This window comes from Mesocricetus auratus, unplaced genomic scaffold (assembly GCF_017639785.1).
Source record: "Mesocricetus auratus isolate SY011 unplaced genomic scaffold, BCM_Maur_2.0 Super-Scaffold_100009, whole genome shotgun sequence".
Taxonomy (NCBI): Eukaryota; Metazoa; Chordata; class Mammalia; order Rodentia; family Cricetidae; genus Mesocricetus; species Mesocricetus auratus.
The window spans coordinates 71902834-72162955 of record NW_024429193.1 but is presented as its reverse complement, the minus strand read 5'-3'; the positions used below and the strand labels follow the sequence as shown (position 1 = coordinate 72162955).

The 260122-nt window shown below is 42.2% G+C and overlaps 1 protein-coding gene across 1 annotated transcript; it reads left to right on the top strand.

Annotated features, from left to right (window-relative positions):
• Positions 1-31434: 31434 nt before the first annotated feature.
• Positions 31435-255102, top strand: Dchs2 (dachsous cadherin-related 2). The gene is made up of 20 exons (XM_040752593.1): positions 31435-33575; positions 135748-135939; positions 148490-148721; positions 167081-167317; positions 168911-169921; positions 172367-172554; positions 173807-173906; positions 179120-179274; positions 180397-181240; positions 183970-184209; positions 192407-192541; positions 192984-193193; positions 197397-198254; positions 226668-226781; positions 234329-234540; positions 236547-236698; positions 244606-244736; positions 246443-246729; positions 248464-248596; positions 250608-255102. Exons 1-20 carry the CDS (start codon positions 31587-31589, stop codon positions 253217-253219), a joined length of 10032 nt encoding a protein of 3343 aa, XP_040608527.1. The 5' UTR covers positions 31435-31586; the 3' UTR covers positions 253220-255102.
• Positions 255103-260122: the final 5020 nt, after the last annotated feature.

Below are 260122 nucleotides of genomic sequence, written 5' to 3'. Positions count from 1 at the left end.
ACACTGGGGAATCTGGGGTCAGCCTGATTACTGCTTAATCCACCTGTCTTTAATCTTCCTTTATGCAGAATAAAATAAAAAAAACAAACAACCCTCCTGGAAGATTGAATTCCCTTCTGTAAACATTTACTATCCCAGGGAATTGAGATTTTAGCTTTAGGCTGCTCTTTCCATGGTTGCAGAAGATATGTAATGGGAGAAAGGTCAGCAGTAGTGAGGATTGGGCAGAGTTCCCCCTAACCTATCTCCCTGGGCAGGATCGGCAGAGGAGAGCAGTGGCTGAGATGAGCAGAAACATCCTCTGGGTGAGGTCAGACAGGTAAGCGGAGACCAATGCCTGTCAGAATGCAATTTCTCTTCAACAAAGCGTGAGCATTCACTACTGGAAACGGGACTTCCTTAAGAGATTGTGGAGGGGCTGGAGGGATGGCTCAGTAATGAAGAGTACCTGCTGCTCTTGGAGAGGACCGACTTCTGTTCCAGGCATCCAAGCCAGGCATCTCACAGCTGCCTCTGACTCTAGCTCCGGGAGAAATCTGGGGCCTCTGGGCTCCTGCATGCACACATTATTTTTAAAAGAGCTATTGCGAAGAGCAAGCAATATAATATGGACCCTAAGACTACTGATTACTCCAATGTACTCTCCATCTCGATCTCAAAATAATTTTCCCTTCAGCTTTCTAGTTCTTGGTCTGCAGCTACGGCTTCCAGGATCACAGGCACCCTGCCGCTGAGCTGGAGAATTGAATTCTTACCGTTAATTAAGAGAGAAGAGCAGTAAACTACACCAGAAACGAAACAGTGTGCTCTTTTGAATGCTGCAGCTTAAGGAACAGCAAGTCTAGTTAGAGGAGGATGAGATTCTAAATGGGACTTGTGGCCACTGTCAAGCTGAAAGCTGGTGGCAAGGATGCCTTTGAACCTTTCCCTTTCATTGTTTCCATGCAAGCCTGAACCAGGGCCCCTTCTCTGCACCGCACCCCCCAAGCATTTAGCTTAGTTCACAGACGAAACAAAGATGTTATAAGAAATGGGACAGAAAGGAGACAGATTTCTCAGATAGTGGGGAAGTGGAAGAGGAGGAAATGTCCCCTTCCTCTTTTGGAAACTCTCCTACTGCTGAAATGTTCAAAGAAAGTTAAGTCCTTGAGCTTCAGACTGTCAACATTGTCAGCCTTCAAAAACAATATGACGTTCTAGAAATTAAACAAAAGAGTGCAACTTGATTTTAAAGCAAAAGTTATGAGACTTGGAAGAAAAGAACCTCATTGGCAAAGCTACTGTTACGGTCATTACTAATATTTGCTTTCAATGAACATTTGCTACATCCGAGACATGGCATTTAATGACCATAAGGGCGCTCTCATTTTGACACAGCTTCCTGTTCGGCATTTGTACTTGACATCCCCACTTTTCCTTGGGGGAGACTGCTCAGACATTTAAAGGGGTCCTGCTTATGCTGCCTGCTCTCCTACGGTGAGCCAGAAGCTGTGTTTGGAAGTCAGCAACTTATTCATTGTCTAAGTTGTGGCTTCTTCACTCGTTAAATGACCTGTTCAGACGGCATGGCTTTAGAAATTTGAGAAAATCGCTGTGAGAAACAGTTGTGTGAAACAACAAGCCACTGCATGCAAAACTAGTATCTTTTAATGGGTGTCACTTTGTGATTCTCAATTCCATTGAAATGTTATTTTTGCTTCTCATTCTCAGCTCCCTTGGGAGTGAAGCAGGCAAAATATCACCTCGCCATGCCTGGGAACAAGCCTGGGGATGTTTTTCTTTCTTAGAGACAACTGAAAGGGCAGTCAGTTTTTGTTGCCTTTCTTGCAGCGTGAAGCAGTGGGAAATGAAAGGATCTATGATTGCGGAAACAAATACACAGGGACGTACAAAAGCGTGACACACAGAATAGTGCACTGCAAATGCTTCCCCGATTTTCCCTTTACCAAGGAAGAAAATCACAGGAATTGTTTCTGTCTAAAGTACTCGACTTGAAAAGGCAATTCAGTCTCCTAGCAACCGACACTTCTCCGGATCAGAAAGCTGGTTGGAGGGAGGGAGAAACTCCAGTTGCACAAAGGCTGGAGTAGAATTCTCCAGGGCCTGGAAGGGAGGGAGAAGAGGTGTCCCAGTCCAGTTCGGTTCTCCCAGTGCTGCCTGGCCTCTGGGACCCCAGGGTGGGGTGCGGGGGATGGGGGGGATGGAGGAGGGGGGAAGGGAGTTCCGAACAGGGTCAGCAGCCAGGTCAAATGAGGGGACTCCCTGTGCCTTTGCCGGTGCCTGGCACCTCTTTTCTGGTCCCCTTTCTAAAACCCCAGCACTAACATAAGCAAAGCTTGGAACTCCTCTGGACCCAGGCAGCCTTAAATAGTTTTCAGGGAAAACAAAAACAACAACAAAATCTTGCAACGTTCTGATGTCACCAAAAAGTGTGGACCCCCTCCCCCACAAGCAGACTTGTGCAGACACTGGCAGAGGGGGGGTGACAACTCAACTCAACCCTGCCATTATTTGCCTGGGAACAGCCTCCAGTCTCACTGGTTATGTGTCTGAGTCCCTCAGATCACCTCCTGCTTCTGACACTAATTGAGAGTACAAGGTCCCAGGTTAGCCAGAGTTTCTGTTTGACATGGCTGCACGGGGGATGGGGGCGGGTGGTGGGTAATGGGACTCTTCCTGTCTGTTTCTTTACCAGAGAGCATCAAGCAGAACTCTGGGAAACTGGTGCACTGACTACATTGTTGTTCTATTACAAAGGGGACAAATCCTGGTAGTCACGTATGGGAAAGGATTGAAAGGTGGGAAGCTTCCGGGACCTCACTAGGCTCCTCCCGGGTCCCCTGAATCCTCACACCTCGTCAGCCTGGAAGCTTCTGAAAGGTGGCCTTTTGGGTTTGTATGGAGGCTTCATGATAGTTGGTTGCATCGCAGCCAGCTTCAGGTACCTCTTTGCTCCCCGAGGTAGGGCAACATGAGGAGTTGGAAATGTCAATCCTCAAATCCTGTGATTGGTTTCCCTGGTAACAAGCTTCCATCTTTAGGCTGTCCAGGAACCACCAGTGGAATCAACTCATTAACACACAATTTGCTTCATCCTCCCAAGTCCCAAGGGTTTTAGGAGTTGTATGTCTGGAAAGCAGAAGAACGCTATTGCACATAAACAAGAAATATGTCATACTGCTGTTATGATCTGCCGCGCTAGGGGGGACCCTTGCTGGGTCCCATGGTGGTGAGAGACAGAAAGAGACCTGAAGACAAAACTTATGTGGAAAGTTTACTGGTGGAATCGAGGAGAGGGGGTGTGTGAGGGAGGGAGAAGGACAGAGAGGAGGAGAGAGACACACACAGAGACAGACAGAGAGACAGAGACAGAGAGAAACACAGAGAGACAGAGAGAGAGACAGAGACAGAGAGAGACAGAGACAGAGACAGAGAGACAGAGAGAGACAGAGACAGAGAGACAGAGACAGAGAGAGAGACAGACAGAGAGACAGAGAGAGACAGAGACAGAGAGAGACAGAGAGAGAGAGACAGAGACAGAGACAGACAGAGACAGACAGAGACAGAGACAGACAGAGAGAGACAGAGAGACAGAGAGAGACAGAGAGACAGAGACAGAGACAGAGAGACAGAGACAGAGAGAGAGACAGAGACACACACACACACAGAGAGAGAGAGAGAGAGACAGACAGACAGACAGACAGACAGACAGAGACAGAAATGAAGAGACAGTAACCTGCCTCCTCAGAGAAAGGAAGAAAGCGGAAGTAGCCAGAGTTTGCCTCTTAAAGGGACCTTTGCACCTGTGTACAGAGCCGGGTTCTGCCTGCTGTGCACAGAGCCACATTCTGCACCAGGTCCCCAAGGGGAGGGGAAGGGTTGTTTGGATTGTAACCACTGCCGCATAAGACTAAAATAAATTTAAATTAAAAATCAGTTCCTGGTCCCACATGCCACCTTCTGAGTGTCCCCTCCGCTTCATCTTCCCCGTCCGGGTCTGCTCTGCGGCCATCTCCAGAGCAGTGCAGAGGAGTGCTGAGCTTTCCACCATTGCGATGGCAACTCTTGGCTGTCAACATCTGGAGTGCGCTACAATCTGGGTGTGGCGGGCACACTTGTGATCCAGATCTTGAAACTGGAAGACACATGCCTTTAGTTCAGATCTTGAGGCGGGAAGGTGCGCCTTTAATCTGGGTCACACCTTCTGCTGGGCGCCTGTATAATAGGAACAATGGAAGAAGGACGGCTTCCTTGTTCTTTGCCTGCATGCTCACACCTTGTCAGCACGCCCATCCCTCACTGGCGTTGGAGTCTGCTTCTTCCGTATTCCAGCATATGCAAAGGCTCAGCTGAGACACCCGGCCTTGTGGGACTGAGCAGCTACTAGATTCTGTACGTTCTGTGACTCCACAGAACCCTGACTAACACAACCATGAAGGGGAGTTCCTAAATCAGATTTTTCCCCTGCTGCCTCCTTCCTGTCTGGAGTGAGGGATGTTTGTCCACATCTGTCTAGTACAAGTGTCACACACACCAACTGCCATTCTGAGAGCTCCAGGATTTTGAACACAGGGTCATCAACCTGCGGAAGGTTTGGGTGTACTGGGGCACTCAGAGGTCACAGCATGGAAAGACACCCTATGCCATCATGGGGATTAGAGAAGGGGAAAGAGAGGGAGGTCTCCTGCTCAACCCTTCTGGGGTTGCCTGAGACTAGACTACAGGCTGTGTGTGTGTGTACATACATGTTTCATGTGTCTGTGAGTGTTGCTGGGGATAGGACCAAGGACCCCACACATATTTGGCAAGCCTTCTATGGCTGAACTTTATATACAAGGGTTCCCGGTGTCTTCAGAAACCCAGGAGAACCAATGTGTTCCTATCCAATATGGACACTCAGTATTTTTAATAGTGCTTTTTCATTATACAAACAAGGGGTTTCATTATGACGCGCTCATACATTAATATATTATACTCTGAGCATGTTCCCTCCATAAACTACTCTTTTTTAAAACTCTTCTTCTCATATCCCTAATAGCATTCCTTTTGCACTCACTTTACAATTGCTCTTTCTCCTTACCACTTAGATTCCAAATATTAGAGACAGCATACCATACCTATGTTTCTAAATCTGATTTATTTTATTTTACACAATGTCTTCTAGTTCCATCCATTTCCTGCAAAAGACATAATCTTACTATTCTTCACAGCTAATACTCTATAATGGTTACATGTATTATATTTTCTTCATTCATCTGTTGGTAGGCACCTCTACTGGTTCCTTAACTTCCCTATTATGGATCCTCATTCTTGGTAGCATTGATCATTTGACCATGGATGCTTTAATGGTAAATTAGTTGATTCTATTATAGATCACCAATCAGAGAAACTTCTCAGGCTTCAGTTTTTCATTTTGATTCCAGGACTTTCATAATCATGCCCACAATTAAAGAAAATTTATCCTAAGTCATTGAAAATGAGTTCTAGAACTGACAAGATGGTAAGCGTGCTTGCTGCCAAGACTGACAACCTGAATTTGATCACAGGAACTCACATGGTGAAAGGGAAGAACCAACTCCTGCGAGTTGTCCTCTGACCTTCCTATACACTGTGGGATGCCATCCCCCAAATAACTAAACAGGTATAGAAGAAGGAGGAGGAAACCAGTTCTAAATTGATAATTCCTCTTAATGCAAATGAAATATTTTCTTCATAAAATGTTTTCACATATAACCCCCAGAGGTTTTTTAGTTTGAGAAAGTAGATGCTATCTTGAACAGTGTTGATCATGGAGGCAGAACCAAGAACTTCCATAAACTTTGACACAATATGCAAACAAGAAATAGCTAAGAGAAAGGGCTCTGAGAATCTCATGGGCTGGTATGATGCTGCCCCATTGATAGTCCACAGTGCCTGATGCCCCCTTGATAGTCCACAGTGCCTGCAGGGAGGATGCACACTGAGGGGCTCAGGAGATGAGACCCGGCAGTTCTGCTCAAGGGAAACATTTGACACTAGGATCAAGCTTGAATTTCCCCGTAGTCTCAGTGGAGATTTTAGACAGCTTCCTTCCACAACATACAAGCTGTGGTCCCTGACAGAGCAAAACCAGGTGCCCAGAGCTAGCAGAGAGACCCAAAGATGCAGGTGTGGGATGGTGCCTCTATAATTTAATCTGAAACTCAGTAATCTAGAGCGGAGAGAGGAAGGCAGAGACAACTTTCCTGGAATCAGTAAGTAATGTCAACATTCACAAGACTAAGGCAGCAACTTCTTTTACACAAATCAGCTTAGTTCTCAAGCCCTGTTTCAGCTCACCAAAAATATAAACAACAATTAATATAAAAGCCCTTTGCTAGTCAACAAAGCTCAGTCATTGTGCAGTCAGACCAGGATTTAAACTGGTGGGGGGGCAGCTTCACTTTCACACAAACTTAGATGCTCTCATGTGCTCTGTGGGAGCGTAGAGTGTAGCCTTCCCTGCCATCTGCCTGGGCCCTGCCACAGTTGCAGTCCCCAAATAACACACAGGACACTATACTAACTATGAAGCTGTTGGCCGTTTGCTCTGTTTCTTACTGGCTAGCTCTGACTTAAATATTTAACCCATAATTATAGAGAAAAGGGTCCTGACCTCTTACTCCTCTGGCGGGCTACATTGTGTCTGTTTCTGCCTCTTTCCCAGAATCCTCCTTGACTCCTAGTCCCACCTATCTTGCTTCCCTATTGGCCAAAAGTGCTTTATTCAACAACCAATAAGAGACAGATTTACAGAATGACATCTCCCATCATCTCCTCTTTTCGGTCTAAATAAAAAGAAAAGTTTTTAACTTCAACATAGTCAAATTATATATAACAGAACAGTTATCAAGCAAGAACTATAGTTACAATATTTAGCCCATTAACATTTAGTAAGATTTAAAGAAAGTATTTTATTATCTATCCTATCTGTGTGAGTCTAAAGTCTTATATGTAGCTTCTCTTTTATCATAACTAAGGAAAACTATGATTATAACTATCTGCCTTCAACTCCATCAAAGACCACAGAAGGATAATATATAAATACTAGGACTGACAGAGACATCTCGCTACGTGGACAGTCACCCGAAGTTCTGCTGTAACGTTGGGGCATCCATCTTCAGCCCATAGGCCACAGTGTGTCTGGAAGACTTCAGCAAAGCAGGAAACTTCAAACTGTCCCTCTGCATTGGCAGTCTGTCAGTCATTTTTCTGTGTCCTGCAGAATGTCTGGCAGACTCTTCCCTGAAGTAGGAATCCTTTAAGATGGTCCAAATTCAGTAGTGACTTTTCTGTGGGTCCTGCAAGTCCAGATTATACAGCAAGAGCCAAACAGTCTAGGCAAGAGCATTTCTTGCCCAAATGGCTAATCTTGCCATATTGAAAGCAAACTCCATCGCGAGTTTCTTTAATGCCCATCTTCCTTTCAGACATAATTGGTGCTGCCAGGAGCAGACATTTTTCATTGTCAAGTAAAAACCCTAAACCATTTTAAATTCCATTTTCTGAAGGTCTTTGAAAGGTTTGAAGAGTATCTATCTATCTCAAATATAGTTCTGTATATCTAGAAAACCTAACTTACATAACTATAAATTCTGACTATTATAAGTAACTATCTATAGTCTGTATTTAATTATGCATTATGTTTTAAAAGATCAGTATAAGCACAATACTTAATCAAGAGGATAAATATACACATCATAAAATTGACCTTGAATTCGTATCAATAAATGAAAAACCATACCAATACAAAGTATTCATTTCCATACCATATTCCCATTTTACCTTTAAAAAGAGATTGGTTGTGATCATTAACCAATTATAAGCAACCCCAATCAAATGGAAACAAAGACTTATAAACAATATGGGAATTTGGACGTTGCTCATTCCAAACTGCTTCCTGCTGATAGGGGGTGCTGTCCATACCATGGGGATCATGACAAAACTCAGAAACCTGCCTAAGTCATTGTTTTTGTAAGGTTGCATCATCTTAGCTGTTTTAGATGTTGAATCTCTTGGGCCACTGCTTCTGGGGGTCTTGGTTCATCAAACCACAGAAGCCTGGAAGGAATCCATAGCTTTCCATTTTCTGTGGGAATAGAAATAAACTATCTTTTCCAAAGTAACATATCCTTATACTTAAATTTTGAAGTCAAGGCATTTTAAAAAGATATATAAGTTGAATTAATTCAGCAGCATTTATAATCAAATGTACTTTAGCAGTTGTTCCTTCTTTAGCAATCGAAAAACTGAAAAACACAATAGCATACAGTATCCAGATCCTGTGTATTTTCCAACTTTACGTGGCTTATATTACTCTAATTTACTTTTATTTGTTTTTCCTCTGAGACAGGGTATCACTTTGGAAATCTCCCTGCCTCTGCCTCTGGAGTGCTGGGATTAAAGGTGTGTGCCACTACACCCAGCTACTCTCTTTGTTTGTGTTTTCCTTCCCAGTGCTGAGATTGAAGGCATGTGCCACCACACCCAGCTACTTTATTTTTATTTTTCCAATATATTGTTTCTTTTACTCTCCTAAGTCTACCTATATTTTTCTTCATCTGAATCTGACTTTACTGTAAATCTTTGTTTTTCTGGCTACATGTCTTAAATAGGCTAAAGAATATTGCTAAAATTAAAGTGTAAACAGCCGCTGGCTTTCCAACATGGTGGGTGTAAGCTTGACTCCAGCTCACCACCTCAGTGTATGCTGACATCCAGCAGCATGGTGCCAGTATTCATCCGGGTTCCCCTGACAGAGGGCCCCATAGACTGCTCATAGGGATCCATCCGGGTTCCCCTGACAGAGGCCCCATGCTTATAAATGTGGCCACTGCCACTGCCAAAAGCTCATGAACACCATTCAGTTGTTAGCAGAGCCTCTTAAAAGAACCTTGCTCTTTTTTTCTTTTTTTGCTTATGCTGAGTCAGGAAGACTCCCTTCAGTGAGCCACGTGAGTCTCTGCTTGTCGCTAGCAAAACAGAGCACACCTGAAAAAAATGCTGCTACTAGGAAGCCGTGCTTCTCTCCATTCTTTTGTTTCTAAAATTCCTTTTAAGCTCTTGTCATTCTACATGGAAATTCAATGCCACTCTTGACAACCATATGTAGCTGTAACGATAAAGGGCATAGGTAATTGTTTATTGTAGAAATTACTTACAAGAGAAAATGGGCAACTCAGATGAGTCAAGTAGCTTTCCTCCACCGAACCGGAAGCCAAAAAGAGAGAGTGGAGCTCTCTTGTATGGTCTTTTATTCCCACCTCCATACATGCCTCTAGCCACGCCCCAAAGTTCACCACCCTTTCATTACCATATCCGTATGTGCCTCCAGCACGCCGCATGTCTAGGGGCGAAGTCCTAAAGTCTCCTCCTACATGGGAGCACCAAGAAGTCTCTGTTCTCCCATTATGGCTGATGTTATAATCAGGCATGCTATAAGGTGCACTATGGGGCTGCCTCTACTGGTTTTTCCTGCAGACCTTCTGTGCTTCTGGGTATGCAAATATTTGGGAGTGGTGGTTTTAATAAAAATGCCCCCCTCATAGTCTTCAGCATTTGAACACTTGGACCCCAGTGGGTGGCACTGTTTGGGGAGGTCTAGGTGTATACTCCAGCTGGAGGAAGTGTGTCACTAGGGGCAGGCTTCGCCATTAAAATCCTCACACTGTTTCCAGGTCTCCGACTCTGCTTTGTGCCTTGCGGTTCACGATGTAGCCCTTGGCTTCCTGTTCTTGCCTCCAAGCTTACCTGCAGCTGTGCCTCCCCATCATGGCAGATGCTTAACCCTCTGCTGTGTAAACCAAAATAAAACCTTCCTGCAGGAGTGTTTTGGTCACTGCGTCTTATCACAGCAACAGAAAAGTGACAGCGCAGGGTTCAGCACTGCTTGTTGCTGCAACTAGAGTGGGACAAGATGTGCCTATGACATGTGGTGCTCTCCCACCTTCCTTCTGTAGCCGTCTCTCTCCTGTGTGTTCATAGAAACTGTATTTTCACTCCTGACCAATCTCCTTTCCATGGTGATCTGTCCAATGAACCCATCGTCTATAATTGAATGTCGCATATGTATGATCTTCCCCCAAGATTCAGTGCCTGAACTGCATTCACTGGTCCTCTGGAAACACAACTCTTTGTCTACTTTAACAAAGCTAGACTCCTGAAAATAAATACTGCTTAGTTTATGTCTGTCACAGATTTATGGAAAATCAATTCATCACTTTGGTAGTCTTTGTTCTTCTCCATTGACTTGTTGGGTGGAGAGACCAGAAACAGCTTAAACTACCCTCATCATCGGGAATAAGAGAAATACATCTAGTTTCAGGTAGAAATAGATGATGACAACAATGGCTGTCAGGCACTGAGTTGTAGCATTTACCTGGCCCAGTCCTAAGACTTCTCTTGTTTCTCACAAATTCAGAGGCCGTTGGAGGAGTAGCCGTTTTCCTCTTTGGCTGATGAGAAGGTGAATATCAGGGGAGATGTGACTAGGATTGTTCAGCTGGGAACTTGAGGAAATGGGATGTGTCTTCCATGATCTTGATTCTATCCACACACTCCTTACTAATCTACAGAAAAACAGACAAACAAGATCATCAAAGTATTTTCACCATATGGTGTTCACTACAAACTCTTTCACACTTTCAAAGAAAGATAACATCTGCTGCAAAACTGTACTGGAACATCCAAAAGGAAACTCAGCAGCAGCTTACATTCAAAAGTTACATTCACAGTAGGGTATGGGAGCAAAGCTTTGTCACAGCCCCAATGAAGCCATGATGGCCAAGAGGCCATATTGGGTTTTGTACAGCTTTATCTGAACCAAGATATTTCTCAGGCTAGGGTATAAGTTAATATTCTCATTGCTAACAAATTCCTGGCAAAGCAGCCTAAGGACGGGAAGGTTTGCTTTGGCTCATAGTTTAAGGGGACAGTTTTCATGGCAGAGAAGGCATATGGGAAAGCCTGAGGCAGCTCTCTGTACTCAGGAAGCAGAGAGCAAGATGGACACTGGCGTTTCACTTGCTTCCTCCCTTCTACTCAGCCTGGGGCCCCAGCACTGGGATGGTCTGCCCGCATTCAGGGTGGGACTTCTCTAAGGTAAACCTTTCTGGAAACTTCTACATAAACACAGCTTCAGGTGTGTTTCAATGGTGAGTTTAAAGCCAGCCAAGCCGGCAATGAAGAATAACCATTGCAGATGTCAATTTTATGAGAAGGGGCATAGACTCCCAGTTGCTTTGATTCCTACTATCTCATGCTCGTTCACTCACTCACTCCTCACTCACTCACTCACTCACTCACTCACTCACTCACTCATTCATTCATTCACTCACTCACTCATTCATTCACTCACTCACTCACTCACTCACGTGCTCACTCACTCACTCATTCACTCACTCTCTCACTCACTCACTCATCACTCACTCACTCCTCACTCACTCCTCACTCACTCACTCACTCATTCATTCATTCATTCATTCACTCACTCACATGCTCACTCACTCATTCACTCACTCTCTCACTCGCTCGCTCACTCACTCACTCATTCACTCACTCACTCACTCACTCATTCACTCACTCACTCACTCGCTCATTCACTCACTCACTCACTCATTCATTCACTCACACACTCACTTGCTCTCTCACTCGCTCACTATCTATTTTCAGGAACTTGCTGGCTCCTGAAGTGCAGCCAATCTCCCCGCTTGCAGTCCCAGATGCAGAATTATAAATAAGACGTGTTATATCCTTATCATTTACTCATAAAACTTGTTGAAATGTGAGCCATGCAGCTCTTCACGGTTTTCTTGAGGATAGTGCAGGAATGAATTAATCGTCAGTACCTCCTAGCCCATGGAAAAACGTGGGCACCCTGCTAAGGTGGTGCCTGCCTCTGGGTATGCGCATGCTGAGGGGAAGGACAGCAGCCCTACCCAGTGTTGTTACCACTGTGAAGAACAGACTGTTACAGTCGTCAAGTCCGTTCTACAGACCAGCTGACACAGCCACACAGAGACCCTTCCAGGGCATTGCTTCCCCATCTGTACACAGGAAATGAACCGTCCGCGGCCTGAATGATGTTAATTAGCTGCTGACAGTGTATCTGGGGACGGAAAAGTCTGCCTCGTCTGCTTTGCTGTTTGTCTGGGATGGAGATGAGAGGTGACTGATTGTCAGTACAGATGAGAAGCATGGCAGTTAGGGAAAGATGGAGAACAGAGGGTGACTCTCTGAATCGTGGCAGCCTCCAGTCCTATCTAAACTTGAAGGCCGCTGAGAAGATTAAAGAGAGTCTCAATATTCATGTTGAGGTTACTATTAAAAAGACAGCCTTGTATATATTTTTAAGTGCCTTGTTACTTCAAGTTACTTTGTGAGTCTTCTGCCAAGGGGGCCAAAGGGATTGTCATTTTATCTTGGAGTTGTGCTGGCATTTTCTTCAGGATGGCCGTTGGTCAAATGCGCAACACCAGCATTTCCAAAGAGCATCCTCAGATTCCAGTTGAAGACACATCATGGCACTCAGGATTCAAGAGGTGTCTCTGGGAAGTGGTCTTGGTCCTCAGAGCTGTCATCTGCACAGATCATCTGTCCCTGGCTCTGGGAGTAAAGTCACATCTTTATTCCCTTGTCTTTACACTCACCTGCTGGCTTGGCCTTAACCTCTAGCAGGCAAGACAAATGTGCATTTTGCATAGTACAATTCGCGAGAATCCCAGGCTTTGACTGCATCCCTATCGGGTGCCAATTAAGGACAGACAGTCCTCAGCCTCCTTGGCCCACCAAGGATGCACTAATGTACAGACAGGTGGAAGAGAGCTCGGGGAGCCCAGTCAAGTGGGACAGTTATGGGCAGGACTTGAGGGAGGAAAAGAAAAAGAAGGACTTAGTTTTCTTCCCGCATTTTCCAGTCATTTTGGCCATAGTTGCCACTGCAGCCAAAGCAGCTTCTCTTGTCCTGAGATGGAAAGAAAAACCAAGAGGCTTACTAGACCCAAGGCTAATCTCAAACTTTGCTGTCAACTAATCGTTTGCATGACGAATCCACTTACATTTATTTTCCCATATTGATCTATTTATGAAGCATGAGCTCATAATTAGTTATCGACTTTATGAAAAAAATATTTATAAAGCATATATTCTATGCTATCACATGGCTCACAGGAGCTGCAGAATGACTGGTGACTGGTGAATTTCCAAAGCAGTAGTCCCTAGCTGTTTGTAAACATCTGGGGTGGTTGCGAGTGTTACTTAGAAATAGCCAGTTCTCCATCATGGGGAAACAATGTTTAGAACAAACTTGCTTTTAAATAGGCTTGTACACAGGGTGAAATAATAGCTAAGGTGCAGAGTCAAAGAAAAGCCAGAAGACAAGGTTGCTTTTCATTTCCAAGGTAGCTCTAAAAGAGAGAATTTACGAGTTTGCCATTTGCTTTTTTTCAATTCTCTTTGCGGATGGGCCCCATTCTATTGTTGGTCATGTCACCTCTCTGAACTTACCTGTTTCTTTCCAAACCTACCTAAAAATAGTTAGGCACCTCACTGCAGGGCTTTGGAAAAGATGGACTGCGTGCACACCAGCATGCCATGGATCACATCCCTAGCAACACTGGGAGCCAACTCAGCTCCTGTGATTACATTCTGCGACATCTTTACAATGACAAAGTTGCCTTCTGAATTCTCTCAGCATGTCTCTGCTGACACCAAACACTCTTGAGGAGGAGACAGAAATATTTGAGTTCAAGGCCAGCCTCTCTCCCAATGCTGGGCAATGGCAGTGAGCTGCTGTCCTCAGTCACAGACATGACCATAAGGAGAAAGTACCAAGCCCTGTGGTGTGTTGTCTCATCCGCCATTTTGGATATAAGTGTTCAATAAATCTTATGAGATACTACATACTTTATTTCAGAATGGACATTTAGTTCAGTGACTTTACTCAACTGTGTATATGTAATACAACACTCCCATCCTGTTTATGGAAGTTTAGCCTAAGCTGTGTTCAATAAGTATTAATGCAACTTTGATTTATTATATTTCTCATGTTTCTATAAATTTGCTTCATTTTGTGTGAGCAAAAATCTTTATGCTGTCAGACAAAAATCATTTCTACATTAGAATTGTTCTATAAGCTGATATTTGCAAAAAAATCATTATCCTTGAAGGCATGCAAAGAAAATGAATGCAGGGATTATGGTCAGATGCATCTCTTCAAACTTAGTAGTGGAACAGGGCTGATCCCATAATATTCCTTCCATCCCCGGGCTGTTTCCCCTTCTTAGCTATTTAGACATGGTGTCCATTGCACCCTTGTGCCTAGTTGAAGAGAATGCTCCTTATTCCATTCTGTATACAGACTGTCCAAAGATGGTGATTTAAGCTGTCTCCAGAGTTCACTGAGTCCACCCCAGAAAAGCCTGGATCATCTGCTCCATCCCTGAGAATGTGGATAAATATGTCCACAAGCTTACCCTCCACATAGAACTTTAGAGGTTCACTCGGCTCCTGAGAGAGGAAGCCATCACATGGGTGATGGAGGCAGTGTGCTAAGCAGTCAGTCCTGGGAACATCCCACCGCTGTTTGTCCTGCTTTTCATGAGCTCTAAGAAAGACCCTGGAAGACCATGTTAGAGTAGGCAAGTCAAGGGGCTGGCTCCCAAGTCTCCTTGGACTCTTCCTCATCTACTGTATTTCCATCTTGGTGATGTTGATGGCACTGATCCTATTGTGAGTTGAGGAGCAAGAAATTTCAAGATGCATTTGACATCTCACGGTTCAATGACTTCTTTCAGAAATGCTGTATCTTCCTCCAGCTTTAAACTTGTCACCATGCCTACAGTCCAAGGATTCATCATTTTTCTAGTAATTAGTGCAGAGGACCTCTGTGGGCCATGTCGAGGTCAATGGCAGTACCTGTTACTTCTCTCTTAGGACTGACAGCACACAGCCCTCTTTAAAACATGAGATCAAAAGACTTCTCTGGACCACCGAGAGCTTGGTGCAGGAAGGTCAATAGATCTCTGCAATAGCGAGAACTAAAAAGTAAGTTCCATAACTTCTTACAGTTAAGACCCAGGCAAAGGGAATCAACAGTGAGGAACTTGAGTTTTCAGTGTCTTTAAATGGAACAATGGAGAGGGCGCTTGTGAGTCACTTTCTCTTATGGCCACAAGATGTCAGTGTTCCAAGTATCGCTGCTTAGTGACTCAAAAGGAATGGGATTCAGTTTCTGCAGGGCAGCCATAGTGTGTGCTGAACAGGAGCCCCAAGTGTGTGCAGCACAGGAACCCCAAGTGTGTGCTGAACAGGAGCCCCACGTGTGTGCAGCACAGGAACCCCAAGTGTGTGCTGAACAGGAGCCCCACGTGTGTGCAGCACAGGAACCCCAAGTGTGTGCTGAACAGGAGCCCCAAGTGTGTGCAGCACAGGAACCCCAAGTGTGTGCTGAACAGGAGCCCCAAGTGTGCAAGGGAGAGCCAAGAAGCAAGCATGGGTCAACTAGCTGTTTCCTTTTTTTTCAGCACATCTGGAGGTGGAACCTGTACCGGGGTCTAGGATATATTTAAGTAGGTTATAGTTCAGTGACCTTTCCTCGAACTCTAAGGATGAAGCTGTTGAAAGTCTTGAGAGGAAATAAGGGAGATGGGAGGAGGCTGGGAAGCGAGCAGGGGTTATGTAGTGAAGAGACTGCACACGGCACTAGACTTGATTTCGACTCTCGGTGGGCCTTTTGCTTGGGGATGCAGTGGTGATGAGGATAATTAACTGTACTTAGGAAGGACGGCTGTCATAGACTCTTATAGGTTGACACTGTGGGGAAGGGCACATTCAGCTCTGAGAGGCAGGCCGGCTTAGATCTCAAGACGTGTTTCCAATGGCTTTAACATCTTTAACACAAGATTAAAGAGGGATGGAGAAGAGACTTGTATTTAAAAGTAGTCAATATAGAGCTCACTGGTTACTCTGAGTTTAGAAAGAGAGAGAGAGAGAGGAGGAGGAGGAGGAGAAAGTCGACTAAATGAATGGTTATATTATTCTAACTCCGTGAATTAGGTCAGATAAAGAACTTATGTTCCAGGGAGAAAGTGATTTTGGAGCCTGGGGTGTGATACCTGTTAGATTCAATTCCATTACCATTCGGAGAGGCCTGGCCATCAGGTAAGAATGACTTAGCATTTGGAGGAGAAAGTGAGCATATGACCTAAAATCAGATTTGGTTATTAGAATAGTCTAGATTGAAAACCAAAGCTGTAAACGGGCAAGTGCAGAGAGGGTGTCAATAGTGGGGACAATTTCTTTCCTCAAATAATCGTGTCAGAGAAACATTTAGATGAGGGACAGGAGCAGCCAGATACAATGTAGACTAGCCTATGCCCAAGACCCTACATATTCTGGGAACTCAGTGAAGCCCTTATAGGAAAAATCCAATGGGAGAGGCAGAGTTCTTGCTGCAGGGAATGGTGTTCTGGTGAGTAGGCACTTACAACCCCAGGAAAGGGGCTGGACAGTGGTGGCACACGCCTTTGGGCTTTGATCCCACAAGTTGGGAGACAGAAGCAGGCAGATCTCCAAGTCTGAGGCCAGCATGGTCCACAAAATGAGTTCCAGGACAGCCCGGGCCACTCAGAGAAACCCTGTCTCAGAAAAGCAAAACAAACAAACCACCACCAACAAAACAACTCAAAGAAAGGGGGTTGTTGACTAGAGAACATAGTCAGTATTGGTTCCAACCAGGTTCAGAGGTTGTATTAATTTATATTAGTCCATAAATTTGTCAACATTGCTGGGGGCACTAGGCAAGAAGAAGTGAATAATTAACCGGGACATGAAATGGGGGCGGGGGATGGTGGTGTGTAGGAAGCACCAGGAAGCAAGGATGTGAAGATCGGTTGCTTAGAGATGGGTAAAGCAGGAGTTGCCTTGGTGAGATGGGGTCTGAATAAAAATGAAGCATCCCCTGAGCTCCAGGAGCCTTCCCCCACACCTTATTATTCCGTCATTTATCTCACCATGCATTCATTGTTTAGTCATCCACCTCCTGACTAGACTGTGACTCTGGGGAGAGGACCCTTTCTTACCATTTTCTTCTATGGATTCCCAGCAAATCTAGTTAAAGGAGCTGTGGTGTCGTCCCCCCACTCTGAAATCTCAAATGAAAGACAAAAAGTGTTTACACTCCAGGGGGAAGCCCATGGTCTTCCTGTGGGGGATGGGGACTTGGATCCCCACATACCAGACAACTTGTCTATCTGTACAAAAGAAGAGGGACATTGTTTGTCTTTAACTATTATATCTCTCTGTCAATTTTATGGTCCAAGGCCAAATATAAACCTTTCTAAGACAACTAGAGTGTGGTCTCTAGGACCTCGTGAGTCGAAAACTAAGGCTCTGGAATGTTCCAGAGCCACAGTCTAAATTAACAGCCAAAGCTCGCTTCTGACAACATATTCTTAATGCTCCTTCTGATCATAATTTTTCCCAGCTTCATAAATCAATGTCCCATTTCCCTCCAGGGCTACTGACTAAACCCGAATACTAATTTTCCCCTTAGAACATATTTGGAATTCTGGGTATGTTTCATTTACGAAGAATATCTGATTGAACCAGCCCTGCTCTGGTTCTTGGAGAAGGTCGGCAGGTAGGTTTTGCCTGGCCTCAAAACTGGCACTGTGTTCTGGTTTTTGCTTCACACAAACATGCGCCGCAGGGAAAGAGTTCCCTAGTGTCCCCCATGCCACACCATTGTTTTCCAACACGCTTCATTTGGGACGCAGAACATAGTCCCTTCATATGAAACGGAATTTTTGACAAAATCAGATGGGTTTAGAAACAAAGTCACAAAGACAGTTTGGTATTAATCAAGGGGCTTCCAGAACAGTGTGGCGTCTATAACCCTTCTTCATACCATGAAGCCTTGATCTTTGCTATCATTTCAATTCCAACTGAAGACGGTTGTGCTCTGTTTCTCTCATACAATTTCTTTTCTTTTTTAATCAAAATGTCAGGAGATATTCATTTATATAATAGTTTATAGACTAGTTATATTTTAGTGGCAAGAGCAGCGTCATTTCGATTTATGGCAGTTTAAAATAATTGCTCTTTTCAAAATGGAGGGGAAATTAGCCAGCCGGGTGGATCAGTATGCTTGGCAATACGTCTCCATATGTCAGCTCGCTGCTCTCTGCACCACCTGCTTGAGTCCTCATCGGGGACACAGAGCGATGAGATCACTGCAGCAAGCTATAGATCTTGGCTGAGTTAACTGGTCTGCTTTCTCTTGGTAATGAGGAGAGTGTCTCTGGAAAATGGGCAATTGGAAACTGTCACCTCTCAGGGTCTGATGAGTGATTGCTATTGTTTTGCATCTCTGTGGGGTTAGCGCCATTTATTAGTGACTCCTCAGCCCCGAGAGAGTTAACTGTCCATTCTGTTTTATAGGCAGGACTCGGAGAAATGTGTAGTGCCGCAAAATGGTTGAAAGGAAAGCCATAGAAGTTTACCCACCATTCTTAGCACAGTGACTTTACATGCCTTGAGCACACTTAGCAATGGTACGCAAGGGGCTTGTCAAGGAGGCTCTGACTGGGGAACATAAAACACTTTCTGAAATTGACTCAGAATGCTTTACCCTCTGAGAATATTTGGCATTCCCAGGTTCTGAATGTGAAAATCCACAGACATCAATCCCAAGATTATGGCAACACTTGGAGTCATTGCCGATTTTGCTGAGAAAAATGTTTGGAGTTTAGAACTAATAACTGAGGGGCAAGAAAAAAATCAGGATGCTCTTAGGAGAACCGTTTATATTAAACAAACTTTTCAGGGGAAGGCTCCAAATTGTAAATCATTGCGCATTCTACAGAAAAGAGGAAGAAGAAGAAGAAGAAGAAGAAGAAGAAGAAGAAGAAGAAGAAGAAGAAGAAGAAGAAGAAGAAGAAGGAAAGAAGGAGAGAGAAAGAGAGAGAGACAGAGAGAGAGAGAGAGCGAGAGAGAGAGAGAGAGGGAAAGAGGGAGGGAGGAAAAAAGAAACTTAGAGAAAATAATATTCCTTCTGAGGAAAAATTATAAAATCACAGAGTTGGAAAAGATTTTAAAGATATTCAGCTCCAAACTATCATTTCATTTGTAGTTACAAGGCAGTAATGAATATACCGACTCTAGAATGAAGTAGCACAAGGAACATTTAAGTTCCATGTTTAAATGCTTGTAGGGTTGGTAAGCATTTTAAAAAGTTGGAGTTGGAGCCCAGCAATTGAATGCTTGCCTAGCATGTAAAGTCATCAGTGCTAATCCCAGCAACACACAACACAATCTGATGAAGAATAAAAATAAAAGTAAGGAAATTTCAGAATTACATAGTGGTGTATGTGTGTGTGTGTGTGATATGTCTGAGTGATGTGTGTGTGTGGTGTGTGTGTGGTGTGTATATGATGTGTGTAAGGTGTGTATGTGTATGTGGTGTGTATGTGTATATGGTATGTGTCTGGTGTGTATGTGTATATGTGTGTGGTGTGTGTGTGGTGTGTATATGATGTGTGTAAGGTGTGTATGTGTATGTGGTGTGTATGTGTATATGGTATGTGTCTGGTGTGTATGTGTATATGTGTGTGGTGTGTGTGTGGTGTGTATATGATGTGTGTAAGGTGTGTATGTGTATGTGGTGTGTATGTGTATATGGTATGTGTATGTGGTGTGTATGATGTGCCTATGGTGTATGTGGCATGTGTTGTGTGTGTATGTGCATATGCACAGTGAATGTGTGTTTATGGTGTATATGTGTCTTACAATATGTATCTTCCGGTGCCTCAAAACTTAGAAACCAGTGATGTATTTCCATTTGAGTGCAGGAAGTGAAAGAACGGATTCTGTGCATTAGCAAATTCCTCACCTCTTGGGCCAGTGACCTCCACTGAGGAGATTTCATGGCCCATTATGTAACACTTACATTTGTTTCCACAGTCGGGATTTATTTCTCTCCACAATATATCCAGAACCCCATTTTCCAGCTGTTGGGCCAAATACTTTGCTTTAAAAGTCATCTTTGTTTTTTACTGTTTACTTTTTTCTCTCCCACAGGTCAGTGGCGACCAACTCTCCATTGTACCCAAACTCACATCTACAGTTTAGTAATTGTGATTCTGTTTTATTTGCACAGAATTTCTTTTGCTCTTTAAACGGAGTGCTATTTTGTGCTGATATTTTTTTCTAGTAACACTTTTACAAATACAAAATTGGGGATAATGCTTTGAAATCAAATAACTTCATCTTGATATTGTAAGAAACACATTCTCTGAAATGAATCTGCCCAAATTTCCATCTGGAATGGATCCCTTGGGAAACTGTTGGCTGGATGCAAAGCCAGGGCTGGGGTAAATTCCACCCCCCTACCATGAAAACACACAGGTCTGTGAGGGAACAGGGCACTGCGGGACAACAGCACAGTCCACACTCGCTGGGAGGGGACTAGCGGCTGACTGCTGCATTTATGTCCTATGGCTGTTGTATCAAATTGTCGCACATTTAGTGCCTTCAAGGAGTACAACTTAACTGCTCTGTAGGTGTGTCCAATAAAAGCCTGAGGCTGCATTCTTTGGGAAGCTCTGTGGGAAGTTCTAGTTCCTCATTTTGCGGCTGGATCCCTGAGCTCGCGGCCCCTCCTCCCAGCTCCTATTTTTCTTGTCCCGTCTCCTCAGGCTTTGATTCACCCACTTGTAAGAATTTGGGCGACTATACCGGGCCCAGCCCATGTCCCTGTGTCATTTCTCTAACTTAGTCACGTCTAAATCTTCCCCTTTGCGTAAGGAAATGAATTCATCCACACATTTCAGGGAGTAGGGTGGATGTCTTAGTTTCTTCCTACCACGCGCGTGGGGGTGGGGGGTCATGAGGATGCACTACAAGTTAGGGAAAGTGAGGCAAGGGTAGCCCTCCCTTTCCCTTGCCTTGACACGGGCTTTGCTACTGGTGACACTCCTGCAGAAGGGCTGGGTAACTGGAGTCTTTCACTCAGGGTACCTGCTCAAGGGAAGGGGTGGCAGCTGTGGTCACTCTCGGAAGCCACGTTTGTCTCTGCCCCCTGGCCCCGCCCCTCTCCCCTTGGGCTGCTCAACACACTTGCTCAGAAATGCACAACATACGTGCTCTGCAATGGCTCCTCTCCAGAATTTGTCATTCATCTGTGTCCTGGAAGGTCTTCTGAATTTGAGTCTTTAGAGAATTTCTTCTACCATATAGTTTCATAGTCGTTATTTTTAAGTGTCTCTGGTATACCAGAATTAGAGACACTGGCTTAAAAAATAGTGTATTGAAATCACAGGTGAGGCAGAGCAAGCAGGCATGAGAATGCACCAGAAAAGACACCTTAGAAAAGATTATGAAGATAAATCCCACGGCAAAAACATGGGAGTTGCATTTACAAGGAAAGTAATTACGATGAAAGAGGGGAAACTGGCTGGTACCTTTGCAGACACAGGAAGCTGCATCTCATATGCCTGCCAATGCTGTCTCGTTAGCTGGCCATCCTCTGGAGCTCAGCCTGATGTCTAAAACACTCCAGTCCAGGTGGCCAGCGTGGCTCCCACTGACTGTGGGACCTGGCCTTGTTTCCGGGAAGACTGCGGTATTCGTTGAGTGTGTCTTGCCAAAAGCCTCTGCTATTCCACTCTTCTGCCCCGTTTTCTTGCACTGGGGTATGAGCAGTTATGATGAATAAAGAGTTAGTCGGCAATATAGGAGAGATAAGGAACACTGCATCTGTGGAATTTCAGACATCATCTCTCCAGGGATTTTTTTAAATCTATCGTGGGAATCTTTGGGTAGAACCCTTAGGGTTCCAGAACACTATGACTTGAAGTTTGTAGCTTCTCGAAACATGGGCTCTTTCCTCAAAATTATCTTGACTGCCATATGAAACCATCCTTTCTCTTTTTAGACAGGAATTCCTGTAGCCCAGGCTGGCCTCAGGCTCATTACCTAACTGAGGATAGCCTCGAACCCCTTATCCTGCAGGTCTATTTCCCAATACTGAGATTGCAAGCATGTCTATCACTTTCTTCTTAAATGCATCTTTTAAGGATTAAGCATGGATGCACGCTTTATTCCAGCAGTTCTCAACCTGTGGGGCACAACCCCTCTGGGGTCAAATAACCCTTTCATGGTTGGGATGGGTAGAGTGGGGACATCTAAGACAATTTACATATCAGACATTTACATTACAGCTCACAACAGTAGCAAAATTAAGGTTTGAAGTAGCAATGAAAATAATTTTATGTTTGGGAGTCACCACATCATGAGGAACTGTACTAAAGGATCACAGCATTAGGAAGGTTGAGAACCACTGCTTTATCCATTAAGACAGGAAAATCTTCAACTCAATGACTATTTAATTCATTTAACTCATGTGTACTTTTCAGATTAGTCTCAGGACCAAGAGCGCTATTTTTAAATCATGAACCACTAAAACATATTTGGAAAACAGAGTGAAAATGTCCAATCTGACTAATAAAAGTTTATGTGAAAAACAAACAAACAAACAAACATAAGTAAAAAGAGGGGGCTGAAGTGTTAATTGTGATGGTCCAGCTCACTGTGTGTGTTCAGAAAGGCTTGCAGCATCCTACTGGGTAAGGACTACACTGTTGTCCTTACTGAAGGAAAACAAAACTGACCCACTCAGCGTTACCTCCCTCTCCACAATGGACCTAAAAAATCAGGGTGGAAACATGCAGATCTGTGTGTCCTGGACAAGCAGAATCAAGGAGCCCTTCTGCCTGATCCACATGAGGAAAACAAAAACCAAAAACGGTGCTACTGACATAACCATAGACCCCCGACAGCCGTCTCCCTTCCCAATGTCTGTATGGAAGCGTTTCTTCTAGATAGAATCGGTGCCCAGTACATCCCCATCTGTGTTTGTTAATCAAAAACTGTGCTTGAACTCAGCAGGATTTATTTATTTCAGAAAGAACTGTGCCTTGTGCCTTGATCAAATAGGAGTCATGTGTGCGTGTCGTTCTGAGCAGACACTGGGCAGGATGTGGCTCCTTCCCCTTAACTGCTTTGATTCAATGGGATCCAGGCATTTTCCAACTGAACAGCTGTGGCTTGGGAAGAATCCAGGTGTTTTTCGCACTGAATACTTGTGGGATTGGCAGGTTTGGGGTATTTCCTTTGCTTTCTTTTGCCTGGAATCATTATAATGTACTATCTACATCGGTATCTAGTGTATCTGTCTATCTATATGTGTGTGTGTGTTTGTGTGTGTGTGTGTTCGTATTTAAATGAACCTTGCTTGATCTTAAGAAATGAAACAACTACTATAACTTTATGCAATCAATATATAGAAAAAATTACATATTTAACTTTTTCATTTGTTAGGGGTGCCTTTTGGTTTGTTTTACAGAAAGGCACAAGTATTCTAAAATCCCTTTGTGTAAAAACAATTGCATTATCTTTCTACATGGAGTAACTACCTGTTCAGAAGGTGTGAGTTTATTGGAACAGAGGGCAAGGTGCCATGCCTGTTCTGACATCCACTTGTGAAGAACCTGTTCAAGTTGGCTTTGATCTCTCCTTGAAGAAGGAAGTTAGCTTTGTGAGCTTTGGCAATGTGTAGACCCTGTTTGAAAATGGTGTGTGGTTTTGGTTTTCACATCTTACCCGACATATAGGAAAATTGGAGTGAGTTCAGAGAACCGAAACAGAATGATGAAAGGGTTCTGGAAGTAGGGAGGTGGAGTATCACATCTAAGGAACTGCTGTGGGGAAAGAAAGACAAGGAGTGTGCCAACAAAGGAGCCGGGGACGCCAACCCTTGGTTTCTACGTGGTTGAGTACAGATTTGATTGCTTTGGTGGAAGGAATAAGGAGAAGGTAGCCAGTCTGACCAGTTATGGGGGAGGAGGAGAAAAATGTTGTAAGTGGGGAGGGTGTCAGGAAAAGAATAGGTAGCCATTTCTTTAGCTAGGGATTCTTTCTCACCCACTTATAATCCAGTCCCCCAGAGCAGGGATAACTTCCGTCTAGATGCTACTTACTTATGATGGGATTACATCCTGAAAAGGCTATAAAAATGAAGAGCTATAAAAATGAAAATTCCTCTCAGCTAACCCTGTACACCTTAAATGTGTTCATAACACCTAGGCTATAGTTGGATAAAATTGTTGATCACAAAATCTATTTCATAATAAAGGCTTCGTTGATTGCTAATACTTATTTAATCAGTGGAAGTATCTAAGTTTCAAATCAGTAAAACAGTCTGAAAGGTTGACTGCATCACTTAATTTATCAAATATATGTAGTCCCAAAAATATGACAATGAAGTCCATCATAGAGTAGAAGTTGTTTCTCTTTATGTTCATATGGTTGACTGTATATCACCAGCCCAGGAAAAACAAAATTCCAAATTGGAAATACAGTATCACTTTTGTGCTGTAATAAAGAAATTACAAGCCAAAGCATCACTTGCTGGGGGTCAGGTCTCAATGAAACTTACACTGTAACTTCCACTGGATTTGAAAACATGAGTCGATATAGTATATGCTTAATAAGATGTCAGAGTTCTACCCAACAGTATAATGAAATGTTATAAATTTCTTGATGTGTTTTTTTTCTATACCCCCCAAAATAGGAGGAAAAAACCCCCACATGCTAATACCTTAAATACTCATGCTATGCAGACCTTATCATATTCTGTTGGGTTTTAAATTAGAATAAATAAATATGTATAGAATCAAAAGAAAAGAAAAGTTATCATTTTTTGATGCCTTGGGATGTAAGTATGGAGGCAAACTTGATTTCCTACAAAGTTTCTGTTGCATCTGATATGACTCTAATTTCACATGTATCTTTAAAATTATGTGTGTATGTATTCATGTGTGTTCACACATGTGCATGTAGAGATGTGTGTGTACATGTGCCAAGGTGGAAGCCAGAAGTCAGCATCTAGTGTCTTCCTCAATCATTACCATCTTATTTTTTTCTCTTTGTAGAAAGTTTTTTTTTAATTACAATCAATTTTCAAAAAAACATAATATTTATTCTTCAGTAATTCCATATATGTCCTCAGTGTGTTTTGATCAAATCAATCCCCCAGTTCCCTTCCTTCAACTTCCTCCAGCACCTTCTTTTATGTTTCTCTTCCAAACTTCACATACTCTTTCCTTTTTAACCACTGAGGGCTTTAACCACTTGTGCTGCAGGGTATGCCTGGATGTAGGGCCACCCCCTGGAGCATTGACAACTTCCCTAAGGACCACACCCCTAAAGAGAATGAATGGGTTCTTCCTCCCCAGTAGCTGTCAGCTGCCAATGGGTCATCGGCTGGGGGCAGAGCTTTGCGAGTCTGTCTTCCATCATTTCTGAATTTTAACTGGCTTGATCTTATACAAGTCTGGTGCATGCCGTAGCCACAGGTGCTGAGAATTCATGTGCAACAGACCTGACATGTTGGAAAAGACTGCTTTGCAGCAATATTCTGAAACCTTTGGCTCGTTAATCCTTGTGCCTTCTCTTCCACAATGATCCCTGAGTCTTGTGGCAGGGCAGGGGGAGTGTGTCTGTCTTGTTTTGTGATGCAGGGTGTCTCATTGAATCTGGCACACAAAGCTTGACTTGAGTGACAGGCCAGCAAGCCCCAGAGAGCCTCCATTACTGCCTCACAGCATCACAGGGCCAGCTGTTTACAGGGTGAGATTTGAACTCAGTTCCTTATGTTTCCGTGGGAAGCATTTTGTAACCTGAGCCATCACCCAGCCATAGGATTCTGGTTTTAAGAATATAAGAACACGCCGGGCGGTGGTGGCGCACGCCTTTAATCCCAGCACTCGGGAGGCAGAGGCAGGCGGATCTTTGTGCGTTCGAGGCCAGGCTGGACCGATAGCCTCCGAAACAATACAGAGAAACCCTGTCTCGTTAAAAAAAAAAAAAGAATATAAGAACATAACATTTATGTATATTAAATGCAAGATATAATATTAACTACGAAGTAATTTCTGCATCTTAAAAAACTCTGTATTAGTCAGGATTATCCAGAATTTATTTCATCTACCTAAATATCTCTTACTTCATTTATCTAAATATCTCTATACATCCACATCTGCCTATCTACCACCTACTTAATTTCCATTATCTACCTGCTAAGTATCTATTATCTATCTATCTACCTATATATCAATCATTGAACTATCAATTTTCCATATATCTGCCAATCACTTAGCTATCACATATCTATCTTAAATACTACTTGTTTATTTTAACTAGTTGTCTTGGCTATTTAGCTTGACAAGTCTGACATCTGTATGCAAACACTGTAGTTTTGATGTGGAATATTTCCCAGAAGTTCTTGGGGGATGACTCTTCCCCCAGGTGGTTGACTTGGAGGTGGTAGAGCTTCTAGCAAGTAGGACTTACTGGTGAGGACCCTTCGCCTCATTGATGGGGTGGTCTTGAAGGAGACTCTTGTACTCCAGACACTTCTTCCTTCGGTTCTCTTCTTGGCCATGTGTTGGGAAATCTCTCTCTGCCACATTCTCACTGCCACATGGAGTACTATCTCACCCAGAGTTGTGGGGACACCAGACCTTGAGCAGAAACCCACTTCCCCTTAGGCCTGGGAGCAGGCAGCTGTGAGATAATGTTTACTGAAAACAATTCAGTACTATAAAGCTCTTGATAGGGCTCAGATAAGGGCTTGCTCACTGAAACACCATGACTTTGACACCCCCTATGGCTAGATGCCTCTTCCTGCTCCCTGCTGTTTCTCCCTGATTCTGGAGCGGAGATTAAACCACCAGCCAGGAGGGTGAGAAGTCTGGGAGAGCTGTTGGAGAATTGTATGTAGATGGATGGCAGAAGTCCTTAAAAAGGGAAGCGTTTTTTCTTGGGGAGTTGCTCTCCTAAGCGGACTTGGGGGCTCCTCCTAAGCTGACTGGGGAAGCATAAAGTTTTCTTAAAGCAACCGACTCTCTGTGTCATCTATCCCGACCACCTCGCTACATTCTCGGATACAGGCTGCACAGCAGGTGCGACACAGAGTAATAGGACTAGCTGAAGATGGACTGAAACACCAGAGTATGAACTGAAATAAGTTTCTTTAGATAAGTTCATATGCCAGGCATTTTATTATAGTGAAGGAGAGTTGATCAAGATAGCATGCTGGAAACTCAATCTGGATTCCTGTCCTACAGTCCTGAGGCAGAATACTCTTTAACCCTCTGCTTGAAAGTTCTTCAGTGATTGCATGATGCTCTCCAACCACCCCATTAAGGATGGTAGGCTCCATGAGTCGATTATAAATGTTGATGACATACCAAATAACTTCACAGCAATTGCCAGACTGGTATATGACTGAATGACAAGGCATCACAGCCTAGTCAACCTGACCTGTAGAATGGAGCCATCTCAAACTCCAAATAGTCTTTGGCTCACATTTTTTTCCAGAAAGAGTTGGCTGATGTCTATGGTAGCTTCAATGCTAGTGGGCTTCCCGTCACCGTGATCCTCAGAGGGTCTACCCATGGGCAGAATGCTAGAAAGCCTGCACTTCCCTCAAGCTCCCTTTCCAATACCCGATGCCCTTTGCTTTCACTCCCAAGCAGTCACTTCCTGTGACCACTCTGTGTCCCCTTCACATCCACAAACATGCTGTCTATCCCAGTAACTCTTTTTGCACTTTGCCCAACTTGTTCTCACATTTTATCACTGTGCTGCTCTCCTTGAGAAACCAGAAGACGGTGCGTTTAAAGGAAACTGCAGAGATAAACAACCAGCAGAGGGCTCAGTAAGTGACCATGAATCCCAGACAGAGCTGTCCTCGAGGATCACGGGACTTAGGGACCATTGTGCTACCCACCCCCTATGTGACTTTGGTCACATCACCGGCAGAGTCCCTGGACATCAATTTCCACACCTGCAAGACAGGGCTAACCATTTTAATTCTTGTCTTAAAGGGTTGGCATGAGATGCTATGAGTTTTGCTTTGAGCACTTTATAACTGTTTGTTCTATTTAAGCATTACAATGCAAAGAACTGTCTACAGTCAAGGAGGAAGTGGTCTCCAAGGTGGCCATCCCGATCTACTGAGACCACATAGCGCCTGGTGAGGATATGCCCCCGGCCTCTCTAGCTTGATAGTTTCCGCTCATGATTGTGGTAACTGTATGTCCTCTTCCTTTAGAAAATCTGGAGGCTGAGAGGTGAGAGCTGAGATGAAAACCTACCCCTAGAATATTTCCCCATGAAAACAAGACTGTAAGGCAGCATAAGGGGATGCTTCCTGTTTGTAATCTACTCGATGTCTCTTTTAAAGGCCCTAACATCTTTGTATTGCTCCCCTGTAAGAAAAGGGAGCAGAAGCTTAGCAAAACTCCATAACCTGTAGATCAGAGTGAGGGTAACTAGTTTCAAAGGCAAAGGGGCTTGCCAGCCACACCCTGATTCTTCCCTCAAAAACTCTGATGTAGGCTAGTCTCTTGCAGGACTTAAAGAAGACCACATTCTCCCCTCTCTCTCTCTCTCTCTCTCTCTCTCTCTCTCTCTCTCTCTCTCTCTCTCTCTCTCTCTCTCTCTCTCAGTTTTTTGAGACAGGGTTTCTCTGTGTTGCTTTTGGAGGCTGTCCTGGAACTCGCTTTGTAGACCAGGTTGGCCTCGAACTCCTGCCTCTTCTTCCTGAGTGCTGGGACTAAAGGCTTCACCACTGATGCCCAGTTTGAAACCACAGTCTCAAAGGTTGTTTTCACGTGTTTCAGAATTTCTCTTACTTTAGAAAACTGGACTTGTAGTCTAGAAATCTGCTCAAAACTACCAGGGAAGGGAACTGAGACACGGTCTGGAAACCTGGTATTGCATGTGTGTGTTTGAATTATAAAACCTGGAATTGCATGTGTGTGTTTGAATTATAAAACCAAGGACCAACCAACAGGAAAGTGGATGTCCCAAGACCCAACTCTCCATTTGTTTCTAAAATAAACCTCTGCTAATGCAACACATGTCAGTGCCATGTGCAGAAAAAGATTGCTTTTTCTTTGAGTGGCAAGTAAATACAATTTACAGGTGAGATGAAAATGTTCAAAGTAGTAGGCTCAGGGAGCTTGGCAGGATGAATAAAACCAAGGCAACACAGGGATTCTCCACAGTGAGGGATCTCAGGGCCAATTAGTTGTGGTTTCAAAGCGCTGATCAAAAACTTATTCTTCTGTCTATCAGTCATCCCAGCCACTGGACATGTTTAGGCAAGAGCGACCTACTATGCACTAGACACCCCCAGACCAGGTGGCGGTTAAGGCAGTGCTTCCAGTCTGAGAAGAGGGTTAGGTAGGAGTAATAGGACACACAGATGACCCACGCAAGCTGCTCTCAGGCACTCAAAGGTGCTCAGAATGAGATACAATGTGTGGGGCTTGGTTTCCCGGAGGGGCCTCTAGAGGAAGGGCGCTGGGGGGAGGTCCCCTCCCCTCAGTTAGCATCTGAGACCTGAATGAGAAAGAGCCTGCTCTGCAGGCCAGGAAGAGATCTCCAGGCAAGCTGCAACCACTCAAAGGTTCTAAGATCCAGGAGAGGAGAGGAAGGCAGGCAATTTAGGAGGAGCCGGAAACAGCCTGAGTGGACTGAAGAAGATATCCCGCAGGTTCTGAACAGGGCTTACAATGACGTGGGTTGGCTTTAGAAACTCATCTGAATGCTTGGTGGAGAGCTGCTTATGCAGGGACTACCAGGAGGTAGGATGCCTGCTGCCTTGGGAAAGAGGACTCCAAAGCCTCAAGCCAGATCTCCCAACGATTCAGGCACTGCGTTGATAAAGAGGAGGCTGACTTTATTTTAACAATATCTCCATTTACATACATGCACATCTTCGTACTAGGAAAATGGTTTTATTATTATTTTGTCAGAGGTACAAGGTGGTGTGGCTGCCCATTAGCAAAGATATGCATAGGCCACTGAATATAACAAGGTGATTCACTGGGGTTACCCGGAACCAGTATGCTGGGCTTTTGGATCTCCCTCTAGCACAGAACAGTATCTAGGAGATTAATTCTTCCTTCTGGTCGAAATGCAAAATTGCAGAAACCGTTCGCTACATATGTCCGGCCATTCTCAAGAGGGCAGACTCCTTCGTTGGAGCATATTTTATTAGAGGCCATGCATCAGTTTCTACCGATAATTATGGATAACTGGAAGGAAACGGAGGCTATGCAGGCTGAATGGGATTGCCTTTGGGTTCAGCCTACGTTGGAAGCTGCCTGAGCAGCAGATGCTCGCACCCTTCCTTTAGGGGTGGAGGCAGGGCTTAGGTGCTGGTGCTTACGTCATGTAGTCCATTTGCCCATAAATCACCATCATAAAATATGCTGGGAGGTATGATGGCGCTGGATGCCTAAAAAGGTTGGCAAGCCCCATTCACTGTCGTCACCGCCAGTGGCAGAGGGGAGTGACAAGATACCCGCACGTCGCTGAATAGTAGCGCGGCATAATAAAACGTGCTTTGCACCATGTGTGTCACAGATTTTTTGGGTTTTCTGGAAGGGTTTTAAATTTTTCCCCCTTTCTTTCCAAGTTCCGCCTTCTTTGCAGTCAGACCGGCCCCAGCTGCTCATCGGCCGGCCTTCGACTCCATCTGTCCTTCCGCTGGGGATGAGGTTCTCTCGCCAAATAGAGAGCACAAGTTTGGCTCCCCAAAGTGACCATAGTAACCTCTACCTTCTTAGCTCGACCCCAGCCAAGGGCAGGCCCACAGGAGGACTGTCGGGAGGGTGGAGAGGGAGCGTGCCGGTAGGCTGCTGGCCCGGTACACTCTGCACACGAAGCCTGGCCAGACAACCGGTCTGCGCCTCCTCCATCAGCACCAGAGTCGTGGGCTGCGCGTCCATCCCGCCGGCTCCCTTTCAGTCCTGCTACGGAACCGAGACTCGCAGGTTGGAATTCGCCCTGAAGCCAGCCGCATCAAACACAGGAAGGGGACGGAAGAGTAGGACACCGGGTCGGAGGGGGCGCTGCGCAGTCCCCAGCGCCTGGAGACGCCGGGATCGGGGGGGCGGGGGAGCGGGAGGCAAAGGATGCCTTAGCAGCCTGATGTGGGAGCCGCGCTGCCTCCCACCGTTCCTCCCGCCCCGCGCCCTCTCTCGGCTTCCCCGCCCTTACTCCACCCCCTTCCCGGCCGGATCCCCTTCCTCCCTGTGTGCGCGCTTTAAACAATTTCCTCCTTTTTGGCAAAAGAAATAATGCACCTGACTTTACCAGGGGGAAACAGTCAGCCGAGCAGAACAAGGAACAGATGTAGAAAGAATAGACGAAGAGAGAAAAAGCTTTGGGACTGGCTTAAAAACATCCAGGGGCTGCAGAGGTGGCCCTGGCGGCAGAGACGGCTAGAGCAGCCACCGCCTGCGTGAGCTGCGGGCAGAGGACGTCTGCACCGGTTGCAGATGTCACCCTGGGAACTCCTGGGTCTCTTGGTTTGTTTGCCAAACAAAGTCTTTTCTTCTCTGGCTCAGATACTGAAGAAGCTCCTGGATTGTTCTGCGATCCCGCCACAAGCTGGCAGTTATCCGGAGCCTTCCTAAAGAGCTGGGGAAGAGATGAACCCTGCTGGGCGGAGGATGGGAGAAGGGCGTCAGCCAGCGGGGTCACCCCGGGGGCGGCCCTGCGGCTCCGGGACGCCGCGCTCCCTGCTCTGGTTCTTCGTGCACTCCTGGCTGTGGGCTGCCTCGGGCTTGTCTGCCCAGGTGTTCAATCTCAGCCTCTCTGTGGACGAGGGGCTGCCCCCCGACACACTGGTTGGTGACATTCGCGCGGGGTTGCCAGTCGCTCAGCAGTTGGAAGGGAACGGCTTCTTTCTGTCAGAGGACTCCGATGACTCCCCGCTGCTGGATGACTTCCACGTGCACCCGGACACCGGCATCATTCGCACCGCACGGCGTCTGGACCGCGAGCGGCGTGACCACTACAGCTTCGTGGCGGCCACGCTGTTGGGCGAGGTGGTGCAGGTGGAGATCCACGTCAACGACGTGAACGATCACTCTCCCCACTTTCCCCGCGACTCCCTGCAGTTGGACGTCTCGGAACTCAGCCCCCCAGGCACTGCTTTCCGCCTGCCGGGAGCCCAGGACCCGGACGCGGGGCTGTTCAGCATCCAGGGTTACACCTTGCTGCAAGCATCCGACCTGCTCCAGGGCCCCGCAGGACCTTTCTTCCAATTGCGCTATGGGTCGCTGGGGCCACCTGTGTCGCCGCCTCAGTCGGTGTCCTCAACACCCCTGGAGCCCCTAGACTTGGTGCTGTTGAGGCGTTTGGACCGAGAGGAGGTGGCAGAGTACGAGTTGCAGATTGAAGCCTGGGACGGTGGCAGTCCTAGGCGCACCGGCCGCCTGCGCGTACAGCTGCGTGTGCTGGATGAGAACGACAACCCGCCAGTTTTCGAGCAGGGCGAGTACCGCGCCTCAGTACGTGAGGACGCCCAGCCGGGCACCGAGGTGTGTCGCGTGCTTGCCACTGATCGCGACTTGGGGCCCAATGGCTTGGTGCGCTACAGCATCCGGGAGCGACAAGTGTCCTTGATGGGCGCAGCTGGCGGGCCACCTGGCGATCCGGGCTATTTCTCGGTGGAGGAGCTGAGCGGCATAGTGCGGGTGCAGAGACCTTTAGATCGCGAGGCGCAGGCCTGGCACCAACTGGTGGTCCAGGCCCGCGACGGGGGCGCAGAGCCAGAGGTAGCCACCGTGCGCGTGTCCATTGACGTGCTGGACGTGAATGACAACCCGCCCGCCATCCACCTGCTCTTTCTTACCGAGGGAGGCACAGCCCGCGTCTCCGAGGGCGCTCGGCTAGGAGACTATGTGGCTCGAGTCTCGGTGTCCGACGCAGATGGTGACCCAGAGAAAGAAGAGGCTACTGGGGTGCTTGGTGCGAGCCTTGGGACAGGCAGCATCAAGCTGTCCTTGGAGGGTGGGAACGGAGCCTTCGCGCTGCGGCCAGGAGGCCCTCCCGGAGTATTTTTCCTCTGCATCGAGGGCCTCTTGGACAGGGAAAGCCGCGATCTATATGAGTTAAGACTAATAGCCACCGATGAAGGGTCACCGCCATTGAGTACAGAGGAGTCGCTGCTGCTCTGGGTCTCGGACCTCAATGACCAGCCACCTGTCTTCAGCCAGGAGCATTACTGGGCCTCAGTGTCCGAGGCCGCAGTTCCAGGAACCTCGGTGGTTTGGGTCAGTGCTTTGGATGCGGACCAGGCTGGCACGGATCATGCCAGGGTTCGATATGCGCTACTGCAACTCTCGGATCCCTGCGACTCTGAGGCTCTGTCACTCAAGGCAGAGTGTGTCCCACCCTTCAGCATCAACCCTGACAATGGTTTGATCAGCACTCTCCGATCTCTAGACCGAGAGGCCCAGGAGGCAGTGGAGCTGAGGGTGGTAGCCCAGGACCTGGGAGAGCCACCACTTTCTGCCACCTGCCTGGTGAGCATTATTGTGGACGACGTGAATGACAATGAGCCCGTTTTCCCGTGGCAGGTGTATAATGTCACCCTTGCTGAGCACACCCCAGTTGGACACTGCTTTCTTCAGGTGAGTGTATCGAGTCTCTGGGCCCAGCTCACAGCCTCGGATGAATGGTGAGGATGTAAGTCTGTCTGGGAAAATGTGACCTAGGTGGCTGCATCCTGGTTCGAGAAGCAAGATCACTGGCTGTAGACCCTCTAGTGAGAGGCTAGTACATTACTTGATCTCCAGACCTTTGTGTCAGGTCTTGACTCTGATCTCTAAGGTCCTTTCTCCATCACAGGAGACTTGGATCTTTCTTCTGGAAGCCCACTTTCCTTCACTAACTGTGAGGGACCACCCATTGTCTCCAAGCGGGTATCCGACCATAGTCAATGGCACACATTTTTGAGACCTTTGTATAGCATCTCAGGACTCAGGGTAGCTTTCGTGTTTTCAAACATTGAATGCCTTTTGAGCGAGCACCTCCAAAGACCCCCTAAAAGTGTTTGGCCTTTTTAAGGAATCATTGTAGCCACCATGTTTGTGGGCTGAGATCCTTTAGAAGCCTTCGCCACTGGGATGCTGAGAGTCACCACGACCAGGGTTACCCCAGGCCCTATCCTGAGCTGTGCTGTTTGACTTTGGTGTGTTTTCTAAAGTTCTTGAATCTTCTCTCCTGCATGGCCAGAGTGCTGTGCTCTGTCCCTTCAGGCTGTGCCTCCTTATCACTTCTAGTCCTATTCTTACCTGGTGTGAGATATGCAAACTCCAAGGACTTATTTCCTCCAGGATGACCTGAGGGGATAAAGTGACTGCTGGATTAGGCTTCGATTAGCCAGCTGCCTAGTAGATTTCAGACCTCTGCACTGTACTGCTTTTCAGCTAGGAGGCCCAGGCTTTAGCTTTTATAAAGTACGGCCCTGATATCCTTTAGATAAGTGAGGTGCTTTATACAGTGAAGATGGGTTTCGTGGTGGCTTATATCTTCTTAGCTTTGTGGTTAACAGTAATCTTCATCCCTTCACTAACTCCCAGCTTCTGGAAATATGGGTCTTGACCATATGGGGTCCTAAGGCAGATCAGGGGAGCTGTAAAAAGTGTGACAACATGTAAGGGTTTCTAAACTCCCCAAGACCAAACATTGATTCAAATTAAACTCAAACTAAGTTAGAGGTGTTCCTGTGTTGTGTCATGTGACATCACTACAGTCTTGCCTCTGAACACACAGCATGCGCACTTGGCATTGCATACGTCTGCGGTTCACATAGCACTGGCAAACATTTCCAGAAATACCCATGCTCAGTCTGGGAATCTCGATTGAACTTCAATGTTGTGTTTATTTTTAATTTTTATTGTTATTTTACTATATAGCAATATAAATTTATGTATACATCATACATGTATATAATTACATATGTGTGCATAATATATACTTCTATATAATATATAATTTCTGCTTAAGAAGGATTAGAATCTGTTGTAGCCATAGTTAGCTCTTGAACTTACTATATAAGCTTGTATTATCTGTATTCTTTGGTCTTATAAACATAATAGTTTATAGAAAATGATTACTTTTAACATCTACCAGCTGTTATTCCTCAATATATAGACAAAATTAGTATTTTATTGGATTGTTTTGTGTTAGAATATTTGTTTTTAAAACTACTGTCTGAGTTGTGACTTGTCTTAAAACTATTCAATGAATTTTGACTTAGATTATAGGGTATTTTCAATAATTTCTGACATGGTCCTAAACATACACCTACAATTTTGTTCTGAATATTTATGTAAAGCCATAATATCTCAATATTAGTGATTACAAAATCAAAATATGGATTAGTTCTGAAAAACACTGAAGATATTCTACATCATGCAGTATCAAGCATTCAGTCAAGAGCTGTGAAAAATTACACAAAACACCTATTGTATTAGTTCACAAATCTGGTTTTGGTCTTTAATAAATGATAAAATTATCTGTATATCAAACAATTACCTTAAAATAAATTTATTTGTGATTTATCATCAATAGATGCTTAATTTACATGCCTAATTTATAATTGTAGAGGCCCAGGGTAAGTGTCTACACTCTAGTTGATCAGCAATTCTGAGTTATTCAAAGGTATCTTGAAAAGCAGTTACTACTCCCTGCTGAAACGGACAAGTCCACAAGTATCAGAAACTAACACCACCAAGGTGTTTCATTTCTTAACTAGAGTCTGATGTCAGATGGGCTAGAGGCCATTGTCTGCTTGAAATGGAGAAAGCCTTGAGAGGGGTATGTATTAGTTCCACCATTATCCAGAGATCATCCATGTAGTCTTAGGAACACTGAAGAAGAGGTTGAGACATGGAGGAGCCCAGTGCCCAAAGACATGGCCATTGTTTAACAATGAAGTCATGACAAGGAAAGGTTGGGCAGGGTGATTTCCAGTACTTCTTCTGCCTGGGAGGCAGAATAAAATATAGCTTTGTTTGAAGGAGGCAAGATGGGTTCATTGTGGCTCTTTTGATCCAAACACATCTATAGAGTTGCTTCTATAATTGTGAAATGATTCTGCCACCAAGGATGAAGCTATCCCCTCAGGTCCCCATGTGTGCTGAACCCATTATGATGGCTCATCTGGGCTCAAGCTGCCTCTCTGAGTAATTCAGCTTCCCAGCTTCCCAGTGCTGCTGGAGACAGTATGAAATTGTGCTGATCAGAATTTCTGGAGACTCCAGGTATCTGTCTACTTGCTTGACTTTGGTGGCTTCCTTTCAGTGACTGCATGAACTTTTCTAGTCCTGAGGAAATATTTTCCCTGAATTCAAAGGTGTTTTCTCTTCTCTTCTCTTCTCTTCTCTTCTCTTCTCTTCTCTTCTCTTCTCTTCTCTTCTCTTCCCTCCCCCCTCTCTCTGTGTAGCAGGGTTGAAATAAGGTTTCTCTGTGGCTTTGGAGCCTGTCCTAGAACTCACTCTGTAGACCAGGCTGACCTTGAAATCACAGAGATCTGCTTTCCTCTGCCTCCCCAGTTCTCGGATTAAAGGACTGCACCACCACCCCCTGAGTCTTTCTGTGTTCTTATTTCCCCCTTCTTTGTTGCCCTCTCTCTTTATCTCACCCACTCCCTTTCCATTGTTCCTTTCTAGTTTTTAAACATAGAGTCTTATTACATAGTCCAGGACTCACTTCTGCTTCGGGCTTTCACATAGCGAGATTAAAGCTGAGCCAAAGTAACCCCTTCTCTCTGTAAGTTGACTATCTCGAGTATTTTGTTACAGGAAAGAAAGCTGAGTGTGTTAGCTCTGTGAGCACTTGTCTCAATGTCTTCATTCCTTTCTCCCTACCTACTCCTTATGGAGTACCCCCTTTTTTAGCAGAGCTCCTTTACCCAGAGTCCCTTCAGTCTCTTGGTCTACACTAGGGCTTTTCAAACTTTCCACTGATCTCTCCTTTGTTCTGATATATCCCTGGCATATAGGTATATAACATAAGTATACAAATTAAACATCTACTGATAATAAATCATAAAATAATTGACATATATACATATATATACATTTTCCATGTATTAAAGAAAAAGGGAATTTGCATAATAAGGAGATGTGCTTGTTCAATTTTACATAAAGAATTAACTCTTGGTTGTACACTTAATATTGCAGTATGCAGAATATCTTCAGTATTTTTCAGAATTGATCTACAGTTTGGTTTTATAATCATTACTACTAAGAATGCTGCATAGCATAAACAATGTAGTCCAAGATGGCAGAAGTATGTTTGGGGCTAGTTAGGAAATTCTTGGAAATTCTGTCTTAATCTCAAGCCAAAATCCATTGAATGATTTTTTTTAAATGAAAGTCAAGTCAGCAACTCAGACTGCAGTTTTTCAAATCAAACATTCTAACTCAAAACAATGCAATTTGTTCATGCAAAGGAATGATGGGAGGAACACATTAAAAGTCTTTGTTTTCTGTAATTAAAACCTTATGCTTCTGGAAGAGTAGACAAGCTTTGTGTGAAGAGTCAAAGTCCTGCAGACACACATAGTTTGGCATCTGAGCTGCAGTGATTCAGGCAGGGTCTGTGGGTGTTGCCTGGTGTCTTGGCAGGTGTGGTGCGAAGTGCATGTAGCAGGTGTTTAGGACCAAGGCTGCAGCAGACTTGCTTGCACTCTGCAACATGGGCGATTGCTGCCACAAACTCCCTGTATTTATTACATGTCGGATTTTCACTTAACTTTGGTTGTTGTTTATTTAGAAAACTTTTACTTTTGCCAAATATTTTGTAACCCCCCCCCACACTGAATTACATGACTGCATGGGATTATGATCCACAATTTAAAAAGCTGTGGTTCTGTGATGGAGAGGGATTAACTCCCAGTCATCCAGATAGTGTCTGAATCCAGTTCAGGTATCTAACCTGAGAGCCTTTTTTCTCAGATTACTGCCCCCAAAGCTAACTTCAGCCTTCAAAAGAGGCTCCCCTCACTGTGATGTGAGCTGTGCTCACAGCCTCTACTTACAACCAGATTTTTTTCTTTAAATTTTTATTTTTACAGCTATTCTTGTTTTACATGTTAATCCCAGTTCTCGCTCCCTCCCATCCTTCCCTGCCCCCTACCAACTCCCTATCCCATCCCCTGTCTGCTCCCCAGGGAGGGTGAGGCCTTCCATGGGGGAACTTCAAAGTCTGTCATATCATTTGAAGCAGGGCCTAGGCCCTCCCCCATGTGTCTAGGCTGGGAGGGTATCCCTCAATGTGGAATGGGTTCCCAAAGTCCATTCATGTACTAGGGATAAATACTGATCCACTGCTAGAGGCCCCATAAACTGCCCCTGCCTCCCAACTGACACCCATTATCATGGGGTTGGGTCAGTTCTATGTTGGTTTCCCAACAACCAGATTTTAAAACAGTGTTAACTACGGCTCTCATGCTTGCATAATTTGAATATGGGATAAGACTATTCCTTCATAGCCCCTCAAGAGCCCGGAGAATTCATCCACTAACTCATTTGTTTAATCAAACAGCCACATCCATTGATTAAAGGACACCAGGTGAACAGCTATTTACTGAGTACCTACTATATAGTGGAAAAAAGTTTTTGGTGCTGGGAATATAGCAGTGTGTGCGTGTGCGTGTGCATGTGTGTGTGCGTGTGCATGTGTGTGTGTGTGTGTGTGTGTGTGTGTTACAGTTGTTCCCTGAATAGGTAAAAGCAACGGATCCTGTGTACCTTGACGGGATCGAGTTTACTGGTGTTTGAGTCGTCTGCACTTTCTAGTGTTCTTTATCTCACGAGCTAGAGAAGTGTGCTGAAGCCAGACAGCACACAAGGAGCTGCAGACAGGGTGGTGGTTAGTCTGGCGCCTCCCTCCTTTGCGTCTGTGTTTCATTGGCCATGTATCAGATTTACTGTAAAGTTTATTCCACCACTAAGCTGCCGTTGGCTCTTTGGGATTCATGGTCTGCTTTGCACTGCCTGTCTTGTGCCTTTTGCCTCCCTTGATGCTGACACACCCTCATTGTTGAGCACACACACTTATTTGCTTTGTGTACACCACCTTTGATGGTTATATTTCTACTACCTGCATAGGTCTGTGTTATTTTAGACAAAGTGAACCCAGTCTACCTGCTCACATGTCCAGGAATCAGATGTTTCCATGACAACCATTTTCACTTATGTTCAAAATATGTCCAAGTCACCTACTGACTATCATCTTCTCTGGTTATCTGGCCTACACAGCTTAGTATCTTAGTTACTGGTGTGTGTGGTAAGGCTCTGAATGAGCTTAATGGCTTCCTTCTTCCCTCTCCCACCCATCTTCTTACTGCCTCTGACTCTTCTCGATTGTGGAATGTGATCACATACACTTGAGTATGCACTAAAAGGAGAAGTGTAACAGGGAATCTCTGGGCTGTGTCTCTAGCTACATGGCTTTGTAGGCTATGCTCTGGGATTAAAGGTGAGCGACGGTGCATGACAATGTTTATAACTTTGAATATGGTGATAAAATACGGACCTTGGGACCAAGGTACCTGGGTCTGAATATGGTATACCTCCTCACAGTCATGTAGTTTTGGGGAGTGGGCCATCACTTCTTTATCTACAAAACATAGATAGCAGCAGCATTAATTTGCTTGTTTTGTGAATGGTGAACCAATACATACATGTTTAGAGCAATTCTTGACTCAAAAGAAGTGTGATATACATAGGTATGGTGTGTGTGTGTGTGTGTGTGTGTGTGTGTGTGTGTAAAAATGGCACATTCCTAGAGACAGCCATCTCCATAGAGCACTCAGGAAGACTTTGGGAAATTATGATCAGTAAGACTGCCTTCCTTGGAAAATTGAAATCTGACAATAAATTAACTTCATTAACAACCAAACACCAGACTTCTAATGGGGCAGTAGTCTCACAAATTAAAAATGAGAAATGGTGGAAGTAATTTATGTTTTCATAGCAGGTTGGGGAATTAGGTAGATCATATATATAAATACATAAACATATGCATGCAGTTTTTCAAATGTGAGCTTATTTGAATCTTAGTGAGTTGAAACCTTGATGTAAAATGAGTGTGCTTTTGAAACAAGATCAGGTGGGCTTCTTCACAAACATGAGAATATCTAGTCAGTGCCTAGGATTCTACAGTTGGGAAGGAGCCAGGACCTTCCAGGGAAGCCATGGGAAGTAGTCTTTTTAAGGAAATTGATGATTTTTAGTTAGCCTACCTAAAATGAGTTTCATTATGGCATTTTCATATTTATGTACATAATTGAATTTTGCCTATATTTGGCCTTCATTATCCTCCTGTCTTGTTGTCTTCACACTACAGTTCTAAATGTATGTGTATGTATTTGATAGATTTCACATATGTGAAAAATATGGCATTTGATATTTTGCCTCACCCCCTTGAGGTTCCTTCCCCAAGAGGTGCCATATATAGTTCTTTTTATTTAACTCTAGAGTTCACAAATGAGAGAATTTGTATTTGTTTCCTCAATCTGGCTTATTTCACTTAACATGATAATCTTTACTTCTGTCTGCTTTCCTGCCATGATATGATTGCACCTTTTTTTATGGCTGAATAAAACTCTGTTGCGTGTATGTTCACTACATCATCTGCTGGCTTGTTTCATGTCTTCGCTATTGTGAATAGATGGGAAATTAACATGAGTGTGTAAATATCTTTGTGGCATGCTAGCTTGGATTCCTTCCGGTATAGACCCAGGGAGGGGATATCTAGCTTATATGGCAGTTATAGTTTTCGATTCTTGCAGAATTGTTACAGGAATCTATAGTGCTACACCAGTTGACATTTCGACCAGCAGTAGATGAAGGTTCCTCTTTTGCCACATCCTTGCCAGCATTTGTTTCCATGGTGACATCCATTCTGAATGGGAAGCTCAAAGACGTTTTCTCATTTCCCTGTGTCTAGGGATATTGATCATTTCCTCAAATATTTATTAACCATTTGCATTTCCTTTAAAAACAGTCTGTCCAATTAAATTTAGTATGTGGGTTTATTCTTGTCAAATAGTCTGATCTTGCGCTAGAACCATGATGACTTTGTCACTATTGCTCTGCAGTATATTTTGGGCTGAGGTACTGTGATATGTCTAGCCTGGTTCTTCCTGTTACATTGATTTGTCTCTTCATGATCTTCTCAGAGTCTTTGTGTAGTGTTTGATTTTTTTTCAAGCTCTCTGAAGAATGTTAGGATTTTCATGGTGATTTTGTTGAATGGGTAGGTCGCATTATTGCCCTCAGCATTTTAAAGTTTTCACCATAGAGGTGTTTTACTATGAATAGGATTTTTTTCTTGATTTCCTACTTGGTAAGATTGTAATTGACATATAGAAAAGCTATTGAGTTTTTATGTTGATTTTGAATCCTGCTATTTTATTCAATGTTTATCATATTTTAGAGGAAAAATGAGAAACAAAATAATGGGAAATATATATAAGCAAAATTAAATAGCAGCAGGGAGGGAAACAAATAAGTAAAACATAAAAATGTCCTTTCCAAAGAAAAAGTTGGGGTTGGGGGATGTCTCTTAAGTACTGTTTGGACTCAGGAAGGCAAGACCAGCTCCATATCTGTACAGGTGGAGGACCTGTTGCCTTACTTTCAAATCCACATAGGAATCGAACTTCCTCCTGGAGGGCTGTGGCTTCGAGTTCTGAGGCTCTGCAGCAGTGGACCACGGGGATCCAGAGGTTGATCTCCTGGCTAATTTCAAGCTCAGTGCTGTCAGACTCCAAGGTTAGTCTTAAACGAAGAGGTCAGCTCCTGGCCACAGAGCATGGGTTAGCTTACCCTATGCACACAGCCTGGGCTGAGCAATCTGCCATCTGCACGCTTTAGCTTGCCAGTACCCTCTTCCTATGATTGCTGGCATAGCTGTTCCTGTCCCTCAGGCTTTGGCACAGTGACTTCAAACTTCCTAACTTGTGTTTTTCCCCTGTTCTTAGACTCCAAAGACAGCTCAGTTTTAAACAACAGGCTGCCACCAAAGATGACTTCCAGCCACAACTCTTGGGTTATATAGACTGGCTAAATGGAATTCCTTTCACCTCTGACTCGTTCCATCAGAGGAGTCACACTAACATGGCAGCTGCTCTGGAGTAGGTAGGTGTCTCTCACAGGTGACCCGCCCTACCTTTCAGATAAGCTTCTCTTTCTCTTTGCCCACCAAGGGTCTATGCAGCTGGCATTGCGGTGGCTGTGCAGTGAGTCATCTGTCTTCCTCTCTCAACGCCCTTCCTCTTTGTGATGACTTGAATGAGAATGGCCCCCATAGACTTCCTTGGCCCTCAGCTCCTGGAACTGTTTGGGAAGGTTTAGGAGGTGTGGCCTTGTTGGAGGAGATGAGTCACTGAGGTTTCAAAAGCCCAAGCCATCTCTGCCACCTACTTTTAGATAAGATGTAGTCTCTCAGATACTTGTCCATCACCATGCCTGCTTGCCTGCTGCCAGTCTTCTCGCCATGATGGTCATGGAGTCATCTCTGAAACTATAAGCTCCCAATAAACCCTTTCTTCTGCAAGTTGTCTTGGTAACAGTAACGTATCACAGCAAGCTAAAAGTAACTAAGACACTCGCTTTCTTTTTACTGAACGGCCTAGTCTGTCTTATTCCTCCTGAGCCTCACCATCTTTCTGGGGCGGCAGCATCTACAGCACCATCTTACCTGGAAGTCTGTATTCTGGAAGTGACTTGGAAGAAAACAAGAGGACACCACCCGGGAAGAGGTGCTGCATTTGCCTTCAGCTCATCTTGTATTCTGATGAAAGCCAAGGCAGATTTCTGAGTTCATACTGAAATTCATAAAGTGAGGTTTGGGAAAGGTTTTTTTGTTGAAGAGTTAAAAAGGAAGCCATCAGGCAAGCTGAGTAAGAAATCCCTGAATGAGGGGATGTGAGTGGGGTAACTCAGAGGATGTCGTGAGAGGTATTCTGCTTGGAGAACTGGGAAAATGAGAGAGAGGGAATAGTGGAAAGAGTAAAAGAGAGTAGACACTTCACTCCCAGCGAGCATGGTGGGAGGGATGATGAGCAAGCAGCATTCTGAAAGATGACCTCTCAGTTTCCTGCATGCTGTCCTCGGCCAGCAGTTGCGGAAAACATACCTTGAAGACTGTTTAGAGATTCAGGCTACAACACAACAGCAAGAACAAGGCTAGGATACACACCTGTGAAGTTGAAGCTGTGAACAAGAATGTGAAGGCGATGAGAGAAGAGATGGGGCCAAGGATGAGGGCTGGGGAAGAATTCTGTCTACTCCTAATGTTTGAAGGCAGGGCCCCCCAGTGCTTAGGTGATTTGCTTGTTCTCCTAAGTTCCATGGCCCATGGCCTAGATATTTGACAAGCTCTTCCACCTTCTTGAGCACATAGAAACACATTATCTGACTCTGCTAGTTCCCTCCCTCCCTTCCTCCTTCCCTCCCTCCCTCCTTCCCTCCTTTCCTTTATTCCTTCCTTCATTTCTTCTTTCATTCCTTCTTCCCTCATATTCATCCTTCTTTGGATTTTTTAAGACAGAGTTTCTCCGTGTAGCTGGCTGTCCTGGAACTCACTCTGTAGACCAGGCTATCCTCGAACCCACAGAGATCGGCCTGCCTCTGTCTTCTGAGCTCTGGGATTAAAGGCCTATGTCAGCACTGTCAAGCTCTGCTAGTTTCTTTCTTTCATCTTCTCTGTTTGCTGTAGGCCTTGCCAGTGCCCCTTTGTACTGAAGAAATACAAAGCAGTCTTTAGCAATCTTTTGTCTCTGTGATAACTCTTGTGATGCAGGTATGTTGCTGTCCCATTCTTTCAATGGGTCCAGTTTTGTTTTATTTTTAGCCTTGCTTCTACTCTAAGAATTGCATTCCCCAAGATTGTGGGTTCTAGCTTAATCTGGAGTCAGCTAGAACTTCTATACCATTTAAATTTCAGTTCATCCCAGAACCTGGTCACAGCCGAAACTTCTCTTAGTCTTTGATTGAGTTAGTCTTTTTTTTTTTTTTTTACAAAGTAGGGTCTTACTATGTAGCCTTGGGGTCCTGGAATGTAATAAGTAGACCAGACTGGCTTCCACCTTGCCATTGTCTTTTCTCAGTGTCCCAAGTGTGTGCCGCTAGACCCATTAAATTTTGTTCTATTTTAAAACAAGTATTTATTACCATGTATGTGTGTGATGTGGTATGTGACTTCAGGTCATATTTGGGGGTCAGAGGACAACTTTGCAGAGTTGGTTCTTTCTTTCTGCTGTGGGTGTCAAACACAAGGCCTTCAGTCTTGTGTGGCCAGTGCTGTCACCTGCTGAGCTATCTCACTGGCCCCGCGTTTGCATTTTGAATCTAGGATTCTTTCCTAGGATACTTATTCTTTTCTTGCATATAATTCTCTAACTGAGATTCCTCAGCTCACCAAATTAACTCTTGCTGTATGTATGTATGTATGACATACATATCTGTATGTATGTCACCAATACTGGATCAGTCTAGGTATGTATTAGATATGTTATGATTCTGGGTAAACTTCCTTCTAGCACATTGGTGCTGTGGAGGACTGTTTGAGTAATTCCAAGAGACCTGTTGACCTTACTGTAACTATGTGTTATCATGTGGGGTCTCAACTCTGCTGGGTAAGTCTCTTGCATTTACTGTAGCATCTCTCCTAATGTCTTTCTCTTTCAGCACACCATCTTGCTCTTTGTAGAGCTAATCACAGCTCCTATTCAGGTGAACCCTGCAGATGGAAACTTCCTGGTGTTGATCTCCATATTATCTGATCTCTGGGGACTATGGGATTTTCTTCCACCAATGAAGCAAATACAAATTCAGACTCCATATCTTATCTCTGTTTACTTGACATGAGTTCTTCATTACATTTTCTTTTCTGCCTTTGACCCTCCACCTCAATTCATGTTTCTTCTCGTTAGAGAAGATTTGAAAGTATTTATGGATTAAGCCTGTGAATATCTTGTGCCTGTTAATTGTAAGGGCTAAGAGAGCAGCTCCAGCCCCTCCCCAGTGTCCCAAAGGTGAAAAGGAAGGGGCGAACTTAGTAACTTCACACACAATCTGAGGGTAATCCTCTTTATTTCACATGTGCTTTATCATTCTGTTTCTAATCTAATAATCCTGTCCTACTTCTAACTTCTCCATATTTCTTCGATTATTAAAAACTCTTCTCCTTCAGGAGTCTTGAAGTGATAAAGAAATTTCTCTCATTGGTCAAAAGCACATTCCTAGGGCAAGAGATAAGGAGCTAAGCCATTTACCTTAGTAACACCAGGGTTCAAGGCCATAGGAGTAAAACCATGACCAGACAGGGAGGGCACAGTGCCCAGTGACAACTTTAAGACATGGATCTATTGTTTGTAGACTAGTAAGTGACGAACTGGCCTGCTTTTCCTAGTAACTTTGGTTTGACATCTGACCTTGTACATACTTGTAAGGTTTCAAACTCATGATCTATTTACAAAAAGCCTTTAGTCTAGTTTGAACTTGCTGTGAGGTAAAAGTGAGCTAATTGTGTGTGGTTAGTCTGAGCAAGAGAACAAGGCAGGGTGGTAAGAAGAGTCCAGTGTCCTCGTAGGACAAATAGATCCTGTTATGAGGCATGTCTCAGTACAGATTCTATATATCAAAATGATACAACTAAACAAAAAGTCATCTTCTAGACCATCCACCAATATATGTGTCCAGCAGATGGAATATTTTCATGAGATAAACACACAAGCAGGTGAAACACCCAAAGCTATTCTTAGGAAAGACAAGATCATCGGGAAGAGTGACATGACTCAGGAGAGCAACTGGTTCCCACATCCAGTGCCTCATGGCCTTGCCAAGTGGGGCTACTCCATCAGGAATCACGCTCCTAGTGGGTCAACCTTTTAAACACTAGTTAATGCCTGCTGTGTCTCTCATGGCCCCTGAGGGTTAACTCAGCGGCTTTCCCCAGTGCCTTGTCATGACAGGTGTCTGCTTCTTGTTGGCCTTTTTCTTCACTTAGCTCTAGTCATATGTTAAGACTCCTTCTCATTGATAGAAGATTTCTGGAAAGCTGTCTTCTGTCTATTCAATGTCTAGCATCTGCTGAAGTAGACCTAGAGCCCTGGTTTAGTCCATGAGCAGGTATGTCTTCATTCACATCTGCTGGCGTCAAGAAACTGAGAAGGAAATGTAGTGTAAGAAATGGTATACAGAGTCATGGAAGGACATGGCCCAAATCCCAGCACTTTGAAGACGGAGGCAAGAGCATCAGCAGTGTAAGGACAGCCTGAGCTACATGAGAGCCTGTTTAAAAAACAAAAGCAAACAGACTAAAATAAGAGATGTAGGAGTTACCATTGCTCATTTTAAAATGTTGCATCTCATCATTGATAGATGCCCTTCAATTTATTAATTTGTATGATAAAGTTTGAACCCATTGAAATAGGATGTTTTATGAACCAGACGAAGAACATGTCTTGATTATTATTCGAATAACCTTGCTACTTTTAAAATTCTGTCCGGCCGTTAAGCCTACAACACTGTCCTGCCTTGCAACAGGACATTGCATCATGCTTAGTAATTCTTTTTCTAATTTCTTTCTTAAAAGACCAGGTTGTTAAGGTCATTGTAGGATTTACCGTTTTCCTGTCAACATGCGTATCTCAGTCAGCTTACTGATGAAGTGTGCGAACGCTTTTAGGTGGAGGCAGAAGATTCTTGCAGGTCCTTATTAGTTCCATGGGTCCTTGGTTTGAGCGGAAGGAGAGAAGTCTAGTGAGCAGAGGCTTGTGCTGTGGAGTTAGACAGATGTGCACTTAAATCTCAGTTCTTCCCACTTAGTAGCCTTCTTTGGAGCAAGTTCCTAAGCTTTGGGAACCTCAGTTTTTTTTTCACTCTTAAACAGGGACAATACTAGGATCTACCTTGTAGGATTAGTGTGTGACTAAATTTGACAATGGGTAGGCAGTTCTTGAAGCAGTTCCTGACCATGGAGAGCCCCAGGAAGGAGGTTCAACTTGTCAATCATGAACTTTAGGTACATAAAGGTACAAAGAGGGAGTAGAAGGAAGACAGCTAACCCTTTAAAAAGGCCTCCTTGGCTGGTTATGTAAAAAGGTTACTGACACAATCTTGCCACTCACTTGACATTGTATTTGAGAATACAGTCCCAAATATAGTTAGGAGTTGTGGAATATCAGTTTAAGATGTGTTGCCTTTTTTTATGCTGTGGAATATTTATTTAATGATGCAAAGATGTGTTGCATTCTTTTATGTTGTATTTGTTTAACCCTGTGAAGCTATGTCACTTTGCCTGTCTAAAACACGTGATTTGTCTAATAAAGAGCTGAACAGCCAGTAGCTAGGCAGAAGAAAGAATAGGCGGGGCTGGCAGACAGAGAGGTAAATAGGAAAATAAATCTAAGTTTGAGAGAAGAAGTAAAGAAGGAGAAATGAGAAAAGGAGAAGGAGAGGAGGACACCAGAGGTCAGTCACCCATGGAATAAGAAGGAGAAGAAAGAATATAGAATAAAGAAAGGTAGAGAGCCTAGAGACAAAAGATACATGGTATAATTGAAGTTAAGAAAAACTGGCTAGAAAGAAACCAAGCTAAGGCCAAGCATTCCTAAGTAAGAATAAGTCTCTGTGTATTTCTTTGGGAGCCGAGTGGCAGGCCCCCAAAGAGTAACCCCCCCAAAAAACAGCAACACTTAGGTTCTTTCCTTAAGCAGCTAGACAGAACCTTATGAGCTTCAGGGCTATCTTGACTCTCTTGGCTTCCAGCAGAGCCCCGTGGCTTGGATCCCTGCTGCCTCTCTGGGTCATACTTGAGTGTTACAGGGCATCTGTTACCTGGATATTCCTTTGATTTTCCAAAGTCAAGAAATTTCCCAAGAAAAAGGGACCACAGGCTTGATCTCACAGTTCTTTTTCTGCCAAGATGAAGTTCACCTAGGGAGGATGAAAACCTTTGGTATCTTAGGATTGTGGTCAACTTGTGTCATCATCTTTTTATTGATTATGCTGAGAGTTGTTTCCTCCCCAAGAAAGGGTCAAAATGGGATGAAGAGAAGAAGTGCTCTGGGTTTCCCTTTAATGAAAGATGACATCATTAATATTATCAGTCATATGTTCTATCAGCAAACATTTACTGATACTATTTGAAGCATGAAGTTGAAGTCATGAAAAACAATGACATATACTGTAGGGAATTGACTACATGAACAAAAGACATGGATTAAAACTCATTCCAGCTGCTCTGGGCCTGAAGATCAGGCCTTTCTCTGAAGTTTCTTCTGGGCTGGGATTCAGGTCTCTCACTGACACTGTTCAGCCTAGACACAGGGGTGTGGGGTTAGAGATGTGCCTTGGTACTGCCTCAAATAGATGATGGGACAGACTTAGTAGACTTACCCTCTCCGTGGAGCAGATGGGCAGAGTGAGAGGAGAGGAGGGATTGGGATGTAAAAATAGACTGATAAAATAAAAAGACTCAAAAAGCTCATTCCAATTCCTTCTTACAGTAAGTATAACAACACATTATTCCTAACCAATAATTTCATACCTTTAGGTATAAATTTTAGGAATATTATCATGATTAAACATTAATACAACATTTCAGTAGTGTTTTTGTGTGTTGTGTATTATGCTTGATATTCGACCTCTACAAAGAGTGCTGCTATCTTTGTAAATTAAAACTTGTACTTCCTACCTTTGAATGATTTGAATACTTTTTAGTTGTGTAGTGGCTTTTGTCGTCAGACATCAGACACAATCTTTGAATGAGAGAGGACCAGCTGTGTGATGCTTTGAGGACATGTGTGTGACAAAAGCAAGAAAGACCGATAGTGCGGCTTTGTCCTCATGAGAACAGCAAAGAGGGACGGTCAGCGTGCACTCTAGATCACTTGGGCTTTTGATGATGGCTAACTAAAACTTCTGTTCCTCCACCTTTGAACGATTTTGTTTTCTTGTTCAGAATATTCTGCAATTGTTTTTGTGCTCCATTTTAAGGAACTTTTCAGAATTAGGCATTGTTGTGCATGTGATTTGAAGAGGTTAAACATTATTTGTTGCCTTGCTGTAAGCTGGATTTAGATGGAGTTTAACTTTTAAGTTGTTTCCTTGGAAACATTTCACGCAGTATGTACCTCCAATTTCTGTGTCTGGAAACCTAGAGGAAGTTAGTGTTTATACTCAGATTGGCTTCTCTGACCCCCAAGAGTGAGCTTTCTGAGCATATGCACTGTTTACTCTCTTTTGAAGTACAGATTATTTTAAGTATGAATTAAAAATAATACAAAAGACAGCTCTGTTACATGAGGCATAAACAATAGTGCAATATTTCAACTCTGGCAGACCTATTTCCTGAACTCAGCTTATAAGAAGTTTCTTTTTTTTTATGGCACCTTTCTTGTGCAGGATTCCGTTTTCATGGTTGTGTCCGTCCAACTTCCATGGCCACTGCTAGTGTCCAGCATAAAGGAGAGAGGTGACAGGAAGGGCAGTTTGTCAGTTAACGTTTGTCTGTATCCAAGGAGACATGCTCTCTTGGCCAGTTTAAACATTTCCATTTGGTGCCTATTTCAGAAGTCTCCTAAAGCCACAAATGAATTCAGTATGCTTTCAGTATGCTTTGCACTAGAAAATACACACACCACACACACACACACACACACACACGCACACGGAAGCAAAAGCTTACTGGTTCAGGGTGTTTAATAGGGGTGAGTGTTGAAGAGTTGAAACCAGAAGTCTATTTCAGTTTGGCCCAAGAATAACAGACAATTCTGTGTATTTATAATTCCAGGAATTTGGTTGGAGAATTGATAATCCTTTGGGAAAATGCAGGCAGAGAAGCAAGTTCCATGGTGTAGCTGATAGTGATTTCCCCACCGCATCCACATTTAGTGGAGTCACGTAGTAGACCTTCTCATTGTGCTCACTTGAGGCTTAAGTGTAAAGAACCTCTTAAAATTATTGAGAACAATGAAGACTGAGTTCTAACACACCAAGGAGCGCTTATCTAAGGAGCAAGTCAAGCTGAGTGTGTTAGCACATGCTTCTAATCTTAGAATTTAGGAGGCTGAGACAGGGGATCATGCATTTGAAGCTAGTCTGGGCTATGTAACAAGACCTTGTCTAAAAGAAATTTGTTTTTCCCTTTGCTCTGTCTCCTTTTAAAAATTTGCATGGCTTTGCATTGCTTGTAAAATGAATTTCAAAATCATTCCCCAAACTCACCTTACATTCTGTATTCTTATTTCAAGACACTCTTCCCCATCCTTTCCTATGTTACAAAATCATCATGTGCTTTCTTTCCATAGGATTTGCTCTACTTTATTCACTCACAAAATTCATGCATGTTAAGGCACTTTACACCAACTTGATGGTATTTTGACACAGGGCTTTGGAAGAAAGTAGGGTTAGATGAGGTCATTAGTATGGGGCCTCATAATAGAGTTAGCATTCTTATGTGTAAGCAGAGGAAAAGGGCAGAGTGTGCATAGCTACAGCAAGGAGATAGGTAGGTGTTCACAAACCTGGAAATAGCCCTCACCAGAACCACATCATGTTGGCACTTTGAGCTTGGCCTTCCAGCCTCCTGAACTATTGCTTAAGCCACCTGGGCTGTGGGACTTTGTGATGGTAGCCTGACTAAGCTAACTAAGGTACTCTGGTCCATACCTTGTGAACGTGCTGTGTTATCTATCCTTTGCCACAGATAGCTCTCGCCCGTCTAACCTTATTTATTTACAACCACTGCTTCAGTAGAGGTTTAGAAAGCTTGTATACCTCACTCAGGATGGTTTCTTCTAGTTCTATCCATTTTCCTGCAAATTCCAAGATTTCATTGTTTTTTTTTTCCTCTGAGTAGTACTCCATTGTGTAAAAGTATCACATTTTCTTTATCCATTCTTCAGTTGAGGGGCATCTAGGTTGCTTCCAGGTTCTGACAATTACAAATAATGCTGCTATGAACATAGTTGAACAGACATCCTTGTTGTATGAATGTGCATCCCTTGGGTATATTCCTAAGAGTGGAGCTGCTAGATATCGAGGTAGACTGACTCTCACTTTCCTGAGAAGCTGCCATACTGATTTCCAAAGTGGCTGCACAAATCTGCATTCCCACCAGCAATAGAGGGGTGTTCTCCTTTCTCTGTATCTTCTCCAGCATAAGCTGTCATTGGTCTTTTTGATTTTAGTCATTCTGGCCGGTGTAAGATGGCATCTCAGAGTTGTTTTGATTTGCATTTCCCTGATGGCTAAGGATGTTGAGCACTTTCTTAAGTGTCTCTCAGCCATTTTAGATTCTTCAATTGAGAATTATCTAGTTCTGTACCCCACTTTTTAATTGGATTATTTCGTGTTTTGGCGGAGGTTGGAGAAAGAGGAGGAGAGAAGAGGAAGGGGGAGGAGAACATGAGGGATCAGGAAGATTGAGTCAGGTGATGAATAGAGGAGAGCAAAAAAAGAGATACCTTAATATAGGGAGCCATTATAGCTTTAAAGAGAAATCTGGCACTAGGGAAATGTCCAGAGATCCACAAGGATGACCCCAACTAAGAATCTAAGCAATAGTGGAAAGGCTACATTTAATACCCTTCACCTATGATGAGATTGATGACTACCTTATATGCCATCCTAGAGCCTTCATCCAGTAGCTGATGGAAGCAGAAGCAGAGATCCACAGTTAAGCACTGAGCTAACTTCTGGAATCCAGTTGTAGAGAGGGAGGATTGATGAGCAAAGGGGTCAAGACCATGCTGTGGAAACCCACAGAAACAGCTGACCTAAACAAGTGGGAGCTCATGGACCCCATGCTGATAGCTGGGGAACCAGCATAGGACTAAACCAGGCCCCCTGAATGTGGGTGTTAGTTAGGAGGGCTGGACAGTCTATAGGGCCTCTGGCAGTGGAACCAGTATTTATCCCTAGTGCAGGAACTGACTTTGGGAGCACAGTCCCCATGGAGGGATACTCTCTTAGCCTAGATAAACAGGGGAGGGCCTAGGCCCTGCCCCAAAGAACTTGACAAATTTTGGTCATCTCTCATGGAAGGCTTCATCCTTCCTGGGGAGTGGATGGAGGGTGGGATGGGGGCATCAGTGGGGGGCATGGGAGGGTGGGAGGGAGAGAGAACTGGGATTGGTATGCAAAATAAGATTGATTCTAATTAGGTAAAATTTACATAAAAAGAGAAAGCTTGTATAACATGCTCAAGTACCTCAGTTCTAGCCAAGCAACACACACACACACACACACACACACACACACACACACACCCTAGAAAGGTTTCCTTGGCTGTGTAGTGCTTCCCCGCCCCAGCTGCTAGCTCACTTTCCCTCCTCTAAACACCTGCACATGACATTATATACATTTTGCAGGAACTCTCTTTGGCAGTGCTGGCCTCAGTAATGTCTCAGCATCTGCTTCCTTGCCTCTGATTAGCTTTCTGGGATGCTGGCAGAGGCATCTATCCTGCTCACTGGTAAGTGCTTCCTAAAATGCCTCGCACACAGTAATCAGAAAATGTGTTCAGTGATCAGACGAGATGACCCGCTGTGGGGTGTCCGCCTAATGAGTGTTGGTGGCTTCTGGAACTGGGCAGGTCTCGCGTGGTGACAGTAAAGTCTGTGTGAACTCCTGTGTGCTCTTGTGTCTTTCTGACAGGCAGGCACGGCCATTGTAAAGGCTGCCATCAGGTTTTGAGGCAGGAGGATAAATATCTTTTTTGGGGGGGAGTGTAATTGCAATTTATTTCCAGACAGACCTTTTCTTTTCATGCAAAAAAAACCATGGTATTTGTCAGGGCCTCTTTGCTGTTGTCAAGAGTATGAAGCCACAAAGGTTGCCTATTAGCAAAACTGTCACCGGCATGTTCTTTAAAATGCCTCAAGTTTAACAATGTGCTGTTCGGTCCCTTATCCTTCGTTGTTACAAACAATGTTGGCTGGGTGCTTCCAGAGACAGTGATATTTTAGCTTTCAAGCTGATTCTGTCTATTCTCGAACTTGGAAAGCAAACCAATTCAAAACTTTGAAAACAAAGGAATAATCATAGGAGATGTAGTTCAGCTTGGTTCTGGAGGAATGCCAGTATCATGAAGCCCTTTCCCCAAACCTTTTAAGCTGAATATGAATTGACTTATTAATAGTTATGTGCTCAGTGGGAGACAGCGAGTGGAGAGAGTGCAGCTACACTGAAGTCTGACTTGCTCTGATTTTTTTAAACATTTAAATTATATGTGATTTTTGATGGATGCATAAGAAGTAAAAAAAGTTCGATTAGTGTCGCAGTGTGTGATGTTTCAGCAAATTTTTACATAGTGTAATATTCAAATAAATCAGGTGGAACATATGTGTTTCTTCAAATACCATTTCTTTATGGTGAATACATTTAACATCCCCTTCTCCACTGAAAGGTGCAGTTTATTATTATTTATTGTCTCTGTGATGTACGCTCGCACATCCAAACTCATGACCGCTGTGTAAGTTTTACTTAGTACCATTGACAAGGTCTCCCTCTCTCTCTTCAGCCCTCATCTTTCCTTGCCTCTGGTAACTACCATTCTCTCGGCTTCAAGTTGACTCTCTATATGTCTGTCTGTCTGTCTATCTGTCTGACTATCTACCTATCTATCATCTCTATCACATTTTAGAGTATTTCCTCAGTTGATGGCACTCAGATTGTTTTATTTCATGGCCACTGTGAGAAGTGCTGCAATAAAATGTAAGTTCAGCTATTTCTTTGGCATACAAAGGCAAATATATACACATATGTATATACATGTGTATGTCCAGTAGTGATATCACAAGATCATATTATAGTACTCTTCCTATTTTTTGGAGGGATCTCTATATCTCCATAATGTCAATATTAATTTCCATTTCCATCAACACAGTGCAAGAACTTCCCTTTTCTACAAGCTGTCCAGAACTTGAGGAATTTGCTATTTTTTATGACAGCCATTCTTACTAGCGTGAGGCAATAATTCATGCTGGTTTAATTCACATTTTCCTGTTGGTTAGCATTTTGATATGCAATGTGAATGTATTGTGTATTATGTATGCAATGAAGATCATTCATCTGGTGAATGGGATAATACTGGAGATGTTGAAGGGTAATTGGGGGGGGTAAAATATAGTATTAAAAATACTGTATTACTCTAAAAATGGGTTATTAAAAAGTTGTAGCTATTTCAGCCGGGCGGTGGTGGCACACACCTTTAATCCCAGCACTCGGGAGGCAGAGGCAGGCAGATCTCTGTGAGTTCGAGGCCAGGCTGGACCGACAATACAGAGAAACCTTGTCTTGTAAAACCAAAAAAAAAAAAAAAAAAAAAAGGTTGTAGCTATTTCTTAGAGATACCTGGGAACTCCAGCAGATAGTGTTGTCAGTTTGGTTTTTTACTAAGTTGAAGACATGTACTAAATAAAAGTCTCCATATGCTGGGTTACTTTTCTTTATTTGCACTGATGCAGTACTCTTCCTGTCCTAACAAACGACGGGGTTGGGTTTGGTCATAACTGATACATACCAATCCTGAGGAAAACCAATTTAAGATATGGCTGCATTAAATCCAAAACGTGAGGCTAATTTATTCCTTTAAGATTTCATCACATTAAGCTTATCAGCTAAATGAATCTACTCTTTATATTGCTCTCCAAGGATTAATTTATAGCCTTGCTAAGAAAAACTCAGTTCTTTTAATACTTTAGTGAGGTATTAAGACCCTTTAAGATACTCGGCTATTCTGAAATGCCACACCTTCTGTGTAAGTGACATTTTTTTCTACTTTCTTATTTAGAGGGATTTGGGGTGTTAAGTTTAGAAAATACGTATGTATGTATTGAAGTAGTTAGATACACTCATTTGTTGGAAATTTAAAGATTTATTCTTATTATTTTAGCTATATATAAGTACATATATGCAAGTGAATATGTGCTTATGTGCACAGGTTTCCACGGAGGCCGGAGGCTTCCCACGCCCCGGAGCTGGAGCTAAGATGGCTGTGATCCACCTGACATGGGGCTGAAAACCACCAGAAGAGCAGCAAACGCTCTTAACCACTTAGCTTCTTCTCCAGCCCCTTCTCTGATATTTATAAGCAATACAGAAGCTATTTATTTCACTTCCTTGCTAAAAAAAATAGCGAATTTGGCAATTATGCTAAGGTGGTGGTAGCTTTAAAACGTAGTAATATATTAATTTTATTATAATTGGAATGTCAGAATAATATAAATGGTAAGAAAATACAAGCTATTGTCCTGTTGATTTATAACTTAAAAAAGGCTGAGAATGCAATATTAATATAAAATTCATTTTGTGATGTGTATTTTTCCTACAGAAGAAAACATGCTCACAATAGTAGTGTGGAGTGGTCTTGATAAATGCTTATATGTCACGTGTTACTCTGTGGCATCCAGAGTTACCTTTTCACAGCACTCTGCGGAAAGTGTTTCTGTTATCCCATGAGGAGAAGAATTCAGAACAGAGCTGGTAAGCGGCTGTCTAGGGTTCCCCAGCTGGCAAGTGGACGAGCAGGGAGTCTGGGGGCTCACGGTCAAGTTCCCTGGAAACACACTGAAATGAAGATGTGAGGGGAGGCAGTGTGTTGTGGGTGCTCTTGGGAACAGCATCTGGAAGGCAGTGTTGATCAGGGTTAGGCAGAGGATGGTGGAACACCATACAGGCTATAGACAGCGGTGATCTTGGCTTCTTCTTTAGAGAATCCTCTGGTTGGAGAGAGGCTTCACAGCTGACCTCAGCTGACTGAGGGGACTTCCCTTTAGGAAGGGTCACAGCATTGCTCTTGGATAAGGGCAATATCCAGGTAGATTTCAGCATCCACCTGGAGGATCTGGTGTCTGGTGCTCTGCATGGGACTCTGGAGTGCACCTACCATGTCCAGCATCCCCACCCCTTATTAGGGAGCAGAGGCTTTGCAGAAGTGGGTTAAGGTTCTGGACATGAGATTACACTGGCTTTGGGGTAATTCCACTGACTGGTATTATGGAACACAGGAAAGGGGAGCTTGAGACAGAGGAAGGCCAGGGGAAGATGGAGGAAGGTAATCTGTGTTGACACCAGCCAAGAAGTGTGAATAGATTGTTCCCCAAAGCCTCTAGAGAAGTGGCCCTCAACCTTCTAATGCTATAACCCGATATAGCTCCTCATGTTGTGGTGACCCCAGCCATCAAATAATTTTTGTTGCTACTTCATAACTGTAATTTTGCTGCTGCTATGAATCATGATGCAAATACCTGTGTTTTCCGATGGTCTTAGGTGATCTCTGTGAAAGGGTTATTCTGCCTCCAAGGGGTCGAGACCCAGACACTGAGAAAAGAGGGTGCTTATCCCTGCTGGTGTTTTATTCCAGATCTGTGGCATAAAGAACTGAGTGAGGAGGCTGGGCAGACAGCACAGCAGACAAGAGCACTTGGCAGAAGGAGGAGGACCTGAATTCAAATCCGAAACACAGGTCAAAAGCCCGATGTGGCCTCCCCAGGCCAAGATTAAAAGCCTTGTGTGGTTTCAAGCATGTCTATAATTCCAGTGCTGTGGCTGGCAGAGATGCGAGAGTCATCGGGGTTTTCTGGCTGCCAGCCTGCTCCCAGGCTTGGCTTTAACCCAGTCTCACGTGATTAGGTGGAGCATGGTAGAGCTGACACTTGGCATCGTCTTCTGGTTCCTGAACTTGCACAAGCTCCTGCACACATGTGAGCATACACCCGCCCCATCCCCCTTCCTGTCTCCCTCTCTCACACACAGACTGGTGGAATAAGTTTATGTTGTCTCAGACTCATTAATTTTGGCCGCTTTACTGTGGCCACCCAAGGAAACTAATCCTACAGGCCTTGTGCTCCTTGGGCTGTTCCCTTCCATAAATTTTATCCTGTCTAGGAACTGCTCCCCAAGGACTGTGATGGCTGTTTTGTCCCGTGCTCCCTATCTTCAACGCGCTCTGGAGTCTCTTTTCGGCGGTGATGCCTTGGGCAAAGCGATGTGACCAGGAGTTCTTCTTTCCTAAAAACCCTGGATCCCTATTCACCCTAACATTATCATTGTATCTGTCTTATTGCCATCAGTTAGCAAGGTGTCCCCATAAAACGTGCCAGCATATCTCCTGGGTGTCTGTCCTCGGTCTGCACTGGATGCTGTCAATGTTTTCTGTTGATCATACTCCTAACGGTGTGGACCTTCTTTCCTTGCTGCTGGCGACAGCAGCCTCAGATCAATCTAATGTGTCCCACAGAGAAATGCTCCGTGCTCTGGGATGCAGGAAGCAGAGGGTGTGGTCCGTGTTTGGTACTGAAGCTGGTGTGCATCACCAGCTTCACTGAAAGGCTGTCCTGCAGTCCTTGGGGACTTGGGATTTCTGGAGCAGTGGCTGAGCTGCTGAGAGGCTAACATGGGCTGGGCTGCTGGCTTTCCAGATCACACATGTAGGCAGCATTGAGTTGGAACCAAACATTCCTTCCTGTTAGTGTTCCTTGACTCACATGAACTCACTTAATTGTGAAAATGAGTTAGCTGGAGTTTTAAAAACCGTCATATTTTTTGAATGATTTTAAAATTTCAGTTCTACTAAAATTCTATCATAATAATGAAGCAAACTCATGGATGATTTTATTCTGTATGTATAAGCATGCACGTGTGTGTGTGTGTGTGTGTGCATGAGCGCATATGCACGTATGCTCACTGTATAGTTGGATCATCTCTAAACATCTCTAAATACTGTGCAACAATTCAGTCAGAGACAGGCCACACTGACAATGTGTCCCTTAAAATTACAATGGAGCTAAAAAAAGTTCCTGTGGCTGGTGACACGGCCTTTGTAACACCATAGTGTATCATGTTCCTCACCGTGGTGGTGATGGGCTGCCCACCAACCTACTCTACCATCATGTGAACTACAGCACACATAACTGTGTTACTCCATACTTGTTTTACCACCTACGGCCATAGTACAAACTCACATTTCAGGCAGAGACCATAAAAAAAGGTACACTGATCAAAATTCAGAGAATAACTAATTGTGAAGTTCCCACGCCCAGTTCATACATCTGTATCACAACCCCAAGGCATATGGAATGTGGTAGGGGTAGGAGCAGGAAGGTCATGAGAGCCTGAGAACCAGGAAGTCAGCTTCAAGACCGTGTCTGCTAGACATGACAGGGATGCTAGACCCATGATGCCTCAACAGTATGGCTGCCTTAATAAGACCTAAGCAACGAGAACACCAACGCACGTGCTGATGTGAAAGCAGCAGTCTCATGGGGCCCCGCCCCTGGGCAAAAAAACTACAGGCAACTAATGACTGCTGAGGGATGAGCCCCCTAGTCAATTATCCAATACCAAGTGGTCAGCCCTGAAAACACGTAAGTACAAGTAATACTTTGTAGGAACGAAAAGGTCCTATTTGTGTGTGTGTGTGTGTGTGTGTGCGTGCACGCACGTGTGCATGTGTGGGTGTGCGTGCACGCATGTGTGCATGTGTGGGTGTGTAATTAAGAAAAAGAGGACACGAATTTGAGAGGTACTGAGGGGAATACACTAGAGGAGTGGATGGGAAAATGAGAGGAGGAAATGTTGTGATTACATTTCAGTTAAAAATACAAAAAAGAAAAAGAAAAGAAAACCCCCAAGGGGGGACCCAAATCTATAAACAAAACCTCTCTGCTTCAGTCAACGCTAGATACTCACTAGAATAAATATTGTGATATGGATTTAATTTTCAGTCTTTTAGTGAGAGAGTAAAAGCCTTTCTCTTGTAGTAAATCTTAACAAAATATTTCCTGTCGGTGCTAAAGCTTAAGGGAAAAAACCGGGAAGCTTCTAGCCCATTGCCAAAAAAGAATATTAAAAAACCCCAAGTATTACAAATATATCTTCAGCATCAGATATGGGCGGATGTTTGGGGGCCGCAGCACTTTAAGACTGGCTAAGGTTAAGGGCAAGAAGGCAAGTTGACAGTGGTGTCCCTGTCATTAGGAATATGACGTGGTCCGTCTCTAGGCTGCTTTTCACTGTAGTGAGATGTGGGAAAGGCAGTTGGGAAGAAGATTGCTTTCAGACTGTCCACTAATCACCAATGTAGGGTTTGGAAGAGACCTCAGAACAGGGAGTTGTGATCATTGTCAAGGGGATGAAGTCTAGAAGAGCAGAAAGCCTTTTAAAACCCGGGATTGTTTACATATGTGTGACTGCTGACAGCTGGCCAAAGAGCTTCTCGGCTTTGCTGTCCTGCTAATTAAAAACTCCCTGCAACGCAAACTACCTTCTTGCCCAAAGCTGTGCTCGAAACAGCAGGTTGTTTTAGTGGAGACTCACAGGACACAGGCATGTCATGTCTGTGGTAGACTCCTTCATGGTACTGCTGTTAAAACAGGATTGCATTACATTTTCAGTCTACAAGTGCATGAAGCATTCAATCCATTGCCTTTCTGTGTGTGTGTATGTGTGTGTGTTTGTGCCTGCCCACATGGGTTTGTGTGTGTGCACGTGGGTTTGTGTATGAGAGAGTATGCATGCCTGTGTGAGTGTGCATGTGCGTGCGTGTGTATGTATGTGCAAGTGTGTCCTGGGCGGTTCCCTCTGCCAGCATTTTTTCCCTACTCTACCATTTGTGTGGATTTGGCACAGATTTTCATCAGCAAAAATGACTCTTCCAGGGAAAAGTTCATTTTCAGCCTTGAAGCATTTTCTAAAGTTTAGGGAATGGAAAAGATTGATCAGATGTTCACATGACTACGATGCAACTTCAGTTGGCGGTTGGGGGAAGCAGAGGGTTTGTTCCCCGGGAGGGTTGTCTCAGGAGGGCCAGTGGATATAATGTTTGACCTGGATTTATTAACTGAGAAGTAGAAATTATCTGTGACCAAGAACAGCCAATAAGAAACGAAGACAAACCATTTCTAACTCAATTAGAAACATAACTCTCTTCACAGCTGACCTTGAAGTAAAGGGAAGCCCAATGTGCTGGATAGAGGGATGACTTCCACACTAGTTACCCTGAAGAGGACATTATCAAAGACTGTTTCTTTAAAATTGCATGATTCATTTCAGATGTGTGCTGGAATAAGCAGCACCAAGGAGCCCCAGCAGATGTAAATAATAGGGAATAATCTCTGTCAGAGCAATTGTATTGATTGTGGAGTCATTCAGATACACAAAGGAGCTGTCGCAGACTGTGAACTTGAAACGGCTCTACTGGGTGATTTTTAAGCAACCCAGGGTTTTCTAAGCCACATGGCAATGGTTATGAGATCAAGTCTGCATACAAATAAATAAATAAATAAATAAATAAATAAATAGATACATAATGTTAAATTCTGGGCCAAAAAAAAAAAAAAAGCAGTTGCAGTCTTCTCTTATACCTCTGTGAAGCGGCTGAGGGAGCATAATTTTGGAGAGAGGTTGGTGGTAGAATTTGAACCTAGAATTTCATGGATGCTAAGCATATGCTTTACCTGCCAGGCTTGCCCTGCTGCCAAATGCAGCGCTCCAGTAAAGCCTTGTCCAGGTCTCTTTTCTCCACTTCCAATGTGGTTGTTCACATCCACAGTCTGCTAGAGTGGCTTGCAGACTTTATTAGAATGGAGGGTGCGGTACTGAGGTCTTCAGGATTCTCAACTCCTGCTGTATTACGTTTTGGGATGGTGGCAGAGATGCTCTGAGAACTTCAGTTTCGGATGAATCTGCCCCTTATACAGGCAATAGTGAAACTTTTAGGACCCCTGCAAAAAGGGATGCTCTGGAGAGATGCATACGTACAAAGACTGTTTACGCAGTAGTGTTGGAACTGCTATCAGCAAACACAGAAAAGTATGTATGAACCACCAGTGCCCGAAAGCACTGTGTGGCGTGAGAATGAATTAGAAGCAGCTGACATTTTCTTTTAAAATGTTTATTATTTTTAGTGTGTGTGTACTTGCACACGTGTGCACGTATGTATGTGTGCATGTGAGTGGAGGTGTCCTTGGAAGTCAGAGATGTCAGATGCCTTGGACCTGCAGTTACAGGCAGCTTTTAGAAACTGAACCTGTGTCCTCTGAAAGAGCAGCATGTGCTCCTAACCGGACCATCCCTGCAGCCTCCATATCTTCCTTAGCATTAGCCAAAGTAGTTTGCCCATAGCAGAATAGTAAAGGATGCCTTTATTCCTTTCTTCTCCTTCCCGTCTTCCTTCTTTCAGTCTCTCTCCCACTCATTCCTTCCTTGGTCCGTCCGTTTGTTCTTCTACTCATTCAGCTATGACAGGATGAGCTCTGTGTCCTTAGCCTTGCAGAGATATTCATCATACAAGATGTGGGAGTGAACAATCTTCCGGAGTGCTTTTCTTGAGAGAGAAGTAAAACAGGAAAGAAACAACGATGACGACATAAAGAAAAAGAAGCTAGCAGACTGCAATAGCTGCTACCAAGACGACACGTTGGTGGCGCGCGAGGCCTAAGTGCAGTGTGAAGGCTTATCCAGGACGGAAATACTACAGTGACAAGTCAATCGGGTGAGATGACCCTGCTGAGGCTGCTGGCATTGGGGGTGGGGCGCGGTGGGAATGACGTCGAAAGCATTAGACAACAAAGCGTATCAGGGCACTAACACGGGTCACGTCGAGGGGTAAGGAAAGGCCAGTGTTGTTTAAGGGGGAAGAATGTGAAGAAAGAGGCAAATGTGCCATGCAATGTCAAAGACCATAGTCAGAGGTTAGAATTTACGTTGGTCAAACTAGAGGGTGTGGAAAAACTGCCAGCAGCTGAACCGCTCAAAGAGCCAGGAGATCCTTGCTCACTGCACCACAGACCATCAGTTAATGAAGACAAGCGGAGGAGACTCCCTAACTAGGGAAAAGTTTGAAATGTTTAAAAATTGCATCTCTGAATCTTACAGTAACAACACGCTACTCTATATGATGCAGCATCCAGCAAGCCAGGAGCTGATTGCTACTGCTTATAGTTGTGCGACGCTGTTGAATGGCACCGCATTGCATGCATGTTTATTTGTAAGGTTTTATTGAAGTGGGCAGTACATATCGCTTTGTCTGTGGAGGTGGCTCAGCAGTCAAGTCCTTGCCACACAGCATGAGGATCTAAGCTGACCTCTGGCACTCACGTAGAAAGGCTGCATATAGTTACCGGTGTGTGTGTGTGTGTCTTAATTCTTTCACCAGGTAAGCAGACATAGGCTCACTGGCCACCCAGCCTAGCCTAATGGCTAGTACCAGGCCAAGTGAGAGACTGTGTCTCTGACACAATGTGGTTGACACTCGAGGAACGTTCTGCGTTCTGAGGTTGGCCTCTAGTATTCTTGTGCACCATAGTCTCATACACTACCCACACATGCATGGACATGCGTCCTCACCCACAGGAACACATGCACATAGACATGCAAGCAAAGACAGTAATTAACCGCTGGATTTGTTTTCACACCCGTCTTTACTGGCTTATGTAGCTTCCTTCAGAAAACCTTTTATAACAATTATATACATCTCTCTGTGTGTATATATATGTGCTGTGCTGTGTGTATGTGTGTGTGTGCGTGTGTGTGTGTAGTGCTTTAGTTCAAGATAAGTATGACAGGCTCATCTTTTTTATGCAGTACAAGCATCTCTATCTATCTATCTATCTATCTATCTATCTATCTATCTATCTTACCTGAGTTTTCACTAAGTACAGTTGGCAAGTTAAAATTTTACATATTTAAGACATACAGCTTTATATTTTAGTGTGTGCATCTGTTGTGAAATGTTTGTAATGAAACTAATTCATATATCTGTTTCCTCCTTCCCTTTTTTCTCTCCCTTCCTTTCTTCCCAACATCCCCAATTCAATGGGCTGAAAGAATACTGTAACAGTGTCTATACTTTTCCCAAATCTAGAGATTTCGTTGAAATTATTATCAACAGTTAATGGTATTTTTATAAATAGAAATAGAAGAACAACAAAATCTTGAAGTCCATTTAGTTCTGTGGAGGACTCTAAATAGTCAAAGATAGTTTTAAGTACCAAGTACAAAGATGTGGGTCACATTTCAAAACATATCACACATCTGAAAATATACAGACAAGTCTACAAAAACACACATGGAACAGAGTATAGTCAAGAAATAAAATATTGCATGTATGATCAAGGGTGCAGAGTATACAATTGTCTCTTCCTGTTGGCAAAGTCGGATTGAGTATACATTGCTACTGTCCTTTCCTTCTCCTTCACAAAGGGATTTCCTTCACCCACTCCCTCTCCATCTCTGGTGCTTGTCCTCCTTCTCTTAACAGCCCCACCCCACATGTACCTCCCTTTTCTAGAGTGGAACCCTAGGATTTCCAGTGCCATTTACAGAGTATTCCCCACTGTTCTATGTCAGCAGGTTTCCACTGAGTAGAATAAACTACTTAACCAGACTTCTTTCTTACCTTCTGCTCTCAGGAAGTGTGCGCAGTAATAGTTTTATTCACATCACATTTTATTCATGAGATATAACTAAGACAAAATTTCAGGATCCTGACTGCTAGGTCAAAGTGTGCTTTTCATAATGCATGCTTTGGAAATGTGTGCACTTCGCTAGATGTTACCAAATTTTCTGTGCAGAACTTGTGCCATTTTGCATCTCCAACAGCAGTGTGTGTGTGTGTGTGTGTGCGCGCACATGAATGTGTGTGTAATTCTGTGACTTTTGTTTGTTTTACTGGGTATTTATATTTGAAACTGTGATTTTTCCCAATCCTGGATCCTTAATTTATTAACTTCTATACTTTTATATTGTGTGCATTTATAAGACACAGAAAAGCCACTTCATTCTTTGGTGGAGGAGGAATTCAAATAAGTAGATAAATTCTGCATACTTAAATTATTACACTTATTAGCTTGTGTTATGATTATTCTTTTATATTTCCTCTCTTCCATTAGACTGTGAGTCACTTCAGAATAGCATGTTTTAGTTTATAGCTTAGAGTAGTGGTATTTCTAAACCTAGTAGAGATGAGTCCTAGATGAATTCATGAGTAAAAGTAGATTTGGTGAGTAAATGCAATGAATGACTTAGTGAATATGGGATTTTCTTTTAAGAGAAATCTTGTGTTAGTAGCAATAAAACTTACCATTATGGGGTGGACTCACCATGTCTTGTTTGACTGGATGTTATTATAACATACGTTAAAACGATATCCCATCAGTGCATGATTTGTGAGCAAATTAAACTCTGTACTGCATGGCAGATGAGAAATATAATGGAAACATTTATAAGAAAAAGTGTCCCATGAATACATTTCAAGGTTAATGTCAACAATTGGCCAGCCAAAAGGATAATTTTGCAGGAGAAATTCTGCATTAGGGGCCTCTGTGCAACACAGGCACTCTGAGAGAACCCTGTAACGGCTTTAAACTCAAATGATTAAAATTTCCTCCATGTAACAACTATATCTCAGGCATACACAGCTACACAGCTGACTCTTGATTGTTTTATGAGTTGTGCCTAGAGAAGCTGTGAGAGTATTCCAAAGCATTGAAAATGTAATGTTAATGTTTGCAAAACATGTATGTAAAAAAAATAATAAAAAAATCTCTAGTCACTGTGTAAGAATGTGCAGCTGGAGGAGGACTGCCTACATCGAGCAATTCTTCTCATGTGAGACAATTAATGAGAGAACGCACGGCCACCAAGAGGGGTAGCAGGCAGACGAGGCTTCACTTCTAGGCTAGCGGTGGCTACACATCCCAGTGAGCTACCTAGTCAGACTAATTCAAATGTGCACCTGCCGGGCAATGCGCGCGACAGGCGACTAAACGAAAATGTGCCTTCAATGTTTTTTTTCCTGCTATTCCATACCTTTGGCACGAACACGGGACGGAATGATGTCATCAGGTGGCAGGGAGTGGGATACTGAATACCAGCATCAGTGTGAATATCTGCAAATGCTTATGAGGCAGCTACATGTGCAACTGATCTTAAACAATTTTGATTCACAAGCCAGTTCTTTTTAATGAGAGACGGAAAAGGAATGGATGCAGAGGGGAAAGGAGGTGGGGAGGAACTGGGAGGAGTAGATGGAGGGAGGAACTATAATCAGGATATATTGTATGAGAAAATCTAGTTTCAATAAAAGAACAAAAAGAAAAATGTATAATAAGACACGCTTTTTACAGAAAGGTTGCTTTTCTTATAAATTGTATTTTAAGATTTTCTTTAAGTATTCTCACCATGTATGTGCTGTAATTTGATCTACATGTATCTATTTCCATCCAGTTTTCCTAGGAACATATAAATACATGAATTATTCTGCTTGGAAATATATTTACTTCATCCTTTGTGGTAAAATTACTAATATTGATTAAAGTTGCTATTTCCATCAAGTCTTAGCAAAAATTGGCTAATATTTTCTTCTATAGCTTCATTATTTTGTCAGTGTTTGAAAGGAAAGCTTCTATGTTTTAAATCACTGTCCTGGCTAAATGCCTAGTCCAGGTTTAGGAAAGAAAAAAAATGCAATATATCATATTTTGTTAATAAGGAATATGATATAGTATCATTCTAGTCTTGGAAATTTTATTTATTTATCCAAGTTGAATGTGTAACATTATAGAATGAGCACCACTGACAGCATCGAACGACTCAGCTGCCATGTGTGTGTTAAGCTTACAAATAAGTTCTTAGTCTATACATTAGCACATAAATGGCTTTTAGGTTCTTGCACACATTTCAAGATTTTTCTCTTTGTAAAAGTCATTCCAGATTAGAAAGACTGGTCTGTGTGTAACTGGGATAGTCTCTGTGTGTAACTGGAACTGTCTGTGTGTAACTAGAATGGCTTCTTGCATATTTTCTCATTTTTTAAAAATCAGCAGTCCTAAGTTTTTAGAATTTATATTTCTGGTTATTTTATGTTGTGTGCATGTATGTGCGTTTATGTGCATGTATGTGCCCTGACACATGTGGAGGCCAGAGGACAGCTTGCACAGAGCTTGTTTTCTCCTTCCACTGTGAGCATTTCTCGGGACTGAACTCAGGCCAGCAGACTTGTTGGCAAGTGCCTTTACCTATGAGACATCTTGCTGACTCTAAGCCAGCAACCTTATACAACCTTAATAAACATGGCGATAAACTTGAAACATTTTTTGGTTAGACACTGACACAGTGGATAACATCTAACACCTGTGGATACAGGAAAGGGACATCTAAGCTCTTTGGGATTTTTTTTCCGGTGAAGTATTGCATAAATGACAAGGAAGGGGTACTGCTATAAAAAGGAATTATAGTAAATTCTGTTTAAATCTTAAATTTCCTTTTGAACAAGAAGTGGGACATACCCCATCTATTTTCTTAAAAATGGCTTGGATCTGTGACATGAACCCTATCTCCAACATAAATTATCTTATGTTGATTGATAAACACTTTTAGTATTAACTGCAGTTTTTAATTTGGCAAGGAATAATTCAGGTTTCAAAGCTGTCATTCTGGTCTCATTACCATGATTTACTTAGATAAAATGTGCCTAGTATTTAACTAGGTCAGTTTCTCATGAATCTTACTGGATATGCCAAGAATGTGAGGTTCTGACCGTTCTACCTGGATTATTTATTAGTGTTGCACTCACTTCCAGCAAGCAACCTTGAGGAATAAAGTCAGATCTCTATTCACAAGAGTGTGCAACCTTGCTTACTCCTTACTACAATGCTGGGTTCTCAAATTCATTGCTTATGTCCAACATCATCTGACCCTCCACTGCATACTTTATGGGCTGGGCTTGGGGGAGGCACATGGGTATGCTGCCCATGATTTCTGCATTTCCTGTGAGCTATGGATGTTTCAACTCAGCTGTGGGATCCTGTGGCTTGGGTACTTTGAAGGTGACCAGATCAGGGATGTTTCCTTCCTCTTCTCAGCTATTCTGAATTCTTGAGTTCCTATGATTTGTCTGGTTTTCTAGTATTTATAACAAAATGGGAAGCTCAGGTCCAAGTGCACCACTGTGCCCGGAAGTACCAATATGAAGCTCTATTAAAGTAAATTAACTATGCTTCTCTGTTTTTTGAGTTATCTATTCAGCTTTCTACCTTTTCGTTGTTTGTTTTCAGTGGGTAGATAAAAAAATACACAGTTTCTAAAGCCTGGGTTTCAAAGTCAGTTCCAGTTTTCAGAGCTTTCTGGGTCTGTTGTTTCTTTTTCTCCCTTCGTGTCTTTAACATTTGTCTTCTTGGCAATCTTTGGTTATATGTGTGCATGTATCTTATAATTAAATGACTTGAGATGGAAGATGATGAGGTCTAAGACTCACTCCACAGGCCCCATCTCTTTATTGAGTGTGTGGAGTTGGCTTTATAACTTGCTTTCATCAGTTAATGACGAAAGGAATTGCCTGTCATTTCTAAGATGACATTTGAAGGGCAGTGGCAGAAACGCCCTGTGAGCACTCCTGTGGAGAGGCCTCTGTGGCTGTGGGTTACAAGCTCCCACTAGTCAAATATGTCAGATTCTGTATGAGTTACGCTTAGGATGACACACCAAGGAAGGAGATAGGATATGATTTTGCTTTACATCTTTAAATCTTTTTTTTGTTTTTTTGTTTTTACGAGACAGGGTTTCTCTGTATTGTTTTGGAGGCTGTTGGTCCAGCCTGGCCTCGAACTCACAGAGATCTGCCTGTCTCTGCCTCCCGAGTGCTGGGATTAAAGGCGTGCGCCACCACCGCCCGGCTTCATCTTTAAATCTTTTTGTCATTTCCTGTGCCATTCTCCCAGTTAGGGACATAGATATTGAGCAGCTTGCACATTTTGCAATCTTATGTTAACTGTAAAGAATAACATAAAAATATTTGGAGAGAGGATGGAGCCACAGTTAAGATCTTATTTCACTCTTGCATAGGACCGATATTTAGTTCCCAGTACCTACACTGGGATTAGAACTACCTGCAACTCAAGTTTCAGGGAATCTCTGATGCTCTCTTGTGGTCTCCAAGGCTACCAACACTCACATGTGCATATACCCAATCACACACTTAAAAATAAAATAGGTCTTTAGTAAGCTTTAAAACTGTGTTTCAGAACACTCCTTTCTTGTGGTCTTTATAGGATATCAGTTTTGTATACTTATTTCTCTTTAATTATGCATAGTAAATATATTACACTTCTTAGCTTCCTTTTTTCCTCTCCATCTTAATACTTATATTAAAATCTAGAAGGAATTTAAATTCTACCACTTAATCATTATAAGATCTTATACAAAGTATTAAACCAGTAGTTTCACACCCATGTCTCTCTGTCTCTCTTCATCTGCGTAGATTCAACAATAGCCATTCCCTAACATCGAGTTTTCAGTCCCAGAAATGAATAATGGCATCATTTTCTCACTTACTTTATGGGATGGTGATGAGGAGAAAAAAACATTCATGCAAACTTTGGTGTTCTATGAGGCAATAATAACTGAAGGGAGATGTCCACTTCCCCATAATTGGAAGCATGGAAGGGTTAATGCTGAAGGAGTCAGGTAATAATTATGGAGCCAAAACTATGAGGACAAAAATTACATGTATTATTTGTAACTCGAGAAGAAAGATAAATAACAAAAGATAAGAGTGAAACATCTCTAGATAATAAAATATGGTGGTGTTTTTGTCTAGGGATCCAGGGTCGCTGTCCCTGCCAGGTGGCTGCGATCCCTTTCCTGCCTCTGAATTTAGAAAGCATGACCTACTGCTTATGCTTTTGATTAGTTTAACATCAAGTATGGGAGTATGGGGCATTGACTATCATGTTTGACTTCAGGGAAAACTTCCTGGGAAGCTATAGAAAGCAATTAAGGATGGGAAAATGCTTCCTTGGATAAATTCCCATACTTCACTCAGCGGACAATTCACTAAAGTGTGCACACTGATGTTTTTCTCTAAATAGAAAATCCAGTTACTTCAAGGCAGACCTGATACAACCAGAAGGTGACAGTATTAAAAGCACATGGGAAAAACTGTATCTGTTTTAAACGCCTTGGGCAGGTTGACACTGGATGTGTAACCGGCTCTGAAGGAGACAAGAATGTGGTGTTTCACAGAAACAAAACACAATGGGAAAAACAGCGAAAAGCCCAAGCTATTAGACCATGAGCCTAAAGCCTGTTTGACCTTCACTGGGCTGGGGCGGGAGGGCTCCTGTGTGGCCTCTCTGTGGCCGTCAGTGAGGCTGTGGGAGAAGCTCTCAGAGGCTTGATATGCGCTGTGACCCATAGCACTGATGCAGATTTCTCTGCTCATCAAGCTACTTCTCCTTTCCCTGTATTAACTAATTTTGTTGGTCTTGGTCTGGAGTCCACTGAAGTAACATGGACAATTCATTTACACACATTTAGCTCAAAGCTGAGGCTGGGAGTAGGTTTGTACACATGCTGTGGGCATTCCATGTTCACGGCTTATTTCCCTTGTTACTGTGACTTTAGTCAAATGCGTATAGATCTGCAGCTTTTCTCATGGCTGGCGATCCTCTCCCGTTACTGGGGTGCTGCAACCAACCTTAAGTCCCTGATGAGTTAACAAGGTTCATTTAGAGCCTTTATGACTGGACTGAGTTTTGTAAGTTTGAAAAGATGTGGACAGGGTGTGGTTAAGACCATAGCAGGGAATGCAGCCATGACTGGAGATTCTATTGCAGGATGAGGGAAGGCTGGAACTCCTTGGGGAGCTATGACAAGAAGCCCTTAGTAAGGGTTCCAGAGAAAGGTGGCCTGAAGGTCATCCTTGCACACACAGGGAGAGCAGGCCAGAGGGAGCAAGACATGGGGAACTGGCTCAGTGTCCATGGGGACAGTAACAGACCTCTTGGTTCTGTTCTTTGTAAGAGAAAAGAGGCAAATAGCTTCTTGTGAGAGTGACTTCTCCCCCTTTTTTATTTAAATTAGAAACAAACTTGCTTCACATGTCAGTCCCAGCTCCCTCTCCTTCCCCTCCTCCCCCACCTCCTCAGTCCTCCCAGCCCCCCACCCCATCATCCCTCTGCATGCCAGGGAGGGTGAGGCCTTCCATGGGGAATCTTCAAAGCCTGTCATATCACCTGAGGCAGGGCCTAGGCCCTCCTCCATGTGTCTAGGCTGAAAGAGCATCTCTCCATGTGGAATGGGCTCCCAAAGTCCATTCGTACACCAGGGATAAATACTCATCTACTATCCAAGGTCCCACAGATTGCTGAGGCCTCCTCACTGAGACCCACGTTCAGGGGGTCTGGATCAGTCCCATACTGGCCTCTCAGTCACAAGTCTGGAGTCCATGAGAGTTACTTTTTATGCTTCTATAAGTGACCATCTGTGTTCTCTTTTATAGAACAAAGTTGGTAAAGTTAGAAGACTTTTGAAGGCAGTGTTTTTGTCACCTGGACATCTGTTCCTCTTCAGAGATTTAGACAAGGCTCCACCTGCAGGGGAGGAGGCAGCGACAGCTACTTTTCTAAGCGGTCACGTAACTCGTTTCTTCATATTAGGAAAAGTAAATTGCTTCAGAGGAGGAGCAATCCCGACAAATCAGAATTAGCTTTTGTTCTTTTCTGTGGTTTTCCTTGTGAGTAGAATCAAAACATTGTATGTAAACTATGTAAAATCCTGGAAGTTCAAATATTTAATGTTCTGTGGTCAAGCCACTGAACTGTGACATTTTCTCATTGATGGGAGCAGCAGGATCCTCATCTGGCCTCTTCCCCCTGCATCCTGCATCTCAGGAGCGTTCCTGCAATGCAAGCCAGTGGCACTTTGGAAAGTCATCACTAACTGGAGTGTTTCCTATAGTTGAATCCCTGTTTGACTTCTTGGGGGAAACGATTCATTAACCAATGAACAATGTAATGGTGTGTATATTGTTTCGTAGGGCTTGGTTCCACTTTGAGCATCTATGGGATGCTCGTATTCACACCTGAGAGGCTTCAGCCTTAGAGGACAGGATTTGAACGGATAGCATAAGCATTCTAGTAAACTTTGGAATTAGTGAGCATTGTGCCAATTCCTGAAAACAGAAAATAGTCTTTCCTGTTAATTTTTGATAGTTCGTGCATGTTTATATTTATACCATTTAGCCCAGCCTTTGTCACCTCCAACTCTTCCCATGTTCCCTCCCATTCCCTCTCACATTATTGACCTCTTCTATAATGATTAGCCACCTGATACACACACACACACACACACACACACACACACACACACACACACACACACACACGGACGCATGGATACACACACAGAGACACAGATGAACACATCCACATATCTCCTTTTGAGTCTATTTAGTGTTGCTAAAAATGTACATGTGTTTAGGGTTAACCACTTGGGATTGGATAATCTATCAGGTGGTTCCTCCTTGGTGGAAACTAATTCTCCCTCTCTCAGGAGCCACTGATGACAGGTAGCTCTTCTTCTAGGGGTGGGGCTTTGTGAAATTTCTCCCTTCCACATTGGCATGTCCACTGATGTGGTCCTTATAAAGGTCTTGTTTCAGTGAGTTATTGATAGAGATGAGATTTTGTGGGTGCAGCTTCCCTGCTTGTCTAGAAGACACTATCTCATAGCAGGTGTCCTGGTCCTCTTACAGTTTTTTTCTGGTCCTCTTTGTGTGATGTTCTCCGACTCTTATGTGTAGAGGTTGGGTTGTGGATGTAACAGTAGGGACTACTACCCAATGGTCAATTACTCTCTACATTTTGACTAGTCATGGGTTTCCATAGTAGCTTCTGCTTCTGTACAAAGACAATTCCTTAATGAGGGATGAGATACCTGCCTGGGCTGGTGAGAAGACTGTGATCTTATGATTTTAAAATAACATGTATTAAACTTTATTTTCACCAAGATGATTTAAAATGTTTAAAATTTTTTTCTTTTCTGTTTTTTTTTTTTGAGACAGGGTTTCTCTGTTTAGTTCTGGCTCTCCAGGCACTTGCTCTGTAGACCAGGCTGGCCTTGAACTTAGAGATCTGTCTGCTGCTGCCTCCAGAGTCCTGGGATTAAAGGCATGTGCCACCACTTCCCAGTGAAGTGTTTTTTCATACACTATATTTTGGTTATAGTTCCCATCCTCTAACTCCTCCTAGATCTACCTACCTTCTTCCTTATCCATATCCACACCCTTTCTGTTGCTCCTTAGAAAACAAACAGGCATCTAAGGAAAGATAAAACAAAATTAAACAAAGCAAAAACAGACCAACCAGAATAGGACAAAACAAAGAAACAGAAGAAAAAGAGTCAAAGAAAAAACACAAGAAACCCATATAAACTAAAGAGATGAATATCTGTATACACAGGAATCCCTTAAACATATAAAACCAAGGCCATAGCACCTGACATAACATTATGAGACAAAGAACCTCCAGAAATTCCATCAAGTGTTGAGTTTGCTTTATGTTGGTCATCCACAGTTGGGCATGGGGGATGACTTTAAGAGTAGTTTGTATCCCCAGTAAAACCCCCTTGGAAAAAACCAAATTTTCAAATGATTTTTTTAAAACTCCTCAGTATATACATGTAGAACATGTAGATATTTTCATTGTAATGGGAGATCATTTGACAATTACTTAAATGCACATTTCCAGGTTTAATACAATTTGGGCAAAACATGCCACTTATATCAAAACTGAGTGGATAGAACCCTGACCAGATCCACTGGGCATCATGTTTTGAGTTTCAAAGAAACAAGGCTAAGTTTATAATGGTGGGAGCTGTGGAGCACCTACAGCATCTTTGGGATTGAGGTTTGGAGGGCTCACACCATGACAGCTGTTTTCCAGTTTGTCCTTTGGAAGCATGAGGCTTCTGCATAGGGAGTTTATGAACCAAGTAACTTGATTCCATAATGAAAATTCCATTTCTAAGGAAAATTGGGGCTGATTCTTTTTCTTTAAGCAGGAAGTTTTACTTAGAGTTTAGCAGATTACCATTTGTTTCTCTTTAGACAAGAAAACATATCCTAATTGGAAATATTTAACTTTGAAGTAGTGTTTTTCTAATCTGTACCATTGCCTATACTTTTGTGTTGTGTAGTTTTCTTTTTCTTTATACTAGTTTCAGTAAGAGGATGAATCAATGTTTTTGTTTGTTTGATTTTTGTCTTTTTGAGATATGGTTTCTCTTGTAGTCCTGGATGTCCTGGAATTCACTCTGTAGACCAGACAGGCCTCGAACCCAGAGATCTGCCTGCCTCTACTTCCAAAGTGCTGGGATTAAAGGTGTGTGCCACCACCACCCGTCAATCTGTGGTTTTCATAACTTATCTCTTTGAACATTTTATTTGTAGAGGAAAAAGTACCCCTCAAAAGTAAAATGTGAAGGCATAAAGCATGTGGATTCAATTATATTAATAGAATTATGTTAGTGCTATTATAATTTTGTTTCCAGTTTCAATGAAATGATTTTCCGGGTCAGCATTCCTCAGCGTGTGGTCCCTACTCCAGTAGTATCCCAGTTACCTAAGAACTTGCTAGAATGAAGCTTCTTGGCATTGCCAGGTCTACAGATGCAAAAGCTTCCACGAGGAACAAAATAAGGCAGTCTGCTTCAACTTGACCTCTTGGTGATTCTGAATGCCTTGAGTAATCCCTGTGACTTGGTATTACTTGCCAATTCAGCTAGCTTTCTCAGAAGCCAGCTATGATCAATTGCACAGCTATTCTAAAACAAACAAACAAACAAACGAAAATCATTGGAGCTGGTAGCTAAGTGTGGTGGATCACTTTCCTACACACACACACACACACACACACACACACACACACACACACACACACACACAAGGCCCTGGATTTGATTCTCCTCACCATAGAAAGACATAAAGCAATATTCACTGTTGCTGCTTTCCTTCGTGAGTGGAAGTCTTCTGGTAGGGAACTGTTGGCACAGTTGTGGAGATGAGGCCAGCAGAGGCTCTGAAGGCAGATTCCAGCTCTCTCCTGTGACGAGTGCCATGGAATTTGCTTGTGTCTGTGCTGACGTTCTCTGTCAACCTTGGAATTCAAGACTGAATGCCAGGAGTGCAGGTTTATCAGTGTGCAACGCGTGTTGATGATGCAGAAACGGCTCAAGAAACGTTTGCTTAAGAGTGAGCTTAAGGGCAGAGGTTGCAGTTCAGGCGGTGGAGGGCTTGTCCAGTTTGCACAAAGCCCCGCGTTCGGTCTGCAGTAATGCATAAACTGGGTGAGGTGGTAGACATTTGTAATCAACACTGGAGAGGTGGAGACATGAGGGTCAGAAGTTCAAGACCACCCTAAGCTACATGCTGTTAGAGGCTGACCTGGTATACATGAGAATGTCTCAAAAGAGAGAGAGAGAGAGAGAGAGAGAGAGAGAGAGAGAGAGAGAGAGAACAAAGAAGAAACAGGTTCAGTGACTTGTAATCTCAGTTACACTGGAGGCTGAGGCAGGAGGATTACAATTTGAGGGCTTCTCTGTACTACAGAATATGTTGAAGGACAGAATGGGTAACTTAGACCCTGCATCAAACTAAAGGACTGGGAATGTGGCTCAGTGAAAATATGCTTGCACAGCATGCATGAGACCTGGGGCTCAATTCTCAGTACCACCAAGAGGAAAGATAATTTAATATGCTATTCATATACAATGTGGTTAACAATCCCATAACATTTGAAACACATTAGGGGAGATCGTTGAGCCTGGATGCAATGGTATGTCCCTGCAGTCCAGCTATGCTGGCAAGGCAAGGCAGGGGACCACTGGCACCAAGGCTCTATGAGGCCAGTCAAAAAAAAAAGTGCAGAGTTTGCTTGTGGAAACGCACTGGCAAAGAACAGATGCTTTTTGTCTGCCTTAGTGGGCTTGTTTTTTGTTTTTTCTTTTTTCTGTCAGTTAAACAGTTAAAAGCAGACATATCTCAGATGCAGCAGCCAGTGACGGAAGGCTTTTATTAAGGTGAGGGAACACACACTCTGTGAGACACGCAAACAGTAGAGGCAAACCCCATCCTCTGCTCCAGAACTGGGGGCTTTCAGGGTTCTCAGGGGATCTTCTTTCCCTAATATAGGGCTGGTCAGTTTGAACACAGACAGGGAGGTTGGTGGGCCTATAACCTTTGGTCCAAATATCCTGAATGCAGCTTTGACCACGTGGCTGGTGAGGAGGTCTCATTGGTTCTGAAAAAGCGTGCCAGGCCTTTGTCTCAGATCAGGAGGGTAAAGAGGCCACGTGTCTGCTGTCTTCATTGTTTAGCTGTGGCCCCAGTTTCTGTCTGCCCATTGGGGTTATCAGCTCCTAGTCCCTCCCTCGCCAATGTGAGGTTTCAGGTTCATAAAATTTACCGTTTTTCCTCATCATTGATATTAGTTTTTACCTTGTAGAGGCTATAATGGGGAATTTTTTTGTGAGTAAGAAACACTCGAGCAGCCACTAATACCTCTTTGGAATATTGTGTTAATTGAAAAAAGATGGTGCATGACATACTGAAAAAAATGTTGTGTAGTAGAGTTATTATTTGGGGTCTCTGGGCTGCTACTTGGTAAATCTCATTAAGTCTCTCACAAATTAAACCAATATCACATCCTATCCCCCAAAATGGAGTTCAGCTTATCATGGGATTATTTTGATAATGAAATGTCACAGAGTGAATGAAAAGAACTTAGTGAATAAAGATGATTCTAGAAGTAGTGGGAACTTCCATGGCAAAATGTATGCTCAAGGACGGGAGCCAAGCAGTTGCTGAGATCCTCTCTATGCTTCCCATCCACATCCTTCCTTCCTAGACAGCTCCCCTGACAATAGGTGAAACCAGATGAGTCTTTGTTTATATAAATGGCCCAGGTCCAGTTGCTCTCATGAGCTGCCCTGGATATTTCTCAAGTAGTTTGTACAGAGCTTAAAGGTTTGGTAAATTAATTAGAGATTCTAGGCCAGAAACTAGATGCCAAGAAATGTACCCCAACAACAGACCTGGGCCTAGTGAGCTCAACAGTGGCTGAGGTTTTTAATGTGTTTGGAGATAGCTTATTATCCTGGGCTTCTAACATGTTTCCAGACAAACTGAGTATTTGCATGTTGCTGTTATTTAGAATTTTTACCATCAGATTCCTGAACAGCTGTGTCACATTTGCATCTCTGAAAAACAAAGCCTGCAGTGTCATACACATTGACAGGGCATAGTTAAAAAGCTGCAATTTAGCATAAAACTGAGTCAGCTATATCTCCGTTATAAAATCAATGAGGACCTTAACCTTGGCAGACTAGGTCAGACCACAGGGTTAGCTGGGCAGGCAAATGTTGACTGCAACCATGTCATCAGCCCATAGCATTCCTCAGCATTATTTTAATTCAAAAAAAAAGAAGAATTTTATGCGTGAGCATTGTATTTACCTCACTTCCAACCTTACTCTTCCCCTCCAACTCCTCTTGTGCCTCTCAACTCCTTTCCAATTCATGACCTTTTCTCCTTTAATCATTATTGTTACATCTAGGCATGGATACATACAACCTGCTGGGCCCATTTAGTGTTGCTTGTACATGCATGCATTTAGGCTGACCTACCACTTGGGATTGGATAACCTATCAAAGAGCTTGTCCCTGGAGAAGGTTCATCTTCCACTCTCAGCAGCCATTAATTGCATAGATCTCTTTATCTGGAGGTGGGACCTTATGGAATTCCCATCATCCACACTGGCTTGTCAAATGATATGGGTGTTGTGTAGCTCTTGTTGAAGTAGCCTCATTGATTGAGATGAGATTTAGTTGTGTACCATCCCTGACATATGTAGAAGACACTATCTCACGGCAGACATCCTGGTCCTCTGGCTCCTACAATCTTTCAGAATCCCTTATTTAATATTCCCTAGGACTTAAGTGTATGGGTTGTGTTGTAGATGCATCAATTGAAGTTGGGCACACCATGGTAAGTTCTCTGTACTGTGATCCACTGTGGATTTCTTTAGCAGTCTTCATCTGCTGCCAAAAGACACTTCTTTGATAAGAAGTGGTGACCATAGTTCTCTGTGGATGCAAGGATAGGTCTTTTGAATTCAGTTAGCGACTATACTGTTTAGAAAAGAGACAGTAGTAGGTTTTCCTCTACAGTCCATGACCTCTTTAGCCTTGGATAGTTGGCCAATTTTACAGTACTAGGCATGAATTCCCTCCTATTCAGTGGGCCTAACGTCCAATTAGCTGGTTGTTGACTATGCCCAAGATTTAGTGTCACTATTGCACCTTTTAGAACACTTTGTACAGCTCTTACGCATCTAATCACTGCTGATGAGAGTTCAAAAATGCAGTGTCCATGTCCTTCCTGGAAGACAGAGTTCCATCGCACTCTACCCATTCATCCTCCCTTTGCATTTCTTTCACTCCTCTTCCATGATGCTCCATGGGCTTTCCAGGGTGAGAAGCAGATATCCTACTTAAGGCTGAGCATTCAAAGCCATTTATTCTCAGTACTTTGGCCAGTTGTTTCTCCAGAAATAGCCACACACTGGAAAAAGAAGTTTCCATAAGCCACACAGAGAACAGCATTGAACTATGGACACAAGAATAAATATTTAGAAGGCAATTTGACAGATCCATCGTGTTCATTTGGCAAAACAACAGCAGTAGCTTCCCCACTGGGATTTATAACCTCCCAAAACATGGACTTTTGGCCAGTGTTATGGTAACAGACATGGATTTCCTTCTGTGAGGCAGGGTCCCAAATTCAGTTGGAAACCAGCTAGATATCCTGATAGGCTGCCCCAGAGGGTAGATTTTACTTAACCCCTCAAATGTACTTTGGAAGTGTTTTGATTTATGACTTCCTTTGTTCCACTACTATAAAAACTGCATGAAACTGTTGTCACGTTTGGACATGGTATTTGAGGTAACCTGGACTTGTGTTGAGGGGTTGCATTCAGTCATATTTATCTATGGAATAAATGGTCTCTTACTGTCTTTGAAGTAAGGACTGTGTTTGTCCCTCAACAGTTTCTAGTTAATCTTTCATTTACCTCAATTGTCTATGTTAAATAGCTTGGTAGTTTTTGTCTTTGAAAGCTAAGAGCTGAATTAATATTTGTCACAAGAATGGTTTTAAAAATCAGTAAGTGCGTAGTATTTGTGAAATTTAATGTTAGTTATCAATAGAAGTATGCTTCCTTTCTTACAAAACAGCGTGGAAACCAGTCGTATTTGTGTCTTTGGCTGTTTTGCCAGTTCATGTGTTCTGAAGAGCAGGTTCCTCCCTGGAATTTGATGTGTAGATCGGTTGGGAGACGAGCCGTGAAGGACTACGATTGGTAGGCATCAGGAGGTAGAAAGGTCTGAGAACATCACTCAGACCTGACTTCGGAAGGGAAAGAGGGACCGATGGGTGTGCAGATGTGAAGAATATGTGGTTTTGATAGAGTCTTGACTGGACCAAGGGGGCGGGGGGGGTCCCAGTACAAGGACTGCCAAGTTGATGAGTAGAACATTGGGTAGGAATTGCCCAGTTTTTGCAGCTGCCAGGCTGTCATTGACTGGGAGCAGCTTGTGTGTGTGTGTGTGTGTGTGTGTGTGTGCGTGTGCATGTGTGTGCGTGTGCGTGTGTGCGTGTGCGTGTGCCCCACAGTTAGAGACTGTCAACATGTCCCCTCAGCAGCAGGCTCTCTCCTTCAGGGAGAGCCAAGTAGCTCACACTCCTGATTTAGAGCCATGTTATCAATAGTGTGTGTTGTGAGTGTGTGTGTGTATGTGTATGTATGTGAGAGAGAGAGATACAGGAAAAGGAATATATGTAATTAATGAATACAATAAGCAATTTTTCATTTTGCCCATTTTCGATGAAAATTACATTGAATGTTTTTCTCAAATAATTTAGTTTTCCTTAGAAACACAACTTTCCTGTGGGCATGAGTATTTCATCATATATATGTGAAGCCCTGTGCTTGACTCTTTCATTTATGCATTCTTAGGTTTTATTTTCTGGTTGCAAGATGTGATAAACATATTCATACTTAGGTCACTTATTATACTTTAAATGACTTTTAGATATAAATCCCAACCCTGATATGGCTGGGTGGAAGGATGTTTTCCTTTAAAGACTTTGATACCTTGGAAATTCCAGGGAGTTTACTCTCCTCTGACTTCTGGAATCTTCTCTGATACAGAATGCTCTTGAAAAAGAAAAACATTTCCCATTCCCATGTAAAAAATTAGATCATTTAAAACTAGTTTGCTGGGGAAAGTAAACATTTTCCCTTGTCTCTCTATGCAGTTTTGTTGGAGCTTCTGTTTTAGTCATTTGTCCATCTCTCTCTGTATTGTTGTTCATATTGATTAGAAAGGAAGGTTCTTTTAATATCACAGGCATCAACCTTTCGTATTTATTCTCCTTGCTTTTTCAGATTTTCCCTTGCTCTTAAAGTCCATTTATAATTGTTTTCAATGTATGGAAGTCTCAGACTTTTATCAGACAGATTTGTCTCTTGTTTCCTTTTGTCACTTTAAAACCCTCCATCACTGGATAAAAAAAAGATCAGTTAAGTACTTGGAATAAAGTATAGTTGGAATCTCAAATTAAACCATGTGCCAAAATCAATTCCAGCTGGAACAAGGAGCTGTAAAAATTCTGTTTGCTATAAACAGGGATTTGTTGGTCCCCCTCACTGTCTGGCTTGGTGCTGGTAGAGTAATTTGTGTTGATGACAGTGGAGGATGGTTTTACACATACAGGTCCTTCTTGGAGCCTGGTTCTTCACCTTGTAGACATCTGTCCTGGCTTCAGGGACTGGTGTGGTACTTCAAGGAAGGGTTTTTGGATACCTTGAATCAGCCTGTAATCCTTGTGTTGGTAGAAATGGTGAGAAATCCCTACAATTTCCTAAGTTTAATCCTCATGAGATCTATCTGTACTTTACCTGTTCCCCTGGCTCCTAAGCCTTCCCATTTCTGTACTCAGAAATGTCACATTGTCACATAGTAGCCCCCTTTCCTGGGTCCAAGGCAGAGAGAGTTCTTTGAGGAATTAGTATTTGACTTCTCAGATTTGGTTTCCCACCTTTGTACATCTACAGCAGACTCAAAGTGTGGTCATGTCCAAGAGACCATCTCTTGAAGATGGAGGTTTCTGTCCTACCTGATTCTGGGGCTGAATCACCCAAATAGACTTGCGGATGTTATATTAATTATAAAACTGTTGGCTGATGGATAGGGCTTCTTTCTCGCTAGCTCTCTCTTAATTATTAACCCATTTCTATTAATCTGTGTATTGCCCCTGTGAAACTCCTTCAGCAATATGGCATCCCTTTGTGGCTTCTCTACCACTCGGTATTCTCCTAGTCTCCTAGCCCCACCCATCATCCCGCCCCACTGTCCAATCAGTGTTTTATTCATTAACCAATAAGAGAAACATACATACGGAAGAACATCTCCCATCAATCTCCTGCTCCCAGTGCCCTTTGTGCCCCAAGACTGGACTTCAGCCATGACTGATGGTGAGTTGAGCTGGGCGAGGTGCGGTTGTACCCAACCCAGTCTATGTTTGAACAATGGGGAGTTGTAGAATATTTTCTCTCCTCTTTTTCTTGAAGTGGAGCAGTTTGTCCACATCCTTTCAGACACGTGTGCAGCTATTATTCTAAGAAAGGATGCTTTTGTGATTAGTAAATAAAAGGACCCATAGCTCTCAGGAGCTGCCACACTCATATTTGTCATAAGGAACAAATACAGCTTCATTTTCTCCTACCAGTTTTGCTAGGACATTTAGGTAGCTCCTGCAGGTGGATTTAGACTTTTTACTTTTAAGATGTGTGAAATGAGACTCAACTTCCAATGTCTCAGGCTTCTTTAGCAACAAGTTCATGACAATTTGTTAGAGGCTTAGTCTCGCCCCCTCTTACAGGTGCACAGCTGTGGCTGCGTAGGAGTTATTCTGAGCTGGGTACTAAGTGGCATGATAAGTTACATGCCCTTAAATGAGCACTTGGCCTGATGGCTTTGTGTTTGTTCTGTAGTCTGCTATGAGTGCTGTGTGACTGTCTGTTACTTTTCTATTGCTGTGATAAAACACCATGGCCAAGGCAACTTAGAAAAGAAAGCATTGAATTTTGTTGCTTTTGTTAATTTAATTTAGCAGCAGGCCGGCATGGGATTGGAACAGTAGCTGAGAGCTTACATCTGGTGCTCAAGCAGGAGGCAGAGCGAGCTCACTGGGAATGTCATGGGCTTTTGAAACCTCAAAGCTGGCTCCCAGTGACACACCTCTTCTAACGAAGCCACACCTTTTAATCCTTTCCCTAGACAGTTCCACCAACTAAGGACCAAACATTCAACTACATGGAACTATGGGGCGTATTGTCATTCAGACCACCACAATGGTCTTATAAATCTGTCTCTGGATAATGATGGGAATGTCTGGGGAAGGAGCAAGCTGGAATCCACTAAACAGGTCATCCTGTCCTTTTGATTTTAACCTTATCTTGTGCTGAGATCTTATGTTGGTGGTTACTCAAATGGACATAAATATTTTCAAATATTTTCCCTCAATTTGTAGAAATCTGTCCACATTTTATTTCCTCTTTCACCATTTCTCTGATCATGGTCCTTGTGACTTCCTCTTCTCTGACCTGTTAATGGGTCACATCCCATGAAACACTTTAGACTTGGGCCTTTGCCTACTTCTCTCCAAGAAGAATGGATATCCAGATGTGCTGTTTGATGTCCTTCCACTGGGAGAATTTCCCTTCACTACTTTCCTTCATAGAACAGCAGAAGTGAACTTCAAGCTGTGGTAGTCCATGTTCAGCTGGTGTTTGCCCCTTGTATAGAAACAGCTATAAACTAGGTCAATTCACTTCATGGGGTCACAGATGATAGGGGGGATATAATAGTGGGAACTAGTGCCATGGGCCTATGGTTCACTTCTTCGTGTGAGTTGTTTAGCCTTAAAGGATGTTTTGAGCCTATGTAAACATGCCCATCTCATAGAGGAGTTGTGATATTCATGCCCAACATTATGGTTTTTCAGGTGTGTTAGTTAGGGCTCCCTACAGTAACGGAAGTTATAGAATCTCTCTCTCTCTCTCTCTCTCTCTCTCTCTCTCTCTCTCTCTCTCTCTCTCTCTGTGTGTGTGTATATGTGTGTGTGTGTGTGTGTCTGTCTGTCTGTCTTATTAGAATGGCTTATAGGCTGTGGTCTGCCTAATCCAACAATGAATTGGCTGCCTGTGAATGGAAGGTTCAAGACTCCAGTAGTTGCTCAGTGCAGCGAGCTGGATGTCTGGGCTGGTTTTCGGCGTGCACTGGAATGCCAAAGGAGCAGGCTGAGATGCCCGTGAAGGAATGGACTGGCCAGTGAGAGTGGGAACAAGTGTTCAAGGAACAAAAGCTCCCTTCTCTCATCCCCTTGAATAGACTTCTCGCAGAAAGCATGGCCCAGATTGCATCTGCATTAAAGCTGCGTCTTTCTGCCTCAAAGATCCAGACTAGAAGTAGATCTTCCCACTTCAGATTAAGCAGAATTCCCTCACATGCGTGCCTTCTTTTTGGTTTTAGTTAATTCCAGGTGCAGTAGTGAAGTTAACAACCCAAAACAGCCACACATCTGGTCAGCTCACGTTCATTTCATCACAGGCATGGTAAACTGGTGGCCTGTGATGAACTATCTCTAGTCCCTGCCACTTTGAGGTTGAGGAAGGAAGATCTCTGTGAGTTTGAGTCTAGCCTCGGCTATGTAATGAGACCCTGTCCTAAAAATAGAAATGGCAAAAGAAAACAAAAATAAAAATGGAGGGATATTATTTGTGAAGGACAGCAAGACACTTTCCTTCCAGTCTGAAGGCTCTGACTTAAGTTCTGTGACTCACCTGGTGGGTTTTGGAGGCTTCCCTGGATGCCTTATTTACATTATCCCCGGACTTTAGTATGGCACGAGCCACTGAGCAGAGTGTTCCACACAGAAACTGCACCCATTTTTTTTTAGGATTTTTCTTTCATACAGACGCCCCCCCCCACCCTGGTGATGCTAAGTGTCCTAGAGCTGCTGCTTGAGAAAGATCACAGTGCTCAGATGCTGGGATCTGTCCACTACTGGGGATGGCTCCTGGCACCCCATCCCCCCACAAAGATGCTTTAACCAGTTATTTAATCAGGACCGTTCTCTGGAGGATATAGAGTAGTTAGCATATTAATTATAGAATAGGTGTTACTATTTCTGAGGTTGGTGGAGAAAGTCTGTTGGGAGCACATCTCCCTTGGAGATAAGTAGTCCAAATGGGAAGGCCAATCTCCCTGAAACAATCCAGTGTCAAAGTCCAACACAGTTCTCATTGGATTCCTTAGTTCTTTCTCTCCAGCTGTCTCCAGCGTCCTGCTTTTGCTGCTTCAGTCAAGAGGAATAGTTCTTGGTTGGCTTTGCTCTTAAAGACATATCCACCTAGGGTTCCTGCTGTCTGTACTTACCCAAGGGATAGGACAATACTAAGTCTAATGATCCCTTTTGTGGGGAGAAGAAGGCAGAACAAAAAAAGGCTGTGGTGCTCACATGTTAATGATTTTGTGTAGTGTAAAGCCTGTGATGATACCAGCTGGGGACATTGGGGATCAGAAAGGCAAAAACTTGATGTCACGAGGGAAACTTCAGCCTTTGCCTTGTTTGTTAAGTTAACATCTGAACGTCTCATTAGTTATAATGTTAGAATATACAAAAGTCTCCTCCTTATTTTCTTTCACCCTTTTCTGTGGACAAAGGACTTAGGTGGATATGAAGATTAGTATAAAGCAATTTTAATTGTGCTTTTCTTTTCTTTTTTATGACTTAAGAAAAATCCATGATTAAAAAAAAAGAAAGATATGATCAAAGAAAAAATGAACAGTGAATTTAAATAACAGATATAACCACGGCAGTTCTTTCTTTGGGGGATGTGTAAATGATTGACACAGACATGGTTCTCCCCTGGTAGGGTTTAAAGTCCAGTGAGGAGGTACATAATAGCAAGCAGCAAGCTATGCAGTTGCAGGTCAAATAAAGATTTAATGGCCAGAATGACATGGTAATATGTGAGTTTACACTGATGGACAGACAGTCCAGGCCAGTTTTGTCTGAAGATGTGTTTATAGAGTTGACATCCTAAGGCTGAGTATAAATCTTGTAAGCTAAAGGATTGGAGAAGTGAGCTCAGCCTGAGAGGACAAGATGGATTCTATGAAAGCTGAAGAAGAACTCAAGCGTGGCTTGGGTAGAGAGAATAGGGGCCATGTTAAAGACTTTTTCTTTGTCCTTAAAAAGCTACTGAGGAACTTTTGGTTGTGAGCCTAGCCTTTAATGACTGAACTATCCCTCCAGCCCGCCACTGAAGAATGTTAAAGCAAGTGGGCCATGAGATCCTCACTGCGCATTTTGTGGCAAGAGTGGAGTGGAGATGTGTGTGCTGGCTCTTGCACTGATGGAGGTGGTAAGGAATGGCAGCTGGGCTGTGACTGGTATCAGGGCCCATGGGTAGGAGGACCCAGGTTTGAGCGATCATTAGAAGAAGGGATTGATGCTGGTGATGTTATGAACTTGAGGGATCACAACCTGTCTCCCCAGTCAAGCCTGGTTACCCATCCTTAATAAGCCAATGAAGAAAACCAGATTAAAAGTGAAAAAAAGAGAGGCGATTCATTCATTGTGGACACATTGGGAAGAGGCACAAAGTGATCCGGTGACTCCCCAAGTCTTTCTCTGGGTCCTGAAGTGAGAGGACCATGAATGTGCACATCCGTGCAGCCAGGACCGTGGCGTGGTACCCAACATTGAGCCATCATTGTTCGGGCTTCGGTCTCATTCTGTAAGGTGGAACCCTGTGAAATCTCTTTCTGGGAGACAAGTTCTCCCTCTACCTGGTGCTTTTTTATCCCAGGGAAATTCCATTTCTTTGGAGTCCTCTGTATCAATAGTCTGATGTTTAGATTGAAAGGCACAAGAGATTCTTTAGAGTATCTTCATCTTCCAGACCTGTCCCAGTGAGAGACTGGATGAGGGGTGTGACTTAGGATTCTTGGGTTACTAGCCTGGGTAAGTGGAATAAGTTAGTAAATTTGTATTTCATATTGAGGATTTCGAGAGGCATCTGTGGCATTTTGTAAGCCCTGTGGATTAGAGTTCTGGACTCGATATGCAAAGCAGTGGGAAAGGAATGAGTTTCTGGATATAAAGTGAAGTTGTAGGCTTGAATCACTCTGATCTGGGGAGAAGAGTCCTAGTAATGGATGCCTGGAAATGGCAGGAGGAGTTTGCAACAGAAGTGGGAAGGGGCTTCTATGAGCAGGGAGCTAGAAGAACTGAGGAGGATAGAGAGACAGGAAGTGAGCACAGACACCATGGGGGAGGCTGAGGATGAGGCACAATGATGTGAGTAGTTGAACTGAGTGTGGTGGTGTAGTTGAACTTTATGATATGGTCCCGGAGGCTTTTGACAGCATGCAGAGAGTACAAGGAGTAAGTGGGTGGGAGGGAATGAAGTCATTAAGTGTGGACAGGTTTCTGGAGAACTTTGCCTCCTGGACAAAAGACAGATGGAACAAATGTGAATTAATGGAGTTCCTTTGGTTTAAGGATATGTTTTATGATCACATGACGTCAGCTACGCATAGATTGGCTCTTAAGGAAGTCCCCCTCCTTGTTTGTAATTGCTTATGCATCTATCTCATTCATGTGAGTGCTATGTCAGAAGGCCATGGCCCTTCCACTCACTGACCATCAATGGTAGTGTGAAACTTTTGGTGGAAGCTGTTCTACATCAGAACCGTAGGTAAACACTGTGATTAACACTCTTGAGATCACTTCGTGGTATGAAGACTCCAGATGATTTCCCTTCAAAACCCATCTGGTTAAGAGCAAGAACAAAAAAGGTTAAAATTCACTGTAGAATATTCAAATCTGTTTGAAAATGGCTGTTAGAATAGGAAAGCTCTTAAAGAGAAGTACTTTCAAATATTTATAATTTTAATTTTTATTGAGGTAGCCATGGAGTTGTAGATGAGCACATAATTGGGAGAATTAACATGGAGAGATCCCATGTACCATTTGGCCAGTTTCTCCCAGTGAGAATATCGTAACTCTTCATAAAGTAAGTTTTGGCACTGGTATAAATTATTTAATTTTCTCAAGTTTTATTTTTACTGTGTTGGGAAGCAGTGGGAGGGGTGTATGCTCATAGGCTTGCTTGTGTTTTAGTTAGTATTAATGTTTTCATTTCACCCAAAAGGTAGGTTCACCTATATGTAACCTCAACACAGTGAAATTTCTTGGATGAAAAAGTGCTAACCTTGTAATCTGGAATAGTTGACAGTCCATTATGTGCATGTGAAGAGGTAAATGAGAAAAATAAGCAATTTGTTTGCTTCCTTTTCACTGGGAAGTATGCTTCTTTTCTTTTGAGAAAAATTGATCATTTCAACATGCCTTTGGGAGGGAGCACTAGGGGACCCATCTGTACCTGAGGCACAGCAGGACACAGGCATGGCCTGAGGCAATGGACCATCTGGCCAGTGGTCCAGCTCTGACTTTTACTCTGTGGTGGTCTTAGGCACATCACTTAACCTCTTTCTGGCTCAGTTCCCAATTGCACTGTGGAGATGACAGTGCTCATCTTTCCAAGCTGTTCTCAATGGAAGTGCCCTCATTGCAAATTCAGAGCTTTTCCTTAAAACCCGTAGTTCGAGTGTAAACTTCAGACACAAAGTTTGTGCCTTGTTCTTGTGTCCTTCTCATGGCAGTAGGTTTGTGGTAGGTTGGTGTGTTTTTAGCCTTTGGTATGAATCTATATCTGCTATAGTCTGTTTGACTCTCAGGAACGTGATGTATGGACAATAATAAAAATTTAAATTTCAGGACCATGATAAAAGCTTCAGTTATAACCTCTTTACCCTTCCAATATTTAATGTGTGCTCTTATGGATTGGACTTTCAAATCTATTTCCTGGGAAATCTCATTGATTTATTTAGAGCTGACAGCAGATGTCTAGCACAGGGGTCATACTCATCATTGGGATAGAAGGTGAAGTGTCCTGACAGGAAAACAGAGGTGAGATTAGAAAAAGCCCTCCAAGGTGTTCTTTCATCTTTGAAAATTCAGTATTGGAACTTTTCCTTCATTATAACCTGGAGAGATTTTGGAGTCATTTTTTCAGGGACTAATACACGGTAGGATTTTATAATCATATTTTCTTCTACTCAAGGGTGTGTACAGACTCAGGCAGAGGCTGGCAGCCCTGCATTTTCATTGTAGGACTTAGGGCACCAACCACCCGACACCGTCCTCCATGTGGAGAGCTGAGGGGTGTGTGAATGAGCTTCGCTAATAACACAAACATTTTCTTGAGCTGACAGAGATGTTTCAGCAACTAAGAGCACTTGCTTCGTTCTCTACCACAGTTTTGCTTGGGTTCACTCTACACCCTGCCTCAGAGACACTTGCTCTTGATGCCTGCCTTTCTAAGTTCTTTGTATATTCTAGATACTGGCCCTCTGTCTACTATGTGGTTGGCAAAGATTTCCCCCTAAAATGGGATTTTTTAGTGATAGAAAAATAGCCTCAGAGCTATAAAGAGGATCTCCACTCCACCCCTGGACCAATGACACCAGGAAAGTGAAGTCAAAATAAGTACCACTGCCCGTGGGAATAGAGATCAATTGCGTCCTGTTGTGCACAACTTTCCAGTACCACCTTGTTTTCAGTTACTGCCTAGAAGATGAAGGGAATGATTCACAGAAGGGAGAGGTTTCCAGTACACAGAGGAATTATTTGGAGTAATCAATAAGGATGGGTTTGGGTAAGTTAGGGTTTGGATCTATAGCTCAGGGCTTTGCCTTCCTATGTGGACCTTTGCTTGCAAGATTGAAGAATGATGATGCTGACTGTTCTAAAGGTTACCAAGCAGAGACATCCTCAGATAATTATAGCCTCCTTGGGACTAGTCATTTAGATGGTGCTGACTAGAAGCAAATGGAGCTCTATGTGCTTGGTGTCTAAATTTTGTCACCAGTGATAAATCTAGGAAGTCACCCAGATGACCTGGATGGCATTTGAAATAGGGAATGATATGGTATACTTCGTATAAATGATATTTTGCTTGACATGCCAGCAAATATGTTTATCTATGTCCCCAGTGGTCACAGATTGCCGGATGTGGAAGACACTGTACCATGCAGAGCTTGCTCATGCCTTCTCGGTTGCCCCTCTCACCGCAATGTGGTCAAACACAATCCGCTGTGGCTAGGACATCTATCCCCCTCTCTCCAGGCCCTATAGCCACAATCTTTTGTAACCATATTTTACTTGTTTATGGACAAAATTTTAAAAGAAAACAAAGTGCTTCATAAGTAAACATTGAGATGTTCAAACAGACAGCTCTAGTAGACAGTCTAGTAGAAGATTACATAGCATGTTCACAGTACACATTAAAAGTTTAAACAGAGACCGGCTGACTGGTGTTACAGTGTCTCCTATTTTGAAGGGAGGATCATTTGGTTCATCCGCAGCCTTAAAGTAAACACAGGAGGGATGCGTTTTCAAAAATCTCACTTATGCTTTGCAATTTGGTAATAATTATCATAGTAACAGATTTACCATTCTAGTTTACTTTCCCCCACATATTACACCATTTTAAAAATGGACTTTCCATGTGTTTAGCCTAGTGGGTGAGAGGAAAACTAGAAAATTGTTTACTGTATGTTACTCATGAACTACAACACCCTTCCTTCCAAACTTTTCTTCAGTGACCTTATTTCTGGGTCCTTGGAGACTTAACAGGCTACTCCAGTTGATGTAGAAGCCTTTTAAAAAAATTATTTAGTTTTATTTGTGTGTGCGTTGGTGTTTTTCCTGCATTTATGTCTGTGTGAGAGTGTCAGATCTTGGAGTTACGGACAGTTGTTAGCTGCCATGTGGGTGCTGGGAACTGAACCCGGGTTCTCTGGAAGAGTAGTCAGTGCTCATAATCGCTGAGCCATCTCTTCAGCTCTTCAGCCCCAGATGTAGAAATCTTTTGAACATCCCACACCATTACACTGAACAAATTTTGGATTAATATGATCAAGCCAATTTTCCTGTGGATTTTAGTCAATGAGGCTTTGTATCCTATGACTACAGCAAAGACTCAGCCTCATTTCATTAAAGCACCCGGGTATCAAAGAGCTGTCTATTTCTGCCCATGCCAGAGAAAGTCTGATTCATTGTATAACATGCTGGCAAAGTTCAAAGAGCCTGCATAGTGACTTTTTACTTGCTGGTGAAATGAGTGTGTGTGTGTGTGTGTGTGTGTGTGTGTTACGTTTATAGCTCAAGTCATTCCAGAGTCTTCCAACAGCATATGTAGAGAGTATCAAACCTGTAAACAACATTATTTAGTGAAACCCAGAAAGTCCAAACTGTGTGGCAAGAATGGGATTCATGTGTGATTTTTTAAAATTCATCTTTTTATACCTTCTTTTAAAAAATAAATTAACTTATTTTTATTTTATGTGATTGTTCTTTGCCTGTGGAGGCCTGAAGATGGCATCAGATATCCTGGAACTGGAGTGAACCACTATGTGAATTCTGGGAATTGAACCCAGTTCTTCCAAAAGAGCAGCTACTTAACCACTAAGCCATTTCTCCAGTCCCTATTTATTCTTTGGTCTCAGACCTCTCAGCCTCTATGGACAACAAGTTGCTTTTGTATAACTAAAAGAATGTCTTGCAGTTTCTGTCTCATTAAAGTAAGAAATGCAGGTTTGCTCAGTCATAGAGCTTCATTTAGATGGTGAAGTTTTTTTTTTGTGTGTGTTTCACTGTATCTTTTAAAAAGTTAATTTAGGGACAGTAAAATAAAAATGTGTGAGAAAGTGTTTTGATCTTTTTCAAAGGGTCCTGGTATACAAACAGGCATATTCATATTTGTGGTATTAACATTTTATTAGAGGTGATAGAATCCTAAGAACAACATAAGAATTTTTATTTAAAATGTTTTCTGTACAATATATTTCGATCATATTCTTTTCCAATTCCTCCCAGACCCTCCCCACCACTCCACGTCATTCTCTCTGTCTCTCTGTCTCTGTCTCTGTCTCTGTCTCTCTGTCTCTGTCTCTGTCTCTGTCTCTGTCTCTGTCTCTGTCTCTGTCTCTCTCTCTCTCTCTCTCTCTCTCTCTCTCTCTCTCTCTCTCTCCAGAAACAAATAAAATTACAACAGAAAATCCAAGCAAAGGAGAAAAACTGAGAAACACTGGTACCCGGTTTCAAGACGCAAACCCAGCCTCACAGCACCCTGGGAGCCTCTAGCTCAAGAAGAGGACAGACATATTTTGAAATGAAATTCTAGGTGCATGCTTACTGTGGTTCAGATATGTAGCCAGCAAAGGTCCGCGGGTAGAATGCTTCTCTGAACCCGTGGTAGTACTGAGAACTGACGGGACTCTTAAGAGTTTGGGCTTGATGGGAGAGAACGGATTATTGGGAGTTTGGGAACCCGATTCTTTCCCTTCATCTCTGAAGCCCATCCTCCCTTAGGGGGGCATCTTTCTCCACAAAGCGCAGCTTCTGTGAGATGGCGCCTCCCCACGTGGAGAAAAGTAAGGGGATCTGTTCATGGACCAAAACAATCCCTTATAGTGGATCGTCTCTGGTACTTTGTTGCAGTAGCATAAAGGTGACTACCACGTTATTCTGCAGGTGTTAGTTTAGCGGTTCGCTAACTATCAAGCTAAGTTTTGTGCATATCAGCCTTGAGCACCAACTCCTAAGGCAGGGCCTTGGCTTATTTCTCCTTACTTCACTCTGTCTTTCCCCCCAAGAGCTGTCTCTGTCTTGTGGAAGGATGAGAGATAAAGAATGTAAAACACTTGGCCTAGAGTACTCCGTCAATACAAGTGCAGACAGCTACGGGACCCCAAAGGAAGAATGACTAACTTAGCGGAAAAGTGATAAGACACAGATTCAACGGAGTGAGGACTTCAAAAAAGTGTACAAGCTTAGATGGGAAAACAGTTTCACCTTTGTTCCTCAAGTAGTTCCAGCTGAAGCTTCTTTAAGTTGCTGCATGGCAAACCTTGGAGTGCTTTCAGATCTTGGAATTTGGTACAGAATGAAATCACGTATTTTTCCATAGCACAGTGCAGTTTCACACTTATTGTGGAATGTTACTTGTGGCTATAATTACTTTGGAATTATTGGTCCTTGCCTAGATCTTATCACTTAGTCTGTTAACAAAGCATATACTTTATATCAGACTTGCAAACTCAAAATTTTGAGTTGATAAGCACTATCATAAAAATCAAAGAAAAATGACACCATGGAATGCGTATATGACAGACAAGAGATCCAATATTCACAGAGAGAATGGAGTGTATCCCTGGGTTATCAAAGAGGGCCTAAGGAAATATTTAGTAGAAGACAGTAAAATGGTCAAGGCAGATACAAACATCAGATGTTAATATAGCCAACAAATATTAACTTAAAAGTGATTGAATAAAGTTTTGGCAAATTGTCATAAATTTAGAATCAAAATGAAACATATAAAGTGAAATGGCTTTTCTATTATGTTGGCAAGAGTTGGTAAATTATTTTGTAGAGAAATTTAGTAATAACTTTCAATTTTCATTGTAGGCAAATCTCATATGTATCAAAGGCTTGCCTTAAACTTGTGGTCCTCCTGCTTACAGCTGCCAATTGCATGGAGTACAGATGCACACTAGCATGCCAAACTTCAGTCTTTAGTAAACTACTAACAGTTGACACTGAGACCCAACCCTTATAAATTTTTTAAAGTGCCAGTGGTTTTGCACAGAGATTTTACATAGAAGTAGCATTTTCATTGTGAAGAACTTAATGGGAGTTCTGCATCCATGTGTGGGGAAACATTAATACATCCACAGTCACACTTTAAGCATTTGCTTTATTTTTCAGGTATGTGTGTGTGCCTGGTATATGTCTATGCACCAAACGAATGTAGGAGACCTCAGAAGTCAGAAGAGACTGTGGGTCTTCTTGGAGTCAGAGATAGTTGTGAGCCACCATATGGCCGCTGGGGACTGAACTCAGGTCCTCTTCAGGGGCAGTGAATTCTATGAACAATGGGGTCATCTTTCCATCCCCCATGGTCATATTTTTATAGCATCATAATGACAGTTCCAGACAAACCCGTTTCATCTGGTGACATGGAAACTCTTGTTGGATAACACCACCATATGAGAAGTCATGGGGAAAATATGTAGTATAGTTCTATTGATGGCAGATAAAGTCCTCCCTACCCCAAATTCAAAGAACAGGAAAATGTGTTGATGGCTGTGGGCCCAGCTCTCATAGGTTTCCATTTGGTGGGAGGAGAGGGTTAGAAGCGACAGAGGGTTCATTTTAGCCATCTGTAATGTTTTGTGTGAAGTTTTATTTATGCATAACTACATAATTAAGTAAAAGGAAATGTAGAAATGATTACTTTTACATTATTAGAAAACCCAAAATTTCAGAATACTTTGTAATAAATATAACAGAAAATATACATGAATTTTGGAAAGTGAAGTATTACATTTCAAATTTAATATTACATATTAGAAAGAAACCTGATTAGGTGGGAAGATATACCATATTTTTATGGCTAAATATAAGTTTATAGAGGTTGGTCCAATGCTAGTCAATAACCCATTAGAAATTAAACTTAACAAAGTGATACAACAATTCCTTTACAAGAAGAGCAAAAGCCCAAGTGAGAATCCCTAAGATATTCTTGAGGAGAGCATGCGCGTGTGCGCGTGTGTGTGTGTGTGTGTGTGTGTGTGTGTGTATGCATGTAGGTGTGCATGTGCTTGCATGCGTGTATGTGTGCATGTTTGTATGTGTATGCGTGTGTGTGTATGCAAGTGAGCATGCATGTGCTTGCATGTGTGTATGTGTGTACATGTTTGTATGTGCATGCATGTGCGCGTGTGTGTATGTGTGTGTGTGTGTGTTGGACTCATATTTGACCTTCTTACTTCTTCATTAGGCAGTCAGAGAGGACCGTGCTCAACTCCTTATTCTACATATTCAGAACACTTAGATCCCTGTGTATTTTTGGCATTAGTTAGCCTCAGCGAGGAGCTGATGACCACTTGGCTGGGTTTACCTGGTAAGGTGTTTTGAGGATAAACGACTTACTATTCTAGTCTATAGTTCAGTCTCTTCCAAGAGGAGCCTGCTGTAGAGAAGCATAGATAGGAGTGGAATAGGGCTCCTTTTACATAAAGCTCTATAAACTATAACCTATAAAACCTCTCGGATATGGATAATTTCCATAATCCATGTAAGTGTCAACCAATATAGCTTATGTAACCTGTGTAGCCTGAATAACTGACATTAACTATACAGCCTCTGAAGCCCATACAGCCTCCATAACTGATATTAACTATACAACTTGAATAACCTTTCCAGCCTGCCTAAGTAATGTAACCTGTACAGCCTGAATGACTGACATAACCTCTACACGTTCTATAACCTCTATATCCTGCATGACCTCCATAGCATGCATAACTGTCAACCTCTACAACCTGCATGACCTCCATAGCATGCATAACCTCTATGTCCTCCATAAACTCTATAGCATGAATAACTGACGCAACCTGTATATCTTTCACAGCCTCTATAACATGCGTAACTGATATAAACTCTACACCCTACATAACTGATATAACTGCTACACTCTGCATGGCTTTTGTATCATGTGTAGCTGATAAAACCAGCACAGCAGACATTGCCTACACAGCCTACACAACTTCTAAAACCTGCATAACAGCTATGACCTCTGCAACCTGCATAATTTCTACAGCCTGCATAACTGACTTTATCCATGCAGCCTGCATAATACCTACAGCCTGCAGAGTTGACCTTACCTATACAGTTTGCATAATTGATACAAGCCACATAAGTGACACGGCCTCTGTGGCCTTCGGTAGTCTGGAGAGAACTTCATGCAACGTATATTTGATCATATCCTACCCTCTGCTCTCCTATCCTGCCTCCCATTCATTGCAGCTCTGCTAGTCTGGTAAAAAAAAAAGGGGCTTCAGGATGTGCTCTGCATAGCGTTAGGCATAAAGGGCACAGAACTTGGTGGAGAAAGGTAGGCCCTGGATCTGTGGCCCAGCTGCTGGGTGTGTTTAGGATGCTTTTCTCATTCCATTGCTCCTGGTTTTAGTATGAAATTTTTACTCTGGCTCCTATTGTTTGTCATCCCTCTGCCCGTTTTAAGAGAATATTTAGCCTGAAATACTTAATTTTAATATTTAATATTTGAATATTTAAGTTGAAAGCAAGTTAGCACTTGAAGCATCCTCCCAAATAACGTCAGACCATCATTGGTCCCTTCATCCTGTTAGACTTATTTGAAACAATTGTGTTGTGACAGAAAAGAATGGTGTTCTTGAAGCCTTATGGCTTGCACACTAAGAGTCCCATAAAGTAACTTACTTTTTGTATTAAAAGTTGACAAATTACAGTTGCATATAAATTATCTATCAATGTTTTATGTTAAAGACAGACTTTACCTTCTTATCATTGTGAGATAATTAGCACTTTGTTTAAGTCTATACATTCTTTTTTTTTTTTTTTGAATTATGAAGCTGTTGGCCTTGCTTGTTTCTTACTGGCTAGCTCTGACTTAAGTAATTACCCCATAATTGTTAATCTAAGTATGTCTATTACCGGAGAATAGTTCCGGGATCCTACCCCATGGCGTTACATCTCGAACTCAAGTCTATACATTCTTACTCAGTTAATTGGATCCCAAATTCCCTGTAGTAATACAAACTCAGGGTTTGGTTTGGTGCTATCTGTCCACTGGCACCAGGTGAAATCTGCACACTGATGTTTTTCTGTTTTGTAAGGATGTCAGTGATACTCTGTGCTGTCCCGTGGATTCAGTGCAATTCCATTAAATGTTTCAGATGTTTGTGTATGTGTGTGTGTGTGTGTGTGTGTGTGTGTGTGTGTGTGTGTGCGTGTGTGTGTGATTTAACAAGAAGATTGAAAATAACTGTAAACACATACTGAGAATCTTCAAGGCAGTTGGGAGAAGACAAGTTCTGGGAACCGGCATTGTTGCCTTAGGCTGATAGTGAAGGCATAGGAATAAAGATAGTTCATTGCTAGCTAGCATAAAAAGAGATAGATCAATGAATGGAGCAGGAGAGTGACCTGAAACAAGTGCACATATATCCTCTTGATTTATTTCCAAAGTAGACTTACAGAGCCACAGGGCAAGATGGTCCTTTTCAATACGCAGTGCTGGGGTAATCAGGAATTTAGAGGAAAAAATTGCTATCGAATACTCCAAATACTAGAAGATCCCAAAACTAAGTTCCCAGTAATTAGATGATGCAGGGGACAGATACATCTTGAAGAATAGTCATGAAGACTACAACTGATGTGGGGAGTACTTCTGTGTATATGTCAATAAAGCACTGTTGGCCAATAGGAAAGCAAGATAGGTGGGACTAGGAGTCTAGGAGGATTCTGGGAAATGTAGTGAAGAAAATCGTTGCCATGTGATCTCCTGGGAGGAATGGACATGGCAGGAGTATGTCCTCATAAAGATAAGTCCTTATAAAATACATAATAATAATCAAGTCAGGGCTAGCCGATAAGAAACCAAGCAAATGGCCAACAGTTTCATAATTAATATAGTGTCTTATGTGTTATTTGAGGGCTGAAAGCAGCAACAGGAACCAGGTGGTGGGCAGGAAAACTAAATGTTACATACAACAACACACAGCTCATATTTAGATTTAAACATATTCATATTCCTGATTTTTTTCTGGGAGAGCAGATCCAAGAATATTATAGCAAGATCTGTGGCACAGAGATTTTCATGTGGACCATATCTACCTCCTCATCCTGAGGGTCTCTCCACATTCCCTGAAGGAGGGCCCTTCCTTTATTTTTCTTGAGATCTTCCTGCATCTAATTACAACCACCTGAAACAGACGTGGGGAGAACTTTTGTCTTCTTGACACTCTCAAGGCTTACCACCAAGTTCCTTGCTACTGTTTCTTTCTTAACTGTCCATAAGTTCTTTCAGGTGAACCCTGAAACCTTTCTCCAGGCCTAGAGAATTTTCCTGATACTTCTGTGGCATCAAGACAGCTGGTTTATAAAAAATATTTTTTTGTAAACCAGCATAAATGCTTTTGTGTTATATTCTTCTGTACTGGTTCATTCTTTTCAGTTATGAACTATTTAGTATGCATGCCCATTGTACTAAAGGACAGAAATCATGGCTAATTCAAAGGACACTTACACTACTGTCATCCGCTGTGTTATTACAGTCACCTCTGACTCAATCTGTATTTATGTGTCAAGTCCATAATAAATGCCTTATATCATCTAATTCATTTCCACAACTCACCATGACATAGGTCACGGTTAAGACCCCTGTTTTGCAGATGTAGAAATTGAAGCAGCCAAGATGAATGGCTTCCTCAAGATAACACAGTCAGGAAGGATCAGGGCCAGAAGTACAAACCCAAGAGAGTCCTGTGCTAGAATCACTCACTTACTCTGCTTCTTATTATATTCAGAAGGAATCAATTACAACAGAGACATTTTGAAGTTCTATGGCAATGGAATCCAATCTTGGTTAGCTTAAGTAGGAAAACAACTCTTGGGCGGATATTAGGTAACTTTAAACATTGCCCCCAATCCTTGGAAACTAGAGTTAAGAGGCAGGAAGCAGAACACCAGGTCATGCTGCGGAAGTCTGCTGCTGCTTACACGGGTTCTAAGCTACTCCCTGTCTTTGCTTCAGGGCTTCAAAAATGTTATCTGTTAGAAACGTCTGTTTGGCCCACCTGAGGACACCTGCCCATGTTCCATCTGCCAAGAGTGAGGAGAGGGAATGACTGGCCTCCTCTGGTTCTTGTGAGAAATTAAACTTGGCTGACTGTCAAAACCCACACTGAAGACTTCCTCGCAGAAAGAAGGGGAGAGGCTTAGTAGCCAGGAAATGATGGGGTGCTCCCAGCACTCCTGTTTGATGTTGTACCTGTCTCCAGCCCACAGCTCTGACGCTGTTCACATGGGTGGAGAAGGCAGGTACTATTACTATGCTAGCAATCACGGTTGCTTCCTGAACAAATCAGACCAACCCCTACTAACTCCTTTTGTTATTACATAGGAGATAAAAGACTGAGTTCAAATACCATTGCTGGACTGTTCTCTAAGTTTTAAAGATTCCCCATTGTGACTAGGGCAGCAATAATGTGTCCTACTGGAGCCTAGAATTCAATCACATTCATATTTTTCTTCCTATCTTCCCCTTCTGTTGTGTTCTCTAAGTCTAACTAAAGCCTTTTAACTTTTCTATTTTATGTTAATACCTATTTACTGGTTATCAGCAGTTTGTGTTGTGTACTTTCTCAAGTCTAAAATTGTCCCTGTCTTTATTTTTGCACATGTTTTCAGCATGAATTCCTTTGTACTCGACTGGACTTTGTATCTCTGGTCATTCCCTCTTCCAAAATGTCTTTCCTGTTGCCGCCACGTTAACCTAAAACTCAGTTCAGGCTGTCCCGCTTCTTGGCCCATGTGATTCATTGGGTGCGGCTTCTTGAGTTTGAGTCAGAAGGGCAGTACAACAAGGCCCCAGAGTAAATTTCTAGCTTGATTTCTCACTCACCAGTTTGATATGCACCCACAGATCTGTAGCTAAAAGGTTTGTTTATCTGGCACTTTGACTGCCTTGCAGTGTTTGTCTCCTGGGTGTTATCACAGACTTCTAGGTGGAAAGGTTTTGTCCTTTCTGTTTCACAGATGAGGACAGAGATCCACTCTCGTCCGTTCCCTGATAGTACATGACAGGGCTGGGCTGCAAGCCCTGCTTTGACGTTCCTTTCCAGGGCGCCAGATCTCCTCCTTGCATTGGCTACCTTAGTTATCTCTGTCTGGGATGCCTTTGCCCCTCCCTTCCTTCTGGCTTTCCTCCCCTCCTCCCTGGAATCTTCCCCTTCCTCCCCTTCTTTACCTCTCTCTTTTTCTTCCTTCCCCCTTTTCCTTTTTTTCTTCTCCCTTCCTTACTTCTCCTGGTTGTTTTGACACAAGATTTTGCTCTGTAGCCAAGGCTGGCCTGGAACTCACTGTGCAGCCCAGGCTGGTGTTGAATTCATGGTGATCCCCTTGCTTCAGCCTCTTGAGTGATGAGAAGAGTACACACATGATCCGCCATGCCTGACTCCTTTATTTTTATGGGATTAATGTTTTCCTCATCTTTTAATACTTACTTGACATGTCACTGTCTCATTAAGTCATTCTCGAATTGTGCTAGCTTGGAATGATTTCCTGTGGGTGTTTTCTTTCTATATCGGGGTCTTTACACGCAAGCCATATGGGGAGCTGTGTGCCACCTCTAGCTTCGTATGTTGTCTTGTCTAGAATCCTCCCTGATGGATGGAGTGCTCCCTGATCTAAAGAATGAAAACATTGTAGTTTTAAAGGGAGGATACTTGGGTTGCTGCCACCAGCTAAGGGTAAATTTTCTAGACATTCTTAACCTTCCATTACTGCCACTAAGAAATAAAGCTTGCCATTCCTTGGGCAGGTCCACAGTGAAGTGAGGTTTGGGGTAGGAATAGGGATTATCAGGCAGGGATACGGGTCTAGGAAAGGTCTAGAATGTAACTCAAGTCTAGGCAGGCTACCATACACTAATCCTGAGAATAAGAGAGAAGTCAAGAGATCAGTGGAACAAGGAAACTAAGGCCCGTTGAGGGCAGGACAAAGGGACGCTCCCGGGAGTCCATGTGGTACTGATGAAGGTATGGAGATTTACAGGAGCAGGGTGGAAGCAACAGAACAGATGCTTTAGCCAAGTTATAGTTTGGATCTGGCATGACTATCAAACGCCAATACGTTAGTTAAAATGCTTCATCTTCATCCTGGGGCGCTGTAGGAGATGGTGGATTCTTTAAGAGATGGGTTAGGTGGGAGAAAGTTAGGTTATCACTGGAGTGCTCTCACAGGAGACGCTGGGGCTCCAGGCTCTTCCTCTCTGTACTTCTCTCCTGTCAAGTGGGGAACAGACTGCTTCTGCACACTCTTCTGTCATGATGCAGAGAGCCGCCATAGGCACCAGGCAAGAAGGCCTAGCACCCACAGACGGAAAGCTCTGAAACCATGAGTCAAAATATACCTGCCCTAGCTAGGGTTATTATTGCTGTTATGAGACGCCATGACCAAAGCAACTTGAGGGAGGAAAGGGTTTATTTGACGTATACTTCCACAGCACTGTTCATAATGGCAGGAAATGAGGGCATGAGCTCAATCAGGGCCAGGGACCAGCTGACGCAGAGGCCATGGAAGGGTGCTGCTTACTGGCTTGCTTACCACGAGTGGTTCAGCCCTCTTTCTTATAGAACCTTGGACCACCAGCCCAAAAACGGCCCTGCCCACAATGGGCCCTCCCACACCAATCACTAATTAAGAAAATGCCCTTCTATCCGATCTTAAGGAGGCACTTTCTCAATTGAGGATCCGGCCTCTCAAGTGCCTAAAGCTTGTGTCAAGTTGACATAAAACTAGCCAGCACAAAACCTCCCCTCCTTTTGATTTGATTAGCTCAGGTTTGCGGATACAGTGTTAGAAAGCTAACACAAACAATGAAATGGCCCATGATTGTTCCAGCTCTCGCAGCATTGGGGCACAGGTGGGTCCCCAGCAAGGGAGCAGTTGACACAGCTGGCTGGGGCAAACGCCTGTGGTGTGCAGACTAAGAAGGTAAGGACAGCACTGCTTCTGAAAGCCCTGTTTAAAGCTTGGTTGTGTTTCACTTGAGTGCTGTGGCTCCCTGAGTTAGGGAGCGGGTATGCGTTTTGTTAAATGGAGCTCCGTGAGGCAGAATGCACTTTCTACCGACACTGTGAGGCATGACGGTAAGTGTTAAGACAAGACACTTCTCTGAATCAGTGAACTTCTTTGTCACTTCACGTCTCCGGTTTTAATAATGGGGCCCTTGCTAGAATCACCTGGTCTCTAAGTCAGGTAATGGTTTTGAAATCTGTCTAGATACTTTAAAACAATGCTTAGAAACACTAGCGATAACTGTGGGTGACACCATTCTTTCAGGGAGAGCTGCATTGAGCTTCGCATAGCTAGAGATTCTCAGCACAGAGATGCCAGGATTTGGAGAGTACCACAGCTTGCCACCTGTTCCTTGGACAGGTCCAGTGCTCTGGGAAATAGTTTGTCCCTTCACTCAGACATGACTTTGAGATGACTTTGATGGCAAGTCCCTTTCCTGAGGGGACAGAGCCTAGCGGGCCCTGTTGCACAGTGAGTAATTGCTGTCACCTGTGCTTTGGAGGCATCCCAGCAGAGCCTTTGTCAATGTGTGTTTATCAGGAATCTGCTGTCTATACTGCAGTCTTCCTGCTTGCTGGGGGAAGCTGTTAATTAAAACAGAAATAGAGCTGCCAGAAGTGAATTATTGAGTTCTGTGGTTATCTCAGGATTCTACCTGTTGTAGATGTCATTATCACGGGGGGAGGGGAGGGTCTGCAGCGGGAGCCTGCCAGCTGCCACAGACTTGGAACAGAGATGCATGACATCCACAGATAACGTAATCCTGTATCTGAAAGGGAAGGGGTGTGTGAAGACTGCCTACCTCTTCCCTGTCACTCATCTGGTATAATCAGATTGGAGGGAAAGGCTTACTCCTAGACCCACTTGCTGAGAACCCACCAGGCTTCTGATGAGTTCCATTTCCTGCAACCTACTGCCAGTGCTCACCTGCTCAGACATTTTTCACAATGCTCCCTCCTGCCATTAACCTAGAAATTTGAGAGATTCTAGTTAGAATTAGCAATTCAACTTTGCATCAGCATGACATGAGAAGGGAGTTTGCTTTCCTTGTCTCCATCTACCATAATTTTGTCTTTGTTTTCGGGCACCCACACATTTTCCCCCCATCCATGGCAGACTTTCATTTTCTATATCCTGGGTCTTCTCACTTTTCTTTCTTCCTTACAATCCTGGTACAGAGACTTTTGTTTTCGTTTTTATATACTAAGTGTTTTCTTAGGATGCCAAATGATGCTGCCTGGGTTCCTTTGTTTCACGTTTCCATTCTTACGTTTTTTAATTGTTCTTTCGTGATTATAGCACAATTTCCCCTTTCCTTTCTCCCTCCAAACCCCCTATTACTCCTCCCTGTTCTCTTTCAAATTCATGTCCTCCCTTTTATTCTTGCTGTTACATGCATATATGTACATATGCATTTCCAAATGCATCAATACTACCTGTTCAGTCTGTACAATAGTACTTTTATGTACATTTTCAGGTTGACCATGTGGTTTTGGTTAACTCATTGTTATGTTCCTCCCTGGAGAAGATTATTTTTCCCATTCTCAGCACTCCTTATCTGCCTACAGTTCTTTGTGTAGGGTTTAAGCCTCTTGCCTCACTCACACCTCTGAAATGCAATTCACTCTCTCGTTTTTTCATCTTTGTCCTAGCCCCATTTCCTCTTTCTAGCATTGACAAGCTGGACCAGGGATGCATCTGTGGAATCCATTTTACACCTTGTTTACATACTCGTTAAGTGGCAAGTATTTGATATGTGCTTGTAAAGCTTTTATACTGGGCATTGTGGGTGTAGTAATTTATCACAAATCATTTGAACATGTGTCTTAAGTGCTAGCAGGCTTCAAGAAGAGAAAGTGTGATATTTGGAGCTGGAGGTGTGGCCCCCAAACCAGCAGGGTCAGCATCATCTGGCAGCTCCTTAGGAGGGTCCAGGTGCTACCCGAGGTCCCTGGAAATGAAGTCTGCATCTGACCAAGATACTGGGTGATCTTTGTGCCTCCTGACACTAAGGAAGGTGTGTGTTTGATTCCAATTACTTGCTAATTACGGTTACAATCTGTGAGTACAGACTGCAGAATGAGTTTTCTTTTGGTGGCAGTGGTGAGAAGCTCAGCTGGATTCCCAGTCTTCAACACTGAATGACATGTTGCAAGGGCTTTAAGCCAAGTTCACTGGCTTTGATTTATTCGCAGTTAACAAATCAGTTCCAAACACCTCTCAGTGTGATGCAGGAAAGAACGAGGCATTGTCCTTGGTTTTGCAAAACCAACTTTTAGCAGGAGACACAATCAATTTTTCAAGTATTGAAAACGTTTTGGGGTCGTAAAAAGGAGCAGAGTGCCGACATATGCTATAACATTGATGAACTTTCAAGTGGTGTGCTCAGTGAAAAGAGAATGCATAGCCACAAATGCCACCTCTAGTATGGAAAGCCCAGGATGGCAGCAGCCACAGTGAAAGAAGCAATTGGGCATTAACTTAGGACTGGAGTGTAGGTTGTCGGTGGTAGCTGGTGTGCACTAGGCTTCCTCTCAAGGTGATGAAAACACTCTGAAGTTGAATGTGGTGGTGGCTATAAATTCCTGCTAAGTTACATTGAATTGTGTGTCTGAAATTGACACATCTTGTAGTTTATGAATAATAACTGAATGTCATGTAGGGTGTGAGTTATGCTGCAATAAGGTAGTTATAAAAGATCTGGTAGGATTGTGGAGGAGTGTTGCGTCCGATGAGCGCATCGTGGAGGTTTCAGGCCTGGATGGGCTTCTTTGGCTGGGCATCCCCATGGTTTAAATTTAGGCACACGAGAGGGTATGGTGAGAAAAAGAGGAGGGAGGAAGCAAAGCCCTTGAGGCAGAGCAGGTGACTCTGCCTTGCCCCTATTGGAGGAAAGGACACGGAACATCTGAAGCTCGTGTGACATTGAGCTGAGGAGAGGGGTGCCATGAGAAAGGTTAGTTGAATGACAGCACTCAGGTCATGAGGGATCAGTATGGCATAGGTTTTGTCTCTTATCTGCTCCACTAGATGAGACTCATGCCTGACCTTATTACGTGGTTCAAGAACCTGCAAGTGGACAGGGCATACATTCCAGGAGAGAAACTGCTGCTATTATTCTGCTAAGTGTATACAGTAAACTGAACTCCGATGACTTGTTTCTATATCCGCAGATCAGTGAGTCTCGGCCCTCATCAGAAAGACTTCTTTTGAAGTAGATGACAATTGACACAGAGGTCCACAGGTGGTCAGCATGCAGATGACAAGACATTTTAGAGTGACCAGCCCTAAATGGGACATGTGTCTCACACCTGTTTTCTCAACACTCAGGGATTATTGAGGAAGAAGGGCTGGAAGGATTTAAGGACCAGAGACACTGGGTAACCACCATGAAGCAATGTTTCTAGACACAGCAGGCAAGTTGTACACATGAACTCACAGTGGTTGTGACAGCCTGCACAGGACCTGTGTCAAGCCAGACACAGTTCTAGCATGGAGAGGGGTTGGTGAGCACAGAGTCCACTGACTGAGGAGTTATTGGCAATTGGTCTGGAGGTGGGAGAGTCTCTTTTCCTTAGGGACATAGAATGTGAAAGTCTACTCCTGCTCTAGTAGGTAGGCCTAAACACAACCAAGTGCAGACAACACTAAGTGGACTCAGTGGGTTTGAAAAAAGCAGCAGTGAAGTTGGGAGGAAAAAGTGGTGGGTGTGTGTGGGAGGAGAGAATGGAGAAGTGGGGGATCAGATCAAAACACATACGTGCACATACGAAATCCTCAAGCAACACAAAGCAAAGAAAAAAACACTTTAAGCTAAAACAATAGAAATAACGAAGAGCTTCCGGAAACAGGTGCGATTCGTGCTATAGATTTGTTTTTCTAGGTCTTCTGATTTGGGCAGAGAATGCATTAGATGAGAACTAAGCTGGAGTCCTTAGGAGATGAGCAGTTATCCAGAGTTCAGGCAGCTGCTACAGCTGAGGCAGAGAATAGCAGATGCAATGGGCTAATAAAACTTGCCCAAGGGGCAGGAGTGACTGGGTTTCTGATTTATGGGCGCTGGAAGATGGCCAGCAACAATTACCAAAGTGTAACTGTTGGGTGTCTGATTTGTGCATCTGGATGAGATCTGTGATGGGCTTATTGAACTGGAGTAACTAGGCGGTAACTAGGATGGAAATCTGTGCAAGATAGTGTTTTTAGTTTTCTGCGATAGACTTGAGCATTTTAAATGGATGGAAATAGTATAGGATGCAAGGGGAATTCTCAAAGAGGCAAGGTGTGATTCTTTAATCCAGTATTTCAACGCCTAATCAGTTATCTGACATTATAGCTCTCTCCTGAGCTGCCAGTTCATATCAGACATTTATGAGAACTGGCTTTGTTATAATGAAAGTCAGTTCCTGCCCACAGGTATCTTTCAGGGTATCTCCTAGGGTTGAGAGTACTGAGGGTCACATTCTGACTCTCCTCCATTCTGCTCCCCAGTGTTTCCATGATGTTCGTCATAGCAATGATGTTGGAGATTGCAGAATTGTGTTATAAGACTATAGATAGTCCTTGCGTGTCTCATTTTCGCTTAGTTTTTCCAATAATGGTAGCATGTAATTTATTAAGTTACTAATGGAGGTTAGGTTTAATTAATTCCTCTATCACCTAGAACAAATGCTGTTTCCTCTACAGCTATGAAAACACTAATGTACTCTACAGGTGGTGGTTAATTCTGGAGTCAGTTTGACTGGGTTAAGGGGTACCCAGATAGTGCATAGGGCATTATGTCTAGATTTGTCTGTGAGGCATTTCTGAAAGATACTGTTGACTCAGTGGGCTATATAAGAATGAGTTGAGGTCATCCAATCAGTTGAAAGCTTCTACTGAATGGAAAAATGTGAAGTACCTCACCTGTGGTGTCCAGAAGTTTGACAACCTGTGGAATTGGGGTGCTTCTCTTCTTATAGAATTAGTCATTAGAAGCCCAGTTTTCTGGCCTTCTCCTCCTGGAACTTGCTGAAGCCTCCTGCCGTACCACAAGTTATCAGGTCCCTGACTAAGACAGTGTAACTAGGAGCTGCACCACCCACTTCCTTGCCTCTCAGTCCTTTGGATTTAGACTGATTTATGCTACCAGATTCCATCATCCCCAGTTTGCAGATAGTATATTATGGGATTTCTCAGCATCTACAATCATGTGAGACAATTCCCACAATTATTTTCTCTCACTTAGGTATCAGTGTGCATATTGGTTCAGTTTCTCTGGGGGACTCTGGCTACTATAGTGTATGTTGATATTATGATGGTTTTCCCCATAGAAGGCTCAATAAGTAATTAGAAAAATTCTTCTTGGACGCAAACAGCTGTTATTCCTTATTTATCTGTCAACTCATCTCTCTGTCTGCTCTCTCCAGCCCATGGATTTCACCTCTGAATATACATCATCCCTGCCCTGATCGCTCAGTCCCTGTGGCCAATGTGGGCTGACCTAAAAACCTCTCAGTTTATCACATTTACCCATTTCCAGGTCATGACTCCTCTGCTGTGGAAGATGTTCTTAAATGAAAACCAGAACCCACTCCCATAACACAGGACTATGATGGCCAGCCCCATCTGTCTCATTGCCAAACACATCTCTCAGAAATTCCCAAGTCTTTGCTGAATTTTCTTCTCTGGCTTCGTTTGTTTGCTTGTTTTGTTGTTTTGTTCTCAATTTGTGACACAATTCCAACTCCAACCCCCCTCCTCTTTGGAAGCCTTCCTGAGCCTCTTCAGTCTGAGCCAGGAGCTTCCTCTCCTCTGAGAACTTCTAGTGTCCTGCACAGTCTTCCTTGTGACAACACCCTGTACTTTCTTCATCGTTGCTTGGTATCTCACGGACGAGAATATGTTTCAGTTCCTCATAAATTTACGATTATAGAATTTGACATCCAAGTAGATGAAAAATCGACTCCCAAGACCTGTCTGAACTTCACTTCCACAAAATGGGTTTTGTATTGACTTAACTTGAGTGACCCCAAAATATAATTACTAAGTCAAAGGAGAGCTGGTTAAGCATGGGAAGACGGGGCAGTTGGTGAAGTACTTGCCGTGCAAGCAAGACAGCCTGCGTTGGGATGCTCAGCATCCACACAAAAAGCTGGGTATGGTGTGCACAGCTGTAATCCTATTACTGGGGCGATGGACACAGGTGACCTGGAGCTAGCTGACTAGGTAATCTTGCCACATCAGTGAGTTCTAGGTTCAGTGGGAGACCCTGTCTCAACTCAACACAAAGGATGGATACTGATGGAGGAAGACACTTGATATCAATCTCTGGTTCCATGTGCTCATGCATCTGTGCATACATGCAGACACATGTGAATGTATACATACTACATACACACCACACACAAAGTAAAATTTAAAGTAAAATTTTAAAGGTGGGAATTTATATATTTTTTTATTTGCAGATATTTAACATTTCAAAATGCATTCACTGATGACAGCATTGCCTTGTGAATGGAGCTGGCCACTCAGAAGGCTTGCCTGGCTGCATTTGTAGCTGCTGTATGCATCCATGCTGTCTGTGTGTGCACCTGTGTGTACACTTATTTAGCCCCATTTTAAAGTACCAAGTATGAAAAAGTCACTCATGCACAGCATTCATGCTGATCCTATGTGCATTCTTTTACTTAGTCCTATTTAAAATTGTAAAAGGTGCATAAAAACATACTGAAGTGTCTTCTCATAATTCCAGACTTGTTTATTACTGTGTGTTCAAGTATCCACCCCATCACCTTTCTCCTTTGAGTCAGACCTGGGTAATTGTATATTGAAATATGTGCTATTTCATTATGAATCTCTTCCCTGCTATTTCTTCTTTATATTGCAGTTCATGCGTCATATCAGTTTTATAAAGGAACTTAATATTAGAAAAAAGAAAATGTTACCAAATATTTAAGTGAAGAGAGGTGTTTTATGACTTTTCTTGGGAATTCATGAATAAATGTCTATTTGTCTTACATAGAGCCCTGGAAACAGAGCAGAGAAATGATTGCACCCAGCACTGGCATGGGGAAGCCACTCGGGTTTCCTGGTGCTGTTCTGGAAGTGGGGGTGACAGTTAGGTAACTGCCACCTACAGGGCCACTCTGGCAGGCCCCTTGTTGGAGTTCCCTGCTCACCTTCCAGGCAACAGCTTAAGGGAGAGTCCTTCTCCCTCAGCAAGTGCTTACTTTTTAAAGAGTCTTGGGGAGGGGTGTGTAGACTTCTCAGCTTTCTAAACACCCTGAGCCCGAGCCCCTCCTTCCTTCAGGAGACGGTGCTTCAGTTCAGAGTAATTAGGTGTGTCTGATAAGGGCAAGGTTATGAAAAAGGACAGTTGAGGTTTTGCCAACAGCCTTTTTAACAGGATAATAGTCACTAAGTTGCACAGCTGGCATTCAGCTCTCTGTGCAACTCAGGCTAGCCATGAACTCCCTTTCCTGCTGCCCCAGCTTCCTAAGTGCTGGGGTGACAGGCATGTACCACTAGGCCTGAGTATTGCCAACTTTTTATGTAAACACATAGGCTCACACTGCATTATGCTGACTTTCCTAAATTAAACACTTAATGGATACATGAATCCTTTGGTCATCTCCTCGGTTCTGTCATTTTTATTAGGGTTAGAAGAGACTAAGTACGTTTTGGTGAGTGGGAAGATGTGGTGGGGCTTCCTGAGTGTGAAGAGTCACATCCTGGTCCTAATCAGATAATGATCTAAGCTTGGGGTGCCCAGTCTTTGTCACCAGGACATGAGCACATTCTTGGGGGTCCCCAAATCTTACTCTTATACTCTTACCTGCACATGTACGAAGTGAAAGGTATGCATTGGCTCATCTTGGTAGTTTTCCATCTGTCCCAGTAACTGTACCTTTCAGGAACTTCAATACACATTCATTTAATGCTCCCCTGTCACCTGGCAGGATTCTTACTAACAGAAAATGTGGCCATTTACAATGCAACAAAATGAGAATCCCTGCTCATGAAAAGACAGTCTTAACAAACCAAGGACAACTGGTTAGATGCCTTTTCCTTATTGCAACCCTTCAGTGGTTGTTCATTTTTCATGCTGTTCCTGGTGTTTTATGTTAGGGAAGAAAATCTGAAATAAGGAAACTATTGCAAAGGGAGAGCTACACACACACACACACACACACACACACACACACAGAGAGAGAGAGAGAGAGAGAGAGAGAGAGAGACAGAGAAACAGAGAGAGAGGCAAACTAAGAAAATTAATATCAACTTATTTTGTTTTGAGAACATTAAGAAAGTAGCTTATAAATCTATTCTGGTGATGTAATCGGAAAAGAATATTATGCATTTAGTTGATTGTTGAAGTAACTCATTTCTATTAGAAGATTTGTTTTTGCTTGTTTTCTTTTCCAAGTCTGCCTAATACGGATTCTCAGGAAACCGAAACACATACACACACACACCACACTACACCATACCACACACACACACACACACACACACACACACACTTTAAACCCCATCCATGATAGGGCTAGATTTAGTTATTAAAAACACAGGGTATCAGCCATACCCTAAACAGTTTTCGTTTGAGTGCATGGAATGGTTCACCTTCTGAAATAGTCTGTGCTCATGGTCCATTGATGCTTGTAGGTTTTTCTTGTGTGAGGTCCAAAAACATCATGAAGTTCCTCTTTGAAACAGCTTACAAGGCCACTGTTGCTTTGAAGAAGTTAATCCAAGTAACTGTTGAGTAGTAACGGAGTTCTTGGACGTAAGTGCTCTTGAACTTGGCCTAGGGAGTGTGGTAAAGGCTATTAATCCTGAACAAGGAGTTGCTGGAAGTCTGCAGTGTGAAGGAGTAGGGATGACTACCTCTGCTAGCCTCAGAGGAGGCGCACAGGCGACGGGCCTGAGGTGGTGACAGGGATGTGTTGGTGTACGTCTATTCCTAGCCTAGTTCTTACGTCTTCTGAGAGAGGGTCCCACCACGACAGGGCTGGCTTTCCTCAAGCCTGGCCTCAGATGGAAATCCTTCATGTTCTGAGACACTGACAGACAGAGCAAGCCTATGACCCGGAAGGAACCACGTCATGTTAGTTTTGGCCTTGCAGTGTGAAGACGTCTGGGAAAGACAGTGAGCAGAGCTGACTGGAAATGTGAACTTGGGCCAAGACTGTCCAAGGAAGGTGTGTGAGAGCCCTGAGCAGAGACTCCCCTGCGTGCCTCCAGCTCCCAGACTTGGGAAAGCAACAGAAATCGTGTTGTCACGTGCAGGAAAGCAGGCTTCATTTATAGGCATTTAATAAGGTAGATTTCCCCAGACCCTCCTCTATGGCCTCAAGCTAGCTGCTTAGGAAAGTGCATGGAGCTTGATGAGATCCCAGGGGATCAAACCGGGCCAGAAATAGAGTCCCGAAGACTGGAGGCATCACAGTGCCCTAGAACAAGGACCAGGAGGCCTTGGAGGGGCAGATTGCAGGAGGAAGAACCCATACTAGCAGGACTTGGGATGTGGGAAGACTAAAAGCAGAAAGGGTGGGGATGACACCAGTGTCCTGAAGGGAAAAAAGGAAGAAAGAAAACACATTGGGTAAACACCCTCCCTACCTTGTCAGCTGCTGTTGGCACCCAGGAGACTATGAGATCATCCAAGTCGCTCTGGTAGGAAATAGAAAACCAGGCAGCTGCAGCTACACTCAGTTTCCCGGTGGTCAGCATCCTCTGGGGTCAGGGATTCCTGGAATGCTTCTCATACAGCCCTACCACACCCTTCAGTGGCCCAGGCCTGCAGCATCCTCTCCCTGAATCTGAGCCCCTCTGTCGTGTCCACGCCCCTCTGAACTGCAGGGATGGCTTACCTCTGTCTTGTCCACAGGAACATGAGGAAAAATGATATACATGTATGAAATGCCATAACAAAACCTGAAATTATTTTGTATGCTAACTAAAATAGTGACTATAAAGATAGAAGATACTAAAATAGGACTGAAAAATATAGGTTCTCCACTTATGATAAAGTATTAAGAATAGAAATAAAGACAGATGATTTAAAGATATTATTCTTTCATCATTGTTACTATTTGAGACAAGACCCCATGTTGGAGGCAGACTGGCCTTGGACTCACACCTGTTTTCCTGCCTTAACCTCCCAAGCTCTGGAATCACAGGCATGCAATGCCATGGCCAGCTGTTTCACTTTCCTAATCGTTCAAATACATTTATGTTTTCTTTCCATAACTGTGTATAGTCTGTCCCCTTGAGAAGACCCAGAAATGCACTTGACACCTTGTGGAGACCTCTGCTGCGAGCAACTGGGCTTGGCCACACTCCCTTTCTTTCTTACTAGCCTTCCTGTCTTGCTGGTGGCCCCAGCTTACAGTCACTCCCACTTAGAACTTGGGGAGACCAAGTTCTGGCTCCCCAGCCCAGGGTTAGACATACTTGGGAAGTTTAAGCACTGGTTTTCTGGCACACTGAACTAGTCCCACGCTCCCTTTCTGGTAAGGAGGCAATCCATTCAATGTCTGTCCAGCCAATAGCAGATATAGGGATAGTAATTATGGGGTGACACCCTCACAAGCAGTGACTCCCTAGGGATTGGAAAAGTCTGTAATTCTGAGAAACTTGAGGCCCAGAGACGCAGAGGAAGGTAGGAAGCTCCACTGCAGTGTCCTTGGCTCCACCGAAAGTGGATGCATGCAATTACATTGATGTATAATCAAAATTCCATTTCAGGTCAAGCTTGTGAAGTAGTCTGTTAATATTTGAAGAAGCAGATTAGACATTAGACCTGCCAGATTACTGAAAATACCACTGAAATGACAATCAAAATCCTTCCAAGTTATAGGAATGCCTATATTTTCCTCACACCCTGATTTGCAAGTAAAGCCAACTCCAGCAGGTCCCTGCTGTCCTCACCAGGATAGTTTAATGATAATGTATTTAGCCAAAGAAATGACCATGTGTTAGGCATTTGAACAGCTGCTGCAGAGGACAGCATGTGAGCCTTTGCCACACCCACGTGAGCTCATCTGAGGATGTAGCCTCAGCTTCACCCCGTAAGCAGCTGTCAGGGAAGGGATGTACTTTTCCCCTGTGGTATGACCCCAGGGCAGATTCGGACCTAGAGCATCTCTTCAGGAAAGAGCAAAACGGGGTTTTGGTGCCTCTTTATTGTTTGTTTCAGTGCTCTGTTGTCATTCCTAGATTAATTTTAAGTATTCATATAAGAAAAACCCTCTGTCAGAAGAACTTTGAAGGCATAGTTTGCGGCAGGCAAGGGGGAAATAGTAGTTGGATGCCTGTCCAGTGGTGGCAATAACTTTTTGTTTTGAGTGGGGAACCAAGCATGTGGTGATGCTGGATGCTTCCTAGGCTATGGCCCAAGTCTTGGGCAAATGCCATCCTTCCCTTGGGGAAAAGAAAAGAAGTAGAAAGGAAAGAGAAGGAAAGGAAAGTGAAGGGAAGGGAAGGGAGGGGAAGGAAAGGGAAGGGAAGAGAAGGAAGGGAAAGGAAAGGAAAGGAAAGTGAAGGGAAGAGAGAAGGGAGGGAAGGGAAAGGAAAGGGAAGGGAAGGAAAGGAAAGGGAAGGGAAGGGAAGTGAAGGGAGGGGAAGGAAGGGAAAGGGAAGGAAAGGGAAGGGAAGGGAAGGGAAGGGAAGAAAGGGAAGGAAGGGAAGGGAAGGAAGGAAAGGGAAGGAAAGGGAAGGGAAGGGAAGGAAGGGAAGGGAAAGGAAAGGAAAGTGAAGGGAAGAGAGAAGGGAGGGAAGGGAAAGGAAAGGGAAGGGAAGGAAAGGAAAGGGAAGGGAAGGGAAGGGAAGTGAAGGGAGGGGAAGGAAGGGAAAGGGAAGGAAAGGGAAGGGAAGGGAAGGGAAGGGAAGGAAGGGAAGGAAGGGAAGGGAAGGAAGGAAAGGGAAGGAAAGGGAAGGGAAGGGAAGGAAGGGAAGGAAAGGAAAGGGAAGGGAAGGAAGGAAAGAGAGAAGGGAAGGAAGGGAAGGAAGGGAAGGGAAGGAAGGGGAAGGGAAGGAAAGGGAAGGGAAGGGAAGGGAAGGAAGGGAAGAGAAGGGAGGGAAAGGAAAGGAAAGGGAAGGGAAGGAAGGAAAGAGAGAAGGGAAGGAAGGGAAAGGAAAGGAAAGGAAAGGAAAGGGGAGAAAGCTGTTTGGAGATGTCCTTTGTCTTTATTTTCTATTACAATCCACGAGACTGCTTTGTTTGCTTCCACTCATGTCAGAGGCCCAGCTGCTGAGCACAATGTTGAAGTTTCCTGCTGGGTACAGATTAAAGAAATTTCACATCCGAGATCTCAGTTGGCACTGTGTTCTGAGTCTTGGAAAAGTGGCTTCAGAACCGACTTTGTGTTCTGGAATGTTCTTCCAAACATATAGAAATATTGCTCTGAACTGGAATGCACACAGACACATTGAATTTATTTATCTGCTTCAGAAGTCATCATTTATGTATTTAAAGAATTCCCATTGACTGCCTCCTGTCCATCAGCACTGTTCTAGAAGCTGAGGGTAGAGTAACGGTGATGAAGAAGAAGCCGTGCCTGTCCTGTGGACATTGTTGTTAGTCTACAACAGAGGGGGAGTCCTGGATTCAAAATGCTGTACGCAAAAGTAAATCCATAAGTACACTTCAGATAGTAAGTGCAAGAGGAAAAATAAGGCAGGCGTGTGGATTAGGGTCTCAGGTGGGCTGTGGGGTTTAGGCAGATTATGGGATAAGGGGGAAAGTCCCTGCTCTGTGTACAGCAGTAGTAGGGATAAAGTAGAGAGACTTGATGGGTGAATGCAGTACGTGAGGGTTAGTAACCTAGGCAAACCAAGAAGCAGAGGATACATGTACCTGGAGGCCAAGATAGACCGGGAAGTGGCGGGGATGTCTCTAAGACTCCGCCTCAGCCACCCAGCCTCACCACAGGACAGGAACTGAGGAAGGATGTCCCCAGCCTCACTGGCTCCCTGTTTTTCTAACTCACTGGAAGTCAGATCTTGATGGAGATACAATACACATCCACCCACACAGGTCAGCCTTCTGGGGCACTGGGAAAGAGGAGTGCATGTGTACTTTGGAGAGGTGTGAAGGCATTGAGTCGCAGAGGAAGTGGGCTCTCACACAGACTGTGTGGATCTAGACAGGCAGTTTCTACTTCACAGGTGCTCACATTTTATTTTAGGGGGATCAGAAATAAAACTCAGTGGGCAAAGCCCTCCCCGCGGAAGAGTGCAAACCAGAATTTAGATGCGTATCACTCATGAAGTGGCCAGAGGATGAGGTTCCACACCCGAAGTCCAGAGCTCCTGAGCAGAGACAGGCGGCACACTGGCCGTCAGCTAGACCGCCAGAATCTTGTGCTCCAGGTTCAGTGAACAGTCCTAGCCCAGTAAATAAAGCAGAGAAAGACCAAGGGATACTCCCAAAGTCAACCTCTGGTTTTTGCATGCACACACATGTGGATGTGTACCTGATCACATATGTGCCTGCACACTTGCAACCCCCTTACCCGCGTGCACCCCTCCACACGCGCACACACACAACACACAGGTACACACACCCCCACATGTGTGTGTGCACACACATACAAATATACCACACACATACATATACAGAAACAAATGCCCTTTTGGAAAGATAACCAGCGTAATAAACCAGACATATGTGGCAACAGTCTAGACCTCCACACTGTAAGTCATGGAACTGAAAGGGTGAGAAAACACTTTTTTATAGCAAGCATAATTGAAATTGGGCTAATGATAAACAGATTGTTAATTGCTGGAGGGGAAGAAGGAAATGCCTGAGGAATTAAAAATGCCACGGAACAGAGGACACATTGGGGACATATTTCAGGAACAAGTTGGACATCTTGGTGACGATACTGTAATCTTTTCAGAACCGGGCTAATTTAGAACCATTCTGCTTTCATCTACCCTTGTCTGTGTGTAGACTTTATATCCATCGGTCCTGGCTAGCTCCCTTCCTCCCTTTCTCTGCATTTCTTTCCCCGGCTTCCTTATGTCTGCTTTCTCAACAAACACTTGCTGAGCACCCACAAGCTGATTTTGCACAGTTGCTGGGTGGAAGCAGTAAGTCACTGCAGTGAAAAGGTCGGTCAGGGGTCTAGGTGTCAGCACTCTGGAGCACATTCAGTAATTCACCAAGGTGATAATAACCGCAGATAGGGCTGAACATTTACTGAATGGCAGAATGGCTTCTGTCAGGGGAACTTGGTTTGTCTTAGAGAACTCAACAGCTTCGAAGATGGATTATTGGAAAGGCATCCCATATTTTGGTCCTATGTATTATATTGCCCATCACATGTGTATGAGATTTCAACTTTGTATAAATCACAGAGACTGAATATCTCCTTAGTGAATGAATAATACAAATCAAGGAGTATGTGTGTGGTTTTCTTCTATTAGGGCTCACATTTCGTTATCCTTCTTCCTGGGCTCTCTGGGTTCTTGAAGGAAGAAAACTGAGAGACAGACAAATAAAAGGACTAGTCAGGGCTCAGCAACAAAATACAAAGGTTAGGGTGTGTGTGTGTGTGTGTGTGTGTGTGTGTGTGTGTGTGTGTGTGCGCGCGCGCGTGCTTGCGTGGAACATGCTTGGTGTATTCCCAGAGGAGGTGAGAAATGTGATTTTTGCTTGGTACCCAGAGAATACTCCTTTACACATGTGCTCTAGGTTCACACCATTTTCTGAGTGGATAAAGACATAATTCATTTAGGAAAAAGAGCATCCCCCTATGCTGTCTTCCTTTTTTGCATAACTAGTGTTTTTGTTTTTCATTTTGAGAACTGACTTTCCCTCAGACTTCTTAAATGTTTTCATTCTAATTTTAGATCCCTTTAAAGAAATAGGCTATTACAAAAACAGTGATGTATTATAAAAAGGTTTAACTTATTCAACTTACACAAGTTATAGATTGTTTTCCATGCCAATTTTTCTTCAAGACTCCTAAATTTCTTAAGAGTTTTTGGCCCTGATCTATTTAAATTTGTTCGTTAACCATAGATCAGTCACCATCATAATATTTAATTAGAGAAATCATTGGTTTGCAAATGAGATATTGTTAATGTGATTTTTAAATGGTCTAGCTAAATGTATTTCACACATGAGTATTCTACATTTGCATTTTTATTACAAAGACTCTGGAATCTAGATATGTTAGACATTAATATTAAAGGTGTGTTAGCATTAACTTTCTTACTTTAAACTTGCTCTTGAAGGTTAACTTCATATCAAATATATTCGGAGGTGAAAGATGATTAGTAGAGCCTGTGAAGGACTGCCCGTATGTGGGACACAGGAAAGGATGATACTTAGTAACATTGACTGAAACAAAAGGGAGGCTTCAATTTCTAAAACTCTCAGTTCTGAAGTGGATGGAAAGAGAAGGGGATGGCTAAAAAGAGAAAATGCAGAGTATAATTACAGGAAAGCATAGAGACAGACTTTTGCCCTGCCCCTCCAGCAAAACATGATTCTCCTGGGACAGTCCCTATGGAGCAAATGGATTAACACGCAGCTTTGCGAACACTGGTATACAGTCAGACCCTGGGGAAGCATGTAGGAAGCACAATGACAGAGACAAGGGGACCGGTCTCCAGGTTGTGTAGAATACTCCACCACATGGCTGATATGATAGGGCCCGTGCTCTTAACACACAACAGGAGACCAGAGCTTGTGTGTTTTTTAGGGAATGTTGTGAATGCTTTGAAACAAATACCTTGGAGTGTTGATCATTCCTAGGGATTAAAAAAATCCAACACATTGTTAACAAAAAATAATAAAGGTCTTATATGTGTCTTTATTTGAGACTGGCTAGACAAACTTGTAGTCACTATTTGGAGTTGCTGCACAACCTATGCCTCTAATATGAGCTGCAAGGCTCTGAGGTTTTACTACGTGAAGCAAGAAGGAGGTTGTGTAAGAAAAGAAAGAAACTAACATAGACAAATCTGCAAATCCTCAATTCCAAGATGATAGATCACTCAAGCTCAGAATTTGCATAAGTTAAGCATGTGTGTTGTCAGTCCCATGTTTCTCTGGGTGTTTTCCTTTGTGACTCATTATAAACCATACCACACATCAGGCCACTTCAAGACAGTTTAGTGCTTTGGGAATGAGACTGCCTTCACTGTCACCTGTCACATGAGGTTTCCAGTGCAAGCTCAGTGAAAGGATTGCCTGTGCTTGGCATCTTCAGTCTTCTGTAAGAGGTAGGTCCACAGAGTTGGTAGTGGAACTGGAGTAGGGTGTGATCATGTCCTTCCCACTGCTATCCTAGCTCCAAGATTAGCAGAGGCTCTAGTGTATACAGTCCAGTGCAACTGGGAAATTAGCAACGCACAGCAAAGGGGGAAAGGAGGAGGGAATGCGCTGTAGCTCAGAAGAGGTTCACTTTCCAAAAGAAAATATAATACATGACTCCTCTGAGAGTAAACTGTGTAATAGGTTTGTCAGGACTCCAGAAAAGTTTCTAGGAGTGAGTTCTAATGAGATGAAGGAATTTAGTCATTAACATCCATGTGTGGGATTGGTTCTCACTAGAAAAAAACATGTAAAGTATCATTTACACTTTAGCTGTAATAGAGTAACAGATATTGGGCTTGTCCCTCCACTCTAAACAACATAAAACCAGGCAGAATACAGGAGATAACTGTTTCCAGGTGTTGGGCAGTAGGCAGAGTAGGACTGAGGTCTGGAAAGAAAAGCAGCGTATGAGACGAGCCCTTGCCTGCAGTGGCTCTCTGACTCATGGCACTTTTCTGGTTGTGGTGGGCAAGGTGGCACCCAAGCCTAATTGTGGTCTTGTTGAAATGAGAGGCAGTGATTCGGGGTGACTAGTTTTGGAAAAGGACATTGATTGGAAGAGTCCCCTAGATCTGTGTTTGCCACAGGTCTGTGGCCTAGGCTTGCCCTATGTGGATGTGGGCAAGTTCTGCGAGTCCAGCACAGCTTTGCTAGGAGGAGAAGAGCTGACACCAAAGATCTGGGGTCTGACTGGTGCTTGAAGACCCTGAGGTTCTACCAATAAGGTGAAGAGCCCTTTCTAGCAATTAGGATGATCTTTTAAGATTATAGAAAGGTCAAACCCTAGGACTCATCCTTCAAGTAAGAGCTGTGGTCCTGGGACAAAGTGTCAAAATCTATAAAGGGAAGCAATACAGTTTAGGCTATTTATATCGTATCACACACAATGTCCAGTGGACACTAAAATATTAATATACATGTAAAAGCCAGAAAAATATGATTGATTATCAAAAATTTAGAAACAGATCTCTACCCAAATAACAACTGTCACACTTATCAGATGAGGACTTTAAAACAGTTATTTAATTGTGTTCAAAAGTTTGAGCAAAGTAATGCCTCTAATGAGAACTTGTGTGTCAATGCTAGCAAATATCAGAAAAGTATTTAAGTAGAAATCTAAAAGTGAAAAGCCTGATATTTGGGATTAAAAATTCTTATCAATAGTGGAGTGAGTAATTGATGGGTCAAATAGACACACAAAGAAAGACAAGAAAGAAAAAGACAGGAAGACAAGAAAATAACCCCAGCATCTTCCTCTTGAGATATGAGCACTCACAGGATCCCCCATTTTATCAATGAAGAGCACATGGTGCTAGCAAGGACACAGAGGCTGTTCAGTGCAGATCACAAAAATCTCAAAACACTTCAATTATTCTATGACTACATGGATTTACATTCAACTAGCCTTAGAGAGAAGCTGAGTGTTCCATTGTGAAGTGACATTCTTAAAGAACTGATGTGTTAGAGGAGAAATTGAAAAGAAAATTGGAAAATATTTTGAATTTAACAATAATAAAACACATTAACTTTGTAGTATGCATTAAAACAGTCAATAGACAAATACATATTTGTATAAGAAAAGAAAGATAAAAGATAGGAGAAGGAAATACATTGAATGAAGGAACTGTAAAGAAGAAAAAATCCCATAAAGGAAGACATAAAATTAGGGAAAATTAACACAGGAAAGGTTCTTTGAAAAGCATTAAAGTTGATGATGAACCCCTAGGAAGAACAATCAAGAGAAGGAGAAAATGAATTATCAGTAGCAGCAATAAATGTGAGGATGTAATCACAGAATATATGTTCACTGAAAATGTGATGTGTAAAACTTCATATCAATAAGTTTGACAACCTACACCAAGCCAGCATATGTTTAACTACAGAACAAAAGAAATGAAATATTCAGTAGCTTAAATGTACTTTTTACATGTACAATATTTATAATAATGACTTGTCCCATTCCAAATTACCAGCTAAAGATGATTTTTAGTGGCAAATTCTATCACATATCCAAGAAAGAATTCATACCAATAGGTGTTAGCTATTAATTAATATGGGAAAAATCAGAGATAACAAACTTTCTAGGTGAATAGGACTACTTGGCTCTCAGTTTTGTATGCTTCAGCCCATGGTTGTTTGGAACTTTGCTTTTGAGCCTGTGACAGAAACATGGGAGGGTGACACTGTCCATATCACCTCAGTCAGGAAACAGAGTAAGAGAAGTCAGGATCCCAGTGTCCCTTTCAAGAGCACATGTCCAGTGATCTAACATCCTTCCATTAGGACCAAAATGCTAAGAGTTCCAACACCTACCAGCAGCACCGTTGTTGGAGTCTAAATGGCCTTTGAAGAACCCTTATTCAAACCACAAGCTCACAAAGTAAGGAAATGGAACGTAGCAGAATGTTTCTCTACCTATGCCATGAAGTCAAGATCAAGATAGTGTGCAAAGGGCATTGAGACATATATATGTGTATGTGTGTACCCTTACACAGACACAGACACACACACACACACACACACACACACACACACACACAGAGTCTCTCATGAACTTAGATACAAGAGTCTGCAGCAAAATATTAAGAAATCAACACAATGACACAATGGAAGGAAAGTAAAACCAACTTGGATTTTAGTACAATGCACTTAACCTTTAAAGCTAATAGAGAGGGTGGGAGAGGCTTAGTGGGTTAAGTGGTTACTGCACGGCCTTGAGGACTGGAGCTCAGATCCTCTGAATGTAAGTTTCATGGCAGTAAGTGAGGTGTAAAGGCATGGGCTCAAAAATGGACCTCCCAGTTTCAAGCATCCTAGGTGGTTGGGAGATCACGGATTAGGATCTGGGAGAAATGGGAGAGAAGTGTGTAATAATGTTGTGTATAGAGGACCAGGTAGCAGCACAGTGCTGGAGAGGGAAAAGTATTCCGTAGCCATCAGAAGTACAAAACTGTGGGAAAGGAGGGAAGGTGTTTTATTTTGAAAACCTACACAGAACTCTGGTGACTTTTCTTGGCCTTCAGAGTGGACTTGTGTTGCCTTTGAAATGTCATCATAAAGTGCTGGAATGTTTCGTCACACGTGTGAAAAAGAGGGACAGTAGAGGCTTCGAGCAGCACTCCCAGGCATCTTCAGCTCTCCCCTGTAACCTTATTACTGTCACTTCCAGAGTAGAGGTGGCGGGTGGGTCCCAAGGAGTACAGTGCTCTTCTGGTTTGTGGGTGACCCAACCTTTGAAAGCAGTTCTGAAGTGTCCTCATCAGACAGACATTTAGAAGTTGCCTTGGCTGAGAAGCATTGATTTCTCACCTGGGCAATGCGTCTGTCACCTTTCATTTTGATCCTCTGTTCAGCTCTTCAGGTCGGCATGCTGTTCAGTCTCATTCTTCTTCAAAACCAAAGGCACCCAATAAGTGTCTGTCCTGAACCTGTGGTCATAATGGATACGGGAAGAACAAAAGCCTATGGAACAGATCACTCCCAAAATGAGGGCAGTTCTCCCTGATGGTGAGGCTGCGTCCAAAGCAAAAGTGGCACTTCCCCCTTCTTGTTCCTTCAAGCAGTGAGGACTTCTTGGGTCTACCTTTCAGACCAGAACTGAGATCATGATCGAGGAGATTACACATAGACCAGGGCTGCCTGAATTGCACATACTTCTTGCTCTGTAGTGAGAGCTCATGTCAGTACTCTGAAGACGCATCTAGGAGTCACACAGGACGACCTAATTTGTACCTCTTCCCAGAGTAGTCATACCAAATGACTCTCTTCTGTCTGCTTTCATGATTACTCATCCTGGTAATTGGCATATTGGGAATGAATGGAAGAGCTTGGTTTGTCATATTGTTGGAGCCAGGACTTTAGCCCTAAAATCTTTGGCTATTCTTATATATCTCTCAACAATAAGGGTTAGTCTTGGAAGCTTTGCCACTTTGAAAGCAAATCCTCGAGTTTGGTAAGTAAAATATGATGGTGGTTTCTCCATGGGTTGCCTATGTAGGGTGAAACGCCCTACGGATTTATGTGTTCTTGCAATTCATTCCCAGCAGCTTAGAATTCCCTTTCTGCTCTTTTGCCTCCAGAGGGACCCTTAGGTTTCTCTATTTGAGTGGAAACAGCTTGGAGCTATGGAAACCTCAGCAGAACATTCTGGGCGCAGTTGGAATTGAGTTTGTAGGCTGCACAGACACTGAAGACTGCCATTAATGGTGGAGTAAGCTTTGGGGGACATGGATCTCCTTGTCACCGACTCCTTCTGCTGGAATTGTGTTTTTAACCTCATGACTAAACCCTGTTCCTCATCAAATATGATTTTTATCTCCATGGGCTCTTAAAAATAGCAACTCCAAACCCAAACAAAATGTGTTTATTTACAAACATAAGGACTCCATGAAAAATGATTGTTTACAGGGCTCATTTTCCATCCCACATTCCTGCCCCTGCCCATCACAGTTCCAACCCTTCTGCTGTCACGATCTGAGGGCCTCTCGATGTGAACCACACCTCGACACTTCATTGTCGGGGATCAGCACTGAAGCATCTCTCACACAATATACTGTCTCTATTTTTGTCAAATAAAAAGTACTTAAAATATGTACCCGTATAAACTGTCACTAACTATTAACAGATTTGTGCTTATGAGTCTTTTTAAAAATTTTTTTTGGCAGATTCCAATGTTAGAATCTTGCATGCCATCTGATTGAAAGGGATTATTAAAATCAAAGGCTGGGGGAAGGGTGAGTAGGTAAAAGCCGAACTGTGCTAAACTGTTCTGGGAATGATACCATGTTTAAAATCAATCCAGAGTGGAAAATGGAGGTTGCTCTCAGGCATGACAGTCTATTTACAGCTCTGTTTCTGTTTCTAGTCCTCCCAAAAGGCAGATATACTGAGGACTCGTGTCCATACATGTGTTTCCTATTCCCTGTCCATCTAGGAGGAAGCAGACTCAAGCAGAAAGCAAAGGCTTGCCTGTATATCTGATGATGTAAAAGGAGAGCATGTCCCTTTAAGTCTTCTGCCAGAGCTGTGGCCTGAGATGCACAGAGCTGTGCTGAAGATTCTTTGTTTAGCAGGAGATCTTGGTGACTGAGGGGTGTATTTTTAATATCACACCTTAGCTCAGAGTAGGACTGTGGAGCTGTGCTTCTGCACATAGTAAATTAGCATGATGCTAAGATACACAGGCAGTCAGGGCTGAGGGAGGATCCTTCTGGAACTCACTGGAATAAGAATGCCTAGGTGTGCCCCTGTCCTGGGAATAGTATCATAAAACACGAGAACTCTACAACCTTTCCAAAAAATCATCCGCAGATTTCTGAAGTCACTCTGCGTTGTCAGCGCATTTAAAACATGCTTCGCCCCAACTCCAAACGTGATGTACTGAGCTTTGGAGGAACATCTGGGAAGCAATAGTTTGATGATAGAAGGGCTGCCATTTGATGGAGGGAGGGTGATGGGAAAGAAGCAGAATCAGTAGTAATAACTGAGTTTATTGAGCACTTATTAGAGATCAGGCACTGACTCTATATTGTTTTCCTCAGTCTTTACAGCAACCCTGAGAAGTGGCAATCAACCTCATTTGACACAGTATACAAATGACTGACTTAGGGTTGGAAATGTCTCTCTGAGACCCCTATCCCTTCAGGGCATAGAACAATTTACATACGCTGATTGTTTATTCAGAAGAAATTTAAATCAGATCAGATGTCATTGATCCTAGTCTAAAACCTCATGGGGACATACACTTTAGATGCTTTAAAGAAAGGGCAGCAGATAGTCCTGCTTCTGTCAGGATTCCTTCTTGAAGGAAACTGAGATGTGTTTGCTTTGGTACCCACCCTCTCCTCTTCTTTATCTCAGACCTATGTCATTCACAAACACATCTCTTCTCCCACTAGCTGTTTCCTTCTATCCAGTCTTGTTCCACCCAATGCAGATATGAGTGTCTTCCTGAGATGATGTGCCAAGTTTTGCTACCCATTTCTAGGGTCTTGGGAGAATGAAAAAAGAAAGACAATATCACTTCTCGGGCACCCCCTGGGATCCCCCATTTTGAGATATTGCTGCTGTGGGAAGTCCCACCATAAGGCATGACCATGCTTAAAGAGCAGAAGAGCTTAAAGAGGCCATGAAGGGGGATTGTTGTCTAGAAACTAGAAGATGCCATCTTTAAACTAAAGGGTTGTCGGAATTTTGTGGGAAAAACAATTTAGTAGGATGCATAAGAGAATATTTTAAAGATGTAATATTTTATTTGAACAGAACCCATTTCCTAAATTGGGTCAGTTTCAGAAAACACAAATGGGTGAGATCTCTTCTTGGCTGTAGATTTTGTATCCTAGACCTAGACAAACTTTGTTTCAAACGCTTGGCTCAGTTTATGAAAGAAGTGAGAGCAGAAATACAGAGAAATAACCAGTCATTAAGCCCTAGTCCAAATGGTATGTGTGGATTAAGTAGGATTTGAAAAATATGTAAGGATTTTTTCTTAATAAATACTCATGTAACTGTTTATATTCACCCCCTATTCCAACTTTTATGGACTTTTCAGAGTCCTGCTATGCTGTACACAGACTCCTCTGTGTGAGCCTTTTTCTGCTGTTACACCCTTCTGCATCTCCTCCATTCCTCATGGAGGCACAGAGTCATGCTCTCCCGCTCCCCTCCCAGGATGCTAATTTCACCAAGCAGGAAGGCTCATGACACATAAATAAGTCAAATACAGAAGAGTCAGTATCAGAGTGATACGGGAAAATGATTAGGAAATTCAAAGGATGGGAAGATTCTTCCAGCCGAGGACACACGAGGGAAAGCTTAGTGAGGCAAGCTGCACTGGGTCTTTTTATTCACAGAAGTGAATTATGGGTAGCAGCTAATCAGACTGAAGTGGAGCAGGGAGGAAATTTCATGAAGAGGGAAGTGCTTGAGGCAAAGCTTGGGTTTTGCATTTTGACAGGAACACTGGCCTTTAAAGGACTAAGAGGAGAGAGACTATAAAGAGGGCTTAGGGACACAGCAAACCGTGAGAACAGAGGAGAGTGAGCACCAGCTCTGTAAAAGCTCTCTTCTCTCCTGAGTTCACAGCGGGTTGAGAGGTGCCAAGCACTCAGAAATGGGAATCACAGTGCTGTTATGATTACAGGACCAGCAGGTTGGAGACTGCTTCCGACTGGTGGCCCAGTGGGCCACTAACACCTCTCCCTGAATTAGAAGGTCCTCATAGGCCTGGGATGCACTGGCCACAGACACCTCTTTCACTGGAGTAGAACTGGACCGCTTGCCAGACAGCAGGAACTACTCTCTTCCTCATTTCTTCTCTCCCTGTGCTCTTCCTTCCTTCCCCAGCTCCTTTCCCCCTCCCCATTCTTTCTTCCTCGTTTATTGTCTTTGTATTTTATTCCAGCCAATGCCTCTGACACATGGAGAAAAGGATAAAGACAGTCCTGCAATTCTTATTTCTAAGTAAACTAACTCAATGATTTAAAGTGGAGTGGATCTGAAAAGAAAATCCCAGGAAGGCCTCAGCTGATTATGCCCACTCCAGACTGTAGTAGAACCACAAAGCGGACAACCATGGGCTCCATACAACTTTCTAGCCTATAAAATGCTCGTAGGAACTTTCCTCTTGAAAGCCTAGGGAAGCACATGAAACCTGTTGGCAGGCTACTCACACAGGAAGCTTGGTCAATCCACGCGGTACGTCCTGCCTCTGAGCTCCTTCTGGTCCTCTGTGAGCAACTCTCAGGACTACAAGTCCTCTGTCCTCTTTCCTCATTGACCTCCTTTTCTGCATTTCTTTGCTTGGGATATGTGACCACTTTCCAAGGGAATCACTCTCACATTTCTGTGTATTGGTTACAGCCACCTCTACTGGTAGCAAAAGCTTCCCATCTCTTCTTTAACTGAACACCATGATTTACAAAGAGAGGTACCCAACAGGAAGAAAACCATGCCCTCTGGAGTGAGGCCTTCCCTTACTGCTTATGCAGGACCAGGTGCAGTGCTGGACAGTGGGCATCAGACATGACAGAAATGGACAGATGTCCTTGGAGAGTTGACTACTATGGCTAATGAACATGCAGATGTGATGGGGGCAGTCAGGGGACATGAAGACAAGTGGAAGGCCTCTTTGAGGGTGTCTTAGATGGTGTTTAGGGGGCCCAGGGCCTCCAGCCATGGCAGTGCATGGCGGCTGTGTGCATAGGAGGATGTATGCATTAACATTCTAGAAGCATATACCTTCCTTGGGGTGCACAGGGTGCCAAAGAGATCCAGATTCTCAAGGGAGGAAGATACAATGCAGCAAGAGTTAAGAACGTCCATGCTTAAATCAATGACTATGAGCACAGTGTGACAGGTATGTGCTGTGCAATCTGAACATGTGTGGTGTCATTAATATTGTCCTCAGCATACATAGTCTCATTTAAAGTGCAGACATTTCTCCATGAAGGAGAGTGACCGAGTCAGGTATTAGCCTACCTACTGGCCCGTCATTGCTATGGAGTCCTTGCTTTTTCTCCTTCATCCAAATGCAAACATCCTCTTGGTGCTTCCCTTGTCCTTCCAACCAGTTTTGCTCTACTCCACAATCTGTCTTCTGTCATGTTCAGCCATATTGGGGGCCCACAATGATGGGGACAATAAGGAGGGTCTGAGACCTCAGACACCATAAGGCAAAATAAGTATTTCCTTCTAAGCCATTTATGTTGGTTATCTTGTCACAGTACTGGAGAGTTGGCAACACCCCAAGGCAGAAAATACTGCTTTTGGCTTAAAATGTATTTTATATATAGTCAGCATTTGAGCATCACTGATGGTATTGAAATATAGAATATGTTGTGAACATTCCACTAAGAGATAACCCATCTAAAACAGCCATAGTAGGAAGAGACTATTTCATCCATTTCATACTGTCTTTGTCTCATCTAAATACGTACTAACATATGAAACCCTCTTTCCCCTCAACCAAAGGTTCCATGTCTTGCTGTTGACAGGAAATGCCATGAAATGAGCTAGATACCCATATAAGTGGGGTTCCAGGTGGTAGATAGAGGGTCTACTTTGCAAGACATTGAATTTGCATATAGTTTATCTTTGAAAACCATTTAGAGTAACACATGGGATCTCTTTGCACCTAAATGTCTCCTAGGTGTCCATTCCTCAGTTGTTCATTATTTATAATGGTTTTGTGAGTGTGTAGTGGTCTCAGTGAGAATGGTCCCCAGAGACTCATATATTTCACTTTCTTGGGTCTCAGTTAGTGGAACTGTTTGGGAAGGATTAGCTGTGGCCTTGTCACTGGGAGTGGGCCTTTCAAAAGCTCACAGTAGACCCAATCTCTGTCTCCCTATCTGCAACTTTTGAATCAGATATGATCTCTCAGCTACTTATCCAACACCATGTGTGCCTGCCTGCTGCCATGCTCCCCACCACGATGGTCGTAGACCAACCCTCTGAAGCTGGGAGCAAGCCCCAGTTCAATACTTAATTTTCTAAGTTGCTATGGTCATGATGTTTCCTCACAGCAATAGAACGGTAACTAAGGCAGAGTGTGTTATCCATTTCTACTGAGTATTTGCTAAGATGATACATTTTGTACTTTGTTTATTCTCAAAATCATGTGAAGCCATTAGCAAAACTATACAGCATTCAGTAAGATGAAAATAAAATTAAGGGAACAATGAGAACAGCACCAGGGAGGCAGAGGCAGGCAGATAGTTTGAGGCCAGTCTGGTCTACATAGTGAGCTCTAGGTCAGTCAGAGCTACACAGTAAGACCCTGTCTAAAAAATTGGGAAGGAAGGAAGGAAGGAAGAAGGGAAGGGAAGGGAAGGAAGGAGGGAAGGAAGGAAGGAAGGAAGAAGGGAAGGGAAGGGAAGGAAGGAGGGAAGGAAGGAAGGAAGGAAGGAAGGAAGGAAGGAAGGAAGGAAGGAAGGAAGGAAGGAAGAGAAACGTTGGAATAGAATAATGAGGTAGAATCAGGAAGAACACAGTTCCTGGAAGTAGACTGAAAAATCCCGCACATGCGTTAAAGCTGACACAGCCCGGTCACCTCCACGTTAGGAACTGCCCTGTCATACTGGAGAAGAAGCAGTTGGTTTTCCTTGACAACCGAGAATGTTCTCCTCTACCTCTTCATAAGCAGAAATGCAATAGAAGTATCGCAAACAGTGCGTTTATAACGAATGCAAGGGTCTGCAGGGGTGTGTGTGGAGGGGGCGGGGGAGGCAAAGCTGTGCTGCCACGCCCTTTCCCCTCTGGGACAGCTTTGTCTTCCAAGAAAGTGGAACTGCTGAAGTCAGCCCAAGGTTCCAAACAGATGTGAAACCTGGAGCTGCGAGCTATGAGCTGTGTGCTACAAGGCTCGAGTCACCACTGAAGCCCTAAAGTTTGCGTTGCCCGTACACTCACTGGGCCTTCCTGGCCGCATTCTTCTGCATTGACACTTTTCAAGCCAACAGATCCTGTGTGAGTCCCGACTGCCCCGTCTGTGTTCCTTGTTTGGACTACATCCCTACAGGGCTAGGACCTCTGTGCTCAAACTTGGGGTAATCCCCTTGCTTCTCAAAACACAAGTAGGAGCACCAGGTCTAAAAGCCAAGGTCACATGATCAAATTTATGATCGTCATTCCCCAAAGAGGAGAGTAAGCATGAATCCTTCGGGGGGGTTGGGGAGAATTTCCCAAATCCAGATCTTCTCTGGGGATCTTATAGGTGTTTTAGGCTCTTCGTGTGTGGGGTGTGGGAGAGGATGGCTCTTAAGACTCACAGGACACAGGAGCTAATTTGGGTCTATAAATGGAAAAGACCTCAGTATAACTGCACAAAAACAACGTTTGAGAAATGAACATTTCGCATGCTCATGCCCCAAGAGAGAACACCTGCTGGAATTGTGGCGTGCTGTTCACATTTTTATGTTCTGTGGAAATAGTGAAGTTTATGTAGCGTACATATGGCCTTCTGTCCTGAGCTAAGGCACCTGGAGGAGGGAACAAGTTTTAGCTTTCAGCAGGTCACTTGGCACCATGTGGTGGCCCAACCCCTTTAGCTCTGTGGCTGTCACTGGAAGCACAGATGAAGGCAGGGGAGCAGTATCTGGTGCTGGCCCTCTGCTGTGAACAGGTGGAGCCATGGAATATGCAGTCTCCCCTCTGGATTCCAGCCACGATGTCTGACCCATCTGACATCAGGCAGATGAGGAGGAGTCGGGAAGTGCCTGGCTGAGCTGCCCATCTGGCCTGTCCTTTGGCCTGGATAGAGGCATTTGAAAATGAACATGGCCACTTCCTTGAAGAAATGTTCATTGCTTCGGTCTTTTCAGCTCTCTGTCTGTTCAATATTTTGTGTCCTCTTACAAGCTCAACATCCTGAATTCTCCAATGCCTGTCTTTATGGTTCTAGAATGCAGGAATGAAGGAAGTTCTCCCTGTAGCTTGGACAGCCTAAAGACCAAATGACCATTGGGGCATTGCTACGTGACGGGTGCTTCACGGTGGGCTTATGAGTGTCACTGGAGATGTAGTTCAGTGGTAGAGTACTTGCCTGGCATGCATGAGGCTCTGGGCTCATTCTCCTGAACCACAGAAAGCAAACAGAGAGAAATGCTAATGCCTTTGGCGCTATGTCTTGGTCACATCCATCCTTCAGTGGCTTTTCAGGAATGAAGTGCTGGAGAGAGGCCCTCATTCTGGCTGAATAAACAGAGGGCAGATACCTACCAAGGATTGGTGTGTTTGGGTTTAATTTTCCATGCCTACCTTTTCTTCCACAGTTGTGCTTTTATGGAATTACTTTTAGCTTTGAAAAGTCAGAAAAATACTGAAATACAACAAAAAATCATTTATTTCCATAGATCATCTAACACTTAGTTTCCTTTGAGAGAGAGAGAGAGAGAGTGTGTGTGTATGTATGTGTGCGTATGTGTGTGTGTGTGTATGTGTGCGTATGTGTGTGTGTGTATGTGTGCAGATATCATACACAATTTACCTTTAGACTTTTATATGCATATCACAGTAGAGTACTATATGTATAATCATTGTTTTGGCTTTTTTCTTTGTGATTTTTGTCATTGTTTTGTTTAGTTTTGAGATCTCCTTTTACCTTCAAATTGCTCTTCAGTGTTAAGGCCCAGCCAAATATATATTTATGCTTTAAATGATCTCATTATTTGCACTTAACATCTGTGTAGAATTTGTTTCAGCATGAGGATAATATCAAACTTGGGTTTTTTTCTTCCACATACTTTGCCAATTTTTTCTAGCAATTATGTGGATAACCCCAAATTCTTTAGTGGTTTCCTTTGTAATTGTACAAAAGCTACAGTCTTACCAGACTCTGTTGTGAACCTTGCTTTCGGATTCATTGATCTGCCTGCCAGTTCTTTTTATAGACTGTGTTGTTTCCACTGTCTTGCAGCACAGCACAGGACAAGTCACCCTCCTGGCCTGTTTTTTTAAGTTACCTTTTGGGAAGTGGGACACAGGACAATTATTATATCTTAATTTTATTCTACATTTAAGGTAATAAAATATGTCATAATAGTGTCTTGCTTTAACGTCTGCATATACATATATATATTCAATTTAGCCAATCTAATAGATAGTATAAATATATTTGAAAACACATTTTAAAAGCATGACAATATGTGTCCTGTTTTCTGTCTCCTCCATATACCTTGAGATTTTTCTTTGTCTTTTGCCTGGCTGATTTTAATTGTAACAATGTGATAGCTTTGAACAAAAACTTACGGGCTTTAACCTGTGATCTCTATATTGATTAATAAATTGTATTAGGAATGAAAACTCCGTAGCTGGTGAGATGGCTCAGTGGTTAAGAGCATGTACTACTGTTTTAGGAGACCTACGTTCAGTTCCCAGAATCTACATCAGGCAGCTCACAACCAGCTGAAACTCCAGCTCCAGGTTTTCCAACCCCTGCTTCTGACCTCTGTGAGCATGGCATTCTTGTGCACAAACCTATGTGCAGACAAACACACATATACACATAGTTAGAAATAATTAAAATTAAAAATTGTTCCTCATTGAGAGTTGATACGTGTTATGAAATATTTTATTTTTTTATATTTCTACCTACAGGCCAAGTAGAACAGAAAAGAAAATTATCCTTAAGCATGCTTGCATCTTACTTTATTTAATTTATTTTATTTTGAGATAAAGTCTGACTGTGAACCAAGTCCGGCCTAGAACTCACTGTGCAGCCCAACTTGCCTGAAGCACACACTCCTTCTACCTCACCTTCATTTGCTTTGTGTTTGTTTCTTTTTATATTTTTTACATTTTATTTATTTGTGTGTGTGTATGCATGTGTGTGTGCGTGCGTGCGTGTGTGCATGTGTGTGTGCGTGCATGTGTGTGTGTGCGCGTGTGCGTGTGTGTGCGTGCATGTGTGCACGTGTGCGTGTGTGCACGTGTGCGTGTGTGCGCGTGTGCGTGTGCGTGTGCGTGTGTGTGTGTGTGTGTGTGTGTGTGTGTGTGTGTGCGCGCAGAGGTCACCTGGCGGCTTGCCACCATTGTTCTCCCCTTCCACCATGTGGGGTCTGGGGATCAAACCCAGTCGGTCAGGCTTGGCACTGAGGTCATTTATCTCCTGAGCTCCCTGCTGGCTCCATGTTTGCATCTTATGTGCACTATTTGATTCATTCTTTCAAACAGGATGCATGTATGGTTCCCCTTTCTGCATGAATAGGGTACCAGTGTTGTGGTCCCTGCAGATGCAGTAAGAATTGAGGAAAATACCACACGTCACTGGGCTTAAATTCTAGTAGGACAGAGACAATATTTTCAACAGAGAAATCAGAATCTGTGCTGCCACATGTCACAGTTCTGGTGATGACACACCCTAGCTTGGACCGGCCCTTGCTCTTCCGAGGGGCCAAGGAAGACTTCCTTCCTGTCCCCGCATCTGGTACTGTCGGACTTGGAGCCACATCGTTGCACTCCACGATCATACCACCACCACCTCTTCTGTCTGAAGTCTGCTTCCGCCTCTCCCACAAGACTCTTGTCACCATATCCAAGGCTAATCACCCAGAATAAGTATCTCCTCCCAAAATATTTAAATAGACCGCATATTGTCAAACAAGGTGGCTGCTGTTTGATCCTGTAATGTGATTTTTACAGGGTCCCACAGGATAAGGGCACTAACACACCTCAGCATTCTAAGTTGTCAGTAAGCACCGAAAAGAGAAACAGTCCCAATATGTAAGCATTTCCTGCAGAACTAAAAGGACTGCAAAAAGACCACAGAACCAGCAAGGCAGCTGAGGCACATCAGGGCACATCAGTTATAAAGGAGAGAGAGAGAGAGAGAGAGAGAGAGAGAGAGAGAGAGAGAGAGAGAGAGAGAGAAACAGACAGACAGACAGCAACCAGACCATAAGAAATACACTTCAATGAGGTGCAAATGATTACCCATGACTGATGAGTAACTTGGAACACAAGGCAGGAAACTGATAACAATGTTTTTAAAGACCTGGCAAGGCAGCATTGTTAGTGAACCTGCCAAAATTGTGTTCAGAGAGCGACAGGCTTGCATCACTGTGGTCCTCAATGTTGGATCCAACTTCCGCTAGTATAGTACTGTCTTGTTTTAGATGTAGGATCAGTGGATAGTTAAGTGTAAGAATTTGTTTTGTGACTTCTTTTTTTTTTCTGGTTGAAGTTCTGTGGATACATGTCAGGATCTTTGCTTCTTTAAAACAAACCTCCAACAACAAACAACTGCTATATGGCCATGGAAGTGATATTGTAAGTTGTTAGAGAAAAAGAAAGCAAGTTATTTAGTTTTAAATTTTGTCTGAAGTTGTTACCTAAATGTTTTTCCATGAAGCCCCTCTGGGGATTTTCTAAAACCTTCATGAATTTAACTGAGCGGGTAAAGAGTTAATGCTGCAACAAGAATGTCTGTCTAAAACCTTCATGAATTTAACTGAGCGGGTAAAGAGTTAATGCTGCAACAAGAATGTCTGTCTTTTGCAAATGTGGAAGGCTAGGAGTGTGACCCATCATGAGTGTGACCAGTGATGCTGAGGAGACCTATGCGCGTGCACATAGGTCCATTCTTGCATCTGTTAATGATTGAGAAACCCCAGGCTCCCAAAAACAATGGGTACGTCCTCTAAAACCATGTGGTCCTCTAAAGCACATTGGCTGAACTGGAAGATGAGTGTGAAGAAATGAATGATAGAAGTCATGTCGATCTTCAGGAGCATGTATGAATGTATTCCCGCTTTCAAGAGCCTTCTCAGCCAAAACTCACAGGGGCCATGTTCTCCAGGGAGGAATACTAATCCAACACTACTGTGAGGAGTGTGATAAGAATTCTCTAGCTCCCAGGAAGCTAGGCACAGAACAAGGGCATGCGACATCAGATAATTTGTAAGTTCCTTAATGTCTCAATTAAATCTGTGGAAAATCAAAACCAAGGAGAAGAGTTATGAGAATAAATTTAAGGTAAACCCATCATGTTTGAGTGTGAAAGAGGCAAGTAAGACAGCACAGAGGGGCGGGAGGAGCTTGAGTGTGCTGGGATCAGCTCTAGGGGTGGATTCAGAGGTGCAGTCCTCCCTGGCCGTCTACGCTTGTGCTCAGGCTGTGAGCTAGCACTGGGGTCAGCAGCTCCCTGCAATGATATCAGCAGCGGTTTCTATAGAGGCCTGGGGCCCAGATTCCTAACTCATGAAGGTTTCTTCCTGAGGCACCAAGAAAGCAGTTTATGATTTCTGGTTTTTAAATTGTCTATCTATCTTTCTGTCTGTCTATTTATTTATGTATTTATTTTCACCAGTCAATGGGTACTGGGTATTGCAAGCCCCATAAAAGTTCTAAGTTAATTTGAGGCATCCAAGATTCATTATACCAGGTGGTGGGGTATGCTGCCAGAACAGAAGGTAAGTATTTCTGGGGTAGTGAAGAGCAGAGGGGTACACACTCTCATTTTATGATTCTGAGCTCAGGTTCTGAACCGTCAGCACCAAGTGAGAAGGGTACAATTTCTGACTTTTGATCCCTTATATTTTTCTCTGCCAAAAATCTCCATGAGAAAAAGCCCTAAAGTGGAAACAGGGAACATGTTTTCATATGAGCCAAAATAATTGGTTATACATGCTATTAAAGACTGAGAATGGATTTTAGAATTTATTTTGTTGAATTTGTCTGCTGATATAGCCAAAATTATTGAGACGACCACATGGCTTTAGAGGATATAGTTGTTGTCTTTGGGACCTAGAGGTTGGTCAGTTATTAAAAGCTGTCAGTGTGGACCAGACTAAATGGATTTAGACATGAATTCCTTGCAGCAGGGAAATTTGTGGATTGTCTGGTTCCATTCAGCTAGTGAAAAGCGTAACTTAAAAATATGTTAACTGGCTACAGAGGATAAATGATTTTGCCAGAAAGTGTGAGACAGATAAAGAGAAAATAAATGTAAAATATGAAAACAAAGAAGGAAAGAAATTTCATCTGTGAAATGGACAGTCAGGTAGCCCATTGTCAGGAGTCTGTCCTATGAATTTTATTTTTATTTTTTTTTATTTTCCAGTTTAAATTTAGATAAGAAACGAGGTTGCTTCACAAGTTAGTTCCAGGTCCCTCTCCCATTCCCTCCCCTCCTCCCGTGCCCTCCCCCCAACCCCCCCCCATTATCCCCTCATTCCCCCAGGGAGGGTGAGGCCCTCCATGGGGGTGTCCATAGTCTGTCATTTCATATAGGGCAGGGCCTAGACCCTTCCCCAAGAGTTCAGGGTGAGAGTGCATCTCTCATTGTTCTATGGGAGTCCAAAGTCCGTGTGTATACTTGGGATGGGTACTGATCTGCTGCCCAAGACTCAATAGATTCCCTAGGCCTCCTCACTGACACCCAGATTCAGGGGGGTCTTGATCAGTCCCATGCTGGATTCCCAGGCTGATGCCTGGGATTCAAGAGTTAACCTTTGTCTGGTCAGCTGTTTCTGGGGGTTAAACCAGCCCAGTCTTAATCCCTTTGATCATCAGTCCTCCCTCTCTGTTACTGGCTTTCTTGAGTTCAGCTCAGTACTTAACCAAGGGAGTCGGCCTCTTCTTCGATCAGCCACTAAATGAAGTTTCTCTTTCCCAGACTCTCTGGCCATAGGATTGTAGGCTGGCACTCTCCAGATCTATGTCTAAAATCCATATATGAGAGAGTACATGCCATGTTTCTCTTTTTGTGACTGGGTTACCTCACTCAGGATGGTTTCTTCTAATGTCATCCATTTGCCTGGGAATCTCATGATTCCATTATTTTTTTCTGCTGAATAGTACTCCATTGTGTAGATGTACCATATTTTCTCTATCAACTCTTCGGGTGAGGGACATCTAGGTTGCTTCCAAGTTCTGGCTATTACAAATAAAGCTGCTATGAACATAGTGGAACAGACATCTTTGTTGTATGAATGGGCATCTTTTGGATATATGCCTAAGAGTGGAGTTGCTGGGTCTTGTGGTAGATTTATTCCCATTTTTCTGAGGAATCTCCATACTGATTTCCAAAGTGGCTGAACTAGTTGGCACTCCCACCAGCAATGGAGGAGTGTTCCCCTTTCACCACATCCTCTCCAGCATAAATTGTCATTGGTGTTTTTGATTTTAGCCATTCTGACAGGAGTGAGATGGTATCTCAGAGTTGTTTTGATTTGCATTTCCCTGATGGCTAAGGATGTTGAGCACTTTCTCAAGTGCCTCTCAGCCATTTTAGACTCCTCTATTGAAAACTCTCTATTTAGTTCTGCAGCCCACTTTTTAATTGGGTCCTTTGGTGTTTTGGAGACTTGCTTCTTGAGTTCTTTGTAAATTTTGGAGATCAACCCTCTGTCAGATGTGGGATCAATGAATATTTTTTCCCATTCTGTGGGCTGCCTTTTTGTCTTGCTGACTGTGTCCTTTGCCTTACAGAAGCTTCTCAGTTTCAGTAGGTCCCATTTATTAATTGTTGATCTCACTGTCTGTGCTACTGGTGTTATGTTCAGGAAGCTGTCTTCTGTACCAATTCGTTCAAGGGTACCACCCACTTTCTCTTCTAAGAGGTTCAGTGTGGCTGGATTTATGTTGAGGTCTTTGATCCATTTGGACTTAAGTTTTGTGCATGGCGATAAACATGGATCGATCCGCATTCTTCTACATGCCAGTCTCCAATTATGCCAGCACCATTTGTTGAAGATGCTTTCTTTATTCCATTGTATATTTTTAGCTTCTTTGTCAAAGATCAGATGTTCGTACATGTGTGGGTTAATACCCGGATTTTCAATTCGATTCCATTGGTCTACCTGTCTATTTTTGTGCCAATACCAAGCTGTTTTCAGGACTATGAATTTTAAATAGGATATTTCCCAACATTTTAGATGCCAGATGGACTCTTGTGATACACTCTAAAGTGTGCTACCCAAACACCCCCCAATGTCACATTCCAGTTATCTGCTCAAGACAGTGTGTTGTTAGGGGTAGGCTGGTGGAGAACTAGTCCTTGAACTTGTTTGGGGGATGGAGTATCACTTGAGGAGTGTGACAATCAAGGAATCAATGAATACTTATACTGATAAAAGGTGTCTCTTTTATTGTAAGTACTGTTAGTTGTTTACTGTTGCTATTAACTGGGTCAAAAAAATCAAAGAAATTGCATTGATCATGCAGGTTAAGGAAAATGATGTTTTATGTGACCTATTATGTATCTCATTACACACAGCCTCTTTCTTTATCTGTAGTTTCTCCTTCTCTGGCTTTACTTATTGTGGTCAACTGGTCTGAAAATGTTAATGGAACATTCTAGAAATAAACATAAAATTTGAATAGCTATTCTTAGTATTGAAATGGGATCTTGATGGTTCTCTTCCTACCTAGGATGGTGATACATCATCTCTCTAACCAGTGTATATTTTCTTTACTTGGTTACTGGTTATTGTTAATTCCTCATTATATTACATGCTCGTTGTCTTAGACACAGAGAACTTAACATTTGGCACCATGTGTTTTAGACACACTGTAGGTCTTTGGTCTTCATCCTTTTGGTGAGGAGTGTAATATAGTTAGCTAAAATGTTTTCATAGCTCTAGTTGGGCTGGCTATGAGACTGCTATCAAAAATGTCATGTGTGGGATAAGAACAAAACAGCACACTCTCCCCTAGGCAGCTACAGCATGTGTCAATGCACCCGCTTTAATGAGTGAGGGGTGCCTGGCATTTCATCCCTGTGTGCATGCTGGGCAAGAGAGGCATGGCTAGTACCTAGCTGGCATGGCTATGCAGGTCTCTGGCTGGAACATCCCTTCTAGATAGAAACTTGACCTGGGAGATGCATCTCTCAGTTCTATGGTGAATTCTGTCTTGGCTTTGGTTTTCTAGAAACCACATCCCTTACTGTCCTGCTTTTTCTCTGTGCTCATGCTGCTGCTCTCAAAGTGGGGAAACAACAGATGTCTTGTAGGTTTTTATAGCCACATGAATGTTTATAAATCCTTGAGATTAGAGCAGGTCACTCAGGTATGGTGAAAGGATCTGAGAGCATGGGAGACCTCAGCCTTTTAATTGGAGTGGTCCAAGAAAGTGAGAAGGAGAGTTATCCAAAGGAAGAGGAGAAACACTGAAGACCGGTCAGGCAGGAAGCTGGGGAGGAGAGAGCTAAGCCATGGCCCTGTTTTCTGAGCAGTGTTGGGGATGAACGGTATTGCCAGCTTGTCTGTGGCCTGGCTGACCTTCCTTCTGTCTTACAGGTGAAAGCCACCGATGCAGACGCGGGGATCTATGGCTTAGTCGAGTATTCTCTTTATGACGGATTCCAAAGCTATGAAGCACCGCCAGCATTCCAGATTGACCCGCGGGATGGGCGCATCTGTGTCTCCCAAGACATAGACAAGGAAAGGGATCTGAGCACCTTTGACCTTCTGGTGAAAGCAAAGGATGGGGTAAGATTTTGCTATTAAAACACCGAACACTCTCAAATGTGGGCTGCAGTGAACAGTGGAAGCACAGCAATGGCATGACAACTAACCATGTTCCACACAGCCACTTCCCCCCTCTAACGCCAAGTGCTGTATCAGCAGCAGCAAATATTTCTAACAGACAAGAACTTCAAAGACAACAGAATTACTATACGTTATCGGTCAATCTTTGATGGTTTCCAATAAGCACACTGTGTTCAAGGTTCCGGGTTATCTAATTGTATCTTTTAATAATTGGTGTATTTGGATCCACATCCAAGTGAGACCACAGATTAATTTGATTTATGTAATCCTTGAGTTCCCACATCACCCTTATCCTTCCTATGGCCTTTTAAAAATCAGGTCACTTGTCCTGTGTGTTTCCCGCATGCTGAGTGCGGTTGATTGCATTCTTAGGGTTGGTTTAATTTGCTCTTTTATCTTCACTGTTCCCTATGCACTGGGGCCTGAGTGCTTTCGGGTTTCTTTAGGGCTGTGCATTTTCTATCAGCAGAGTGGTCTTTCCTTAATTCTATTATTCCTTTTGCATTTACTGTATGGGCTGCTTTAACACTAATGCTCTTATGTCAACTGTTTATTACCCTGAGTAATAATTCATACAGGAAAGGCAAGATAGTCTCTCTCTCTTTCTCTAGTGTTTTGTATGGTCAGTTCATACTCTAACTGATACTAAAGGTGGCTATCTTTCCCCTATTTTGAATATAAGCTCCTTGATCTTATATATTTAGCAGATTCAATACACCGATGACCTTATGATTTTTAAAAGCACTTTATTATTTTATTTTATGTGCATGGATGTACTGCCTGCATGCGTGTCTGTGCACCTTGTGCATTTCTGGGGCCTGTGGAGGCCAGAAGAGGGCACAGGTATTGGACTGACCTAGAACTGGAGCTGCAGATGGTTCTGGGCAGCCGTGTGGGTGCTGTGGAGGTAAATACGGGTTAACTGTATTTGCCTCCAAAAATGTAACATTTTTCCAGCTTTATGAGGCATGTGCCACATTGACAGCGTTTACAGACACCCTGCTGGGTAAAGCACATCAGAGTTCCCTTCTGTGTGACCCTAATGTGTGCCCCGTGATTATCGCCCCATCCCTCATATCCCTCTCAAACTTCTGTAAACATCCTACCCTTATGCTATGAAATAATCTTTGTATTTCCCTTGTAACTTAGATCACATGGCACTTCTCTTCCTGTGCCACATTTATTGTACTCAACACAATTATATTTAGTACCATCCGCAATGCCTCAAATAACAGCTCATGTGTCCTGGCTCTGGCTGCCTCAGAGTCATCTTCATTATCGCTTATCTTGAACTGGTGAGCACGTGTGTAGACTGTGCTCACGGTTCCACTCTTTGTGATTGTCATACAGGCCCTCTCCAGGGGTGGACTTCAGGATGCTGTCTCCCAGCAGTTTTGCTTGCGGCCCGTCGCCTCTGGCCACCCTCTGCTCTAACCTAGCCTCTGTTTTCTCTTCTTAGATGCAGGTGGTTTTAGCTGTCCCATAATTCACTGTTCATTCACAGAAGGATGGGGTAGTACAGAAATTTCCTTCTAGGTCCTTTCTCTCTCTCTCCTTGGAAGAGTTGTAGCCCATGGCTACCAGAACACCAGATGACATCATGAGAATTAAGTGGTAATCTCAGTCTTTACGTAGTTGCTGCTTTCTTTCTCAGAGGAAAAACTGCATCTGGAAACATGGTGTCCTGTGTTACTGCATAATCTTTATGAAGTCCTGTGATAAGCTCAGTGTTTCAATTGTGTGAATGTTACCTCTTTAACAAACACTCAGTGCAGTATTAGCTAGCAGCATATATTGCTCAGAATCATTTCGCTAAAAAGGCTGGCACAGATGAAGCTTATGACCAAATAGGTAGCCCCTAAAAATAATCTAGACAGCATTCGCAGGATAATTAAAACAGGTAAAGTATTTTAGGTTTAAGCAGTGGGATTTCTGGCCATAATGTGTTTATTTAAAACAATAAACAGAGCCTTGGCACAGGCCCTTTAGTTATTTAGAGTCATTTTGGCAATTCGTGGGTTTTTTTTCTCAGATTCTTTCTCTTTCTAGTAAATGACCTGCATGTCCTTGGTAGAAAATTGCTGAAAATCCATTTGCAGGGGGTTCCTGAGAGGTTTTTATCTATTGATAGAATAATTTTTCTTACAAAGCACCCCAGATGTTCTCTGCTTCTTCCCTCCTGCTCTATTTATCTTTGTGATGACTGTCAATATACATTTTCTAGTCCAGTCACTTCTCCTTCTCTACTGACACCACATCTGAAACATCCTATTTTTGCTGTTGCAGTGATTGCTATTTATCTCTCACACGGAGGATGCTATGAAATTATATAATGGAACCAATTAATTGGATTGGCAGTCAAGTTATTATCTACAGTTAAGCTCTACAATTTAATTATACCATCCCTCTGTCTAAGCTTTGTATTTCTTTTTCTGATACATTGTCACAAACAAAGCCCTCATTTTTTGGTATGCATTAATCCTTCTCTCCTCATTTTTGTTACATCCGGAATCCCATAAATGAAACATGTGCCTGCAAAACAAAAAAGATTTCTACTTCATCTTCTCACTCAAGGTTTAAGGAAGAATTTTGACAGGCACTCTAGAGAGTAAATTGGCTTAGCACCTCACCATTCTGTGTCTTCACGATAAGAGCTGGCTATTGGAGTTGGGATCCATGGTCTGTGTGCAAATAAGCTTCCTGAATAAAGGAGTGTATCCATTTATTTTCTAATGTTATCCCTTTGCATAAAAGTATTCAATTATTTGTCATTTTAAATTGTGTGTGTGTGTTTTCTTGTGAGTGCAGGAGACTTAAGAGACCACTGACCCATCTCTCTAGCCTGTATTATATTCAACTTTTTATTCTATTCTTTTGTTTCACTAATTACTAATTGACTTATCTGAGGATGGTGCAGTTACCCGGTGTTCCAGTTAAGGTGTTTGAGCCAAATCTAAAATTTCCCTCCAGCCATTCATTCAAGGATTAAATCTGACATGTCTTGGCACCAGTCTCTTCTCTGAGAGCATCAACTTCCCCATCATCATTACCCCTTCTCACCTCACATGATCAACTCAAACTTTTTACTTGGATCAATATCTCAGTCACAATTTCACTCTTCAAACTCATTTACTGTCACCCAGCGAATTCTACATAAACTCCACTTGACTTGTGGTTGTTCCTTTATCTTCTCTTTATGATGGAAAATAGCTTGTAGTCCTGGAGATTCTTCCTATTTACTAAGGCCAAGAACTGCAGTAATTGCAGTCCTAAGGTAGTAAGATGGCTACCTTTCTGTCTTAGTTACTTTTCTATTGCCATGAAAAAAAAATGACCATGGCAGTTTACAAAAGAAAGTGTTTAATTTGGGTTCATGGTTTCAGAGGTTAGAGTTCATGATCACTATGACAGAGAACATGGAAACAGGCAGACAGGCATAGTGCTGTGTCAGAAGCTGAGAACTCACATCTACACTCATAAGCACCAGGACCATAGTTCTAACTGGGAATGGTGGGAGTCTCTTGAAACCTCAAAGCCCAACTTCAGTGACATACCTCTACCAACAAGGCCACACCTTCTAAGCCATCCCAAACAGTTGGACATCAACTGAAGACCAAATATTCAGACATATTAACCCATGGGGGCCCATTCAAATCACTGTAACTTCTAATTCATTTCTACTCCCTTTTCCATTGAAAACCAATTCAGTCTTGGGCCTCCTGTTTCAAGAATGTGTTAATGCCGCTGGGAGAGAATAAGGCATCGCCACGTTTATTTGAGCCAAATTTGAAGCAAGCTTTAATTAAGTACTGATCAGAATGATGAACTCTGGCCAGGTCCATTCCAGGGTTCCCAGAAAATGACAAATCACGTTTGGCAGAGGCTTATAAAGGCAAACCCATAGGACTATGTATTTCCCTCCAGATTCAATCAAGGGCAAGAATATATCCTGACATTCTTTCTACCTGTGGACCTCCTGCCTACATGTGGTCTAGCGTATCCAGTGATATTGGGTCAATCAAATTTGTCTAGGGGAGCAAAGCCATGTGACTTGTCATCTTACTTAAACAATAGTCTCTGGTATTTTGGGAAGTATCTGTCCTTGGGCAAGAGGCTTACAGATGTTTTATTGATCTCTTAGGCACAGTAATTAAAACTTCCAGCATATTTTTGGCCTCACAAATGCAGTGCAGATACCCCTGCTTGTCACTGTCCTGTTTCCAACTCCCAGTCACTTAAGACTTCTGTACCTGGCTTATCCCATAGTCTTCATGCCCATCTCTTTGGTAGTCAGCTTTCCTTTACCACAAGAAAATATCAAAGCTGTTTAGCTTTTATAGAGAGAGGTTTTCTTCTGGCTCATGGTTTGAAGGTTCAAGTCTGTTAGAGGAGCCCATTCTTTGGACTTCTGGAAAGGTAAAACCTCGAGGCGGAAGCACATGGTGGGACATTACCTCATACTAAGGAGAACAAAGAGCAATAAGCCCCCATCCTGCAATCCCCTTCAAGAATAAATCCCAAGTCTCCTAAGGACCTCCAGCAAGTCCACAGTCTGAAGACTCACAGCATCTCCAAACAGCACCACCTGGGGACTAAGCCTTAAACACAAGGTCACATGAGGGACTTTCAACACCCTAATTCTAACAGCCAACATTCCTTACCAGGGTCTTCAGGTTTCAGTGCAACCATCCAACCCCAGCCTCCTCACACTTTGACTTTCTCATTGGCAAGGACCACCACTTCCCCTGAACTCTTGATTCCAAGCTCACTACTTCCTGATAAGCATTTTCATCACTTAGCTTAGTGCTTCCCATGCAGACAGGAATTCCTCTTTGGTAAGATCACTGGAGTATTATATATCATTAAAGTCACTCCCATGCAAATTCCCTTCCTGGGAAACTCTGGTTAAAATCCCAGCTCTGTCTGAGCTCTGCTTTTTCTGCTCTAAAAAAAAGAACACTTGCATTTAAGAGGAAACTTCCTCTTCTTCCTCCTACCTGTCTCTTCCTCACCTGGTTATCAGCTTGGGCTCTCCACCAGCTTCCCTGTGAGTAAATCACACTGTTAGCATCAGAGGTAAATCCCTCCGAGCCTCAGGGGTCCATGCCCCCCAGCCTGCTCTAGATTATCACTCCATAGTGACCTTTTCTTCTTCTCGTATAGTAGAATTTCTCAAATTCTTTTGGGTGACTTACATAGCAAACAAGACATAATGGCAACCTCTACCTTCAAAACCAAACTCCTTTTAATTTCATATGCCTTTTTTGGAAAACCATTTACTTTTCTTCTATGCCATAGCAAATAGATTTGAAATAGCTGCTTCTACTTCTCATTTTTTAACTTTCTTCGTCCCCCCCATTTCTCAGAGATCTGATTTTATTATAGTTGTGCCACATCCTGGGTTCTCTGTCTATTCATTTCTATTTTACTCAGCCTCTCGGTTAATCTGAAAATACTCTTTGAATGCTGTCTTGCTTGGCTTTCATGATACACAGCTTACCAATCTTTCCTTAGCAAGATGGGCACTCATTTCCTTTCATCTTTGTGCATGAAATGAAGACTCTGGTTCTGCCGTAGCGCCCTGAGATGCAAAGCACAGCTCACTAGAGCTGAGAGTTATGGAGGACAGATAGAGATTAATATCCCACTGTTTAGTTGCGGAGGACAGATATTAATATTCCACTACTTAGGAGTCCCAGGATGCACCAGCAAAGAGAATAGAAAATAGAAAATTGCCAATGTAGAAATAATAGAAGAAAAATTTCCATATGTGCTGATTGCCTCAAGCAGCCTTCTGGGCTTCCTATAGTAGATGCTTTCAAGCTTTGTGCTTTCTAAAAAGACATGTACTTTCCCCAGCATAATGTGAAGGGATTGACATTCAGGTAGATTGCTCATGTGTTTCTGACCTTAATTGTAAAGATGAAATGGCCAAAATTAATCAAAATGATTCATGGCTTATTTACGGGAGTCTGAGATAAAATACCAATGCATGGATTGAGGGAATGAGTTAAGCGCATGCTGCTGTGTAAGCAATCATCCCTCAACTTTTAAGCTCAATACAGTTTGTAATTGCCAGGAATCTACAGGCACTCTCATGAACGGTTCTGCCTCAGAGTCTCTTCCGATTGGCATTAGGAAATGTTTCCATGAGCCAGACGACACACTGTTACAGAGCCCTGAGACGTGAAGTACCTGTGCTTAGATTCATTTTCCTGCTGCTGTGCCTTGCAGGATGCTGGTTTCCCAATATGCTCCTCCCAAAGAGAGTTCTGTGATTCAGAAAAAGTGAGTACGAGCCCATAGGTTAGCATGGCTGCAGCCATCTAGGTGTAACTTCATCCCAACCCAGAAAAAGTCATGTCAGACTGATGCACGACTCTGTCTTCAGAAGTGTTGGATATGTTTATAGTCTCGAGGAAAGCTGAGGCACACTCTGGTTTGCCATGGCCTACTGTGTTAAATTTAGCATATAACGTCCTTCCTCCTGGCACAGGATGTAGGAATCCTCCTACTCAGCTGCCCCTCAAAGCACACCTTTGTCCATGAGTTACTGATGATTTCACTTTGGAACATATCAGAAAGAGGCTCTTGAAGCAAAAAACTGACTGGGTGAATCTGCCATTTTCACAATTTTTTTTGTCTGCTTTTTGAGACATGTTTTCTCCGTGTAGCCCTGGCTGTCCTGGAACTCATTCTGTAGACCAGGCTGGCCTTGAACTCAGAGGTCCTCCTGCCTCTGCTTCCCGAGTGCTGGGATTAAAAGTAAGCACCACTTTACATTTTCACATTTTTAAAAAAAAAATCAAAGAGCCTTTTACTTAATTTTAAAGCTTCACTTCTTCTTTGCTGACCTACCTGTCTCTTTGTGAAACCTGATTTGATTGCCACTTCAGTAATGTCATTAGTGCCCCACCTGGGGATTTAGGTAAAAAGCATCAGAGCTTTGGATTTTATTCTTCTAACTCACATTTTTTGTGGTATTTTCAGTACAAATATGTTTTTATATAATCATCAATTATTGAAATAATAAGAAAAATATGTTTTGCCATTAGATTCTAAAATTTTCCCCCCAGCTCCCCACCCCATCCCCACATCCTCCTTGGGGGAATCTCCAAAGTCTGTCATTTCATCCAGGGCAGGACCTAGGCCCTTCCCCACGTGTCCAGGCTGAGAGAGCATCCCTCTATTTGGAATGGACTCCCAAAGATCATTCATACACCATGGTAAACACTGAGCTACTACCCAAGGCCCCAGTGATTTCTGTGGCCTCCTCACTGAGACTACATTCACGGAGTCTGGATCAGTCCCCTGTTGGCCTCTCAGCCATCAGTTTGGGATTCAAGAGCTCCCCCTTATCCGGTCAGCTGTCTTTGTGGGTTTTACCATCATGGTCTTGACCCCTTTGCTAATCACTCCTCCATCTCTGTCACTAGGTTCCAGGAGTTCAGTTCAGTGTTTAGCTGTGGGTATCTGTCTCTGCTGCCATCAGTCCCTGAATGAAGGTTCTAGGATGGCATATAGGGTAGTCATCAACCTTATCATCAAGGAGGGGCTATATGTTAATTGTAAAATAAATATATTAAAATATTAGCAAATAAAGACATGCACCAAGACTTCCCATACCACATTTAAATTATTATTATTATTATTATTATTATTACTATCATGATATGGTGCTTCAGGGATGCAGCTGCCCAAGCTACCCTGCTCCTCTAAGTGATTCTAAGTGATTCTAGTAAATCTTCTGGTTCACTAAACTAGATGGAATCCTTTTTTTTTGATGGAATCCTTTCTTTGACCCATTGTTGCTCTCCAGTCTGGGATGAGTAGACATAGAATAGACATTATCTCTCCAGGAAAGTTGTGTAGCAGACCTTATAGCTACATTTATGAATTCTTATAAATACTTCCACCCGTACTATGCAGTTCCTTTCAGTGATAGGCCTGTGAAATCAGATGCCAGCCCCCGCCTTACACACTTTCCAGAAGAGGTAGGCTAGTCAAGGTTCAGGCTGACTCTTCTCTCTCTGCAGATTCTGGTCTTGCAAATGGGTGGATAGAGCTTCATGCCAGCACTTGGGGCTCTCAACTGCTGCACTGTGTGATGGGGAAGGCACTATAGTATATGCCTCCTGGGCCATGTTCCTTAAAAACAGCAGCATGTCTTCCTTTTCTTACCTACCATGGAGCCTGTGATAGGCATTGGGGACAAGCAAGTCTCCGTGAAAGAGGGGCTTTATACCACAGCAGGATTTTGAAAGAAGTTATTAAGAGCTCAGAGGACAAGTGAAGCTTTGTTCCAGGTTAGACCTGCTGTTTACAGTACCTTGAACTGGTCCCTGGACCTCTCTGTGCCTTAGTTTCTCATTGCAGTGGGAGAAAGGCCATAGAAATCTTAAAGAGCGAGGTTGTAACAACCTGGAGAGCAATCTATGTAAAACACACCCAAAGCATTATTATAGGAGGAAATTTCCTACTTCATGACTTCACCAGATGCTCACTGAGTTTATGCACAAGAGACACTGAAAGCTCATCCTTAGCCTCAGAAGATACTTGTTCTGTGGCAGAACGTTCAAGCCCTCTGCTGTCCAGCTAACATTTGACTTTTTTAACATTAACATTGTTTTTTCTTTTTACAGTATTTCCTTATTAGACTCTTCACCAAATTAAGATGTTTGTCATGGAGGGTTTGCTGGTGGTGTGGTATTTCCTTCTTGTTGTCGTCTCTCTTTTCATTATTTTGCATTCTCCGTCCTTATTTCTACCTAAGAAGCTGCTTAAGCTTGAGGAGAAATATACTAGGAAAGGACACAGGGAAAACAAACACGAGAAGACAGGCATTGCTGTCCCAGCAGGCTCTCTGCCAGATGCCAAGTGTAGTTCCTATATGCCGCCAGTCATTCTGCAGTCCCCTCTGCCCACCTCTCTTTGAACTCCTGCAGGTTAGCTGGTTTTCTGTATCAGCACGCACAGGTGGGTGAATGCATGTTGTTTTCACCATGGTCCTAACCAGCTATTGTTTCTTCAGTTCTAAATGTAACTGGTAGGACTCTGGCACTTCATTCAACTCAGAACGTGAGAAATCGCATTATATCTAACCATGGATTTCTCAATACTCCAATCCCCAAAGGAAGGTATACATGGGACAACAGTGAGACCTGTACTGTTTCTGGATTCACGATTAGCTTATCAGTCATTTTGTCTTTCTCAGCCTGTCCCCTCCGCATGTGTTCCCAGTTTTCTTTCCAAGCCTTATTAGCTGTCCTTCCTTTTCCACTCTTCTGGATATCTTCCTCCATAGCAGAGAAAGGCAGCAAAAAGAAGAGAAGGAGTCTGGGAGGAGGGCATAAGTGAGGAAAACGCCCCCTCCCCTGCGCTGTTGTGACTTACCAAGGACTTTTGTCAGAACTGAAAGTCTCAAAATGGAAAATGGTGTTTGGAAGCAGGAACAGATGTTTTCCTTCAGAACAGGGAAAACCAAGGAGATCATTTCCTTTGACTTTATTTGTTCCCTCCTCTTTGGTTTTAGATGGAGCCAACATGAACCAAACAGTCTGGGATGCACTTCCCAGATTATATAATGTATTTCTTTAAATTTTTTTTAAATTTTAAATAGCTTGTTTTACATGTCAATCCCAGTTCCCTCTCCCTCCCCTCCTCCCGCACCCCCCCATCGTCCCCCCCAGCCTCCCACCCTATGGCCAATTCCTTCCACATAGGGGATATCTAGAGTCTGTCATTTCACTCAGGGTAGGGTCCAGGCACTCCCCTAAGAGTCCAGGCTGAGAGCATCCCTCTTTGTGCTATGGGAACACGGTGACTGTTTGTATTCCAGGGATAGACACTGATCCACTGCTTAGGGCCCCATAGGTTGCCCAGGCCTTCTCACTGATACTCACATTCGGGGGTCCAGATCAGTCCCATGCTGGCCTCCCCGCTGTCGGTCTGGGGTCCAAGAGCTCTCCCCTGTTCAGATCAGCTGTCTCTGCTGGTTTTGCCAGCCCATTCTTTGCCAATTTGCTCATCACTCCTCTCTCTCTGTCACTGGGTTCCTTGGGTTCAGTTCAGTGCTTAATTGTGGGTGTTTGCCTCTGCTTCCATTAATCACTGGATGAAGGCTCCCAGATGGTTATAGACATCAAGTTCATTATCAGGAATGGGCATTCGAGGTGGTCTCTCCACTAATGCTTAGCTTGCCAATTGGTGTCATCCCTTTAGATCACTAGAGGTCACTCTGGTGCCTGATCTGTCTTCTAACATATGATTCGCTTTTCCCCCTATTCTACCCCCTCCACTCAACCTTCCTGTTCCCCCATGACCTACTCTCTCTTCCTCTTCTCCCCCTCTCTTCTTCCCAGATCCCACTCCCCACCCAGCCCTCGCCGTGTTCCCCATCCATTCAGAGGATCTTGTCTCAATCCTCTTCTCTTGGGTACCACGCATATCTCTCTTAGGTTCTTTCCTGTTTCCCAGACTCTCTGTCAGTGGAAGTGCAGACTGGCACTATCCTAATCCATGTCTAAAATCCATATATGAGTGAGTACATACCATGTTTTGTCTTTTTGCGACTGGGTTACCTCACTCAGGATGGTTTCTTCCAGTGCTATCCATTTACCTGCGAATTTCAAGATTCCATTGTCTTTTTCTGCTGAGTAATACTCCATTGTGTAAAGGTACCAAATGTATTTCGAACGTATTTACCACCCGACTCCTCCCAGATCCACCCCATCTCTCTCCTCTCTATCCACACAACATTGTGTTCTCTTAAAAAAAAAGCAAAACAAAACCCCAAACCATTAGGAACAGTCCATATACCCTTGGGTATGTAGCCTTCCACTGGAATGTGGTCAACTTACCAGGATCTGTACTTTTCAGAAAGCTGACTCTCCCTCTCCCAGAAGCTATAGATTACTAATAGCTAGAGCTGGGACTTCACACCCACTTCCCCTCTCCATGCTGGACTCTTATCTGGCTTAAGTTTACACAGGTTTTTTTTTTTAAACTTTGTCACAGTCTTTGTGAGTTCATGAGTGAAACTGCTCAGTGTGTCTGCAAATGTCCACTTTTGCTGTAGTCATCCACAACTGGATCTTGTAATAATCTCTCTGTCTGATCTACTCCAGAGATCTCTGAGCCTTGGGAGGAGGCAGTGTGATACAGATGCATTTAGAGTGGAGTTGAGCCTTCTGCAGTCTCTGAGTTTCTACACCATGACCAATTGTGTTTTCTATTGCAGAAGAAGTTTCTCTGATGACACTCGAGAGTCACTAATCTATGGGTATAAAAATAAATCACCAGGAGTCATTTTAATGCTGTGCTCATTGAGCAAATAATAGTATTACTTTCTCCCCTAGGACTCATAGGCTATCTTGCCCCAGGTTCTTAGCCCCAATAATGGTGCCATGTATGAATTTCAACTCGTGGAGCACCCCTTAAAATTCAGTCAGAAGGTGGTTAGTTACTCTCCCATGTGGGCATGTCTTTTCAGACCAGTTACTACTGTATGTCACTGGACTCACAGCCAAGTAAGACTGATGCCTACTCTTCTCCTTTGGTTGTGTGAATAGTAGCTTTCAGCACTATGAAAGCTAGCCAGCAGGCAATGAAGCCTCTAGTGGACTAGTACCTTGATTTCTTTGTGTTCTGAAACTCAGGAATACCATATAAAACAAATAATGATTTAGTCTACCAAACAAATAATGGAAATGGTCTACATCTTTTGGAGCTGTTGGCTAGCCAGATCTCACAGGGCCACAAACATTTCAGGCTATCTACAATCCTCTTCATCACCCTCCAAAACTTGGCGCTGAGACCCAACTGCTGATAGATAAGCTAATTTGCTGTTCCTCCCCTCCTCATGGCCACTGTCTATTCCTAACCTGGTGACTCCAAGGCCTCCCAGCTGCTCCCTGCTTCTGCCTTCAACACTTCCTGTCTGTTCTGAGCACCTCAACAAGCAGTTCATACTGAAGTCGAACCAAGCTACCTAAGTGCTCAGAACGCTGTAATGGTGAAGAGTCCTGACCCGGGTGAGCCCACTGATCTCCATGGCCAACTCCAGCCTTTAACACCAGACCTGTGCCTTCCTTCTGCCCCTGAACAGACCAGCTCAGGCACTATACTCCTGCTGTGGGGTCTTTGTACTTGAGTTTTCACCCGTTTGAGAAACATTTTCCCCCAGGTAACACCAGTCTAGCTCCCTTCAGTAGCTGTCCTTCCTCAAATCATTCCCTAATGAGATTTGTTTTTCTAAAACAATGGATAGGGATTCATAATCTAAGAGCACAACCAAAATTTACTTATATGACTATGTATGTTCTATTGCTTCAGAAGTCTATTTTAGAACCATTTTTGGTTATTTGATCTCAGTATCACACACACACTCACACTTCCATGTTTCAGAGTCTGTTTGGGGATTGTTATTATTTGTTTTGGATTCCAGTGTCCACGGAAGCCCAGTTGTGATCACTGTCCATTCCTCTCACAGGGTGGTCTCAGTGCTCAAGCTTTCGTCCGGGTAGAGGTGGAGGATGTGAATGATAATCGCCCCGTTTTTAATCCATCGACTTATGTGACAAGCATTAGTGGCCAGACCCTGCCAGGCACTGAGATCGTCAACGTTCTCGCCAGTGACAGCGATTCTGGCGTGTATGGAACAGTGGCTTATGAACTCATCCCAGGAGACTTGGCCTCCCTCTTCACCATTGACTCCATTACAGGTATGTAATCTAGAGACAGCTTTACTTTCTGTTAGTAAGCATCTTAACTAGGTAACAGCCCAAATAATGAGAAGTCCAGAATCCACAACTGTATGTTTGAAACAGGCTTGTGCTTTGTTAGTCAAGACCTGGACGAGTCTCACCTCTGTTCACCAAGATCATGGGCTTTTTAGAGACCTGTTTCATAATAGTGTCCATCATCGATGTTGGAAAGTCAGTCATTCTTTTTATTTCCCAAACACAGTAGCTGTTCATCTTCCAAAGAACCCAGTGGTCTGAGTTTTCTAGAAATAAATATTTAAGTATTACTTTCTCTTTCCTATGTTTGTTGTCACCAAAATAATGTTTGGAATATTTAGATATAAGCCATAAGATTTCAAGTAACACTGGAAATAATTGTAGATATTCTGGCTCCAAAATAAGGATACCAGCCAAGCCAAAGACTTTGTTTTTTTCACATTTCTTTATCTGATCTGAGAAATGGGGAGAATGCATTTTGTACTTTAATAGTGTGTTGTGTGTGTGTGCACAGGCTAGTTAACCTTCTTGAGGATATTCTATCATGGCAGCCAGGTACCAGGGTAGACATTGTACGTTGTCTTATTTGTGATGAACGTAGATATGACATGCCAATCATGGTCTGCACAGGAAATGCAGTGCACTTAGTGTGCCCTTCCGCCCAGCTCCACTGCATAGTCACTCTTTCTGGCTGCAAGGTGCACCCCTCTCTGACTTGTGACATGAGATGTTTACCCTGTGGTCTTTCCAAGGCAAAACTTCCCTTGCTCAAAATAATTCAGTGACGTGGCCCCCTTAACATTTCAAAGATCAGAGGAACATACTTTGGTAGGAAATTAGTCTGCTTATCTCTGCTTTTTCAAAATTCATCTTAACTGAGAACCTTAACTGCCTGTCATACTGAGGCCCACAGGGCAGTAATATTGCCAAAAATATATGTCAGCCATAATCAGGAGATGCTATCTAAGAGCGTTTAGTGAACTGTTTTTAAAGGACAGCACACTCATCAATTCGGTTCCCCCGAGAAGAGCTTGAAGAATGAGCTGTTACACATTCTGTTCACAGAAGAGACTTCCCTGTGGGCCACGGTCAGCCCTGTGCCTCCCTTCCTGGCACCCTCTACATAGCAAATGCCATTACTAATCACAGCAAGCACTTTATGTGGGTCATTATCTAGGGACACATCAGAGGGATTTTCTTCTTTTTTTTTTCTTTTTAAGCAAAGACCAAATTTGTAATGGAAGTAGCCTTGGGTTACTGTTGTTGGCAGCTCTGATGGTTGTGTGTTTGGGTGGAAGACATTTCTCAGGCAAACAGCATTTGGAATTTGGTTGCACTTAATCCCAAATTGTAAGTAATCCAGGAGGGCTGGTGATGTTTTGTCTTAACCTTTAGAGAATGGAGCAGTGTCATTGCTAGCTGTGGGAAAAAGTCACCGAGGGAATATGCAGTCTCCAACCTGCACCACTGTGTTACAGAAGTTCCTATGGTGAAACTGAGAAGTTGCTGTGTGCATCCAGAATACCAGGAGGTTTCCTGTGTCTATGTCCATTGTGAAATGCTGATATCAAGCTAGTTACTCCTGCCACCTCAAATACTCCTAGTCTTTTGTAGTCAGCACAATTAAGATCAGCCTTAAAGCAGCTGCATCTTCACATTATCATTAATTATAGTTACTGTCTTATATAATAGATATTCTGTGATTTCATCCTGCCTGAGTGTACAAAATGCCATTTAATTGGATCCTTCGTTCTTCCTCACCCTTAGCCTCTGGCGACTTCCATCCTGCTCTCAGCTTCTGGGAAACTGACTTTTACTTTTGACTTCCACAGGGAGACCAGGGAGTGTTTGTCTTTTTGCCCATGGCACTTTTTCACTTAACGTTGTGTCTTCCAGGACATCCATGTTTACAGAAATAATAGAGCGTCATTTGAAAGGCTAACTATCCAGTGCGTACCTGCACGACAGTTTCCTCACCCATGCATTCCTGATCCTTTTATCCATTCCACATCCTGGTTACCATGAAAAATGCCACATTGAAAACATCAGGGGCAGGTGTCTATTTGGCATACTGATTTTACTTTCACTGAACACATACCCAGAAGTGGAATTGCTACTTCTGACTTTATGGACTCTCCATATGTTTTTTTTCTGCAATGGCCCTATACCATACCCTATAAACAGATATTCTGAAAGAAGAGAAGGTGTAGTACTAAAATATGGTTATTCTTTTATGGAGTCATTGTGTTTTAGCAACTTTTTTTTTACCATAAAGCCCATCTATACCAAAGCTAGTAGTAATACACAATCCTGAGACATTGTCTCTGTCAGTAAATATTCGTGAAATAAATGAATAGATGACACCAGAAATAATTGGAAAGTGATTTGAATTCTTACTGCAATCTTCTAAGGGCTGGCATGGGAATTCATTTAAAATCCTCCCTGTGACAGCATGGTCAGGAACCCTTGTACCTTCCATTTCTTTTAGGACTCTCAACCTGCGTGAAGATTCAGTTTTTCTCTTCTCTCTTTGTCTCTGGCTTCATTTCTTTTCCAGGGTGGAGACCACTCTGTTTTCAATGGAGATTTTTCAATTTAATCCTTGCACCCTTGGTCACAATTCTCCCTTTGGGGACTGAGTTCTTACTTAGGTGGGCAGAGGGGAGATAGGTATGTCGTGGAAAACTTCTGAGACTCAGTGAGTCCATGTGCATGATCACTGCTCCCTGACAGACTCACCCATCTCTGAAGGACTCCCCCTCTCTTTTCTTTAGTCCCATTCATCCTTTATGTGAATGGTTTTTTTTGTACCATGCACAATATTTAAAAGCTTGCTTAATTTGTGTTGGAGGTTTACGTTTTGCTAAAAAGAGGAGGTTAGTCATTGATCTGCTTGTGCCACACCCAAGACCCATGCACTGAAAAGAGAGCGCATACTTACTGTGGTCTCCGGGGAAGAGAAATGGTTTGAAGGGAGCTGGATACGGGTGTGACAGTGTCACGGTTGCCTGCTCTTGGGGGTTTAATCTTCCTGTTCTGTTTCTGGTTTTCTGTGTTTGTTGCTCATTCAAAGGACAGTTTTGGAGACTGCATCCAGGCACGAGGAGAGAGATACTGGCTGGAGCCTTCTCTGCTCTTTTTCTTAGTCCACTGGCTTGCTTTGATGTGGGCGAGAAGCAGACCACTCTGTTTTGAGTTTTAAGAGGAAAACACAAGAAGCAGATTTATTAATAGCTCCCCCTCTCATGTATTTTTATTCTATTTATAACTTACACATAGCTATTTTCATTCTGTTTAAATCGGTTTTAACAGTGTGTGTGTGTGTGTGTGTGTGTCTGTGTGTGTGTGTGTGTGTGTGTGTGTGTGTGCTGTATACATGGCCATATGTGGAGGTCAGAGAATAGTTGTAAAACACTATTCTCTCCTTTCACCCTGTGGGGTCCAGGGATCCAATTCAGATTTTCACGTACGGCTGCAAATACCCAGTCAAACCATCTTGAGACTGAAGGTGAAGTCTTTGAAAGCCTCCAGTTTGTGATGATCCTCCTGCCTCTGCCTCTTTAGCATAATTTTCCACCTGGCATGTGCCACCATGACCAGCAGCCTCCATTTTTGAAGTGCTTCTCATAGTAGCATAAATAGCCTTCACTTATCTTTGATTTTTGTCTTATTTACTTAATTATTTTTCACTGAAGGCAATTTAATTCCAATTTAGTGCCTATAACCTTGGGCTATATGTGCAAAGAGCAAAGAGGCTCTTGGGAGCTTTCTGGCTGCTAGGTCAGTGAGAGACACTGTCTCAAAATACTAAGATGGAGAATACACACACACACACACACACACACACACACACACACACAGGTAGCTCATCTATTTAAGACAGAAAAATGGAAACAAGATCAACACATTCACAGTGTTTAATGTACCAGACACTGGCCTACATGTGCCTTGTACATGGGTGAATGACACAGGCAGACATTTCTCTCAATGGTGCTTACAGGAATAGATTTATGCTATCCAGCCTAAGTTTGGTTGTAGTATATACAAAAAGTTCAAGCTTCGCTCCACAGAAAATAAATAATCGAATGGGTAGCCATCTGCCGGCCCAGGGCAGCAGTTCCCCAGTGTGAGTGCAGTGTGTGGTGTGCATGAATTGTGAGGACTCTAATATAGAGGATCAGTAATGTAGCAAGGCTGTTTTTCTTTGTTTCCAGAGCAGATTCTTTCTTAATGTGAGCTCTTTGCTCAGATTTCTTACCATGTAATGATTCTCATAATTCTCCATGACTGCCACTCTCCTGCGCTTAACATTTGATGTTCTGCTGTGTAGTTAATAAATTAATACCATACCTCGCTTTATAAGGGATGTGAGCCTGCTCATGCCAAATAAATGACTTTCCTCGTACATGCAAGCAGAATCTGAAATTAATCATGAGCACCTAATGAGTAAATGTTACTTTCAAAGGAAACAAATGAATGTTAGAGAATGTTCTCATGAGTGCTTTCAGAATGAGAACACAGACTCACAAAAATGGAAAGATCTCCACACATCCGTTGCCTCACTGAACAAAGGAAGGAAATAAACTAGAAAGTATCTGGTGATGTACCCAAAGGTGGAAATAGGCAATGTATGTGTCTTAGTTAGGGTTTCAATTGCTGTGAAGAGACACCGTGACCACAGCAATTCTTATAAAGGAAAACATTTAATTTGTGTAGCTTACAGTTTCAGAGGTTTAGTCTACTCTCATCATCGCGGGAAATATGGTGGCATTCATGCAGACATGGTGCTGAAGAGGGAATTGAAAGCTCTACATCTTGATTCAAAGTCAACAGGACCTGAACTGTGACACTGGGCATAGCTTGAGCATAGGACCTCAAAGCCTACCCCAAACAAGGCCACAACTCCTGATAATGCCACTCCCTTTGGGAGCCATTTTTTCAAACTACCACAATATGGAAAATGTGGTTAAGATCATGTCTCACACAGTATTTTAAACATCTTTTTCGTTTACTGCCTTCTTGAGAATTTTTTAAGCAAATTTAGTAGATGAGCATATTTTATGTCCATGTGCAAATTAGGAATTCAGCTCCACTATTATCTGACTTACTCACAGGCACAGTAATAAACCTGACACTTGGTTTTCTTACTCAACTTTCATTCTTATGTTCTTTCTATCACTGGTACTGTTGTTAAGCTGAAGGAACAAAGGTAAAATACTCTTATTCAAGTAAATATAGTTAAGAACAATTTCTTAACATAACTTCCTATACAAGCCTGTATAGTAGTGACCCACAGGTTATTTTGTAACCAGGATTTTTCACCATGCTTAACAATATTTTCTTTTCTAAAATATTGAAAGTTAATATCGCTTAGCTAGTTATTGCATGCACTTAAAATTATATAGCAGATTCAGTTGAAAGACAATCTTCTCTTTAGAGTTTTTCACTATTCTGTAAATACAAAACCCATTTCAACTTAATAAGTGACAATTTTAAAAATAAAAATGTTACATTATGAAGAGCATGGACAAATGACAATGGAGCTAAGGACTTGCATGGGTCCTGATTCCAGGCAACTTTAGGTAGAGAGAGTTTATTTGCCATACAGTTCTAGATCACAGAACATTACTGAGTAGTCAGAACTCATATCCATATGCACAGTCAAAACACACTCTTGCTTGTTTGATTGCTTGTTTTCAGCTAACTTTGTCTTGTATTGTTCAGGATTCCCCAAGGAGGGGATAGTGATTCTGACAAGGATCTGTCTCTTTCCATGGCAACTAAAAATCAACAGTGCCACAGAGACATGCTCACTGATCTAGGTGATTCCTCACTAAGGCTCTCTTCGAAGATGATTCTAGGTTGTGACAAGTTGAGAATGAAATCAGATCAGCACAGTATGTAAATCTAAATACTTATTAAAACAAGATAACCAGTGATCTGTACATTTATCAGTATCTGTTTTTCAAGGTTGAAGTTGGTCCTTGTACCAATAGCTAACAATGATTTGTAAGGGTCATAAAAATGGGAGTCAATTAATCACTGTGCTTTAAAGTATTAAGATACAGTATTACAGATTTCAAGCTGATAAATGTATTTGCTAAGAGAGCTATTAATTTATGATTTTACTACTTAGTTTGTAAAGTACACACAATTACATTTTATGTGTGACACATATATTAGATATAGATGTTTTCTGGCCTTTAAACTTTTAGAAGAATTAATCTTATTTGTGAACGTTGACTTCAGGGGATGGAGACAGTTCGTTGGCAAAGTGCTTGCTGCCAAGCATGAGGAAGGACCCGAATTGCATCTTCAGCACCCATGCAAAAACTGGGCATAGTTATGTGCACCTCTAGTCCCAGCACTGGGGAGGTGGAGACAGGAGGATTCTTGGGACTCAGTGGCCAGTCGGTTTAGACAGATGAGCTCCAGGTTCAACAAAACACTCTATCTCACAATAGATGGAGAAGCAATGGTTGAAGATACCCATCACTGAGCTGAAGACTCCATGTATATCTACAAAAATGTCAAGTGACATTCTGTCTTTCTGTCTGTCTGTCTGTCTCTCTCTCTGTCTCTCTGTCTCTCTGTCTCCCCCCGCCCCACACATGCTGGATTCAAATTCCACTTTCTCTTTGTCAGCTATGCTCCAGTTACAGCTGAACAAAATGAAGGTTAAACTCAAACTTCTGACTTCCCTAGATTTCTAGGTCCTTTTGGATTTGCATTTTAAAAGAAAGCACACATTTGAAATGTTTAGTATTTTCTCCTCTTTCAAGTGATGAATGTTCATTCATCAAAAATGTCCAAGCCCCAGTTATGCATATCTTATGGTTGTCTCCTTCTTGCTGACCTCAGCTGGCTCCTCTTTTGGTCAGCACATTAAAAACAAACAAAAAACTTTCTGTGGGTCAAAGAATCATTGTTTTGCTTTTTGTTTTCTCATTTGTTTTTGGAGTGCAGATACTGGGGTTGAACCCAGGTCCTTGAATGTGCCCTGCCCCTGTTGCATTCCCAGTCACTCTGCCTCATTAAGGGGACTGTACGTGTTTTCCACAAGAAAGAAGAATCTCCATGTGCTAAACACAATCACAATGGCGACAATGCAGCAAAATCTGGAGTAACCATGTAAGGTGTTATGGGTCAGACAGAACAAGGGCTGTGGCACTTACAGGACAGGTGTGGCATATTCTGGAAAACCTAATGATTTCAGAGAATCAGATCTGGGGGTGGACAAGCCTAGGTAGGTATTTATAACAAGCATTCAAAATGTTAAGTTTGAACTGTAAATTTAACAACAAATCCTGCATTCTACAGGAATTGTGAATGTTATGTGGGTTGTATGAAGGAGAGTCATCTTGTTAAAGGTACAGAAGGGTGGCAGACTGGAAGGGAAAGATTGATAGTTTTGATGGAGCTGCTTTTGAGTTATGGCTTGCTCTGGTGTGAGAACCTGCACCTTATTGACTATTTGGAGAATATAGTACATGTTCCCTGAGTTAACAGCAAGGTTCACAGAAGACTCACGTCTGGCTGTCTTCTGAGAAATCTGAAGGGAAAAAAAAATGCCTGGTAACAGAATGAATCACTTCTGAAGCAGAGACAATGCATCTTCCAGGAGCTTGTAGGAATAAGCAGAGATTTATGCTTCCCCTGGATTCAGCTGATTCTGAGAGAGAAACCTGGTGTTGTTTTTAGGTTCTATCTTTTCAGGATCACAGGGTATGCCTTCAGTTCTTCAGGAGAAGAGAAGCAGTAACAATCATTACAGTTGAAGATGCTATCTTGAAAGTCCTTCCCATGTCCATTGAGTTATAGCTTGGTCCACAGCCTGGGTGCTACTGGGAGATGTTAGAACTTCTAAGAGACAAGACTTAAGGGGAGGTGAGGGGATCTTGGATCAGCATCCACTATTCTTTCTCTTTCTCTGCTTCCTCTGTTATGTGCTGTTATTGTAGTGGACTGTCTCCCCACAGGGCCCAAAACAACAGGGTTAAGGGTCCAACATTCTGTTGCCTACACTCTCCATGTCAGATAGGATTGTCTTCTGCCCTTGTCAACACAGGAAGCTCACAAGGAGACATAACACAACTTAGGAGATGTAATCACCAGTTGAGCTTCCTCACATGTGACCGGTATTGAGCCAAAACTATGATCCAAAACAAACCCTTTTTAGGTTGATTCTCTTGAGTATTTGTTATAATAATTGGAAGTAGACTAACACAGTCCCTGGAAAAAAACAAGTTTTGGACAACTGCACAGTCTAAGAAGTCTTTCTGCTAGGTCAGTATGACAGTGCTGTCAGGAAAGAGCTTCCTCATTGCCCTTTTCCTCCTCTCCCCTTGATTCAGTCATGGATGGTTCAGAAACTTCTGTTAGTGTGGTGTGGGGGGAGGGGGAGGATAAGAGCTAATCCAAGAGAACAAGAAGGAGCCAACACCTTGGCATGGAACATGCTTCCTACCAAAACTTCACAGTAAGGCTAAAGTGCTGATGTCCTTTATGCTTTATTAAGTTAAGACAATAATGACCCTGAGTAGCAGAAGGGATTTTATTAATAACTGGTTGGTTGTGACTACTGAAGTCATTGGAGCTTCTAGAATCTTCACTTTGGGACAGAGGAAGTGCAGTCAATTGCCCCAAATAAATTTAGATAAGAGGGGGAAAGTCAATTTATGATTGCATCTCATGGGCTATGTTTTGTCTACTTACGTTCTACGCTACAAATGAAGCCCACCTGATAAGGACAGTGTGGCAAGGGAAGGCTGGATGCTCCATTGAGTGGGCAGCTTATGGAAAAAGGCAGTGACAGAGTGACATAAGCCTGGTTATTGCCAGAGTTAAGGTACGAGGTGATGGTTTGGATCAGTTACATGATGTGACTAGACTGATATGTGTGGCTGACACTGGCAGTAGTGTGCTTGGTTGATTACGGGAGTGGAAAACCCAGATACTATAATAATCCAGGTATAATAAAGATTGTCCATAAGAAGAAAGTAGTCGGACAGAGCAGAAGTAACTAATAATTGGAGAATATTTTAGAAGCATCATTTCTTCCGCGTGTGTTTGTGAACCTGTGTGTACAAGTGCATGTTCATGTGTATGCTCATGTGTGCACAGATGTGTATACATGTATGTGTATACATGTAGAGGTCAGAGGTTTCCATCCCGTGTCTTCTGTAACTCCTCACCGTGTTTTTTGAGCCAAGGTCTCTCGCTGACACTGGAACTTGCTGATTTTCATAGACTGGCTAAGCTCTTGTGCCTGTTTCTGCCAGCACTAGGAGTATGTGCTTTCCCATGTGGGCGCCGAGATGCTGAACATCGCTGAGTGGACCATCTCCACAACCCTCCTGTTCTTCCTTACAAGGAATGCATGACTGAATTAATTCTGAAATTTTTGTCTTAACTGAGCATTTGTCTGTTTCCTTAGGTCATTTCCTGTTTAAATCAATCACTGTTTCTCAAATTCATTCATACTTACATATTTCTTCATTCTTTTTCTTTTTAAACCATGAGCTTGGATCTTTATCTGAGAGAACTCTTTGAACCCTAACAAAGAAGGTGGGTTCCTCTAGAAACTTCTTGTGTCTTGCCTTAAGGAAATATCAGTCCTCATTGAATTCCCTCTCTGTCTCTCTATCTTTCTCTGTGTCTGTCTTCTCTGTCTGTCTGTCTGTCTGTCTGTCTGTCTGTCTGTCTGTCTGCCTGCCTGTCTCTCTCTCTCTCACACACACAGACACACACAAACACAAACACATACACACATGCATCCTCTTTCTCCATGGAACCCCAGGTATCTCATATGTCTGGCCTATGCTGCACCACTGAGGTCATCCTCCCTTCCTCTCTCTGTCTCTCTCTCTCCCTCCCTCCCCCCCTCTCTCTCTCTCACACACACACACACACACACACACACACACACACACACTGTGGAACCCCAGGCACCCTGTATGTCTGGCCTATGCTGCATGTCTGAGGTCATCCCCAATGCTATGTCTGTACCACTTAAAATTTTTTCTTGTCTTCAATTTTTCCACATTATCTGTATTGTTAATCCAGACTTCAGATTAATTCAAGAGCTGTTTCATATTCAGGAATTCTCAAAAGAAATGTTTACCACGTCTAGCACTGAGTTTCCCATCAAACAGTTCCTTTGCAGTCCCTGGAGATGAAGTAATTTATTTCTATTTCATCTTTCAACTGAAATTTTGTGGAATAATTTTATCAGACAGATTCTGGACAGGCTTTCAATCTCTGGCCTGTTCTACAGAAGACTGTGGTCTGGTCCTCTGCCCACTGAACACCACCGGGTCATTAAGGGGAAAGCTCCCTTAAGGTTACTAGGATTTGGCAGATTATTCAAGTCAAGGCTCAATTCAGTATGTTGCTTAATGTCTCCTGACGTGGCCTAATTTTTAGCCTTTTTTATTGTTGACTTATTATTTCAGAGACTTATCATGTTCACATTTTACAAACCAATTGTTTTTGTGAAGGGAGTCTGAGGACCAATGCAGAAAGAGAAGTTCCCCACTAAGGTTCTTCTTGGTAGTCTTCAATGTCCTGTGGCTTTCTTATTTCTTGTTTCATGTGAGTGGTAGTTAATGTCATGAGATGTGGTAAGGCTGTAGCTGAGAAGTTCTGCATCTGCAGACATTTTGGGCATGTGCAGTGAAGGCGGTGGGATTCTGTCTTCAGAGTCTGGCTCTGACAGATTCCAGGTCTTATGCCTCCTGCGATTGGAGGGATGGTAATCCACCTCTCCCATGATGCCACACTTAGCTGATTGAGGATGAAGGAAGCTGTTGCTCATAATGTCAGCTTTATTGGTTTTGAATAGGCTCCACATTTAGTGGTCAGTGGCGATGATCTGGGGTATAGGATGGCTGTATAGAAAGCCCATATGAAAAGCAAGGGGTTAATGTAATGGATGGCAGTAATGTCCCTTTTATTTCTGCATATACATAGGGTTCTTTACAATGTGTGTGTGAGTTTCAATATTCCATGTTGAGGTAGCCGGTACTGTGATTAAATTCTATGACAAGCATAACTCAGAGAAATAGTAAATGTCTAAAAGCAGCCTATGCTGCCATTAAAGGTTCGACAACCAAAGCATCAGTCAAGGAGAAATCCTTATGAAAGTAGAATTTTCCACCTCAGTCATGGGGAGTTTTCCAGTTTCAAGGTGAACACACTGATGTCTTGTAGTTTAGAACTGCATTCCTCTAAGTCACCAACTCTGACATAAAGATGAACATTGCCATGTGGTTTCTACAACTCCTCCCATTCTTCCCACCACATCCTCCTCGCGGCCCACCCACTGACAAATGGGATTGTTTACTGCCATTCCCTGAGCAGAGGGCTCGCCAAGGACACACTTCAGGGAAACCTTCCCTTCCTCGCCCACTTCATTTTCTATTGTCCACATTTCCCGCTCCCGCTGGTGTCCACGGGTCATGCTGAACAGGGCGAACCCGGTGTCCACGGGTAGTGCTGAACAGGACGTACCCCTCACAATAGATGGCGGTGTCCTCGACTTCCATGCCAGCATGTTCTCACTGGAACCCTGAAGTTTTGCCAGAGGTAGCACTCTTCTTGAAATCTCTCCGTCCCTGCAGCTTTTCAAGCATTTCCCCTGAGGTTTGGTGTTTTCTAGTAATTATTTCTTCTTCTTCCTCTTTATCTTCTTTTTTTTAAAGTTAATTTCTTAAATCTTGACCTTTTGTAAGCCTCATATTTTTAATGATCACTAATCTTATTTTTGGTAAAAATAAAAGGCTAAAATAAGATTATAAGAGTTCCATGTCATTATCTATCTGAATTTAGCATTGTAAATTTACTTTCCAATATATAAATGTATGTGTTCATACACTGTTGGGAGAAACCAATATTTATTTACTTACACATTTTTTGAGACAGAACCTCATGGTATTACAGGCTGGCCTAAAATTCATGGTGTTCCTGATAAGTACATACATGCATCACCATTTACCACTAAGACTGATGTTTAAAATATAGATACTCAACATTACATTGAAGTGTAAATTATAACATCGTTTTATCTTGCTAAAGTTTTGGAATTGCTTACATACAGAGATGGACAAGATTGGTTACACAGTTTAAAACTAGACCTCTTAAAAAGGTCAAAATAACTGATTTAGAGGAGATCTTTAGAATGTGAGTCAAGGTCACTATATACCAAGGTATTAATTCTATTTTGTGTGTTTGGGAAGCACCATCTGCCTACGAGTCAAATCACCCACAAAACAGAGGTAGTTGGATGTGTAACTTTACATTGAGGTTGAAAAGCAAAGAGAATTTTCAAGTTTTTCTTTTTTTAAAACTAAGTAGGTAACTTCTTTGTGAAGGGATGTTTTCAAATACTTTCATTAAAATTGTCTATCTATCATCTATTTATCATATCTGTGTGTGTGTGTGTGTGTGTGTGAGTGAGTGTATCTGTGTGTCTGTGTGTATACATGGGTGCAGGTGTTCTATAGACAGCAGAAGAGGAAGTCAAATCCTCTGGGATTGGAAAGTACAGTTGACTATTCTGCCTGGTGTGGGCACAAGTGAACCAAACTCTGGAATAGCAGGAAGTCTTCTTGCCTGCAGCGCCACCTCTCAGCCTGTCAAATGATTTCTAGGGCCTCTAATGCTGGGCGTCACATATTTAAAGTAAGCCATAGTATCTGACCAAATCCTTGTTAAGATAAAGTTGAAGCAATTCAGAATAAAATATTTCTGGGCTGTGAACAGTTTCCTTAAAAGGTTGTTACTGAACCTTTGCTATGCCCTGAAAGCCCATGTGAAAAGCAAGGAGTTAATGTAACAGATGACAGCAATAGCACTTTCATTTCTATGCATATATAGGGTCCTTTACAATGTGTCTGGGAGTTTCGGTGTTCTACACTGAGGTAAATTGGGAGTGCCCATAACTCTGCTTCATGAATAGATGCCGTCTGAGCTCCATAGAAGTTCAGCAAGTGGATGCCATTAGTATTCTGTGTCTCCCAGGGTCACTCAGATGCTCAGGGAGTGTGGTGACCTGTCTCCTGTGAGATGGCATCAGTTCATTCTGTCACAATGGAAGCCTTCAGATGGACAGAATCCATCCTCTGGGCTCGAGCAAAGACAGTCAAGACAAGATTTTGTTTGTCACCATTCTGCACAGATATACTGGCATTAGTTATGCATTGTCTAATGTTGTGTTCTTTTTCTAGAGCATCAAATAAACCAGCCTTCTGTTTTATTATTCTAACAGCATCTGGCATCTGTCAGTTATCGTGTTGTTTATTTTTTGGAAAGTAATTATAGCAGCACTAAAATGCACATATGAGTCAGCATTTGCTTACAACTGCCACACGCATAAATACACACAAGTTTCTCCTTGAAGACTGTAATTTTCTCTAGCCACTGAACCCCAAATAGACAAGAAAGCACAACAATAATGGAATCATGGTTTTATTATGTATATTTAATCTTATTTTTGAATATTTTAAAAATAGTTTGTACCCATTGTCAGAATGTTCCTATGAGGGAGGAGGTAAATTATATGCTTTATATAAGAATATAGATCTCTAGTCTATTAATAATAATGAATATCATTAAGTAAAATCTCTAGAGGGTTACTAGTTCCATACCAGGCCCAACAGACCAAATCCACGTGAAGTCACACAAGATGTCTTCTTGAATAATGTCAAGAGAAAATTCAAAACCCAATCCATGAATCAGACAAGTTTAGTCAATGTCATAGCGAATTATCTTTTGCTGTAATCTTTATAAGAAAAGTAGCTTTGAAATGGCCCATCACTTGTTCTCTTCTTTCTTCCGCCCCTTTCTGTCTATAAAGTCAATTTCCTCTGGTTGGCTCATTGAGACTAATTTAACCATGAGATGTGACCTGGTTCTAGAGCCCATATTGCCCATTTTAACCATTTTCCCTGAATGTATTATATGATGTACTCAATCAGAAGGTAATCCACAGAAGAAAAGGAGCCTATACAAGATCATTCAAGTCAAGCCAAGACTCTTTATCATCAAAGACTATGCTTCACAGTTACTTACTACCTGAGTTGGCTTGTTAGGACTGCTGTAAAAAAATACCACAGACCAAGTGACCTTAAATAACAGCATGGTATTGACTCATAGTTCTGGAGGCCAGAATTCTAAAACTAAGATGTTTATGGGCTTGATGCCTGTGGAGTCTGAGAACTGTTTTCTCTCTCCAAGACAGCTTCCAGTAGCTGCTAACAATCCTTGGCTCCCAGCAGCACACCTCCCACATTGTCTTCATCTCTGTGTGGCCTTCTTTACATTTGACTCTTCTTGGGATATGTTGGTATAAGGAGGGCCCTTAAGGCCTCCTTCAAAATGTTTCGTTGTGACTTGGTAGGCACGTTGTGAGGACAAATGGGTCCCTGGTCAGCTCTTGGAGCCAATATCCTACACACTCTTTCTCACAGGATTTCACCAAATATTGATGTTACTCTGTTTGTCTCACTTGTCCCTTTCCGGAGAAGTTTTAATTAATCACTCATCATAAATGATCCTATTTCTTGAGCTACATGGAATTATTCACCTTAGGATAGAGGGAAGAGAGCTGGTGTTGTATGTAGCATGGAGTCAGTTTATGTCAGGCCAATGCTAAACCATGTGTTGCAGATGCTGTCTGATTGAATCTCACAGCATATCCGCACACTAAACGGTGTCCTTCTACAGTTCGTTTATAGGTGGTAAACAGATTCTGAAGGTTTGCATAATTGACAAAACAAAGATTTGAAGGCAGCTATGTCTGAGAATGAGAACTGTCTCTAAGGTCTTTTATTATTCCATAAACCCAAAAGAATGGGTTTCTTGCCTTGCTTCTATGAATCAGCTCCCCATGTGGAAAATGTCTAAGACGCCAGGTCTATTCAGAGTCTGGTTCTGTTCAGGTTTAATCAAAATCACCCTCAAGCAGACCTTGTGCTGAGAACATAAAATTAGCATATAGAATAAAAAATCTCACATTCTTAGCATTTGAAGGCAAGGATAAAAGAGCATCACAAACTTCATTCAGTTGTATTTGGAGTGCTGAATGCAAGAGAAACATGGATATTTTAAAACTCATGGAATGAACTCATGCTCTGGGCATATCATAGTAGTTAAACTGGTCAGTTAGCTTGCACAGAAATATATTTCATGAGCCATCTTAAGCAAGTTCACAAGATTCGGATTCATATGAACCTCAAGTCAGATAGTTTCATTAAGAATCAAAGTATTTTTAGTGTTTGGTTTTGTGACAGAAAAGTTTTCTATGTTTAAATATCCCATATTAAGTAGCAGGGAAAGGTTTTTAAATGCACGTGATTTAGATTGAATATGAGGATGTTCTTTTTGATGGGTGCCTAGGAGTTAATTGACAAATAGTCATTTCAACAGCAGAGAGTCTCCTCTTGACCAGTAACTGGTCTTAAAAGGAGGCAATTAAATAAGTAAATGACTTTTGCATGTCTCTGGACTGTCATCTAAATGAAGGGTTACATTGGATTCTGTTTGGTGACCTCTTAGAGTATTCTATAAATGAGGAGATTCCAGGTACAAGACCTTAAAAGTAATTGTATGTATAGATTAAATTATCTCACATGATTCCAATATAAGATTGAATTTTTGAGTTGAACAAAGTGGTTATGGGGTAGTTGTCTTCCATGATTTATTGATTTTTAAGTATAACAAAGTAAGGGCTACAGGAAACCTTTTACTAACATCAGGGTCTCTGGAACTAACTTGAGTTTTTGAGCTGCTTATTCTGTTCTTTTACGTGTTGTGTTGTTACTGTAAACTCTTACTTTTAAAAGGAGTTTAAGCATTTTAGACCTTACTCTTCTGTCATTGGTTTTATGTTTGTGATTCAAGCGATGAAATTCTTACTCCCAATAGGATGGTATTAGGAGGTGGGATCTTCAAGGTTAGTTATATTTCACTGATGTCTTCATTGATGGAGCTCCCATGATGGGATCAGAACCTACTACAGTCAACCTCAATTATCACTTTGGTAAGAATGAGAGTCACTAGGTACGTGTGCCTCTGGGGGTGACTATATGGGGGTTATCTTGTTACGGTTAATTGAGGCAGAAAGACCTATTGTACAGTTCTCCAGTTTGGGATTCTGAACTGCAGCAAAGGACAAAGTGAGCACGATATCACATCCATTGCTTTCTTCTTTCTGAATGCATGCAATGTGACCATGGATCTTCTGTTCTTCCATCTCTGCCTTGAAGGAAAGTACCCTGAACTATATATTTCATCACATTATAGAAAAACAACTAAGACAATGTCTTCAGAAAAGAAAGGGACCAAAGCCCAGTTTCTCTGACATGGAGGATGCAATAAGAAAGACAGCTAACTGCAAACTTGACAAGAAAGAGCTTACCAGACAGGGGTCTGTGTTGCCTTGGTGGTGAGCTTTCCAGCCTCCAGATCTGTGAGAAGTAAATTTCTATCATTCAGGCTTCCTGTGACACATTGTTTTTGTTGTAGCAGTTCATACTGACTGATGCATCTTCTTTTTGCAATCTTTTGGGTAGTCTCAATTTAAAGGAAGAAGGATTATTTTGATCATGATTTGAGACCACATCCATCAAACAGGGGAAGGAATGATAGTGGGGTGGCTCAGACTGTGGCAGCACGTGCTCAAGACTGCTTGCGGGGTGGCTCAGACTGTGGCAGCACGTGCTCAAGACTGCTTGCGGGGTGGCTCAGACTGTGGCAGCACATGCTCAAGACTGCTGGCTCGTATCTTCACGGAACAGACAGCAGAGAAAGGGTGATAACTGGCAAAGCATTGTAAACCTAAAGGGCAGCCTCCCTAGGTCCACTTTTCCAAGTTAGACTCCAATTCCCAAAGGTTCTGCAGCCTTCCAAACAGTGCCAGGCTAGAATAATGAAGCAATTTATATTCTGTTACTTTAAAAACTATCTGTGGAATGATTTTTGAGGGCTTTGGCAGACTAGAAAATAAAGATGAAGACATTCTACACCTTGAACTGGTATAATCTTATTATCACTTGTGCATCAGTAAACCAGGAGGTGGAAGAAAATAGAGGTGTTCTATTATTACAATAACTTTCTGAGAGACATGGGGTCAAGGAATTAAATTTTTTTTGAAAATCAGGGTGTTTATTTTTGATTAAACAATTAATTACTTTATTACTTTATTTTTTTATTTATTCATTTTGACACAGTATTTCATATGTCCCAGGCTGGCCTCTAACTCCTTCAGTATCTTTTCTCATTTCATTTCTGTGACTGGGATAAAATACCCTGTCAAAAAGCAACATATGTGAGGGAATTTATTTGGCCTACAGCGATGGTTATAGATTGTGGGCTATGCAGTTGTAGGTCCACTACTATAAGGAAGTCAGGGCAGGGACTTGAAGCATTTAGTCATATCAACATCCCATAACAGAAGAGAATAAATACATGCATGTATGCCCAGTGCTCAGCCACCTTTCCCTGCTCATGTACATTTCACGGCCCCAAACCTGAGAATGGTGCTGTCCACTTTCAGGCTGGTCCTTCCTGTGTCAGTCAAGACAGTTCCCCAAAGACATGCCCACAGTTGAGCCTGATCTAGCTAATCCCTCATGGACGCTCTGTTCCTAGATGATCCAAGGTATTATAAACTTGGCAAAACTAATCATCACAGTAGCTGAGAATGGCTTTGAATTTCTGGTTTTTAGGATTCTCACACCTGGGCAGGCTGTGATCACCCTAGACATGTGTTAGCTCCACATTAGAACAAGCGAGACTTTTACCTTGTTATTCCGTCACCTGGAGTTGTTATCACAACAGTAAGACTAAAAAAGGGGCAGCATAAATTCTTCTGATGAGTTGAGATGTCCACAAAATATCTTATGATTGAACTCTAGAAAATTACTACTTGGAAGAATTTGGGCATCATTTTACAAGCATATTCAAAATTCTTTCTTGTAAAATAGATGTGTCAATTGAAATTATTCAGTGAAACATCCAATACTATGTGAAAAGATTTATTACAAGAAATTGGCTCATGCAGTTATGGGGGCTGACAGCTCCCATTTGAGGTATGTCCGCTAATTGGATAAGATATACTTACATGCTAGAGACAATGCTATTGTATTCTGTCTTTGGTTTTGAATGTTACTCTCATCTCCAAACACTGTATGACACATACCCAGAATACTGATAATGAAATGGGAGAACCAAAGACCCAGTCAAGTGGACACACAAAATTAAGCATGACTTTATGGACCAGATACTTCCATCAATACTCATTGCATACTACCTATTCACTGATTTTTCCTTTATCTACCCAGGCATTATTTACCTAGCATCAGCTCTCAGCCATTTGGAAGCTACCACACTTTTTCTGATGGTCTGTGCTCGAGATGGGGGTGGACTCACAGCTGCCACTAATGCTGGTGTCACCATCCACATCCTGCAAACCACACTGGCTCCTGCGGAGTTTGAAAGGCCTAAGTACACATTCTCAGTTTATGAAGACGTGCCAGAAGACACCCTAGTTGGGACAGTGAAGGCAAGAGAGTCCTTGAGTAAGTGCCTTATTATTATTATAATTATTATTATTATTTGGTTTTATGAGGCAGGGTTTCTCTGTATTGTTTTGGAGGCTATCTGTCCAGCCTGGCCTCGAACTCACAGAGATCCGCCTGCCTCTGCCTCCCGAGTGCTGGGATTAAAGGCATGTGCCACCACCGCCCAGCAGTGCTGAATTCTTAATGCTGCCCCCAAGTTCATTACTGTAAAATTCCTATTTTGTCAGGCCATGCCATCTTTAAGTATTTCCTTAAACCCACACACAATGAATGGGAGCGCACAGTTCTGGGTATGCTTACTGTACTTTCATCATTGTCACCTATTTTACAGCTTTTTTTCATATTTTTTATTTAACTTTTTACACATGTCACTTTCCATTCCCTCTCCCTCCCCTCCTCTCCACCCCCAATCCTCCCAACCCCTCACCCCCACTCCATCCTACCTCTGCTCCCCAGGGAGGGCAAGGGCTTCCATGAGGGATTTTTAGAGTCTGTCACATCATCCCAGGAATGGCACAGGTCCTCCCCCATGTGTCCAGGCTGAGAGAGCATCCCTCCACGTGGTATGGGTTCCCAGAGTCCATCAGTATGCCAGGAATAAATACTGTTCTAGTCTCCAAGGTCCCACAGATTGCCAAGGCCTCCTCTCTGTCACCCAGGTTCTGTAGGAGGGATGTCTGGATCAGTCCCATGCTGGCCTCTCAGTCATCAGTCTGGGGTCCGTGCGTTCCCCCTTGTTTAGATCAGCTACCTCTGTGGGTTTCGCCAGCCTGATCTTGATTCCTTTGGTCATCACTCCTCTTTGTAACTGGGTTCCAGGAGTTCAATACTGTATTTTACAGTTTTTGATAGATAAAGGATAGGCATTTTAAAAGGAATACTTAATAATGCACAGAATAATTATGATGTGCAAAGTGTCTGTACTTGAATATTTTAAATACATGCATAAAATACATCTTATTTTATTTATTTCATAGCCACAAACCATACCCTTACTTTATATAGTTTTCCAGCTGAACTATCTATAACTCCCTTTTACTACACAATGAGTTACAAGGTGTTCTAGCTTATGCATTCTATTTAAGCGTCCCCTTTTTGCTAGCAACTTGACTGATTTAAGATTTTTGTGCTGATCCAAATAGCAATTGAGCAAATATTCGTGCCTGGCTTTCTTGCCATGTGTAGTGGAACCCCTTCAGGACAAAGTCTGGAAAGAAACCACCTCCCTAAGAGTTGGTCCTTCCTGTCCTTCCTCCTCTCTCTCTTTCTACCTCTGTGGAGGATATTTGACATCTATAAAGTGGGCGTCATAGAACAAAACCAACATACATTTAACTTGGCTTCTTCAAAAAGACGTTGACATTATTTTCTTAATATGGTTCTCTTTTACCCAACGCAAGAAAGATAGAGAAGAGAAAGCAATGGCTTGTTCATTGTCCACTCGCGGCTCCCTTTGATCACTAAGAAAGTCTTAAGTCACGTGTCTCACCAGCCCTTGTGGATGGATGAAGGCTTTGCGGTGTTCTCCATGGTGGGCATACATTGCTTCTTTGCCTTCGCATACGCTGTTTGCACTCTCTCTGTTTTCAGATTCCTCCGAACCAATCTCTTACCGAATTTCCTCAGGCGATCTGGATGGAAAGTTCTCCATTCACAGGTGGCTGGGCAGCATCCGCACCCTGAAGCCTCTGGACCACGAAGCACAGCCCATGGTTGTCCTCACCGTCCAGGCGCAGCTCGGCAGCTCCCCAGCCTGCAGCAGCACGGAAGTGAACATAACCGTGCTCGATGTCAACGACAACCGTCCTGAGTTTCCCACAGCCTGGGATGAAATTAGGATCTCCCAGACCACTCCACCTGGCACGGCCTTGTACCTTGCACGCGCAGAGGACAGAGACAGCGGGCTGAACGGACTGGTCCGGTACAGCATCGCAAGCCCTCATCCAAGCATCTTCAGCATGGATCGGGGCCGTGGGGTGCTGTACCTCAGGGAAAGTCTGGGAGGCCAGGGGAACCTCAGGCTGACCCTGGTGGCTGAGGATCAAGGCACTCCTCCCCAGGCATCCCACTTGGTGCTCACAGTAGTTATTGAAAGCCAAGAACGAAGCCCAGTCGTGGCTTTTGAAAATTTTGTCTATCAAGTGGAAGTTAGCGAGTCTCTCCCACTGACGGCTCAAATCTTGCAGGTACAGGCCTATCCACTGCATCCGTGGCACCCAGCCTCAAAGACAACGTATTCCCTGGATGTCAGTGTGGACTCTTCAGTGTTCGGAATCCACCCTCACACAGGCTGGATTTATCTGCAGCGCCAGCTAGACTATGAATCTACACAGATGTACAGGTTTAAAGTGTTGGCCCGAGTCCCGGAGGACAGATTGCTGCAGAATGTGAGCACTTTGGTAATCGTTCATGTCTTGGATGAGAACGACCATTCCCCAGCCTTCTTGCAGGACAAGGTGTTTTTGAAAGTTGAGGAGAGCCCCATGCCCCTAGGGGTAATAGGCAAAATGACAGCCATTGATGCTGACTCTGGGAAGAACGGGCAGCTGTCATATTTCCTGTTGACTGATGGGAAATTCTTCAAGATGAATCCCAACACAGGTAGCTCTTTGAAGCTTTCATCTAGATCTTTAAAAATCAGAATTAAAAAGGAAACCCTAAAACCTTCAGATACAGCTTTAGCACAAAGAAATTTTAAAATTGGGTTTTGGGAAACACAATATTTTATTACAGGGCTGTGATTTTTAAATGAGGTTAACATTGTGAAGAATCTCACCTAGGCTGATCCTGTATTCTTTTACCCCTATCATATATTGCCAGTGCCAGCCCAGGCTGTATGATGTTTCAGTTGAAAATGGGTTGCTTGTGAGACAGTGGCCCCATGAAGTTGCAATAGGTTTGAAAATTCCCATGCATCACCCCGCCTCTGTCCTGCCTTTCCTGTCTCTGTTTAGGAGTTTAGAAGCAGGACTATTTCCTCTATGTTTGAGTTACTTTCAGTGTCCAGTACAGTGAACAGCTGCTCAAATGCACAGCCCAAGGGAAATACTGTACGGCAGAGGTGTGTCACGTAGGCCAGGCCACCTAGGTTTGTGCTAGTTTACTCTGTGATGTTTGCACAGTGATGAAGCTGTTCTTAGAGTGTGTCCTGACCACTGAGCAATTTGTGCTCGCTTGTAATTCTACACTGCACTAGAGGCATGGTCGGAACTGTACTGTGGAAGTCCTGTGTAGGTTTGTTTGGGGCGGCTCTCTTGGGAGGCCTCACCCGTTTGGAGCATACTCTCCGAAACCCGTCCTTTGTGCTCCCTGCCTTCCTACAAGGCCAGTTACCTCATAAGTGGAGAACCCTGGTGTTCTTTGCTTATGGAGTGGGAAAAATGGCTTGTCATTTGCCATTCCTTTTCCTTTCAAGACAGACCAAAAAAATCAAGAAAGGTTTTTTTCTTTGTTTCTTTGTGTGTGTGTGTGTGTGTGTGTGTGTGTGTGTGTGTGTGTGTGTGTGTGTGTGTGCGCGCGAAACATAAATGCCATCAAGGTCAAACGGGAAAGTAATTAATTACGATTTAAAAACATTTATGCCCGTGTGCTCATTTTGATAAGGAACAAGAGAAAAAGAAGAATAATCAGTGTGATGTGGTTAATCTTTGATACCTTGGATTAGAAACTAAATATAAGATGTCGTGATACTTGGAATTTCATACTCCAGTTCCCAAAACACAATGTGTCTAAGTCATACACAGGGACCTTGGAAACATACTAGTAACTGCAGTGAGAGGTAGTCAGAGATGAAAGGAAGTTACCAGTTTGGACAACTTTCATGAAATAAAATTCCATTTGCTAATCTGGATTTGGGGCTTTCAGAGTTGCAGATTAGAACTTTAAAAATGCCGTTGTGTGTATGATTTATTAAATTACAGTTATAATAAACTATTTAAATATAGTTTATGTAGAGAATGTTACAGTAAACACTGTATGTAAGCTCACAGATTAAGCAATTTACCAGACGTGGACTTTCTTCTTCATTTTAGCTTTTTTTCTATGCAATGCCATTTTATTTGGATTAAGAGTGAAGAAAACTTAGCAATAAGAATGCTTGGTGGTAGCTGCTTCATGTTTACTTTCTCACAGATAGATTTATTCAAAAATGGCAAGGAAGCTAGCGTTAGGCTGGACAGGAAGAAATGCAACACATTCCTAAGGAGTGTGTGGCCTCTAACGGCCCTTGGCAATGAGGATAGGCAGAAGTTTATACTGAGTCCTCATGACTGAAACATGAGGAGATTTACCAAAGATAGCACATTTCTAAGTATGAATTACAAAATAAATTTTGAAAAGCATTGACAGTTATTTGGTAAGTCACAGTATTTTTACTATACACACATTTTGTGAGTTAAAAAAATGACACACATAAATGGCAGGTAACTGCCCAGGGAAAATGTTTTATGAGTTATTGTAAAGTAATGATAACAATGGCCAACAACCTACAGTTTACAAAACTGTAAAATATTCAATTGTGTTTGTTTCAGGGAGCAGACCCAAGAGAGTTAGCTGTGAGAGATTGGCAGATGGGGATCTGGGAACCAAATTCAGAACTTTGGATGCATAGCCTATGTCTTTCCTTGCTCAGTGTAGCAGCACAAGGGCGAATAAATAAACATTACAAGTCTTCCAAATCACTTGTTTTTATGACTTTATGGGAGGTTACAAATGCTTAGTGATGGATAATTTCAAAGCAATGATAATATTTCAAGTGGTGTTTTCTGGAGCAACCCCAGCAATTGTTTTGCACGGTCTCATTATTTAGCACAGATTGGCCTTGAACTTATGATCCCACTGTCTCTGCTTCTCTGACTGCTGAGGTGATACGTGCACACCAACAGAGCTGGCAGCAAATTCTTTCAGCAGTCACACTGAGCAGAATTACTTGAGTGTCGAAGCCTTTAGTTTGGTTTGTCTTTCAATGGACTCTTTTGGAAGTGGTTCATCACCCATTATGCCAGTATTCTAGTGCGCAGTGCCTGTCTTGTTCTGCTGTGTTCCCAGGTGAGCTGCTCAATTGGATGGCATTGGATCGTGAGCACCAGAGGCATCATCACATGACTGTCCTAGTGACAGATCACGGCTCCCCGCCACGGAATGCCACCATGGTGGTTTATGTCACAGTTACTGACATAAATGACAACAAGCCATTCTTCCCACAATGCCCACCTGGAAAGGAGTTTTACATCAAGGTTTGTGAAGTAGCTTTACAGTGAACTTAAGATGCTTTTTATCCCCAGTCATTTGTTTTGAGCACCATCTTGTGGTAAAAGTTGTGAATTTGTCATCAGCCATGGTATGGCATTGCATGTATTTTAATGACGTAGATTCGCTTATGTGCTAAAAAGCTGGTCAAAAAAATAATAAGAAACTAGCTGTGTGCACTCTTCAGAATTGCTCCCCCAGCTTGGCTAAAAGAAATAAGTCCTGTAAATTGCATATAGACATGATGTCACCCAGTGACAGTCACCCTCTCGTGGGTGCGTTTCTACTGCTTTACGTGCATCTCTGAACAGAACGTGCAGCTGATGTATCTCATCACAATGATGCCACAAAGACAAGTAATTTGGATCAGTGTGTAGGTATGACATAAGTGAGTATCCATCAAAGGCAGTAAAAGTTGGGTTTTGTAAGCACACACCAAACTTGTAATCATGCACATATGACCTGTCTTTTCATTTCCATATTTTGTATGTTGATTATTTCTATAATACATCAGCACATTATTTCTATGTACTTCATAAGAGAATATATGTTAAATGTGGGCCATATGTATAAAAGCCTTAGCAACTACTGATCTCCAAACAATTGAATTGACTATTTAAACTCTCATCAAATATGGGTAGTGAACAACTCAAAAGGGTGTTGAGGAAGTTAGGAAATTTAAACCGATCTTCCAAAACCAGGGCTGGAGAACAATTTTGAGAAAGGGAACAATTTTGAGTTATTTTATTACATCACTAAAATACCTTGTGTTTTATTGGGTATTATTAAGCTCCACCCATTAATCACTCCAGGAAAATTCCTACTCAGAGTGAGATATGTTTTCTGATATAAAGGCAGATATTTATGTTAAGCATTTTTGGATCGTAGCAAGCAGTCTAAACAATAACCCAAGAAATTGCTGAGAGAACACTGAATTTTTTAAGAGCTTTTATAAATAGAAAAGTTAAATTTTACATCATTGTATTTAATTTATTTGCAACTTTGGCTCAAATGTTCCAGATAACTTCTTCAAACTGAGTGAAAACTTAAACAGATAAGGTCGACTCTTTCCATAAAGTTCTACCCATGTAGCTCTCTGGTGGTAGACATTTGAGTGGCATGGAGATTGTAGAATTGTTAGTAGATGCTTGATATACTGTGTTCTTTCATTTGAAGGTTCACTAATGCATCCTATAAGACTCCATTGACTCATCTGTAAACTATTTGTCTCTGTGACAGGCTTTGGAAGGTCAGCCAGTCAACACGCTGGTCACAACCATCTTTGCAAAGGATCTCGATGAAGGACTCAGTGCAGAACTTACATACTCCATCTCTCCAGGTAAAAGTCGATATTCATAGAGGATTAAGAGCTTTTAAAATTCCCTCTGTCACGTACCCCTTGTTTATTTCCTTTGGGAAAGACACTATCTCCTTGATCCCTCAATACTCCCTAGATAACTTACAATATAAAACCAAATTGCAAACCAAATTCATTTGCTATCTGTAATAATCATTCCATATTTAAGAACACAAAAGTGAATACTGAAAGTTTTGTGGAAACCACTAGCTGATTCCCTATGCCCTAAATAGAAAAAAATCCATCTTAAATGGATGACTTGTTGAGAATCTAAGGCCCAAGTCAGCTTTCATGTCAAGGAAAGTAGAAGTTAGTAGATAAGAAGAGATAATTAATGTGTGACGTGTTGGGGCACCTGTGAATATCTATGAAGACTACTCATGAGATGAGAATAAATCATGTCTACCTATATCACACCACAAATCATACCAAATATGTAGAAGACTCTATGGTGACTTTGTTAACCTAGACTTACTTTCAAGCTTTCTCTTAAAATATACAGTCTTCTAATTCAAGTAATTAGCTTTATTTGACATTGTGTGTGAGACCATCTCAAAAGGCATTTATCTTGTTTGACACCAACATGGGAAATCTAGAGACAATCTTGTCCTTGCCTGAAGCAGATTAGATTCTCTTCATGGAAAACACAAGAGATATAAGAATAGATGCTGGAATTAACATGCCTGCTTACCCTAAGGGAGTATGTTACCACATGATACTAGCATTTCAGTGATACTGTTTGAAGGGTCTCATTAATATTGCACATGAAAGACAAATGAAGTAGAGAGCTGTATGTGTACTGCTCGTGCTAGGAAAGAGAAAGGTGTTTACATGTTTATTTATTGGCTTAGAATATCTTCAATTGAAATGTCAGCCAGCGTTTGGTGGAATATGACAAATTGGTTCTAAAGTCATAATAGAAGAGCTCAACAAATGAATTTAAAACCATGTCAAATAGACTAATGGAAAATGTGCCATTAGAAGACTTTAATTTACCAAGTTTTTAAAAGGAAGACACCATAATACTGATGCATTAAAAATAGACCAGTGGACAAGATACTTCATCTAAATACATGAAGATTTGACACACAATATGCAGAAAGCAAATGGATCATCAATACATGATACAGACCTACTTTGTCACACAGATGAAAAAATAAAATTACATGTCTACTTCGTACTATACAAAACACGTCATATTTAAATGTCAAAATCTTAATTCTCACAGAAGAAAATGTAAGAAGTTGATTACTTGACATTGAGGGTAAAAAAAATCACTTTTAAACAAGAAAAAAATTTAAAGAAGTAGGTGAGTGAAATTACATTAACATTCAGAACTTCATGACATATGTCACTGTTTACTCTGTTATAAGTCTCAGATCATAGATTGGGAGAAAATAATTACAATCCTTATAATGACACAGAATTGCATTCAGCCTTAATAAGAATCCCAAAAGATCAGAAAGAACAGGACAAATAATTTAAAAACCGAGCAAAGATATTAATGAGCAATTTGTAGTCAGAATGACGCGGGCAGTTTAAAACATGTCCCCGGAGTATAGCGACTTTGAAGAACGGAGGCACACTGTGTGATAAACTTGCAGGGTTCTTGTGCTAAGTCCCAGAAGTAGCTCTTCCGTTTGACGTCCTGGAACAGCTCATGAGTCACCGAATGAGAAGGGAGCTTTGTTTCACATACTCAAACAGTATTATCTCAGAGTAAGATGCTGCCATTAAAATGAACTATCTACAACTTTATATACACCAACCGAACAAATCTTGAAATTTATTTGAAGAATGCAACTCTCAGAAGATAAAAATTCTACTTTAGTGCCTATGGTTCATGGCCATTTCCACTGGGGACAGGGACGTTGTGAGTGGTTCCTTATCGCAAGCTTAGTCAAGAAGAAAGTTCTCCTTTCCTTGTTTCCCACAAGGGGGCGCCCTGATTTCTTTACATGTAGACATTGCCCAGCTTTCTTGTTCTAGCAGAATATCTTCCTGTGGTCCTTAGGTTATTTAGATCTGTGAGGTCTCTGCATCATTTTCCTCTTCAATTTTGAGTGTACTCAAAGAACATAAAATACCTACAATAAACAATGAAGGTGAAGAAGCACACACACAAACTCTTTCTCCACCACAGACACACTCACACACACACACAAGCACACACACGCACACACACACACCACATACACACTCAGCCACACACTCTCAGTCACACACATATGCACACAAACACGCACACATGCACACACACATTCACATACATACATTTATCTGCATATTGACACACAAATACACATGCATTCATGCTCATATATATAATCACACATTCACACATGAACATTCATAGACACACACATATACATAGTCACAACTCTCCTACACACATGCATGCACGTACACCTGCACACACCCCTGCACACACACATGCACAAACACTCACACATGCACACACACATTCACAGACATACATTTAACTACATATTGACACACAAATACACGTGCATTCATGCTCATATATATATATATTCACACATGAACATTCATAGACACTCACACACATATACATAGTCACAACTCTCCTACACACATGCATGCACGTACACCTGCACACACACCTGCACACACACATGCACAAACACTCACACATGCACACACACATTCACAGACATACATTTAACTACATATTGACACACAAATACACGTGCATTCATGCTCATATATATATATATATTCACACATGAACATTCATAGACACTGACACACATATACATGGTCACACACAACTCACATACACACATTCATACATACACATGCTTGCATACACACCTGTGCCTGCGTGCGCACACACACACACACACACACACACACACACACACACTGAGCTTTGATCCCAGCATAGGATCTTTACCTGAAAGCCAGAAAAGTCACACTTCACATGTTGATGGTCCATGGACTAAAGAATAGAGAACCCATATTATCTAGGAAGGGAACTTTTCACAAGACAGATGCAACAGAAGATCTGGAAGCATACACGGACCTACTGTTTGTTTTTTATTGTTTATGTTTTTGTTTATTTAGACTGCCATTGATAAAGCATTGAAAAACAATGAAATTATTCCATGTAAAAGATGACACATTGATGTTCAGCATATATCTCTGAGTGCCTGAGATGTTACTGTTATGGGCAGCTGGTTCTTTCCTCTCACATTTACCTGGTTCCAGGACGACTTGAACACAGGTTGCTAAGCTTGGGCAGCAAGTGCTGAGCTAACTCTTTGGTCCCCTGAGATGTTATGTTAAATTAGCTTCCAAGATGATACTTGGAGTATAGCAATCTAAATATGCAATGATGTTCATTGTCTGGTTTTGCCATCTCTAATTACTAAATAGAGGCAGCTATAATTATAACATAATAATGTAATAAGATAACAATATTATAATAGCAGCAAGATTTTTTTTATCATTCATGAGAGTATTCCACGGGATTCTTATAAGAGACAGAAATGAGTGGATGAAAACAGACATCACAACTAATAAGTGTTTCATAGATGCTGGCTTCATACTCTAAATTTTCAAAGGCAGGGTTCTCTTCTATTTATATCCCTTAAAGCACGTAAAGAGTAACTGGACAGAGCTGGCTCAACAACTGTGAGAGCAGAGAATGACTTTGTATGCTCAGCTTTGTGTGGGGCTTTCACGATGCTTGAGGTATTCAGATTTGATTGAAAATTATAGTCTATGATTTAGCTAAGTACACTGTGGAATGAATTTAAATTACCTGCATTAAAATGGACTTCTGATATATTTTGGTGTGTCTGTCTGTCTACTCTGCCTACCATAAGGGCCTAGAAATCATGAGTAAACCAGAAAGAGTGAGAACTCCCTCCCATACCGAATATGGTCTCAACAAACTATTTTCTACTAAAGGGATCCAGAAATACATGGAGAAATGACAGATTTCAGATCTTAGTAGTTCTACAAGAAAAGTGCTACAGTGCACTGGGACTCTTTCCAAACACCCTAGGACAAATTCGGAAAGGATCCTACTGTTCAGTGATGGACCTATTTGAGTATCAGTAAAGATGATAATAGTGATACACTGAACCCCTTTCCTACACTGAGCTCTTCCTATAGGTTGCAAGCAGTAGTTGGGAGCTAGAGAGAAAGCTCAGTGGTTTCAGGTTCTCATTGCTATTCCAGAGGACCCAAGTTCAATTCTCAGCTCCCACACCAAGTGGCTCACAAATGCTTCTAACTCTAGTTCAAGGGGATCCAATGCCCTCTCTCTTCTGTGCTCTGCAGGTACCAACACACACACACACACACACACACACACACACACACACACACACACGCAGGAATTGGAAAGAAATTTCTTTTTTATTGAAATATTCCTGTTAATAAATGAAGAGAAAGGGGAGCTACCTATGTTTTGGAATAATTAATGAACCCACAGATCTGGGGTTTGAGGCAGGTGAGCCAACATCAAGACCAAAGAGTAACTGGGCATGTAATTCTGAAGGGAAATACGGTATTGTGATGTACTCTCCAAAAAATTCTACCCAAATTGGATCAGTTCTCCAGATCTACCTCCTGATTCGAAGAACTTCAAGAAAGTATAACTATTTAAGGAAAAGAGAAAAGATCTAGGGAAGACTTGAGCTGTACATTGGGGAGGTAGAAACCAGATACAGGCCATTACTGATCCAATGTTAACAAATGTTAACATCTATGGATGGCAGAATTCTGTAAATGGTCTCACTACATTACTCAGGATGGCCGGGCAAGATCTTTCTACTGGACTATAGGCTCATGCATCACCATGCCTAGTGATCTACTTTTTCATTTTTATGTGCTTAAACTTAAGAATATCTTGTCTATATTTTAGTGTCATGTAAAAATTAAACTCCTATTAGCTGTGTATATAAATGTGAAAGCCAGAGAGATTAGAGTGATGTTGAGTGCTGTTTTTGATACAAATATGTAACAGTACACTATAAAGGATTTAAACGGGGTAAACTGCTCCTCACACCCTCAAGGAATTAAGACCAAATTAATATTCTGTAGCTCCTCAAGCTCTCAAGAAATTTAAAGTAAATATATGTTCTGAAATATGACCACATTAACTGAATTGATCCTATCTTCTGCTCTATAAGTTAATTTAGTTTCTCCATTTTTGTGTATAGATTATCCTGCTCACTTTAAGATTGATGCCAACAATGGTGAAATAAGAACAACTGTGATACTTTCCCATGACTATAGACCTTCCTATAGGATGACAGTCATTGCCAGTGACCAGGGAGTGCCCCCTCTTCAAGGACAGGCAATTATTAATATTCAGGTAATGGTATCAACATAAAATGTGGAAGAATATTCTGAGAGTATCACTTGATTTTTAAACAAGTAGACAGTATGAAAACATTCCCAGTGTGTAGATCCTATTTCAAGAGTATATTACATGCAATGCTTACCTTCTTGTTTTTGTTTGAGAAAAAATTAAGTAGAAATAACTTTTGAACTAGTTATATGCAGTTCTTGACAAGCTCTCCTTCACTACATAGACACTTGTGTAGCTTTGGGTGTGATGTGATGTGATGTGATGTGATGTGACTTTTCTCTTACTTCTGTGTACAATGAGTTGGTAGGTTTGTGGGAGGTCCTTGTATGTAAACAAATGGCCACAGGATAAACCACATGGTGTTTTGAAAAATTCAAAGCTTCTAACAATTACTTGAAATCCATATGACAAAGCTTTGCATTAATCAAATAACAGTAACAGCAACAACAATAAAACCGAGTCAGGGGACATCTTTGTAGGAGGAGAAAATTACCTACAGTCAGTCAAAATGAGGGTGATTGTTCATAGCTAGACTTCTTGTTGACCACATAGTGAGTAATGTCAGTACAGTATATAAATATAATATAGGCTTGTGTGTATACAATAGCAGAGTTTATTTCTCCAAGAATACTGTTTTCAGATTATGTCTTTCAAAATTAAATTGTGATTTAGGAGAAAAATTGATGTGGTCAAACTTTTAGTGTTTTTGTTTCAACAAAGACACTTGATATTTCAGTGCCCAAAGGTCATTGTTGCTAACTCATCTCAAGGATTTGGGGTAATTTGGAGAATTAGATGTCCAACATTCACTTTAGAGAATTACCAAGTATGTTCCAGAAGAACCATGGTACTGCCTTACAAAACAGTCTTTCATGTATTTCAGCAAGTTAAAAAGTGGGAAACTATATTCTTCTTTTATATATAGAACAAATTTCAGTCTTTTGGTACATTAGAATTCTATTAAAAGGTGTTTTCTCATCAATTAACACACATATAAACGAATAGAAATCTGCTTCCAATATAGTGTCATAATATATACTGATGCTTAAACTTACCTTTTAGCAGTGATACCTGAAGCTAATTTCAAAGTACTCTGTATCAACAGAATTTTTGCTCTTATTTTAGGTTATACCACTCTCCAAAGGGATGGCTTTTATGTCTCAGAATATCAGACATTTAGTGATCCCAGAAAACACGAAGACTGCAAAAATCATGAGCCTGATGAAGTCTCCCGACCCCTTTCAACAGTACCATAGTGAGAAGTTACACTTTAGTATTGTTGCAGAGGACAAGGATGACCACTTTGAAATTGATAGCTCTACAGGAGACTTGTTCCTCTCCAAGGAACTTGACTATGAAATTACATCTCACTATCTTATTAGGGTGATTTCTAAAGACCATAGCCAAAGCCCTCTGTGGAACAGCACGGTCTTCCTTAGTGTTGATGTGGAAGATCAGAATGACCATTCCCCATCCTTCCAGGATGAGTTCATTGTGATAAGTGTGGAGGAGAATGTCCCCGTAGGGACTTTGGTGTACATCTTCAATGCCAAAGATGGTGACGGCAGTTTTCTGAACAGTAGGATACAATACTTTGCAGAATGCAGCCATGTTGGAACGAACCCATTTCTCATCCACCCCTCCTCTGGCACACTGGTCACGGCATCTCCCCTGGACAGAGAAGATGCTCCGTCTTTTATACTGACCATCACTGCATCTGATCAGGCTGTGAATGTGACAGACCGGCGATGGCGGTCACTGGTAGCAGAAGTGATGGTTTTGGATGTGAATGACCACAGCCCCACCTTTGTGTCTCATTCCATCACCTCTGTCAGAGAGGATGCTGAAGTGGGCTCCCTGGTGCACCGTGTAAGTGCCCAGGATCCAGATGCAGACATGAATGGAAAAGTAACATACAGCATCCTCTCAGGAAATGAGGACATGCTCTTCATGTTAGACGGGTCATCAGGTACAGTACTCTGGGTGCCACTACTAAATCATCTTATTTTATTTTACTAAATATTTTTATGTTTGTTTTCATACATTCCAGGGTGACTTCAAAGCCACTGTTTAGTTGAGTATGACTTTAAACTCCTGATCTGCTTCTCAAGCACTAAGATTGCAGATATATACTACTATGCCCAAATTTGCAGAAATAAATTTAACATGAGCACAACATTCCTAACACTTTTATTCAAAGAATACATATTCTTGACTATGGACTCAGTGCTACACAATTGAACTCAAAGGTCACTCTTTTTACTTAATCTAAACCGTTTTTTCTCATTTCCTCTTCTATGACAAGCACAACTCCTCTTGGTAGTTCTATAAATTTAATTATTTTGGAAAGCTTAGATAAATAGAAAATAGAATCATGCAGTGTTTGTTTTTGTATGACTAGCTTATTTCAGTCAGGACATTATTTTCCAAGTCTACACATGCCATCACATATAACAGAATTCTCTTGTAATTTTTAAGGACTATTGCATGCATGTATCATATTTTCTATCTGCTGATAGACCTCTGAGTCATTTTTTTAACTTTGACTATTATGAACAGTACAGAAGTAAACTTGACGTTGTCACTACTTCTTGTTGACCCTGACTGCGATCCTTTTGCACAAATATCCAGAAGTAGTATTGTTATAGCTGCTTCAGAAGGATGAGATCTTATGCTAACTTAAAAATATTTTTGAGGAATTGCCATACTGTTTTCCACTTGAAATGTTCTGCATTAAAACCAACAGTGGGCAAGGGTTTCCATGTCTCTGCATCCCTACCCTTCTTTTATTATTTATATTTCTATAATAGAACAATGCCCGTAGTTGTTGTGTGACAGAGTTTTCCTGGAGAGATGTAACACACATGCATGAATGCTCACACACACTGACATATATATATATATATCACAGATATTGTGTTCAGAGAGCTAAGTTTATTGAACTGTTTGTTGATATTAACTGTGCTTCATAGCTAGCTGTAACTTGTGGGCTGAGGATGCAATAACCACCATCATGAGTGCTTGAAGTAGGAATACTACTAGAAATAAAACAAGGTGGCTATATGGCAAATAAGCATCATTATGCAAAGACTTTGGTGTGGAAATTGGCCTTTAGATCATATAAACCAGCACTGGTAGTAACTGGAAATAGCTTACAGGTTTTAATGTTTGAATTCTTTGCTCATTAGGGATGTTGTTTTTCACAGCAGTTGTAGCATTTTACTATTTACATTAGCATTCACTCAATGTCATTCACTCTGCACAAATGTCACTCACTGCCCTTTCATTGGTCTTCCTGTTATCATGTTGTCAAGTGGCATCCACTATTTTTTATGTGATATGATTAAAAAGAATATATGCAAAGTATCAGCCCTATTGATTTGGAAATGGACTTTCCTTTACATGATTTTCAGGACAATTATAAAACTTATGGAGTACTATCCAATTGTCTATAAAGCAGTGGTTTCAACATGAACCTTAGGAAGAAAGGCTCAGATGTAAACTGTTTGGCCAGCTGTAAAGAACATTATTTGGAATTAAAGCGAATGTGAAGATTTGGAGGTTGTGAGCATAGTTGTTTCTCTTCTGTTGGGAAATTTTATCAGAAAATTTCTCAAATCCTGACATATGGTTCCCTTCTGAGGCTTGCCTGAGCACCACCAAAGTGCCCAGCTGATAGGAGACTCTCCAGACACAGGCTGATGATTTCTGCAAGAGCTGTGCCTCTCCTTAGAGCTGATTTAATGGTACTTTAAATGCTTTCCAAGATGCTTCAGAAAGGTCTGTTTCAGACTATTAAAGAGGAAGAATAAACTTGAATTGTGTCTTAGTAAGGCCAACATCATGAATCTTGAGCTATTACAATGAATATGTCTTTCTAGGTATTTTTCAAAGGCATAAAATGATAATTGCAGAATGAATCCATGTGAGATGGGAGGTTTTTTCTTTCTTCTCACAAGAATCGTATTTCTAATAGAAAGTAAAACATAGTGAGTTTTCCTTTGTCTCCAATATATATAATGATGGGTAATGATTGGAAAAACTATTTCAAACATCTGATTCAATATTTAATTATTTGATGAAAATTTTTAGGGAAGCAGTTAGCCATAAAAGAAACATACCTCAGTTATTATTCTACAATGGTTATCTATGTAAAATACTGTAAATGCACAGGTTATGTGACTCAGTGCAGTGGTATAGGGAGGTGGCTTATTTGTGAAGTTTACTGTCTGAATTTCAATATCTGTGTCCTTTATTTTTCTTAAAACAAATGATGGCTGACTACGAGCAAGAAGATAATTCTTTAACAGGAACCAATGTCTTGAACACCAGAGCCATATGCACTTTTTTATAATGTGGTTACATTGAAGTGTGTCATGTGTCACAGAATATGTGTCATTACTATCATAAATATGTTTAAAAGTGAGGGAAATTTTGGGTAGACTAATAACTTAGATAATATTTTTAAAATTGTCATTTGTCATTATAACTTAAATTGACATTTCTGACCAAGAGTGTTAGTAGAAAATTTATGATTTTAAAGTAGGTTCAATAAATTTCATTCTCTTTTTTAATGATTCATTCCTTAGCAATGGAAGCTGAGTGTTTAGTCTTATATTGTAACATAAGCCAAGGTAGAGTAAATGGTCCTAAAACTAGCAACACCCATAGCATGCCATGTCTTCTCTCCCAAAGCAGGCTTTCTGAGGACAGCTTGTCTTCTGGATTATGAAGTGAAAACCCAGCACATCTTGACCCTCATGGCCCATGATGGTGGCACACCAGCACTTTCTTCATCGCAGACCCTGACAGTCACTGTCCTTGATGTCAATGACGAATCACCAGTGTTTAAGCAACTCACATACAAAGCTTCAGTTAGAGAAAACCAAAGTCCTGGGGTGTTTGTTACAAGGGTTGAAGCTGAGGACTCTGATTCAGGTAATCTGCAAACTATAGAAACTAGGTAATGGGCACGATTAAAACACACACGCACACACACACACACACACACACACAACGGTTATAGTTGGCATAAAATAATGGTTTTAGGAAAGTGAAACCTATGAGCTGTCACAGTGGGAAAGCGCTTGCCAGGGAACCCGGTGACTTGAGTTGGGTTTCTGGAACCCATGATGGGAGGACATAAATGAGTCTTGAATGTTCTCTTCTGACCTCCACATGTGTGCTATGAGACAAGCATGAACATGTGCACACACACAAATAGTAATAGCAAATCAATTAAAAAAATAACAGTTATGGGGAAATGAAGACACTACCTGTCTCAAATATCAAGTATTTTCAGCAACATACATGAAACCAACAGTTATAGATGATGTGTTTCTTTATCTAGCATCTCTTTGTATTAATCTTTATTATTATTTAGAGTGGTACGCACCTAATTGACATCTCATTTATTGATTTCACTGAGACAGCAAACAGAGGTCTGCTAACGGCGTCACGTTTATCTCAAAGTGCATCGAGCATGAGTGTGCAGTGGCTCACCATCTCCTCTGTGTAAGTCAGGCTTGCTCCAAGAGCTATGGAGCTGATATCAGACTGCCCAGGTTTGAATCCTAGAATTATCTCTTACTTAAGCTGTGTAACCATGAAGAAGTTACGAATCCTCTCTGTTCCTATTGTAATCCTCTCTGTAAAATGGGGACAGTTGTGGTGTTTAATATGCAGTCGTGTTGTAAGCACGAAAGCATTACTATATGAAAAGAGAGTTCATACTAATATCTGGCACAGTGAGTGGCCAATGTTAACTCCTGTTTCTACTGTTATAATTAACACAGAGTACAGACATCTGAAGTGAGTAGTTACTGTGGCTGGGAATTTATGAGTGTCTCTGACTTGCTTTTGAACATCCCTGGAGCTCTTTTGGGTGTTTTAGGCACAGTAGTTTTCATGATACTCTGTTTTAGGCACAGTAGTTTTAGTGATACTCTGTTTTTACTTTAAACTAAATAATGATAAAAATCGACAGCTCCGTGTTTGCTATTAACAGTACATTCCGAGTTTTCCCATCGGGACTAAAACAAAGCATTTAATTAGCCAGCCCTTAAAACTTACAGTTATAAGATTTACATTTACAAATGTTTCCACAAAACCGATAAAGGAATAGGGTCACTCGGCTGCTTTGCTCTCTTAGGATGCACCACTGTGCAAGGATGGACGTCTAATGTGAATTTGAGATGCTAGGGACACTTTTCAAGGGCTCGAATAATTTTCCCTCTTTGACCAGAGTGGGGCAGTGTGATCAAAGACTTTTCCTCACTGTGCTCAGAAAGGCGCATGCTCACAGCCGTTCTCAGGGCGGCTTAGAGACTGGAGCTTTTCCAGCACTGTTTGCTTTTTAGGGCAGCGGTTCTTAACCTATGACTTTGCCATTAGAAAACAGGGACGTTTATATCACCATTCATAACAATAGCGAAATTACAGTTATGAAGTAGCAACGAAAATAACGTTATGGTTGGGGGTTATCCCAACATGAAGCATTGTGTTAAAGGGTCTCAGCATTAGAAGGGGATAGGAACAAGGGGGAATACACCAGCTGTGCTTTTCACAGTGATCTCAGAGAACAAGCACAAGTATGCTGGTATCTCGGTGGCCCTGGCTCAGCAAGGCTCCCTTCCAAGGTTCCCTGCTGTAAACAGCCCCGGGAGCCTGGGCGGGGCACAGGACCACTTCACAAAGTGGACTGCAGGACTGCATAGGTTGAGCCCCCTGCTGACTTAGACTCGTGCAATCTCTTCTCCCCTCGACTTCACTTTGTTAATTTCATTTTCTATACTGGGTCCTATTGAAAAGGGAGAAAGGAATTTCTCTCAAAATTTTGCATTTATTAACAAAACACGGGTGCCATAAGTAATTACTATTTTTTTTGGTTGTGAAGCTTCCTAGTGTTAATGTTATTCACATTGATTATATTTGAACTGAATTATAGTCATCAAAATTGCAACTGAAAGTTACTATTTTTGTGACTTTACATTAATGGAGGTTCGAAACACCATTTAACATCATCCCAAATCTCATCTAATCTTTCATGTCTCGGAGATGGTTTGAGTTGCTGGAAGTCTTCACTTCCAAAATTTTTTAAATTTAAACTTTTATTTTGTTGTGAGAATTTCTTATGAGTACTGTATTTGCTGTTTTCAATGAAGCCTGATCTGTTAAGGTGGTGTAGATACATGTGACTCTCTCTCTCTCTCTCTCTCTCTCTCTCTCTCTCTCTCTCTCTCTCTCTCTCTCTCTCTCTGTCTGTCTCTGTATGTGTGTGTGTGCTTGAATGTATTTCCTCTAGATCTTTTTTTGCACTGAGTGAGTTAAAACAATGAAACAGGATTATGCATGAGAATTAAATGACGTACTTAAGAATTTAACATAACTGGCATAGGAATGGAATTTATGAATGGTTTACTTTATAGTATATATTAAAAAAATACTATAGTGTTACTTAATACCAGAGAGCTGAGCATATGTGTTCTGGCATTCTAGAATGCAGGTTTTTGAAATGTAAGCACTCCGTGCTGTTTGGCATTCAATGTCCAAAGGGATTTGAATGTTTATATTGTGTGACTCACTCTAAATGTAGCAGGATTTTTTCTTGTATTAAAAGAAAAAAACAACTACCCAATTTTTACTGGGGTATTAAAATTTTCCCAGCTTTTAGTACCCCAACAAGAGCTCCATTGTTAGTGTGCAAAGATGACTGTGGCTGCCCCTGGCTTCCTGGAGGAAGAGGCGTCTCACAGGGTACATGAGTTAGGGGTATACCACTTGCTCAGCAGGGGTGGAACACAACACTTTAACGTAACAGTGCATCAGTCAGTAAGATGGTACGCTTTTATTTCATGCAAATGTCCTGTCTGTCCAGTGTCATTTTAAATCAGCTACATCTGGTTTCCTGACAGGACTTTCTCTGTGTGTGATGGACAGCTGTATCCTGACAGGACTTCCTCTGTGTTTGATGGACAGCTGTATACTTCAAAACCCACTTTTGGAGTCAGGAAAAGGCGTAGCATTTCAATGACTCTAATTCTGAGACCACTATTCATATTATTCATCTACATCAGATATGTGAAATGTGGGAGAAAAGATGTTTTAGAATGAAGGGAAGAAGGTAAATTGGGATTCCTTACCCCTCAGCCTTTGGAGTACTACCAGTATCATCCTAAGAACGGTCATTATGTTCATCTTCTGAGAGAAGACTTCGTGTGCTCGTTAAATCAAAGGATAAAAAGATACTAAAACATCTTTTTTTATTATCTGGGCACGAACCCAGGGTTTTGCACATGTTAGGCAAGTGCTCTATCACTGAACTTCACCCCCATCCTTAGATACTAAACTATCTTAATATATAGCATTTTGTAATAATTTCTCTCAGCAGCAGAAACTCTTTTTAGTGCCAATTTCTTGATCATGGCATCTCTCCTGCCAGGCAGGTATAATGTCACTCTCTTTATGAAGATGCCTTTTCTCTGGGCATCTAATGACAAAAACACTCATCAATTGCTCATCTGAATTCTGTTGTGGTTGCTCATCAACCTGACTTCTGAGTCTTTTTCTACAGCACTTACTGGCTTTAGCGTCAGCTCAACTCAGAGGTGCATTAAGATAGGATTCAGGCACCCAGCAGTCTTACTCATCCCCTTCCTGAGTCTAGAGACTCATTTCAATCACATCCTAGCAGAGGAATTGAGAGGGAAGTTAGGCCAGTGGGAAGGTAGAACTTTTAGTTTCTCAATCTAAGACCATTGCTCAAGGAGCCACAGTGACACACTAATGGCTTAGGTTACTATTCCGGCTAATCTCTTACTATTGTTCTGTTGGTCTTTTGTTAGTATCTTGTTGATCCACCCTATATAGATTCTCTCCATATAGATTCCAGCTATAAATGCACTTATAGAAAGGGGGAAATGAATAAGGACCAATCATGATCTTACTCACTCAAGGAATCTTTGTTAAATTTTCTTTTAAACTCTAACTTCCTTGTATTTTTCAACTGTCTCCTTTCTACACTATAAACTATTGCATTCAGTATGTTTTCTCTCTCTTATCCTCAGTTCTATGGTGGTGAGAGATGATGGAGGCACTCAATCAGTATTTTTGGCCTCATGATTTGAGAAACCAAACCCCACGAATCATAAATAGCTTCAGGCTACTTTAATCTTTGAAATATATTTATTTACTTATTTTCATTACTCTCCCCAAAGGTGATGAAGAATATCCTCTTTTGGGTTCAGAAATCTCTGAGGGTGTGATAATTATGTCATTGTTAAAGACATGAAAAAATGGCCTTCCTAATTGGAAAACAGTATTCCACATTATCCCTAGTAAACATAAAATGTCAGTAAGAATTCACAAGCCAGTGCTATATTCTGCTTTAAGACATAGGTCTTTCTCATGTAGTTAAAATAGGTTTTATGCAAATTCCTCAGGTTTATGCCAATATTAATTATTATCTTTCTACAACTTAGACAGGTTTGCCTTTTGCTGCCTGCCATAATGCAGACTCTCAATTTGGATTTTAGCAGACTTTTGCATTACCTTGTCTCTGTTTTGTATCTGCTACTCAGTGTAAGTCCTGTCTTCAAGGACATTTATCTTGGGTCTTTCAGAGTAGATTGGTTATCTTCTATGAGTTAAGCTGCAAGTTTAAAACTCAACTTGTAATTTGCTTTCTATTAATTATGGTGACATTTGGTTTCCTAACCAGTTTGAATCTCTTAATGATTACTTCATTATAGTCCAACCTTAGTGGCTGGCTGTCTATGCTATCACAAAATAATGATTTATTGGCATTGTCTTTCCTGTGACAAGACACTCAGCACTCTATTCAAGGACAAAGAGTCCACATTCCCTGGTAGGCAAGACCTTCTCTTGGTGACAAATGTTCTAACCAGCTAAGAATATTAGATGCTGTAATACTATTGCTGGGCAGTTGACTAAGCAAAGCAACACTATGAAGGTGGGGGTGAGGAGTGGAGGATGAGTCTGGAAACAACTACCATTTAAATAAAAAAGAGAACATTTGGAACGCAGAGGACTGACTATCCGAGGAGGAGATGTGCAGAATCTGGATCTTGGAATGTTAAAAGGACAGAATAGCACTTACAAGATGATGTGCTATTAAGAAGAAGAAAATCCAATTTTGTTCTCCTTTAAAAATAGTTATTGTTTAATGTGTTTTGACTATTTTGCCCGCATGTATGTATATGCGTAATATATGTGCAATGCCCATGAAGGCCAGAAGAGGGCACCAGGTTCCCCCAAAACTAAAGTTAGAGAGAGGCCATGTGGATTCTGGGACCTGAACCCAGGTCTTCAGAAAGAATAGTAAATGCTCTTAACTGCTGAGCTGTGTCCCCAGCCCCTTCTCCTCCTTCAGACTTTCAATCTCCTTCTAGCATCCCCTTATGGCAACTTGTTGAAGAAGATGCTTGGAGGAACCCATTGGGCAAAGGAGAGCTGTAGTCTCAGATTCTACTGTATCTTTGGCATGGAAGCGCAGATTTAGATTTGAGACACAGCAGTCGTTTGAGCACTATCTTTTAAAAAATGAAGGAATAACAAGCAGGAAACAACAGTTAGGGAGCATGCAAGCAAAATGAAACTTAGTGTGTTCAGGGAGCAGGAGGGAGGTAAGGCCAGGAGGGGTAGAGCAGGGGTGTGAGCCGTGAGAAGAGTTGCAGGAATAAGCAGAGTCATGAGGGACTCTGAAGATGCTGGTGGCATGTGCGGATTTTATTTTGAGTGCATCCACTCTTCCTTGCTCTTTGTTGGATAACTCTTGTTCATCTTCATGGTCCCACAGAGCATCTCTGCTTATCAGTCGTGCCACGGCATGTAGCGCTGTGCTTGCGTGCTTACTTGTTTGTACTGAGTGCTGAGCCTTGTGAGGAGGAAGACTTCGTGCTCTTCCCAGCGCTACGTTTTTGTCACTGCCTGTTGCCTTAGAACATTCCATGCTTACTGAATGAAATAAAGAATATATTACCTGTAGTGGGTCTTGTCTGAATCTACTTCCCCCTGAAGTCTATCCCATCACTCTTTACAACGCTTTTATTTAATTGTCTATACCACAAGAAAGGAGCTCTGGAGACCAACATAACTGTCTTAACAATATCTTCCCAAGTCTAACATTCTGTAAGTGCACATGAATAATTGAGCACAAGAGGGAAGAAATGAGAGGCTAGAGGAAGGAAGAAAGGAGTGAGGAAAGAAGGGAAGGAAGGAAGGAAGGAAGGAAGAAAGGAGTTAAATGACCAAACAAATAATTGGAGTAAAATATGAACACATGGTGTCATTTGGAGTCATTAGGAAAGAAATAGATGAATCTGTAGTCAGCTCTACCTCTATCCATTAGAGTGAGATGCTAATTAAACTATGACTAGAATAAGCCCTTTTCATCCCACCCTGGAAACAAGGAGTAAAATATGGCATAGAGAAACAATGAGGGATTGTATCACAATTGTGGAATGCCTTCCAAGCATGTGCAAGGCCCTGGATTCCATATATAGCACCAAAACAACTGATAAACAGATCAATATAATAAACAAAAATTCTAAGCAAAGAAAAAGAAAGCAAAAACATTTCTTTTCTACTCCTCTTTCTGTGTTTTCCCTCTGTTTTTGTTCCTTTAAGTCTTTCTGGGTGTCAGTCAGCAATTGATAATACCATGGAGAAGCTAAATAGGTAAGAACTAAAATAGCTAGTAGATTTCATGATCAGAAAATTCATTGCTCATATCAGAAAGAATAGCTAGCGGTGATTAATTTGAAGTTGCCCCCGAGAATGGACAACATCTTTAAGTGAAATTTGGCAATACTGAGAAGGACTTAATTCTTGCAGTTTCTGAGGACAGGAAAAACTATAGTGGAAACATTAGAAACTTCAGGAAAATTCCAAACCTGAACAGTTGAAGAATTAAAATGGGCAGATAGAGACAGGGTTGAATATGGATTCAGATAATTAAAGGAATTCTTTCTCAATATTTCCTTTCTGTCTGAGAAATACAAAGGAGCCTGTGGGAGTGAGCCAGCACATGTTTGGTGGGAGATCTTACAGATGAGCTATGACTGAGGACAGTCACACATGATAGTGACATTTCTGCGACCTTAGCCTGAGTTAGGACCTTCTCTCCATCTTAACTTCTGTTGGATAACCAAAGAGAGCAGAGAGATGGCTGGACTGAGCTTAGGCTGCCACTCTACTGGGAATCTTCAACCCCAAGACACAGGGCAAAAGCAAGTTATGCTGGGCTGCAGAGGGAAAGTCATTGGGGGGTGCTTTCTAGGGGCATGAGGAAGAATCCATGGGACTGAAGGTATTGAGGTCTAATATGAGATAATGTCATGTGCACTGAGAAGCAATTGGTCATGCATTCATCCTTCATTAGGCATGCATCATGAGGACTGCACTAAATATCTGCAGACACAGGCTTCCAACTTGTTTACTAAGGTAATGGGATTAGACAAAGTCATCTCTATTTCTCTTCTAGTTTCTTATTCTCTTGTTTGTTCTGGATAATTACAAGGGTGTGAGGAGGAATAAGCAAGTAACTACTTACAACCACAAAAATGGGAGGAATTATTTTTGAAATGCATAGCAATGTGGTATGGCACTCCTCATACTAGATAGGAGACCAACTGCTGGGTTAAACACAAGACAAAGCAAGAATAAGCACACGAGCAACCCTGCGGGCCTGCCTCCTGAGGTCGAGAATAAACAGAGTCCTGCAGCTGAGCACAGAACTTTTAAACAGGCTAATCTACAGAAATTGTAATCCGTTCCACAAGTTCACAATTATGCCATTAAGTCACAATCAGGGGTGTTAAGAGGAGTAATTAGGACTATGTTGTAGAGTTGCTCACTCCTAAGAAAAAGTTTATGGGAAGGAAAAAATCCTAAGCATTCACTGTGGGCAAATCTCATAAGGCTTTTGAAAAAGCAAGCATTTCTGCACATAGGGCTGCCATTCCAGAAGAACAGACAGAGGTGTTGTCATCTACTTTAATCTGAAGACTTTTAAAGAATCTTGCCTTTCTCATCTACAGCCTGATATATTCATATGAAAATGGTAACCTTAACCCGAGGAGAGAATTGCTAAGCTTTGCTTTATTTTTTCCTTAAGGAGTCAATTCTGAACTTCAGTTTGAAATCATGCCAGGGCCTGCCTTTGGGTTGTTTGAGATCAACCCTGATACAGGAGAGGTGGTGACAACTGTCACATTTGACAGAGAAGCTCAAGAAATCTTCACACTTCGAGGTAAGGGAGCTGTTGCCCACTATAGAATCTCAAAGGATTCAGAAGGGTTATCAGTGAGACTCAGCATTTCTTTTTCAAAAAAATTTATTTAAAAATGTACATTTACATGTGTGTGCCTGCTTGTCTGTATGCACACCATGAGTCTGCAGTACCCATGGAGGCCTGGAAAGTCTGTTCAATCCCATTGAATTGAGTTATAGCTGGTCGTGAGCTTCCTAATTGGGTTCTGGTCCTTTGGAAGTATAGCAATTTCTCTTAAATGGAGAGCCTTTTCTCTAAGCCTGAAATTTAATATTTCTGTAAGATGTCTTTCAATGAAATATTATTGGCCCAGGGTCACCCAGTTGGTTCAGTCTCATGCTGTGTAACCAGAACAATGTATCTTGGGTATGTATTCACAGCCTCACAGCCACAAACCATCCTTCTTTGTGTTTATTGTTAGTACTTGCACGGGACGGTGGTGTCCCTTCATTGTCTGGCACTGCAACCATCATCTGCACCATTGAAGACGAAAATGACCATTCCCCAGAGCTTATTGTCCTCAGCCATGACATTGAAGTGCTGGAGAACCAAGATCCAGGGGTTGTCTATACTGCGTTGGCTTTCGATATGGATGCCGGCAACAATGGAGCTGTCACCTATCGCATAGCTGGTGAGTACAGGAAAGCCAGGGTCCTCTCTGGCTACTTACCAAGTAGGTGGTCTGGTCATTCTTCTGTTTTGGTGTCTGTTGTATTTGCCTACAAAATTCACACCTAATGAGAACTGCTGCTCCCTCCCTCACTCACCCAACTGGGGGCTTCCTCTGCCCACCCTGGATCAACACCCTCCAAATTTTCCAAGGTCATGGTCTTGAAGGCTTTTTTGAATTTGCATCTATGTAAATAATAGGGCAAATACAGATAGAACAGATGTACACTTCCTATATTATTTTTCTTTATGATTGCTTATTCTATTCTTTACATCTTGAGTTGATAATTCCTTCTATATTCTGTTACAATTTACTATAATGAAGTAGTTTTTTTATTCTTATATCAATTATTGACACTCTTTTTTCTGTAAATGAATATCTGCATATATTGAAATGGGAGCTACTTAAAATTTAATAAATATGCCGGGCGGTGGTGGCGCACGCCTTTAATCCCAGCACTCGGGAGGCAGAGGCAGGCGGATCTCTGTGAGTTCGAGGCCGGGCTGGATCGATAGCCTCCGAAACAATACAGAGAAACCCTGTCTCGTAAAAACCAAAAAAAAAAAAATTAATAAATATGGAATCTAAGCTTAAAAGTCATTTTAGGTTGAGTTGATTATTGAAAGATTAAAACTTCAAAGATACTGTCCAGGTTTTCATAATAGTTTATTAAGAACAAAATTGTGTTGGAAATGACCTCTTAGTAGAATTGATGGATATCTTTTTTCCAGTTTATGAGTGTAGATCTTTCTTTCTTTCTTCCTTTCCTCCCTCCCTCCCTCCCTCCCTCCCTCCCTCCCTCCCTCCCTCCCTCCCTCCCTCCCTCCCTCCCTCCCTCTCTCCCTCCCTCCCTCCCTCTCTCCCTTCCTCTTGCTTAGCTGGGAGTATATAGCAATCTGCTGCTTTAGAGTAAGAGAGAGAACAGCAACAGGCCTCCTTACAGACACAGTAACTGTCCACATTTTAAGACTTCTCCTTTGGTGCTAAGAATGGAGTTCAGAGTTCGGGCCTTCAGAAGCATTGAGTGTCTGCTCTCCCACAGCTCTCCTCCATCCACCCCTTGTGCACATCCTGAAAGCAGGGAGGAGAGTCACTTGCTAGAAGTAAACTTAGAACTTGAACATCATATTCTGAGTTTTATGTCCCCCAAACCAATTCAGAGCTTTTGCTGTGATTTACCCATCACAGGAAATTGAGTACACCTTGTAATGTGGTTAATAGCAAGGTCCTTTTTTTTTTGTATGAAGTAGGATGTGTTCTTCAGTGATTAAAAACCAATGTGTCAGCATTGTTGATCAGTGGGGGGGAGCTGATCAACAGTATTAGGTGGGGATGGCCTCCTATTTACCAGTCATTTGTTTTTGTCTGAGAAAGGGGTGATAATAAAGGTGAGGATGGCAGAGTAAACCTTATGTGGATGTGACCAACACCATGGCCAAAAGCAACTTGGGGAGGAAAGGGTTTATTTCATCTTACAGCTTACAGTCCATCATGAACAGAAGCCAGGGCAGGAACTCAAGGCAGGAGCCTGGAGGCAAAGACTGCATCAGAGGCCATGAAGCAGTGCTGCATACCTCCATGATCCTCAGGGCTCACACTCAGCTCTCTTTCTTATATAGCCCAGGGCGCCTGCCTAGGGCTGGCCCTGCCCACAGTGGGCTGGGCCTTCCGGCATCAATCATTCATCAAGAAAATGCCTTCGCAGACTTACGTAGAGGCCAATCTGATGGAGGCAAGTTTTCCTGGAGGTTCCCTCTTTCAAGATGAGCCTAGTTTTGTGTCAAGTTGATGAATTCTTAGGCAAAATATTTTTAGCAATAGGTTGTATAAACTGAGCTTTTGGGCACTAAAGTTACATGTCTATAGATACTCCTTGGAAAGTTTTACATTATGTAACCCCTGACATCCTTAAGTGTTATTATAGGAACGATTCATCTAAACATCATTCATTTTTCATGCTAGTATTTTGTAATAATAACAAAAATACTTGATATGATTAACTTTTAGAGGGACGTTTTTAATTCATGATTGATTGGACTATTACTTTAGGACTGTAGTAGAACATCACGGCAACTACATATGACAAGTTAAACTAAACCTGCTTATATTGTACAAGAGTTGAAAATGAAGGCTCCCATGATCTGCCTTAAGGGCGCATTCCCTATAGCTTACAGACTCACCTGGCCCCATGTCCTAAAGGTACCGTTATCTTGTAGCAGCACCACCTGGGGCCTATTCAATATCAAAACCTCAGCGTTTACTGATGCTAAGTCATGACTATTTCCTTCCTGTGTCTTGCTTTGTCTCCTTCGTACTCCTAGAATGTACCCATTTCCTCTATGTGCCTACTGTTTCAGAGTCCTCTCCTTCCTGATTGCTCAAGTGCAGATAAAATAACTCCCTCCTAAACCTCCACGTTCTCATAAACTATTACCTTGATTCCTCAGTCTTCCTCCTAAAATGGAAACCTGACTCGTAGCTCTGTTAAAATCCTCCCTGTTCTCCCCTTTAGGTTCTGCAGTGAAATATAGGCTAATTGTGGTGTGACCTTGCTTTCCTCTCAAATCCACGCCTTCACTTGTGACAACTCGTTTCGTATCTTCTACATGCAAACTCCAAGGGAATCCACTTTGTTTAATTGCTCCAAGACATTTCAGCTACTAAGTGCTCATATTTCTGGGACTTCATGCACAGTCTTTGCTTTACACAGAATACTGTCTCCAAAATTTGTAGTCTTGCTTCTTTCCACTGAACACGGAAGGGTGAATTTGGATGTTATTGTTTCCAATAGCGTGTTGTGGCCATGCTAATATGTTATACGTTGTTGGATCCCTGTGCACCCGTACCATCTAAATAGGAGTGTAAAGAGCATACCATAATGTCTGTGTCCTGCCCTGCTCTTTCTAGACAGTAAGATCTCGGGAGCTAGATACTATGTCTAACTCTTCCTTATCGTGCCAATATGAAGCGTATTTGCAGTATACAGTAAGAGTTAATACTCGTTACACAATAGCACCACACTGTTCATTGAGCAAATGAACTGATTTCTCAGTCACAAATATCATATAATGCATCTGACCATCCTTATGTTGGATGTAGATTAGCTGTGTCATATAAATAAAAAGGCAGGATGTCCCTCCTGAGTCCCTACACTATTTATTGTGATCATTTATTCCCATATGCTTTAGGTACTTACAAACTAGTAAGGCCCCCATACCACTGAGGCTGGCTCTTTGATCCTGCCACTCATTCAAGAATATGGCCAACGAGTCTCTGAACCGTGCTCACTTCAGTAATGCACACCGATGACTTGGAGACATTTTGCCTCTGTGTTCAATTATAACTTTTATTAGAGTTGGTTCCATGGAAGATAGTAAAGAACACATATTTTGAAAGATACGGAGATGAATAAAATGTCCTTGCTGATGTCATGGGAGAACCAACGCAAGTGTGAGGACTCGTACACACAGAGCTAGAGGGTTGTAGAAGAGATGAACACAGCAATGTTGCACAGCTGAAATAAACCCAACAGCCAGTCACGATTTGGAAAACTATTGTAATCCACTGGTTAATTTCTTGGATTTTTCTAAGATTTATTTTTTTCATGAGTATGTGTGCTTCTCTGAATGTATGTATTGTTCCGCTGCTGTGGAAGAGGGCATTGGATCACACGGAATTGGAACTGTAGATGGCTGTGAGGTACCATGTAAGTACTGGGATCTGTACTGGGACTTCGAGAAGAGCAGCAAGTGCTCTTAACCACTGAGCCATCTCTGCAGTGCCTGCCTCCGCACATCAATTTTTGATTGATAGCCAAAACAAAGACCCAAAACAATGTTTCTTATCCCTAAATCTTGTTTTATTGCCAATAAAATACACATCTTAATGTTATGGGGAAATATGTGGATACAAAACAAGATGTATGCACGTACAAAAAACCCAGATTATCGCACATGTTCTAAGACACGTATTGAGAAGTCAGGGTCTTTGCCATGCTCAGTTATTCTCAGTTCTTAGGAAAGTGCTAAGATACAACAATCAGGAAATAAATACTAAACTAATAGTTAATATTAAATTTGTTTAATATTAAATAAATAATAACTATTAAGTATATTAGTTACCACTTTCCCGTTTCAAATAGATGTTCAATGTTTTCTGTGACAGGTGGAAACACCGAGGAGTACTTTGCTATTCATGCAACCTCAGGAGAACTCTCAACAACTCGTGCTTTGGACCGGGAGCAGATCAACAATTTTACCCTTCTTATCTTGTGCTCAGATTTGGGGCATCCACCTCGAAGCTCTGTGATGCAGTTGCATGTTAGGGTCTTGGATGACAATGACCATAGCCCTTCTTTTCCCATGCTTCATTATCAGTCGTCTGTGAGGGAAGATGCTGAAGTGGGCACCGTGGTCCTGGAGCTGTCTGCTGTGGACAGAGATGAGGGCCTCAATGGGCAGGTAGAATATCTTCTGTTGGAGGAAACTTCTGGTGCGTTCAGTGTTGATCATGTAACGGGGACACTGAGAACTAGCCGCGTCCTTGACCGAGAAGCCAGACCTCAGCACACATTCCAGGCTGTAGCCAGAGACTGCAGTACCCAAGGCGCGAAGAGCAGCGTGTTGACTGTACTCATATCTGTTACGGATGCTAACGACAATGATCCTGTTTGGGAGGAGAACCCAGTTGATGCTTTCCTTTCTCCCAAGCTGTCCCTAAACCAAACCATTGCTCATCTGAGAGCCAGTGACCCAGATGCAGGGCCAAATGGAACTGTCACTTTTAGTTTTGCAGACAGCCAGTCAGTGTTTTCTATCAATGAATATACAGGCGAAATTAAACTTCAGCAGAATCCATCAGCAGAATATTTTCCTATCTGGGTGCAGCTAAAAGCCACAGATCAGGGGGTCCCAGCGAGGGCAACCCCGGGTCTCTTAGTTGTTCACATGGAAGGAGAAGATGTGAAGATCTCTTTCAGCCACCATCTCTACACAGGAGTCGTGACTGAAAACTGTGAGCCAGGTGAGCATATCCCCAAGTTTCTTGAATATTGCACCAGTTTGGGCAAAATGCTTTAATCCAGGCTATAGAAAATTGCCATTGCATTTGCAGTTGCAAACTTATGAGTCTAGCCAGTTCATGATATTGGGAAGTTTTTTTTAAGTTCATTTTTAAAATTTCCTTTTGCATTCCAACCACAGTTCTCCCTTCCTCCCCTCCTCCTGTCTCCTTATCTTCTCCCCCAGCCCACCCTCATGCACTCCCCCCCCATAGGGTGAGGGCTCCCATGGGGGGGTCGACAAAGCTTGGCCTATTAAATAGAGGCAGAATCAAGATCCCACCACCACCACATTAAGACTGAGCATGACATCCGACCGTAGTGAATGGGCTCCAACATGTTAGCTCATGCACCAGGGATAGATACTGGTCCTGTGGTCAGGGGCCCCTCTCAGATAGACCCAGCCACACAACTGTCTCCCAGATGGAGAGGGCCTAGTTCAGTCACATGGAGGCTTCACAATTGTCTGTCTAGAGTTCATGAGCTCCCACAAGTTTGATTCAGCTGTGATATTGCAAAGGTATAATCAATGTGATTTTATTCTCCAACGCTATTATGAAATACCAGACCAACTAGCTTATTAGAACAAGACCTCTCTTTTGCTTCATTGTTCTGGAAGTTCCAGGAAAAACTGAGTAGGGTTGCTTTGGGTCTCTGTTGAGGCAATGTCATGGTGAGAGAGCATGACAGAGCAGACAGTTCACTTCACTAACCAGGAAGCCCAGTGGGAAGATAGAGTGGGGATATAGTCTCCCACTAGGCCTGTCTCCTGAGGTGCCACCATTTCGCAGGAGTACCACCTTGGATTTTCACCAACCTTTCACACACCAGACCTGTGGGGAACATTCACATCTGAGCAGGCAGAGATAATATCGATCTGGTCTGAAATAAAATGTCAGGGTATGCAAGGTCTTAGCCCAAGGACAGGCCTGTCCTTGGAGAATACAGTTGACATGGAAAGGTGTCAGTGTCAGCCAAGAGGTAGACCAAAAGCAGAGGATGTACAGGAAAGGGAAAGAAGGAAAGAAAGCTGTTGAGAGTGACCAGAGCAAGTCACCGGATGGGGAGGGTCCCTAGGTTCTCTGCTAAGCAAGGGCTACGTGCATTAAGTATTGATTGACATTTTCAGCAGATATGGCTTTTCCTGGAGCATGGATTCAATGCAAACTGCCAGGTGATAACAGATACAAGGAAGAGATTTTCCTTATTGTTTTCTATTCTTGTATTTCAGTAGACTCAAGATATTGCAGGAGACCAATCAGTGTTAGAAGGATCTTAATAGTATTAAACATCATTTTATAGCTTCCAGAACGATTTTTGTTTTCTCCAAATGCACCTAAAATTTAAACCTTTGTATGAAAAACCAAATGAAGAAATTAGAGAATTTTTAATTTCTTGTTGGTTCCTTAGACATCCTGTCAGTAAAAGATATTTGGCATGCTAAGTGGATTATATTGGGTATTATTATAAATTATCATTACACTAAACTAAAGATGGGAGAGGGAGGAGGGGGAGAGGGAGGGAGAGAGCACTTTCTGGGTCCCCTGATTTCCTGTTTCTTCTGTCTATGTCCCCACCTATCTTAGGGCCTTTCACACAGCTAGGGCAGGTGCTCCCCTCCCACTTGGTCCCCCACACGTCGGTGCTCTGGAAGCACCTTCACAGGCACAGCCGAAAGTGTGCTTTAATAACCCACTAGACATCTTTAAACCCAGTCATTAGTGATCAGGATTCCCCATCACAACCTGAGTTGGCTACAGTTTGCTTTTTACAAGAAAGCCTTTAAGATTCAAGAAGCCCCTCAGTGGGAGCCGTTGCTGCAAGGCAGAACTCAGTAGGTCAGCGGGATAGCCCGACCAGTGGCAGGTGCGATTCCCTCTCCTCTGCTACTGCTGCCTCCTTGGCTGCCCATGCCCTAGTCTTCATGCTAGGTTAGATGGGATTTGAACACTTCTTTATTTTCCGATTTAGCTGAACTTACAGTTCTTTGTTTTTGTTTCATTAGCTTTAGTGTTTTAAGACAACGTTCGTGAATATCTGTCATTGTGCCTTTGATCACACTTGTCCCCCCTCCCATTCTGTCACTATACAGCCTTGTACCTCCTCCCTGCTCTCACCTCTCACACCGAGCTACTTCCCACACCGGAGTTACCCTCTGCCTTCTGCTTCCAAGCAGCATGCACGTGTATATACAAACATACATCCACACACTCGTGTGCATGTATAGGTACATGTAAGTCTAGATTACCCGATTACCCGTATCAGAGGAACCTTCTGTCATTCTTTTCCAGCGACCGTCTGGTGCTTCTGTCTGCACTCTCCCTCTAGGCTTTCCTGTAGCTCTCCCTTTCCAATTGTGTTTCATATACACACAACTATCATGTACATGTGGATATCGCTTCTATACGGATTTCACACATCAGAGGACATGTCTGCTGGTTTTTCTGAGTCTGGCTTATTTCTCTAAGTATGGTCATCTCCATTTCCTCCTGTCTTCCTGAAAATGGTGGAGTTTCACCCTTCTTCACTGCTAAAACGCCATTGTGCCCAGGAACTGTGTTTCTAACCCCCCATCTGCTAATGGTATCTAGGTTAGTTCCACATCTTGGCTGTTGTGACACACTGACATCTGTCAGAATGGCCGGAACTACAGCAGCCTCCTTTCTTTGTGTATAAGCAGCCATGGCCTATCACACTTTACTGTAGTCTATGGACTAGCTAGGTTCTCCCACTCTCCAGAGCGTCCCCAGTTTGCCCATCCTGGGGTGGCTAATATTTAAGTTGAGGGGTGTCCCCTGAGTATGTTGGGTTCTACACAGGCAGACTGATCTCCCAAACCTTTACAATCTAGTAAAACCCTTCTGGGGGATGTGTGTCTGGTTGACATATACTCTTTGGACTCCACAGCCCTGAACAGGGGGTTTGGATCTACCTGTTGATTGCAGACTCAGGGCTACTCTCAGGTAGTGAGGTTATCTCCCACAACTGAGTGCTAGTCTGCCTCCCCTGGGTATTTCACAGCCTGAGCCTTTTGCTGGCTGTCCTTCCTCTGTTTGCCTGTGTGTGGTCTTCCACTCTCCATCACTCCCCAGCACTGTCTCTTATCAGGCTCTGCTATGTACTTCTTCCTAGTTCTTAGGTCTCTGGGGTAGCTCAGTTTAGACAATAGGATCTCTCTCAAAATGGCCCCTGGCCAGGGCTCTTTGAGCCATGGAGACTGGCAAAAAGGAATTCTCTTGCCAGAGAAGTGTCCAGAACCCTTGCCTGGATTTGAGGCTCACAATAGTTGTGGACTGGCCTGTGATTAGCATTGCTGATTTCCTCACCTGGCCGTGTTCCTCAGGCTTCTGCCTCCCCTCTCCATGCAGAGGGGCAGGGCACCCAGAGTCTTGTGCTTCTTAAGTCTTTTCCCAGATCACCCTTCCGTTTCTCCACTCTCTGCTGTCCGTTCATGAATCTCCACTGCTCTTTCCTTCTTCCTTTCTTTGCAGAAGAGCATATTTCTTTATCCCTATCTTTGCACAACGCAGAGGCAGCTTCTAAAGTGATGTGTTACCAGGAAGCCCCGGACTTTTTCAGAAGTTAGGAATCAGCCACGTGGCTGCTCACAGTGGTGAAACTCTCTAAATGACGAGACGGGCCTCCAGAAGTCAGCTTTCCCAGTGCTTCTGTTTCCCTCCCATTACTGTGGACATCCTGATGAGGATGAGCTGGCAACTGTCGTCCTCAGCGTGGGGTGTTCAGAGCTTCATGCATTTCTGTGAATTGCCCTGGGGTGGAAAATTGACATTATGAATTATTTTGATACCCTGGTTAAATGTTAAGTGCTCAGACTTTGGAAAACTTGGAATACTATTGAAACATGATGACACACGGGGGCAGGCCGACTAGTAAAATATATTTAATATTGCAAAATGAGTAACCTACTTAGATCTTGATATTTTGGAGGAGAAAACTGTCTTCCAGCGCATTGGCAGGAGCTCCAGCTGCTGTTCTCCATCAGCTGGGCAGTGTGGAAATGTGACACGCATTATCGAAGCAGGGCGGGTGAGCCTGTCATGATGAGCCGGTTTCCTTTCCATAAAGTGGAAGCAGCAAAGGACTTCCTCACAAGGATGCTGCAAGGACTGGATTAAGCTGTGGGAGGGTACCAGTCATCACTTCAGTTGTTATTGTGGCTATTTTCCTTCTGTCTTAAATCTCGACACGAAGTTTATAAAGTTAGCAGGGTTTAAGTTCTAACTAGAGCGAGGAGCCATTACATAATGGTTGTATAATCACTGTGAAGTATTTGCAGTTTCCAAACCCCTGCCATCTGGTTCATTTTCTGTACAAACTAGATAAGAACTGTACTTTCTAAGGAAATAAATTACCCCATAAACATAAGAGCAAGCAGTTTCATGTCACTGGGGACTTTCAATGTTCATGACAATGAAGGGGCAGAAACAAATATTTTCTGTCATTCCATTTCATTACATGGGACCAGTCTTGTATTTGAGATAAATTTCATAGGAATGAGAACTATCTAGGTAGTTATTTTCAATACATTTTTTACCTTATCTATGATTTAAGATAACTCTGAAGCAGACAGAAGCAAAGTCTTAGGCAAGGTTAAGTTTTCTCAAAAGGCGTATACCACAAGACAGTTTTCATTTCTGTGAATTCATCCCAGGCCCCATCTGGGTCTCAGCCACAGAAGCAGAGATCTTATTTGCCTTAACTTACTGTTATTTTATTCATTTTACAAAGGGTTTATTTATTCTTTAAAATTTTCATAATGTATACAGTGTATCCTGATCACTCACCCCCCACTTCTCTGCCTATCCTCCCCAGGATTCTGCCAAATTCATTTCCTCTTTTGAAATATTAATTTCTATTATTATCATTATTACTTTTAACTCCCTGGATCCAATTAATGCTACGCATATATGCATGGGTGTGAGGTTATCCAGGGGCATGACCACCCCTTCCACGATAAGTGGTTCTCCATCTCCAGTAGCCTTCAACTGCCAATAGCTCTTTAGTTAGGGGTGAGGTCTCAGTAGCCCCTCCCTTGTCTATGCTGGAATTTTAAAATTTTTATTTTTATGAGTATAAGTGTTTTCCCTGCATCCATATATTGCAACACATATGTACAGCGTGTAGCCATGGAGGCCGGAAAAGGACGCCAGGCCCATGGAACTGGGGTTACAGACAGTTTTAGGGTGCCATGCAAATGTTGGCAATCTGACTTTAGCTTTGTGCATGAACAGCAAGTGCTCTCAATCACAAAGCCTCCTTCTTCAGCCCCATGTGGTGGAATTTTCAACTGGTTTGATCCTGCAAAGGTAGTCTCATTGAGTGGGATTTCTCAAGCTGTGTGAAGGAGACTTGCACATTCTTCCTGCTTGAAGCCTGAAAAATAATTGCTGTGTGAGTTGCAATAGATACATTGTAAAGAGTAGTTTTTTTTTCTTTATAGGAATAAAGATACAGGCAGCCAAACTGTAACCAGAGAGTTGTTTGTTAATCCTCACCAATTAAGAACAGGGTGCAAGTATCGGGTTGAATGCCTTTGGCCTGTGTTGCCCTTTCCCAGAGCAGTGTTACCAGCTCTGCCAAGCTAGAGTTAGTTAGGCTGCATTGGTTCCCGTGCCTCTATTGCTCACCAGCTCCCCTTCCATTGGGCTTAAAAGCTCCTCATCTCACTCCTTACTCCTCAGTCAGAGTTTCTGCCCTGGAACCATGAGGTTGTTGTGTTGTTGACGATGCTTCCTTTTTTTTCCATTTTTAATTTTTTTTATCATTTTTATTTTAATTTTAAATAGCTTGTTTTACATGTCAATCCCAGTTCCCTATCCCTCCCCTCCTCCCGCACTCCCCTTACCCCCCCACCCTCCCACCCTATTGCCAATTCCTTCCACATAGGGGATATCTAGAGTGTGTATTTTCACTCTGGGTAGGGTCCAAGCACTCCCCTAAGAGTCCAGGCAGAGAGAGCATCCCTCTTTGTGCTATGGGCACACGATGACTGTATTCCAGGGATAGACACTGATCCACAGCTTTCATTTTACAATCCAACCACAGTTCTCCCTCCCACCCTTGCTCACCTCCTCCCAGCCCCTTCAGCTCCCCCATAGTCCACCCCAGTCCACTCCTCCTCACGGGTAAGGGCTCCCATGAGAAATCAACATCGTCTGGCACAACAGGTTGGGGCAGGGCCAGGCCCCGTCCCATACATTAAGAGTGAGCATGGCATCCCACCATAGGGAATGGGCTCCAACAAGCTAGCTCATGTGCTGGGATTACATCATGGTCCTACTGCCACCGAGCATGACATCCCACCCCTAAGGAATGGCCTCCAACAAGTTGGCTCATGTTCCAGGTTTGTATAGTAGTCCTACTGCTAGGGTCCCCTCTGATAGTCTCCTCTGATAGCTTCACAACTGTCTCCCACATGCAGAGGGTCTAGTTCAGTCCCCTGGAGTCTCCACAGTTGTAGGTCTGGAGTTCACGAGTTTCCAGGAACTTGGTCCAGCTGTCTCTGTAGATTTCTGCATCATGGTCTTGACCTCCCTTGCTCACATGCCCCCTCCTCCCTCTCTTCACCTGGATTCCCAGAGCTCTGCCTGCTTCTTGGCTGTGGCTGTCTGCATCCGGTTTCATTGATTACTGGATGAGGGCTCTATGATGATAGCTGGGTATTTATCAATCTCATTACAGGGTAGACCAGTTCAGGCGTCCTCTCTACTATTGCTAGGAGTCTTAGTTGGGGTCCTCCTTGTGTATTCTTGGGAGTTACTCCAGCACCGGGCTTCTCCCTAAGCCCATAGTGGCTCTCTCTGTTAAGATATCTCTTTCATTGCTCTCCCACTGTATCCATCCCCACCTAGGCCATCTGGTTCCTTCCTGTTCTCATCCCTGCTCTTCTCTCCATTATCACCCCACCCCTAGTTTGCCCTATAGATATCATCTTATTCTCTTCTCAGGGTGATCCATGCATCCCTCTTTTTACCTAGCTTCTCTGGAGTTGTGAATTTTAGTCTGGTTATCCTTTGCTTTGCATCTAATATCCTCTTATGAGTGAATACATGCCATGTTTGTCTTTCTCAGTCTGTGTTACCTCACTCGGGATGTTTTATTCTAGTTCTGTCCATTTGCTTGAAAATTTCATGAGGTCTTAATTTTTCCACTGAGTAGTATTCCATTGTGTAAATGTACCACATTTTCCTTATCCACTCTTTGGATGAAGGGCATCTAGGTTGTTTCCAGGTTCTGGCTATTATGAAAAATGCTGCTATGAACATTTTTGAGCAAATGTCCTTGTGGTATGATTGAACTTCCTTTAGGTAAATGTCCAAGAGTGGTATCACTGGGTCTTAAGGTAGTTTGATTCCCAATTTTCTTAGAAACTGCCATAATGTTTCCAAAATGGCTGTACAAGTTTGCACTCCCACCAGCAGTGGAGAAGTGTTTCCTGACTCCACATCCTCTCCAACAGAAGCTGCCCTCAGTATTTTTTATCTTAATCATTCTGACAGGTGTAAGATGGTATCTCAGAGTCATTTTGATTTGTATTTCCCTGATTATTAAGGATGTTGAACACTTCCTTGAATGTCTTTTGGCCATTTGAGATTCTTCTGGTAAGAATTCTTTGTTTAGTTCTATACCCAATTTATCAATTGGGTTATTTTGTATTTTGATGTCTAGTTTCTTGAGTTCTTTATAAATTTTGGAGGTCAGCCCTCTATCAGATGTGGGTTGGTGAAGATATTTTCCCACTGTGTAGACTGATGTTTTGTCTTATTGACAGTGTCCTTTGCCTTAACAGAAGCTTTTCAGCTTCAGGAGGTCCCATTTATTGATTGTTGCTCTCAGTGTCTTGCTACTGTTATATTTAGGAAGTGGTCTCCTGTGCCAGTGTGTTCCAGGGTAACCCCACTTTCTCTTCTACTATGTTCAATGTAGCTGGATTTATGTTGAGATCCTTGATCCACTTGAACTTAAGTTTTGTGCATGGTCACAGATATGGATCTATTTGCAATCATCTGCATGTAAATATCCAGCTTTGCCAGCACCGTTTGTTAAAGGGATTTCCCTTTTTCCATTGTACCACTTTGGCTCCTTTGTCAAAAATCAAGTGTTCACGAGTGTGTGGATTGGTATCATGGACCTCAATTACACCAGTACCAAGCTGCTTTTATTACTGTAGCTCTATAGTAGACTTTGAAGTAAGAGATGGTGATGCTTCTCGAAGCTTCATTATTGTACAGAATTGTTTTCACTATTATGGGTTTTTTTTCCATATGAACTTGAGTATTGTTCCTTCACGGTCTGTGAAAAATTGTGCTGGGATTTGGATGATGATTCTTAAGAGCTGGTCTTGTTTAACTCTGCCCCAAAGCACCATACTTTTAAAAAGATAAGAAACAGGGCTACTGTTTCAACAATATTAATGCACCTTCATTGTTGTTTTTGTGTATGAGACCCAGGCCTCATCAACAAACAGAATCCAAGTATTGTGGAAAGCATCGGGGTTGGTACAGCAGAAATACAAAGAAACCATACTTTGTCTTTTACAGACAAAACGTGTGGTCCCAACTATAAGTAAAGGGTTCATAGGGAAGTCTGCTGTGTGGAAAGAGGGGAAACATCCCTTCTGGCTTCTGGAGTGCGAAGGAACGACAGAGAGGCAAGCTCAGGAGACTCTGAACTGAGGAGCCTCTTTCCTTGAGTCGGTAATCCAGAAGGGACCCATCTTTTGAAGGAAAAGCTAAAAGCAGAAGCCACTTTGGAACTCTGGGAGAGCCACTGCCTGGTACAGTGGACCTTTGTAAACACAGGTCAAAAGGCAACAACAAAATAGGCAATATGTTAAGGCAATGAGAAGGGTTAATCTCTGTGTCAAAGTACTTGAAACAGACAACAACATTAAAACCTACTTAAAAACAGAGGAGATTTATTTGGGCTCATGATTGCAGAGGTTCTGTCCCGTGGTCATTTAGCCCCATTTCTTTGGGCCAGTGGTGAGGTAAAATACCATGGCTAGGGGTTGGGATTGTGTGGTGGAGCAAAGTTCATTACCTCATGGTGATTGTGGTGGGGCAGAGAAAGAGGAGGGACAAGAAGGAGGGGCAGAAGGAGAAGGGGAGGGGAGGGAAGGAAAAAAAGGGGGGACACAGACAAAATGTAACTGTCCAAAGGATTATTGACAATATCTATTTCACCTAATGTGGTCCCATCTCCTACAATTTCCACTAGTCCTACCCCCACCCCACCCCTGACAATAGTAAAAACTAACTCATGATTTAATCTTTCCAAACTCCTCACCCAAAAAACCCTGCTGCATCAGACACTGAGCTTTTAACAACATGAGGTTTCTGAGACATTCAAATCCAGACTTTTAACAACAGTGGTACCCACAAGAAATACTAGGTCAGTAACTACAAGATAAACAACCATTTTATAGTAAGCAACTGCGTAGCTGAGCTGTGTAGCTGTTGAAATGTGAGACTGTCACTGTGTTCCATGCACTTTGACCCACAGAAGGACACTCTTTCCTGTTACGTCCTTCACTGTTCTATCACACTCTACTTCGTATTTTCTCTTTTGAGTACCTTACACTCAGTTTCCTACATAGTTTTGCATATCTGTTTCCTCTGTTCTTTTAGAAGATGATTTGATGTATTTTGAAGTGTCCAAAGTGTCTCTGTTACCATTAGTCTTAAGTTTAAGACATGGCATGGAAGTATAGCAATACTTCGCTGGGGGGCATCTCCAAATGTAGATAACAAAAACATAAGGAGGACTCTTCCTGGTAAATCTTCATAAAATATTTTTAAATTGTTGAATCAAAAAGACATATTCTCTAACAAGAATAAAACTGGGGAGTAGTGTGGAATGAGAGCTGGTGCCAGGCAGGGTAAATGGCATATTCAAAGATGTGGGGACTCCACAGAGTGTGGATTTATGGTCACATGAGGCATCTTGTGTGTTGGAGGCCCTTATGCCTCCCCTGGAATCACCTACCTGGAGGACAAAATTCACTGGTAACTATTAAATTATCCCAGTGAATTTTGTAGAGTTCTTCCTTTAGAGGCTGCTGAAGGGTAGCCCAAGGGAGAGATGAGTTAGGAGGACACTACAGTGATCCACACTATAAGAGAATAACTAGAGTCTGAGTAAGAAAAAAATGAGAAAAGCCAGGAGGCTTGTCCTCCACCAGAATTTCCGAGTCAGTCTCAGTGCGTCTTGGTGATTAAGACCCAGAGTTCTCAACTTGGATGCGCTTAGAGACATCTAGGGAGTCTGAAAAAAATTACTAATACATCTCCCCTCTATCCAGTTCATTGAGAATCGTTGAAGGTAGACCAATACAGTATTATTAATTGGTGGAGGCTCCCATATGATTCCATGGGGAAGCCAGGGGTCAGAGGAGAGAGGTGAGAAGAAATCTAAAGTAACACCACGGTTTTGTATAACTTCTGCTCCAAAATAGCAAGTGACTGCTTACCATCCGCCCTTTGCCTCCTTCTCAAATGCCATCATCATAGGTGTTGTCATCAGTGCCCAAACCCTCCCATTTCCTTCTCCTTTGTGGATTCATCATTCCTCCAAAGCTGGGCAGAATCCTGCTTCAAATGAACGCTGTCCTCATTAGAAACATCTCATTTTGTGATGCTTGCTATTGTTCTTGACTAGGGCTCCAGTCATTTTCTTAGTACAGGTCTGTTCAAATTTTCTATTTGTTTCTTATTTAGTCTTCATATGTTGTAGGCTATATAAAACACATGTGTTTCTTCTAGGAAATGTAATATGTTGGCACCATTGTTCCTAGATGTGTAACTGTCTGCTGTGGTAGTAATAATGTGCCCTCTTTTGTTTTGGACCATTGTTGAGTGTTTTGTCCCTTGTGTTTTTTTCAATTCATTTTTTTTTTCTAGATAGGGATTCTCTGTAGCTTTTGGAGCCTGTCTCTGCCTCCCGAGTGCTGGGATCAAAGGCATGCACTACCACAACCTAGCTCTTCAGTTTGTCTTTTAAAGAAAATTTAAAAGTTCTATTTCTTCAATCCATTTATAATTTTGTCTATTTTGCCTATTCCTACTCTGATCTTTCTTATCTCTTCTACTAAGTTTGGCTTCAGCCTGCCCTCTCTGTACCTCCTTCTGACATATGATTTTCCTATGCTATTTAATTTTCTACTACAGATGTTTTCTGCCAGTCACCCCTTAGTACCACTTTGTGCTGCATCAAAAATTTTAATGTGTGGTTTTTTTTCTCTTTTAGTTTTTTTAATTTAAATTAGAAACAAGCTTGTTTTACATATCAATTCCAGTTCCCTCTCCTCTCCTCCTCCCCTGCTCCCTACTGCCTCCCTATCCCATTCCCTTTCTGCTCCCCAGGGAGGGCGAGACCTTTCACGGAGAATCTTCAAAGTCTGTCACATTATTTGGAGCAGGCCCTAGGCCCTCCCCCATGTGTCTAGGCTGAGAGAGTATCCCTCTATGGGGAATGGATAAACACTGATCTACTACCAGAGTCACCATAGACTGCCTAGGCCACCTAACTGACAACCACCTTTGGGGGGTTTGGGTTGATTCAGTTGTCAGTCTGGGGTCTATGAGCTCCCCCTTGTTCAGGTCAACTGTTTCTGTGGGATTCTCCAGCCTGGTCTTGACCCCTTTGGTCATCACTCCTCCCTCTCTGAAATTGGATTTCAGTAGTCCAGCTCAGTGTTTAGCTGTGGTGTCTGCTTCTGCTTCCATCAGTTACTGCATGAAGGCTCTAGGATGGTATACAAGGTAGTCATCAATCTCATTATAGGGGAAGGGCATTTAAGGTAGCCTCTCCACTATTGCTTAGATTGTTAGTTGGTGTCATCCTTGTAGATCTCTGGACATTTCCTTAGTGTCAGATTTCTCTTTAAACCTATAATGGTTTCCTCTATTATAGTATCTCTTTTCTTGCTCTCCTCTATTCTTGCCCCAACTCAATCTGCCTGCTCACTCATGTCCTCCTTTCCCCCTCTCTTTCTCCTAACTCCCTCTCCTCCCCATGCTCCCAAATCGCTCAGGAGATCTTGTCCCTTTCCCCTTCTCCGGGGGACCATGTATGTCATTCTTAGGGTCCTCTTGTTTCCTAGCTTCTCTGGCAGTGTTGGCTTTGGTTTGCTGTATATAGCTTTTATTATGTTTAGTTATCTTCCTGTTATCCCTGATCTCTCTAAGACCTTTATCATGAAGGGGTGTTGGATTTTGTCAGAGGCATTTACAGCATCTAGGGAAATAATCAGGTGGTTTTTCTTTTTCAGTTTGTTTATATGGTGGATTACATTGATGAATTTTTGTATGTTGAACCATCCCTGTATCCAAGGGATTAAGCCTACTTGATTATGGTGGATGATTTTTCTGATGTGTTCTTCGATTTGATTTACTAGAATTTTATTGAGTATTTTTGCATCAATGTTCATGAGGGATATTTGTCTATAGTCATCTTTCTTAGTTGAGTCTTTGTGTGGCTTGGGTACCGAGGTAATTTTAGCCTCGTAAAAAGAGTTTGGCAATGACCCTTCTACTTCTATTGTATGGAACACTTTGAGGAGTATTGGTATTAGCTGTTCTTTGAATTTCTGGTAGAATTCTGCATTGAAATCATCTGGCCCAGGGTTTCTTTCAGTTGGGATACTTTTAATGACTGCTTCTGTTTCATTAGGGTTTATAGATCTATTTAAATTGCTTATCTGTTCTTGATTTAATTTTGGTAAGTGATATCTATCCAGAAAATTGTCCATTTCCTTTAAATTTTCAAATTTTGTGGAGTACAGGTTTTCAAAGTACACCTGAAGATTCTCTAGATTTCCTCAGTGTCCATTTTTCTGTCCCCCTTTTCATTTATGATTTGTTAATTTGCATGTTCTCTCCCTGCCTTTTGATTAGTTTGGATAAAGGTTTACTTTATCTTGTTGATTTTCTCCAAGAACCAACTCTTTATTACATTGATTCTTTGTATTATTTTCTTTGTTTCTACTTTATTGATTTCAGCCCTCAATTTAATTATTTCCTGGCGTCTATTCCTCCGGGTGAGTTTGCTTCTTTTTGTTCTAGAGCTTTCAGTTGTGCTATTAATTCTCTAGTGTAACTATTCTCCAGTTTCTTCATGTGGGCACTTAGTGCTCTGAACTTTCCTCTTAACACTGCTTTCAAAGTGTCCCATGAGTTTGGGTATGTTGTGTTTTCATTCTCATTGAATTCTAGGAAGTCTTTAATTTCTTTTTTTATTTCTTTCTTTACCCAGGAATTGTGCAATAGTGCATTGTTCAATTTCTATGAGTTTGTAGGGTTTCTGCAATTTGTGTTGTTGTTGAATTCTAACTTTAAAGCATGGTGGTCTGATAGGATATAGGGGGTTATTCCAATTTTTTTTATATCTGTTGAGGTTTGCTATGTTGGAGACTATGTGTTCAACTTTAGAGAAGGTACCATGTGTCATTGAGAAGAAGGTATATTCTTTTGTGTTTGGATGGAATGTTCTATAGATGTCTGTTAAACAAAATTAGGCCATAACTTGTAATAGTTCCTTTGTTTCTTTATTAAGTTTCTGTCTGGTAGTCCTGTCTAATGGTGAGAATGGGGTGTTGAAGTCTCCCAATATAAGTTTGTGAAGTTTTATATGTGATTTGAGTTTTAGTAATGTTTCTCCTTTACTAATGCGGGTGCCTTTGCATTTGGGGCAGAGATGCTCAGAATTGAGACTTCATCCCGATGGATTTTTTCTGTGATGAATATGAAATGACCTGCTGCATCTCTTTTGATTGATTTTAGTTTGAAGTCAAATTTGTTAGATATTAGGATTACTACATCAGCTTGTTTCTTGTGTCCATTTGATTGGAGAACCTTTCTCAACCCTTAACTCTGAGGTAACTTCTGTCTTTGAAGTTGAGGTATGTTTCTTGTATTCTGCAGAAAGATCGATTCTGTGTTTGCATCCATTTGATTAGCCCCTGTCTTTTGATAGGGGAGTTAACACCATTAATATTGAGGGATATTAATAAACACTGATTTTTAGTTCTTGCTTGTTTTAGATTTGGTGGTGGTGGTGGTATGGTGTGTGAATTTAGCCCCTTTTCGCTCTTGGCTCTTGGTTAAGTGGGATTATCTATTGCCTATGTTTTTGTGAGTGTCATTAATTCCCTTAGGTTGGAGTTTTCCTTGCAGAACTTTCTGTAGTGAGGATTAGTGGTTATGCATTGTTGAAATCTGATTTTGTCATAGATTATCTTGTTTTCTCCATCTATAGTGATTGAAAGCTTTGGTGGCTATCGTAGTCCAGGATGGCATCTGTGGTCTCTTAGTGTTGGTATCTATCCAGGACCTTCTGACTTTCAGAGTTTCCATGGAGAAGTCAGTTGTAATTCTGGTAGGTTAGCCTTTATATGTTACTTGGCATTTTTACTTTGCTGCTTTAATATTATTTCTTTATTGTGTATGTTTGGTGTTTTGGTTATTATGTGGAAAGAGGACCTTTTTTGTGGTCCACTCTATTTGATGTTATGTAAGCTTCTTGTACTTTCATTGACATGTCTTTCTTTAGGTTGGGCAAGTTTTTTTCTACTATTTTGTTGAATATGTTTTCTGCACCTTTGAGGTAGGTTTCTTCACCTTCTTCTATACCTGTTATTCTTAGGTTTGGTCTTTTCATGGTGTCCCATATTTCCTGGAAATTTTGTGTTAGGAATTTGTTGAACTTAAGAATTTCTTTGGTCAATGAATCTATTTCTCCTAGTGTATCTTCAATGCCTGAGATTCTCTCTTCCTTTTCTTGTACTCTGATTGTTTACCCTACTTTTCTATATCCAGTGTTCCTTCATACTGTGATTTTTTATTGTCTCTATTTCAACTTTCTTTTTGTAATTTTTTAATTAATTAGGAGCAAGCTTGCTTCTCATGTCAGTCCCAGCTCCCTCTCCCTCCCCTCCATGCCCACTCTCCTCCACCAGCTTCCCCCAATCCCCACTCCATTCCCCAGGGAGGGTAAGGCCCTCCATGGGGGATCTCTAGAGTCTGTCATTTCATTCCCCAAAGTGTCCAGATTGAGAGAGCATCCCTCATTGTGGGATGGGTCCCCAAAGTCCATTTGTGTGTCAGGGAAAAATACTGATCTACTACCTCAAAACCACATAGATTGCCTGAGTCACCTCACTGACACCCATATTCAGGGGTTCTGGATCAGTCCCAAGCTGGCCTTTCAGCCATCAGTCTGGGGTTCAAGATCTCCCCCTTGTTCAGGTCAGCTGTTTCTCTGGGTTTCACCGGCCAAGTCTTGACCCCTTTGCTCACCACTCCTCCCTCTCTGTCAATGGGTTCCAGGAGTTCAGTTCAGTGTTTAGCTGTGGTGTCTGCCGTCTGTCACTGGATAGAGGTTTTAGGATTGTATGTAAGACAGTCGTCAAAATTTTTATTGGAGAGGGGCATTTAATGTAGTCTCTTCACTACTGCTTAGTTTGCTAGTTGGTGTCATCCTTGTAGATCTCTGGATATCTCACTAGTGCCAGATCTCCCCTCAAACCTAGAATGGCTCCCTCTATTGTGGTATCTCTCATCCTGCTCTCTCTATTCTTCCCCCAACTCAACATTCTTGCTCCCCCATGTCCTCCTCTTGTCTCTTCTCTTCCCTCTCTATGTCTCTTTTTCCTGGCTCCCTTTCCTTTCCCCCACCCTATGCTCCCAATCTACTCAGGAGATCTTGCCTCATTCCACATTCTCTGGGGTCCCATGTATATGTCTCTTAGGGTCCTTCCTGTTTCCCTGCCTCTCTGGCAGTGGGATTGTAGACTTGCACTCCCCTGATTTATGTCTAAAATCCATATATGAGTGAGTACATACCATGTTTGTCTTTTTGTGACTGGGTTACCTCAATCAGGATGGTTTCTTCTAGTGCCATCCATTTACCTGAAAATTTCAAGATTCCATTGTTTTTTTCTGCTGAATAGTACTCCATTGTGTAAATGTACCATATTTTCTCCATCTACTCTTCAGTTGAGGGGCATCTAGGTTGCTTCCAGGTTCTGGCTATTACAAATAGTGCTGCTATAAACATAGTGGAACAGATGTCCTTGTTGTATGAATGTGCATCTTTTTTGGGTGTATGCCTACGAGTGGAATTGCTGGGTCTTGTGGTAGACTGATTCCCATCTTCCTGAGGAATCTCCATACTGATTTCCATAGAGGCTGTACGAATTGGTACTCCCACCAGCAGTGGAGGAGTGTTCCCCTTTCTCCACTTCTTCTCCAGCATAAACTATAATTGGTGTTTTTGATTTTAGCCATTCTGACAGGAGTAAGATAGTTGTTTTGATTTGCATTTCCCTGATTGCTAGGGATGTTGAGCACTTTCTTAAGTGTCTCTCAGGCATTTTAGTCTCCTCAATTGAGAATTCCCTATTTAGTTGTGTAGCCCAATTTTAATTGGATCCTTTGGTGCTTTGGAGACTTGCTTCTTGAGCTCTTTGTAAATTTTGGAGATCAGCCCTCTGTCAGATGTGTGATTAGTGAATATCTTTTCCCATTCTGTGGGCTGCCTTTTTGTCTTGTTGACTGTATCCTTTGCCTTGCAGAAGCTTCTCAGCTTCAGCAGGTCCCATGTATTAATTGTCGATCTCAGTGTCTGTGCTACTGGTTTTATGCTCAGGAAGCAGTCTCCTGTACCAATTCATTCAAGGGTACCTCCCACTTTCTCTTCTAATGGGTTCAGTGTGACTGGATTTATGTTGAGGTCTTTAATCCATTTGGACTTATCTGCAGTCTTCTACATGCCAGCATCCAGTTATGCCAGCACCATTTGTTGAAGATGCCTTCTTTTTTCCATTGTATAATTTTAGCTTCTTTGTCAAAAATCAGATGTTCGTATGTGTGTGAGTTAATATCAGGGTTTTCTATTCGATTCCATTAGTCTACTTGTCTATTTTTGTGCCAGTACCAAGCTGTTTTCAGGACTATAGCTCCTTTATAATAGAACTTGAAGTCAGGGATGATGATGATGCCTCCGGATGTTGACTTGTTGAACAGGGTAGTTTTGGCTATCCTGGCTATTTTGTTTTTTCCACATAAAGTTGAGAATTGTTCTTTCAAGGTCTGTGAAGAATTGTGCTGGGATTTCAATGGGAATAGCATTGAATCTCTAGATTGCTTTTAGCAAGATCGCCATTTTTATTTTGTTGATCCTACTTATCCAAGGGCATGGGAGATCTCTCCATTTTCTGGTGTCTTCTTTAATTTCATTTTTTAAAGATTCAAAGTTCTTGCAATACTGGTCTTTCACTTGTGTACTCCAAGGTATTTTATGTTGTTTATGGCAATTGTAAAGGGTGATGTTTCTCTGATTTCTTGCTCAGCCCTTTTGTCATCTGTATATTAGGGCTACTGGTTTTCTTGAGTTGATCTTGTATCCTGCCACTTTGGGGAAGGTATTTATCAGCTGAAGGTGTTCCCTGGTAGAGTTTTTTGGATCACTTATGTAAACTATCATATCATCTGCAAATAGTAAATGTTTGACCTCTTCGTTTCCAATTTGTATTCCCTTGATCTCCTTTTGTTGTCTTATTGCTCTGGCTAGAACTTCAAGTAAAATATTGAAGAGGTATGGAGAGAGTGGGAAGCCTTGTCTTGCTCCTGATTTTAGAGGAATTGCTTTGAGTTTCTTTCCATTTAGTTTGATGTTGGCTATTGGTTTGCTGTATACAGCTTTTATTATGTTTAGGTGTGTTCCTGTTATCCCTGATTTCTCCAAGACCTTTATCATGAAGGGGTGTTGGATTTTGTCAAAGCCTTTTTCAGCGTCTAGTGAGATGATCATGTGATTTTTGTTTTTCAGCTTGTTTATATGGTGGATTACATTGATGGATTTTCTTTGTTGAACCATCCCTGCATCCCTGGGATGAAACCTACTTGGTCATGGTGCATGAGTTTTCTGATGTGTTCTTGGATCTGATTTGCCAGTATTTTGTTGAGTATTTTTGCATCAAAATTCGTGAGGGAAATTGGTCTATATTCTCTTTCTTAGTTGTGTCTTTGTGTGGCTTGGGTGTCAAGGTTATGGAAGCCTCGTAAATAGAGCTTGGCAAAGTCCCTTCTGCTTCTATTGCATGGAATACTTTGAGGAGAATTGGTATAAGCTGATTTTTGGATTTCTGGTAGAATTCTGCACTGAGGCCATCTGGCTCAGGGCTTTTTGGTTGGGAGACTTTTGAAGACTGTTTCTATTTCCATAGGGGTTTTGGTCTATTTAAATTGCTTATCTGTTCTTGATTTAATTTTGGTAAGTGATAGCTATCCAGGAAGTCATCCATTTCCTTTAAAATTTCGAATTTTGTGGAGTACAGGTTTTCAAAGTATGATCTGATGATTCTGTGAATTTCCTCAGAGTCCGTTGTTATGTCCTTTTCATTTCTGATTTTGTTAATTTGCATGTTCACATTCTGCTGTTTAGTGAGTTTGGATAAAAGTTTGTCTATCTTGTTGATTTTCTCAAAGAACCAAGTCTTTGCTACATTGATTCTTTGTATTGCTTTCCTAGTTTCTACTTTATTGAGTTCAGCCCTCAATTTGATTTTCTGGCATTTATTCCTCCTGGGTGAGTTTGCTTCTTTTCGTTCTAGAGCTTTCAGTTGTCCTGTTAATTCTCTAGTGTGACTATTCTCCAGTTTCTTCATGTGGGCACTTAGTGCTATGAACTTTCCTCTTAGCACTGCTTTCAAAATATCCCATAAATTTGGGTATGTTGTATCTTCATTCTCATCAAATTCTAGGAAGTCTTTAATTTCTTTTTTATTTCTTCTGTGACTTGGGAGTCATGCAATTGCTTATTATTCAATTTCCATGAGTTTGTAGGATTTCTGCAATTTGTGATGTTGTTGTTGAATTCTAACTTTATAGCATGGCAGTCTGATAAGATACATGGAGTTATTCCAATTTTTTTGTACCTGTTGAGGTTTGATATGTTGCCAAGTATGTGGTTGATTTTTGAGAAGGTTCCATGTGGTATTGAGAAGAAGGTATATTCTTTTGTGTTTGGATGGAATGTTCTATAGATATCAGTCAAACTCAATTGGGTCATAACTTCTATTAGTTCCTTTGTTTCTTTGTTAAGTTTCTGTCTGGTAGTCCTATCTAGTGGTGAGAGTGGGGCGTTGAAGTTTTCCACTATAAGTGTGTGAGGTTTTATCTGTGGTTTGAGTTTTAGTAATGTCTCTTTTATGAATGTGGATGCCTTTGTATTTGGGGCATAGATGTTTAGAATCGAGACTTCATCTTGGTGGATTTCTCCTGTAATGAATATGAAATGACCTTCTTTATCTCTTTTGATTGATTTCAGTTTAAAGTCTAGTTTGTTAGATATTAGGATTGCTACCCCTGCTTGTTTCTTGGGTCTATTTGATTGGAAAATCTTTTCCCAACCCTTAACTCTGGGGTAACATCTGTCTTTGAAGCAGAGGTGTGTTTCTTATATGAAGCAGAAGGATGGATTCTGTCTTTGAATCTATTCTGTTAGCCTGTGCCTTTTATTAATATTGAGGGTTATTAATGACCTTGGATTGCTCATTCTTGTTTGATTTTGGAATGGTTGATGGTGGTGGAATTGTGTATGGATTTCTACCCCTTTGCTCTTTTGGCTGTTAGTAAACTGGGATTATCTATTACCTATGTTTTTCTGGTTGTAGCTAACTACCTTGGATTGGAGTTTTCCTTCCAGAACTTTCTGTAGGACTGGGTTAGTGGATACGTATTGTTTAAATCTGGTTTTGTCATGGAATATCTTCTTTTCTCCATCTATATTGATTGAAAGCTTTGCTGGGTATAGTAGGCTGGGCTGGCATCCATGGTCTCTTAGTGTTGATAGAATTTCTATTCAAGTTTCCATTGAGAAGTTAGGTGTAATTCTGATAGGTTTGCCTTTATATGTTATCTGACCTTTTTCCTTAACTGCTCTTAATATTCTTTCTTTATTCTGTATGCTTGGTGTCTTGATTATTATGTGGCAAGGGGACTTTTTTGTGGTCCACTCTATTTGGTGTCATGTAAGCTTCTTGTACTTTCATTGGCATGTCTTTCTTTAGGTTTGGAAAGTTTTCTTATATGATTTTGTTGAATATGTTTTCTACCCTTTCAGTTGGGTTTCTTCACCTTCTTCTATGCCTATTATTCTTAGGTTTGGTCTTTCACTGTGTTCCATATTTCCTGGATGTTTTGTGTTAGGGATTTGTTGGACTTAAGATTTTCTTTGGTCAAGCAAGTCTCCAAAACACCAAAGGATCCAATTAAAAAGTGAGCTGCAGAACTAAATAGAGATTTTTCAATAGAGGAGTCTAAAATGGCTGAGAGGCACTTGAGAAAGTGCTCAACATCCTTAGCCATCTGGGAAATGCAAATCAAAACAACTCTGAGATACCATCTCACTCCTGTCAGAATGGCTAAAATAAAAAACACCAAGGACAATTTATGCTGGAGAGGATGTGGTGAAAGGGGAACACTCCTCCATTGCTGGTGTGAGTGCCAACTTGTACAGCTACTTTGGAAATCAGTATGGAGATTCCTCAGAAAATTGGGAATAAACCTATCACAAGACCCAGCAACTCCACTCTTAGGCATATATCCAAAAGATGCCCGTTCCTACAACAAGGATGTCTGTTCCACTATGTTCATAGCAGCATTATTTGTAATAGGCAGAACTTGGAAGCAACCTAGATGCCCCTCAACCGAAGAGTGGATAGAGAAAATGTGGTACATTTACACAATGGATTACTATTCAGCAGAAAAAAAAAAACAATGGAATCCTGAGATTTGCAGGCAAATGGCTGAAACTAGAAGAAACCATCCTGAGTGAGGTAACGTAGTCACAAAAAGAGAAACATGGCATGTACTCTCTCATATATGGATTTTAGACATAGATCTGGGAAATGCCAGCCTACAATCCCATGGCCAGAGTCTGGGAAACAGAACCTTCATTCAGTGGCTGATGGAAGAAGAGGCAGACTCCCACGGCTAAGCACTGAGCTGAACTCAAGAAAGCCAGTAACAGAGAGGGAGGACTGATGATTAAGACTGGGCTGGTGTAACTCCCAGAAACAGCTGACCTGACAAGGGTTAACTCTTGAATCCCAGGCTGATGACTGGGAATCCATCATGGGACTGATCAAGACCCCCTGACTGGGGGTGTCAGTGAGGAGGCCTAGGGAATCTATTGAGCCTTGGGCAGTAGATCAGTATTCATCCTGAGTATACACATGGACTTTGGACTCCCATCCAACAATGTGAGATGCACTCTCACCCTGAACTCTTGGGGGGAGGGTCTGGGCCCTGCCCTGAATGAAATGACAGACTGTGGACACCCCCATGAGGGCATCACCCTCCTTGGGGAAATGAGGGGATATTGGGGGGGGGTTGGAGGGAGGGCATGGGAGGAGGGGAGGGAAATGGAGAGGGACATGGAACTGACTTGTGAAGCATCCTTGTTTCTAGTCTAAATTTAAACTTAAAAATAAATAAAAAAGATTTTCTTTGGTGGATGAATCTATTTCTCCTAGTTTGTCTTCAACCCCTGAGATTCTCTCTTCCATCTCTTGTATTCTGTTGGTTATGCTTGCATCTGTAGTACCTGAACATTTCCCCAGTTTTTCTATTCCCAGCATTCCTTCAGACTGTTTTTTATTGTCTCCATGTCATATGTCAACCCTTGCACTGTTTGAATTGCTTCTTGTAATTTTTGCTTCATGTTTTCCTCCCTTTCTTGAATTTGTTGGATTTTTTTGGTTTGTTTTTTCTTCCATTTCTTTAAGAGATTTTCTCATATCCTCTTTGAGGGCCTCTATCACTATCATGGCGGTGTTTTTAAGGTCATTCCCTTCTGCTTCATCTGCACTGGGGTGCTCAGGTCTTGCTGGTGTAGAATCTCTAGACTCTGGCAGTGTCATATTTGTTTTTTGGGTGCTGAGTGTGTTCTTATATTGCCCTTTCCCCATCACTTCCTTCAGTGGGTGTAGAAAGAGCCTCTTCCTCTCCTGGTGGGTAGACAATCAGGGTTCCCTTTTGGTGGGTGCAAGCAAATCCAATACTCTCTGGCATCTGTTCTCTGCTCTCTGTCCTCTGTCCTGAGTGTGGGCAGGAGTGGACCAGCTCTCTTTGCAGGCTCCTGGTTGTTTGGTCGTCCATCAGGGGCACGTCTACCTTGCTGTGGTGCTAATCCTGCCACTACGCATGGAAAGAGGAGAGCCATCCAAGTGTTAATCTGCTTGCATCCACCAAAAGAAAACCAAAGACTCATACTCACCAGGAGAGGGACAGACCCCATTGGTACCCACTGGAAGAAAGCATGGGAAGATGACAGTATAAGAACACATTCAATAGCCATGCGGTGGTGGCGCACGCCTTTAATCCCAGCACTCAGGAGGCAGAGGCGGGCGGATCGCTGTGAGTTCGAGGCCAGGCTGGATTGACAGCCTCCAAAACAATACAGAGAAACCCTGTATCATAAAACAAACAAAAAAAAAGAACACATTCAACAATAGAAAGATCAATATGACAACATGACATCACCAGTCCTAGAGACTCGACACCAGCAAGACCTGAACATTCCAACAGAGATGAAGCAGAAGAGAATGACCCAAAAACACAACTTTTTGAAGATGATAGAGACCCTAAAAGAGGAAATGAGAAAATTAAAGAAATGGAAGAAACACAGAAACAAAAAAAATTTCAAGAAATGGGGGAGAAAAAACAAACCAAAAATTGCAATCAATAAATAAATCTCTTAAAGAAAGCAAGGAAAGCCAAGAAAAATCAAACAAACAAGTCAAGGAAACAATTCAAACAGTGCAAGGCTTGAAAGTTGAACTAGCCACTCTGCCCACCCTCAGGGTAGAGGGCAGAGGTGAGCTCTGGGTCCCCATCTTAGACCCGAATTCCTCCTGCTCACCCTCTCTGGGATCTCCTGGCCTGGTCCACAGGGACACAGGGATGGTTCCTCCTTGTACAGTCCCCAGGCCTCAGGCCGCTCCAAGCTTGTGGTCTTTTTTCATTTCAAGATGTTTTCATTTTTTAAAATTTCCTTTTATGTCTTTCTTGATGCAGTGGTTATTCACACATTTGGGGATTTTCCAGCTTTCATTTTGTTAGTGAATTGAAGTCCCACTCTGCTGTGGCTGGAAAAGATAATGTGTTATGATTTCAATCTTGACAAATTTATTAGGGCTTGTCTTGTGATCTAAAACACAAGCTACCTAGACAAAGTTCTTGTCTAATTCAGAAGAATGTGTATTCTGGGGTTTGCCAATAAAGTGCTCTGTTTATGTCTACTGGGCTTGTGGGCTACATTATTCTGTTCTGTTTTTTTCTTCTGTCCCTTTGATGTATTAATTATTGAAAATAGAATATTAAAATCCTCTCCTAATTTTAGTTTACTATTTCTCATTTTAATTTTGGTAATGTTTGATATATATTGTGTTTTTGTTGTTTTGTCTTTTGAGAAAGGGTCTCTCTATGTAATACTGACTGTCCTGGAACTCACTATGTAAGTCAGGCTGACCTTGAACTCACAGAGATCTGCTTACCTCTACCTCCAAGTACTGGGATTAAAGGCATGCACCACCACACCCAGCCTACTACTTACATTTTTATGATCACCTGAGGTACATATACTTATAATTCCATATCTTGCTGAAAACTGACCATTCTATCATTATGTAATTTCATTGTCTCTTGTAGAATTCTCACTTACAATCTGTTTTGTCTGATGTAAGTATTACTATCCACTTTAGAGAACTTTTGTATTCATTATTCGTTTGTGTTCAGTATTCATTAGTATCCTTTTCCTTTATGCATGTTCTTGTGTCTCAAGAGAGCCTTTGATACACCAGTAAAGTTTAATTTTCTGTGTGTTTCTTTTGGTGTTGTTAAAAACATTCAGCTAGTCTGTGTGTTATGGTTTTGGAACTTAATCCTTTTACACTTAAAATAATATCTGACAGAAAATAGTGATTGCCTACACTCCCCTTTGCCAGCTAACTTTAGACTTCTATCAATTAAATATCAGAATTTGGAATAATTTATTCACCACCATTGACATATCACAAGATTTGTGCTTGCCTACTCTTCCCTTTACCAGATAACTTAAGATTTCTCGTGCTCCCATTCACTGCCTAGTGTCCTTTCACATCTACTTGAAGGACTCTGTTCATTATAGCTTGTAAGACATGCAGAGTGGTTATGATTGCCCAGCTCCCGTCTATACTGAAATGTCTGCGTCTATTCCATTTATAAAGGATAGTTTTGCTAGATTTGTGGTGGAATTGAGTGTCCAATAATTGAACCTTAGGAAGAAAACTTTGAAGCAATGCCAGGAAAACAGTAGAATCTCAATCCCCAGATTTTGTTTCCCACAGAGATTGTGACAGTAGCCAATATGTTTCCCAAAAGACTTCACAAGAATTGAAATTGCAACCCAGATGTTTTAGGACTGCAGAAAAGCTCAAAGCAAGAACAGTCATATTGAAATAAACAATACAAATTATTTCTTTCACCACAAATAAGCCCTTCCCAATTTGTCGTAGCTCAACACAAGTGACAGCAAGCATCCAGATAGAAAATCAATATTACAAACTCCTGGAAAAAATACAGACTAATAAGCTTTGCAACTTTTCTAACAGGGAAATTACAAGCATAAACCTAAAGAAGACATCATTACAAAAGGTTCATGATGTTCTCAGAATCTTTAGCCTTGCTGATTGGCCAAGCTCTCTTCCTGTACTAAGCCAGTTAGTAAAGACCAGGAGCAGTGGCTGCTTTTCAGATACAAACATCCCCCAACACAAAATAAGGCATACAAAGTAATAGGGCACAAACAAAAGAATAAAGTAAAAAATTTATGTAATTATTCTAAAGAAATTCAATCAATGTATCACAAGAAAAGCGATAGAGAAACCAAATAAAACCAGTAAGGTATGCATAAAGAAGATTAGATTATCTACAAAAAGTTATTAATAAATAATCAAACAGAGATTTTTAAAGCTTAAGATTACTACAACTGACTTGAAAAACTGACCAGGGAAATTCAACCACAGATTTAATAAAGCTAATAAAGCTGAAAATTGGTGGACCAGAATGTAAGGCTATTTGTCAGTCAGGGGGAACAAAATGCTAAAGGGACTCTAAAAACTACCAAAGGATTTAAGGAGTGCCAGAAAGTGAAACAGTGTATTCATTGTGAAAGCCTTGCAAGAAGAGAGAAAGAAGACGAAACACAGAGGACTTCTGTAAAGAAACAATGATGGAGAACTTTCCAAATCTGAACAAGCAAATAGGAAGACTAATGGGAGAAGCTCACAAAACAGGCCTAGGGTGAACCAAAAGGGCTTCAGGATAAAACCATTAAAATCAAACTGTCAAATAATAAAGCAAGAAACACTAAAGCGTCCTAGGAGACAAGTCCTCACAAGAGGCTCCCAGGCCAGTGAGGCGTCTCCGCGGAGGCAGCAGAGGTCAAAGAACACACTCAAGATGTTAAAAGTAAGAAATTGAAATTACCAATAAAAGATACCAGAACTGAGAAAACTGTTCTTTATAAATGGACCATTTGAAATGCCTATTTCAAGTCAACCATCAATGTTATTTTTAAGAGTAATGCATGTGCATAGGAATAATGAATAGTTCTCAGAAATGCTCATGCATAGGTTTGTAAGTCATTTTCATAATTGCTTAGTTATCGCCATAATTATTGATCTTTGCACTCATGTAGATTTAATTACATATTTGTGCTTCCAGATTGAGAGGTCATGGCTGTTGTAGTAGTATTAGCCTTTTTCTAAATGGAAGTTTTGTAAAGAAGAGGAAAATAATACTATTAAATGTATTACACTTTGTGTTCAATTATATCTCATAATGCCTGAAAATGCAAAAGGTAAGTTATTTGTTATATTCCTTGTTGTAATTGAAGGTTAATTGACAATTTCATAGCTTGCTATTTCTACTTTGATATGCCATGCAGAGTGATTTAAGTTTTACCTGTGTGCCCACAGATTAAAAACACGGGGGTAAGCAGGATCTGGTAAGATCAAGGCCTTTACTTATTTCCTCTTTGTTAGAGATGTTTCAGATATAAATTTTGTCAGAGAAAGAAAATACATAAACATCTGTGGCTCTCTGCTGACTTTAGCATCTAGTTTGAAGAGTTTTTGTTGAATGAAATTTCTCTGGGTTACAATTCCAGTTGACATTATAAACATTTGATTTATGACAAAACAGGATTTATTTCCTTCTACATAAGAGGGTCAGTGGTGATATTTTCCAGTTCTGTACTCAACATTTTTCTTTTATGCACAAGTAATGTCCTCATTTTCTTTTATAATTGGGTGGAAAAAGGCATCCTAACCCAAGGAGAAATAAAGGCCATCAGCAAGGATTGTACATCTTGCCTGCGTAGCTATCTGTCTCTGACTGACATCCTTAGGGATATGTGGCAACAGAGTTGCAATAAAATTTCCTGTACTTAAAAGTAAGTTGCATAAGGAAGGACAAAAGTGTGATTGACATCACAGATGAAGCATGCTGCAGTGTGTGTGGGGGTGTGTGTGTGCATGCACATCAGCTTATAGAAAAGGAAGGCATTGTACAGCAACCACATGTCTCTTGATGTGTGGAACAATAAGCACCAGTTCCTGCTGCAATTGGAGCCTTCTCAACATGCGTGGTAACTTGATGTTACTACCATTGTTCTATTTGTTCCTTTATTGCTAGATGACTTTGCAAGTGGGTTGGAAAGGACAGTCATTTGAAAATCTAGATGAATGAGTTTTTTCTCAATATATGTTTTTATTTAAATTAGAAATGTGAATGTTTCACATGTCAGTCCCAGCTCCCTCTCCCAACCTTCCTCCCTTGTCCCTCCACCAGCCCCCCAACTTTGTCAGAGTTTCTGTTAAGTGTAACATCTCTAATGAGAGTGGTTCAATATGTCCTGGTGGAATAGGCCTGTGAATCCCAGCGACCAGGGAGTCTGAGGTGAAAGGGTCACAAGGTGTACAGAGCTACAGAGAGTTCAGAGTTAACCTGGGAACTTAGTGATACTCTGTCTCAGGATTAGTGATACTCTGTCTCAGGATAAATGAGGTCAGGGAGTTGGGGTTGTAGATCAGGGTTCACAGAATGCTTTGCCTTGTATGTGTGAAACCCTGTTTGGTTACCAGAACATCCCTTCCTGCGGCATGTACACGAAAAGGAGACTCATATATCCTATCTGAGTTTTTCTGGATTTGTGGATTTGTGCCTCTTATCAAAGTGAGTTCTCACTGAACTTTTGATCTTACAAACCATCTCATGGTCTTTGGTATTTATACAAACAGATACAACTTGAGGATTAAGTATTAAGGGGATTCTATGTGGAAATTATGTCTACTCTCAGAGAACAAAGCGACAAAGTTCAGGCTGCGGGAAATGAAGATATCACCGCTTGCACATGGCATCCACATAGGCTCTCCTGGATGCTGTAATGACTGTCCCAGCTTCCATCCTTTGCCCCTGCAACCTCCTCCACGCAAAACAAAAATTAAAACAAAACCCCCCCAAGCCCCCCAAAACAACCCCCAGAACCCCAAAAGATCTGGTTGTGGAAGCTGTGGTGTGACCCAGTGACCCACACAGCATGTCCTTTAGTTCTACATCTTCATTTGTAAGTGTTCGCTCACAGGTCTCAGATCAATCTTTTTTGTGTTCTCCACACAGTAGATGAGTGTCTTTTTAAAAGCTTATCATAATCTTTCCCTCTATTTCTTAACACGTTTAACTCAACATTAAGTGCGATCACATCCTCCCCTTCTGTACCCTGATGATTTCTTTTGATGTCTCTTCTTCAACGGACTGATTCAACAAACCAAGACAGCCTCACTGCTGTCCTTCCAGAATCCTTTCCTGCCAAGTCCTTGTGTGACTGCTTTTCCTTCACTACACCCCCACTTTTAAAAGGAGGATTTGCTTCTCCACCAAAAACGCATGCTTTCCTTCAGGGACCAGTTTCTCTCTTTCCAGGAGGGTCCACACAATCTGAAATGTACTTTGATAATGTATCATCTAATGACTCATTGTCTTCTGCCACTTCGTAACCTACTGCAAGGATGGAGGTCGCCTCTCTATCTTGTCCCTGCATCCAGTAATAAACATGGGATATTCATTGTCTGTCTTCTACCAGTTCCTAACTCTGGCAAGGATGGAGTTCTCTGTCTTGTCCCTGCGTAGCAGTAGTCAAATGGGACATGGTTCACGAAGACGGTGACTGTCACAGGAATAGGTGAAATGTTTGCTCTCACACTTCCCTGAAATTTCCTAACAGTCTTATTTTTAACCCTAACTTTCCAGGTACTTCTGTTGTGACTGTAAAGGCTTCTACTGCAGCATCTCTCACAGACCCCATTAAATACTCTGTTTTTAGTGGGAATGAAGATGGAGTGTTTTCCCTGGGCTCCACCTCAGGTAATGCCTTTCTACCATGTGATGACTTCACCTTCTGTTTACTCTGCTGATATTACTGACAAGTAATTCTGAAAAATATGAAAGAATCGGGACGCAAGAGGGTCCAGAAAGAACACGAGAGCCAAAGAATGGGGAAGGGCTGCTGAAATGTTGCCTTCTAAACATGGTGTTGCTGTTGCATTTATGAGCTCTCAACAGCTGTGGCACCTCCACAAGACCTGCACAAGATGGGCCTGCCGGCCATCCACCATGAACAGTGGAGGGGCTCATGATGCCTTAGCCCTGCACAGGGAGCTGGGGACTGTGAGAGAGGGAGTCATTCCATAGTGGTGTAGTCTCTCCTCCAGTCAATAACCTCCACCTATGCCCGTGCAATTAGAAGCTAATTAAAAATTCAGGGATTCACAAAATTAATGACAGTAGGAGGGAGGCTTGTTAGGGATAAGGGGTCAGCAGGGTTGAAGGGACTAGGAGAGGATCACAGAGGATGAGTGTGAGCTGAGTTTGTGGCATACATACGAACATAATAAATTAAAAAATTAAAAGTTGGAAGTTGTTAGAGATAAATAATTTTAAGGTAAATAAGAATTGCCTTATGGCAGCCCATGAGAATTATGCAAAACCCAAAACTGTGTATTTGCTCATATGTATAGAGTCATTGGAAATTATGTTCTTAATGTTACCAAATTAGACTGTGTCCATCCTTTTGAGTTTTTGGAGGTGCATTGGTTTTTATTTATAATTTTCGCACCTGTTTGGGAAGTTGAAGATAAATTAGGAAGATCAAGATACTGAGCTTGATTTAAAAATAAACACACACTCTGGCCTTGGGGAGTTTTCACTAAAGGGTCTCTAATTCACCACTCATCTCAACTAGGAAACTCAAGGACTCATGGGAAATTTCTTTGTGATATTAAATAAATTACTTACAAATAGGGTGTTTGTTAAAATCGGCATGAAGTGAGCACCAACCAATTACACAGGCATAAAAAATGATGTATGAATTGCCTCATTATCAAATCTCCACCAGAATATTTCTAATAATTTCTGCATTATGGTAAAGACGAGATGCTTTATTTAATCTATGTTATGTGCCTGTGTTGATAAAATAAGAGTGGTTTTGTCTGAGTAAAAATCATCTCACTCTTGTGGTGCTGTGGCTTTTGGTCTACCCAAACATTAATCAGTGTTTTTGTTCATTCTCATCTCTTCATCCATGGTGGAGCAGAGGACAGTGCAGCAAACATCACCATACCTTCCATTCCTCGTGGTTCCAGTGTATGAGAGTCTTTGAGAAGAACTAGAATTAAATGTATTTAGAGAAAAAAGAAGAATAGTAAGGTTTGCATATTTCCACAGGCTATCCAGACCCTTCTCCCGTATCACACTTATGAAATCCAAGGGTAGCCTTCCTGATGCCTTAGATTCCTTTATTAAACAAACACGAACTCTATCATTAGATCAGAGTTTACCCATGGAAATGTATTTTGTGACTAAGCAATTAGCTATGTTGAACTTTACCTTAAATATTTTTGAAATATGTGTAAGATGGGATGATAAAATGCATGTCATTTCTTCTTAAACAATGGATATTTAAAAGCCCATTCATTTGTCATCTATCTCTAGAAATAATACCTTACAGGAGGCCAGGTGTGGCACACACACCTTTAATTCCAGCACTCAGGAGGCAGGGGCAAGTGGATCTCTGTGAGTTTGAGAGCAAACTAGTCTTATGTAGTGAGTTCCAGGACAGCCAGGCCTTTGTAGAGAGACCCTGTCTCAAACAAACAAAAACATAACAAAACAAACAAAAACACAACAATCATCAACAACAATAAAACCCTTACTGGATCAGGAAGCCGGCCTGGGTTCCTTCCCTTTCTGGTCAGTCTCCTCTATCCATTACTCCCTGTTTCTTCTTTCCTTTATTGCCATCTAGAAATCCGTATACACTGTAGAGCTGCTAAATCAAGGAAATTAGCATATGCATATCGTTGGGTCCTCTTCTTTCACCCCAGGTGCCAGCAACCTGAGGCTGGTACCAGGCACCACATTAGAGTCTCGTGTGTATTACTCTACTGTGCTTGAATCTCTACCTAATGTTTATCTTTCAGCTTGATGGAAATATCATAGACTCATGCTGTGGTCTCTTCTGTGACTTGATTATAACACTGTAGCACCTAAAACTGCCTCTGTCAAGGAGGGATAGCAATGAATGACACATACCCTGTTGTCTTCTTGCTTCAGTTAGCCTAAGAACTTCATACAACTTCCTGCTAAAATGTGATGGTGCTGTCTTGTTTTTTATTCTTTGACAGCACTGACAAGGACTTGGAATTCACCTTTGTCGTTTGACTTTGTATGGAGCAAGCTTCTAGATTCTGACACTTTCCTGGATATTCACTAGGGAATCAACACATTTGTAAATGGTATTTTCCCTGGATTTGTTGGGAAGTGTATAATTAATCCTTTCTCTTTATTAGTTAATCCAGTTTTTAACATATGTGATTGGAGTATAACATGAGACAACACCTCACTCCCATAACAGAAGAGACGTGCTCTTCTAGCTCCAAATACTTCTCTTTCAAAGCATATGTTTTTGTTGGTCATAGACTCAAGTGTCTAGATTTGGCACAATATGCATTTTTAAAATAGAATTATCTGCCTTTTTATTAATATCCTGTTTTTCTTCTCCCTCTCCTTGCCCCTCTCCCCTTCCATTTCTTCCCTTTCTCCTCTCTATCACTTTTATTTCTCACTCTTCTATTTTTTCCCCCATTACTCACTCCTTCCATCTACCTCCACACCCTCACCTCCTGTCCCTTCCTCTCCGCCTCTCTCTTTTGTGTCAGTCTTGTTATGTAGCACAGACTGGCCTCGAAGTCATTGTCCTCCTGCTGCAGTCTCAAAAGCATTGAAATTGCAAGTGTTTTAAAATGTAAAGTTTCAGGCTTTTCTCCCCCCTAGTGTCTTTTTTATTTAACATTCCTTTAGTTAGTTCAGACTTGGGTTGTCTAAAAATAAATACTCAGTCTTTGTTTTTGACATGCATTTTTGCGAGCTTTATAATTCTAACCTCATTGCTTGTCTCTGAAGGTAAAACGCCCTGCTATCTAGCTTCCCATTGCTACTCTATGAAGCCAACCACTTTCTGAAAGTCACTCCTTTGCATCTGTTGTGGAACTCCCATTAGACAAATGCTGAGCCCTGAGGCTCTCTCCCACACCTCGTTTCATTTCTTAGATTTATTTATTTATTATGCATACAGTGTTCTGACTGCATGTATACCTACAGGCCAGAAGAGGGCACCAGATCTCATTACAGGTGGTTGTGAGCCACCATGTGGATGCTGGGAGTTGAACTCAGGACCTCTGGAAGAGCAACCAGTGCTCTTAACCTCTGAGCCATCTCTCCAACCCCTCTTTTCATGTTTTTATGTCATTTTTTTCTTTCCTTGAGTTTAGGGATCAGAAATTTTCTGGTTCTTATATTCTAAGTTTTGAGGCGCTGAATTCTTTGTTTAAACTTCTACTAAACTATCTCTCTACCCCTAAATTTAATTATGCTTAGCATGCATAACTATGAAACTATAGATGATAGTAAAAAATTAGGTTAAGTCGTAGGCCCCAGTGGCCCAGCTAGCACTGCTCTGACACCCACCCAAATATGTCTATTAAAGATAATAGAACTAGTGTAAAGCAAGAGCAGATTTCTGAGTCAATGTGGCTACACTGGGCAAAGGAGCAAATAAAGGGCTTTAGGACCCCTACTGCATCCGAGGTTTCATTTTAAACAGAAGGCTGGTAACAGACGTAATTAATCAGTCCTTGTCAGGACACTGTACCAATCAGCCTTGATTTGCAATTATCCTGACTCAGGTCTGGACAGTTGTCAGACCTGAGAGACATCTCTTCCTGAGAGACAGGTTTCTCTGGCTGACATAGGGCTTCAGCCTCCTCCCCCACCCAATATGACATTCTGGGGGGAGGTAGTGATTCTTTGGGGTGCATTCCTTCAATAGACTGACATCCAGAGTCTGGCATCAATCGTGTCTCTGGGACTGTCTCCTCTCCTGCCAGGGTAGTCCCGTGGCCACTATAAATTCACATTTAAGCTAAGGAAATCTCAGAACAGATTTTTCACTCCCTTTTCAGCTACCACCGAGGTTCAGAAACAACTCTCCATGTATTTGGTTTTGTTTTTTAACGTTGTCCACTCCTCTGGAGTATATACAGAATTGGGTTTCCTGCTGTCTGTTAGATTTCCGAGTAGTTTGTATAATCTCCTGTATGTTTCCCTCACCTTGTAGTCTATACTCTGCACAATTAGGAGAGACAGAATGTCTTGGAACTCACGCCGGCTGTCAGTGCCTGCCTCCCTGGTCTGTCCTCTGAGGACTCATTGCATCTCCCAGTACATTCTGATGCATGCACAAGGACATGCCCATGCATGTGTAACACAAATTATGCACACTTGTGTCTCACCAGGTGTCATTTGAATGTGTAATATACCATATTGCTGCTCAAGACATGATTTTCAAAACTAGAATTATGGTATAAAATGCATCTTTCATGTAACTTGTGACACATTATCATTAAAAGTGCCCCAAAGTAGTTAACATAGATTTTCTGAATGTTTGAATTATAAAATGGAAAGCAAATATGAATGATGAACAATCAGTAAAATTGATCACTAAATATACAGTCACTTTCCTCAAGGATAAAAATGGGATGAATTTCTAATCCATAGTTCCAGATGAAAAGTTTACTTTTGTATTTAAATCTCAAGTCGCTTTGAATTAAAAACACCCATTATATTCTGAGGCCACAGGGATTTGAGAATTTGACCAAGGTTGGTCATGTAAATAACAGATGGTCCCACTCAGGGCATTATTTGGTAGACTGACATGAAACAAAGCGATCAAGCTATTAGTGTTTCCCAGGCACAGTTGCAGCAGAGTGGAGTTTAAGGCTAGGGAATAACATAAATATTTGTCCCATTCTGCTTTGGATTTGCACAGATGCGTGCCCACAGTGTGTGACTGGCTGGAGTGACCTCATTATATTACCAAGCCAGTACCATTTGAAGAATCTTAATCTCATTTTGATGTGTATTTTGCAACTTGGATAAATGCTATAGATGTACATACATTGGACATTATCACCACGGCTTTTCTCAAGTTGTTATACCACTGACAACATGATGTATGTGCAGAAATTTCAAGATGGCGTCTGTAAGCCTTCTTGGCATAGCGAAGCAGACAGCTTTCTGGCCAGGCGTCAGGCACAGTGTCGTAGAGCTTGCACATCCCTCCTGGCTACTACTTTGTTGTTTCTGAGTAAAATTCACATGTGTGATGCAAGGCAAAATGTGGACTTAGTATGTGTGCCGGCCTGGAGTCATCTCGTGACTTTCACAAGTGTGTCCCAGTTATCATGCCCGGAATGAATACTAAGCAAAAGGCATTAGGACTGTAGAACCATTCCAAATGCAGTTATCCAAGGCTCAACAACTCTTGTATTTAAACTCCACTCTGATCTGCACCACAGGCAGCACATATTCTCCCACACAGCAGGAACAGCTTGGTGTCGCCTTTCTACTTTCTCGTTGGTGATGGTGTGGTCTGGGGAGGTTTGGGGCCCTACCTCCATCTCAGGCTTCTGTCCTTACACCACAGAAAACTTGCCATTTTCACTGCCAGTCACAAAATGCATCTCAACAGCTCTGCAGCTGTCCCAAGTGAGAGCCACCCTAAATACTGTCAGAAGAGACTGGTCCCGAGCAGATGTGGGTTGTGAAAGTCATACATCAAATCTGGTGTCAAAAATGACCATGAGCCGGGCGGTGGCAGCGCACGCCTTTAATCCCCGCACTCGGGAGGCAGAGGCAGGCGGATCTCTGTGAGTTCGAGGCCAGGCTGGACCGACAGCCTCCAAAACAGAGAAACCCTGTCTCGTAAAACCAAAAAAAAATGACCATGAATTTCTTTCATTTTAAGTGAAGTAGTAGAAGGACGGAGAGATGGCTCAGGAATTAGGAGCATTTGCTGCTCCTTTAGAGGCCTGGAGTTAGAACACCCATTCTGGGCATCTTATAACTGCCTGTAACTCCAGCTCCAGGAGACCCAACAATCTCTTGTATCTTTTGTGGATGTTCCACTCATGTCCATAACACATACAGACACATAAATGTATAATAAACTTTTTTAAAGGTTGCTAAGTGTGGAAGTAAAGTTCTTAATATAGAATCTAGATTCCTTGAGAATAGCAATGCTTGTGCCTTCATGTGCCTGGAAATACCCATTTCTAGCCTTCTTCATGGTTCTTTTTTGGACACTCATTATTAGCATGCTATCCTACAACAGACACACACAGTAGAAATCACACAAAGAAATTTCTTGATTTGGGCAAGAAGCTTGAGCCATGGCATGATCCCCCAAGGTTCCCTTCTGCAACCTGGTTCTGTATTTCCTATGAGGGTACAAGTGTACTGAATAGTGGTCCATGAGCTAGGCACAAGGACATGATGTCCCAGAGAGCAGTGTTCACAGTGCAGTCCACAACCAAGGAAAAGTAACCAGACTGAAGCAGCAGCTAAACAGAGAAGATGCAGCTGCCCAAACACAGACGGCTGAAGATGGGTGCAAACTCACCAGAGACAGGGAAGGGGAAATGACCAGCAAGACTGAGGCAGGCAGACCTGAGCCAGCATGTCCCTGTAAATGAAAGGCACTCACCTTTGTCACGCTGTGGAAATCCACTGACAGGTTCCATGCAGGGGAAGGACAGCTTTCTCATCCGTTCAGAATGGAGACCGGATCCTTGGGGAGATCAGTTAAGTGGCGAATGTGGGAACCAAGCAGGGAAATGCTAACAGTTTCCTGGAAAACAGCAACAATGGAGATGGAAGTGGATTTATGGAAATGTTCGAGAGCCGGGAGACAGCTCAGGGGGTACAAGCATGAGCTGCGCAAGCCTGTCTAACTCCAGGTTCAATTCACAAAACTTTTGTAAAAAAAAAAACAAGAAAGAAAGAAAGAAAACATCAAATGCAGTGTAATCACACATCTGTGATCCTAACAGCCCTACTGTGAGAAGGGTGGTGGAGACAGTCATGCTGCTGGAGGTTTGTGGGCCAGGTAGCCTGGAGGGCATGGGAAGACAGCAGGAATAAGAGAAGCCACACATGCCTCAGCAGGGCTAAAGGCAAGAACCTACTTCCGCAAGTTGTCCTTTGGCCTTCTCATGCACAGAGAAGCACGCCTTCCCCCAATGAACGATGGATGGGTATTTTTCAAATAAATGTTTAAAATGTAGACTTTGCAGTCACTGAGGTAGGTTAAAAATGAAGAGAAAAGGATGATTGAAGAGAAAGCTCCCAAGTTATAGACATTTGCCTATCAATGTTGGAAAGCTGAAAATATCCTTAGGGATCCAACTTTTTCCATAATGGTCCTGGTCAGAACATATGAGTTGGTGCTGTTCTGTGACACTTCAGAATAACATCATCATTTCTCTTTAATGTTTCCACCTTGGGAATAAATCTAGGGCAACTCATCATAGAAGAGCCTAAATCCCTTGATTTTGAAGTCAGGAGCGAAGTACAGCTCATCATTTTTGCGGAGAGCAATGGGCATAGAGCCTTCACCAAAGTAGCAGTTTCCATCCAGGATATGAATGATAATTCTCCACGCTTCTCACAAAGTGTGTACAGGGCGTCAGTCTCTGAAGGTCAACTCTACAATGCTCATGTCACACAGGTAACAGAAAGTGTGTGTGTGTGTGTGTGTGTGTGTGTGTGTGTGTGATATCAATCGATGTATGGCAGAGTATCTATGACCTGATGCCAAGATGTAATCCAGTTTTATCAGTCTCCAGGATATGTTCAATGTGCAGGTTGGATGAATTCTTAGACTGCAGGAAATCTTAACTATCTTTGTTAACTTTTCCTCACTGATCCACTGCTTAGTTCCCAGCCTCCTGCTTCTCTAGGGACTCCCTGAGCACTAAGGAAGACTTTGTAGGTTACAAAAGTGTCTTGAATCCCAGGTGAAAACAGAGGTGAAGCAGAGCTCATTCTCTTGATGGCGATGGTGCAGGCTACAGCTCCCAGAGACACTCCTATTCTTCATGTGTTTGCCCAGGCACCGTTGGTCTGACACACATTCTGGTGAGCTTACCCTGGTGAAGCTGTATTGTCAGCACACTAGAGTGCTAATACCCACCTGGAGAAGTTTAACTATACAACCTCAGGGGACATGTGACTTTATTTGTCCCTACTTGGAAACCAGTTCCTCATCCTGGTGATCTCAAGGCTGCTGTGGCCTTTCTATACCACAGAGTGGGTTGGAATGTCCTCCTGATGAGGTCCAGTGTATTCCGCATGGTCCTCAGCACCCTCGGAGAACTTGGGCAGAAGTTTGAAGAATGAGCTGAGAAGTGACTAGGAACAAAGCCAGGGAATCAGTATAGGAGCTCAGGAGATGACAAGGGATGTGAGCTGAGGCAGAGCCACAGCGGATATAGTAAGCATGAATTAAAACAGTTCATGTTAAAAGTCTTGACTCCAGTGATACAACTGGATTACTGATTGAAATTCGGCATAGACAACCCTGTGATATATCTCCATGGGAAATGATACAGACACTTTGTTCTATCCTTAATGCTACTTTGAAAACTCATCAAATAAACAATCAGGAAAATAATTTATTAACTGTATATCAAGGGTTTGACTCACTTTTCAAAGTTCCCGTTGAGTTAAAATTTCACTATAATGTAAAATGTCACCTACTGGCCTATTTTATAGACAATAAATGCTCCAATCAATAATAGAGGCAAATGAGGGATCATTAGATAAATCACTTCTGTGCATGTATGAGAGCTGGAGATCAAATTCCCACAGCATGGCAAAGCAGATACGTGTGACAGCCTGCTTCATCTTTAGAAGAGGGAGACAGGGCATTCATGGGGCAGCCTGGTTAGCTGGCTAACTAGACTAATTGACTCAGTGAACTCCAGGGTAGGGAGAGATTCTGCCTAAGTAAATAAAAGAAGGCACCTAATGTCAACTTCTGCTCTCCATACACACATGTGTGAATCTACATACACATGCAAAAATGGAAAGTAAAGAAGAAACATCAAGTGAAGAATTGCATTCTGTGTTCGGAGTTTCCTATACATCCTTTTCCTCTTTCTGGTGCCAGCATGAATCCATGGCAGAACTACAAAGCTTCCATTCAAGCATATTAGAAGTTTTCAGTAAACCTGCCAGTTGCACAAAGTTGCAGCTTGAAACATGTGAGTGACATTTGGAAATGTTTTAGATGGATGTGAGAACATTTTCTGTCCCATTATCCAGCTCATTAAAGTCAAATTCAAGTGTCAGCTGTATGTTGGTATGACTCGAAGCCAGCGTTTCTCAACCTGTGGGTCCTGACCCCATGCAGGGGGTTGAATGATCCTTTCATAGGGGTTGCCTAAGACTGTCAGAAAACATAGCTATTTACATTATAATTCATAACAGTAGCAAATTGCAGTAATGAGGCTTACATCATCAAAAACAATTTTGTGGTTGGGGAATCGCTAAGCATGAGGATCTGTAGTAAAGGCTCTGCAGCATTAGGAAGGCTGAGAACCTCTGGTCTAAGCATTGTTTCTTAAATGCATTTGATAATCTGTATTCTTTCCCAATGCACCTCTCTGAGAAGCAGGCTTGGCTCACATCACAGGTTGAATCTTTTCCAATGGGAAGGTTGATTTCTCACAGGTGTTTGCTACTGACTTGGATGATGGCTTGAACGGCCTGATTGAGTATTCCATTGTGTCTGGCAACCAAGCAGAAGCCTTCCAGATTGACTCGCTGAGCGGGGTAATAACAACAGATTCTCTCCTGGATTATGAGTCCACCGATTCCTACAGGTGTGTTCGGTTTCTCATTAGAGAACACTTCCATTGCTTCTTCCTGACCAATGGTTTGATAAACTCTGCTTTTGCCTCTCACCCTACAATCGACCTTCAGGTACATTCAAATAGTCTTAGAAAATATTCACTGTTTTGAGAAGGTGACTGGGCTAGATCTGAAATTTGATGTAGCCTTTTAAGAACCAAGGGGGAGAGTTTCGAAGGACAGTGTTGGTGACGTGCCCACTGAGTGGAAATGCCCCTGCAAAGACTTGTGTTACTCTTTGCACAAAGAGTAGGACTGAATAGCATTCCTTTTTGTAATTCATCTTGTGTGTGTGAAAAGCACAGCCTTGTCATCAGGGTCCTTGTTGTGGGACTTGGTCTAGCAGAATGACCTTATTAAAAGCTGACATTAACATTAAAGATTGTGGCCTAGCATCTGAGGGATGTCAGCCTTCAAAAAGAGTAACTGGGCTGTGAGCTTGCTCAGTGACTTCAGGAGATGGAGTTAGTAAAGTTCAGCCTCACATAAAGACTCCTACAGAATCTTATTCAATAAAGCAAAGAACTAAGGAACCAAAAATGCCCACAGATGGATATTCCCCCAAAGAATCCCAGCTCTGGAAACAGAACACTCAGAAACTGATTTCTAAAAAGCAGGTCAGTGACAGGACAGGGATCTAGAGCCTCTTATTCAATGAACTGAAATATGAGCGGACATGGGAGCAAAGGTACCAAGGAGAGCTTCTTTAAAGCACAGCAGCAGAAAAGGTCAGAGTGCAGCTGAGGGGATGGCTCAGTGGCTGAGAGAACAGGCTGCTCTTTAGAGAACCTGGGTTCCATTCCCAGCCCTCATATGAAAGCTCACAACCAGCTGTGACTCTAGTTTGTGGCTGGTGCTGGGGGGTGGTGCTGCCCCGTACCCTCTCACAGCCTCTGAGAGAGCAGTGGGCATGCAGATGGTGCACGGACACACACACAGGAAAGATATCCACACAAATAAAAATGTAATTAAAAATTAGGGGCTGGAGAGAGGGCTCAGTGACTAAGAGCCCTGATTGCTCTTCCAGGGGACCTGGGTTCAATTCCCAGCAACCACATCACACCTCACAACTGTCTGTAACTCCAGGATCCAAGACCCTCACACAGACATACATATAGGCAAAATGCCAATGCACATGAAATGAATAAATAAATTAATTAAAAAGCTAAAGGTTAATATGCACTGCAGGGGAGAAGCGGCCACCTGAAGGAAGATCTCAAGGGCCCTGACTATTGTTGAATCTTCCTTTTGCGGGGTTTAAGAGAAAGAGGTGTGTGGGCTTAGTGAGGGCAGCTCTAAGGTTCGATTGATAAATTAGATCACATAATATTTTTGTACTGTGCATTCCCATTCCCATGGCACATCTGACTTGACTCATATGCACACCCAGTCGTGCACAGGCATAAGGTGAACAATAGGAGATTCCCCCTAAAAGCTTACTGAAGACACAGTTGTACCCTATGATGCAATGCTCCCAAAACCATTGAATTAGTGTGTTAGTAATGTATTTGTGTAGATACTGGCTAAGTTAGATTGTTGTAGGGGAAGACAAATATAATCCAGAGACCGATGTGTGTGCAGTCCGATGCAGAGGAGGGTTGTCCAAGGTGGCTGGCCATGTTTTCATTTTGGAGGGTGTGAGTGTGTGTGTGTGTGTGTGTGTGTGTGTGTGTGTGTGTGTGTAAAGGAGCTAGGCTGCTAAGTGCATTACTGAAACCAGAAGCATGTATATACAGACAGCAAGTCAAGAGCAGTACAGATCACCGAAGCATTCCCTGTGCTTTCCCACCTCAAGCAAGTGCAGGGAATAACATGGGACATCCCAGTGTTTATGCAGCGTGACCATCCCAGAAAAGGAGCACTCTTCTACTTACAACACTTCTCAGAGAAGCTGTTAGTATTGTTTGTCTCCAGAGAGCCAGCAGGACAGCCTAATAGGAAGTTTGTATTTCTTGTTTACATTTATGTTTGGTTTTCATTGTAATAGTGTTGTTTTCATGAGTTTTTTCCAAAATCCTTGCACATGTATTATAGTAGTTGCTCCTTATTCATGATAGGATAGACTAGGTCGTTTTCCCCTACAGGAATTGAGCTCACCTAGTGTTTATGCAAATATATTCCCAGTGTATGAATGTGAATGTGTTTTGTGATTCTCACTGAATACCTACAACTTACGGAACCCTATATATACTGTTTTATTTTGTTTCTAAGTTCCATGCAATACTGCCCTACAGTACCAGGGTTAATCTCTTTCCATGTTTTATGCACTGGGGGATCCTCTGAATCACTACCTTGTGATTTGACCTAACTAATAAGTAACTCAAGAATTACCTGAACAGAAACACAGCTATATAGCTGATGGCTGTAAGTGAATAAGGGGCGGATGATATATACAGTGTGGATACATTGAGAGAAAAATAATAGATATTCTGGGGGAAAAAGAGTACAGTAATGTGAAGCATCACCAACACACTCAAAGTTGCAGCTATTTAAAACTTATGACTTGTTTATTTCTAGAATTTTCCATTAATATTTCTGGATGGTGGTTGGCCATGAGTAATTAAAACTTTGAAAACAAAAACAAAACATGGATACTGGGTGTGGCTACTGTGTTTCATTTAAGCCTTGTAGCCTTTTCATATGAAGTGAAGGCGGATATTTTATGTATTAACAATGCAAGTTACATAGTGTGGCTTATTCTGGGTCACAATACTATTTGAGGATCAAATTTAGACTTATACTCAGTGATTCTGAACCTCGATCACCCGGTTTCTACCATACAAGCTACAGAACAGCATTCTGTTTAAGAAAAAAAATAAGTACAAAAGACTGTGTCAATATTTGAGGCGACTTTCATGTTTCACCAGGAAAATACAGTATATTTATGTGGTTAAGCACTGAAAGCTGGTTTGAATGAAATACGTTATTGAGTGGATTGGACTAATTAACCACCCCAAAACCCTTCCAACTCTGAAAGCTTGATTAAGTGTTTTGTTTTGTGATTTACCATATTTCAAAATATTACTTCAAAGGTATTTTTAAAAGTTTAAAACCTTATCCTAAGTTAGCAGTTGGGAAATGTTTTGTAATATCTTAATGTAATTACTAAAATTAATGTGCTTAATGTATAAATTCATTAAAAGAACTCTTTTGTATCATTGCTGTCACAGTAATTTTCAGCATGAAGCATTTCCCCTCCACAGGTAAATCTCAAGTCAAGTGTTCTGTCACTGATGGCACAGATCTCAGTAATTTCAGAGACACTGGTAGTCTCTCGTTCCCATGAACTAAGCAATTTCCAATTGTGAAGGCTTTCTGTTACAGAATTCTTACTCAATGGAGCTTAGTTAGTAATTAAACCTAATATTTTTCAACTTTTTCCTATTTGCGTCATGTTCCCAACATTTAAATTAGTCCTAATATTTAAAAAGGCCTTTCTCCAACTCCCCATGAATAAATTAACTCCAAACTGTGAGAAGCAAAAGCTGAGAAGCTAACTGCCCATTCTCTGCCATAGAAGCAAATTATGTGGGCCCTTGTACATTTGCAAATGCTTTCAACAATATATAAGCATATATGTGTGTGTGTGATGGTATAGAGATTAAAAATATCTTTCTGACTTTGAAAGGCATTGCTATTCTAAGTTCTGAAATCTGTTTGCTTCTGAACCCTTGTACAATTTCAGCGTCTTTAACGTATGCAATTTTCTCCCTTCTCTGTAGAACAGTTTAGGTTTTTTCTTTTTACTTATTATATTTAAAATCACTATATTCTTTTTAATTTTGGGCACTAATTTGTGTGTGTGTGTGTGTGTACGCGCGCACATGCGTGTTTGCATGTGTGAGCGTGTCATAGCATGAGAATGGAGGTGAGAGGACACGCGTGTGGTTGGTTTTTTCTTTCTACCTTATGGGTCCTAGGAACTCATCTCAGGTCATCTGGATTGGTGAGCAAGGGCTTTTTTTTACTCTCTGAGCCATCTCACTGACCCTCATTATATTCTTTAACATGGGTCTCTTCTTGAGCTGAGTAAGTTCTTTATGAATAAGGGACCTTTTCTTTCTATCCTCATACATGATTTCATTGTGCATTTCACCCCCTTTGCCCGTTTTCTTGTTTAATTATTGTTTTCGTTTTGATGTCTGCCATTTTTGGTTGTTGCTATGGACCCTGTTGAACGAGAGTTCAGTAGACACTGACCTTTTTCACGTGTTAGACACCTTGCTTTGTTTGGCTAACTTTTGTTTTACTTCTCTTGGATGATTCATGCATATACATCAGGAGACGAAAATGATCAAAGATCATGGAATAAAGACCTTGCATAAGATAAACATATACACATGAATGCACAGACACATAAATATATGCATATATTTACTATAAACAATGTAAAGCAAGTAATTAACCAAACATACTTAATACATGGACCTGAGGCAGTTTATAGCGCTGTATCTTTAAATATCTTCTTATCTCTGGCTTCCTCACACACGCTTACCTAAATCCATCCATGGCATCTTCTACTTCCAACTTGTTTAACTATTTTCTGCTTTAGCCTTGCGGACTTGCATAGTTTTAAATGTCCTAGCTGCCCTTCAGTAGAAGTCAGGGAAGAAGAGACAGATCTGAGAGGCAATCTTACCATCTTTCACCAGAAATCCTAATTATTTTTATAGCTGTTTTTGGTATTAGCTGTCATTTTTACTTTTCTTAAAATTTCAGAAGGAACAGAAAATTCTCTCGGTAGACATTTGAGATAAAGTGGAAAGAGAACTTTTTCAGTATCTTCTGCCAACAATGTCAACATTTCAAGGAAATTAAGTGAGATCTTATCTGGTCAAAGACCTCATTTGAAGTGGACTGTGGTGAGAGAAGCTTCCTGTCCTGGAAGAACAGGAAAAGACGTTCTGGCCTTAGGACAGGCCTGTTCTAAATCTGGTCAGTTCTATTGCGGCCTCAGCTGACACCGCTCCGTGCAACGGTTCTGCTACATGGAGCCAGACAAGCAGCCTGCAATCCTCAGCTTCACAAAGACTGCCAAGGAGCCTTCAGAGAGCTTGAGGTCTCACAGGCTCGGAATCGCTGCTCTCTCATCTGCTCTTCCAAGCAGCAAGAGGCTACCCTTTTCTCGCCCTCTCATTTTGAAACAGAGTAAGAAATTACCCTCCATGTCAAAGAAGCTCAGTTGTCTTTTTGCCTGACTTAGGCATTGCACAGAACCCTGCGATTGTGGCATTTTGAGAATAAGGGTGTTTGTAACAGCAATGCAGAGTTGACAGGAATCTGACGCTGATGTCTTGGCTGAAACTTAAGGTCACATGGCAAGGGGCAGGCAGCAGTGGAAGAAAAATATTTTGAGCTGATTCCTCTCACAACAATACTCCCACATGGACCTGACTAATGGCCATGCTCACAATTCAAGCTTCCACCTAGAGCCATCCCTGTGACACCTGAGTTGGGGTTCCACTGTTATCCCAACCCCCAGGGTGTAGAAGACAGCACTTGGGCTTCACCAACAATAGCAGTGACTGTTTGCTCTTAGTGCAATTCAAAACAAGAAAGATTGAGACTTATTTCACACCATTTTAAAATTTGAGATCAGAAAAGAAAAGACACCTACAAGGCGCTAGCAATGGAAGAGTGAGTGTGCCTACTTTCAAGATCCAGTTTCTTAAAAAGTAGTCTCCGTCACTGGTTCATACGACACCCTCTGGAATACAGGGTTCATTTTATAGCCTCTGGAGTAAAGTTGTTACTCTGACTGACAGCTTGCTTTACAATGTACCCGCTTCTCCCCCGGACTCTCACAACACTTAGAGAAAAAATGAAAAAGAAGCTCTGGTTATGTGCTCTCTATGCATCATGGGAAGCATTCTGAGGGAGGGGCTCATTAGGAGGGGCACAGATTTTGAGTTGAGCAAGATGTGAGATTGAATTCCGGCTCTACCATTTAATAAATCTCTAACCATGGGGAGAAAAATCTTCAGAAGCCAACATCAACAATCATTAAAAAAAAGTTATTACAGTAGGACATCCACCTGCCGTAAAGGAACTCATAGTAGAGGCAGACGGGTAAACCATCAGAAAGATAACTCTTGTGGACGAAAAATGTGCAGTGTGCTGTGGTCATGAAGGGCTTTCAGATCACACGAGAATCCGGGAAACCTTACTGATGAGAGCACTGAGAGGCCACCAGAGTGTAGGGACAGGAGCAGCAGGCAGGAGGCGGCTCTCAGGTCAGCTGTATTTCCTCAGGAGTTTGAATGGCCCTAACAAGGAGAGCCAAGCAGATGTTTAAATAGGTGTCCAGGGTTTTCAAACTATTACACATCTATTTTTAATTATGCGCATGTCCGGCGGGAAGAAGTATGAGTGCAGGTGCCTGCGGAGGCCAAATGGCATCAGTGATGGCTGTGGGCCACCAGACGTGAGTGTTGGAAACTGAGCTTGGATCTTCTTCAAGGGAAGTTTACATTGTTAAACACTGCACCATCTCTCAAGCCATAAGGATGCAAAACACAGACAGCATTTCAGGCAAATGAGAGCAGAGACTGGCTAGCATGGACACACACTTCTCTATGTCCAGGATAGGAAATCCCATAATTTTTTGGATTTAGTGCTAAAAATCTCAACTCCCAATTGGTCTTGGCATCACTGGCTGTGAAAACACTGTATTTCCATGTTCTAGGAAACCCTTAGGTCCTTGATTTAAGCAGGGTTGTTGATCATTTTACCTGAGACTCTTAAGATAGGGACAAAGGGGAGCTCTTGGACCCCAGATTGATGGCTGTGTGGAAAGCATGGGACTGACCCAGACCCCCTGAATGTGGGTGTCAGTGAGGAGATGTAGGTAAACTATGGGGCCTTGGGTAGTATTTATCCCTGGCATACAAATAGACTTTGAGTGCCCATGCCATAATGTGGGATGCTCTCTCAGCCAGGACTCCTGCGGGGAGGGCCTAGGCCCTGCCCTGGATAAAATGACAATCACTGGAGACCTACCATGGAGTGCCTCACCCTCCCTGGGGATGGGAATGGAGATTGTGTAGGGGACTGGGGGGGGAGGGCAGGGGAGGATGGGAGGGAGAGAGAACTGGGATTGACATGTGAAACAAGCTTGTTTCTAACTTAAATGAAAAAAAAAAGAAAAGAGAAAAGGTAGGGACAAAACAGAGGGAGCACTAATACAAGGGTCGTCAAAGAGATCAACTGACCAGACTTAACAACTGGATCATGCTAGAAGAGTAGTGGGGGAAAGTGAGAAGTTGGGGCCAGTAGTAATTGCTCTAGTTTGGGTGGTAGAAGAATCATTGCAGCACCACTCTGGGGAGATTACATCGTATTATTTGAATTCCTGCAAAACCTACTCCTTTCTCTGCAGAGTCTGAGCACATTATGACCCAGTCATTCCTTCATCATGGCAGCAAGCTCTCCCAAGCCTATAGTGTTGGTTGGTTAGAAACTTGGACCTGAAAAATATCCATATATGGCCATTATTTTGACAGCATATTTTAATGGTACAATTAGATGGAAATACGCAGCAATGCCCATGCAGTAGAGTGGGCACAGTTGTTGGTGTATGCATTGCTTAGGTTATTCTTAGTAGAACTTTAAAGTCTGTTTCCAAGAAATTATGATTTATTTTTATATTAATACTTCATGACCCTGGCAGCCTGCTGGAGTTTGTTCTTGAAACTTGTCAAAAATGCATACATTTCAAGCTACCATTCTTGTGAAATAAATTGTAAATGATGTTATTTAGAAAAGACCATGAGAAAAATAAGTTAGTGAATTCATATAAAAATTAAACTAGATTTGATATTTATGTTTTTATATACTTCCTAGATGGCTCATAACATTCCTTGATTCTTTTCCAAAACAGCTTGATTGTGCAAGCCACAGACAGAGGGGTGCCCAGGCGCTCTGATACGGCTCTGGTCAAGATACAGGTGATTAACATAAACGACAATGCTCCAGTCTTTCTCCCCTCAGAAGCAATAGAAATTGCGGAAAGTAAGTGTGGCAATTTGGAATCAACGTTTAATTAACTTACACATTTTTTTTACAGCCAGATGTTGTGTTGAGCACTAGTTCTCCACAGCCATGCTAGCCAGGTAAGTTTGTCTTCGCTTTATTGAATAAACCACAGATGGTCATAAGGAAAATATCAAGTGTCAAGGGATTTAAATCATAAAACTTGGATTTGCATTCAGATGGGCTGGAGGCCGAGTCCCTCACCTCCATCATTTCTTATAGTGTGTTCATATACAGATGGATGTTTCTTAAACACTAAATGTACTCCAGGAATAAGACCATGTTGTTGGTGTAATAATCACTTGACCCTTCTGAGTATTGATGCTGTTACACCTGTGCTTTGATGATTTTTGTAGGATGCTAATGATGCTAATGAAATTAATATAATAATGCGCAGAGTCAAAACTTCCTCTAGCATAACCCAACCTTCAGCATCAGTACTACACTACTGATTGAGACTAAAAACATGATGGTTTTAGTGCTGGGCTGCTTGGGTCATTTGTTATGCAATGACTCCATAGTCTGTGAACCCAAAGTTGTCCCACAATAAAGCCAACCTATCCTCCTAAAGACAAAGTAGAAAGTGATGGTGACCTTTGTCCCTTTGCATTCTATCTTCATACCAAAGCCATTCTTAAAACAATTTGAACATTTTGCTGTCTTCACATTCTAAACAGGTGATACTGTCTCTTTTCCATAGAAATCTCTAAACACGAGGATGCCTATAACTATTGCTCTCTACAAACGAAGCATATTCAGGTTTACCTCTCATTTTTGATATTTTTGTTTAATTTAATGGATTGTGTCCTGTTTCCAAACACATGAATTGATATTAAAATATATCAATACAACTGGTATGAATATATCATAAGAACAAATTACATAAATAAAAAATCTATTGAATGGGGTAAGGTGATCTTAGTATTTAACAAGAACTCTTCCCCAGATATGAAGACTGTAAATTATGAATCCCATAGATAGTGGAACAATTCTGAATTTCTTGGCAGATACTTACCACCTTCACTATGCTAGACTCATGGGAATAAAGTTCCTTTCATGAGTGGCTTAGGTTGTGAACCCAGGCATGCATGAGGCACTGAGCACCAAGAATACTTTGTTTTTCATTAGCCTTGGGAATTTTAGTTTTGAGAAACACATTTAAGAGAAGAAAGCAATGCCTACATCACTATCAAAGAAATTTATTTCTTTTTTTCTAGAAGATAAGTACTGAATCTTATATTTCTACCCAAGTATTTTCATTCAGTTCTGGCCAGTTTTCAGAGAATAATATTTGTATTAATGCTCTAACTAATGTCCTTCTTCCCTATACACTTGTGACATAGAAACTATAGTCAGACCTAGAAACTATACACTACAGGAAAGTGCTCAGAATGGTTTCTGATTCTGAAGTTGTGCTGTAAGCATATGGTGGAAAACTGTAATATAAAACTAGAGTATAGTCTACTTCCTCAATTTTCTACTCTGTGGTAGATTTTCACTTTTATTGGACTTATAAATTCTTCTGTGTTTTGATTTAGCCCATAATGAGCTTTACATGAGAAATCATGCCAGAAAAAAAGAAAATCATTTTAGGTTTAAAATGAAAATACTTGGGTTGCATGATTGAAGAAATGTCTTTTGATGATGAAGTTAATGGAAGCTGACATTGGTCATGATGATTGCAGATTCTTTGCCTGGTGTAATTGTGTCTCGGGTATCCATTCATGATGCGGATTTGAATCCAGCTTTCACCTTCAGTTTTGTCAAAGAGAGCAATTGCGGAGCTAAGTTTGCTATCAGTCAGGACACTGGGGTGGTGGTGCTGGTGCAAACACTGGATTTTGAAGATGTTGCTGAATATGAGCTGATCATCCACGTTTCTGATTCGTGGCACCACACAGAGGGTTCCCTTCTCATCCGTGTGCTGGATGTCAACGATAACCCACCAGTATTTTCTCAAGATTTCTATCAGGTAAAGAAATGAAAAAGGAATGTATGGGGAGTGGGGCTGAGAGATGTCTCAGAGGTTAAGATCCCTGGCTGCTCTTCCAGAGGACCTGCTTCTATCCCAGCACCCATGTGGGGACTTATAAACTTCCATAACTCCAGATCCAGAGGATCTAATCTCCTCTTTTGAGCTCCACAGACACCAGGCATGTACATGGGGCACAGGCAGACAGGAGAAAAAAACACCTATACACATAAAATAAGATAAATAATAACAGTGAGTGATATCAGCTTTCTGTCACTGATGGTCTGGTTTAGACAGGCTATTAATATTCATTGTTGTTCAGGCTGAAGAGATAGCTTAGTGGTTCAGAGAACTGGTTGCTCTTCCAGAAGACCTGGGTTCAATTCCTAGCACCCATATGGCAGCTCACAACTGTCTATAACCGTTATACAGACATACATGTGGTCAAAACACCAATGTACATTAAATAAATAAATCATTTAAAAATATTCACTATTGTTTATCCTGAGCTAATGATGCAGGCTTATCTATCATAATATAGACTAGTAATCAACAGGAATTACTTGGCTCATTCGTTTCAGTTTACTGAGTGTGCAGACCACCAGCCTTTTATATGTTCTGTGTCTGTGTGTGGTTGGAGTTCAGTTGTTCACAACAATTGGAATGTGCCCACAGAGAAGATGAGCTAATTTACACTATCCAATGATACTTTGGACAGATTCTTTCTTTGAAATACAGGAATTAACATTTCACACAAACAGATTGTGAGCAAGTCCAGAAATTTAGATTTTAGGGCAGGGTGTATATTTACAGAAGTCAGGATAGTGACTACTTCTATTATGTCTTTTCAATTCAGCAAAGGAAAGAAGGTTAACATGAAAACTTAACCTAAGTAACCATCCTCCATGAAGCCTTTCTTAAGTGATATAATTAATGCATCTGATATAAAATTAGTGATTGAACTACCTTTTTTCTTTTTTTGAGACAGAGTTTCTCTGTATTGTTTTGGAGGCTGGCCTGGAACTCACTTTGTAGACCAGGCTGGCCTCAAACTCACAGAGATCCGCCTGCCTCTGCCTCCGGAGTGCTGGGATTAAAGTCGTGTGCCACCACCGCCCGACTCGATTACACTACCTTTTGTCATTCAGTAATATTCTAGAAAGAAAATGTTTCATGGTAAAAACCAAAATTGAGTGAAATTAAGATTGTTTTCTGAACCCAGGGACTATTAACATAATCAATAGTTTCAGTGTATCAATTCCATATATCAGCAGGTCTGTCTTAGTCATTGTTCTTTTGCTAAGAAGAGACCCCATGTCCACAGGCAACTATTATAAAAGAAAACATTTAACTGGGACTGGCTTACAGGTTCAGAGTTTTAGTCCATTGTCATCATGGTGGGAAGCAGGGCAGCATTCAGTCAGAAACAGTGCTGGAAAAGGGAGCTGAATCCATAGGCAGCAGGAAGAGAAAGTTCCACACTGGGCCTGGCTTGAGCTTTGAAACTCCAAAGCCAAACCCCAGTGACACACTTTCTCCAACAAGACCACATCTACACCAACAAGGCCACACCTCTCAGGAGTGTCACCCCAGTCAACCCACCACAAGGCCTATGAAAGGCAAATTGGGTAGTTTCTTGAGTAAGAAGAAGTGGCAAGATGTCAGGTTTTGCTCCTACTCCTGAAAAAGATACACATTTGTACACATGATGCCTTTGTCCTCTCTTGTCCTCAGGTTATGGTTCCTGAGCTAGTTCCTGGAGGGTACTCGGTACTGACCCTGTCTGCCACAGACTTAGAAAGCAGTGAGAACATTTCTTACAGGGTCCTTTCCTCTTCTGAGGGCTTCGCCATTGATCCCCGGAATGGTGAGTTACCTACAGTGACGCTAGTGCAGCCCGGTGACAGTAGAGAAACATGGATCATCATGTCTTAACACAGTCCTCCCCCACTCCTTCCACTCACTGCAGGTATGGGCATTGCTTTCTTAGCTACAGTGGGAAGTAGCATTGTGCTTATTCAGTATCTCAGTGACTAGAAAACAAAGGATGTTGGTTAAATGCTGCTCAACAGGAAGAAATGTAGAGACATCCCCACCACCACCAATATAGTGATGCCCAAGTTCACATGTCCAGCCAACAGAGTTTAGGGAGATGTTCTGCAACTCAGCAAGAATCAAAATAACGTCAAAAGGATCAGTTCATTAATGAGAATTTCATACAACTAGAGTGGAGACGGTGTTTAAACAGCTTAGTAAAAAATAGCAATAGTATCATATACTCACTAAAGACAAGAATAATTTTAAAAAGACACTAAAAACAATTTAGTGTCCATCTCTACCAAATAGAAAGCCAGTGTGCTGTTCTGCTTCATGTGGTATCTTCCATGGTCCTTTGTGTTTTTATCAGAGAGGATAAACTGCCCACTCAAATATTTAGGCAGGGTACAAGGAGCACTAGCAGTGAACAACCATTGAATGCTAAACTCAATAAAGAAGGCTAATCAGCACCAGAGTGTCCTAGCAGGGCACACTCTAGAAAAGAATAGACACCGACTTCACACTGTGGTCTCATCTCTACCCACCACAGCATCATTTCCAAGTGAGAGGTGGGGTTAAAATTAGGTGTAAGGAATTACTGAAAGAAGAATTTAGGTCTAGAGCATCAGAAGAAGACTCATCAGGTGCTTGTATGAGAGAAATAAGAAATGCCGCACAACTTGCAGATGCATGCCCATGATGTAAGTATACTGCTAGGAACTTCACTGCCTGGTCTGTCTGGGTCTCTCAGTTTTTCCTTCTCATCTCATAGACGTTCATTCACTGGCGACTGCTGTCCTGGATCAACGGATAACAGGGTGTGCAAATCAGGCCCCTGAAAACTTCATTCTAGGACGCACTCTGGCCTGATGGGTGCTCTGCACAAACATTGCCTCAGTGTTGATTAGAATGTCTTAATTGAGTAATTGCTATCAAGTTGATCTGGTTCGCAGTATAACTATAATTGAAATGTGGCATTTAAACTGCACCATTATACATTTATTTTTAGTAAGCACACTTAAAACACTTTAATAAAAATGCCATCTTGTACACACTTGTAAATGTCATGTATTTCTATGTTTACCACAAATAAGAGATATTTGATATATTGTATCATTAAGGAGAAAATGTCACTTGCTGAATTAACTCATGATCTTGAGAAATGATATCTGTGTAATTAAGTGCTGCACACTAACATTTTCACTGCTTTCTTTTGGCTGGAGTTATTTCCAGAGTAATTCGCCATCTGTATGTGTTGTGGACACAGAGAGAGAGACAGACAGAGACAGAGACAGAGACAGAGACAGAGAGCATGCTTGCATGTGCGTGTGTATGTGTGTGTGTGTGTGTGTGTGTGTGTGTGCGTGCACGTGTTGAGAGGAACACATTCTACCACTTGAATGCTTGAATATCCTAGCCATTTCACTTTTACTTTTGAGAGGAGGTCTCAGTGTATATCCTACCCTAGTCTCAAACTCTCAATCCTCCTGCCTCAACCTCCCAAGTGCTAGAATTATAGGCATTCATTGCCTTACCCAACTCAGAATAGTTATCTTATGCTAGGATATCTCTGCACATACTTTTTTCGAGACAGGGTTTCTCTGTATAACACCCCGTGCTGTCTTGGAATTCACTCTGTAGACCAGGCTGGCCTTGCACTCGCAGAGATCCACCTGCCTCTGCCCCCGAGTGCTAATTTTGAAATCTAGTTGCACTATTTGGCTGTAACTAGACACACTCAGCAAAGAACAGGGCACACTTCCATATCCATTCAGCACTTACTAGCTAAGTATGTCTTGAGCATTTGGCTCACAAATTTGACACGCTGTCTTATTTTTCAGGCACCATATTTACTACCAGTGCTGTATCATTTCTGGATAAAATACCAACATTTCGATTTCTTGTTGAAGCCAATGATGGTGGAGTTCCCTCCCTGAGGGGTCTTACGTTAGTGGAGATAGAAATACAAGATGTGAACAGCTATGCCCCTGAGTTTACAGTGGGGCACTATAACCTTAGCTTGAGTGAGGATGTTCCCATTGGAAGCACTCTCATGACCTTTTCAACTCTCGACCGTGACTACACTATTGAAAACACACACACCAAATATTCCATCGTCAGTGGCAACGTACACAACCACTTCCATGTTGAAACCAGCCTCCTTCATTCAGATGACCCCCATCAGCAGGGCGGTGCTCTTGTGTTACTTCACGCTCTGGACAGAGAAGCCAGTGCCAGCCACAAGCTTGTCCTCCTAGCATCCGACCACGGCTGCCCGCCTCTGAGTTCCACAACTGTCATAGAAATAGACGTTCTTGATGTCAATGACAACCCACCCATCTTCAACAGCCGGCAGTACAACGCCCATGTCAAGGAGAGTACTCCCGTGGGGAGTCACATCACTGTGGTGTCAGCAGATGACCATGACATGGGCTCACATGCGGAAGTCATCTACGGCATACTCTCTGGAAATGAGAAGGAACACTTCTACTTAGAAGAAAGGACCGGGGTTCTTTATTTGGTGAAACCTCTGGATTATGAGGAAATGATAACCTTCACGTTAACTGTCCAGGCTGCTGACGAAGAAGAGAAACACGTTTCTTTTGCTGTTGTGCGTGTCAGTGTGTTAGATGATAATGACCACACACCTCAGTTTATGTCCTCTACCTTGACCTGTGTCACTCCTGAAAACATGCCTGCTTCCTCCATCCTGTGTTCTGTCCATGCTGTGGATTCCGACGCCGGACCTTACGGAGAAGTGACTTACTCTATCTCGTCACCTTGCCATGCCACATATGAGATGCAGCCCTATCAGGATCTATTTGTCATTGACCCTTTAACAGGGGACATTCGAGCTGATCAGGTGCTGGACTACGAAAGTGTTGCCAAGTACTGCCTGGTGGTTCAGGCCAAAGACAGAGGCAGTGCCACGGCTTCCCTGGAGGTCTGGGTGGAAGTTGAAGGGATAGATGAGTTTGAACCCATCTTTACTCAAGATCGATATTTTTTCAGTCTCTCTGAGAAAGGTCGAGGGCGACAGCTGATTGGCAGAGTGGAGGCCTCAGATGCAGATGGAGGCATGGATGGGGTCGTTCTTTACTCCCTCAGCTCTCCATCCGCTCTCTTTTCAGTCAACAAAACGAATGGCGATATTTACTGGATGAGAGCCCCTTTTCTAACCAGCAGTCAGCTCAACAAAGAAGACAACCTTGAGGTGAAAATAATTGCACACGGTCCCAAGTCCAATTCCAGGTCCACATCCTGCAGTGTGTTTGTGAACGTCTCTATGCCATCTGAAGGACACCACAGAAGAGGTTTTGGTCACGGTTTCTCCATCAGCCTCGTGGTCTCCTTCTTAGTGTTCCTCTTGCTTGTCTGCACCCTAATCGTACTGATTTTAAGGCATAAGCAAAAAGACCCACTACACAGTTGCGAGGAGAAGACGCCACCGCCCCCAGATGATGATCTCAGGCTGACTGGGGCTGCAAGCCAGCTCAAGGCTGGGCAGCCGGCCGTGGAGTTCAGGGATCTGACAGGGACTGGTGAAACTATGCCGGCTGAATGGCTGAGCTTCATGAGTGCCATGGAGAAGGACATTATGCACCTGTACAGGCACTCAAACTCCAGTGTTCACTGCTCTGTGGACGGAGAAACTGCAGAAGATAAAGAAATCCAGAGGATAAATGAACACCCTTATAGAAAGGACTCAGATTCTGTGCTGAGTGACCGGGAGTCCAGGGTGCCAGACTCGGGTATCCCCAGGGACTCAGATCAGCTCTCTTGCCTGTCGGGAGAGACAGATGTGATGGCTAGTCCCGAGGCGGTGGAAGCCAGCCACGTGTTTGAGGGAGAAGATGGAGGGACAGGCTGTGGCACAGTCTATGTTCAAAATGATGCGTTATCTCAAAGAAGAGAGGCAAAAGCAGGTGTCTTGGCCGATAGCAGGAAGGAGTCCTTGACTTCGGCCAGCCAGGAGGGAAGGCGGGCAGCTCCTTCCACCCGGGCAGCTTCTGCTGATGGTGCCATGGGCAGCTATGCCTGGGATTACTTCCTTAGTTGGGAACCCAAGTTCCAGCACCTAGCCTCCGTGTTTAACGATATTGCCAGGCTAAAGGATGAAGATCTGCAGATGCCTGGCATCCCAAAAGACGCACCTTATGTTTTCCCACCCCCTTTGATAACAGCAGTAGCACAGCCTGGGATTAAGGCCGTTCCCCCACGAATGCCAGCCCTCACCGTGGGGCAGGTTCTTCAGAAATTCCCCCGATCTCCCCTTCCCTGCTATGGCAGCTCCCTAGCAGAAGCCATGACTCCCAGCTTCTCTCCATCTCTTTCCCTACTGACGATGCAGACGCCTGCCAGGTCACCAGAGTCGCCAGATGGGGAACCCGTAGGAACACACAGACGCGACACGTGCCGTGAACTGAAAGCCGAAGCGGAAGTCCACACATAAGGAGACTGTGCTGTTGACCCCTGCTCATTCAGCACTCAGCAGAGGGATACGAAGACAGACGCAGCGTCTGGCACGATGAGTTCTTTCTTACCCAGGCGCGGGGAATCTCACGTAGACATTGTTTTTCAAATCTTGCCCATTTCAGTCTCTCGGCGTTCTTCCAGCCTAAATGAGAAGTTACTCCCTCTTTTAGACTTCTTGGGTTGCTCTCAGGACTCGCGTTTGTGGACATTAACTAGTCTGTTTTGTTATTCCTGTTTGTTTGTTTTAATGTTTAGAATTTATGATTTATGTAATCATCAGAAGTTATGACTGGAATTTCTCATGACTCTGGGCTGACTCTAGCCAAATAAGCATTCTTGATTGAATGAGGCAGAAAGTGTGTTCTTGATGTATGGCTGAGGTGGACAGGACAGTGCTTAGGCAGCAGTCTGCTGCCAGAGACATGCCATCTCAGCCTCCTCCACAAGGGAGGCCCCTCCAGTGCTCTGTTCACATAAGAAACCTTGAAGATTAATTTATAGAAATTACTTCATTTTATGTTCTTCAACACATAGCAACTTTGGGTATGAGATAGTTTATCTGTTCAATGCCCATTTTTAAAGTTTGTGTAGATAAAATTATGTTACTAGCTAATTATAAATTTCATAGAGTAATTTAGCAGTGTATTTTTAAATGAAGTTTTTTTTTATACATGAAAGTTTGTACTATTAAAGTTGAGGGTGGGTGTCAGAAGTCTTTATCCATTTACTTATCATTGCTTCCACAATGGGATGTGAAGAATTCTGCCTTACACAGTTCCTAATTCAGAAGCACAGTCATGCTGGCTATCTGGTGCTTACATGACGGATCACTCCTCTCTGATGGACCAATAGGACATCAGAAATACTTTTACCCACTAGGAGGATGAGTGCGACCTGAAAATGATGCTCTATAAGTCATCCTCTCATGGGAGGGGCAGAATTTGGGGTCACTTTCTAGGAATTCCAGTGTGAAGTTTCTAATGCATCTGGGTGATTTTCTAGGTAGGTCAGGTGGGCTTCTGCCCTAGACGTAGCTCTTTTATTTATTTATTTTTCCATGTATCCCACCTGAGGAACTATGTGAAATAATTCGTGTTTACTTAAAACCATTGCAGAGGCACTTGGATATCCAGTTTAGGAAGTCAGTAATTAGATAGCTGCCTATGCTGATAGAAGATATGAGTGCGTCTTCTTGTTGACTCAAATGCAGAGCATATGTCTAAACCACCTGAGTAAGTAACAAGTGTGATGGCCACGAAGTGTTTTGGAGAAGCTGGAATTCTAGGGAATTCACGTGTGGGCCATTTAAGTATTGCAGCGCCAATTCATGTCTCCTCTCATCTTTGGGGCATCTGAAGAAGAAATTGAATGATTTGTGTTAAAAACAAAAGTTATTTCACGGTGCCAATGGGTTGTCTCTTGACTCTTCAGTAGAACCTGTTGATCAGAGGAAGCTACTCTTAGTGGTTTCTTTTGCTAATTATATGTGAAAGCTTGAGTTTGTAGCAGAATTACCCGTGCTAACCATGAATGCCTTGTTTTTAAAAGGGTCCTCCATTCACTTAGGCTTTTTATTTAAAAAGGGAGCTACTCGTCGAATTCTTTCCTAAGTTTTTCACCTTTGATTTATTACTGAACATGATTCTGTGGGTGTTTTCATCCTTGCTATTTCGTAAGAAACAGAAGACAAGACATATTTAGAGCTCTCTACCAATATTTAGCAGGTCTTTAATTGATGACTTTATTAATCCCATTCCCAGCGCTGCTGCCTCAACGAATAATGGCCATGAGTCGAGTGGAGGGTAAGATGTGAACATGTTGCTTGAGTGCTTCTAATAAATCGCGCATCAGCCCTTTAAACCAGAGTGCTGTTTCCTAAGTAAACAATGCCATTTCAACTGTCTTCCTTCAAGTTGAGTATTAAGCTGCCTCATCTGTTCCGTGTTACTTTGCTGACCTCTACACCAGCTTTGGCACTCAGGAGGGGGTACAGAACTTGTTAGTGGAAAATCATATTAAGCCCCAAATTCATAAGCTATAAAATAAAAGACAGTTGTCTCTTGTGGAATTTTTGGCTGCCTGAAATTCTGGACTTTCTTGTTGGCAGCCTTAAAAATCCTGGTGTAAATCAGTACCAAATGGATGTCAAAAATTCTGCGTCCCAGTAGTAATCATTGGATCAGCTTCCAAAACGGATTCCTGGGCATATATGGGGGGGATGCTGTATCTTTAAGGAATTGCTCATTTCACTGTTTTTAAAAATATCGAAATGTGTTATCCACTACTGGCAGCCCTCAAAGATGTATGTTTAGCCCGAGCTAGATATCCATATCCAACTGGGGCAGGATCTATTTCCCTACACCTTTATCCTTGACGTTCTCCATGCTGCTTTCTGGAAGTTCTGGGGGTGAAAGTTAACCATTAGCTCATAGCTTACAACACTGTTGCTTTTGTTTGCTTTTGCCATTGTGCATATTCTCTAGGCTAGAAACAGCAAGTTATGATGAAGGGTCCAAGATGACCAGCTGTTTCAAAGCAATGAAATGCAGACGTGAATATGGCCAGTGGAGATCTCTAGCTCAGCTTTTTGAAGTTGTGTTCACAGTATGTCTTATTTGAGTGTAGAGGGATAGCACAGGTTCTTTGACTGTGAAGGGAGGATTGGGCTGGAAAAATCACTCTGTCGGAGTAATTCTGGGATGGCTGGAGTTGGAGAAGCTTTGCTTATGTACTAAGGCAAGTGTCCCCATGTGGGCAACTGTCCACTTTAGACATCAGAGGGAGGGTAGAAAAAGAGGGGTAAAGTGTGGGAGATGAAAAACAGAATAAAGGCCTCAATCTGAATGGAAACAGAGGACACAAGCAGAGAGATGCAGGGAAGCAGAAGGGTGTGAACTCATGAGAAACAGTCCTGACATGGGAAGGTTTTACTGAGTCATCTGTCTTTTACGAAGTTACTTTTTGAAGAATCTCTTTCACCTCCATCCTTATGATCTATAAACTAATGCTAGGTGAATATTAACACTGAAATACATTTCCCTACCCCCGAAATACATTTTATATGATGACTTCCATTTATTTTCGATTTTCAACCCTCTCTCACACACAAGCACACTGTGGGTGAATTCCAGATAGGTGTAGTAGGAGTGACTATGGTTAGGTTATTTTCCTCCACATGACTTTCTCCTTGGAAGGTCACAGAACCGAGTGATGGACTTCAGTCAGACATATAACCAAGTAAGTAGGAGTTTCTTGATTTTTGTGGTCAAATATTACATTTACCCAACTTTTGAAGCCCAATGTAAAACACAGGACACATTCAATTGTTTGTTTTCAAAAATTCAATTTTTTGAACTCTACTGACATAAATTATTATGATTCTATGTAGATAAAAGAAAAATGCCAATTTGAAACAGAGTTGAAGATCCAGAACCAAATGGCTAGACTATCAGACTATACCTTTCCCCTATTAACTTAATATTTGGCTATTTGATGTCAATTATCACATCCTACTGTCTTTGCCTATATAGCTTCACTCATTTAATCCGACACAAAACTAAACTAAAACTGTGAAGTAAGTAATAAGAAAAGGGGAGGCATACCAAATAAATACCAGACACATGATTACATCTCTTGAATGAGAAAGAATGATTTTGTTTAGCAAACTAAACAAATGTGTCTCATTGTTAGATAGTCAGCCCTCAGGGCAAAGGCCTGGACTCCACTTGTGTTATGAAGCACAGATGGTTTTAGAATGAGTTTTAGTATGTGTGAATGGGTGTGGAGGGTTCTGTGCTGTGCAGGCTTTAAACCCAGTAGGTGAGAATTCTTACACAGCTCCATGCTTTTGGCCAATTGCAGGGCAGAGAGAAATAAGTTCCATGGTCCTATTATAATATCTTAGGAAAGCCAAAAATCAGAATGTCCTTCTGAATTAGAATTTATCTTTCTCTCTCATCCCCACAATGTACAGTATGCTGTCTGAGTTTCTGGTATGTTTAGGAACAAACTGCAAACAACATCTTTAAGCATATTGTTTGAGACAGTACATTGACATAGCCAAGTATGCTGGCTTAATTTATTTTAGATTCTGTAATAAACCACCGCTATCCATGGCTAGCAGAGAGGAATTTTATCAGCATGAAAGAACACAGTTTGGCAGAAATGCCTAGAATGTGCACATCAAAATTTACTCATATTTAAAGTAAAAACAACAGACTTTCTAAGAGATATTCTATTTATAATTTTATGTTACAAGTCATATTTTAAACAGATATAAATTAGTTAATAATCTTCCTAAAAGATCATGGTATGAGGCTAGAGTGGCTTAGAGCCCTCATTCAGAGGACCTGGGTTCTGTTCTTACCACACACGTGCTTCTGGGGCTCTGTCGCCCTCTTCTGGAATCCATGGGTACTGCATGCACATGGAGCGCATAACACACACGCTGGGCAAACACCTATACATAAATACATCTTTTTAAATAAATTGGTTATATTTTAAAAAGAAGCAGGGCAGGCAATAACATATGAAGTCATCTCTCCTCATACTATAAATAAAAAAATGAATCTAGCAGGATGAATGAATGAAAATTAAAGTAAAATTACAGAACTGAAAGAAAAACACAATAGACAAGAATTTGTTTTTTAATGCAGAAAAGCAGGTAACATGGTGGGCCTAAACTCAAGACTATAAAAGTCAGAGATGGTATTTGAGAAGAGCTTTATAGTGTTTATTGGCTCTTACAGTACACAAGGCAGGGGCTGAGATCTGAGACACATGCCTGAGCACTGCAGAGAATGTGATAGGTTCATAAAGTTCTATTTCATTAAGGAAGAGAGCAGAAATGCATTTTCATCTAGTAACAAGTGATGCAAAGGAAAATAAAGAGACAGACAAGGTCAGTGGGCAATACTTAGTGCTGTTTAGGCTGATCACTCAGGAGGGGCTCAGTGATGACACGGTTTGAAACAGATGTAATGAATGAGTCATTAAAGGGCACATCTGTCAGCTGGGCAGGTACTGAAGCAGGAGACACCTGGAGTGTCAGAGAAACTACGAAACCAGGGTCAATGTGATGGAAAGGCATACAGGAAATAACCTTACAGAAGTCTCTAATTGTGTAGGGCCTCAATGCTTTGCTAAGAAATTTTGTTTCAAGTACAACAGAATATCATTAGTGGTTTCTGCACAGACACACATTATCTGGCTTACACTTTTAAAAAGTGAACTGACTGCTTGCTGACAGTAATCCAAGGTACTAATCAGTGACCATCCCTTGCAGGTGTCATAGCTAGTGACCATGTGCTGCCAGCGGGGTCACAAGTTCTTGACACTGGGTTGGTTATAAGAGTGTGGAAATTTAGACATGAGCATGTGGGTTAGGAGAACATTTAGGGATTTGGACAAACTTCAGTGTCACCAAAATATGGATGGCCTTAAAGCCTTGACAGTAGACAAGTAGATGAGACCCTTCAGAGCTAAGCATTCAGAGAAGAAAGAAAATATCCCAGAACTAACTTCTGCATCTATGACTGAGAAGTCAAAAAGTGAAGAAGGCCTGGCAACTAATTCTCTGATTAAAAACAAAACAAAATTGTGAGGTAAGAGGAGAACAGGAGAGTGGTGTAGCTGAAAACAACAGCAAAGACAGTGAAATACATTCCAGTAAGGGCAAGACCCCAGAATTAATCTCAGTTTTTAAATCTTCCCATTACAAGATGCCGGATCATCTGGATTAGTGAAAAAACAATCCTATCGGTAATACTTTCTGCCAAAAGGAGGCCATTCTTACAAACTGTAGAACACCGAGGAACATGCAACGTCACACTTCTGTAGCTGTGGCAAGCAAAGAGAATTGTCCAACTTCTTTGAAACAGAAAATTGTGGGTCACAAGGAAATCCACCTGAAGGTCTAGCCTGGAGTGGAATCCTCTCAAGTGTGACTGAGTAGGAAGACTGAGATAAGATTGTGTTGAGGTGGCCACGGAGCTGTTACTTCAGAAGTATCCAACTGACATTCGCCATGGAAGAACAGATCCCCAATGAATAATGCACAGTGGAGGCAGACTTCAAGCAAGTAGAAAGGGCAAAGGATGAGAAGACCCAAGAAGTCAGGAGTCACGCCATTCTGCTTGTAAACTTAGGAGATGCTGAAGAAGTTCTCTACAACCATGATCTGGGAATGCTCTGCTGACTGGCTGTCACTCATCACTACCTAGAGATTGCTCAAACTTAAGAAGACCCTCCCAATAAAGCAGAATAGCTGCAGCATGAAGTAACCTAAAATAGTGAACACCGAGCAATGTGCTATGAAGCAAAGTTCAATAAAAACTTTAGCTTAACATTTCAAATACAACCAAAGGAAATTGAGCATCACAAAGTTGATGAAGATTGCATGTTAACTGGAAGACTACAGTGATCAGATAGCCACCGAATGGAAGAGTATTAGAAGAAGACAGTAGGAACAAAAATTACTAGAATCAGTTAAAGTAGTATAAGAAACAAATGAAAAAGAAAAAATAGAAACAAAAATAACATACCAATGTAACGGGAGACATGATCAAAGGAATTTAGAAGTCATAGATTTATAACGCTGAGGAAAATGGTTGATCACACATATAAATGGAATTCCTGAGGAAGAAATGGAACCGAACAAGTACAGATTCATAATTGAATAAAATTTTCCACACAAAACCCAAAGTAGGAATCTCATATTGGAAGGGTATTCTATGTAAAAATCAGCCAAAACCTTAAGTTAATAACAAGCTATAATCTAAAAATCTGAACTTGGAGAGAAAAATAAGGAACAGCAGATAAAACTGCCTAGTCACGTGCCAGATAGAGAATATCTGCTCTTCCTGCATCTCAGCTGCAGCAT

Excerpts from the sequence above, each read along its gene's own strand:
- Dchs2 (XM_040752593.1), top strand. The coding sequence starts at position 31,587 with ATGAACCCTGCTGGGCGGAGGATGGGAGAAGGGCGTCAGCCAGCGGGG. Across the intron at positions 198,255-226,667 it reads GACTGAAAACTGTGAGCCAG|GTACTTCTGTTGTGACTGTA; the intron begins GTGAGCATATCC and ends CTAACTTTCCAG. Across the intron at positions 248,597-250,607 it reads CGCCATTGATCCCCGGAATG|GCACCATATTTACTACCAGT; the intron begins GTGAGTTACCTA and ends CTTATTTTTCAG.